The 288,358-nt window shown below is 50.4% G+C and overlaps 4 protein-coding genes, 1 long non-coding RNA gene and 2 other non-coding genes across 10 annotated transcripts; 1 reads left to right on the top strand and 6 right to left on the bottom strand.

Annotated features, from left to right (window-relative positions):
• Positions 1-2,099: 2,099 nt before the first annotated feature.
• Positions 2,100-78,677, bottom strand: ATP13A2 (ATPase cation transporting 13A2). Of its 4 annotated transcripts, none has more exons than XM_083161867.1 (29): positions 78,467-78,677; positions 30,959-31,035; positions 30,613-30,780; positions 29,746-29,804; positions 29,556-29,670; positions 29,237-29,316; positions 29,046-29,123; positions 28,465-28,534; positions 28,184-28,318; positions 28,025-28,091; positions 27,634-27,765; positions 27,389-27,556; positions 26,620-26,730; positions 24,629-24,675; positions 24,349-24,537; positions 24,022-24,228; positions 23,807-23,911; positions 23,382-23,538; positions 22,722-22,842; positions 19,845-19,969; positions 19,583-19,743; positions 19,377-19,493; positions 17,401-17,480; positions 16,767-16,919; positions 11,388-11,484; positions 9,914-10,137; positions 9,133-9,284; positions 7,226-7,398; positions 2,100-5,043 (listed from the first exon to the last, which is right to left on the bottom strand). In XM_083161867.1, exons 1-29 carry the CDS (start codon positions 78,474-78,476, stop codon positions 4,882-4,884), a joined length of 3,540 nt encoding a protein of 1,179 aa, XP_083017993.1. In that variant the 5' UTR covers positions 78,477-78,677; the 3' UTR covers positions 2,100-4,881. The 4 variants fall into 4 exon arrangements, with proteins under 4 accessions (XP_083017993.1, XP_083017992.1, XP_083017995.1 ...); XM_083161866.1 differs by lacking the exon at positions 78,467-78,677 and adding an exon at positions 60,724-60,814; XM_083161869.1 differs by lacking the exon at positions 78,467-78,677 and adding an exon at positions 42,816-42,940.
• A 9,662-nt stretch (positions 78,678-88,339) lies between these two features.
• LOC146041663 (uncharacterized) lies at positions 88,340-91,541 on the bottom strand. The gene is made up of 4 exons (XR_014463526.1): positions 91,384-91,541; positions 90,463-90,572; positions 89,769-89,889; positions 88,340-88,823 (listed from the first exon to the last, which is right to left on the bottom strand). It is a non-coding gene; the product is annotated as an uncharacterized LOC146041663 (long non-coding RNA).
• On the bottom strand, positions 89,430-89,522 carry LOC146044516 (Z30 small nucleolar RNA). The gene has a single exon (XR_014464952.1). It is a non-coding gene; the product is annotated as a Z30 small nucleolar RNA (small nucleolar RNA).
• LOC146044515 (Z30 small nucleolar RNA) lies at positions 90,182-90,274 on the bottom strand. Its single transcript, XR_014464951.1, has one exon. It is a non-coding gene; the product is annotated as a Z30 small nucleolar RNA (small nucleolar RNA).
• A 5,468-nt stretch (positions 91,542-97,009) lies between the features above and the next one.
• On the bottom strand, positions 97,010-124,627 carry SDHB (succinate dehydrogenase complex iron sulfur subunit B). Its single transcript, XM_083161870.1, has 8 exons — positions 124,484-124,627; positions 104,344-104,483; positions 104,107-104,192; positions 103,890-104,026; positions 103,633-103,749; positions 102,931-103,032; positions 101,430-101,552; positions 97,010-97,423 (listed from the first exon to the last, which is right to left on the bottom strand). The coding sequence occupies exons 1-8, from the start codon at positions 124,613-124,615 to the stop codon at positions 97,346-97,348; spliced, it is 915 nt and encodes a 304-aa protein (XP_083017996.1). The 5' UTR covers positions 124,616-124,627; the 3' UTR covers positions 97,010-97,345.
• Positions 124,628-151,834: 27,207 nt separating this feature from the next.
• Positions 151,835-186,443, top strand: LOC146041983 (protein-arginine deiminase type-2-like). Its single transcript, XM_083161873.1, has 16 exons — positions 151,835-152,011; positions 162,236-162,419; positions 163,365-163,437; positions 166,851-166,912; positions 167,037-167,154; positions 167,238-167,363; positions 168,976-169,139; positions 169,813-169,916; positions 170,069-170,180; positions 170,602-170,709; positions 178,888-179,039; positions 182,935-183,079; positions 184,006-184,099; positions 184,217-184,293; positions 184,449-184,574; positions 184,684-186,443. The coding sequence occupies exons 1-16, from the start codon at positions 151,914-151,916 to the stop codon at positions 184,918-184,920; spliced, it is 1,980 nt and encodes a 659-aa protein (XP_083017999.1). The 5' UTR covers positions 151,835-151,913; the 3' UTR covers positions 184,921-186,443.
• Positions 186,444-198,889: 12,446 nt separating this feature from the next.
• On the bottom strand, positions 198,890-232,600 carry LOC146041986 (protein-arginine deiminase type-2-like). Its single transcript, XM_083161874.1, has 16 exons — positions 232,424-232,600; positions 216,507-216,690; positions 216,318-216,390; positions 214,962-215,023; positions 214,600-214,717; positions 214,392-214,517; positions 213,424-213,587; positions 212,332-212,435; positions 212,051-212,162; positions 211,293-211,400; positions 206,283-206,434; positions 204,798-204,942; positions 200,956-201,049; positions 200,696-200,772; positions 200,483-200,608; positions 198,890-200,372 (listed from the first exon to the last, which is right to left on the bottom strand). The coding sequence occupies exons 1-16, from the start codon at positions 232,519-232,521 to the stop codon at positions 200,136-200,138; spliced, it is 1,980 nt and encodes a 659-aa protein (XP_083018000.1). The 5' UTR covers positions 232,522-232,600; the 3' UTR covers positions 198,890-200,135.
• Positions 232,601-288,358: the final 55,758 nt, after the last annotated feature.

The following is a 288,358-nucleotide window of genomic DNA, read 5'->3' on the forward strand; positions in this document are numbered from 1 at the left end:
GTTTATGGTGGACAGAAGATGTACCAGCCCATTACTCTGTTACTGTTCTACCCCCAAACATTATGGGCAGTATTCAATGCTCCGGCGAGCACAGCAGAGCGTTCCCCATACCCTGTGCATTCTCCATTTTTTCCACCCCTCGCCATGCCACGCGCTCACCCAATTTTACGTGCCAGCAGCTCGCTGTCCGTGACGGAGAGTATTGACCAATGCGACGTACGAGGAGGCAGACTGAGTTGTTGTAGGCAGTGTTCAAATAATGCAGAGAAATGCAGGAAAACATAAACTAGCCTAAAAACCAAAGCAGCTGACTGTGAAAAGCCGTGTATCTCCTCAAAGGCCAAACGGAGGAGGGAGGAAGAAGAGGTGAATCATGGGTCATAACTGAGGTGAATCATGGGTAGAATAACCAGTGAGAAAACAATGTGACACTGCTGTACATTATGTAGATTGTTTTTGTGACTTTAGGCATCCTCTAAGAAGAGGATGTCCAACTGATGGCCCAGGGGCCAGAAGCGGTTACCCATTGTTCTCCTGGGGGCCTTATATTCTGTAAATGGTGATTCAGTTTATCCAATATATGGTCATAGTATCCAATTCTGTATCCTAGAAATGGGTGTGGATCAGTTGGTCACCAGCAAGTTGGTCGACACCATTAGGTCGACATGCATTTAGGTCAACATGAGTCTAGGTAGACATGGGTTAGGTTGACAGGGTCATTAGGTCAACATGGGTTAGGTCGACAGTCAAAAGGTCAACATGGGGTTTTTCACTGTTTTTTTTACCTGAATGTCGTCAGTCGACATGGACACTTGTTAAAGTGCACTGTGTCCCCTCGCTGCGCTGGTCACACTATTTAATTCTCCCACCACGCCCTAGTGGATGGTAGGGCATGAAATACCACCTGTCGGCACATGTCGGCTCAAAAGAGAGTGAAAAACCCCATGTCAACCTTTTGACTGTCGACCTAATAACCCTGTCGACCTAACCCATGTCAACCTAGACTTGCTGGGACTTTTAGTCCTTCATGCAGCACTCAGCCAGCGACTACCCCTGTAACATGGAGGCTCCTCATGTACTGTCCAATAATAAAACGTTTACAGTACTGTAGGTGCAGACATGTAACTGTCCAGAGAGAAATCAGGACATCACCTCAAGTCGTCATTTATTCTCACGTTGTCTCAGTGTCGGCAGCATCGGCAGGCAGCTGAGCAGCGTCATCGCTCCACAAACACCACACAGGGAAATGCAAGGTAAAAATAGACTTTTATTGAGTGGTACGATCCCACAGAGCCCGTCTTTGGCATTTCAGTCCCCGAAACATTGCAATAAATCATTTCATAGATTATTTTCATTAATAAATATATATTTCTGCACCTCGTGAAAAAGGCTCATCTAGTATTTAAGGAGATTTTTCTTCTTCTATTCGGCAAAGCAGAACGTCATGCGTTGTTATATCATGGAGGTCACTGGCCGGGACCTGTTTACTAAGCGGCGTTACCACCATAAAAATGACTTGCTCTGATGAGATTAGAGATTTCAGTGTCTATGTAACTGCACCTGTTCCTCCGTTACTCCAATAACACAGCAGGCCGAAACGGGATGCAGTTTAAATCCCGGCGGTCGGGATCCCGACACTTTCTCCCTCCGTGGGTGTCCATGATACCCCTGGAGGGAGAACAAATTAGCGTGCCGAGCGCAGCGAGCCCGCAAGGGGGGGCGATCCACGTCCCCCCCTTGTCGGGATTTCGGCGGTCGGGATTCCAGCGTCGGGATTTTGAACGCCGGGATTTCATACTGAATCCGGCCGAAACACCCGCCATTCAAAGGACATACCGACTACTCCATTACTTCATTGGCGAGATTTCACAGTGTCGTCTTCCTAAACCCAGTATTTTTTATACCACCAGAATGCTTCTGAATCTGTCTCTCCCCTTCAACTTGCATTTTATCACTGACTAAAACAGGAGAAAGGGAACTAGAAGTAATAAGACCGGTATACAGGCACAGTCAGGTAAATGAATGAGAAGGGGTACACGCTACCTTGGGGCGGGGTGTGTGTGTGTGTGTGTGTGTGTGTGTGTGTGTGGGGGGGGGGGTATTAATTGCCTGTTTATACAGAAGAGCACAGCACCCCCAAGTGGCTAACAGTGCTTACTACAAGAAATACCTTCAGCATTATTAGCAAAGTAAAAAGCATGAAACTGGGCAACGCTATGCTGCGCCGCAGGTGGGGCTGATGAAACATGAAGATTTCAGTGGGTTATATTGTTTCTGTGCAGGGTAAATACCGGCTGCAAAGTCTATTTCTGTTTGAACACACCCAAGCCTAATCTAAATCTATCTGGACCCGTTACATCTGCCCCCCTGCAGTGCAGCATGGTGTTACCCAGTGGTATGTTTTTTTGCTGAATCAGACCCATAGTTTGAAGGAGCTTTAACTCTCTGCAGCTCTGGGTACAGACAACTGCACCGTCTCTGTAATGTGCTTCCTATTGGTAACAGGCCCTACAGCCATACCTGCAGAATCACTTAATTCACCTGCTGCAAACGGGCCCATAAACCAGCGTCTGATCGCTCTTCCCACGGGGGTACAGATATTGGAAGTTCAGTAGAGCGAGGGATTGCGCAGACTTCTACCCACATAGTGCAAATAAATGCAGAGATTTACCACATAGCCACACACATATAAACGCATTCACAAATAAACAAAAAACAAACTCAGATGTGACTCCCGGCACTGCACGGCTGTGTCCGTCACCATGGTCAGGGACAGAAACATCAGACGAGAACGGTCTCAGTCCTTACACATCCTGTAAACGCGTTTCACAGACTCAGAAAACACAGAAACAATCACAACTAAAACCCACAATTCCAGGGTCACTAACGTGGCTGAGACGGGCAGAAAGAACTCGTCTTGGCCACGTTTCAGAGCCTGCCCAGCACCATGTAAACAAACAAAAAGATAATATCTGTATTTATGGCTGCAGAGAGGACGGAGTGCAACGGTTACCTACAGTGACAATAGGAACATTCCTACAGTCTATGGGACAGGGCAATTACACCGCACAGCGTTACTGCGCAGCTAGATATCTGACGCTCAGTGTACAGAGCCTCTCCTGCGCCCACGCGGCGTCCAGTATGCAGGAACCACAAAAAAACAAAAAGAAGAAGGTCGGAGAGAGACACGATTAATATCCTCCGGGAATGAATTGATATCACGTACCGGAACTGGTATCTCAACCTTCAAGTTTATATTGTGCGTCCACTGGACGCAGAACGCACAGCGCAGAGGATCACAGAGCAACTACAAGGAACGGGCGCACACAATAGTGGGGAAGAATGTGCGTCCTGTGGCCTCCGTGGCTGTAACTAACCTGTGGCTATTATTTAGGCTTTGCTGTGCTACATAGGCCAGTGTTACTAGTACCAGTGTGTTACACAGTTGCTGTGCTACATAGGCCAGTGTTACTAATACCAGTGTGTTACGCAGTTGCTGTGCTACGTACGCCAGTGTTACTAGTACCAGTGTGTTACACAGTTGCTGTGCTACATAGGCCAGTGTTACTAATACCAGTGTGTTACGCAGTTGCTGTGCTACATAGGCCAGTGTTACTAGTACCAGTGTGTTACGCAGTTGCTGTGCTACGTACGCCAGTGTTACTAGTACCAGCACATTACACAGTTGCTGTGCTACATATGCCAGTGTTACTAGTACCAGTGTGTTACGCAGTTGCTGTGCTACATAGGCCAGTGTTACTAGTACCAGTGTGTTACGCAGTTGCTGTGCCACATACGCCAGTGTTACTAGTACCAGTGTGTTACGCAGTTGCTGTGCTACATAGGCCAGTGTTACTAATACCAGTGTGTTACGCAGTTGCTGTGCTACGTACGCCAGTGTTACTAGTACCAGTGTGTTACGCAGTTGCTGTGCCACATACGCCAGTGTTACTAGTACCAGTGTGTTACGCAGTTGCTGTGCTACATAGGCCAGTGTTACTAATACCAGTGTGTTACGCAGTTGCTGTGCTACGTACGCCAGTGTTACTAGTACCAGTGTGTTACGCAGTTGCTGTGCTACGTATGCCAGTGTTACTAGTACCAGTGTGTTACGCAGTTGCTGTGCCACGTACGCCAGTGTTCCTAGCACCAGTGCATTACGCAGGTGCTGTGCTACATACACCAGTGCTACTGGTACCAGTGCATTACGCAGTTGCTGTGCCACGTACGCCAGTATTACTAGTACCAGTGCATTACACAGTTGCTGTGCTACGTACGCCAGTGTTCCTAGTGCCAGTGCATTACGCAGTTGCTGTGCCACGTACGCCAGTGTTCCTAGCACCAGTGCATTACGCAGTTGCTGTGCCACATATGCCAGTGTTCCTAGTGCCAGTGCATTACGCAGTTGCTGTGCCACGTACGCCAGTATTACTAGTACCAGTGCATTACACAGTTGCTGTGCTACGTACGCCAATGTTACTAGTACCAGTGTGTTACGCAGTTGCTGTGCCACGTATGCCAATGTTACTAGTACCAGTGTGTTACGCAGCTGGCTATGCCCCGTTACAGCAGCTATAGACCTGTGTCCTGATTAGCGTTGTTACAAGGCGCCTGTTGTGTATCTGGATCCTGACAGCCTGTGAGTCACCGAAGCCTTCGGGGCGGCCGTAAGCGAGGCCTGCACGCCTGGGACACGTTAGGGGAAATTTGACTCCTCCAGGCTCCGATCCTGAGCGATACAATGTTTATCTCTGGGCTTTGTATTCAGTGTCATGTAATTATCTTCTCTGGGGTCAAAAACAGTTTAATCGCAGCATTTTCCATGTCCTCTGTAATATCCCACTAGCGAGTCCCATAGCAGAGAAGGCCTGGCGGGTCCTGCTACCTGGACGGCTTGGTATAGCTGGGGTACAGAGTCTGATTTATGGGGGGCCACGAGTTCTGCCCTTGGAGGTAGCGTGCCAGTCTCTTGTAAGCTTTCTTGGATTCTTTCCTCTTCCTCAGCTTCCGCAGGCAGTTCAAGTACCCGTGGTCCAGGGCAACCTGCAAGAGAGCGGGGGGAAAGAGTGAGGAGCCTGCAAATATCAGGGACAGGGTTCCGGGGGTCATATAAGGCGACACGGACAGGAACAAGGCACGGAGTAGTCTTAATGGGTGACACAGGCCAGGAATCCAGGATATACCCAGGGAACCACTATACATGTAGAGCTGTAATGTTCTCTGGGAGTCGGACACAGAGAGAGGACCGTTCCCAGGAGCCGGCAGCGGCGTAACAATCCCAGCGCAGCTGAAGCAGTGGCTTGGTGGACGTCTGCATCGACTCTGCTGAAACGGACCTCCAAAAATGGCTGCCGCCTTAGAGGAGACAGAGGTGAAAGGTCCCGGGGGAGCGCAGTGTGTACAGCATTACCTGGAAGTGACAGATTCTGGGAATGCTTGTGCACCTGCAAGCAAGAAACCAGGCAAGGAGCATGTAACCCCCCGGCAACCACTGAGCCACGCCTTCATATATTCTGCACTTACAGAACTGTAATATAACAGAGGGAACCCTGAGCAGCCCTGGTGTGTGCCCCAGGCAGGTCTGCAACGTCGGAACATGTCTGGGCGAGCACGGTCTGCACTCACCGCATGCCGCCGTTACTGGCAACACAGGATACACGAGCCTCAGTGTGTAACACAAACATCTGGCGCCAGGTGCTACGAGGACGTATCACAGTCCCAGGGACCTAGCACGTCTGACGGGATGTATAGGTGCAGTATGACCTGGGAAGTATTGTACATCTAATAACAGTGGGAGGACAAAGTATAATACAGTAACCGCTCCACAAGCGCACCCAGGTAGGGATCTCCAGCTGTCCAAATACCCCGTGGGGGCCACTCTTATGCCTGCAGGGCCCCCAAGTTGGCTATTGCGGTCCCATGGCTCATTATTAGGGCATAGTGCAAATGGACTACAGACAGGAATGTGCAGCACCGGGGACTCAGGGTACGGTGCAATGTGGCTATGGACAGTGGCGGATTGCCCACTAGGCAGGTGGCTAGGTGTGTCACCTCCTGGGGGTGGTGCAGCAGGCCAGGGAACCACCCGCCTCCTCCCCCCACACCAGAGGAAGTTGCAGCGTACCGGCCTATTTGCAGCTACAGCTTCAGGACCAGGAGACAGAGCCTGAGTCAAAAGTGACATTATACTGAGGTCTATACAGAGCCGGCTCTGCAGCTGAACAGCCGCGACTGCTGAGGCTAAAGGCATTTGTTAGGGGGCATCCAATAATATTTTCTTCTAGGGACGCTACCCCTAAATTCACTTCTGGTTATGGACACCTGCAATGTCCTGCACCCCTCAACCTGGGGACTTGGGGCATATGAACCTGTGATAGAAAGAGATGCGCCGCACCCACCATATGTCGCGGGGGAGATGGTATCGTCCCTTCCCCTCAGATCTGCTACTATTTCCAAGCTAGACATGATATCCAAAGAGGGGAGGAGGAAACTGATCACCCAGGAGGACCTCAGTACCCGCCCAGGAGGACCTCTTTACCCTATCACAAGACCCTAAATATAACATCTCCACCATCCATACTTCATAGAGAATATTTACAATTCATCCAAAGATGCGCAGAGGTATAGGACAGTGTGGAGGTCAGAACATGCACATCTCTGGCCAAGGTGACTCCAATACACCAGGTCCAGCAGCCTTTCTGTGGTGGTACCTTGGGGCAATGTGCTATCTAGGTGGCACAAGGGTCCTGCTCAGCTGCTGCTGCAGATAGGAATCCGGCCTGGGCACGCCGGTCCGTAATAGTTACAGCTATCCAGATTAAGGGCAGAACCTATTCCACAGACGTTAGGAGTTCTCAAATATCATAATACAGGAGATTGTGACTCTGACAAAGCCAAGGTCCCGGCTCACCGGAGACCCAACCCTTCCCCAGGAATGGCCAGCGAGGAGAGGTTGTATAATGCCTGGGATAAGAGCACTGCTCCTGCATCACCCAACTCTGCATCTTTGAATCGTAGACATGACTCAGAAAGTGCGCGTCAGAGAACCACAAGCAGAACATACAGCTGCCAACTGCCCCCCCCCCCCATAAACCTGCCACTTCCAGCTTGTGCCGGAGACACTGCCGTCACCTACTGTCCTTATCAGGTGGCCTTGTCTCGTCTTACCGAGCACCCAGAATGCACAGAACAACCGATCCTGAGGCCCGCCCGCGCTAACACTCACCTCGATGATGGCGGCGGCTATGAAGTTCACAGCGACAGTTCCAACCAGCACAAACTTGAAGTCTAAGTCGCTGATGACTTTCAGGTCCAGTAGGGTCACCATGAACCCCAACGGGTAGAAGATGATCCAGAGCATCATGGCGAGCAGCAAGATCAGGGCGATGAGGAAGAGAACTGCGAGGGAATAATAACAGACAGGAGAGGACGTCAGAGGAGGGTTCTAACGTCACCACCACACACAGCGACATTGTAAGTCAGGGATTGTGAGGAGGCCTAATAGCTGAGGTACATGCTCGGGCCATCCTCCTATCTCATCACATGACACAAGAGGGCGGGACATCCTCCCATCTCATCACATGACACAAGAGGGCGGGACATCCTCCCATCTCATCACATGACACAAGAGGGCATGACATCCTCCTATCTCATCACATGACACAAGTGGGCGGGACATCCTCCTATCTCATCACATGACACAAGAGGTCGGGACATCCTCCTATCTCATCACATGACACAAGAGGGCGGGACATCCTCCTATCTCATCACATGACACAAGAGGGCGGGGCATCCTCCTATCTCATCACATGACACAAGTGGGCGGGACATCCTCCTATCTCATCACATGACACAAGAGGGCGGGACATCCTCCTATCTCATCACATGACACAAGTGGGCGGGACATCCTCCTATCTCATCACATGACACAAGTGGGCGGGACATCCTCCTATCTCATCACATGACACAAGAGGGCGGGACATCCTCCTATCTCATCACATGACACAAGTGGACGGGACATCCTCCTATCTCATCACATGACACAAGAGGGCGGGACATCCTCCTATCTCATCACATGACACAAGAGGGCGGGACATCCTCCTATCTCAGCACATGACACAAGTGGGCGGGACATCCTCCTATCTCAGCACATGACACAAGTGGGCGGGACATCCTCCTATCTCAGCACATGACACAAGTGGGCGGGACATCCTCCTATCTCAGCACATGACACAAGAGGGCGAGACATCCTCCTATCTCATCACATGACACAAGTGGGCGGGACATCCTCCTATCTCAGCACATGACACAAGTGGGCGGGACATCCTCCTATCTCATCACATGACACAAGAGGGCGAGACATCCTCCTATCTCATCACATGACACAAGAGGGCGGGACATCCTCCTATCTCATCACATGACACAAGAGGGCGGGACATCCTCCTATCTCATCACATGACACAAGAGGGCGGGACATCCTCCTATCTCAACACATGACACAAGAGGGCGGGACATCCTCCTATCTCATCGCATGACACAAGAGGGCGGGAGACCTCCTATCTCATCACATGACACAAGAGGGCGGGACATCCTCCTATCTCATCGCATGACACAAGAGGGCGGGACATCCTCCTATCTCATCGCATGACACAAGTGGGCGGGACATCCTCCTATCTCATCGCATGACACAAGAGGGCGGGACATCCTCCTATCTCATCGCATGACACAAGAGGGCGGGACATCCTCCTATCTCATCGCATGACACAAGAGGGCGGGACATCCTCCTATCTCATCACATGACACAAGAGGGCGGGACATCCTCCTATCTCATCACATGACACAAGAGGGCGGGACATCCTCCTATCTCATCACATGACACAAGTGGGCGGGACATCCTCCTATCTCATCACATGACACAAGAGGGCGGGACTGGATTACTGGGCTTCATGCCAGTAAGTGACCACGACTTTATGGGGATGCACCCCGCGCAGACACCGGAGTCTCTCTCTCTCTCTCTGAAGCAATCCGGCTTCAGGACTCCTAAACTCAATAGAAAGAGTGCAAGCTCTTGGGGGTAGCACACAGTAGTGTACGGGGTAAGGGGCGTATCTGTAGTGGTAACCGGGTACTTACTGTTGGTATACAGCGGCTTCCGGAAGGGATAACCCTTGGACAGGACGACGGCGAGGATCAGATACTGGAGACCGGACACACCGAACACAGCCGTATTCTCGTAGTTTGGCAAGTGATTCAGCGCCGGGCTGGTCATATTTACCGGGACAAACCTGGGAGCACAAAGGGCACTTACTGAGTGATTGTAGTGCCTGCAGTATCGTTACTGCCATATGCATAGAGCAACTGAATCTAACCAATGGGATTACTGTGCATATATTATACAGGGAAATCCCAACACCATGACCTGCAGTGAGTAACTGAGAAGACTGAGCAGGAATGAGGTACGTACCACGGCTGGGAGCAGGAATGAGGTACGTACCACGGCTGGGAGCAGGAATGAGGTACGTACCACGGCTGGGAGCAGGAATGAGGTACGTACCACGGCTGGGAGCAGGAATGAGGTACGTACCACGGCTGGGAGCAGGAATGAGGTACGTACCACGGCTGGGAGCAGGAATGAGGTACGTACCACGGCTGGGAGCAGGAATGAGGTACGTACCACGGCTGGGAGCAGGAATGAGGTACGTACCACGGCTGGGAGCAGGAATGAGGTACGTACCACGGCTGGGAGCAGGAATGAGGTACGTACCACGGCTGGGAGCAGGAATGAGGTACGTACCACGTCTGGGAGCAGGAATGAGGTACGTACCACGGCTGGGAGCAGGAATGAGGTACGTACCACGGCTGGGAGCAGGAATGAGGTACGTACCACGGCTGGGAGCAGGAATGAGGTACGTACCATGGCTGGGAGGTAGTGAGGAAGTAGGAGATCAGCAGAACCAGGAGGATGAGGCTGGTCTGGATAATGAGGCTCCCCAGGACAGACATACTGATCAATGTACCAAGCGGGGACTTTAACCCTAGCTCGCTTGCTGGGCCGGTTCTCCCCATTAAAATGGCCACGGTGGTGGTAATGACCAGGTCAAATAAGAGGAACTGGAGATCGCCCAGGTTCGTGCCCACCTGGTAAAGGAGAACATATGGCATTAATCTTCTGCAAGTCATCAGAATGCTAAAAACACATCTAAAACATAATTCATGGTACTTGTGTATTTTGGCGGCGCCCATCACATACCATAAGGCATACGATGGTATGCGATGCGACGCGATATCGCGAGATATTGTACAATGCCATACAATTTTTAAATTGTATGACATTGTATATGGCATACAATGCCATACAATGCGATGCGATGCGATTAAACATTGTATAAGCACCCTAATGGGTGCTTACAATGTTAAATGCACCCCCACGCCACCCCCCCACTATAAACGTGAACCCGAAGCGTGGCGAGCGCAGCGGTACGCGTCCTCCGACCTTTTCATACCCCCACTATCCACGTCGGCGTGGAGTTGAGAATAGAAAGTGTGGCGAGCCCCGCGAGGGGACGCGGATACCTGTGAAGCCCGCAAGGGGACTACGATACCTGTGAAGGTATCCGCGTCCCCTCGCTGCGCTCGCCACGCTTCGGGCTCGCTGCGCTCGCCACACTTTCTATTCTCAACTCCACGCCGACGTGGATAGTGGGGGTATGAAAAGGTCGGAGGACGCGTACCGCCGCCGCTCGCCACGCTTCGGGTTCACGTTTATAGTGGGGGTGCATTTAACATTGTAAGCACCCATTACGGTGCTTAAAAGCACCCTTTAGGGTGCTTATACAATCTTCCATCGTATAGGGGCCAAAAATCGCATCGCATGCCATCGGGTGCATGGCATGCGATGCGATTTAAACATCACGCGATGGAAATCGGGGGCGCCGCTATAATACACAAGTACCTAATTCATTGATTGGAACACATGTATAATTAAAACTGCTATCATATAACAGCCTGTAAGAGGTCAGTGCATTTCCAAATAAAAGCTTCATCATGAAGATCAAATTTGATTTGAATTCTTATTTTATGGGAAAAGCACCAAATCAGGGGAGGAATAGATGATTGCACCACCGACAAAAACTGAAATGGTCCCTGGGACAAATGCAGCAAAAACTATCAGGGAAAATAATAAAAAGCTGGATTTATACAGAGTATTTTGTTTGTGTTATCCTTAGGAATGGATGAATAAAGCTTTCCGATTCAATGATGCAGCTTGTAGAAAAAAAAAAAAACCTTCGGGTCACGTACGTCCAGCTACTGCATGAGACAAACTTGCCCCTAATTTCCTGCGAGGAACAAGGCCGCACCTTCCCTGTAACCAAGTGGGCGGCACTCACCGTGTACAAGAGGAGCACGGATATAAACTGCGTCAAACTGTACATCGCCATGTACTTAAACACCTCAAACGAAGTCTCCAGCGAGCAGCGACCCTCCCTGCAAAGCCAAAAACCAGTCAGTCTGAGGTAAAGGACCAAAATAATGAGAACACACAAAATGCAAAGTGTCCCGGTCACTGCAAGCATCAAACACAAAATTACTACAGTTTGCTGTACTGTAGCTTTAAATCTAGAGCCCTCCCACTTATTTGCTGAAGCCCCACCCCAGATAGAGCCAGTGGCACTATATGCAAATGAGTGCGAGTCTTCAACACATTAGACTTGTAGGAAGAAGGAAAGAGGCTAAATCAGCAATAATATTGTATATAATTAACCCCTTCCCGCCCGCGGACGTACCTGTACGTCACGGCAGCGGGGTAGTTCGCGCACCTTGCGGTACAGGTACGTCCCCGCTGTGTCATGTCGCCTTGTCAAGTGACAAGGCGACATAGTATAGATGGCTGCTGTCATCAACAGCAGCCGATCGTGTCAGTGCGCCCGCGGACCAATCAGAGTGGTCCCGCCCCGCCAATCGCTGTGATTGGTCAGTCAGTCCTGACTACACCAATCACAGCCTTTCTATTGTAAAAGGGGTGTTTTGCTTCTCTTCCCGGGCTCTAACCCTCTCACTGTGTTAGAGCCTTGGAAGGAGAAGCTGTGTCAGAGCTGTCTCAGAGTTTAGGCTGTGTAAAATTGCGCTGATCACCACAATACCCCTGCCTATATCACCCTCCCTGTGGTCATCTGTGCAGGGATCACCCTCCCTGTGGTCACCCCTGCCTATATCACCCTCCCTGTGGTCATCTGTGCAGGGATCACCCTCCCTGTGGTCACCTCTGCCTATATCACCCTCCCTGTGGTCATCTGTGCAGGGATCACCCTCCCTGTGGTCACCCCTGCCTATATCAACCTCCCTGTGGTCATCTGTGCTGGGATCACCCTCCCTGTGGTCACCCCTGCCTATATCACCCTCCCTGTGGTCATCTGTGCTGGGATCACCCTCCCTGTGGTCATCTGTGCTGTGATCACCCTCCCTGTAGTCACCACCTAATTTTGTGTGTTGTGATCCGTATAATTTTTCTGTACCTTATCCGTACACCATAATTTTTCTGTGCGTTATTCGTACCCCATAATTTTTCGGTGCATTTGTACCCCATAATTTTTTATGTGCGTTACTCGTACCACATAATTTTTCTGTGCATTTGTACCCCATAATTTTTTCTGTGCGTTATTCGTACCCCATAATTTTTCGGTGCATTTGTACCCCATAATTTTTTCTGTGCGTTACTCGTACCCCATAATTTTTCGGTGCATTTGTACCCCATAATTTTTTCTGTGCGTTACTCGTACCCCATAATTTTTCGGTGCATTTGTACCCCATAATTTTTTCTGTGCGTTATTCGTACCCCATAATTTTTCGGTGCATTTGTACCCCATAATTTTTTCTGTGCGTTACTTGTACACCATAATTTTTCAGTGCATTTGTACCCCATAATTTTTCAGTGCATTCGCACACCATAATTTTTGCAGTGCATTTGCACATTGTCAGTGCTACAAAACCCCACACGTGTTGAAGCACCTCATAAATACATACACCAATAAAACTATGGCCCAACGAACATATACTGCCGAGGAGGCATACGCGTTTCTGGCCTCTGAAACTGAGTCTGCTAGCGAGGATGAGACAAATTTCCGTTTGTCATCCTCTTCATCATCTAGTGACTCTGATGAACCCCCGAGGAGGCAACGCAGGACTCCCACTGCAGTAGTCGAGTCCTCTGACCCCACATGGACAACCCCTGAAAACTACGTACCCCAGGTCCCTGAGTTCACAGGGAATCCAGGAATACAATTTAATTCAGCAGGGTTCAGAGAGCTGGACTTTTTAAAAAAAAATTTTAGTGATGATTTAGTTGATCTAATGGTCACCCAGACTAATGTTTATGCCCAACAATTTATTGAGCAAAACCCCACCTCTAATTATGCCCAGCCCCGCAAGTGGACCCCTGTACATAAAAATGAAATGGTTATATTTTGGGGCCTTGTACTGTGCATGGGGCTAGTGAAGAAGCCCACGATTAGGTCCTACTGGAGCACAGACATCTTATACAATACACCAATGTTCCGTGTGGCTATGTCAAGGACCCGCTTCGAAGCGATCCTTAGGTTTCTCCATTATAGGGATAATGCACAGTGCCCACCCCGGGATGACCCCAATTATGACCGGTTATATAAACTTAGACCCCTAATAGACCATTTTAGTACCAAGTTTGCCCAGGCATACATCCCCGAGAAGCACATTTCAATAGATGAGTCCCTGGTACATTTCAAAGGGAGGCTCCAATTCCGCCAAGTACCTGCCAAGTAAGAGGGCAAGGTATGGCGTGAAGATGTACAAGCTGTGTGAGAGTACATCAGGGTACACACACAAATTTAGGATATATGAAGGTAGAGACACAAAAATAGACCCCCCACCATGCCCCCCCTTACTCGGAATTAGTGGGAAGATAGTGTGGGATTTGGTGCACCCACTGCTGGACCAGGGATACCACCTGTACCTGGATAATTTCTATACCAGCGTCCCACTATTCAAAAGCCTCGCTTCCAGAAGTACTGTGGCATGCGGCACTGCACGTAAAAATAATAGAAGCCTCCCTAGGTCGCTGCTTGGGCAAACACTTAGAAGGGGCGAGAGCAGGGCATTATGCAGCGACAATGTACTGTGTGTCAAGTATAGGGACAAGAGAGATGTCCTTATCTTGACAACAGTGCATGGCCATAGCAGCACCCCTGTCCCAGTGCGGGGCACAAGTACCGAAACCCCAAAACCCAACTGCATTGTAGATTATAATAGGTACATGGGGGGGGGTCGACCTGTCAGATCAAGTGCTGAAGCCTTACAGTGCTATGAGAAATACAAGGTTCTGGTATAAAAAATTAGCTGTACACATAGTACAAATGGCACTGTACAACGCATTTGTACTACATCGATTTGCAGGCCAAAGGGGGACATTCCTGGAGTACCAAGAGGCAGTAATAAAGGCCCTTATTTTTGGCAACCAGGAACAGGGGGGCCCTAGTACTTCTGGAAGCGAGGCCTCGCGAATTGTACCAGGGCAACATTTTCCGAGTGAAGTCCCCCACACTGGAAAGAAAGGAAGGTCCCAGAAACGATGTAGAGTATGCTACAAAAAGGGGATAAGAAAGGACACAACTTACCAATGTGAAACCTGCCCCACACAACCAGGCTTGTGTATCAAAGATTGTTTTAAGATATATCACACTTCCCTTGAATTTTAATGTACTCCACACAGCTTGTACAAAGAGCCGCATGCCATTACCTTCCCTTCTGAGTCTTGCCATGTGTCCAAACAGAAATTTACAAACACATATATGCTATTGCCATACTCAGGAGAAAAAGCACCCCATAATATGTTACACAATTTCTCCTATTAACCCTTGTGAAAATGGCACATTTTGATCTAAAGTTACATATTAATGGAAAAAAATAGTTTTTTTTTTATTTTCACAGCCCATAACAATTTGACAAAACACCAGTGGGGTCAAAATGCTCACTACGGCCGTAAGTGAGTTCCATGAGGGGGGCTAGTAACAAAAAGGTATCACTTGCTTGGGATTTCCACTGCACAGGTACAATATGGGCTCTGCAAATGCAAGATGGCGCCCGAAAACCATTCCAGCAAACTCTGTGATAAAATGGCACTCCTTCCCTTCTGAAGCCTGCTGTCTGCCCAAATAGCGTTTTACAACCATATATGGGGTATTGCCATACTCAGGAGAAATTGTGTAACAAATTTTGGGGTGCTTTTTCTACTATTGCCCTTTGTGGAAGTATAAAATTATGGGGTGAATCTACAAATTAATGGAAAAAATGACATTTTTCATTTTCACGTATCGATGCCTAACAATTTGACAAAACACCAGTGGGGTCGAAGTACTCACTATACCCATAGATGAATTCCCTGAGGGGTGTAGTTTGCAAAATGGGGTCACTTGTGGGGGGGTTCCACTGTATTGGTGCTTCGGGGGTCTTGCTAATGCGACATAGCACCCACCAACATTCCACCAGAATCTGTGCTGCAAAATCCAAAAATCACTCCTTCCCTTCTGAGTCCTGCCATGCACCCAAATGGTATTTTTTGGTCACATATGAGGCATTGCCGTACTCGGGAGAAATTGCGGCACAGATTTTGGGGTGCTTTGTCTCCTTCATTCCTTGTGAAAATGAAAAATTTTGAGCCAGAACTTCATTTTTGTGTAAAAAAATGTAATTTTGCATTTTCACAGCCCAGTTGTACCAAAATTGGTGAAACCCCTGGGGGTTTGAAATGTACACTATACCCCTAGATAAATTCCCTGAGGGGTGTAGTTTGCAAAATGGGGTCACTTGTGGGGGAGGTTCCTAACTTTTAGCATCTTATGGTGCCTAGAAACCTACATGGTGCATAAAAAATAATCTCATAAAAAGGAGGCTCCAAAATCAAGTAGGTGCTCCTTCTATTATGAAGCCTGCGGTTTGGTCAACGTGCACACTAGGGCCACATATAGGATATTTATGAAAACAAAAGAATTGGGGGAATCAATTTTTAGTCACATTTCTCTAGTAAAATCTACTGTGTTCCTTAGAAAAATGTATTAAAATTGAAAATCTGCTAAAAAAATGAAATTTTGAAATTTCACCTACACTTTGTTTTAATTCCTGTGAAACACCTAAAGGGTTAACAAACTTCCAAAATGCTGTTTTGAATACTGTGAGGGGTGCAGTTTTTGAAATGGCATCATTTATGGGGGTGTCTCACATACAAGTCCCTCAAAGTCACATCAGAACTGAACTGGTCCCTAAAAAAATCAGTGTTTGAAATTTTCTTGAAAATTTGAGAATTTGCTATTTATATTTTAAGCCTCCTAGTGTCCAAAAAAATTAAAAGGAGGCTGAAATAATGATGGCAACATAAAGTAGACATATGGTCTTTGTTAGTTATTAACTATTTTGAGTGGTATGATTATTTGTCTCACAAGCAGAAAATTTAACATTTTGCAAAATTTTCAGTTTTTTTTCCAAATTTTGGTACTTTTCACAAAAAAACACAGACTGTATCGACCAAAATTTGCCACTAACTTAAAGTACAATGTGTCACGAGAAAACAATCTCAAAATCAGTTGGATAAGTAAAAGCATTAGAAAGTTATTCCCACATAAATTGACACATGTCTGATTTGAAAAATAGGGCTGCGTCCTTTGGGCCCAAATAGGCCGCGTCCTTAAGGGGTTAATAATAACTTTCTAATAGATGATAACAAATGTCCGCTATCTACTGACCGAATGACTATGGGGACACACTCGATGTTACTCAGCTTGGAGGTGAACGGAGAGGCGATCGAGGCTTCGGCGTCAGACAGAGAGATTCCCACGTCGGCGGCTTTCAACGCTCCACAGTCATTGGCTCCGTCCCCGCACATCCCCACACAGTAACTAGAAGAGCGCCAGGGATGAGAGCACAAATTGGGCACGTGGATGGTGACAGATCACACACATATACAGTAAAGTAGGACACGACACATCAGCTAATCCTCAGCATTAATTCATGAACACGCCATGGGCCTGATTCGGAGTCATGCACAGCATCAATGCCGCATGCAGTCGGCCGTCATCTGTGCGTGTGTCAGACACACAGCTCATGCACCATGATTGTGAGTGCTCAGGCGCAGGACAGAACTGGACGCACAGCGTGGTGGCATTACTTGGAGGGGGGGCTGGCTAAGCAGATGGGTCAATGTAAGCGGCTGCGCCCACAGACGCAGGACCACTCAGATGGAGAAGCTGCAACCGCCTTAGGACTAGGGCGAGATTCGATGGTGCGTCCAGTAAGTGGGAATCTCAGTAGTAATGAGAGTGGGCGCGGCATTAGCATAAAGATACAGAAACATCTGTGCGCCAATCAGCGCATACTTACTTTAGATCCTGAAAGTAGCGCACCAGCTGAGTCTTCTGGTCCGGTGACATCCGGGCGAACACGGTGGCATGGATAAGAATCTGGGGAATGAGAGACAACCGTGCTTAGCAGTCTGACAGCCTAAAGTGTAACTCATACTAACAGGATCCAAACGGAGCTGGGCGCGCCGATCTGGTCTGGTCATACGGACAGTACAATCATACTAACAGGATCCATACTGAGCTGGGCGCGCCGATCTGGTCTGGTCATACGGACAGTACAATCATACTAACAGGATCCAAACTGAGCTGGGCGCGCCGATCTGGTCTGGTCATACGGACAGTACAATCATACTAACAGGATCCATACTGAGCTGGGCGCGCCGATCTGGTCTGGTCATACGGACAGTACAATCATACTAACAGGATCCATACTGAGCTGGGCGCGCCGATCTGGTCTGGTCATACGGACAGTACAATCATACTAACAGGATCCAAACTGAGCTGGGCGCGCCGATCTGGTCTGGTCATACGGACAGTACAATCATACTAACAGGATCCATACTGAGCTGGGCGCGCCAATCTGGTCTGGTCATACGGACAGTACAATCATACTAACAGGATCCAAACTGAGCTGGGCGCGCCGATCTGGTCTGGTCATACGGACAGTACAATCATACTAACAGGATCCAATTGGAGCTGGGCGCGCCGATCTGGTCTGGTCATACGGACAGTACAATCATACTAACAGGATCCAAACTGAGCTGGGCGCGCCGATCTGGTCTGGTCATACGGACAGTACAATCATACTAACAGGATCCAAACTGAGCTGGGCGCGCCGATCTGGTCTGGTCATACGGACAGTACAATCATACTAACAGGATCCAAACTGAGCTGGGCGCGCCGATCTGGTCTGGTCATACGGACAGTACAATCATACTAACAGGATCCAAACGGAGCTGGGCGCTCCGATCTGGTCTGGTCATACGGACAGTACAATCATACTAACAGGATCCAAACGGAGCTGGGCGCGCCGATCTTGTCTGGTCATACGGACAGTACAATCATACTAACAGGATCCAAACGGAGCTGGGCGCGCCGATCTGGTCTGGTCATACGGACAGTACAATCATACTAACAGGATCCAAACGGAGCTGGGCGCGCCGATCTTGTCTGGTCATACGGACAGTACAATCATACTAACAGGATCCAAACGGAGCTGGGCGCGCCGATCTGGTCTGGTCATATGGACAGTACAATCATACTAACAGGATCCAAACTGAGCTGGGCGCTCCGATCTGGTCTGGTCATACGGACAGTACAATCATACTAACAGGATCCAAACTGAGCTGGGCGCGCCGATCTGGTCTGGTCATACGGACAGTACAATCATACTAACAGGATCCAAACGGAGCTGGGCGCGCCGATCTTGTCTGGTCATACGGACAGTACAATCATACTAACAGGATCCAAACGGAGCTGGGCGCGCCGATCTGGTCTGGTCATATGGACAGTACAATCATACTAACAGGATCCAAACTGAGCTGGGCGCGCCGATCTGGTCTGGTCATACGGACAGTACAATCATACTACATAAATATACACAGAAAGATAGAACAAAGAACGGGACAAATGGTGACATAATAATAATAATAATAATAATAATAATAATAATAATAATAATAATAGCTTCTTTTAGGTTACAAACAAATTTATTACAAAATCACTAACTTAACCTTATTGCCCTTATGGATTAAATACAGCACTTGGACAGATCAGTTCCCAAGTATTGGTATGGGTGGATGGCGTTCTAGAAAACTGATTGGTCAGAACAAATCACCTGTGGCAGCCTGGCATGCAAATTTAGTCGCTGTATTGCTCCTGACAAGCAGTAGTGGAAACACAGCAACAAGAAGAACCGCATTTCAGCCAAAAGGCAGCAGCGCTCATTTATAGGGAAATATACACAACCACCGGAAGAACAAGCAGCGGACTCACTTTGGGCAGCAGGTCGGGGTAGTAATCAGTCAACGCCGCAAAAGATTTTCCATTCATTGCGAAACAGTACGGCCCGCGATCCAGGAAGGCTCCTCCCTGCTGGTACAGCCCCTGTAACTGGGAAACCGGAGACCACAACGTCACGTAAAGGTGCACGACCCCAGTGGCAAATGTTCCGCGCCCACGTGCCAGCTACGTGCACTCACCTCTGTGATCTGATCTCCTGCCATCGGCTCCGATGGGATGAATTTCAGCGTGGCCGAGCTATTGGGGACGGGGGGAGATGCGTTGACATAGAAGAGCTTTTCCGTGGCCTCCACCAGGTGGCAACTCTTGGCGACGTTCACTGCCGTCAGCATATTATCTCCTAGGTGGGGAAGCAGATTGGTCATGTAGGGGACCACCCGACAAGTACCCACCATCACTCAGCCGCTGTCCAGTCATGGACGTCCCCAGGGTGTCACTTACCAGTCACCATGACAGTCCGGATATTGGCATTTCTCAGGGCGTAGATGACCGGTGCAGTCTCTGGTTTCAGGACGTTCTTCATTACCAGAAATCCCAGAAAGGTCAGGTCCCGTTCTGCCGACTCTCTACATGGGGACAAAAGGAGGGATAGTGTGAATCCCCATCCGCCACCTAAAGCGGCTCAATGGGCAAGAGGTCAGCCAGCAACATGGGACACCCATGGCATCAATTTGTCGGGGCGTGGATAATTAGGGCGACAGTGTCCAGGACAACAGGCAATAGGTCGACCACTATTGGTCAAAAGGATGACGCACGACAAAACGTTAACATGGTCAATAGGTCGACAAGCAAAAGAGGTGTTTTTTTGTGTGTTTATGTCGACGTATGTTGATGGCCACCGTATAAGTGCACTCGCCCCACTGCGGCCACCGTATAAGTGCACTCGCCACACTGCGGCCACCGTATAAGTGCAATCGCCCCACTGTGGCCACCGTATAAGTGCACTCGCCCCACTGTGGCCACCGTATAAGTGCACTCGCCACACTGTGGCCACCGTATAAGTGCACTCGCCACACTGCGGCCACCGTATAAGTGCACCCGCCACACTGTGGCCACCGTATAAGTGCACTCGCCACACTGGGGCCACCGTATAAGTGCACTCGCCACACTGCGGCCACCGTATAAGTGCACTCACCACACTGCGGCCACCGTATAAGTGCACTCGCCACGCTGTGGCCACCGTATAAGTGCACTCGCCACGCTGTGGCCACCGTATAAGTGCACTCGCCACGCTGTGGCCACCGTATAAGTGCACTCGCCACACTGTGGCCACCGTATAAGTGCACTCGCCACACTGTGGCCACCGTATAAGTGCACTCGCCACACTGCGGCCACCGTATAAGTGCACTCACCACACTGCGGCCACCGTATAAGTGCACTCGCCACGCTGTGGCCACCGTATAAGTGCACTCGCCACGCTGTGGCCACCGTATAAGTGCACTCGCCACGCTGTGGCCACCGTATAAGTGCACTCGCCACGCTGTGGCCACCGTATAAGTGCACTCGTCCCGCTGTGGCCACCGTATAAGTGCACTCGCCACGCTGTGGCCACCGTATAAGTGCACTCGCCACGCTGTGGCCACCGTATAAGGGCACTCGTCCCACTGTGGCCACCGTATAAGTGCACTCACCACACTGCGGCCACCGTATAAGTGCACTCGCCCCACTGTGGCCACCGTATAAGTGCACTCGCCCCACTGTGGCCACCGTATAAGGGCACTCGTCCCACTGCGGCCACCGTATAAGTGCACTCGCCACACTGCGGCCACCGTATAAGTGCACTCGCCCCACTGTGGCCACCGTATAAGGGCACTCGTCCCACTGCGGCCACCGTATAAGTGCACTCGCCACACTGCGGCCACCGTATAAGTGCACTCGCCCCACTGCGGCCACCGTATAAGTGCACTCGCCCCACTGCGGCCACCGTATAAGTGCACTCGCCCCACTGCGGCCACCGTATAAGGGCACTCGTCCCACTGCGGCCACCGTATAAGTGCACTCGCCCCACTGCGGCCACCGTATAAGTGCACTCGCCCCACTGCGGCCATCGTATAAGTGCACTCACCACACTGCGGCCACCGTATAAGTGCACTCACCACACTGGGGCCACCGTATAAGTGCACTCGCCCCACTGCGACCACCGTATAAGTGCACTCGCCCCACTGCGGCCACCGTATAAGTGCACTCGCCCCACTGCGGCCACCGTATAAGTGCACTCGCCACACTGCGGCCACCGTATAAGTGCACTCGCCACACTGTGGCCACCGTATAAGGGCACTCGTCCCACTGTGGCCACCGTATAAGTGCACTCGCCACACTGTGGCCACCGTATAAGTGCACTCGCCACACTGTGGCCACCGTATAAGTGCACTCGCCCCACTGCGGCCACCGTATAAGTGCACTCGCCACACTGCGGCCACCGTATAAGTGCACTCGCCACACTGTGGCCACCGTATAAGTGCACTCGCCACACTGTGGCCACCGTATAAGTGCACTCGCCACACTGTGGTCACCGTATAAGTGCACTCGCCACACTGTGACCACCGTATAAGGGCACTCGCCACACTGTGGCCACCGTATAAGTGCACTCGCCACACTGTGGCCACCGTATAAGTGCACTCGCCACACTGTGGTCACCGTATAAGTGCACTCGCCACACTGTGACCACCGTATAAGTGCACTCGCCACACTGTGGCCACCGTATAAGTGCACTCGCCACACTGTGGTCACCGTATAAGTGCACTCGCCACACTGTGACCACCGTATAAGTGCACTCGCCCCTCTGTGGCCACCGTATAAGTGCACTCGCCCCACTGTGGCCACCGTATAAGTGCACTCGCCACACTATGGCCACCGTATAAGTGCACTCGCCCCACTGTGGCCACCGTATAAGTGCACTCGCCCCGCTGTGGCCACCGTATAAGTGCACTCGCCCCACTGTGGCCACCGTATAAGTGCACTCGCCACACTGTGGCCACCGTATAAGTGCACTCGCCCCACTGCGGCCACCGTATAAGTGCACTCGCCCCACTGCGGCCACCGTATAAGTGCACTCGCCACACAGTGGCCACCGTATAAGTGCACTCGCCACCTGTGGCCACCGTATAAGTGCACTCGCCACGCTGCTGTATTCTCCCTCTATGCCCACTGGGATGGTAAAATATGAACAAATAGATTTAAACAAAAAACCATGAAAAACTAATTTCGACCTTTTGACCATGTTGACATGTGGACGTAGCCAATGTCGACCTAATGATCAGATACTGGGGGGGGCGCCAATTATAACAGAGCTGGCGATTATACAGGCGGTAAACGTACCTGGTGATGGACTGCGCCTCCTCAAACGTTTTGGTCGCGTGGAGTGTTTTATGCGCAAATCCCAGCACCCGGAACCCGTCCTGTGTGTACTGACGCAGCATGGCGGAGAAGTCCGGCGGCACTGTGATAAACACATCCAACGGTTATTTCTGACAGACCATTCCAGAATAACTGCAATCCTCTCCAACACCCGCAGAGGGCGCCATTCAACAAGCGAAGGGCTATCTGGTGCTACAGAGAGAACCAGTAGGATTAACCCTTGGCATAGGGATGGCCATCGTTTCAATCGATGGCAATAGTGCAACTGGCCAAAGATAGTGCTAAACTATGCAATGGATGACCATCAATATTTTTACCTATCGATGGTCATCCAAAACACGTGGGCAGGGCCGATACTTTGAGAAAACAACAAAAAAACAGCAAAACATCGTTTTGATGTGCCATCGATGGAGGGAAACCATCTGGCCATAAACCATCGATGATTTCGAATCATCGATGGTCATCCCTACCGTGGACACCACCACCGATCTCCTGCTAATTCGGAACAGGTCAGCATTATAAAATATACAGCTGCCTTATGTCATCCGTGAGCATCGATCCCTGAAAGTCCCTCAGGGACAGACAGACAGCCACACACACTTGCTCGATGTCCCAACTCACCCGTCTCGGTCTTGCACAGACTGGCGACCATTTCCGGAGCCCCCTTCATGTACAGCTCTGAGGGGCAGTCTCCAGGGAGTTTGGCAATGACACTCATCCTCTGTAGGCTGGAGGAAAAGGGGAACCTCTGCAGGACCCCCACATTCACCTGATGTTTCTAGGGGTTAATAAAAACATGGTAAATGGAGGTGAAGAGGCAGATCAGGGGGAGGAGGCAGATCAGACTGCCACTGCAGGGGGAAGAGGCAGATCAGACTGCCGCTGCAGGGGGAAGAGGCAGATCAGACTGCCGCTGCAGGGGGAAGAGGCAGATCAGACTGCCGCTGCAGGGGGAAGAGGCAGATCAGACTGCCGCTGCAGGGGGAAGAGGCAGATCAGACTGCCGCTGCAGGGGGAAGAGGCAGATCAGACTGCACTGTACTTACAGGTCCATAGGGTTGCTCGTCCAGAATGGGTGGCTTCATCACCAACAGCACTTTTGTACCAAAACTTTCCCTCAGCTGCGGATCCACATCTCCATCTTCGAGAACCTGAAAGGAGTGGGAACAGTTAGGCATCAGAGAAACAAGTGAGGGTCCCCACAAAGCAGCCCAGGAATAATCTCACAGTAACCCAGAGGGAAACCGCTCATGGAACTTACCCAGCCGGTAGACTCCACCATCTTCAGATCCATGAGGTCCCCGATGGATTGTCCATTCAGCAAGGTGACAGAGTGGCAGGCGGTGAGTGCGTTTAGCAAGTGTCCATCTGGCAGAGAACGAGGATCATGGGTGATTGGAAGGAAGCTGGCGCTCTCCAAAGGCACAACCCCCCACACATCCAGCCCTTCTTCTGTTAGGGTACCTGTCTGGGACGCACCATGGAGGGGGAAGAGAGTGCATGAATGAATGGACTAGAGAACTGGTGGAGACCAATCGCCATTATCTCCTTTCTAGCCCTACTACTGGAAGGACATACAACGTTGTACCTTATCGAAGCACACCATCTTTATCTTGCCGCTAACATTTATGCGTGGGGGACTGATGCAGAAGATTCCATGTTTCTTCAGCCGGCCTTGAGCGTAGATGGTGCCAACGGTCATGGCAGCCGGGAGAGCCGGTGGTACGATAATCGTTATAACATCGAGGGCTAAAATAACGATCCTAGATACAGTAACCTGACCAGGAGACAAACACGGAACCAGTCAGGCAGATGGAAATGTGTAGGGGGAACATATAGGGCAAGGAGGTTGGGAAGACAGAACTTACCCTGTGCATGATGTGAATGACAATGCTGTAAATGGTCCCCATGATGGCTGGAAAGGAAAGAGGAGAGATATTGGACATGGCCAGTGATGGCTGTCTTGGACCTTCCAATAGATTAGACACCTTAGACCGATAGAACTAATCACACAGCAACTAACCCCTTACTCAGCAAGTCACCGGACAACTGACCCCTTACCCACAAGTTCACCGCGGACAACTGACCCCTTACCCAGTGGCTCACCGCAGACAACTGACCCCTTACCCACAAGCTCAGCATGGACAACTGACCCCTTACCCACAAGTTAACCATGAACAACTGACCCCTTACCCAGTGGCTCACTGCAGACAACTGACCCCTTACCCACAAGTTCACCATGGACAACTGACCCCTTACCCAGTGGCTCACCGCAGACAACTGACCCCTTACCCACAATTTCACCACTGGCAACTGACCCCTTACCCAGCTCCTCACAATGGACAATTAAACCCAATCAGCAAATGACTTCAGCAAGTGGCTCATCATTCACATCTGACCCCTAATCCAGTGGCTAACTAACCCCTTACACCAGCGGCTCACCATGGAAAATCAACCCCAGCCCAGAGGCTCGTCATGTAGAACCGACCCCAGCATAGTGATTTACCATCCACAGGCCAGTGGCTCGCAATGGACAACCAACCCCCACCTACAGGCTCATCATAGATAACCAAACCCCACCATGAACCGCAGCCAGTTCCAGACTGCGATATGCCAACACAAACTAGTCGTGGACTAACAGGTGTATATATATATATATATATATATATATATATATATATATATATATATATATATATATATATTACACTTACCCCCCCCCCCCAAAGAAGGATGAAGACCAGCACTCAGGCGAATTTCAGGTGAAGAAAATAAGAAGTTTATTCCATGTGCAGGTAAGTAGCAACAATGGCTGTCCCGACAGCCGTTTCAACTGGGCTCTAGCCAGTTGTCATCAGGGGAGAGCCCAGTTGAAACGGCTGTCGGGACAGCCATTGTTGCTACTTACCTGCACATGGAATAAACTTCTTATTTTCTTCACCTGAAATTCGCCTGAGTGCTGGTCTTCATCCTTCTTCGGGGGGGTAAGTGTACTGCATTTCTACAAATACAGACCTGGCACCGGCAAGCATCCATCCCTGTGGAGTGCCGTCCTGCAAACCAACTATTCTATATATATATATGCAAAAGAATAAGAGATAGCGCACAATGAGCAGTATATTCATATTATAAAGAAATAGCAGCTCACGTACATATTAGGTAACAGATAAACAGCTTGCCAGCATGTATACACAAGGAGCAAAAGGTGGATGTCTCTTCTCAAACAGCGCTGAAGCCGCAAAGCCTCCGACGTCCCACAGCAGAACCACGCCCTGGGCGTGTTTCTGCTGTGACATACTTGGAGCTGGGAGTCTGTTTGATGGGACGTCGGAGGCTTTGCGGCTTCAGCGCTGTTTGAGAAGAGACATCCACCTGCTGCTCCTTGTGTATACATGCTGGCAAGCTGTTTATCTTTTACCTTATATGTTCGTGAGCTGCTATTTCTTTATAAATGTTACCTGAATATACTGCTCATTGTGCGCTATCCCTTATTATTTCGCATACAAAATTCTATCCGTGGGATCGGTTTATTGGAGAAGCTGCACCGTACTAACAGTGTGATATGAGAACATCTCTAAGGACTAGCGCAGCCTGTTTGTTATATATATATATATATATATATATATATATATATATATATATATATATATATATATATATATATATATATATATATATATATATATATATATATATATATATACACACACACACATATATACATACATATACACACACACACATTACAAGGAAGGGAGATTAGCGCACACTGTGATCTCAAGGTCTACATCCGATGTTACATTACATTCCCCTCTGGAGTAACCTGGGCGAGACATAAACCAGTGAGCGGGATCCTCACCGAACACCGCCAGGACGAGCACAAACATCAGGGCATCGCGGTAGAACTTGAACTGGATGGGCTTGGGGTGCAGGATTGAGCTGATCAGATTCCCTTTGGCGGTGCAGAAACCTGCGGATAGGAGAGAACACTGAAGAAACGGAAGCTCTACCTCCAGCAGCATCAGTAACCCCCCAGTACACTATTCTAGGGAAATACCTGGCGCCGTCTGACGTGGAGAGCCCTACCTGGTGCCACGTGTGACACACAGAGCCCTACTCGGCGCCACGTGTGACACGCAGAGCCCTACCCGGCACATGTGACACACAGAGCCCTACAGGGCACGTGTGACACGCAGAGCCCTACCTGGTGCCACGTGTGACACACAGAGCCCTACCCGGCACGTGTGACACGCAGAGCCATACCCGGCGTCACGTCTGACACGCAGAGCCCTACCTGGTGCCATGTGTGACACGCAGAGCCATACCGGGGGCCACGTCTGACACGCAGAGCCCTACCTGGCGTCACGTCTGACACGCAGAGCCATACCTGGTGCCATGTGTGACACGCAGAGCCATACCGGGGGCCACGTCTGACACGCAGAGCCCTACCTGGCGTCACGTCTGACACGCAGAGCCCTACCTGGCGTCACGTCTGACACGCAGAGCCCTACCTGGTGCCATGTGTGACACGCAGAGCCATACCGGGGGCCACGTGTGACACCCATGCCTGCTGCCTACATTAATACACTTGATCTTTCTCAGACAGATGCCCCCAGGTCACCACATACCTGTCCTCACTACGACCGCAATCACCTCATCCTCCAGGTAGCTTTTCGCCTGGATAACTTGTGTCCCGCAGAACAGCGTGTGGCGCTGATGTGTGTCCGAGGAGTAAACCGTGCCGGCTGCGTGGGGGCCATCCGGTAATGGGGTCTTCATCTCCGGCACACTCTCCCCTAATTCATACACAATGTGTTATACAAGTACCAGCACCAGCCACTAGGGGGCTCCGTTATCCACCCCAGGCACCCACCTGTCAGCATGCTCTCATTCACTATGCACTCTCCGGACAGCAGGGCCGCGTCGCACGGCATATACACGCCCTCTGGTGGCAGCAGGATGCAATCACCAGGGACCAGGTCCAGAGAACTGACCATCTGCTCCTCTGTAACGACATAAAACAGATCAGTGACCCCCTACCACAAACCTGGCATGAGATGGGGAACTCGCGTCACTACGGGGGGAGATGTATCAAAGTTCGGAGAGATAAAGTACTAACCAATCAGTTCCCATCATGTTACAGGCTGTGTTAGAAAACTGACAGTGAGGAGCTGATGGGTTGGTACTTTATCTCCCCCTATGTACTACACCCCTCATGCCATGAAGGCCGCTGTAATGTAGGTAACGTCAGCATCATGTCTCACCTCCCCCAGCCCGCCGCACTCGGAGGCTCACCACCATCTTCACCATGTTGCGCAGTGTTATGCTTTGCTGTGGGAAGAGATGCAGAAGGTCACTTGGCGCTGGAGCAAGGCATCATGGGTGACACAGCGAGGTGCGGGGCACGGGGGATGGACGCTCACCTTCCTGGTTTCAAACAGCGAGACCGAGATGGAGATGATGGAGATGACAATGATGCAGGCAGCGTAGTAGTAATAGTTATCGCAAAGCCACAAGATGACGCTAAACACCTGGAACATGTAGAACGGGTTCAGGACCTGCGAGGAGAGAGAGCGAGAAATGACGTACAGGATGGAGACCGCGGCTGCGGCAGGATGGAGAGAGCGAGCCCCGCACAGGATGGAGAGAGCGAGCCCCGCACAGGGCGTACACAGGATGGTGGTGCCCACCGGCTGCCACTCACCTCCTCGATTAGAAGCTGCCCATAGGATTTCACTGGGACATCGATCTCATTCGGACCATAAATTGACTTCCTGTGCAATGACAAATAACCAATAAGACCATACCGTATACACAAATACTGCAGATTGCCGCATGCCGGCACTATGTCATCAGTAACAGGGACTTGGGGGTGATTCAGGTTCGTTTGTAAAAGCAAACTCCTTCTTTCATGGACAAAATCATGCTGCACTGCAGGTGGGGCAGATGTAACAGGTGCAGAGAGAGTAACATTTGGTTGGGATGTGTTCAACCTGAAATCTAAATTGCAGTGTAAGAATAAAGCAGCCAGTATTTACCTTGCACAGAAACAAAATAACTCACCCAAATGTTACTCTCTCTGCACAGGTTACATCTGCCCCACCTGAAGTGCAGCATGGTTTTGTCCATTAAAGAAGGAGTTTGCTTTTGCAAGCCAACCTGTATTAGGCCCTTGGTGCGGCCAGTGCAGGTGTAATACAGGTGACTGCAGTGTGTTCTGTGAGGAGGTGCTGCCCTCTGGTGTGCACAGCTGGTACAGCAGTCAGAGTTGCACTGAACACTCACCTGTTTTCGTGGTCGGCCTGGCTCAGCCCAGACTTGCACTTCTGAATGTCAGCGCAGACTAATCCGTCAGCCAGCGAACTGCGGGCGGAGATAGATAGAAAGCGGTTACGGTCACACCGGCAGCCCCATCACGTACTCACTATACCACATCAGGGCTTAGATGTTCCTACGTGTAACGTGGGTCGTCTTACCTGACCTTGATGAAGTCCACTGAGCGATCGCTCCAAATGTAGCGCATCCCCTCAAACACAAAGTATCGCAGCACGTTCTTCTGCAAGGTGGAGAAGAGAAGGACACATCTGTACTGCGGCCATTTACCGTGAGCACGCTATCCCAATCCCCAAAATATTACCGCCTGTCCCAAGTCCCCTCTAACTGGACCAGCTTCTCACATGTGTCCCCAGCACCAGATCTCAGAGAGATAGGGCGTTGTCCCAGCCCTGGTGAAGCTGGTATGAAATGCTGACGTGTGCTTGGCACATAGTGGCCGCTGGTGTCCTGCAGCCTCACCTCTTCCTTGTAGTGCAGCTGGATGGTGTCCTTAAACTCTTCCTCTTCCCCCATGCCAAGGGCCACACTGCCCCCCACCACCGTACCCACACGCTCCGGGGCCTCGATCTGCAGGCTGCAGGAGAGAGAGAAGCACATTAGCGGTAGACACAGAATCGGTGGCACATAAATGGCAGGAAACGGTCTGTACCTGGGATCAACGCCATGTTCTACCCGCACGTCCACTATACTGGTCTGGCTGAACGTGTCCTGAAACCAGAAACAGAGCAGCTGCGTTACATGGTAACCCGGAACCACACAGGAGATGGCACAACGGATAAGTGACACCCCCCCCCCCCCCCCCCGTAATGGATTGTACTTGGAGAAGAGGACCGACCATGCCAGGGACAAGGTAAGTATACAGTATACGGGACAACATTAGAGGGCCCTTATTGGCCTGCATGCTGGTACTTGTGGTTCTCCAAGTACTGGCCTCCTCCTGTAAAAGACAATACTACTTTCACTCAGTTTGGATCAACTCTGCACCCACCGCCCGTGGTGACCGGCTCAACAGGAATTCTAGTAAAGTAAATATAAAACACTTTACAATGTGTTGGAGTCTGCTGTATAGATGTACATTCTACAGACACCGCAGATTTGGGGTTAATCCTACATTTTATTGGTTGCTTTATCCTGGGACGTACACGTGTTTTACAGCCACAAAACTCCATTGCAATTTTATATCCCAGTTACTGACGCAGAAGCGTAAACCGGACGTACAGAGAGGTTTCCGAATGCAGTGGGGCTAAAATCAATGGTTTTCTGGGGGGGGGGGGGGGGGTTTGGTGGGTTTAAGCAGAGCAAATAAAATTATTTTAATCCAATTTCTGATGGTAAATCGCACGTCTGGCAGATAAAACGTGAATCATTTCAAAAATCCTGATAATGTAACAGGTGGGAAACTGGCAAAGGAAACCATTTACTATAAACATCCAACAGATACGTGGAGAGGAAAAGCAACAGAGACAGCCAAAGGGAGAGAGGGGGTCCAGGGCACAGGAGGAGACTGCCCGCTCACCTTTATGACGATCCTGTCTGCTACAGCTAAGGGGCAGCGCCGATGTGTGGCGAGCAAGTACAGCCGCGGCTTCCAGTGGAAGATGATGAGCAGCAGCCCGAGGGTGAGGGCACAGAAGACATAACAGATAACAGTCTGCCATATTACCCTCCGGTACCCGCAGAACTCCTGCCAGCAAGAAACAGAGATTATTCCATGTTATTTCTAAGGCGCCACAAGGGGTTGGCAGCGCCATACAAAGTGCGCACATTAGGACATTACAGGGGACATAGAACTTTGGGTTTAAGCTTTGCAAGGTCAGGAGAGTCCCACCCAGCCATGTACAGGGGAAGTCTGTAATACTCACCATGCGGGGCGGGGGTCTCCAGATGGGGAGGGTCCCGTAGTCAATGCTCGGAGGGCCCCTCAGCAGCTTGCTGCTATCTGCAAAGACAGACCCAGGTTATTAGCATGGATTATAAATAAAGGGCCACCATGGCAGTACTGTACGGGGAATACATTTATTGGTGGGTGGAACATATGAAGATGGATCTTCTGTGGAGGGAGAACAGGCTAGATATTGAGGTTAACCCCAGAGGAACCCTTTCCTAGATGTGCCCCAGTCCAACCAACCAGGACACCGGTTGCCTCGCGGTACCATGCCATGAGGCAGTAACTCAACCCCAAAACCCAACATGCTTCCCGTCACATGCCATGGTCTAGGATAATGTATATAGGAGGCGAGATTCATATCTCAGTATTGCCCTGACGTTGTTATGCCACCTGAGATCTGACATAGCTGTAGTGGGCACCATGTCACAGATTAACCAGCGCCGCGTCAGGCCAGCCCACGAGCGCCGCGTCAGGCTGGTCCCACCAGCGCCGCGTCAGGCTGGCCCCACTAGCGCCGCGTCAGGCAGGCCCCACCAGCGACGCGTCAGGCCGGCCCCACCAGCGCCGCGTCAGGCCGGCCCCACCAGCGCCGCGTCAGGCCGGCCCCACCAGCGCCGCGTCAGGCCGGCCCCACCAGCGCCGCGTCAGGCCGGCCCCACCAGCGCCGCGTCAGGCCGGCCCCACCAGCGCCGCGTCATGCAGACAGGTCGGTGACCCTCTAATAGGGGTTAGCGGGATACAAAAGTGCACAACATCCATGTCACTCTCGCCGCACTTCCCTGTGTCTTGTTGTGACAGTTGGGAAATGATCCCTTACTGACAGGTTGACTCTGACTGACAAGCAACAACTCCGCACAGGCTCAAGGCCCGCCGTGCTTATCCCTGATCACACGCGGTGCATCGCTGGGTAAAGTCCAGGCTGACTCACATACAGGAAAGGAGCAGACTGCTGCTGGATTTCCCCCCGGTTTACACTCTGCTGTGGTGAAGATTACTCCATGTTCCCACAGCAGCCGCCCTGGCTATACCATCGGACGCAGAGCCGAATGTAATAGGGCACGAGTGTCTGACACTGGATGTAAGCGGCCCAACGCCGCTCTGTATCGTTAGGTGAACACTAAACAATGATTGCGCTGATTTGCCAATAACCGTGTGACCGGCCTGATTTATCACAGTGTGTATGAACAATAAATGTGAGAAATCTCACCCAGGGGTAGATTTATTAAGCTCGGTGAAGTGATAAACTGTCTGGTTTTTATCACCGTCCAATCAGCTCCTACCTGTCATTTTTCAAACCAAGCCTGTAACTTCACAGGTAGGAGCTGATTGGCCGGTGTTAAAAAAAACAGACAGTTTATCACTTCACGAGCTTAATAAATCTACCCCTCAGAAACACAACCATACGACTATCCGATCGGTCGTTCACAGAAAGCACAGCATCTCGTTCTCTCTCCTAACTGAATAGCCCTAAACTGAATAGCCCCCACAGTGGCAAGAGGGCGTTCCTCACCCGCTACACCAGGGCCCTGGGGCATTCATCCTAAGCCCTTGATGGCTAACCTTGACACTCCAGATGTTTTTAAACTACATATCCCAGCATGCTCTGCTTCAGTTTTGCTATTTTGGCCATGCTAAAACTGATGCAGAGCATGATGGGATGTGTAGTTTAAAAACATCTGGAGTGTCAAGGTTAAGCGCTCCTGCTGTTGGGAAGCTACACATTTCAGCGTACCCTCACAAGACGGTCACGGTCAGGCTGTGCTGGGATGTGTAGTTCATCAAGTGCACTCAGTTGAAGGATGGGCACTCTGTGCTGCCTCTCTACTTGTACTAGAACAATGTGGGCATTAGGACCCAGAGGCTGCAGGGAGGTGTGACCTCCTGTCTGATGTCAATCATTTCCCAGCGTCCCAGTACTACGCATACAAACAGTGCTGATTGGCGAACAGCATTACTGCGGTTACTCTGTGTTACAGCCGCAGTACCGCTGTTCCTGTTTCCTATAAACCCAGCATCCTGGCTATGATGTATCTGTGAGGCCGTATACAGACGCTGCGATTTGGTGCCCGCTGATATCGATTCACAGCAGCCGTCATTCAGAGCAGAGGGCATGCCACCATGTGCATCACCAGTGGAACAAATACACAGTACCTGTAGCGGACTACTAGTTCCAGAATAGCAATTATTATTCCACTTCAAAAAATCTAGGCAATCTCAGTCACTTCAGTGGCTATAGAACTACAGTTCCCAGCATGCCATGCCAGCAGATCATACTCCTAATGCCTTTAATATTCCCTGAGCAGCAGGATGTATATATAGGCCCGTTACTGCATAGTGCAAGTGCAGGAGACTCCCTGCTCTAATTACACAGCGGGTGGTGGTGTGTTTACACTGTGTCCTACAGTCATTGTATTTATGTGTAACACAAAGCGTCCACACAGCCAGCTGTGATCGCACAGTGCCAGGGACCAGCTCAGGAAGGACTGTGCCTATAACTACACAGGATGGATGAAACAATACTTACCACTGTGCTACAGAGAGAGCTGAGAGGCCACCTACCCTGTCACAGTAACATGTGTTATATACAGGGGTGTAACTACCATAGGTGCAGGGGGTGCAGCTGCTATGGGCCCAGAGCTGAGAGGGGCCACCTTCCCTGTCACAGTTACATGTGTTATATACAGGGTGTAGCTACCATAGGTGCAGGGAGTGCAGCTGCTATGGGCCCAGAGCTGAGAGGGGCCACCTTCCCTGTCACAGTTACATGTGTTATATACAGGGTGTAGCTACCATAGGTGCAGGGGGTGCAGCTGCTATGGGGCCCAGAGCTGAGAGGGGCCACCTTCCCTGTCACAGATACATGTGTTATATACAGGGTGTAGCTACCATAGGTGCAGGGGGTACAGCTGCTATGGGGCCCAGAGCTGAGAGGGGCCACCTTCCCTGTCACAGTTACATGTGTTATATACAGGGTGTAGCTACCATAGGTGCAGGGGGTGCAGCTGCTATGGGGCCCAGAGCTGAGAGGGGCCACCTTCCCTGTCACAGTTACATGTGTTATATACAGGGTGTAGCTACCATAGGTGCAGGGGGTGCAGCTGCTATGGGGCCCAGAGCTGAGAGGGGCCACCTTCCCTGTCACAGATACATGTGTTATATACAGGGTGTAGCTACCATAGGTGCAGGGGGTACAGCTGCTATGGGGCCCAGAGCTGAGAGGGGCCACCTTCCCTGTCACAGTTACATGTGTTATATACAGGGTGTAGCTACCATAGGTGCAGGGGGTGCAGCTGCTATGGGGCCCAGAGCTGAGAGGGGCCACCTTCCCTGTCACAGATACATGTGTTATATACAGGGTGTAGCTACCATAGGTGCAGGGGGTACAGCTGCTATGGGGCCCAGAGCTGAGAGGGGCCACCTTCCCTGTCACAGTTACATGTGTTATATACAGGGGTGTAGCTACCATAGGTGCAGGGGGTGCAGCTGCTATGGGGCCCAGAGCTGAGAGGGGCCACCTTCCCTGTCACAGTTACATGTGTTATATACAGGGTGTAGCTACCATAGGTGCAGGGGGTGCAGCTGCTATGGGGCCCAGAGCTGAGAGGGGCCACCTTCCCTGTCACAGATACATGTGTTATATACAGGGTGTAGCTACCATAGGTGCAGGGGGTACAGCTGCTATGGGGCCCAGAGCTGAGAGGGGCCACCTTCCCGGTCACAGTTACATGTGTTATATACAGGGAGTAGCTACCATAGGTGCAGGGGGTGCAGCTGCTATGGGGCCCAGAGCTGAGAGGGGCCACCTTCCCTGTCACAGTTACATGTGTTATATACAGGGGTGTAACTACCATAGGTGCAGGGGGTGCAGCTGCTATGGGACCAGAGCTGAGAGGGGCCACCTTCCCTGTCACAGTTACGTGTTATATACAGGGGTGTAGCTACCATAGGTGCAGGGAATACAACTGCTATGGGGCCCAGAGGTGAGAGGGGCCACCTTCCCTGTCACAGTTACATGTGTTATATACAGGGGTGTAGCTACCATAGGTGCAGGGAGTGCAGCTGCTATGGGGCCCAGAGCTGAGAGGGGCCATCTTCCCTGTCACAGATACATGTGTTATATACAGGGTGTAGCTACCATAGGTGCAGGGGGTGCAGCTGCTATGGGGCCCAGAGCTGAGAGGGGCCATCTTCCCTGTCACAGATACATGTGTTATATACAGGGGTGTAACTACCATAGGTGCAGGGGGTGCAGCTGCTATGGGGCCCAGAGCTGAGAGGGGCCATCTTCCCTGTCACAGATACATGTGTTATATACAGGGTGTAGCTACCATAGGTGCAGGGGGTACAGCTGCTATGGGGCCCAGAGCTGAGAGGGGCCACCTTCCCTGTCACAGTTACATGTGTTATATACAGGGGTGTAGCTACCATAGGTGCAGGGGGTGCAGCTGCTATGGGGCCCAGAGCTGAGAGGGGCCACCTTCCCTGTCACAGTTACATGTGTTATATACAGGGTGTAGCTACCATAGGTGCAGGGAGTGCAGCTGCTATGGGGCCAGAGCTGAGAGGGGCCACCTTCCCTGTCACAGATACATGTGTTATATACAGGGTGTAGCTACCATAGGTGCAGGGAGTACAGCTGCTATGGGGCCCAGAGCTGAGAGGGGCCACCTTCCCTGTCACAGATACATGTGTTATATACAGGGTGTAGCTACCATAGGTGCAGGGGGTACAGCTGCTATGGGGCCCAGAGCTGAGAGGGGCCACCTTCCCTGTCACAGTTACATGTGTTATATACAGGGTGTAGCTACCATAGGTGCAGGGGGTGCAGCTGCTATGGGGCCCAGAGCTGAGAGGGGCCACCTTCCCTGTCACAGTTACATGTGTTATATACAGGGTGTAGCTACCATAGGTGCAGGGGGTGCAGCTGCTATGGGGCCCAGAGCTGAGAGGGGCCACCTTCCCTGTCACAGATACATGTGTTATATACAGGGTGTAGCTACCATAGGTGCAGGGGGTACAGCTGCTATGGGGCCCAGAGCTGAGAGGGGCCACCTTCCCTGTCACAGTTACATGTGTTATATACAGGGTGTAGCTACCATAGGTGCAGGGGGTGCAGCTGCTATGGGGCCCAGAGCTGAGAGGGGCCACCTTCCCTGTCACAGATACATGTGTTATATACAGGGTGTAGCTACCATAGGTGCAGGGGGTACAGCTGCTATGGGGCCCAGAGCTGAGAGGGGCCACCTTCCCTGTCACAGTTACATGTGTTATATACAGGGGTGTAGCTACCATAGGTGCAGGGGGTGCAGCTGCTATGGGGCCCAGAGCTGAGAGGGGCCACCTTCCCTGTCACAGTTACATGTGTTATATACAGGGTGTAGCTACCATAGGTGCAGGGGGTGCAGCTGCTATGGGGCCCAGAGCTGAGAGGGGCCACCTTCCCTGTCACAGATACATGTGTTATATACAGGGTGTAGCTACCATAGGTGCAGGGGGTACAGCTGCTATGGGGCCCAGAGCTGAGAGGGGCCACCTTCCCGGTCACAGTTACATGTGTTATATACAGGGAGTAGCTACCATAGGTGCAGGGGGTGCAGCTGCTATGGGGCCCAGAGCTGAGAGGGGCCACCTTCCCTGTCACAGTTACATGTGTTATATACAGGGGTGTAACTACCATAGGTGCAGGGGGTGCAGCTGCTATGGGACCAGAGCTGAGAGGGGCCACCTTCCCTGTCACAGTTACGTGTTATATACAGGGGTGTAGCTACCATAGGTGCAGGGAATACAACTGCTATGGGGCCCAGAGGTGAGAGGGGCCACCTTCCCTGTCACAGTTACATGTGTTATATACAGGGGTGTAGCTACCATAGGTGCAGGGAGTGCAGCTGCTATGGGGCCCAGAGCTGAGAGGGGCCATCTTCCCTGTCACAGATACATGTGTTATATACAGGGTGTAGCTACCATAGGTGCAGGGGGTGCAGCTGCTATGGGGCCCAGAGCTGAGAGGGGCCATCTTCCCTGTCACAGATACATGTGTTATATACAGGGGTGTAACTACCATAGGTGCAGGGGGTGCAGCTGCTATGGGGCCCAGAGCTGAGAGGGGCCATCTTCCCTGTCACAGATACATGTGTTATATACAGGGTGTAGCTACCATAGGTGCAGGGGGTACAGCTGCTATGGGGCCCAGAGCTGAGAGGGGCCACCTTCCCTGTCACAGTTACATGTGTTATATACAGGGGTGTAGCTACCATAGGTGCAGGGGGTGCAGCTGCTATGGGGCCCAGAGCTGAGAGGGGCCACCTTCCCTGTCACAGTTACATGTGTTATATACAGGGTGTAGCTACCATAGGTGCAGGGAGTGCAGCTGCTATGGGGCCAGAGCTGAGAGGGGCCACCTTCCCTGTCACAGATACATGTGTTATATACAGGGTGTAGCTACCATAGGTGCAGGCAGAGCCAGATTAAGGTCTAAATGGGCCTGGAGCTGAAAATGATCAAGGGCCTGTTATGCACAATAATAGCAGTAGTGGCCAGCACCTAATAATGTGGGGGGGTGTGACCAGTGTTCTGGTTGGGTGGTCTGCTCATGGGTGTGTTTCTATCTGTGTAAATACTTTCAACTAATTATATATGCCTGGAAAAGGCAGGGGGCTGGCATATGAAAAATGCAGGGAGATATATTGGCGGGTTCCCTCCAAAGGTGTGCACTCACAGGATGCCGATGTCCTAAAATATATGCGTGGTGAGGCGGCACTCCAGTCATAAAAAAAAAAATTGAAAGCCGAAAACTTGGTAGACAACATTTCAGCACCTTTTATGTGGTCACCTAAGTTCACTACACTCAGGGCTATTTTTGTGCAGGCTCTAGCAGGAACTGTGGCCCTTATTCTAGTTCACTCTTTCTGACAAAATATTTCTTAGATGGACAAAACCATGTGCACTGCATGTGAGGCAGGTGTTACTTGTGCAGAGATAATTAGATTTGGGTGGGTTTTTACACCTGCCTCACCTGCAGTGCACATGGTTTTGTCCATCTAAGAAATATTTTGTCAGAAAGAGTGAACTAGAATAAGGGCCACAGTTCCTGCTAGAGCCTGCACAAAAATAGCCCTGACTACACCATATACCCCTTATACAAATCATGCAACACAATAGTAACCCCCTTATACTGTACTTGCCTCTTATACATTATGCCACATGGAATGAGCCAAAATTCACACTATACCAAACAGATTGAGCAATAATGCACAATATGCTTCATAAATAGGGGCATTGCGCGCTGAAGGCACGCATTAAAAATTTACACCATAATGCCCATTACATGTTAAGCCGCACACCATAATGTTCATTACGTATTATGCCAAACACCATAATGCCTATTAAAAATGATGCTACATAAGTGCTGCTTACCTACATGCTCATTGCCAGGGGTTCCATGCTCATTGCCAAAGGGGAATAGATGCTCATTGCCAAAGGGGAATACATGCTCGTGGTAACTGGGGGACAGCCGCCGCCGGGCAGAAATGACAGCCATTGACAGCCGGGCAGAGAGCAGGGGGCTGCCCGGCTGTACTCAGAGCACTGCAGGTCCCGGCTATTTGAAATCATACCCCTTTCACACCAGAAAATACAGGGACTTATCCAGGAATTTGGTCCCAGGATCATGCAGGGACATTCCCGGACTGGCCCCTTTTACACCAGCCTAGTCCCTGCATTTTCTGGTGTGAGGGGTAGAGAAAACCACCCCCGCCCCCCTTTAAACAACCAGCTATATCTTCAAAACCAACTGACCCATTTACATGTAGGCTTCGAATGATTTTGGTCCCGTGAAACTGGGCTATTTGGTTCCAGAGAAATCTGTCCTCAAACAACATGAACAGCCATGAAATTACATTTCAGTAATGAAAAAAAATATCTCTAGAACCAATGAACCCATATGGACCAGGTATCAGAATGAAGGCCCAGTGATTTGGGTTCGACGGGATCAACCTCGAGCTTCTGTGATGCTGGAGGGGGAACTGGCAGCCGTTGGAACCGGGTGGAGGTCGGAATTAGCGGGTCCCATGTTATCCTATGGGGAAAACGTTCCAGGTTTGCCTGTCGGTATCTCCAGTTCCCGGGGGGCTAGAGATGCAGGGCTGGGCTTGTTGGAAAGCCCTGGCCCTCAGCTACAAAATGGGCCTATTTGGAGAGTGGGCCTGGAGCTGTAGCTCCTTCAGGCCCATTGTTAATCCGGCCCTGGGTGCAGGGAGTGCAGCTGCTATGGGGCCCAGGGCTGAGAGGGGCCACCTTCCCTGTCACAGTTACATGTGTTATATACAGGGTGTAACTACCATAGGTGCAGGGAGGGCAGCTGTTATGGGCCCAGAGCGGAGAGGGGCCACCTTCCCTGTCACAGTTACATGTGTTATATACAGGGGTGCAGCTGCTATGGGGCCTGGAGATAAGTGGGGCTGCTGGAGGTAGACTACCGTAAAATCAGTAGTTTAATAGGCCAGTATGGTATAAGATGATCTGGGAGTCATTACTTGGTTAGAGAATGGTAATGTGGCACAGTATGGAATGGAGGCAGTATTGTATGGCATAATGTGTACTGTCAGTCATACAATGTGACATAACATGAACTAGGACACTACTATGTGGCATTACAATAACCCCTGCTGAGGAGAGGTGTATTTCTAGCATCATTGGGGCGGGAGCCTGTTTGATATGTTGCTATGGGGCCCCCAATGTTCTGAGCTGGTAATACATGCTCAGGTGTGAATGAAGATGGGTTAGACAGAAGGCCTATATGCCGGCACATGGGAATATGCGCTGTAATCAGCAGGCTGGTGACGTGACGCATCGCAGGCCTCTGCCACTGACAAGGTACAAGGACAACTGCACATTAAAGTGAGGCCTAGGGCGGGCCGGGCTGGAAAAGGGCCTGGCAGTCATTGTCAACAGCAATGGGGGCAATTCACGTTGGTTCGGTAACCAGCGTACATTCGCTTCACAAATAAAAGTCTCTCGGCTGACTTCTTTACGAGCGCCTGGATGTAGATGGGGCGGGCGGCTGCTATCCTGAGAAGCCAGGCATCGGCCCGTTTAGGTCCCCAGGGGAACACCCATAAACCGCTGAGCGATCCCCTGCTCCGGGACGATGTCTGCACCCACCCGATCCCTACCCATTCTGAGTGTGCTACTCGCTGAAGGCGTTCGTACAATGACCCGCACGATCGGTCCCTGGACCAAATTTGCATGATTGCGAGCTGACATGAATCACCCCCAATATAACACATCTATTTACAGGGAATATTTCCTTCATTCGTGGGACATATAAACTCAACACAGATCACCTATGACCGGAAATGGAAGTAATTTATTTATTTACTTACAGCGTCTTATATAGCGCAGCAGATTCCGTTACAGCGTCTTATATAGCGCAGCAGTTTCCGTTACAGTGTCTTATATAGCGCAGCAGATTCCGGTACAGCGCCTTATATAGCGCAGCAGATTCCGTTACAGCGTCTTATATAGCGCAGCAGATTCCGTTACAGCGTCTTATATAGCGCAGCAGATTCCGTTACAGCGTCTTATATAGCGCAGCAGATTCCGTTACAGCGTCTTTTATAGCGCAGCAGATTCCGTTACAGCGTCTTATATAGCGCAGCAGATTCCATTACAGCGTCTTATATAGCGCAGCAGATTCCGTTACAGCGTCTTATATAGCGCAGCAGATTCCGTTACAGCGTCTTATATAGCGCAGCAGATTCCGTTACAGCGTCTTATATAGCGCAGCAGATTCCGTTACAGCGTCTTATATAGCGCAGCAGATTCCGTTACAGCGTCTTATATAGCGCAGCAGATTCCGTTACAGCGTCTTATATAGCGGAGCAGATTCCATTACAGTTTCTTATATAGCACAGCAGATTCCGTTACAGCGTCTTATATACCGCAGCAGATTCCGTTACAGCGTCTTATATAGCGCAGCAGATTCCGTTACAGCGTCTTATATAGCGCAGCAGATTCCGTTACAGCGTCTTATATAGCGCAGCAGATTCCGTTACAGCGTCTTATATAGCGCAGCAGATTCCGTTACGGTGTGTTATATAGCGCAGCAGATTCCGTTACGGTGTCTTATATAGCGCAGCAGATTCCGTTACAGTGTCTTATATAGCGCAGCAGATTCCGTTACAGCGTCTTATATAGCGCAGCAGATTCCGTTACAGCGTCTTATATAGCGCAGCAGATTCCGTTACAGCGTCTTATATAGCGCAGCAGATTCCGTTACAGCGTCTTATATAGCGCAGCAGATTCCGTTACAGTTTCTTATATAGCGCAGCAGATTCCGGTACAGTGTCTTATATAGCGCAGCAGATTCTGTTACAGTTTCTTATATAGCGCAGCAGATTCCGGTACAGTGTCTTATATAGCGCAGCAGATTCTGTTACAGCGTCTTATATAGCGCAGCAGATTCCGTTACAGCGTCTTATATAGTGCAGCGTCTTATATAGTGCAGCAGATTCCGTTACAGCGTCTTATATAGCAGCAGATTCCGTTACAGTGTCTTATATAGCGCGCATATTCCGTTACAGTGTCTTATATAGCGCAGCAGATTCCGTTACAGTGTCTTATATAGCGCAGCAGATTCCGTTACAGCGTCTTATATACCGCAGCAGATTCCGTTACAGTGTCTTATATAGTGCAGCAGATTCCGTTACAGTGTCTTATATAGCGCAGCAGATTCCGTTACAGTGTCTTATATAGAGCAGCAGATTCCGTTACAGTGTCTTATATAGCGCAGCAGATTCCGTTACAGTGTCTTATATAGCGCAGCAGATTCCGTTACAGTGTCTTATATAGCGCAGCAGATTCCGTTACAGTGTCTTATATAGCGCAGCAGATTCCGTTACAGTGTCTTATATACCGCAGCAGATGCCGTTACAGCGTCTTATATAGCGCAGCAGATTCCGTTACAGTGTCTTATATAGCGCAGCAGATTCCGTTACAGCGTCTTATATAGCGCAGCAGATTCCCGTTACAGTGTCTTATATAGCGCAGCAGATTCCGTTACAGTGTCTTATATAGCGCGCATATTCCGTTACAGTGTCTTATATAGCGCAGCAGATTCCGTTACAGTGTCTTATATAGCGCAGCAGATTCCGTTACAGCGTCTTATATACCGCAGCAGATGCCGTTACAGCGTCTTATATAGCGCAGCAGATTCCGTTACAGTGTCTTATATAGCGCAGCAGATTCCGTTACAGCGTCTTATATAGCGCAGCAGATTCCCGTTACAGTGTCTTATATAGCGCAGCAGATTCCGTTACAGCGTCTTATATGGTGCAGCAGATTCCGTTGCGCTTTACAATTGGAAACATGAAGTCACTACTCCATTCATGCTGCACATATCACAGACCACCGCTCCCACTTGGGCACCGCCATGGTAGACACAGGACAGTGGGAGCTGCCATCTTGGAAACTAATGCAACTCACAGAAGCATCAGAAAAGAGTTTCCACAGAGAATCAGAATCACAGAGGCAGTTCCCAATAGCTCCGCCGTCACACACAGAACAATGAGGGAACGTCTGACATACCTTACACACTGTAGTTATATGCACGTCACACTATTGTACGGAAATAGGTATTCACATACATACATCCAGTCCCCCCATATTCCAGGCAGTGTGAGGGCAGGATACCGGACGCTACGCACCACTGTGCTACCCAAACACAAAACAGGCACATCCTACTTCTAGCCTGACACTTTATATTAACATGTAACAAACACCAACACCACACCACACCACATATAAGTCAGGACCCCCCAATATACAGCACTCACCCACAGATCAGCGGACCCTCATTCAGCTCCTGAGACCCCTCCACCTGTACAGGCTCCGTATAACAGGTGAGACAACAAGCTGCACTCACAGAGCAGGCACTGACCACACCCACCAGCTGCTCACATGCAGCCAGGTGTCAGCCCGGAAAGGCAGAGATTCAGGTTCTACCAGACACATATTTTAAAGGTGTACTAACCAACCAGTATATATATATATATATATATATATATATATATATATATATATATATATATATATATATATATATGTTACACACACACACACACACACACATACATACACACATACATAAATACATACACATATAGCTTCAGACTTAAAATACATCTATTTATACATGAACTAAGGGAGTGATTCAGGTTCATTCGCCTTCACATTTGAGGGTATGATTCTGATTGACTCGTTAAGCAACAGTCACACAAATGCCCCCCCCCCCCCCCCCCCACCATTTCGCTTCACAACCACGTGTAACGGAGACACAGCCCCTCGTATAACGTTGCTGCCGAAGAATTCATTCAATGGTCACATACCAGATACCCAAACCTACCGACCGCAGGTTCTTGTACCAGATACCCGACCTAACCGACCGCAGGTTCCTGTACCAGTTACCCGACCTAACCGACCGCAGGTTCCTGTACCAGTTACCCGACCTACCGACCGCAGGTTCTTGTACCAGATACCCGACCTAATCGACCACAGATTCCTGTACCAGATACCCAACCTACCGACCGCAGGTTCTTGTACCAGATACCCGACCTAACCGACCACAGATTCCTGTACCAGATACCCAACCTACCGACCGCAGGTTCTTGTACCAGATACCCGACCTAACCGACCACAGATTCCTGAACCAGATACCCAACCTACCGACCGCAGGTTCTTGTACCAGATACCCGACCTAACCGACCACAGATTCCTGTACCAGATACCCAACCTACCGACCGCAGGTTCCTGTACCAGACACCCGACCTACCGACCGCAGGTTCCTGTACCAGATACCCGACCTACTGACCGCAGGTTCCTGTACCAGATAACCGAACTACCAACCGCCATTGCACGTACCAGATACCCAACCTACTGACCGCAGTTGCACATACCAGATACCCGAACCTACCGACCGCAGGTTCTTGTACCAGATACCCGACCTAACCGACCGCAGGTTCCTGTACCAGTTACCCGACCGCAGGTTCTTGTACCAGATACCCGACCTAACCGACCACAGATTCCTGTACAAGATACCCAACCTACCGACCGCAGGTTCCTGTACCAGATACCCGACCTACTGACCGCAGGTTCCTGTACCAGATAACCGACCTACCAACCGCCATTGCACGTACCAGATACCCAACCTACTGACCGCAGTTGCACATACCAGATACCCGACCTACCGACCGCAGGTGCACGTACCAGATACCCAACCTACTGACCGCAGTTGCACGTACCAGATACCCGACCTACCGACCGCAGGTGCACGTACCAGATACCCGACCTACTGACCGCAGGTGCACATACCAGATACCCGACCTACCGACCGCAGGTTCACGTACCAGATACCCGACCTACTGCCCGTAGATGCGCTTACCAGATACCCGACCTACTGACCGTAGATGTGCTTACCAGATACCCGACCTACTGACCGCAGGTGCACATACCAGATACCCGACCTACTGACCGCAGGTGCACGTACCAGATACCCGACCTACTGACCGCAGGTGCGCTTACCAGATACCCGACCTACTGACCGTAGATGCGCTTACCAGATACCCGACCTACTGACCGCAGGTGCACGTACCAGATACCCGACCTATTGCCCGCTGGTTCCCGTACCAGATACTCGACCTACTGACCGCATGTGCACGTACCGGGATACCCGACCTACCAACCGCATGTGCACGTACCGGGATACCCGACCTACCGACCGCAGGTGCACGTACCAGATACCCGACCTACCGACCGCAGGTACACGTACCAGATACCCGACCTACCGACCGCATGTGCACGTACCAGGATACCCGACCTACCGACCGCATGTGCACGTACCGGGATACCCGACCTACCGACCGCATGTGCACGTACCGGGATACCCGACCTACCGACCGCAGGTGCACGTACCAGATACCCGACCGCATGTGCACGTACCAGATACCCGACCTACCGATCGCATGTGCACGTACTGGGATACCCGACCTACCAACCACATGTGCACGTACCGAGATACCCGACCTACTGACCGCAGATGCGCTTACAAGATACCCGACCTACCGACCGCATGTGCACGTACCAGATACCGACCTACTGACCGCAGATGCGCTTACCAGATACCCGACCTACCGACCGCAGTTGCACGTACCAGATACCGACCTACTGACCGCAGGTGCACGTACCAGATACCCGACCTACTGACCGCAGTTGCACGTACCAGATACCCGACCTACTGACCGCCATTGCACGTACCAGATACCCGAAATACTGACCGCATGTGCACGTACCAGATACCGACCTACTGACCGCAGGTGCACGTACCAGATACCCGACCTACTGACCGCAGGTGCACATACCAGATACCCGACCTACTGACCGCAGGTGCACGTACCGGGATACCCGACCTACTGACCGCAGGTGCACATACCAGATACCGACCTACTGACCGCAGGTGCACGTACCAGATACCCGACCTACTGACCGCCATTGCACGTACCAGATACCCGAAATACTGACCGCAGGTGCACGTACCAGATACCCGACCTACTGACCGCAGGTGCACGTACCAGATACCCGACCTACTGACCGCAGGTGCACGTACCAGATACTCGACCTACTGACCGCAGGTGCACATACTAGATACCCGACCTACTGACCGCAGGTGCACGTACCAGATACCCGACCTACTGACCGCAGGTGCACATACCAGATACCCGACCTACTGACCGCAGGTGCACGTACCAGATACCCGACCTACTGACCGCAGGTGCACGTACCAGATACCCGACCTACTGACCGTAGGTGCACATACCAGATACCCGACCTACTGACCGCAGGTGCACATACCAGATACCCGACCTACCGACCGCAGGTGCACGTACCAGATACCCGACCTACTGACCGCAGGTGTGCTTACCAGATACCCGACCTACCGACCGCAGGTGCACGTACCAGATACCCGACCTACTGACCGCAGGTGCACGTACCAGATACCCGACCTACTGACCGCATGTGCACGTACCGGGATACCCGACCTACTGACCGCAGGTGCACATACCAGATACCCGACCTACTGACCGCAGGTGCACATACCAGATACCCGACCTACCGACCGCAGGTGCACGTACCAGATACCCGACCTACCGACCGCAGGTGCACGTACCAGATACCCGACCTACTGACCGCAGGTGCACGTACCAGATACCCGACCTACTGACCGCAGGTGTGCTTACCAGATACCCGACCTACTGACCGCAGGTGCAAGTGTGGGGCCAATCTCCCTTGGTCTAGGACAAAGGGAATCCCCTGAACCATTGCGTCCATTTTTCCGTTCCTGAGATCACATATGTAAATAGGTAGGGTCTAGAGTAGAGAACACCCAGAGATAAGGCGTCAGTCCCTGATCTGGAGCTGATAACGGTCTAGGAAAAATAGCGGCCTAAGATCAAAGGTGACATATTCACGATGGAAGGTTTATGCATAAATATTGCTAGGCTGCTTTGTTTGATCTACAAATCAAACAGAAAAGGATATCCTGGTTTTACTGCATGGAACGGAACAGAAACATCAATAACACAGAAGCTCTGGATTAAAGGCGGTTATTCACAAGCCTGGTGATTACGGATAGACTGCACATGCATACTGCTCGTAGTACACATGCGCAAGGCCAACAGCATCTTTTATCAATTGCTGGCCGTATGCAGGTTAATTGACAGGAAGGCAGCGTTTGTGGGCGGTAACGGCCTGTTCCTGGGAGTGTCAGGGAAAACACAGACATGCTCAGTAGTTTTCAGGGAGGGTGCGTGACGTCATCTCCGCCCCTGATCAGCCTGTTTCTATTGCACTGGGCAAACAGGTGCAGGATTACACATAGACTGCGCATGCTGGGGAATGGATTTGCAGCTAATCGCAGGGCTGCACGGGGTGGGATATCACTGGCTGGGTGGCGACTATCTGATCACAGGGCTGCACGGGGCGGGATATCACTGGCTGGGTGGCGACTATCTGATCACAGGGCTGCATAGGGCGGGATATCACTGGCTGGGTGGCAACTATCTGATCACAGAGCTGCACGGGGCGGGATATCACTGGCTGGGTGGCGACTATCTGATCACAGAGCTGCACGGGGCGGGATATCACTGGCTGGGTGGCGACTATCTGATCACAGGGCTGCACGGGGCAGGATATCACTGGCTGGGTGGCGACTATCTGATCACAGGGCTGCACGGGGCGGGATATCACTGGCTGGGTGGCGACTATGTGATCACAGGGCTGCACGGGGCGGGATATCACTGGCTGGGTGGCGACTATCTGATCACAGGGCTGCACGGGGCGGGATATCACTGGCTGGGTGGCGACTATCTGATCACAGGGCGGGATATCACTGGCTGGGTGGCGACTATCTGATCACAGGGCTGCACAGGGAGGGATATCACTGGCTGGGTGGCGACTATCTGATCACAGGGCTGCACGGGGCGGGATATCACTGGCTGGGTGGCGACTATCTGATCACAGGGCTGCACGGGGTGGGATATCACTGGCTGGGTGGCGACTATCTGATCACAGGGCTGCACGGGGCGGGATATCACTGGCTGGGTGGCGACTATCTGATCACGGGGCGGGATATCACTGGCTGGGTGGCGACTATCTGATCACAGGGCTGCACGGGGCGGGATATCACTGGCTGGGTGGCGACTATCCGATCACAGGGCTGCACGGGGCGGAATATCCCTGGCTGGGTGGCGACTATCCGATCACAGGGCTGCACGGGGCGGGATATCACTGGCTGCGTGGCGACTATCCGATCACAGGGCTGCACGGGGCGGGATATCACTGGCTGGGTGGCGACTATCCGATCACAGGGCTGCACGGGGCGGGATATCACTGGCTGGGTGGCGACTATCCGATCACAGGGCTACACGGGGCGGGATATCACTGGCTGGGTGGCGACTATCCGATCACAGGGCTGCACGGGGCGGGATATCACTGGCTGGGTGGCGACTATCTGATCACAGGGCTGCACGGGGCGGGATATCACTGGCTGGGTGGCGACTATCTGATCACAGGGCTGCACGGGGCGGGATATCACTGGCTGGGTGGCGACTATCTGATCACAGGGCTGCACGGGGCGGGATATCACTGGCTGGGTGGCGACTATCTGATCACAGGGCTGCACGGGGCGGGATATCACTGGCTGGGTGGCGACTATCTGATCACAGGGCTGCACGGGGCGGGATATCACTGGCTGGGTGGCGACTATCTGATCACAGGGCTGCACGGGGCGGGATATCACTGGCTGGGTGGCGACTATCTGATCACAGGGCTGCACGGGGCGGGATATCACTGGCTGGGTGGCGACTATCTGATCACAGGGCTGCACGGGGCGGGATATCACTGGCTGGGTGGCGACTATCTGATCACAGGGCTGCACGGGGCGGGATATCACTGGCTGGGTGGCGACTATCTGATCACAGGGCTCAGGTATGAACAACACCCATATATTCACAGGTGTAATAATAGACTCCAGAATGGTTGTACAGGGGCTCTTAACTGCACCGTATTACACCTGCACAGTCTAGCAGCATATACACTGACCGAAGGTGTGCCCACCAAGCACCCTATCCACTAACCGCAGATGTGCCCACCAGGCACCCTATCCACTGACCGCAGGTGTGCATACCAAGCACCCTATCCACTGACCGCAGGTGTGCCCACCAGGCACCCTATCCACTGACCGCAGGTGTGCCAACCAGGCACCCTATCCACCGCCATCCGCCATCAAGGTATCTGTAATACCTGGCTGTATAGGTGACAGGGGCAGTGTAACTAATATCTGGCTGTATAAGTGACAGGCGCAGTGTAACTGTAATACCTGGCTGTATAAGTGAGAGGCGCAGTGTAACTGTAATATCTGGCTGTATAAGTGAGAGGCGCAGTGTAACTGTAATACCTGGCTGTATAAGTGAGAGGCGCAGTGTAACTGTAATATCTGGCTGTATAAGTGACAGGCGCAGTGTAACTAATACCTGGCTGTATAAGTGACAGGCGCACTGTAATACCTGGCTGTATAAGTGACAGGCGCAGTGTAACTAATACCTGGCTGTATAAGTGACAGGCGCAGTGTAACTAATACCTGGCTGTATAAGTGACAGGCGCAGTGTAACTAATACCTGGCTGTATAAGTGACAGGCGCAGTGTAACTGTAATATCTAGCTGTATAAGTGAGAGGCGCAGTGTAACTAATACCTGGCTGTATAAGTGACAGGCGCAGTGTAATACCTGGCTGTATAAGTGACAGGTGCATTATAACTAATACCTGGCTGTATAAGTGACAGGCGCAGTGTAACTGTAATACCTGGCTGTATAAATGACAGGCGCAGTGTAACTGTAATACCTGGCTGTATAAGTGAGAGGCGCAGTGTAACTAATATCTGGCTGTATAAGTGACAGGCGCAGTGTAACTGTAATACCTGGCTGTATAAGTGACAGGCGCAGTGTAACTGTAATACCTGGCTGTATAAGTGACAGGCGCAGTGTAACTGTAATATCTGGCTGTATAAGTGACAGGCGCAGTGTAACTAATACCTGGCTGTATAAGTGACAGGCGCACTGTAATACCTGGCTGTATAAGTGACAGGCGCAGTGTAACTAATACCTGGCTGTATAAGTGACAGGCACAGTGTAACTAATACCTGGCTGTATAAGTGACAGGCGCAGTGTAACTGTAATATCTAGCTGTATAAGTGAGAGGCGCAGTGTAACTAATACCTGGCTGTATAAGTGACAGGCGCAGTGTAATACCTGGCTGTATAAGTGACAGGTGCATTATAACTAATACCTGGCTGTATAAGTGACAGGCGCAGTGTAACTGTAATACCTGGCTGTATAAATGACAGGCGCAGTGTAACTGTAATACCTGGCTGTATAAGTGAGAGGCGCAGTGTAACTAATATCTGGCTGTATAAGTGACAGGCGCAGTGTAACTGTAATACCTGGCTGTATAAGTGACAGGCGCAGTGTAACTGTAATACCTGGCTGTATAAGTGACAGGCGCAGTGTAACTAATATCTGGCTGTATAAGTGAGAGGCGCAGTGTAACTAATATCTGGCTGTATAAGTGAGAGGTGCAGTGTAACTAATATCTGGCTGTATAAGTGAGAGGTGCAGTGTAACTAATATCTGGCTGTATAAGTGAGAGGTGCAGTGTAACTAATACCTGGCTGTATAAGTGACAGGCGCAGTGTAACTGTAATACCTGGCTGTATAAGTGAGAGGCGCAGTGTAACTAATATCTGGCTGTATAAGTGACAGGTGCATTATAACTAATACCTGGCTGTATAAGTGACAGGCGCAGTGTAACTGTAATACCTGGCTGTATAAGTGACAGGCGCAGTGTAACTGTAATACCTGGCTGTATAAGTGAGAGGCGCAGTGTAACTAATATCTGGCTGTATAAGTGACAGGCGCAGTGTAACTGTAATACCTGGCTGTATAAGTGACAGGCGCAGTGTAACTGTAATACCTGGCTGTATAAGTGACAGGCGCAGTGTAACTAATATCTGGCTGTATAAGTGAGAGGCGCAGTGTAACTAATATCTGGCTGTATAAGTGAGAGGCGCAGTGTAACTAATATCTGGCTGTATAAGTGAGAGGTGCAGTGTAACTAATATCTGGCTGTATAAGTGAGAGGTGCAGTGTAACTAATATCTGGCTGTATAAGTGAGAGGTGCAGTGTAACTAATACCTGGCTGTATAAGTGACAGGCGCAGTGTAACTGTAATACCTGGCTGTATAAGTGACAGGCGCAGTGTAACTAATATCTGGCTGTATAAGTGACAGGCGCAGTGTAACTGTAATACCTGGCTGTATAAGTGACAGGCGCAGTGTAACTGTAATACCTGGCTGTATAAGTGACAGACGCAGTGTAACTGTAATACCTGGCTGTATAAGTGAGAGGCGCAGTGTAACTAATACCTGGCTGTATAAGTGACAGGCGCAGTGTAATACCTGGCTGTATAAGTGACAGGTGCATTATAACTAATACCTGGCTGTATAAGTGAGAGGCGCAGTGTAACTGTAATATCTGGCTGTATAAGTGAGAGGTGCATTGTAACTGTAATACCTGGCTGTATAAGTGACAGGCGCAGTGTAACTAATACCTGGCTGTATAAGTGACAGGCGCAGTGTAATATCTGGCTGTATAAGTGACAGACGCAGTGTAACTAATACCTGGCTGTATAAGTGACAGGCGCACTGTAATACCTGGCTGTATAAGTGACAGACGCAGTGTAACTAATATCTGGCTGTATAAGTGACAGGCGCAGTGTAATATCTGGCTGTATAAGTGACAGACGCAGTGTAACTAATACCTGGCTGTATAAGTGACAGGAGCACTGTAATACCTGGCTGTATAAGTGACAGACGCAGTGTAACTAATACCTGGCTGTATAAGTGACAGGCGCACTGTAATACCTGGCTGTATAAGTGACAGACGCAGTGTAACTAATACCTGGCTGTATAAGTGACAGGCGCAGTGTAATATCTGGCTGTATAAGTGACAGACGCAGTGTAACTAATACCTGGCTGTATAAGTGACAGGCGCACTGTAATACCTGGCTGTATAAGTGACAGACGCAGTGTAACTAATATCTGGCTGTATAAGTGACAGGCGCAGTGTAACTAATACCTGGCTGTATAAGTGACAGGCGCAGTGTAACTAATACCTGGCTGTATAAGTGACAGGCGCAGTGTAACTGTAATATCTAGCTGTATAAGTGAGAGGCGCAGTGTAACTAATACCTGGCTGTATAAGTGACAGGCGCAGTGTAATACCTGGCTGTATAAGTGACAGGTGCATTATAACTAATACCTGGCTGTATAAGTGACAGGCGCAGTGTAACTGTAATACCTGGCTGTATAAGTGAGAGGCGCAGTGTAACTAATATCTAGCTGTATAAGTGACAGGCGCAGTGTAACTGTAATACCTGGCTGTATAAGTGACAGGCGCAGTGTAACTAATACCTGGCTGTATAAGTGACAGGCGCAGTGTAATACCTGGCTGTATAAGTGACAGGTGCATTATAACTAATACCTGGCTGTATAAGTGACAGGCGCAGTGTAACTGTAATACCTGGCTGTATAAGTGACAGGCGCAGTGTAACTGTAATACCTGGCTGTATAGGTGACAGACGCAGTGTAACTGTAATACCTGGCTGTATAAGTGACAGGCGCAGTGTAACTAATACCTGGCTGTATAAGTGAGAGGTGCAGTGTAACTGTAATACCTGGCTGTATAGGTGACAGGCGCAGTGTAACTGTAATACCTGGCTGTATAAGTGACAGGCGCAGTGTAACTGATATCTGGCTGTATAAGTGAGAGGTGCAGTGTAACTGTAATACCTGGCTGTATAAGTGACAGGCGCAGTGTAATATCTGGCTGTATAAGTGACAGGCGCAGTGTAACTGTAATACCTGGCTGTATAAGTGACAGGCGCAGTGTAACTGTAATACCTGGCTGTATAAGTGACAGGCGCAGTGTAATATCTGGCTGTATAAGTGAGAGGCGCAGTGTAACTGTAATACCTGGCTGTATAAGTGATAGGCGCAGTGTAACTAATATCTGGCTGTATAAGTGACAGGCGCAGTGTAACTGTAATACCTGGCTGTATAGCTGACAGGCGCAGTGTAACTGTAATATCTGGCTGTATAAGTGACAGGCGCAGTGTAACTGTAATACCTGGCTGTATAAGTGAGAGGCGCAGTGTAACTAATATCTGGCTGTATAAGTGAGAGGTGCAGTGTAACTGTAATACCTGGCTGTATAAGTGACAGGCGCAGTGTAACTGTAATACCTGGCTGTATATGTGACAGGCGCAGTGTAATACCTGGCTGTATAAGTGACAGGCGCAGTGTATCTGTAATACCTGGCTGTATAAGTGACAGGCGCAGTGTAATACCTGGCTGTATAAGTGGCAGGCGCAGTGTAACTAATACCTGGCTGTATAGGTGACAGGCGCACTGTAACTATAATACCTGGCTGTATAAGTGACAGGCGCACTGTAATACCTGGCTGTATAAGTGAGAGGTGCAGTGTAACTGTAATACCTGGCTGTATAGGTGACAGGCGCAGTGTAACTAATACCTGGCTGTATAAGTGACAGGCGCAGTGTAATATCTGGCTGTATAAGTGACAGGAGCAGTATAACTGTAATATCTGGCTGTATAAGTGACAGGAGCAGTATAACTGTAATATCTGGCTGTATAAGTGACAGGCGCAGTGTATCTGTAATACCTGGCTGCATAGGTGACAGGAGCACTGTAACTGTAATACCTGGCTGTATAAGTAACAGGCGCAGTGTAACTGTAATACCTGGCTGTATAAGTGACAGGAGCACTATAACTGTAATACCTGGCTGTATAGGTGACAGGAGCACTGTAACTAATACCTGGCTGTATAGGTGACAGGAGCACTGTAACTGTAATACCTGGCTGTATAAGTGAAAGAAGCACTGTAACTGTAATACCTGGCTGTATAAGTGACAGGAGCAGTATAACTGTAATACCTGGCTGTATAGGTGACAGACTCAGTGTAACTGTAATACCTGGCTGTATAAGTGACAGGCGCAGTGTAACTAATACCTGGCTGTATAAGTGACAGGCGCAGTGTAATATCTGGCTGTATAAGTGACAGGCGCAGTGTAACTGTAATTCCTGGCTGTATAGGTGACAGACGCAGTGTAACTGTAATACCTGGCTGTATAAGTGACAGGCGCAGTGTAACTAATACCTGGCTGTATAAGTGACAGGCGCAGTGTAATACCTGGCTGTATAAGTGACAGGTGCATTATAACTAATACCTGGCTGTATAAGTGACAGGCGCAGTGTAACTGTAATACCTGGCTGTATAAGTGACAGGCGCAGTGTAACTGTAATACCTGGCTGTATAGGTGACAGACGCAGTGTAACTGTAATACCTGGCTGTATAAGTGACAGGCGCAGTGTAACTAATACCTGGCTGTATAAGTGACAGGCGCAGTGTAATACCTGGCTGTATAAGTGACAGGTGCATTATAACTAATACCTGGCTGTATAAGTGACAGGCGCAGTGTAACTAATACCTGGCTGTATAAGTGACAGGCGCAGTGTAACTGTAATACCTGGCTGTATAAGTGACAGGCGCAGTGTAACTGATATCTGGCTGTATAAGTGAGAGGTGCAGTGTAACTGTAATACCTGGCTGTATAAGTGACAGGCGCAGTGTAATATCTGGCTGTATAAGTGACAGGCGCAGTGTAACTGTAATACCTGGCTGTATAAGTGACAGGCGCAGTGTAACTGTAATACCTGGCTGTATAAGTGACAGGCGCAGTGTAATATCTGGCTGTATAAGTGAGAGGCGCAGTGTAACTGTAATACCTGGCTGTATAAGTGATAGGCGCAGTGTAACTAATATCTGGCTGTATAAGTGACAGGCGCAGTGTAACTGTAATACCTGGCTGTATAGCTGACAGGCGCAGTGTAACTGTAATATCTGGCTGTATAAGTGACAGGCGCAGTGTAACTGTAATACCTGGCTGTATAAGTGAGAGGCGCAGTGTAACTAATATCTGGCTGTATAAGTGAGAGGTGCAGTGTAACTGTAATCCCTGGCTGTATAAGTGACAGGCGCAGTGTAACTGTAATACCTGGCTGTATATGTGACAGGCGCAGTGTAATACCTGGCTGTATAAGTGACAGGCGCAGTGTATCTGTAATACCTGGCTGTATAAGTGACAGGCGCAGTGTAATACCTGGCTGTATAAGTGGCAGGCGCAGTGTAACTAATACCTGGCTGTATAGGTGACAGGCGCACTGTAACTATAATACCTGGCTGTATAAGTGACAGGCGCACTGTAATACCTGGCTGTATAAGTGAGAGGTGCAGTGTAACTGTAATACCTGGCTGTATAGGTGACAGGCGCAGTGTAACTAATACCTGGCTGTATAAGTGACAGGCGCAGTGTAATATCTGGCTGTATAAGTGACAGGAGCAGTATAACTGTAATATCTGGCTGTATAAGTGACAGGAGCAGTATAACTGTAATATCTGGCTGTATAAGTGACAGGCGCAGTGTATCTGTAATACCTGGCTGCATAGGTGACAGGAGCACTGTAACTGTAATACCTGGCTGTATAAGTAACAGGCGCAGTGTAACTGTAATACCTGGCTGTATAAGTGACAGGAGCACTATAACTGTAATACCTGGCTGTATAGGTGACAGGAGCACTGTAACTAATACCTGGCTGTATAGGTGACAGGAGCACTGTAACTGTAATACCTGGCTGTATAAGTGAAAGAAGCACTGTAACTGTAATACCTGGCTGTATAAGTGACAGGAGCAGTATAACTGTAATACCTGGCTGTATAGGTGACAGACTCAGTGTAACTGTAATACCTGGCTGTATAAGTGACAGGCGCAGTGTAACTAATACCTGGCTGTATAAGTGACAGGCGCAGTGTAATATCTGGCTGTATAAGTGACAGGCGCAGTGTAACTGTAATTCCTGGCTGTATAGGTGACAGACGCAGTGTAACTGTAATACCTGGCTGTATAAGTGACAGGCGCAGTGTAACTAATACCTGGCTGTATAAGTGACAGGCGCAGTGTAACTGTAATACCTGGCTGTATAAGTGACAGGCGCAGTGTAATACCTGGCTGTATAAGTGACAGGCGCAGTGTAACTGTAATACCTGGCTGTATAAGTGACAGGCGCAGTGTAACTGTAATACCTGGCTGTATAAGTGACAGGCGCAGTGTAATATCTGGCTGTATAAGTGAGAGGCGCAGTGTAACTGTAATACCTGGCTGTATAAGTGATAGGCGCAGTGTAACTAATATCTGGCTGTATAAGTGACAGGCGCAGTGTAACTGTAATACCTGGCTGTATAGCTGACAGGCGCAGTGTAACTGTAATATCTGGCTGTATAAGTGACAGGCGCAGTGTAACTGTAATACCTGGCTGTATAAGTGAGAGGCGCAGTGTAACTAATATCTGGCTGTATAAGTGAGAGGTGCAGTGTAACTGTAATACCTGGCTGTATAAGTGACAGGCGCAGTGTAACTGTAATACCTGGCTGTATATGTGACAGGCGCAGTGTAATACCTGGCTGTATAAGTGACAGGCGCAGTGTATCTGTAATACCTGGCTGTATAAGTGACAGGCGCAGTGTAATACCTGGCTGTATAAGTGGCAGGCGCAGTGTAACTAATACCTGGCTGTATAGGTGACAGGCGCACTGTAACTATAATACCTGGCTGTATAAGTGACAGGCGCACTGTAATACCTGGCTGTATAAGTGAGAGGTGCAGTGTAACTGTAATACCTGGCTGTATAGGTGACAGGCGCAGTGTAACTAATACCTGGCTGTATAAGTGACAGGCGCAGTGTAATATCTGGCTGTATAAGTGACAGGAGCAGTATAACTGTAATATCTGGCTGTATAAGTGACAGGAGCAGTATAACTGTAATATCTGGCTGTATAAGTGACAGGCGCAGTGTATCTGTAATACCTGGCTGCATAGGTGACAGGAGCACTGTAACTGTAATACCTGGCTGTATAAGTAACAGGCGCAGTGTAACTGTAATACCTGGCTGTATAAGTGACAGGAGCACTATAACTGTAATACCTGGCTGTATAGGTGACAGGAGCACTGTAACTAATACCTGGCTGTATAGGTGACAGGAGCACTGTAACTGTAATACCTGGCTGTATAAGTGAAAGAAGCACTGTAACTGTAATACCTGGCTGTATAAGTGACAGGAGCAGTATAACTGTAATACCTGGCTGTATAGGTGACAGACTCAGTGTAACTGTAATACCTGGCTGTATAAGTGACAGGCGCAGTGTAACTAATACCTGGCTGTATAAGTGACAGGCGCAGTGTAATATCTGGCTGTATAAGTGACAGGCGCAGTGTAACTGTAATTCCTGGCTGTATAGGTGACAGACGCAGTGTAACTGTAATACCTGGCTGTATAAGTGACAGGCGCAGTGTAACTAATACCTGGCTGTATAAGTGACAGGCGCAGTGTAACTGTAATACCTGGCTGTATAAGTGACAGGCGCAGTGTAATACCTGGCTGTATAAGTGACAGGCGCAGTGTAACTGTAATACCTGGCTGTATAAGTGACAGGCGCAGTGTAACTGTAATACCTGGCTGTATAAGTGACAGGCGCAGTGTAATATCTGGCTGTATAAGTGAGAGGCGCAGTGTAACTGTAATACCTGGCTGTATAAGTGATAGGCGCAGTGTAACTAATATCTGGCTGTATAAGTGACAGGCGCAGTGTAACTGTAATACCTGGCTGTATAGCTGACAGGCGCAGTGTAACTGTAATATCTGGCTGTATAAGTGACAGGCGCAGTGTAACTGTAATACCTGGCTGTATAAGTGAGAGGCGCAGTGTAACTAATATCTGGCTGTATAAGTGAGAGGTGCAGTGTAACTGTAATACCTGGCTGTATAAGTGACAGGCGCAGTGTAACTGTAATACCTGGCTGTATATGTGACAGGCGCAGTGTAATACCTGGCTGTATAAGTGACAGGCGCAGTGTATCTGTAATACCTGGCTGTATAAGTGACAGGCGCAGTGTAATACCTGGCTGTATAAGTGGCAGGCGCAGTGTAACTAATACCTGGCTGTATAGGTGACAGGCGCACTGTAACTATAATACCTGGCTGTATAAGTGACAGGCGCACTGTAATACCTGGCTGTATAAGTGAGAGGTGCAGTGTAACTGTAATACCTGGCTGTATAGGTGACAGGCGCAGTGTAACTAATACCTGGCTGTATAAGTGACAGGCGCAGTGTAATATCTGGCTGTATAAGTGACAGGAGCAGTATAACTGTAATATCTGGCTGTATAAGTGACAGGAGCAGTATAACTGTAATATCTGGCTGTATAAGTGACAGGCGCAGTGTATCTGTAATACCTGGCTGCATAGGTGACAGGAGCACTGTAACTGTAATACCTGGCTGTATAAGTAACAGGCGCAGTGTAACTGTAATACCTGGCTGTATAAGTGACAGGAGCACTATAACTGTAATACCTGGCTGTATAGGTGACAGGAGCACTGTAACTAATACCTGGCTGTATAGGTGACAGGAGCACTGTAACTGTAATACCTGGCTGTATAAGTGAAAGAAGCACTGTAACTGTAATACCTGGCTGTATAAGTGACAGGAGCAGTATAACTGTAATACCTGGCTGTATAGGTGACAGACTCAGTGTAACTGTAATACCTGGCTGTATAAGTGACAGGCGCAGTGTAACTAATACCTGGCTGTATAAGTGACAGGCGCAGTGTAATATCTGGCTGTATAAGTGACAGGAGCAGTATAACTGTAATACCTGGCTGTATAGGTGACAGACGCAGTGTAACTGTAATACCTGGCTGTATAGGTGACAGACTCAGTGTAACTGTAATACCTGGCTGTATAGGTGACAGGCGCAGTGTAACTAATACCTGGCTGTATAAGTGACAGGCGCAGTGTAATATCTGGCTGTATAAGTGACAGGAGCAGTATAACTGTAATATCTGGCTGTATAAGTGACAGGAGCAGTATAACTGTAATATCTGTCTGTATAGGTGACAGGAGCACTGTAACTAATACCTGGCTGTATAGGTGACAGGAGCACTGTAACTGTAATACCTGGCTGTATAAGTGACAGGCGCAGTGTATCTGTAATACCTGGCTGCATAGGTGACAGGAGCACTGTAACTGTAATACCTGGCTGTATAAGTGACAGGAGCACTATAACTGTAATACCTGGCTGTATAGGTGACAGGAGCACTGTAACTAATACCTGGCTGTATAGGTGACAGGAGCACTGTAACTGTAATACCTGGCTGTATAAGTGAAAGAAGCACTGTAACTGTAATACCTGGCTGTATAAGTGACAGGAGCAGTATAACTGTAATACCTGGCTGTATAGGTGACAGACGCAGTGTAACTGTAATACCTGGCTGTATAGGTGACAGACTCAGTGTAACTGTAATACCTGGCTGTATAAGTGACAGGCGCAGTGTAACTGTAATATCTGACTGTATAGGTGACAGGAGCACTGTAACTGTAATACCTGGCTGTATAAGTGACAGACGCAGTGTAACTGTAATATCTGGCTGTATAAGTGACAGACGCAGTGTAACTGTAATATCTGGCTGTATAAGTGCGCAGTATATCTGTAATACCTGGCTGTATAAGTGACAGGCACACTGTAATACCTGGCTGTATAGGTGACAGGAGCACTATAACTGTAATACCTGGCTGTATAAGTGACAGACGCAGTGTAACTGTAATATCTGGCTGTATAAGTGCGCAGTATATCTGTAATACCTGGCTGTATAAGTGACAGGCACACTGTAATACCTGGCTGTATAAGGGTCTTATTCTAGTTCACTGTTTCTGACAAAATCCTTCTTAGATGGATAAAACCAGGGCTATTTTTCAGTTGGCTCCAGCAGGAACTGAGGCCCTTATTCTAGTTCACTCTGACAAAATATTTCTTAGATGGACAAAACCATGTGCACTGCAGGTGAGGCAGGTGTAAAACCCCACCCAAATCTAATTATCTCTGCACAAGTAACACCTGCCTCGCCTGCAATGCACATGGTTTTGTCCATCTAAGAAATATTTTGTCAGAAAGAGTGAACTAGAATAAGGGCCTCAGTTCCTGCTGGGGATTCAGTATTGAATCCCGGTGGTCGGGATCCCGGCGTTCAGAATCCCGACACCGGAATCCCGACAGCCGAAATGCCGACAAGGGGGGACGTGGATCGCCCCCCCCCCCCCCCTTGCGGGCTCGCTGCGCTCGCCACACTAATTTATTCTCCCTCCAGGGGTGTCGTGGACACCCACGGAGGGAGAATGTGTCGGCATTTCGGCGGTCGGGATTCCGGCGTCGGGATTCTGAACGCCGGGATCCCGACCGCCGGGATTGTAACTGCATCCCCCTGCTGGAGCCTACTGAAAAATAGCCCTGGATAAAACCATGCTGCACTGCAGGGGGGCAGATGTAACTTGGGTGAGTTGCTTCGTTTCTGTGCAGGGAAAATACTGACTGCTTTATTTTTACACTGCAATATAGATCTCACTTTGATGTAAAACCCCACCCAAATCTAACTCTCTCTGCACAAGTAACATCTGCCCCACCTGCAGTGCACATGGTTTTGTCCATGTAAGAAGGATTTTGTCAGAAAGAGTGAACTAGAATAAGGCCCTAAGTGACAGGCATTTCACTATTCACAATATGCAAAAAACATCCACAAAAAAAAAAACATAATCTGCAGAAACAGAATATTCTTCATTCTTACACTTACCAGGAATCCACACAAACCCCAAACCCCACCTGACGCAAGCGCATGACCGCGTGAGGCGGAGATTGTATCTGTGCACTGGGGATCTGGGTGGAATCTGTCCCACACATGTACGACAAACCTGCTCTGCAAAGGTCACCTGTAATTACCTGAGGTCCTGTTTATCTACAGACCTGTGATCGTTCGCTCCATGTAGCCGGATCACAGAGAGAGATAACGTGAGGGAATTACAGGGACTCCTTACCTACGTCTCCCCACCATGGCAGCCTCAGCCCCAGGCACATCCCAACAGGGACAGCAAGCAGGTAATACACGGTTCCTTACCGGAGGCGTGTGCAGCATCCAGCTCTGCAGCGCTGGTGGCCCCTACATCACAGGACTGGGGCCGATTCCTCCCCATCACTAGCCGAGCGTTGCTAGGTGACCTGAAAGCCGCCGTGTGAAGAGGACACTTATCCCTTGCCCCCGGTTTAATTAACCAAATCAAAGAGTCAAGCAGACGAGTTATTATCTCTGCAGCCAGACAGAACCCAGCTGTACATGGACGACTGTATCACGCTCTCTCCATCTCGCTCTGTCTCTCTACATGTCTACGTCCATCGCCTCTGCCGGGGGACCAGACAGAGATCCTAAACCCATCTGTGTAAAAGGAGAAGTGCTGCTCTAGAGATCTGCTACACCATAACATAATCCAGCCTGACCCCACAGATCCGCTACACCATAACATAATCCAGCCTGACCCCACAGATCCGCTACACCATAACATAATCCAGCCTGACCCCACAGATCCGCTATACCATAACATAATCCAGCCTGACCCCACAGATCCGCTACACCATAACATAATCCAGCCTGACCCCACAGATCCGCTATACCATAACATAATCCAGCCTGACCCCACAGATCCGCCACACCATAACATAATCCAGCCTGACCCCACAGATCCGCTATATCATAACATAATCCAGCCTGACCCCACAGATCTGCTATAACATAACATAATCCAGCCTGACCCCACAGATCCGCTACACCGTAACATAATCCAGCCTGACCCCACAGATCCGCCATACCATAACATAATCCAGCCTGACCCCACAGATCCGCTACACCATAACATAATCCAGCCTGACCCCACAGATCCGCTATACCATAATATAATCCAGCCTGACCCCACAGATCCGCTACACCATAACATAATCCAGCCTGACCCCACAGATCCGCTACACCATAACATAATCCAGCCTGACCCCACAGATCCGCTACACCATAACATAATCCAGCCTGACCCCACAGATCCGCCACACCATAACATAATCCAGCCTGACCCCACAGATCCGCTACACCATAACATAATCCAGCCTGACCCCACAGATCCGCTACACCATAACATGATCCAGCCTGACCCCACAGATCCGCCACACCATAACATGATCCAGCCTGACCCCACAGATCCGCTACACCATAACATAATCCAACCTGACCCCACAGATCCGCTATACCATAATATAATCCAGCCTGACCCCACAGATCCGCTACACCATAACATAATCCAGCCTGACCCCACAGATCCGCTACACCATAACATAATCCAGCCTGACCCCACAGATCCGCTACACCATAACATAATCCAGCCTGACCCCACAGATCCGCTACACCATAACATAATCCAGCCTGACCCCACAGATCCGCTATACCATAACATAATCCAGCCTGACCCCACAGATCCGCTACACCATAACATAATCCAGCCTGACCCCACAGATCCGCTATACCATAACATAATCCAGCCTGACCCCACAGATCCGCCACACCATAACATAATCCAGCCTGACCCCACAGATCCGCTATATCATAACATAATCCAGCCTGACCCCACAGATCTGCTATAACATAACATAATCCAGCCTGACCCCACAGATCCGCTACACCGTAACATAATCCAGCCTGACCCCACAGATCCGCCATACCATAACATAATCCAGCCTGACCCCACAGATCCGCTACACCATAACATAATCCAGCCTGACCCCACAGATCCGCTATACCATAATATAATCCAGCCTGACCCCACAGATCCGCTACACCATAACATAATCCAGCCTGACCCCACAGATCCGCTACACCATAACATAATCCAGCCTGACCCCACAGATCCGCTACACCATAACATAATCCAGCCTGACCCCACAGATCCGCCACACCATAACATAATCCAGCCTGACCCCACAGATCCGCTACACCATAACATAATCCAGCCTGACCCCACAGATCCGCTACACCATAACATGATCCAGCCTGACCCCACAGATCCGCCACACCATAACATGATCCAGCCTGACCCCACAGATCCGCTACACCATAACATAATCCAACCTGACCCCACAGATCCGCTATACCATAATATAATCCAGCCTGACCCCACAGATCCGCTACACCATAACATAATCCAGCCTGACCCCACAGATCCGCTACACCATAACATAATCCAGCCTGACCCCACAGATCCGCTACACCATAACATAATCCAGCCTGACCCCACAGATCCGCTACACCATAACATAATCCAGCCTGACCCCACAGATCCGCTATACCATAACATAATCCAGCCTGACCCCACAGATCCGCTACACCATAACATAATCCAGCCTGACCCCACAGATCCGCTATACCATAATATAATCCAGCCTGACCCCACAGATCTGCTACACCATAACATAATCCAGCCTGACCCCACAGATCCGCCACACCATAACATAATCCAGCCTGACCCCACAGATCCGCTACACCATAACACAGTGGTTCCCAAACTGTGTGCCGTGGCACCCTGGGGTGCCTTGGAGGACTTGCAGGGGTGCCCTGGGATGGTGGTCCAGGACCAATTCAAGTTATTTATGTCCAATATAATAGTCAAATTGGGAACAAACAGAATTGAATCCTGTCCATTACCACATAACTGATCCTAAGGATGAGATATAAACACAATTTATTTAACTTTAATATTTGTTTCTAACTTTCTCAACTAGCCTAGGGGTGCCGCGAAATAATTCTGATGCTTCGGGGTGCCGTGATTCAAAAAAGTTTGGGAACCCCTGCCATAACATAATCCAGCCTGACCCCACAGATCCGCTATACCATAACATAATCCAGCCTGACCCCACAGATCCGCTATACCATAACATAATCCAGCCTGACCCCACAGATCAGCTACACCATAACATAATCCAGCCTGACCCCACAGATCCGCCACACCATAACATAATCCAGCCTGACCCCACAGATCCGCTACACCATAACATAATCCAGCCTGACCCCACAGATCCGCTACACCATAACATAATCCAGCCTGACCCCACACATCCGCCATACCATAACATAATCCAGCCTGACCCCACAGATCCGCTATACCATAACATAATCCAGCCTGACCCCACAGATCAGCTATACCATAACATAATCCAGCCTGACCCCACAGATCCGCCACACCATAACATAATCCAGCCTGACCCCACAGATCCGCCATACCATAACATAATCCAGCCTGACCCCACAGATTCGCTATACCATAACATAATCCAGCCTGACCCCACAGATCCGCCACACCATAACATAATCCAGCCTGATTGGCTACAGCAGAATGCGTCACAGGGGTTCCCTGATGACACGCCGCATACCCGCCCCTCTGGTTGCTGAGCGACAGGACGCCTTTGCACACTGTCCGTGGCGCTGAGTGACAGCGCCCAGGACTGAGGCAAAAGGTGGGTTTGGCGCCTATTCTTATGATATTGAAACTGTTTTCTGTGACTGTAACAGAAAACTGGATTGGCTCCAGTAGAATCGTCAGTCGGGTCAGTCCTGTTATACCATGTATTTGAACATTTTGTGAACTTCAATACAAAACTTTTTTTCCAACTTGAAAAAAACCGAATGCTGGTCTGTTCCTTTCTAAAAGGTTGGGTGAGTGCAGTGGCGTGCGGTGAGGTTAGGAGTTGGTGAGTCTGAACTGACTTTTATTTGCATGTGCCAGCCTAAAGACAGGGCGGGCGGCGGACGTCTTGTGACATCCGCCACCAGCTCCTGGCAGGCATCGGTCTGCCTGTGTAGTCATGGAAATGCCTAGCCATGAAAGCGCTGGGCCTTCCTATTGGTGACCCTGTCCACCCTCAGCCCGCCCTAATGTATAAGAATGGCTCGGCAACTAAACCCCAGGATGGGGCCAAACTCGCTATATAGCGAGTAAATCAGAATCTCACCCCCTATAAGCACAAATCCTATATCTTTACCCCAAACACCGGTCTCCCCAACCTCCCATCTGTCCCCTAGGAGGGGAATCATCTTTTCTCCACCAAAGCGGTTCAGACCATTTTAGCAGAACCACCTGAATCCAGTAAAACATTTCCCTCTTCCAACTGCAGATTACAGAACTCTTGTAAACACAATCACACGATACCCTGCCGATCTCCTTACCAGTGGCGTAGCTACGTTTTGGGCACGCCCCCCCTCGCCGCCGCCCCGCCAAGCACCCATACCCCCCTGCCCTGCCACCTCGCCGCCTATGCAACCCCCCCCCCCAATCCCCCACAGCCTTACCTATCGCGCTGGTCCCGTCGGCTCCGTTCTTCTGCTGAGGACCACCACAAAATGGCCGCCCCCATACAGCAGACAGTTTCAGAGAACTGTGTGCAATATGGGGGCGGCCATTTTGTGGTGGTCCTCAGCAGAAGAACAGAGCCGCCGGGACCAGCGAGATAGGGAGATAGGTAAGTCTGCAGGGGATTTGGGGGGGGGGGGGTGTTTAACTATAGCACCGCAGCCCCCGGCGCACCCACATGCACAGTGCCCCCCCCGCGGTGGCTGCGGTGCTATAGTTACACCGCTGCTCCTTACCCCATAATCATGCGTGAGTAGTGAGCCGCTCGTACTTTAGCTCTGGACTGTGGGCAAGGATATGCAAATTGGAAGAATTCCGAAAATTACATGTTTGCAAGCAGGACAGTACCTCCAGCTCCTAACTTTACTGCCTGCACTGCTGCTGCACTCCTCTCCTCTCCCTCTCCAGGGACTATTTGCCACAGTAATGCCCATGTAGGTCAAGCCCCAGCTAACTGTCAGGCTGGCCCGGGCCCCGTGTACACATTCCCGGCAGCGCTCACCTGTCCTGGGGTCCTGGCTTTGGTTGGGGGAAGTCCAGGAGAGCAGTGGGGCGGCCTGTGGTGGTGAGTGCAGACTGCTGAGTGCCGAGCAGCCCATGTAGACCGAGCCGCAGCAGGACAGTGAGCCGCAGCTCTTCCCCGGGAGCCCGGCCGTCCTGCCCAATCCTCCAGACGTCGAGCCCCAGGTGAGGTAGCGATTGCGCCCTTCACCCCCTCCTCTACTTGTATTCGTGCCGCGTAGCCTGTCCTTCCCCTCCTGTGCCTTGGTGACAGTCAGGAACATGCTTTCTGCTTATATGAAAGCACGTCCCTGTACACTGAGGTGGCACCACTGTGCCCAATTACATTAGCCTCAGTGACAGGGGTGTGCTTTCATATAGGCAGAAATCACGTCCCTGTCACCGAGGCACTGCTGTAGGTGCCGCCTATGCACCTTTTTTTAATGGGCTTTTGCAGCCCAGCGCTCGGCTCCGCCCACCTCCTGCCCCCTGTATCTGCTACTTTACTTAAGACAGCAGGAGGCACCGCTCTTGGTGCCTCCTAAACCAAATGAAAAAGAAAATGTAGTAATAATAAATAGAATTATATAAAGCATATATGTATGACACAAACTATGTGTCATAAGTATTTTTTTTTAATTATATTAATCATTGATGACAGGGGAGGCACTGCCTCCCCTGACTGCACGTCCCTGGGTAAGTGCTGCTTTATAGATATGTATGTATGTATCAGGGACGTGCAGTCAGGGGAGGCAGAGCCTCCCCTGTCATTTATGTTTAATTTAATAATACAATACAAAGAAAATATTTGTTCTAGGTCTGCATGCCTGTCCCGGGACGCTGCAGTCACTGCTGCCTGGGTATCCGCGGTGCCTGGCTAAACGGTAATTTGGCGGGCGGGGGCTGTGTTTTTTTTTAAAGTGGCATTCAGTAGGTGTTTATTTGTGTTAAGGGACAGACAGACGTGTGTTTGTGTTGTTGTGACAGAGGTGTGTATCTGTATTTGTGTAAAGTGACATGTGTGTGTTTGTGTAATGTGACAGGTGTGTATTGTTTCTGTGTGTTTTTTAAATTAAGTATATTGTTCCAATGTACTGGCTGTGTGGGGTGCTGGCTGAACTCAGAGGTTCTTTTAAAGAGGCAGACATTTACAAAGAAAAAACATGCATTGTAAATAATTGCCCTTTTTAAAAAAAACCTCAGAGTTCAGCCAGCACCCCACACAGCCAGTGAACTCGGAGGCTAGTACATTGGGAAGTGGTCATCTATTAGAATGAACTTAGGTCTACAGTCATTAGGTCGACCCCACTAGGTCGACTGGCAGGAAGGTCGACCTGACTTAAGGTCGACATGGGCCAAGGTCGACATGACTTAAGGTCGAATTTGCATAAAGGTCGACATGAGGAAGGTCGACTGGTCATAAGGTCGACATGGGTTTTTCACTGTTTTTTGAGCCGACAGGCGGTATTTCATGCCCTACCATCCACTAGGGCATGGTGGGAGAATAAAATAGTGTGCCGAGCGCAGCGAGGCACCGTGCCCGAAGCATTGCGAGCGAAGCGAGGGTCCGATTCTCATTGCCAACTGTGTCCATGTCGACTGTGGATCAAAAAACAGTGAAAAACCCATGTCGACCTTATGACCAGTCGACCTTCCTCATGTCGACCTTTATGCAAATTCGACCTTAAGTCATGTCGACCTTGGCCCATGTCGACCTTCCTGCCAGTCGACCTAATGACTGTAGACCTAAGTTCATTCTGACAGATATACCGCTTCCGGCAGACCCCATGGTGGCTTGGTGGAGCCAGCGGTGATGGGTCTGTGGCGAGCGCTGGGTCCAGGTTGTTTCTGCGCTGACAGGCAGCAGCTGCTCTGGCAGGTATCTGCTGCTTATGCAGGGGGTAGCTACCGCACCTGCCTGTCAGCGCAGAAACATCCTGAATATAATACTCCCCACAGAGCCTGGCGGCACTGGCTCCACCAAGCCGGTGCCTCACCAACCACAAATGGTATGTATGTATGTATGTATGTATGTATGTGTGTGAATTTATCATTTAAACATGAGCACCGGCTGCCCTCTAGTGGTGACTTTTAGAATAACAAGCAGCCAACACCCCCTCCCGGTTGTAGCTGCAGCATCAGGTCATATACAGGACACTTACAGGAAGTTAGAACACACAGACTTGCATTAAAGTGTCACAAGTGCAGGTACACACACGACATACATCCGTACAGCACATTTACTTCTGTGTGACCAGACGGCTGACCCGACAGCTGTGTCACAATAGGGAACGTGTCTCAAATGTAGATTTCCCCTTCTGAGGTCAGCACTTACGTTCTGTAATCAGTCAGTCACATGGCGGGTTATTCTAGTTCACTCTTCTTACATGGACAAAACCATGTGCACTGCAGGTGGGGCAGATGTAACATGTGCAGAGAGAATTAGATTTGGGTGAGTTATTTTGTTTCTGTGCAGGGTAAATACTGGCTGCTTTATTTTTACACTGCAATATAGATCTCACTTTGAAGTAAAACCCCACCCAAATCTAACTCTCTGCACAAGTTACATCTGCCCCACCTGCAGTGCACATGGTGTTGTCCATCTAAGAAGGATTTTGTCAGAAAGAGTGAACTAGAATAACCCCCATAGATTCCAGGGTTAGAAGATGTAGCCTGAAAAGGTCTGCCGCCTGGTGTTACAGTACACCCATGTCACATAGTCCCAGCATGCCCTGCAGAGTGTACACCCATAATTTGGATATGACGTGTAACTGTGGGAAATAACAGGAGTGCTGTAGATTGTCTTATGGTGGAACTCTCTGGAAGTGACATCACTGACACCGGTGGGAGGGGCCAGAGATCTACTAACTGCCATTACATACAGATGTGATGACATCATTTGTAGCAGCAGTCGATTTTTATCATATGTGGAGTTGAGGGTGTGTGAACTAACAGGCCAACACGAAGATCGGCAATGATGTATATAACAGAACAATCTTATGACACTACCATCTGACACGGGCGTATATACCGGAACCCTCTAATGACACTACAATCTGACACGGGCGTACATACCGGAACCCTCTAATGACACTACCATCTGATACGGGCGTATATACTGGAACCCTCTAATGACACTACCATCTGATAAGGGCGTATATACTGGAACCCTCTAATGACACTACCATCTGATACGGGCGTATATAACAGAACCCTCTAATGACACTACCATCTGACATGGGCGTATTTATAACGGAACCCAGACCACTGAAATACAGACCACACTGTGCTGGAAGCACTTAGTAGAGAGTGACACCACCAGGCAGGGAAGAGGAACTGCACGGGTTTGAAGGTGCAGGGTGCTAGAATGATCACTAGTGCGATACTGATACACAATCATTGGATCGTGTATCTGCCCATTGGGTCACTCCCGGGCGCCATTCGCTGCATGCTGCAGTCCAATGGGATGATTCCGCGGCCGACACAGCGTTGCGATGTGCAGCATGTAGCCATACACAGCACAGTCGTACAGTAGGTTGTGTCTATGCGATGTATTGGTACATCACATTGCTGCGATGCTGGGCAGCACCAAGTGTATGAACCCAGCGCTGCAGGAACGTGTGACCACAGATCCCGTGAAACCTGCAGGCGGGAGGAGGATAGAGTTCTAGAAACAAACGAGAATCAGGAATAACCACCAGCGGGTCGCTATAGTAACACAAAACACGAGAACAAGGCGCGCATGGCGCATGATGTGAATGTGCCCCACGGCTACACACAACCCGGCCAAGTTATCTGGGATCAGACTTCTGCATATCTCATAATAAAGGGATCCTTGTGGTCACACAGAAACGGACGATTAGTTCTGCTGAGCAGAGTTCCCACTGAATTCATGTGATCTGGGCGAGGCGTGCCATGTACAGCGTGTGATCTGGGCGCAGACGTGCCATGTACAGCGTGTGATCCGGGGGCAGACGTGCCATGTACAGCGTGTGATCTGGGCGCAGACGTGCCATGTACAGCGTGTGATCTGGGCTCAGACGTGCCATGTGCAGCGCGTGATCCGGGGGCAGACGTGCCATGTGCAGCGCGTGATCTGGGCGCAGGCGTGCCATGTGCAGCGTGTGATCTGGGCGCAGGCGTGCCATGTGCAGCGTGTGATCTGGGCGCAGGCGTGCCATGTGCAGCGTGGGATCTGGGCGCAGGCGTGCCATGTGCAGCGTGTGATCCGGGCGCAGGCGTGCCATGTGCAGCGTGTGATCTGGGCGCAGACGTGCCATGTGCAGCGTGTGATCTGGGGGCAGGCGTGCCATGTGCAGCGTGTGATCTGGGGGCAGGCGTGCCATGTGCAGCGCGTGATCCGGGGGCAGACGTGCCATGTGCAGCATGGGATCTGGGCGCAGGCGTGCCATGTGCAGCGCGTGATCCGGGCGCAGACGTGCCATGTGCAGCGTGTGATCTGGGGGCAGACGTGCCATGTGCAGCGTGTGATCTGGGGGCAGACGTGCCATGTGCAGCGTGTGATCTGGGGGCAGACGTGCCATGTGCAGCGTGTGATCTGGGCGCAGGTGTCCCATGTACAGCGTGTGATCTGGGGGCAGACGTGCCATGTGCAGCATGGGATCTGGGCACAGGCGTGCCATGTGCAGCATGGGATCTGGGCGCAGGCGTGCCATGTGCAGCGTGTGATCCGGGCGCAGACGTGCCATGTGCAGCGTGTGATCTGGGGGCAGACGTGCCATGTGCAGCGTGTGATCTGGGGGCAGGCGTGCCATGTGCAGCGCGTGATCCGGGGGCAGACGTGCCATGTGCAGCATGGGATCTGGGCGCAGGCGTGCCATGTGCAGCGCGTGATCCGGGCGCAGACGTGCCATGTGCAGCGCGTGATCTGGGGGCAGACGTGCCATGTGCAGCGTGTGATCTGGGGGCAGACGTGCCATGTGCAGCGTGTGATCTGGGGGCAGACGTGCCATGTGCAGCGTGTGATCTGGGCGCAGGTGTCCCATGTACAGCGTGTGATCCGGGGGCAGACGCGCCATGTGCAGCGTGTGATCTGGGGGCAGACGTGCCATGTGCAGCATGGGATCTGGGCACAGGCGTGCCATGTGCAGCATGGGATCTGGGCGCAGGCGTGCCATGTGCAGCGTGGGATCTGGGCGCAGGCGTGCCATGTGCAGCGTGGGATCTGGGGGCAGGCGTGCCATGTGCAGCGTGGGATCTGGGGGCAGACGTGCCATGTGCAGCGTGTGATCTGGGGGCAGACGTGCCATGTGCAGCGTGTGATCTGGGGGCAGACGTGCCATGTGCAGCGTGTGATCTGGGGGCAGACGTGCCATGTGCAGCGTGTGATCTGGGCGCAGGTGTCCCATGTACAGCGTGTGATCTGGGGGCAGACGTGCCATGTGCAGCATGGGATCTGGGCACAGGCGTGCCATGTGCAGCATGGGATCTGGGCGCAGGCGTGCCATGTGCAGCGTGGGATCTGGGCGCAGGCGTGCCATGTGCAGCATGGGATCTGGGCACAGGCGTGCCATGTGCAGCATGGGATCTGGGCGCAGGCGTGCCATGTGCAGCGTGGGATCTGGGCGCAGGCGTGCCATGTGCAGCATGGGATCTGGGCACAGGCGTGCCATGTGCAGCATGGGATCTGGGCGCAGGCGTGCCATGTGCAGCGTGGGATCTGGGCGCAGGCGTGCCATGTGCAGCATGGGATCTGGGCACAGGCGTGCCATGTGCAGCATGGGATCTGGGCGCAGGCGTGCCATGTGCAGCGTGGGATCTGGGCGCAGGCGTGCCATGTGCAGCGTGGGATCTGGGGGCAGACGTGCCATGTGCAGCGTGTGATCTGGGGGCAGACGTGCCATGTGCAGCGTGTGATCTGGGGGCAGACGTGCCATGTGCAGCGTGTGATCTGGGGGCAGACGTGCCATGTGCAGCGTGTGATCTGGGCGCAGGTGTCCCATGTACAGCGTGTGATCTGGGGGCAGACGTGCCATGTGCAGCATGGGATCTGGGCACAGGCGTGCCATGTGCAGCATGGGATCTGGGCGCAGGCGTGCCATGTGCAGCGTGGGATCTGGGCGCAGGCGTGCCATGTGCAGCGTGGGATCTGGGGGCAGACGTGCCATGTGCAGCGTGTGATCTGGGGGCAGACGTGCCATGTGCAGCGTGTGATCTGGGGGCAGACGTGCCATGTGCAGCGTGTGATCTGGGGGCAGACGTGCCATGTGCAGCGTGTGATCTGGGCGCAGGTGTCCCATGTACAGCGTGTGATCCGGGGGCAGACGCGCCATGTGCAGCGTGTGATCCGGGGGCAGGCGTGCGATGTGCAGCGCGTGATCCGGGCGCAGGCGTGCCATGTGCAGCGCGTGATCCGGATCTGGGCGCAGGCGTGCCATGTGCAGCGTGTGATCTGGGGGCAGACGTGCCATGTGCAGCATGGGATCTGGGCACAGGCGTGCCATGTGCAGCATGGGATCTGGGCGCAGGCGTGCCATGTGCAGCGTGGGATCTGGGCGCAGGCGTGCCATGTGCAGCGTGGGATCTGGGCGCAGGCGTGCCATGTGCAGCGCGTGATCCGGGCGCAGGCGTGCCATGTGCAGCGCGTGATCCGGATCTGGGCGCAGGCGTGCCATGTGCAGCGTGTGATCTGGGCACAGGCGTGCCATGTGCAGCGTGTGATCTGGGCGCAGGCGTGCCATGTGCAGGGCGTGATCTGGGCGCAGGCGTGCCATGTGCAGCGTGGGATCTGGGCGCAGGCGTGCCATGTGCAGCGTGTGATCTGGGCGCAGGCGTGCCATGTGCAGCGCGTGATCCGGGCGCAGGCGTGCCATGTGCAGCGTGTGATCCGGATCTGGGCGCAGGCGTGCCATGTGCAGCGTGTGATCTGGGCACAGGCGTGCCATGTGCAGCGTGTGATCTGGGCGCAGGCATGCCATGTGCAGGGCGTGATCTGGGCGCAGGCATGCCATGTGCAGCGTGGGATCTGGGCGCAGGCGTGCCATGTGCAGCGTGTGATCTGGGCGCAGGCGTGCCATGTGCAGCGTGTGATCTGGGGGCAGGCGTGCCATGTGCAGCGTGTGATCTGGGCACAGGCGTGCCATGTGCAGCGTGTGATCTGGGCGCAGGCATGCCATGTGCAGGGCGTGATCTGGGCGCAGGCATGCCATGTGCAGCGTGGGATCTGGGCGCAGGCGTGCCATGTGCAGCGTGTGATCTGGGCGCAGGCGTGATTGTAAATTGTCAATTTATCCAAAAAATGATTGTCAGAATAGAGATCCTGTTTGTAGCATAACTCAGTCCATAAGTCAAGCTAAAACAGTCCAGGTTTTAAGACCTGGTGACAGTCCGGCAACAAGCGCACAGGGCCAATAGCCCAGCAATAAATCTGCAATCTGACCCAGTGGGGATTAATCATTACTGTAAGATAAACGTTGTGTGATAAACACAATCTGTGACCTGTCAGCTGGCTGAGAATCTGAGGAAACGGCTTTTACTTCCTCAAACTAAACTGAAACTCACACGTAGAGCTGACGGGGGGAAAGCCGGGCGTCACATGATACAAAGTTCCATATATGTGTAATCCCCCTTACATATCGCTGAGCCACGGCACACCCGGTATTTTATACACGGGTCCATACTGGGTGCTGAGGTCGGGCCCAGCTTATTGCCGTGTTGGTGATGTCACTGGCGAGGGGTCCCGAGCCAATGATTGGAGATAAGATTAACGCCAAGCGATGGCTCTATGGCCCAATGCTGTGAGAGGGCGCTGGGTCGCACAGACCCCGTTTACAGGCTGTGCACCACGGCCGGTCTGAAGATGTTTTGTAGCTGCTGGCCCTTTTCTATGGCACCTGGACCCGCTCACTGTTGCGGCTTTGCTGGTGATAAAGGCCAGTTACTCCTGGGCTTAGGGGCAGCACTGTAAGGTGTCAGGCAGGCAGGTAGGCCACGGATCCAAGCCCTGGGGTCAGCTTCATCCATCTTAGTAAATTTCCCGCAGTGAGTGTTTGTGGCTGGTAACGTTGGCACTTACTTCCCCCCTGTGTCAGTGTGACCGCGGAAACTTGCAGCAATCACACAGGATTGTGGCAGCACAGGAGCAGAAATCTTTGGGAGTTTTTCTTCAGGCTCTAGAACCAGAATTGCAGCTCAGCAATGTAGGAACAAATCATGCTGTGACCAGGTATCAGCGCTCCCTGCTGGCCCCCAGCCAGTGAGGTGCGGCGAGGTGAGCGGCTGGGGAGGCACCGGCTAGTATCAGAGCCACACTTAGACACACACAGGGTGACACAGAAAAGGTCAACATGCATTCGGCCGACATGTCGACATGATTTATTTTTTGGGAGGGTGTTTATGTCGACATAGACACCGTGTACCGCGTCCCCCCGCATGGCTCACTGCGCTCGGGACACTATTATATTCCACTCTATATCCCCTGGGAAAATTGTGAAAAACTCACGTTGACCATTTTTCATGTCGATCTTTTCACCATGTCGACTTTTTTGACTGTCGACCAATAGTTGTGGACCTTATAACCAAGACACGGTGGACCAAATGACCCCATCCCACCCTGACCGCACCTCACTGCCCACACCTCAACCCCTCTACAACCTAGATTTGTGGGTGCCACAGTACAGGAATGGAGGGGATCCCCAGGATAAGCCTGTTCCCAGTGGAGGTCCCAGTACGTATTGCCACATTGTTGTGGTTGATAAATTGTGGATACATTGTTGTGGTTGATACATTGTTGATACGTGGCTCATACATTGTTGTGGTTGATACATTGTTGATACGTGGCTCATACATTGTTGATACGTGGCTTATACATTGCTGTGGTTGATACATTGTTGATACGTGGCTCATACATTGTTGATACGTGGCTTATACATTGCTGTGGTTGATACATTGTTGATACGTGGCTCATACATTGTTGATACGTGGCTTATACATTGCTGTGGTTGATACATTGTTGATAAGTAGCTTATACATTGTTGTGGTTGATACATTGTTGATACGTGGCTCATACATTGTTGTGGTTGATACATTGTTGATACGTGGCTTATACATTGTTGTGGTTGATACATTGTTGATATGTGGCTTATACATTGTTGTGGTTGATACATTGTTGATATGTGGCTTATACATTGTTGTGGTTGATACATTGTTGATATGTGGTTGCTAAATTGTTGTTGTTGGTACAATGTTGATAGGTGGTTGATACATTGTTGTGGTTGATACATTGTTGATACGTGGCTTATACATTGCTGTGGTTGATACATTGTTGATATGTGGCTTATACATTGTTGTGGTTGATACAATGTTGATATGTGGTTGATACATTGTCCTGTTTAACAGCTACATCCAATATATACTATCTGCAACAAAGTGACATTAAGTAATGAAAACCAGCGCTGCTCAGCTGCGAGACAGGGAGGCTGGCACAGGACAGGGTGCAGGGATTGCCTTCAGGCAGAGAGGCAAATGCAAACAGCAGTGGCAGGATCACAGACTGAATAATGAAGTAAGGTAGTAATCCATCACATGTCCCCTATGCACACACCAAGAACACGGACACCATGTTATGTTACCGTCTGTGTTGTGTCTGAGTCCTGTTCCATCACCAGTTAGTGGTCATTATTTCTTCTGCAACAATTAATAACTTTTATTTACTTTTATATTACTAGAATCAACCTTAAGCCTAAACCGATGATATAAGAAGGTTTTAGTACCTCATCCCCTGATGTGCACGGCGGCCTTCAGCGGCATCTCCCAGGCAAGGTCACCAGGAGCTGCTGCTTAAGCGATCTGAGTGCCGGATAGATAGATAGATAGATATATATATATTTTTTTTAAGTATCCCCCGAATGTATGTTGAAGGGGTCACAGATGAAATCTCTGAAACCTGCTGCAATCTCTCCTGATCCACCGTCACACTGTACCAGCACCCCCCATTAGACCATCACAGTGCCAGTCGCCACATTGCAGCACCACGCAGTGCCAGCCCCCCATTAAAGCACCCGCAGTGCCAGCCCACCATTACAGCATCACGCAGTGCCAGCCCACCATTACTGCATGACGCAGTACCAGTCAACATTACATCATCACACAGTGCCAGCCCACCATTACAGCATCACGCAGTGCCAGTCAACATTACATCATCACACAGTGCCAGCCCACCATTACAGCATCACGCAGTGCCAGCCCCCCCATTAAAGCACCCGCAGTGCCAGCACACCATTACAGCATCACGCAGTGCCAGCCCACCATTACTGCATCACGCAGTGCCAGTCAACATTACATCATCACACAGTGCCAGTCCCCACATTACAGCATCAAACAGTGCCAGTAGCCCCCATTACAGTACCAGCCCCCCCTTTACTGTACCACACAGTGCCAGTCCCCCCTGTTACAATACCACAAAGTGCCAGTCCCCCACCCTGTTATAATACCACACAGTGCCAGTCCCCCCGTTACAATACCACACAGTGCCAGTCCCCCCCGTTACAGTCCGCCCACCATTACAGCACCACATAGTGCCAGTCCCCCCATATTACAGTACCACGCAGTGCCAGCCCCCCATTACATCATGCAATGCCAGTCACCACACATTGCCAGCCACCCATTACAGCATTACGCAGTGCCAGCCCCCCATTACAGCATCACGCAGTGCCAGGCCCCACATTACCAGTGCCCCCCGTTACAGCACCAAACCGTGCCAGTCCCCCCCCCCGTTACAGCACCAAACAGTGCCAGTTCCCCCTTATTACAGTGCCAGTACTCTCCTTTTACTGTACCACAGTGCCAGTCCTCCCCTGTTACAGTCCGCCCACCATTACAGCACCACATAGTCCCCCGTTACAGTACCACACAGTGCCAGTCCCCCCTTTTACTGTACCACACAGTGATAGCACCCCATATTACAGTACCACACAGTGCCAGTCCACCCCTGTTACAGTCCGCCCACCATTACAGCACCACATAGTCCCCTGTTACAGTACCACACAGTGCCAGTCCCCCCCTTTTACTGTACCACACAGTGATAGCACCCCATATTACAGTACCACACAGTGCCAGTCCACCCGTTACAGTACCACACATTGCCAGTCCCGCCCATATTACAGTATCACACAGTGCCAGCCCCCTGTTACAGTACCACACAATGCCAGTCCACCCCGTTCCCACTCAGCCCCACACAGTGTCAGTCCCCCATGTTACAGTACCACACGGTGCCAGTTGCCCCGTTACAGTGCCACACAGTGCAAGTCCCCCCCGTATTACAGTACCACACAGTGCCAGTCACCCCCGTTACAGTACCACACAGTGCCAGTCCCCCCGTATTGCAGTACCACACAGTACCAGTCACCCCTGTATTACAGTACCACACCGTGCCAGTCCCCCCGTATTACAGTACCACACAGTGCCAGCCCCCCCGTATTACAGTACCACACAGTGACAGTCCACCCCGTTCCCACTCAGCACCACACTGTGCCAGTCCCCTGTTTTACAGTACCACACAGTGCCAGTTCCCCCTGTTACAGTACCACAGAGTGCCAGTCGCCCCCGTATTGCAGTACCACACAGTGCCAGTCACCCCCATATTACAGTACCACACAGTGCCAGTCCCCTCTGTGACAGTACCACACAGTGCCAGTCCACTCTGTTCCCACTCAGCACCACAAAGTGCCAGTCCCCTGTGTTACAGTACCAGAGTGCCAGTCCCCCCTTTTACAGTACCACCCCCTATATTACAGTACCACACAGGGCCAGTGCCCCCTGTTACAGTACCACACAGTGCCAGTCCCCCCGTGTTACAGTACCACAGTGCCAGTCCCCCCGTGTTACAGTACCACAGTGCCAGTCCCCCCCCGTTACAGTAGCACACAGTGCCAGTGCCCCCCCTGTTACAGTACCACACAGTGCCAGTGACCACGCTACAGTACCACACAGTGCCAGTGACCACGCTACAGTACCACACAGTGCCAGCGCCCCCTGTTACAGTACCACACAGTGCCAGTTCCCCCCGTATTACAGTACCACACAGTGCCAGTCGCCCCCGTATTGCATTACCACACAGTGCCAGTCACCCCCGTATTGCAGTACCACACAGTGCCAGTTGCCCCCGTTACAGTACCACACAGTGCCAGTCACCCCCATATTACAGTGCCACACAGTAGCAGTCACCCCCATATTACAGTGCCACACAGTAGCAGTCACCCCTGTTACAGTGCCACACAGTGCCAGTCACCCCCGTATTGCAGTGCCACACAGTGCCAGTCACCCCCGTATTGCAGTGCCACACAGTGCCAGTCACCCCCGTATTGCAGTACCACAGTGCCAGTCACCCCCGTATTACAGTACCACACAGTACCAGTCCCCCCCGTATTGCAGTACCACACAGTGCCAGTCCCCCCGTTACAGTACCACACAGTGCCAGTCCCCCCCTGTTACAGTACCACTCAGTGCCAGTCCCCCCCTGTTACAGTACCACACAGTGCCAGTCCCCCCCTGTTACAGTACCACACAGTGCCAGTCCCCCCCTGTTACAGTACCACACAGTGCCAGTCCCCCCCTGTTACAGTACCACACAGTGCCAGTCCCCCCCTGTTACAGTACCACACAGTGCCAGTCCCCCCTGTTACAGTACCACAGAGTGCCAGTCCCCCCCTGTTACAGTACCACACAGTGCCAGTCCCCCCCTGTTACAGTACCACACAGTGCCAGTCCCCCCTGTTACAGTACCACAGAGTGCCAGTCCCCCCCTGTTACAGTACCACACAGTGCCAGTCCCCCCCTGTTACAGTACCAGTGCTTGGCTGCCAGTATCTGTTACCAGAAACACTTTCCTATATACCCCCACCCGCAGCGCAATGTATCCTGGGTAATAATAATTAACCCCCATCAGCTCCCAAATCTCACCTGTATCCATCGTGCAGCCTCCAGCAGCAGCAGCAGCAGCAGCAACCGCCTGCTCTCATCCCTGCACAGCCCGAGCAGCAGCAGCAGCAGCAGCAGCAGCACAGGGCGGCCGCGGGGGATGCCGGGACTTGTAGTTCCTCCCACTGCCCCGCCCTCCTCACACACTGACACAGTCAGTCACACAGGGACACACAGCTACTGTATAACAGACACCACACCGCCCCCCATCCCCCACACACAGGACACACAGCCTTCCCCTCCTCACACTGACAGCAACACAGGGACACACAGCTACTGTATAACAGACATCACAACGCCCCCCCCCCCCCCACACACACACAGGACACACAGCCTTCCCCTCCTCACACTGACAGCAAGACAGGGACACACAGCTACTGTATAACAGACATCACACCGCCCCCCCCCCCACACACACACACACAGGACACACAGCCTTCCCCTCCTCACACTGACAGCAAGACAGGGACACACAGCTACTGTATAACAGACATCACAACGCCCCACACACACACACAGCCTTCCCCTCCTCACACTGACAGCAACACAGGGACACACAGCTACTGTATAACAGACATCACAACGCCCCCCCCACACAGGACACACAGCCTTCCCCTCCTCACACTGACAGCAACACAACTATAAACACACACTACGCTGCCTTCCTACCAACATGACCCTCTCCAGGAGGGACACATTGCTCTGTTTCTTTCTGGACTTCTCCCTAAATTTATGATTGCCATCACCTGTGGTGAAACAACTTTCTTATCCATTAACCTGGTGGAACAGGTGATGGCAATCATACATTAAGGGAGAAGTCCAGAAATAGAGCATTGTGTCCTCCTGGAGAGGGTCAACTGAGGCACACACACACACGCTACACATAGACAAACACTACACAACCCTTCCCTAAGAACTGTCTCCTGTCTGTGCCGTGTGTATGTCCTGTAACATTACCATCTACCCCTCCTGTCTGTGCCGTGTGTACGTCCTGTAACGTTACCATCTACCCCTCCTGTCTGTGCCGTGTGTACGTCCTGTAACGTTACCATCTACCCCTCCTGTCTGTGCCGTGTGTATGTCCTGTAATGTTACCATCTACCCCTCCTGTCTGTGCCGTGTGTACGTCCTGTAACGTTACCATCTACCCCTCCTGTCTGTGCCGTGTGTACGTCCTGTAACGTTACCATCTACCCCTCCTGTCTGTGCCATGTGTATGTCCTGTAACGTTACCATCTACCCCTCCTGGCTGTGCCGTGTGTACGTCCTGTAATGTTACCATCTACCCCTCCTGTCTGTGCCGTGTGTACGTCCTGTAACATTACCATCTACCCCTCCTGTCTGTGCCGTGTGTACGTCCTGTAACGTTACCATCTACCCCTCCTGTCTGTGCCGTGTACGTCCTGTAACGTTACCATCTACCCCTCCTGTCTGTGCCGTGTGTTTGTCCTGTAACGTTACCATCTACCCCTCCTGTCTGTGCCGTGTGTATGTCCTGTAACGTTACCATCTACCCCTCCTGTCTGTGCCGTGTGTACGTCCTGTAACGTTACCATCTACCCCTCCTGTCTGTGCCGTGTGTACGTCCTGTAACGTTACCATCTACCCCTCCTGTCTGTGCCGTGTGTACGTCCTGTAACGTTACCATCTACCCCTCCTGTCTGTGCCGTGTGTATGTCCTGTAATGTTACCATCTACCCCTCCTGTCTGTGCCGTGTGTACGTCCTGTAACGTTACCATCTACCCCTCCTGTCTGTGCCGTGTGTATGTCCTGTAACATTACCATCTACCCCTCCTGTCTGTGCCGTGTGTACGTCCTGTAACATTACCATCTACCCCTCCTGTCTGTGCCGTGTGTATGTCCTGTAACGTTACCATCTACCCCTCCTGTCTGTGCCGTGTGTACGTCCTGTAACATTACCATCTACCCCTACTGTCTGTGCCGTGTGTACGTCCTGTAACGTTACCATCTACCCCTCCTGTCTCCTGGCTGTACCCTGTGTACGTCCTGTAACGTTACCATCTACCCCTCCTGTCTGTGCCGTGTGTACGTCCTGTAACGTTATCATCTACCCCTCCTGTCTGTGCCGTGTGTATGTCCTGTAACGTTCCCATCTACCCCTCCTGTCTGTGCCGTGTGTACGTCCTGTAACGTTACCATCTACCCCTCCTGTCTGTGCCGTGTGTACGTCCTGTAACGTTATCATCTACCCCTCCTGTCTGTGCCATGTGTATGTCCTGTAACATTACCATCTACCCCTCCTGTCTGTGCCGTGTGTACGTCCTGTAACGTTACCATCTACCCCTCCTGTCTGTGCCGTGTGTACGTCCTGTAACGTTACCATCTACCCCTCCTGTCTGTGCCGTGTGTACGTCCTGTAACGTTATCATCTACCCCTCCTGTCTGTGCCGTGTGTTTGTCCTGTAACGTTACCATCTACCCCTCCTGTCTGTGCCGTGTGTATGTCCTGTAACGTTACCATCTACCCCTCCTGTCTGTGCCGTGTGTACGTCCTGTAACGTTACCATCTACCCCTCCTGTCTGTGCCGTGTGTACGTCCTGTAACGTTACCATCTACCCCTCCTGTCTGTGCCGTGTGTACGTCCTGTAACATTACCATCTACCCCTCCTGGCTGTGCCGTGTGTATGTCCTGTAACGTTACCATCTACCCCTCCTGTCTGTGCTGTGTGTATGTCCTGTAACGTTACCATCTACCCCTCCTGTCTGTGCCGTGTGTACGTCCTGTAACGTTACCATCTACCCCTCCTGTCTGTGCCGTGTGTACGTCCTGTAACGTTATCATCTACCCCTCCTGTCTGTGCCGTGTGTTTGTCCTGTAACGTTACCATCTACCCCTCCTGTCTGTGCCGTGTGTATGTCCTGTAACGTTACCATCTACCCCTCCTGTCTGTGCCGTGTGTACGTCCTGTAACGTTACCATCTACCCCTCCTGTCTGTGCCGTGTGTACGTCCTGTAACGTTACCATCTACCCCTCCTGTCTGTGCCGTGTGTACGTCCTGTAACATTACCATCTACCCCTCCTGGCTGTGCCGTGTGTATGTCCTGTAACGTTACCATCTACCCCTCCTGTCTGTGCTGTGTGTATGTCCTGTAACGTTACCATCTACCCCTCCTGTCTGTGCCGTGTGTACGTCCTGTAACGTTACCATCTACCCCTCCTGTCTGTGCCGTGTGTACGTCCTGTAACATTACCATCTACCCCTCCTGGCTGTGCCGTGTGTATGTCCTGTAACGTTACCATCTACCCCTCCTGTCTGTGCTGTGTGTATGTCCTGTAACGTTACCATCTACCCCTCCTGTCTGTGCCGTGTGTACGTCCTGTAACGTTACCATCTACCCCTCCTGTCTGTGCCGTGTGTATGTCCTGTAACGTTACCATCTACCCCTCCTGTCTGTGCCGTGTGTATGTCCTGTAATGTTACCATCTACCCCTCCTGTCTGTGCCGTGTGTATGTCCTGTAATGTTACCATCTACCCCTCCTGTCTGTGCCGTGTGTATGTCCTGTAACGTTCCCATCTACCCCTCCTGTCTGTGCCGTGTGTATGTCCTGTAACGTTACCATCTACCCCTCCTGTCTGTGCCGTGTGTATGTCCTGTAATGTTACCATCTACCCCTCCTGTCTGTGCCGTGTGTATGTCCTGTAACGTTACCATCTACCCCTCCTGTCTGTGCCGTGTGTATGTCCTGTAATGTTACCATCTACCCCTCCTGTCTGTGCCGTGTGTATGTCCTGTAACGTTACCATCTACCCCTCCTGTCTGTGCCGTGTGTATGTCCTGTAACGTTACCATCTACCCCTCCTGTCTGTGCCGCGTGTACGTCCTGTAACGTTACCATCTACCCCTCCTGTCTGTGCCGTGTGTACGTCCTGTAACGTTACCATCTACCCCTCCTGTCTGTGCCGTGTGTACGTCCTGTAACGTTACCATCTACCCCTCCTGTCTGTGCCGTGTGTACGTCCTGTAACGTTACCATCTACCCCTCCTGTCTGTGCCGTGTGTATGTCCTGTAATGTTACCATCTACCCCTCCTGTCTGTGCCGTGTGTATGTCCTGTAACGTTACCATCTACCCCTCCTGTCTGTGCCGTGTGTACGTCCTGTAACGTTACCATCTACCCCTCCTGTCTGTGCCGTGTGTACGTCCTGTAACGTTACCATCTACCCCTCCTGTCTCCTGGCTGTGCCGTGTGTACGTCCCGTAACGTTACCATCTACCCCTCCTGTCTCCTGTCTGTGCCATGTGTATGTCCTGTAACGTTACCATCTACCCCTCCTGGCTGTGCCGTGTGTACGTCCTGTAATGTTACCATCTACCCCTCCTGTCTGTGCCGTGTGTATGTCCTGTACCGTTACCATCTACCCCTCCTGTCTCCTGGCTGTGCCGTGTGTACATCCTGTAACGTTACCATCTACCCCTCCTGTCTGTGCCGTGTGTATGTCCTGTAACGTTACCATCTACCCCTCCTGTCTGTGCCGTGTGTATGTCCTGTAACGTTACCATCTATCCCTCCTGTCTGTGCCGTGTGTACGTCCTGTAACGTTACCATCTACCCCTCCTGTCTGTGCCGTGTGTACGTCCTGTAACGTTACCATCTACCCCTCCTGTCTCCTGGCTGTGCCGTGTGTACGTCCTGTAACGTTACCATCTACCCCTCCTGTCTCCTGTCTGTGCCATGTGTATGTCCTGTAACGTTACCATCTACCCCTCCTGTCTCCTGGCTGTGCCGTGTGTACGTCCTGTAACGTTACCATCTACCCCTCCTGTCTGTGCCGTGTGTACGTCCTGTAACGTTACCATCTACCCCTCCTGTCTGTGGGCGTGTGTATGTCCTGTACCGTTACCATCTACCCCTCCTGTCTCCTGGCTGTGCCGTGTGTACGTCCTGTAACATTACCATCTACCCCTCCTGTCTGTGCCGTGTGTATGTCCTGTAACGTTACCATCTACCCCTCCTGTCTGTGCCGTGTGTATGTCCTGTAACGTTACCATCTACCCCTCCTGTCTGTGCCGTGTGTATGTCCTGTACCGTTACCATCTACCCCTCCTGTCTCCTGGCTGTGCCGTGTGTACGTCCTGTAACGTTACCATCTACCCCTCCTGTCTGTGCCGTGTGTACGTCCTGTAACGTTACCATCTACCCCTCCTGTCTGTGCCGTGTGTACGTCCTGTAACGTTACCATCTACCCCTCCTGTCTGTGCCGTGTGTACGTCCTGTAATGTTACCATCTACCCCTCCTGTCTGTGCCGTGTGTACGTCCTGTAACGTTACCATCTACCCCTCCTGTCTGTGCCATGTGTACGTCCTGTAACGTTACCATCTACCCCTCCTGGCTGTGCCGTGTGTATGTCCTGTAATGTTACCATCTACCCCTCCTGTCTGTGCCGTGTGTATGTCCTGTAACGTTCCCATCTACCCCTCCTGTCTGTGCCGTGTGTAGGTCCTGTAACGTTACCATCTACCCCTCCTGTCTGTGCCGTGTGTACATCCTGTAACGTTACCATCTACCCCTCCTGTCTGTGCCGTGTGTACGTCCTGTAATGTTACCATCTACCCCTCCTGTCTGTGCCGTGTACGTCCTGTAACGTTACCATCTACCCCTCCTGTCTGTGCCGTGTGTATGTCCTGTAATGTTACCATCTACCCCTCCTGTCTGTGCCGTGTGTATGTCCTGTAACGTTACCATCTACCCCTCCTGTCTGTGCGTCCTGTGACATTACCATCTACCCCTCCTGTCTGTGCGTCCTGTGACATTACCATCTACCCCTCCTGTCTGTGCGTCCTGTGACATTACCATCTACCCCTCCTGTCTGTGCGTCCTGTGACATTACCATCTACCCCTCCTGTCTGTGCGTCCTGTGACATTACCATCTACCCCTCCTGTCTGTGCGTCCTGTGACATTACCGTCTACCCCTCCTGTCTGTGCCGTGTGTATGTCCTGTAACATTACCGTCGACCCCTCCTGTCTGTGCGTCCTGTGACATTACCATCTACCCCTCCTGTCTGTGCTTCCTGTGACATTACCATCTACCCCTCCTGTCTGTGCGTCCTGTGACATTACCATCTACCCCTCCTGTCTGTGCGTCCTGTGACATTACCATCTACCCCTCCTGTCTGTGCGTCCTGTGACATTACCATCTACCCCTCCTGTCTGTGCGTCCTGTGACATTACCATCTACCCCTCCTGTCTGTGCGTCCTGTGACATTACCATCTACCCCTCCTGTCTGTGCGTCCTGTGACATTACCATCTACCCCTCCTGTCTGTGCTTCCTGTGACATTACCATCTACCCCTCCTGTCTGTGCGTCCTGTGACATTACCATCTACCCCTCCTGTCTGTGCGTCCTGTGACATTACCATCTACCCCTCCTGTCTGTGCGTCCTGTGACATTACCATCTACCCCTCCTGTCTGTGCGTCCTGTGACATTACCATCTACCCCTCCTGTCTGTGCTTCCTGTGACATTACCATCTACCCCTCCTGTCTGTGCGTCCTGTGACATTACCATCTACCCCTCCTGTCTGTGCGTCCTGTGACATTACCGTCTACCCCTCCTGTCTCCTGGCTGTGCCGTGTGTATGTCCTGTAACTTTACCGTCGACCCCTCCTGTCTGTACGCCCTGTGACATTACCATCTACCCCTCCTGTCTGTGCGTCCTGTGACATTACCGTCTACCCCTCCTGTCTCCTGGCTGTGCCGTGTGTATGTCCTGTAACTTTACCGTCGACCCCTCCTGTCTGTACGTCCTGTGACATTACCATCTACCCCTCCTGTCTGTGCGTCCTGTGACATTACCGTCTACCCCTCCTGTCTCCTGGCTGTGCCGTGTGTATGTCCTGTGACATTACCGTCTACCCCTCCTGTCTGTACGTCCTGTGACATTACCATCTACCCCTCCTGTCTCCCGGCTGTAGCTATAGCTTAGAAGTACTTTAGTGTCAGGGACTGGAAGATAATTGGGGCATGTGGTATCAGTCACAATGTGAGATTGGTCGCCTCACTCTAGTCACATGGGGAGGTGGGAAGAATCACATTGTTTGCGCTGAATTCCCCAGTTTCAGCAGCACAGAGGATCGCTGTGCCATGTACACACTTATTAGTACACTGATGTAGCACAAGTACCTGTGCAGCTAGGTATGGCGTGTTACTTTAGGAGTCTGTGCCCATCATTCTGTAGAGCATGCATGGGGTCAGGCCCTGGCGATTGCAATCTCCTTTCCAGGTCATTCCAAAGATGGGGAGAGGTTGGGGCTGCACAGCCCGTCATATTCTTCCACACTGAACTCGCCAAACCATGTGTTTATCGTCCTCGCTGTGTGCTCCGGGGCACAGCCTTGTTAGAATGCCCCTCACTGGAGCTAAGGGGTCCAACCCTGACTCACAGCCCCGCTACAATCATCCCTCCTACCCCAGCCCCCGTACCATCATCCCTCCTCCAGCAAACCTCACAGCTGGCATAATGCAGTCAGTCAGGTATCGGTTTCCTGGCATCCACTCACCCATCTGACCGCTACACTGAGAAGGGTAACGCCACAGTCCAGTGCATTACACCACTCCTCCCGGCACTGGTGACGTGAGGCTGGCATGCAGCTACTCAGCCATGATAACCTGCCCATTACGCTCCTGCTGCACAATTTGTGTGCTAACATTTATGCCAATGGAATTTGGGCACTCACCTATGGAATTAGAGGGGCGTTGGTGACTTTTACCCATGCACCTTAACTGTCACTGACCCCACTCTGACGTTAGGTGGTCTACCGTTCTGTGGCTAAATTGCGGTTCCGAAACACGTTCACTTGCAGGGACACAATTCCACAAACCATCTTATTGTCAAGGTGGCATCCTATCACAGTGCCACACAAAAGGTGGCATCCTATCACAGTGCCACACAAAGGTGGCATCCTATCACAGTGCCACACTAAGCTCTTCAGAATGACACATTGTATACCATCAATAATGACACATGGAGACTGGATGCTTGATATACACCTCGGCAATGGGTCTGAATGAGAAATGTGCGATTCTAGCTCACAGCTGGTTGTGACTATGCGATGTACATTGTACACAGTCAGTCAGTGTCTTACCTGTACAATATGTCTCTACTTCGGATACCAGCAGGGCCTAACTAACAAATAGCATGATTAGACTCCAGCCTTTGGCACCAGGACTGAGGGCACCTTGCAGGTGACAGCCAACTTATAAAATGAAGGCATAATTTAGGCCATGCGGGTTTTCTATCCCCCATCCCATTGTATGGTGGGGGTGTAATGTGACTACCAAATGGCTGTACCAGTGTAACCATTACTTTATGTGCATGGTGTTACAGCACCAGCTGGGCAGCCTAAGCACCCATACATGTGTGTATACCAGCATTACATGGGCAGTGTGACTGGCAAGACCCTGAGCGCCCATACATGTATGTATACCAGCATTACATGGGCAGTATGACAGGCGAGTCCCTGAGCGCCCATACACGTGTGTATAACAGCATTACATGGACAGTATGACTGGGGAGTCCCTGAGCGCCCATACACGTGTGTATAGCAGCGTTACATGCATATGGGCAGTATGACTGGTGAGTCCCTGAGCCCCCATACACGTGTGTGTATAGCAGCATTACATGGACAGTATGACTGTTGAGTCCCTGAGCACCCATACATGTGTGTATAGCAGCGTTACATGCACATGGGCAGTATGACTGGGGAGTCCCTGAGCACCCATACACGTGTGTATAGCAGCATTACATGGGCAGTATGACTGGGGAGTCCCTGAGCGCCCATACACGTGTGTATAGCAGCATTACATGGGCAGTATGACTGGGGAGTCCCTGAGCGCCCATACACGTGTGTGTAACAGCATTACAAGGGAAGCTACATGTGTATTAGCTTCAGCCACCTGGAACCTTTAACCAGGAGGCCCTGTATACCAACTGCACAGAGGGTTAATACTGTGCAATTTGGGCTAAAGGTCTATACAATTTTGACTATCTAGTCAACATAACTAGCCAAAAATCACACCGTGCATACAGAGTAACAATGCTTTAAGAAAAAGTTTAGATATCATCCAAATGAAGAACATGCTAAACTACTATTTAGTGTGACCACTCTATATCCGCACCATAATGATGTAAGGTTGCAGTACTGCATTCTCTCAGAGCACTCAAGTTCTAGCAAATACAGATGTGTCTGTATATCTAATTGGTTAGACAGCAAGATAGTCAACAAGCAGTATGTCAGTCAAAAAAAAAAAAGTGGAAAAACCCATGTCGACCACATCCCGGATTATGTGGTTAAGACTCATCCACTGCACCAGACCGAGAATTGTCCGCCAGCCTGGCATTCCTATTTGGTGCATTCTCTCCCTGATGGAACCTGAACCCCAGTCACTAAGGGCCTCTCTAAGCAGTAGGGCCCTGCTCCTGCATTCTATATAAGACACCATGGTATGTATCTGTCTGCTCAAGCTAACCTCGAGCGCTGTATGATGGATTTTGTTGTGGTTCTCACCATTTTATAGAGCGTTGGTCAAGGAATGTTTAGGTGTATAGAATACTGCCAACAAAAGCAAGCAGAGCAGCAATGATTTCTGTAAGAATGGTAGCGCTTTCACTGCACACAATGGCCAAGAGTGGTACTGCAGCAGCCATGGAAATGAATCCTGATAAAGGAAAGTATTTCCCATGAGTGCCTCTATATGTACGCCACTTTCCATGTGTTCCTTTGATACATTCTCTCCCTCCCCCCTCTCTGCTCATCAGAAGTAGCACAGAGATGAATCAATGACAAAGGGAGCCAAGCAGTGACTATAAAGAATAGACACACACAACCTCAACAATACAGCTTTATAGCGCTGCAGTACAAGAACACAGACGCATATCAGCAGAAATACAGACCTGCATGGCTTCTTCACATGCTTACACCGCTGTTGGGACTTCACACGCGTTGGTGGAAAGAGTCCAGATACAACCAACTCCAATAAATCCAACCTTCTAACACTTTATACCCACCACCACCATTATACATCCTCACCTCCACCCCATCCATGTGCCAGAGACTAGTTTGGGGGCAGAGACCCCCCCAGTGGTCCTAGGACTTGATAAGGGGATTCGTGGTATCCTGCATCGGGGTGGTCCTGGCACACCTCACATCATGGCACAGCTGGGGACATGGTGACAGGATTTACAGCGCACAGCCCTCACTCCGGGATCTCCCAATGCAGAGACAGACGAGTCATTTCCATCGTTGTGTATGGTTTCTTACTCGGCCGCACAATGTGTGACACGCTCCAGTGACGCAGCCACAGAGATCCTACCTGAAAGCATAAGAGCATATTCAGCGTTGGATCATTGACTGTCTATGAAAGCAATAACTTCGTACTATCTATTGCCAGTCAGCAGATAAGCCGACAATGCAGGGTCCACGTTTATACTGGGACATTTATTACAGCCTGTTAAGCATGCATCTTTAAATATCAATAAACAGTTTCTCAAGCTCCTCTATTACAGTCCAGTTTTAAGGATATCCATGCTTGAGTACAGGTGACAATTAGCACCATAATTTGATTTAACCACCTTAAAATCTGCATTAACAGGCAGAACAGCTGTCACATCGTGTCTACACTACATGTGAGGGGAAAGCTTATTGGACACTCATCCCTCATATTAAGTCTCATTAACATAGCTATGCAGCGGTGTCCGGCAGCTGTAATACGCAGGGTGGGATGTAATACCTGCTGTGTAGTAACAGATTTACAAGCACACACCCGACCTCCTAAATACGAACAGATTCTTACATCTTCACCTCCCACCAAAGTACTGTTTTCAGCCCCTCTGTACATGGGCTTAGAGGGGTAAAACCCACTCTGCAGGATACACCATTGCTTCTCTGTATGCCTCAGTCAGACCACTGCCAGCGTTCCCAGCTCAGAGAGAAGATTCTTCGATCATCTCCTGGTCAGTGCAGCGCGGTGACGCTACAGTACCAGGTCGCTCTTATCTTGCTCATCACTGCTGGCGCAACGCAGGAGCTGCTGCAACACCACATTACCTCACCGCGGCCTAGTCACCTGCCTTACTAACCCACATAACACTTCAGCACCAATCTCCATACCTTGCACCATACACACGACCGGCATGTACTGTATATGCTGGGTACAAGAAAGGCGACCCTGTTCCAGATCAGCCTTGTGCCTCCTTTACCCCTTTGTTACCAGGATACAGCCTGTGGTTTTATACCGAGGAACCACAGAGACACTCACCAGAACACGTAGCTGTCAGTCACCACAATTTGTTCATGATCTGTGTATTCCCGCTAGATGGGCTGCAGTTTGGGTGAGGCTCGCTGAACCCCGAGAGCCCAGCTGCTGCATTGCCTGCCACCTGGTTAGAGGACAGAATTCAATGTTTAAACATGGAAGATATTATCCACAAATGTAATATGTACCAGGCAGTAACATGGCGACAGCTATACATTGAGATCAGACGTTTAATAAGCATGGCAACATCTAGAAGAGCACAGCATGGGGGGGGGGGGTTAAGCGACCAAGAATACTTCAGACACGGAGAAACCCACAGCTGGTAATGCTGTGGCACCTACACGGACATGGAACGCCCCCCCCCCCCCCCCCCCCCCTGTGCTTCAGCCTGCTGCTCTGGTCACTGCCAATGTTCCCAGCTCAGAGAGAAGATTCTTAGATCATCTCCTGGTCAGTGCAGCGCGGTGGCACTACAATACCAGGTCGCTCTAATCTCACTCATCACAGCTGGTGCAATGCAGGAGCACACTACCTCACTGCGGCATCAATACAGAGCACCCAGCAGCACTACTACATTACAGCAGCTCACACCATGATAAGACTCCAGTTATTAATACACTACTATAGGCATTAGGAGGCTGTGTATCAGTGGGTGTTTCTGCCACTAACATCTCACTGCTGCACGTACAGGACTAACCTAGAGCATTTATCATTTACGCCCATCTTCACCAGCTACCATGGCGGCAGTGACGTTCTGCACTTCCTTGTGCTTTGCTTTCTTGTCATCGTTCAGTTCGATAGTCTCCCCTGAAATCAGACAAAAACGACTGTTACACCTCTGCAGCAAGGAGACCGCAGCTAGATCGTTTCACAGGAACACAACAGTGGGGTTTGGGTGGCAGACTTACATGCCGGGTACCCGCAATGGGAAACAAGATCATTTGTAAAAGAAAAACCTTAACCCAGGAGTATTGCTACATATTATGTGTGAAAATAGTGTTGACCAGATCACTATCACTCTGGCAAAAAATTCCAAAAAATTGTAATTTGTACCCAGCTTAAAGCCCCCATACACTAGATGATCCCCACTGACATTGGTGGCGGCAGGAAGCCAGTACCAGCAAGTGCATACAGACTTGCCAAGCCCGGGGGAGGGGAGCAGGGCCCAAGGACCTCCATTATTTGTACACGTTGATATGAGGGAAGGGGTTGTTAACGATATTACATGTGCACACCAAAAGCTAGGCCCTTCTGAGCAGGGTCTTACTTCCTTACCCGGTGTGTATGAAGCGGCACAACTCCGTATTGGGCATACCTGCCTACCTGACCCTCTCCAGGAGGACACAATGCTCTGTTCCTGGACTTCCCTGGTAATGTAGGATTGCCAGCACCTGTGGTGACTCCGGTCCTTATACATTACCTAGCTCCCCACAGGTGCTGGCAATCCTACATCACCAGGGAAGGCCAGGAACAGAGCATGTTCTCCCGCATGGAGAGGGTCAGGTAGGCAGGTGGTATGATGTTGGGTGGTATGTGAGAGATGACAGGAACCCGTAGCGCTGTGCGGGGAGAGATGCACCATAGTAACACGCACCGGGCACGGCCCGCACATACTCACCCGCACGCTGCCGGGACCAGGAGACGCCAAGCGGCTTCGGAAACCAGAAGCTCCTCGTCCAGCACAGCGCGCCAACATCGTTGCGTTCCACTCGCCGGAAGCGCGTCACTGCCCAGCCGGAGATACCAGGGCAGCCCAAGTACAGGAAGTGATACTATGGCAGTGGGCTCCACCTTGAGTTGAATTTATATCCCCCCCTGGCTGGAGTGGGAAGTGACGTCAGTGAGGGCGGAAGTGCGAGTCCTGCCCTTACAGGCGTTTTTTCCCCCGATTTCTACCGAAACTGAAGGTTATTCTTCGGCCGGTTTCACACACTCCGGCTCCTGCCGGACGGTGAAATCCTGCACGGCCAGGGAGCTGTGCCGCACACATTAGTTGTGAATGGACACTATTGTGTCCATTCACACGGGACGGCCATGGCCCGGCCGCACGGCTGCAGCCGGATCCCACCACTGGAAGGGACGGCTGCCGGGCTGTGGCCATCCCTTCCATGATAAACTAGTATGTGCGGCACGGTTCCCTGGCCGTGCGGGATTTCACCGTCCGGCAGGAGCCGGAGTGTGTGAAACCAGCCTTACTGGTCCTGGTAGCATCCTTCCCTTACCCCCATACCGATACTTGCGTAGTTTCCATGGCGGCAGTTACGTACTCAGCATAGTGTCCCTGTCAGAATCAGTGGTATTCCCGCGGCCAGCATAGTTAGCGTAGTCAGTGTCCCTGTCAGAATCAGCGTAGTGTTCCCGCAGTCAGCGTAGTCAGTACGTTCGCGGCTAGCCGGAGCTTACGTAGTTAGCGCAGTTAACACGTGTCCATCATTATTGTTTAAGATGGATGACATGACAGGTGTGAATGTATTCCTGAAACACCCCCACTATCCACGCCAGCCTGAAGCAAGCCCCACGATACGCATCCTCCCAACCTGTTCATACCCCCACTATCCACATCGGCGTGGAGTTGAATTTATAAACCGTGGCGAGGACAGCAAGCCCCGTAATGGGATGCGGCTTATTAGACGTGAATTCTGCATGCGCTCGCCACGCTTTACACAATGAACTTCACGCCGATGTGGATAGTGGGGGTATGAACAGGTCGGGAGGACGCATACCGCATGTACTCGCCACGCTTCGGGCTCAGTGGCCCGCCACGCTTTATAAAATCAACTCCACGCCGATGTGGATAGTGGGGGTTATGAACAGGTCGGGAGGACGCGTACTGCGTGCGCTCGCCATGCCTCGGGCTGGTGTGGAAAGTGGGGGTTTGAAATGGAAGCATTTGCCAGTATGTAACATGGAGCACTGGCAAATGCGTCCTTTATTGTGCATGAGACACACTTGCACACCGCACCCTGCCCTTTCTTTGTGCACGAGACACACATTCTACCAAACCCCTAACCCTGTCTCCCTGAAGCGGACACGGGCAGTGTTGCCGTACTGTGCCGCAAGAATTACTGAGACGGCAGATGGAGCGCCTCTCAGGGGATCTAGTGGTTACTGGTGCTGTGTGAGAAGCACTGACTAGGCTTGCCAGAGTGTTCCCTGTGTGATAACTGTACTGTCCCTGCTTATATTGTTACCTACCTGGCTGCTGCAATGACCAGTGGCGCCGCTGATGGCTGCCTAGGTGCTGTGCAGCTCGGCGGGTATGTGTTCCCTATGTGATAACTGTACTGTCCCTGCAATGACCAGTGGTGCCGCTGATGGCTGCCTAGGCGCTGTGCAGTTCGGCAGGTATGTGTTCTCTGTGAGATAACTGTACTGTCCCTGCTTATATTGTTACCTACCTGGCTGCTGTAATGACCAGTGGTGCCGCTGATGGCTGCCTAGGCGCTGTGCAGTTCGGCAGGTATGTGTTCTCTGTGTGATAACTGTACTGTCTCTGCTTATATTGTTACCTACCTGGCTGCTGCAATGACCAGTGGCGCCGCTGATGGCTGCCTAGGTGCTGTGCAGCTCGGCGGGTATGTGTTCCCTATGTGATAACTGTACTGTCCCTGCAATGACCAGTGGTGCCGCTGATGGCTGCCTAGGCGCTGTGCAGCTCGTCAGGTACGTGTTCTCTGTGTGATAACTGTACTGTCTCTGCTTATATTGTTACCTACCTGGCTGCTGCAATGACCAGTGGTGCCGCTGATGGCTGCCTAGGCGCTGTGCAGCTCGGTGGGTATGTGTTCCCTGTGTGATAACTGTACTGTCCCTGCTTATATTGTTACCTACCTGGCTGCTGCAATGACCAGTGGTGCCGCTGATGGCTGCCTAGGCGCTGTGCAGCTCGGTGGGTATGTGTTCCCTGTGTGATAACTGTACTGTCCCTGCTTATATTGTTACCTACCTGGCTGCTGCAATGACCAGTGGCACCGCTGATGGCTGCCTAGGCACTGTGCAGCTCGGCAGGTATGTGTTCTCTGTGTGATAACTGTACTGTCCCTGCTTATATTGTTACCTACCTGGCTGCTGCAATGACCAGTGGCACCGCTGATGGCTGCCTAGGTGCTGTGCAGCTCGGCTGGTATGTGTTCCCTATGTGATAACTGTACTGTCCCTACTTATATTGTTACCTACCTGGCTGATGCAATGACCAGTGGCGCAGCTGATGGCTGCCTAGGCGTTGTGCTGCTCGGCGGGCATGTGTTCCCGGCTTGTAATGTCTCAATGTCTGTACACACATACATCGCTCTGTATTCTATTACACATCACCGGGCCTACTCTCAGAGCACAGAGCGGTGTATGTGTGTACAATTACACATCACCCTGCTCTCACTAACCGCAACGGGTCTACTCTCTGTACACACATACATCGCTCTGTGTTCTATTACACATCACCCTGCTCTCACTAACCGCAACGGGTCTACTCTCTGTACACACATACACCACTCTGTATTCTATTACACACCCTGCTCTCACTAACCGCAACGGGTCTACTCTCTGTACACACATACACCACTCTGTATTCTATTACACATCACCCTGCTCTCACTAACCGCAACGGGTCTACTCTCTGTACACACATACATCACTCTGTATTCTATTACACACCCTGCTCTCACTAACCGCAACGGGTCTACTCTCTGTACACACATACATCACTCCGTATTCTATTACACACCCTGCTCTCACTAACCGCAACGGGTCTACTCTCTGTACACACATACACCACTCTGTATTCTATTACACATCACCCTGCTCTCACTAACCGCAACGGGTCTACTCTCTGTACACACATACATCACTCCGTATTCTATTACACACCCTGCTCTCACTAACCGCAACTGGTCTACTCTCTGTACACACATACATCACTCCGTATTCTATTACACACCCTGCTCTCACTAACCGCACCGGGTCTACTCTCTGTACACACATACATCACTCTGTATTCTATTACACACCCTGCTCTCACTAACCGCAACTGGTCTACTCTCTGTACACACATACACCACTCTGTATTCTATTACACACCCTGCTCTCACTAACCGCAACTGGTCTACTCTCTGTACACACATACATCACTCCGTATTCTATTACACACCCTGCTCTCACTAACCGCACCGGGTCTACTCTCTGTACACACATACATCACTCCGTATTCTATTACACACCCTGCTCTCACTAACCGCACCGGGTCTACTCTCTGTACACACATACACCACTCTGTATTCTATTACATATCACCCTGCTCTCACTAACCGCAACGGGTCTACTCTCTGTACACACATACATCGCTCTGTGTTCTATTACACATCACCCTGCTCTCACTAACCGCAACGGGTCTACTCTCTGTACACACATACACCACTCTGTATTCTATTACACATCACCCTGCTCTCACTAACCGCAACGGGTCTACTCTCTGTACACACATACATCACTCTGTATTCTATTACACACCCTGCTCTCACTAACCGCAACTGGTCTACTCTCTGTACACACATACACCACTCTGTATTCTATTACACACCCTGCTCTCACTAACCGCAACTGGTCTACTCTCTGTACACACATACATCACTCCGTATTCTATTACACACCCTGCTCTCACTAACCGCACCGGGTCTACTCTCTGTACACACATACACCACTCTGTATTCTATTACACATCACCCTGCTCTCACTAACCGCAACGGGTCTACTCTCTGTACACACATACACCACTCTGTATTCTATTACACATCACCCTGCTCTCACTAACCGCAACGGGTCTACTCTCTGTACACACATACATCACTCTGTATTCTATTACACACCCTGCTCTCACTAACCGCAACGGGTCTACTCTCTGTACACACATACACCACTCTGTATTCTATTACACATCACCCTGCTCTCACTAACCGCAACGGGTCTACTCTCTGTACACACATACACCACTCTGTATTCTATTACACATCACCCTGCTCTCACTAACCGCAACGGGTCTACTCTCTGTACACACATACATCACTCTGTATTCTATTACACACCCTGCTCTCACTAACCGCAACGGGTCTACTCTCTGTACACACATACACCACTCTGTATTCTATTACACATCACCCTGCTCTCACTAACCGCAACGGGTCTACTCTCTGTACACACATACACCACTCTGTATTCTATTACACATCACCCTGCTCTCACTAACCGCAACGGGTCTACTCTCTGTACACACATACATCACTCCGTATTCTATTACACACCCTGCTCTCACTAACCGCAACTGGTCTACTCTCTGTACACACATACATCACTCCGTATTCTATTACACACCCTGCTCTCACTAACCGCACCGGGTCTACTCTCTGTACACACATACATCACTCTGTATTCTATTACACACCCTGCTCTCACTAACCGCACCGGGTCTACTCTCTGTACACACATACATCGCTCTGTATTCTATTACACATCACCCTGCTCTCACTAACCGCACCGGGTCTACTCTCTGTACACACATACACCGCTCTGTATTCTATTACAAACCCTGCTCTCACTAACCGCAACTGGTCTACTCTCTGTACACACATATATCGCTCTATATTCTATTACACAACACCCTGCTCACACTAACCGCACCGGGTCTACTCTCTGTACACACATACATTGCTCTGTATTCTATTACACATCACCGGGCCTACTCTCTGTACACACATACATTGCTCTATATTCTATCACACACCCTGCTCTCACTAACTGCCCCTCACTTGGAAACCCCTAAAAGCAGACTTATTATTTGAGGAACAAGTTAAAAGCCAGTCACAATGACTGTTTCGTCACTATCTGCTCCTACCTCCCAGCTCTGTCAAAGCTCCATCTCGCCATGTATCCATCAAGTCTGAAACATATCATTTTGGTTTCACTTTCTGTTAAGGCGTAAATTGGTCCCTCCAGTGGTCACTGGCGGTACTTCACATCAAAAAGGTGAGGAGCAGTTAACCTTTTATATAGGGGTGAACACAAAATGGAACATTGCAGACACCCCTCCACTTTAGAGCTGTTGGACAGTGTGATGGGAGTACTCCCCTCTGTCCCAGTAAACACTCCCGGCCTCTTAAATATCAGACAGAACTTCAAGCATGTAACCAGGGCCATACGCTAACTGGTGGCATACTATGTCCTCCTACAGGTCACACAGCCATGGCAAGAGGCAGCACTATTTTGGGGATTTAAACCGTTTTAATACTTATTCCAGATATATATTAATTAGCGGAGAAACACAGGCGGTAAAATATATTTCAGTTCCAGTACTGGCTCCACCGAGCAACAAATGGCAGTGTCCAGCGCAGACACACTCCCCCTACCAACACTCAGCGCAGAACGGAAGACGGACCATTTTAATTATGTGAATATTAAGAAGTGCACATTTCAACCAATTACTTCTTCACATCGTTAAAGCAGAGCAGATTAAGAGGCTTCATAAACGCCTTGCAGCGTCCAACGGCACAATGGGTGGGGATGGGAAAGTCCAGCGTTATAGGAGCCGGGATCCATTATGCTGCGGCAGATCTCTCCTTGTAGGTCGCCATCATTTTCTTGATCTCCGCAATAGCTTTGCCGGGATTTAAGCCCTAAAACAGAGGAAAGTAAGAATCAGCCATGTGACACCGGTGACTCCAACCTCGTCCACACCTGGTCACCTGCCCGACAACAGGACAAGGAGCCATTGGCCTTAGAAACCCTGATATTATAGGGGGGGGGACGGACACTGTTCTCCTTTCTTGCGCTAGGGCCTAATTCATGTATGTACACAATGGGCGATGTTCACGTAACAGTGTGATTATAGCGAGACTGCGCATGTACCGCGATCACAACACACATTTGCATACAAACATGAATTAGGCTTATACTTTATTTTTCATCATTCAGAGTAGTTGTAGGGATTGGGGGGCAATGGCAGGAACTTCACACACAATGGTAGGATACACCCCCCTCCCCCAATTTCAGCATTGGCATAGTCACCAGTATGACTATATGTGACCAGCGTGACCCTATCCTGGCAACATTTATATACAGCCCATGGGCCTGAGCAGTTTCTCCAGTAGGTGACAATCAGGATGTACTTTGCCCTCGGTGGCACTTACATTGCAGCAGTTCCCCTTTCCTGCCAGGGCTATGGACGGAGAACTTGATACAAATTAGGTAAATTTTTTTTTTAAACAGTCAAAGATAGTGTTATGGGTTTGACATCAGGAAGACACAGGGGAACCCCAAAAAAATGTTGGTGGAAAGATTTTTAGTGGTACATTACTTGCGTTTGTATATGACAAAATTTAAAAGAATTCCTTTTATTAGTTATTAATTAAAACTAAGCACTAGACATAGACAAAACAATGACACAACCAAAACAGATACAAATAACATAAAATGATAGCTGAGCTCGTATTGGGAAGCACCCTCTGGTGAGTGGGGCCAATAGTAGTACGTTCCTCGTAGGAAAGATGGTCCCTAAAGTGGGAGGTGCTAAAGTTCCCACGGGGGTCACAGTCCCCAAAGAGAAAAGAAGGATACTCTTCCAAATTTTTCGGCTCCAGTATCAGTGGTTAGGATAAAAATCAAAAAAATCACTGGAAACAAGCACTACACCAATATATAATTTTTAAGGTGTGAGGTAGCACTATATTTCATCTATCTGGACACAGAAGGTATTACGTCCTATTCAGCATGCATCTGTATGGTCGACGATCGTTTCGCCACGGAGGCTTTCTCAATGTGTGTGGGGATAGGAGGATATGACGCCCTTAAATAGCGTCTCTGTCTGTGTAATTAGTGCTGAATGGTCTTCAGCCTGGGAGGAGGTAGGAACACCTCGGATAGTGTATACCCTCCCCGGCAATCTAATTGCGGTATAGAGCCACTAATGGAGTGTTAATTTTAAAAGAGAAAGAGTTACGCATTCAAACAATTTGTATACGTAGTTATGTGCAGCATATCTGCAGTTTTTTGGTTATGCTGCCTACGGGATGGAAGTAGCATTATCATTATCAGGATGCCCAGAGAAAAAAAGGGAAGAGAAATAAGCATACTATTCAATTTCTATTAATATGCCAATGGAATTAAAACGCTGATTATAACCAAATGATGTTAATAAAAAACGCCAACGGAGTTACTGTCTAAGATTGTTAAGAGTGAATTAGGTGATTATTAATTGTTTGGAACGGTCTGTGATACACACACATGGTTTCTGTCAATAGGGGGATTCTCAGGACTTGCTTATTCTATCGGGCTGTGTGTTCAAATTTGGAACTGTCACATACTATCCACAGAAGAATCCTTGTATGTTACCAGGTAGATGACTGTACTTGTTTTGAGTGGATTTACTGCCATACAAGTCAGTAGTTATTTAGGCAAGTCTATAAAGGAAAATGACAAAGTGGCAAGAATTGGTCATTTTGTCCTTTGTATTAAAGAAGCAGGGAGTGCGCTAGTACTATACTCCTAGGTCTTGTAATTTTGTGTAGCTGTGTATCTGTTTGTACAGTATCGCATGATATTTTGTGAGAATTTCAGTGAAGGAAGAGGGAAACCTTGTCCGCCCCTGTCCCAGAGCTAAGTAGTTACCAACCTCTTAGCCCTCAATATAGAATCTATGTGTTATCCCTGCAAACAATGAGCAGTTTTTCAATTGGCAGTGCTACACATCTCAAACAGTAAGAGTGCCAGGTGATATCTCCTTCTGCTTTGGAAAAACACGATGGACATCACACTGAAATTCTCACAAAATATCATGCGATACTGTACAAACAGATACACAGCTACACAAAATTACAAGACCTAGGAGTATAGTACTAGCGCACTCCCTGCTTCTTTAATACAAAGGACAAAATGACCAATTCTTGCCACTTTGTCATTTTCCTTTATAGACTTGCCTAAATAACTACTGACTTGTATGGCAGTAAATCCACTCAAAACAAGTACAGTCATCTACCTGGTAACATACAAGGATTCTTCTGTGGATAGTATGTGACAGTTCCAAATTTGAACACACAGCCCGATAGAATAAGCAAGTCCTGAGAATCCCCCTATTGACAGAAACCATGTGTGTGTATCACAGACCGTTCCAAACAATTAATAATCACCTAATTCACTCTTAACAATCTTAGACAGTAACTCCGTTGGCGTTTTTTATTAACATCATTTGGTTATAATCAGCGTTTTAATTCCATTGGCATATTAATAGAAATTGAATAGTATGCTTATTTCTCTTCCCTTTTTTTCTCTGGGCATCCTGATAATGATAATGCTACTTCCATCCCGTAGGCAGCATAACCAAAAAACTGCAGATATGCTGCACATAACTACGTATACAAATTGTTTGAATGCGTAACTCTTTCTCTTTTAAAATTAACACTCCATTAGTGGCTCTATACCGCAATTAGATTGCCGGGGAGGGTATACACTATCCGAGGTGTTCCTACCTCCTCCCAGGCTGAAGACCATTCAGCACTAATTACACAGACAGAGACGCTATTTAAGGGCGTCATATCCTCCTATCCCCACACACATTGAGAAAGCCTCCGTGGCGAAACGATCGTCGACCATACAGATGCATGCTGAATAGGACGTAATACCTTCTGTGTCCAGATAGATGAAATATAGTGCTACCTCACACCTTAAAAATTATATATTGGTGTAGTGCTTGTTTCCAGTGATTTTTTTGATTTTTATCCTAACCACTGATACTGGAGCCGAAAAATTTGGAAGAGTATCCTTCTTTTCTCTTTGGGGACTGTGACCCCCGTGGGAACTTTAGCACCTCCCACTTTAGGGACCATCTTTCCTACGAGGAACGTACTACTATTGGCCCCACTCACCAGAGGGTGCTTCCCAATACGAGCTCAGCTATCATTTTATGTTATTTGTATCTGTTTTGGTTGTGTCATTGTTTTGTCTATGTCTAGTGCTTAGTTTTAATTAATAACTAATAAAAGGAATTCTTTTAAATTTTGTCATATACAAACGCAAGTAATGTACCACTAAAAATCTTTCCACCAACATTTTTTTGGGGTTCCCCTGTGTCTTCCTGATGTCAAACCCATAACACTATCTTTGACTGTTTAAAAAAAAAAATTTTTTGTAAAAGAGTGCCCCGACAAAGAGAGAGTCTTTCCCTTCCTTCTCAACATACCTCTTATACTCTCTAGGGAGCACCTCCACAACCTCTATTATTTGAAAGGACGCTAGAATTACTAGCCCAAAATACTATTCTTGTACTGTGGATATTTGATACCTTCTATTAAAATCCATTCTACATTCAACCTGTGCACTGGTCAAATCCCACGCATCCCCTTCCCCTAAAAAGTTACAAATTAGGTAACACAACAGGTCAGGTTATCACAGCGTTCACAGTGATAACATGGCTGAAAGGCTCCTGAACAAGGGTCCAGAGCATTGTGGGCTTGTGATATCCGAATGCAGCCCACGCCGCTGAGGAGTTTCTAACGAATTCTGAATTACAATACAGAAAGGGCTGTGTCCATTTTCCTTTTATTATCGGGTTTGCGTATACCTGAACCCCACATTTATATGAACCCTCCCTGCTAGAGTAAGGCCCACAGATTACACAGCTGATCCCACCTTGGGACACGTCCTTGTGCAGTTCATGATGGTGTGGCAGCGGTACAGAGAGAACGGGTCCTGCAGCTTGGCTAGTCTCTCTTCTGTGTAGTCATCTCTAGAGTCAATCATCCAGCGATAAGCCTGAAATTAAAAACAATTCCCTTACAAAGAAATAGGGTTTGAGGTAACAATATTGTTGTTAAAAAGGTGGTGGTGGTGGTGGTGGTGGTGGTGGGGGGGGAGCGGCTCTCTAGCTAGGCAGCGGGGAGTCTGCGTACACAGCGAGCAGCTCTCTGCCCAGGCAGCGGGGAAGCCGTGTAAACAGCTAGCAGCTCTCCAGCCAGGCAGCGGGGAAGCCGCGCGCACACAGCGAACAGCTCTCTGGCCAGGCAGTGGGGAAGCCGCGCGCACACAGCGAGCAACTCTCCGGCCAGGCAGTGGGGAAGCCGCGCGCACACAGCGAGCAGCCCTCTGGCCAGGCAGCGGGGAAGCCGCGCGCACACAGCGAGCAGCCCTCTGGCCAGGCAGCGGGGAAGCCGCGCGCACACAGCGAGCAGCTCTCTGGCCAGGCAGCGGGGATGCCTAGAACACAGCGAGCAGCCCTCTGGCCAGGCAGCGGGCAGGGAGGCCGTGTACACAGCTAGCAGCCCTCTGGCCAGGCAGCGGGCAGGGAGGCAGTGTACACAGCGAGCAGCCCTCTGGCCAAGCAGCGGGGAGGCCGCGTACACAGCGAGCAGCTCTTTGGCCCAGGCAGCGGGGAGGCCGCGTACACAGCGAGCAGCTCTTTGGCCCAGGCAGCGGGGAGGCCGCGTACACAGCGAGCAGCTCTTTGGCCCAGGCAGCGGGGAGGCCGCGTACACAGCGAGCAGCTCTTTGGCCCAGGCAGCGGGGAGGCCGCGTACACAGCGAGCAGCTCTTTGGCCCAGGCAGCGGGGAGGCCGCGTACACAGCGAGCAGCTCTTTGGCCCAGGCAGCGGGGAGGCCGCGTACACAGCGAGCAGCTCTTTGGCCCAGGCAGCGGGGAGGCCGCGTACACAGCGAGCAGCTCTTTGGCCCAGGCAGCGGGGAGGCCGCGTACACAGCGAGCAGCTCTTTGGCCCAGGCAGCGGGGAGGCCGCGTACACAGCGAGCAGCTCTTTGGCCCAGGCAGCGGGGAGGCCGCGTACACAGCGAGCAGCTCTTTGGCCCAGGCAGCGGGGAGGCCGCGTACACAGCGAGCAGCTCTTTGGCCCAGGCAGCGGGGAGGCCGCGTACACAGCGAGCAGCTCTTTGGCCCAGGCAGCGGGGAGGCCGCGTACACAGCGAGCAGCTCTTTGGCCCAGGCAGCGGGGAAGCCGCATACACAGCGAGCAGCTCGGCCACGTACACAGCGAGCAGCCCTCTGGCAAGGCATCGGGCAGGGAGGCCACGTACACATCGAGCTTCCCTCTAGCCAAGCAGCGGGGAAACCGCATACACAGCGAGCAGGGACAGCCACAGTAGAGGTCACCGTGCTAGGATGTGACCACAAGGTCCTTACCTGCATGAGAACTGCAGGTCCCAGGTACTTGTCTCCATTCCACCAATAACTGGGACAACTTGTGCTACAGCAGGCACACATGATGCACTCGTACAGCCCGTCCTGTACAGAGAGAGAGCAGATCAGAGCGTCGCTCAGGGACGGGAGGGTAAATCACATGCTAACAATAAATGGCCACATATTTAGAATAAAAGCTCCCAAGAGCAGGGCCCTTCTCCCTCATGTGCTTTTACATCTCTTCTACTGTCAGCAACCCCAGTTTCTATATACCAGGTACTCGTCCTGCTTTGTCTTATACTGTAAGTTGCTGTTTTCTTGCTCATTTCTTTATGTACTTTGATGTGCGCTGCGGAACCCTTGTGGCGCCATAGTCTATGTAACTATCAATTTTATTATCCTTTATTTATATCACCAGCGAACTACCAAAGGCAATCAGCCCCCCACACACGTGGTCTAGGGTTAGCGTGAGAATAGGCATTAGGTAACGCCCTACATGTATAGAAGTAACATTATATACACATGGCTATTGCACTGCAGGACACTAATCACTCGCACACAAGAGCACAGGATCCAGTCCGCTACAGCTACATCTCTCAACAGGCAGCTGATATAACAGGTTATACAGCCAGGCAGTACCAGGTGAGTATAGCGCCATATAGGTCACCTAGTGCCCAGAGAGAGGCACTGCAGCTACTCACTCACCAGCTTGTCCCGGTCCTCGATAGACTGGTAGTATTGCTCCTTGCCCTCATTCGTCTCATCCTTCTTCTTCAGATAGGGCTCAATGGATTTATACTGGGCGTAGAAGTTGCTTAAATCCTTGAAAAAAAAGAAAGAAAGAAAGAAGTGTTGCGTGTAGTGCGCCTAAATTCTCAACGAACAGCTACCCCCCCTCCCCCCCCCATATACTTCCCCAAGTAAATAAGGCAGACACTTGGGAGTATGGTTTTGGCACTTACAGGAACGAGGTCCTTCACAACATACATGTGAGGGAGGGGGTAGATCTTGGAGGTTTTGCTCAGGTTGGTGTCGATCTTTAGGGTGCAGGCCAGAGTGTTCCCCCCGTTGATATTCATGGCACAGGAGCCACAGATACCTGGGTGCAGGTAACAAGAGAGAAGGTTTCAGTGTCCAGATACCAGGAGTCCCCAGCAGCCCCACCCAGGAGACACTCACCCTCTCGACATGACCTGCGGAAGGTTAATGTAGGGTCCATCTCATTCTTAATCTTTATGAGAGCATCCAGGACCATGGGGCCACACCTGTGGGTACAGGGAATGTGGTTCTAGATCAGTGATATAGTCCTGTTCCAGGCACATCCTGCAATGCTGCTCAGAGCAGCTCACCCTGCTCAGTGCCAAAACAGATGGAGAACACTAGAGAACAGCGGAGGTTACCCAGCTCTAAACTCACTTATTCAGGTCGATCTCAAAGGTCTGCATGCGCGGCTTGTCCCCAGGCTTGTCTGGGTCCCATCTGTAGATGGCAAACTTCTTTATGCGGGTTGCAGCCTGGGCGGCTGGTGCTGCAGCTGTCTGAGCACTGCGAGAGGCCTGAAGTAAGGAGAGAGGAGGCTTCATCATCGACTGCACTGGATACAATTGTTATCCCCAAATCTGCCTTCCAGGATGGGGCAACAGGCGTAACCCCTTTATACAGAGGGCAGCTACACTGTAATACACCCACATAGAACCTTGCATTCTCCAGTAACATACTATCTGCTGTCCTCTGTAGTGAAATATTACATTTTGTTCATTTGTGTTCCCAGTGCTAGAACATGGGGAAATGAGTCCAACGTGATCATCCTGCTCCATATACTCCACTGTGAACCATTGGACTGAGAACCGCCACAGGCAGAAACTGTATATACCCAACAACTCCACAGAGGGGCACCCACATCATCACTGATGGGTAGAACTGTATATACCCAACAACTCCACAGAGGGGCACCCACATCATCACTGATGGGTAGAACTGTATATACCCAACAACTCCACAGAGGGGCACCCACATCATCACTGATGGGTAGAACATGTTCTTTAGTATGTGAAGTGTCTGAAGGAACATAGACTGCACATATGCTACAACAGATAGCATCCATAGCCATTAAGCCCTAACCTGTACCATCTCTCCCCCACCTAACGATCTCTGCTGGACCCCTCCTCTGTTCAGCACTGCAGACATTGCGACCTGGCCCTGACAGGCCTCTGCATGACAGCTTGGTCTCCTCAGTTTAACATACAGACTGTTGGCTGTCTCACCTTACGGGGTCTATTACCCCATAGACAGGTTCCTACACTCATTGTGGTGTGTGTGTCGCCTCTCCTTCGGTTGTGTATGTGTCACACCTTGTGCTGTACACTTCTGTGTGCTACACAATTCAGAAATAATTGGATACATTGTACACTGCATAATGGACATGTTATTCTGTAATATCTGTATATCCGTGGCTGGATTCTTCTGCTGGCCACAGGAATTCCTGGCAGGGTGATCGGGCTGAGGATGGTACAGACCACACTACACAGAGATGGGATTATTCACGGATAAGTGGGGAGGATGCGGCCTGTAATGTCACTGAGTGGTGAGGGTATACACAGCCTGGCCTCACACAGGGTACGGGGGGGGGGGGGGGGGGGAGATATATAGAGTGGTGCTAAGTATACACAGCCCGGCCTCACACAGGGTACAGGAGGGGGATATACAGAGTGATACGGAGTATACACAGCCCGGCCTCAAACAGGGTACAGGAGGGGGATATACAGAGTGATACGGAGTATACACAGCCCGGCCTCACACAGGGTACAGGAGGGTGGTATATAGAGTGATACGGAGTATACACAGCCCGGCCTCACACAGGGTACAGGAGGGTGGTATATAGAGTGATACTGAGTATACACAGCCCGGCCTCACACAGGGTACAGGAGGGTGGTATATAGAGTGATACTGAGTATACACAGCCCGGCCTCACACAGGGTACAGGAGGGTGATATATAGAGTGATACTGAGTATACACAGCCCGGCCTCACACAGGGTACAGGAGGGGGATATATAGAGTGATACTGAGTATACACAGCCCGGCCTCACACAGGGTACAGGAGGGGGATATATAGAGTGATGCTGAGTATACACAGCCCGGCCTCACACAGGGTACAGGAGGGGGATATATAGAGTGATGCTGAGTATACACAGCCCGGCCTCACACGGGGTACAGGAGGGGGATATATAGAGTGGTGCTGAGTATACACAGCCCGGCCTCACACTGGATACAGGGGGGGACATATAGAGTGGTGCTGGGTATACACAGCCCGGCCTCACACAGGGTACAGGAGGGTGATATACAGAGTGATGCTGAGTATACACAGCCCGGCCTCACACGGGGTACAGGAGGGGGATATATAGAGTGGTGCTGAGTATACACAGCCCGGCCTCACACTGGATACAGGGGGGGACATATAGAGTGGTGCTGGGTATACACAGCCCGGCCTCACACAGGGTACAGGAGGGTGATATACAGAGTGATACTGAGTATACACAGCCCGGCCTCACACAGGGTACAGGAGGGTGGTATATAGAGTGATGCTGAGTATACACAGCCCGGCCTCACACAGGGTACAGGAGGGGGATATATAGAGTAATACTGAGTATACACAGCCCGGCCTCACACAGGGTACAGGAGGGGGATATATAGAGTGATACTGGGTATACACAGCCCAGCCTCACACAGGCTACAGGAGGGTGGTATATAGAGTGATACTGAGTATACACAGCCCGGCCTCACACGGGGTACAGGAGGGGGATATACAGAGTAATGCTGGGTATACACAGCCCGGCCTCACACGGGGTACAGGAGGGGGATATACAGAGTGATGCTGGGTATACACAGCCCGGCCTCACACGGGGTACAGGAGGGGGATATACAGAGTGATGCTGAGTATACACAGCCCGGCCTCACACGGGGTACAGGAGGGTGATATACAGAGTGATACTGAGTATACACAGCCCGGCCTCACACAGGGTACAGGAGGGGGATATACAGAGTGATACGGAGTATACACAGCCCGGCCTCAAACAGGGTACAGGAGGGGGATATACAGAGTGATACGGAGTATACACAGCCCGGCCTCACACAGGGTACAGGAGGGTGGTATATAGAGTGATACGGAGTATACACAGCCCGGCCTCACACAGGGTACAGGAGGGTGGTATATAGAGTGATACTGAGTATACACAGCCCGGCCTCACACAGGGTACAGGAGGGTGGTATATAGAGTGATACTGAGTATACACAGCCCGGCCTCACACAGGGTACAGGAGGGTGGTATATAGAGTGATACTGAGTATACACAGCCCGGCCTCACACAGGGTACAGGAGGGTGATATATAGAGTGATACTGAGTATACACAGCCCGGCCTCACACAGGGTACAGGAGGGGGATATATAGAGTGATGCTGAGTATACACAGCCCGGCCTCACACGGGGTACAGGAGGGGGATATATAGAGTGGTGCTGAGTATACACAGCCCGGCCTCACACTGGATACAGGGGGGGACATATAGAGTGGTGCTGGGTATACACAGCCCGGCCTCACACAGGGTACAGGAGGGTGATATACAGAGTGATGCTGAGTATACACAGCCCGGCCTCACACGGGGTACAGGAGGGGGATATATAGAGTGGTGCTGAGTATACACAGCCCGGCCTCACACTGGATACAGGGGAGGACATATAGAGTGGTGCTGGGTATACACAGCCCGGCCTCACACAGGGTACAGGAGGGTGATATACAGAGTGATACTGAGTATACACAGCCCGGCCTCACACAGGGTACAGGAGGGTGGTATATAGAGTGATGCTGAGTATACACAGCCCGGCCTCACACAGGGTACAGGAGGGGGATATATAGAGTAATACTGAGTATACACAGCCCGGCCTCACACAGGGTACAGGAGGGGGATATATAGAGTGATACTGGGTATACACAGCCCGGCCTCACACAGGGTACAGGAGGGTGGTATATAGAGTGATACTGAGTATACACAGCCCGGCCTCACACGGGGTACAGGAGGGGGATATACAGAGTGATGCTGGGTATACACAGCCCGGCCTCACACGGGGTACAGGAGGGGGATATACAGAGTGATGCTGGGTATACACAGCCCGGCCTCACACGGGGTACAGGAGGGGGATATACAGAGTGATGCTGGGTATACACAGCCCGGCCTCACACGGGGTACAGGAGGGGGATATACAGAGTGATACTGAGTATACACAGCCCGGCCTCACACAGGGTACAGGAGGGTGATATACAGAGTGATACTGAGTATACACAGCCCGGCCTCACACAGGGTACAGGAGGGGGATATACAGAGTGATACGGAGTATACACAGCCCGGCCTCAAACAGGGTACAGGAGGGGGATATACAGAGTGATACGGAGTATACACAGCCCGGCCTCACACAGGGTACAGGAGGGTGGTATATAGAGTGATACGGAGTATACACAGCCCGGCCTCACACAGGGTACAGGAGGGTGGTATATAGAGTGATACGGAGTATACACAGCCCGGCCTCACACAGGGTACAGGAGGGTGGTATATAGAGTGATACTGAGTATACACAGCCCGGCCTCACACAGGGTACAGGAGGGTGGTATATAGAGTGATACTGAGTATACACAGCCCGGCCTCACACAGGGTACAGGAGGGTGATATATAGAGTGATACTGAGTATACACAGCCCGGCCTCACACAGGGTACAGGAGGGGGATATATAGAGTGATACTGAGTATACACAGCCCGGCTTCACACAGGGTACAGGAGGGGGATATATAGAGTGATACTGGGTATACACAGCCCGGCCTCACACAGGGTACAGGAGGGTGGTATATAGAGTGATACTGAGTATACACAGCCCGGCCTCACACAGGGTACAGGAGGGTGATATATAGAGTGATACTGAGTATACACAGCCCGGCCTCACACAGGGTACAGGAGGGGGATATATAGAGTGATTCTGGGTATACACAGCCCGGCCTCACACAGGGTACAGGAGGGTGGTATATAGAGTGGTGCTGGGTATACACAGCCCCGCCTCACACAGGGTACAGGAGGGAGATATATAGAGTGATGCTGAGTATACACAGCCCGGCCTCACACAGGGTACAGGAGGGTGGTATATAGAGTGGTGCTGGGTATACACAGCCCCGCCTCACACAGGGTACAGGAGGGAGATATATAGAGTGATACTGAGTATACACAGCCCGGCCTCACACAGGGTACAGGAGGGGGACATATAGAGTGATACTGAGTATACACAGCCCGGCCTCACACAGGGTACAGGAGGGGGATACATAGAGTGATACTGAGTATACACAGCCCGGCCTCACACAGGGTACAGGAGGGGGATATACAGAGTGATACTGAGTATACACAGCCCGGCCTCACACAGGGTACAGGAGGGGGATATATAGAGTGATACTGAGTATACACAGCCCGGCCTCACACAGGGTACAGGAGGGGGATATATAGAGTGATGCTGAGTAAACACAGCCCGGCCTCACACGGGGTACAGGAGGGGGATATATAGAGTGGTGCTGAGTATACACAGCCCGGCCTCACACTGGATACAGGGGGGGACATATAGAGTGGTGCTGGGTATACACAGCCCGGCCTCACACAGGGTACAGGAGGGTGATATACAGAGTGATGCTGAGTATACACAGCCCGGCCTCACACGGGGTACAGGAGGGGGATATATAGAGTGGTGCTGAGTATACACAGCCCGGCCTCACACTGGATACAGGGGAGGACATATAGAGTGGTGCTGGGTATACACAGCCCGGCCTCACACAGGGTACAGGAGGGTGATATACAGAGTGATACTGAGTATACACAGCCCGGCCTCACACAGGGTACAGGAGGGTGGTATATAGAGTGATGCTGAGTATACACAGCCCGGCCTCACACAGGGTACAGGAGGGGGATATATAGAGTAATACTGAGTATACACAGCCCGGCCTCACACAGGGTACAGGAGGGGGATATATAGAGTGATACTGGGTATACACAGCCCGGCCTCACACAGGGTACAGGAGGGTGGTATATAGAGTGATACTGAGTATACACAGCCCGGCCTCACACAGGGTACAGGAGGGGGATATACAGAGTGATGCTGGGTATACACAGCCCGGCCTCACACGGGGTACAGGAGGGGGATATACAGAGTGATGCTGGGTATACACAGCCCGGCCTCACACGGGGTACAGGAGGGGGATATACAGAGTGATGCTGGGTATACACAGCCCGGCCTCACACGGGGTACAGGAGGGGGATATACAGAGTGATACTGAGTATACACAGCCCGGCCTCACACAGGGTACAGGAGGGTGATATACAGAGTGATACTGAGTATACACAGCCCGGCCTCACACAGGGTACAGGAGGGGGATATACAGAGTGATACGGAGTATACACAGCCCGGCCTCAAACAGGGTACAGGAGGGGGATATACAGAGTGATACGGAGTATACACAGCCCGGCCTCACACAGGGTACAGGAGGGTGGTATATAGAGTGATACGGAGTATACACAGCCCGGCCTCACACAGGGTACAGGAGGGTGGTATATAGAGTGATACGGAGTATACACAGCCCGGCCTCACACAGGGTACAGGAGGGTGGTATATAGAGTGATACTGAGTATACACAGCCCGGCCTCACACAGGGTACAGGAGGGTGGTATATAGAGTGATACTGAGTATACACAGCCCGGCCTCACACAGGGTACAGGAGGGTGATATATAGAGTGATACTGAGTATACACAGCCCGGCCTCACACAGGGTACAGGAGGGTGGTATATAGAGTGATACGGAGTATACACAGCCCGGCCTCACACAGGGTACAGGAGGGTGGTATATAGAGTGATACTGAGTATACACAGCCCGGCCTCACACAGGGTACAGGAGGGTGGTATATAGAGTGATACTGAGTATACACAGCCCGGCCTCACACAGGGTACAGGAGGGTGATATATAGAGTGATACTGAGTATACACAGCCCGGCCTCACACAGGGTACAGGAGGGGGATATATAGAGTGATACTGAGTATACACAGCCCGGCCTCACACAGGGTACAGGAGGGGGATATATAGAGTGATGCTGAGTATACACAGCCCGGCCTCACACAGGGTACAGGAGGGGGATATATAGAGTGATGCTGAGTATACACAGCCCGGCCTCACACGGGGTACAGGAGGGGGATATATAGAGTGGTGCTGAGTATACACAGCCCGGCCTCACACTGGATACAGGGGGGGACATATAGAGTGGTGCTGGGTATACACAGCCCGGCCTCACACAGGGTACAGGAGGGTGATATACAGAGTGATGCTGAGTATACACAGCCCGGCCTCACACGGGGTACAGGAGGGGGATATATAGAGTGGTGCTGAGTATACACAGCCCGGCCTCACACTGGATACAGGGGGGGACATATAGAGTGGTGCTGGGTATACACAGCCCGGCCTCACACAGGGTACAGGAGGGTGATATACAGAGTGATACTGAGTATACACAGCCCGGCCTCACACAGGGTACAGGAGGGTGGTATATAGAGTGATGCTGAGTATACACAGCCCGGCCTCACACAGGGTACAGGAGGGGGATATATAGAGTAATACTGAGTATACACAGCCCGGCCTCACACAGGGTACAGGAGGGGGATATATAGAGTGATACTGGGTATACACAGCCCAGCCTCACACAGGCTACAGGAGGGTGGTATATAGAGTGATACTGAGTATACACAGCCCGGCCTCACACGGGGTACAGGAGGGGGATATACAGAGTAATGCTGGGTATACACAGCCCGGCCTCACACGGGGTACAGGAGGGGGATATACAGAGTGATGCTGGGTATACACAGCCCGGCCTCACACGGGGTACAGGAGGGGGATATACAGAGTGATGCTGAGTATACACAGCCCGGCCTCACACGGGGTACAGGAGGGTGATATACAGAGTGATACTGAGTATACACAGCCCGGCCTCACACAGGGTACAGGAGGGGGATATACAGAGTGATACGGAGTATACACAGCCCGGCCTCAAACAGGGTACAGGAGGGGGATATACAGAGTGATACGGAGTATACACAGCCCGGCCTCACACAGGGTACAGGAGGGTGGTATATAGAGTGATACGGAGTATACACAGCCCGGCCTCACACAGGGTACAGGAGGGTGGTATATAGAGTGATACTGAGTATACACAGCCCGGCCTCACACAGGGTACAGGAGGGTGGTATATAGAGTGATACTGAGTATACACAGCCCGGCCTCACACAGGGTACAGGAGGGTGGTATATAGAGTGATACTGAGTATACACAGCCCGGCCTCACACAGGGTACAGGAGGGTGATATATAGAGTGATACTGAGTATACACAGCCCGGCCTCACACAGGGTACAGGAGGGGGATATATAGAGTGATGCTGAGTATACACAGCCCGGCCTCACACGGGGTACAGGAGGGGGATATATAGAGTGGTGCTGAGTATACACAGCCCGGCCTCACACTGGATACAGGGGGGGACATATAGAGTGGTGCTGGGTATACACAGCCCGGCCTCACACAGGGTACAGGAGGGTGATATACAGAGTGATGCTGAGTATACACAGCCCGGCCTCACACGGGGTACAGGAGGGGGATATATAGAGTGGTGCTGAGTATACACAGCCCGGCCTCACACTGGATACAGGGGAGGACATATAGAGTGGTGCTGGGTATACACAGCCCGGCCTCACACAGGGTACAGGAGGGTGATATACAGAGTGATACTGAGTATACACAGCCCGGCCTCACACAGGGTACAGGAGGGTGGTATATAGAGTGATGCTGAGTATACACAGCCCGGCCTCACACAGGGTACAGGAGGGGGATATATAGAGTAATACTGAGTATACACAGCCCGGCCTCACACAGGGTACAGGAGGGGGATATATAGAGTGATACTGGGTATACACAGCCCGGCCTCACACAGGGTACAGGAGGGTGGTATATAGAGTGATACTGAGTATACACAGCCCGGCCTCACACGGGGTACAGGAGGGGGATATACAGAGTGATGCTGGGTATACACAGCCCGGCCTCACACGGGGTACAGGAGGGGGATATACAGAGTGATGCTGGGTATACACAGCCCGGCCTCACACGGGGTACAGGAGGGGGATATACAGAGTGATGCTGGGTATACACAGCCCGGCCTCACACGGGGTACAGGAGGGGGATATACAGAGTGATACTGAGTATACACAGCCCGGCCTCACACAGGGTACAGGAGGGTGATATACAGAGTGATACTGAGTATACACAGCCCGGCCTCACACAGGGTACAGGAGGGGGATATACAGAGTGATACGGAGTATACACAGCCCGGCCTCAAACAGGGTACAGGAGGGGGATATACAGAGTGATACGGAGTATACACAGCCCGGCCTCACACAGGGTACAGGAGGGTGGTATATAGAGTGATACGGAGTATACACAGCCCGGCCTCACACAGGGTACAGGAGGGTGGTATATAGAGTGATACGGAGTATACACAGCCCGGCCTCACACAGGGTACAGGAGGGTGGTATATAGAGTGATACTGAGTATACACAGCCCGGCCTCACACAGGGTACAGGAGGGTGGTATATAGAGTGATACTGAGTATACACAGCCCGGCCTCACACAGGGTACAGGAGGGTGATATATAGAGTGATACTGAGTATACACAGCCCGGCCTCACACAGGGTACAGGAGGGGGATATATAGAGTGATACTGAGTATACACAGCCCGGCTTCACACAGGGTACAGGAGGGGGATATATAGAGTGATACTGGGTATACACAGCCCGGCCTCACACAGGGTACAGGAGGGTGGTATATAGAGTGATACTGAGTATACACAGCCCGGCCTCACACAGGGTACAGGAGGGTGATATATAGAGTGATACTGAGTATACACAGCCCGGCCTCACACAGGGTACAGGAGGGGGATATATAGAGTGATTCTGGGTATACACAGCCCGGCCTCACACAGGGTACAGGAGGGTGGTATATAGAGTGGTGCTGGGTATACACAGCCCCGCCTCACACAGGGTACAGGAGGGAGATATATAGAGTGATGCTGAGTATACACAGCCCGGCCTCACACAGGGTACAGGAGGGTGGTATATAGAGTGGTGCTGGGTATACACAGCCCCGCCTCACACAGGGTACAGGAGGGAGATATATAGAGTGATACTGAGTATACACAGCCCGGCCTCACACAGGGTACAGGAGGGGGACATATAGAGTGATACTGAGTATACACAGCCCGGCCTCACACAGGGTACAGGAGGGGGATACATAGAGTGATACTGAGTATACACAGCCCGGCCTCACACAGGGTACAGGAGGGGGATATACAGAGTGATACTGAGTATACACAGCCCGGCCTCACACAGGGTACAGGAGGGGGATATATAGAGTGATACTGAGTATACACAGCCCGGCCTCACACAGGGTACAGGAGGGGGATATATAGAGTGATGCTGAGTAAACACAGCCCGGCCTCACACGGGGTACAGGAGGGGGATATATAGAGTGGTGCTGAGTATACACAGCCCGGCCTCACACTGGATACAGGGGGGGACATATAGAGTGGTGCTGGGTATACACAGCCCGGCCTCACACAGGGTACAGGAGGGTGATATACAGAGTGATGCTGAGTATACACAGCCCGGCCTCACACGGGGTACAGGAGGGGGATATATAGAGTGGTGCTGAGTATACACAGCCCGGCCTCACACTGGATACAGGGGAGGACATATAGAGTGGTGCTGGGTATACACAGCCCGGCCTCACACAGGGTACAGGAGGGTGATATACAGAGTGATACTGAGTATACACAGCCCGGCCTCACACAGGGTACAGGAGGGTGGTATATAGAGTGATGCTGAGTATACACAGCCCGGCCTCACACAGGGTACAGGAGGGGGATATATAGAGTAATACTGAGTATACACAGCCCGGCCTCACACAGGGTACAGGAGGGGGATATATAGAGTGATACTGGGTATACACAGCCCGGCCTCACACAGGGTACAGGAGGGTGGTATATAGAGTGATACTGAGTATACACAGCCCGGCCTCACACAGGGTACAGGAGGGGGATATACAGAGTGATGCTGGGTATACACAGCCCGGCCTCACACGGGGTACAGGAGGGGGATATACAGAGTGATGCTGGGTATACACAGCCCGGCCTCACACGGGGTACAGGAGGGGGATATACAGAGTGATGCTGGGTATACACAGCCCGGCCTCACACGGGGTACAGGAGGGGGATATACAGAGTGATACTGAGTATACACAGCCCGGCCTCACACAGGGTACAGGAGGGTGATATACAGAGTGATACTGAGTATACACAGCCCGGCCTCACACAGGGTACAGGAGGGGGATATACAGAGTGATACGGAGTATACACAGCCCGGCCTCAAACAGGGTACAGGAGGGGGATATACAGAGTGATACGGAGTATACACAGCCCGGCCTCACACAGGGTACAGGAGGGTGGTATATAGAGTGATACGGAGTATACACAGCCCGGCCTCACACAGGGTACAGGAGGGTGGTATATAGAGTGATACGGAGTATACACAGCCCGGCCTCACACAGGGTACAGGAGGGTGGTATATAGAGTGATACTGAGTATACACAGCCCGGCCTCACACAGGGTACAGGAGGGTGGTATATAGAGTGATACTGAGTATACACAGCCCGGCCTCACACAGGGTACAGGAGGGTGATATATAGAGTGATACTGAGTATACACAGCCCGGCCTCACACAGGGTACAGGAGGGGGATATATAGAGTGATACTGAGTATACACAGCCCGGCTTCACACAGGGTACAGGAGGGGGATATATAGAGTGATACTGGGTATACACAGCCCGGCCTCACACAGGGTACAGGAGGGTGGTATATAGAGTGATACTGAGTATACACAGCCCGGCCTCACACAGGGTACAGGAGGGTGATATATAGAGTGATACTGAGTATACACAGCCCGGCCTCACACAGGGTACAGGAGGGGGATATATAGAGTGATTCTGGGTATACACAGCCCGGCCTCACACAGGGTACAGGAGGGTGGTATATAGAGTGGTGCTGGGTATACACAGCCCCGCCTCACACAGGGTACAGGAGGGAGATATATAGAGTGATGCTGAGTATACACAGCCCGGCCTCACACAGGGTACAGGAGGGTGGTATATAGAGTGGTGCTGGGTATACACAGCCCCGCCTCACACAGGGTACAGGAGGGAGATATATAGAGTGATACTGAGTATACACAGCCCGGCCTCACACAGGGTACAGGAGGGGGACATATAGAGTGATACTGAGTATACACAGCCCGGCCTCACACAGGGTACAGGAGGGGGATACATAGAGTGATACTGAGTATACACAGCCCGGCCTCACACAGGGTACAGGAGGGGGATATACAGAGTGATACTGAGTATACACAGCCCGGCCTCACACAGGGTACAGGAGGGGGATATATAGAGTGATACTGAGTATACACAGCCCGGCCTCACACAGGGTACAGGAGGGGGATATATAGAGTGATGCTGAGTAAACACAGCCCGGCCTCACACGGGGTACAGGAGGGGGATATATAGAGTGGTGCTGAGTATACACAGCCCGGCCTCACACTGGATACAGGGGGGGACATATAGAGTGGTGCTGGGTATACACAGCCCGGCCTCACACAGGGTACAGGAGGGTGATATACAGAGTGATGCTGAGTATACACAGCCCGGCCTCACACAGGGTACAGGAGGGGGATATATAGAGTGATACTGGGTATACACAGCCCGGCCTCACACAGGGTACAGGAGGGTGGTATATAGAGTGATACTGAGTATACACAGCCCGGCCTCACACGGGGTACAGGAGGGGGATATACAGAGTGATGCTGGGTATACACAGCCCGGCCTCACACGGGGTACAGGAGGGGGATATACAGAGTGATGCTGGGTATACACAGCCCGGCCTCACACGGGGTACAGGAGGGGGATATACAGAGTGATACTGAGTATACACAGCCCGGCCTCACACAGGGTACAGGAGGGTGATATACAGAGTGATACTGAGTATACACAGCCCGGCCTCACACAGGGTACAGGAGGGGGATATACAGAGTGATACGGAGTATACACAGCCCGGCCTCAAACAGGGTACAGGAGGGTGGTATATAGAGTGATACGGAGTATACACAGCCCGGCCTCACACAGGGTACAGGAGGGTGGTATATAGAGTGATACTGAGTATACACAGCCCGGCCTCACACAGGGTACAGGAGGGTGGTATATAGAGTGATACTGAGTATACACAGCCCGGCCTCACACAGGGTACAGGAGGGTGATATATAGAGTGATACTGAGTATACACAGCCCGGCCTCACACAGGGTACAGGAGGGTGATATATAGAGTGATACTGAGTATACACAGCCCGGCCTCACACAGTATCACTCTATATATCCCCCTCCTGTACCCTGTGTGAGGCCGGGCTGTGTATACTCAGTATCACTCTATATATCACCCTCCTGTACCCTGTGTGAGGCCGGGCTGTGTATACTCAGTATCACTCTATATATCACCCTCCTGTACCCTGTGTGAGGCCGGGCTGTGTATACTCAGTATCACTCTATATACCACCCTCCTGTACCCTGTGTGAGGCCGGGCTGTGTATACTCAGTATCACTCTATATACCACCCTCCTGTACCCTGTGTGAGGCCGGGCTGTGTATACTCCGTATCACTCTATATACCACCCTCCTGTACCCTGTGTGAAGCCGGGCTGTGTATACTCAGTATCACTCTATATATCCCCCTCCTGTACCCTGAGTATACACAGCCCGGCTTCACACAGGGTACAGGAGGGTGGTATATAGAGTGGTGCTGGGTATACACAGCCCCGCCTCACACAGGGTACAGGAGGGTGATATATAGAGTGATACTGAGTATACACAGCCCGGCCTCACACAGGGTACAGGAGGGGGATATATAGAGTGATTCTGGGTATACACAGCCCGGCCTCACACAGGGTACAGGAGGGTGGTATATAGAGTGGTGCTGGGTATACACAGCCCCGCCTCACACAGGGTACAGGAGGGAGATATATAGAGTGATGCTGAGTATACACAGCCCGGCCTCACACAGGGTACAGGAGGGGGATATATAGAGTGATTCTGGGTATACACAGCCCGGCCTCACACAGGGTACAGGAGGGTGGTATATAGAGTGGTGCTGGGTATACACAGCCCCGCCTCACACAGGGTACAGGAGGGAGATATATAGAGTGATGCTGAGTATACACAGCCCGGCCTCACACAGGGTACAGGAGGGGGACATATAGAGTGATACTGAGTATACACAGCCCGGCCTCACACAGGGTACAGGAGGGGGATACATAGAGTGATACTGAGTATACACAGCCCGGCCTCACACAGGGTACAGGAGGGGGATACATAGAGTGATACTGAGTATACACAGCCCGGCCTCACACAGGGTACAGGAGGGGGATACATAGAGTGATACTGAGTATACACAGCCCGGCCTCACACAGGGTACAGGAGGGGGATATACAGAGTGATACTGAGTATACACAGCCCGGCCTCACACAGGGTACAGGAGGGGGATATATAGAGTGATACTGAGTATACACAGCCCGGCCTCACACGGGGTACAGGAGGGGGATATATAGAGTGATGCTGAGTATACACAGCCCGGCCTCACACGGGGTACAGGAGGGGGATATATAGAGTGGTGCTGAGTATACACAGCCCGGCCTCACACTGGATACAGGGGGGGACATATAGAGTGGTGCTGGGTATACACAGCCCGGCCTCACACAGGGTACAGGAGGGTGATATACAGAGTGATGCTGAGTATACACAGCCCGGCCTCACACGGGGTACAGGAGGGGGATATATAGAGTGGTGCTGAGTATACACAGCCCGGCCTCACACTGGATACAGGGGGGGACATATAGAGTGGTGCTGGGTATACACAGCCCGGCCTCACACAGGGTACAGGAGGGTGATATACAGAGTGATACTGAGTATACACAGCCCGGCCTCACACAGGGTACAGGAGGGTGGTATATAGAGTGATGCTGAGTATACACAGCCCGGCCTCACACAGGGTACAGGAGGGGGATATATAGAGTAATACTGAGTATACACAGCCCGGCCTCACACAGGGTACAGGAGGGGGATATATAGAGTGATACTGGGTATACACAGCCCGGCCTCACACAGGGTACAGGAGGGTGGTATATAGAGTGATGCTGAGTATACACAGCCCGGCCTCACACGGGGTACAGGAGGGGGATATACAGAGTGATGCTGGGTATACACAGCCCGGCCTCACACGGGGTACAGGAGGGGGATATACAGAGTGATGCTGGGTATACACAGCCCGGCCTCACACGGGGTACAGGAGGGGGATATACAGAGTGATACTGAGTATACACAGCCCGGCCTCACACAGGGTACAGGAGGGTGATATACAGAGTGATACTGAGTATACACAGCCCGGCCTCACACAGGGTACAGGAGGGGGATATACAGAGTGATACGGAGTATACACAGCCCGGCCTCAAACAGGGTACAGGAGGGGGATATACAGAGTGATACGGAGTATACACAGCCCGGCCTCACACAGGGTACAGGAGGGTGGTATATAGAGTGATACGGAGTATACACAGCCCGGCCTCACACAGGGTACAGGAGGGTGGTATATAGAGTGATACTGAGTATACACAGCCCGGCCTCACACAGGGTACAGGAGGGTGGTATATAGAGTGATACTGAGTATACACAGCCCGGCCTCACACAGGGTACAGGAGGGTGATATATAGAGTGATACTGAGTATACACAGCCCGGCCTCACACAGGGTACAGGAGGGTGATATATAGAGTGATACTGAGTATACACAGCCCGGCCTCACACAGGGTACAGGAGGGGGATATATAGAGTGATACTGAGTATACACAGCCCGGCTTCACACAGGGTACAGGAGGGGGATATATAGAGTGATACTGGGTATACACAGCCCGGCCTCACACAGGGTACAGGAGGGTGGTATATAGAGTGATACTGAGTATACACAGCCCGGCCTCACACAGGGTACAGGAGGGTGATATATAGAGTGATACTGAGTATACACAGCCCGGCCTCACACAGGGTACAGGAGGGGGATATATAGAGTGATTCTGGGTATACACAGCCCGGCCTCACACAGGGTACAGGAGGGTGGTATATAGAGTGGTGCTGGGTATACACAGCCCCGCCTCACACAGGGTACAGGAGGGAGATATATAGAGTGATGCTGAGTATACACAGCCCGGCCTCACACAGGGTACAGGAGGGGGACATATAGAGTGATACTGAGTATACACAGCCCGGCCTCACACAGGGTACAGGAGGGGGATATATAGAGTGATACTGAGTATACACAGCCCGGCCTCACACAGGGTACAGGAGGGGGATACATAGAGTGATACTGAGTATACACAGCCCGGCCTCACACAGGGTACAGGAGGGGGATATACAGAGTGATACTGAGTATACACAGCCCGGCCTCACACAGGGTACAGGAGGGGGATATATAGAGTGATACTGAGTATACACAGCCCAGCCTCACACAGGGTACAGGAGGGGGATATATAGAGTGATGCTGAGTATACACAGCCCGGCCTCACACGGGGTACAGGAGGGGGATATATAGAGTGGTGCTGAGTATACACAGCCCGGCCTCACACTGGATACAGGGGGGGACATATAGAGTGGTGCTGGGTATACACAGCCCGGCCTCACACAGGGTACAGGAGGGTGATATACAGAGTGATGCTGAGTATACACAGCCCGGCCTCACACGGGGTACAGGAGGGGGATATATAGAGTGGTGCTGAGTATACACAGCCCGGCCTCACACTGGGTACAGGAGGGGGATATATAGAGTGATTCTGGGTATACACAGCCCGGCCTCACACAGGGTACAGGAGGGTGGTATATAGAGTGGTGCTGGGTATACACAGCCCCGCCTCACACAGGGTACAGGAGGGAGATATATAGAGTGATGCTGAGTATACACAGCCCGGCCTCACACAGGGTACAGGAGGGTGATATATAGAGTGATACTGAGTATACACAGCCCGGCCTCACACAGGGTACAGGAGGGGGATATATAGAGTGATTCTGGGTATACACAGCCCGGCCTCACACAGGGTACAGGAGGGTGGTATATAGAGTGGTGCTGGGTATACACAGCCCCGCCTCACACAGGGTACAGGAGGGAGATATATAGAGTGATGCTGAGTATACACAGCCCGGCCTCACACAGGGTACAGGAGGGGGACATATAGAGTGATACTGAGTATACACAGCCCGGCCTCACACAGGGTACAGGAGGGGGATATATAGAGTGATACTGAGTATACACAGCCCGGCCTCACACAGGGTACAGGAGGGGGATACATAGAGTGATACTGAGTATACACAGCCCGGCCTCACACAGGGTACAGGAGGGGGATACATAGAGTGATACTGAGTATACACAGCCCGGCCTCACACAGGGTACAGGAGGGGGATATACAGAGTGATACTGAGTATACACAGCCCGGCCTCACACAGGGTACAGGAGGGGGATATATAGAGTGATACTGAGTATACACAGCCCGGCCTCACACGGGGTACAGGAGGGGGATATATAGAGTGATGCTGAGTATACACAGCCCGGCCTCACACGGGGTACAGGAGGGGGATATATAGAGTGGTGCTGAGTATACACAGCCCGGCCTCACACTGGATACAGGGGGGGACATATAGAGTGGTGCTGGGTATACACAGCCCGGCCTCACACAGGGTACAGGAGGGTGATATACAGAGTGATGCTGAGTATACACAGCCCGGCCTCACACGGGGTACAGGAGGGGGATATATAGAGTGGTGCTGAGTATACACAGCCCGGCCTCACACTGGATACAGGGGGGGACATATAGAGTGGTGCTGGGTATACACAGCCCGGCCTCACACAGGGTACAGGAGGGTGATATACAGAGTGATACTGAGTATACACAGCCCGGCCTCACACAGGGTACAGGAGGGTGGTATATAGAGTGATGCTGAGTATACACAGCCCGGCCTCACACAGGGTACAGGAGGGGGATATATAGAGTAATACTGAGTATACACAGCCCGGCCTCACACAGGGTACAGGAGGGGGATATATAGAGTGATACTGGGTATACACAGCCCGGCCTCACACAGGGTACAGGAGGGTGGTATATAGAGTGATACTGAGTATACACAGCCCGGCCTCACACGGGGTACAGGAGGGGGATATACAGAGTGATGCTGGGTATACACAGCCCGGCCTCACACGGGGTACAGGAGGGGGATATACAGAGTGATGCTGGGTATACACAGCCCGGCCTCACACGGGGTACAGGAGGGGGATATACAGAGTGATACTGAGTATACACAGCCCGGCCTCACACAGGGTACAGGAGGGTGATATACAGAGTGATACTGAGTATACACAGCCCGGCCTCACACAGGGTACAGGAGGGGGATATACAGAGTGATACGGAGTATACACAGCCCGGCCTCAAACAGGGTACAGGAGGGGGATATACAGAGTGATACGGAGTATACACAGCCCGGCCTCACACAGGGTACAGGAGGGTGGTATATAGAGTGATACGGAGTATACACAGCCCGGCCTCACACAGGGTACAGGAGGGTGGTATATAGAGTGATACTGAGTATACACAGCCCGGCCTCACACAGGGTACAGGAGGGTGGTATATAGAGTGATACTGAGTATACACAGCCCGGCCTCACACAGGGTACAGGAGGGTGATATATAGAGTGATACTGAGTATACACAGCCCGGCCTCACACAGGGTACAGGAGGGTGATATATAGAGTGATACTGAGTATACACAGCCCGGCCTCACACAGGGTACAGGAGGGGGATATATAGAGTGATACTGAGTATACACAGCCCGGCTTCACACAGGGTACAGGAGGGGGATATATAGAGTGATACTGGGTATACACAGCCCGGCCTCACACAGGGTACAGGAGGGTGGTATATAGAGTGATACTGAGTATACACAGCCCAGCCTCACACAGGGTACAGGAGGGTGATATATAGAGTGATACTGAGTATACACAGCCCGGCCTCACACAGGGTACAGGAGGGGGATATATAGAGTGATTCTGGGTATACACAGCCCGGCCTCACACAGGGTACAGGAGGGTGGTATATAGAGTGGTGCTGGGTATACACAGCCCCGCCTCACACAGGGTACAGGAGGGAGATATATAGAGTGATGCTGAGTATACACAGCCCGGCCTCACACAGGGTACAGGAGGGGGACATATAGAGTGATACTGAGTATACACAGCCCGGCCTCACACAGGGTACAGGAGGGGGATATATAGAGTGATACTGAGTATACACAGCCCGGCCTCACACAGGGTACAGGAGGGGGATACATAGAGTGATACTGAGTATACACAGCCCGGCCTCACACAGGGTACAGGAGGGGGATATACAGAGTGATACTGAGTATACACAGCCCGGCCTCACACAGGGTACAGGAGGGGGATATATAGAGTGATACTGAGTATACACAGCCCAGCCTCACACAGGGTACAGGAGGGGGATATATAGAGTGATGCTGAGTATACACAGCCCGGCCTCACACGGGGTACAGGAGGGGGATATATAGAGTGGTGCTGAGTATACACAGCCCGGCCTCACACTGGATACAGGGGGGGACATATAGAGTGGTGCTGGGTATACACAGCCCGGCCTCACACAGGGTACAGGAGGGTGATATACAGAGTGATGCTGAGTATACACAGCCCGGCCTCACACGGGGTACAGGAGGGGGATATATAGAGTGGTGCTGAGTATACACAGCCCGGCCTCACACTGGATACAGGGGGGGACATATAGAGTGGTGCTGGGTATACACAGCCCGGCCTCACACAGGGTACAGGAGGGTGATATACAGAGTGATACTGAGTATACACAGCCCGGCCTCACACAGGGTACAGGAGGGTGATATACAGAGTGATGCTGAGTATACACAGCCCGGCCTCACACAGGGTACAGGAGGGTGGTATATAGAGTGATGCTGAGTATACACAGCCCGGCCTCACACAGGGTACAGGAGGGGGATACATAGAGTGATACTGAGTATACACAGCCCGGCCTCACACAGGGTACAGGAGGGTGGTATATAGAGTGATGCTGAGTATACACAGCCCGGCCTCACACAGGGTACAGGAGGGTGATATACAGAGTGATGCTGAGTATACACAGCCCGGCCTCACACAGGGTACAGGAGGGGGACATATAGAGTGATGCTGAGTATACACAGCCCGGCCTCACACAGGGTACAGGGGGGTTATGAGAGCTGTGGCCGCCGCTTCTCACCTGTATCGCCCCCGCAGCCCTCAGAAAGGACCCGCTACGTCTCAAGGAGACCACGACCGCCGCCATGTTTCCTCTGACACTGGTATACCTCCCAGCTCCCGGCATGCAACGCGCACTTGCCTTATACACCATAGAGATGGATACAAAGTCACCTGTCAGAGCGGCCGCTGTGGCTAGAGCGCCTCTCCTGTCTCTCCCCCGTTATCCATGGTTATGTAAGGCCGCTCTATCCTTCCCCTGAGACTCGCTGGTGTGTTGGGTAACCGGTGTGGTTGGCATGGTGACAGGCGGAGTGTACATCACCTGACACTGCCGGGAGGTGACCCTGCGGCCTGAGCTGTCAGTGTCACTGTGCAGCGCCCGGCACTCACCGCATGGGGGCGCAAGCTGCGCTAATGTACTTATATATATTGCACATTAGGGTTCTGGTATCGCAGATCGACCATAACTAAATTGACAATCACATGGTCGACCAATAATGGTTGAACGCGTCTGGTTAGCCGCCTAAACATAGTTGACAGTGGCTAGATCCGTGGTAATAAAAGATTGACGCAAGCAATTAGGTCGACATGCAGGAAGTTCACCATGGGTTAGGTCGACAGGGTAATTTGGTCGACATCAACATTAGGTTGACATGGGTCGACAGTCAAAAGGTCGACATGGGGTTTTTGTCCCAAATTTCGACACAGGTTACATGGACACTGAAACTTAGCACCGCATCCCCTCGCATAGCTCTCTGCGCTCGCCATGCTTCGGGCACGGTGCCTCGCTACACTCGGCACACTATTGTATTCTCCCAGCACGCCCAGTGGATGGTAGGGCATGAAATACCGCCTGTCGGCTCAAAAAAAATGTTAAAAAAACCCATGTCGACTTTTTGACTGTCGACCTTCCCTATGTCGACCTAATGTAGGGATGCCCATCGTTGCTATTGCCATCGATGGATGCCAGATGGCAATATCGCAACTGGCCATCGATGGTGCTAAATTATTCAATAGATGGCCATCGATATTTTTACCTATCGATGGTCATCCATTTTGTTTGACTGATTGGCCTGTAGGCCAATTAAAACACAGGGCGGGGCTTCGTGGGTCCCAGGGGGCGGAGCTATGCTCTGTGTGCCGGCACTTTGAAAATAAAAAAAAGAAAACATCGGTTTTGCTGTGCCATCGATGGAGTGAAACCATCTGGTTCTCCCCCATCGATGGCAAAAGTATTCAACATCGGCCATAAACCATCAATGATTTTGAATCATCGATGGTCGATGGCCATCCCTAACCTAATGCTTGTGTCGACCTAATGACCCTGTCGACCTAACCCATGTTAACCTTACTGCATGTCAACCTTAATGCATGTCGACCTAATGGTGTCGATCTAATGCTTGTAGACCATCTGCTTGTAGACCTGTTGACCGTATTCCCTACACATACTGATGGAATCATGAGTGTGACAACATATGAGCTGCCAGCTACCCCGTCCCTTGCAAACACAACACCCCAGCCCCCTCCACCACAAAGCTAACATGTTCTCACTGCAGAAGTCAGGGATCTGTGTCTGGCTCCTTCTCTGTGTGCCTCCGGTCAGCTGCTTCTCGTGAAACTCCCAGTGGCATCTCAATTACAGCGCTGATGCCAGCCAAAGCATCAGCTAACTGGAAACACAGAAATACTGAGAACGTTATTGAAACTAGAGGTAAAGTCACCCCAGCTGATGGTGGAGCTGCTGGCAGTCGACCATTTGGTCTGAATTTTGGACCAGGGTCTGTAAAAGTGGGTAATGCAGACAGGCCCCCAAACTCCCCAGGAACTCACCATGCTGATGGAGAGATTTGGAGGAAATGGCCAAGCCTCTTGGCTTTGAACCTGTTTTGAAACTCCTGCACAATTACATTAGACTTTTAAAGCCACTAGGGAGAGTCATCTGCCTATAACAACCGCCCCAGTTGCATCTTAAGTACAGCACCAGTACTTAGGATGCCATCAGGTCTTAGACCTCCAGGCTGCAGAAGCTTACATAATTTGTAGGAGATCGCCATTATGCAGGACTACTCCAATATAGTAGAGGAATAATACTTCCAGTAATAAAAGTATTCTTCAAAAGACATGAAAAAAAATAGCAAGCAGAATGTTTCTAGGGAGTAATATGCAAATGTATACAAACCAAACGTAGTTTCCACACTGCCAGGGAAATAAATACAATTCCTCTCAGCACAAATAATGTATATTGTTTTATACAAGGCACAGGTTGTTGCAACAATTGGATAATGTATACAAAATACAGGCACTTAGCTGAAAGCACAGACAGGGTATATAAGCAACAAGACTCAGCGTTTAATCCCACAACTAGATTGGCTAAGAAGAAAAAAAGCTATCCCGATAGGCTGGAGTGGACCAATATTGTTGAAACAGCATGAGATCTTTGCAATTCTGTAGTGGGTAACATCAGTGCCGTCTTTCCCAATGGGCTTAATGGGCAGTTGCCATGGGGCCCAAGGATTCTAGGGGCCCACCCCAATGGGGAAGATGGCACTGCCCCAGGGAGCTGCTGTGGCGGTGGGTGGTGGGCAGAGGCATCTAGGCAGCAGGGATCCAGGCAGCGGCGGCTGGAAGCCAGACGGCAGGGCGGAAAGTGTTGCTGATTTTGAAAAGACTTTCCAGACGTTGATTGGCTGAATTCTCTCAGCCAATCAGCATCTGTACAGTCTTTAAAAAACCAGCAGCGCTACCTGCCCGCCACCCGGCAAATAGCGCTACAGGCTCCAAGCCGCTGCTGCCTGTGCGCCGCTGCCCGGATCCCTGCTGCACATTGGTGTGTGTGTGTGTGTGTGTGGGGGGGGGTGTTGGTGGGCCCGCACTTATGTTTTGCCCAGGGGCCCGCGATAATGTTAAGATGGCCCTAGGTAATATCAATGTTGGAATGCGATATAGATGCAGTGTAAAAACACTGAAGTAGTCCCAGTATGATAAAACAAACACCAGACGACTCAATGGATGCTTGGCGAAGTAATACTGACCCCTCGAGACCAGGAAGATACCTATGGTTGATGAGTATCAATGATGGAAAACAGATGATGATGAATATCAATGACAGAGCTTGGAAGGTGTGGAGTATCAATGGCAGAGCACCAATGGTGTGGAGTATCAATGGCTGAACACAGATTGTGTGGAGTATCGATGGCAGAACACAGATGGAGCAGAGATATAGATGGCAGAACACCAATGGAGCTGGAGTATCAATGGCAGAGAACCAATGGTGTGGATATATCAATGGTGGAACACTGATAGAGCAGAGGTATCAATGGTGAAACACAGATGGAGCTGGACATCAACAGTCAGGAACGATGCTGGGACATTGATGGAGTCAGGAACGATGTTGGGTATAGGAGAAATGGGGGAAGCCCTAATAACGTCATCTGTAGATGGCATTATTAAAGCACTCCCTTTGGTATTACGATCTGCTTACTAGAAAATAAAAAAGTGTATTTAATGGCTTTAATGGAGGAGAATGTTACAATAATACCTTTAAGGTAATGCTAAAATGTTGTGAAAGGGGCTTGAAAACACCTGGGGTGACATTTAATGAGATGCAAAATCTTTCGGAGCGGGCCGCACGCCACGCTGTGCGGACATCGTCCGAAGAAACGCCCACCGGACCTCCGCATACGGACGGACTCACACTGGAAGAACAGGGCGTGTTTACGGACAACATCCAAACCTTGCGTGTGCGGTGGACACACACATATTCTGCACGGTCTTACAGCGTTTGCACGGTCTTACCGCGTCAGAACGGACGGGAACCTGGCCGTACGCACCGATGTGATGTATTTACGCAAAAATCACCACTCTTATCTGAGCACAGAAATCGATCACATGACACACTTATGCAATTAGGCCACCTCATTAAAAAGTGTTTGTTTCCTATTGGAATCAATTAAATCCTAATAATACTTAAACACATTACTACCACATTCATTACAGACATTAACCCTTACATCATGTGAACATAACATACATCTATATACAGTATGTACTATTTGCTAATTAAGAATATTCTAAACAATTTACACATATACTGTTTAATGTAAAAAAAACACACAGACAACTTCTAACTGTTTACAACTATTTATTTTATGTACAACATTTAAAAAAAAAAAAAAAAAAAATCAAAGTAGCAGGTCTGTTAGGTCCTGCAGATCGGCCAGGACCAGCTGCATGTGTGCCCTGAGACGCAGGAGGGCCCCACGGACACCCTCATCTGCTTGGGTAGGATCATCTATGGGCATGTTAAAGGGGGTACAATTAGTAATGATATTTATGAATACATTTAACATAGTCATACATCAATTTAATAAATGCAAGGTGACAGGTGTGTGTGTGTATATATATATATATATATATATATATATATATATGTATATAGAGACATATATAACTATATATGACACATACATCTATACATACATGCATACATACTAGATGGAAAGCCTGTTTTTTTCCCTCTACCCTTAACTCTGTAGAACACCTCACAGTCATGGTGCTCCTTCTGAATCCAAACCCACCCATGACTAAGCTCTGAGAAGCATGTCATGAGCTCCACCAATAACAACTCATCAAAAAGCGTTCAGTGTCTGTTCTCTGATGCAACGTGGCATGGGACTTAGTCAACTCTCAGGAATGCACAGTACATTTGTGCAATCAAGCATGGCTTGCCTGCCAGGGGCGGATCCAGGATAAAATGACAGGGGGGGCACCATGATAAAAGAGGGTTTAGGTGGGGGAGGGCCAGTGTAAGAGAGCGGCAGAGAGAGGGTGGCAATGGGATAAAAAATAGGCCCTGGCATTTAAAGTACGCAGGCCCACCACGGCAACAAAAGCGAAGGATGTAGTTGTGCGCGCGCCGAAGGCGCACTCTGGAAAAGGGGGTGTGGCCATTCAACAGGGGGCGTGTCCTTGAGTGTAGTGTACAACACCATATACAACTTCTACACATTATGCAACAAAATACTAGACGCCATTATACTTGCCCCTTACACATGATGCCAAATGGAATGAGCCAAAATTCACATAATGCCACACGGATTGAGCCAAAATTCACATAATAACACACGGATTGAGCCAAAATTCACATAATGCCAAATGGATTGAGCCAAAATTTACATAATGCCAAATGGATTGAGCCAAAATTCACATAATGCCACATGGATTGTGTCAAAATTCACATAATGCCACACGGATTGAGCCAAATTCATAAAATGCCATATGGATTGAGCCAAAATTCACATAATGCCACACGGATTGAGCCAAAATTCACATAATGCCACACGGATTGAGCAAAAATTCACATAATGCCACACGGATTAAGACAAAATTCACAATACGCTTCATAAACAGGGACATTGTCCACCAAAGGCGCGCATTAAACATTTACACCATAATGTCCATTGCACGTTAAGTTACACGGCATGATGTCCATTATGTATTATGACAAACACCATAATGCCTATTAAAAATTATGCTACATACAGTAAGTGCTGCTTATCTACATGCTCATTGCCAAGGGTTCCATGCTCATTGCCAGAGGATCCATGCTCGTTGCCATGTGGGATTACATGCTCATTGACAATGGGGAATACATGCTTGTGGTAAATGGGGGACAGCCGCTGCCAGGCAGAAGTGATAGCCACTGACAGTGGCAGAGCCTGGCTGTATTCCGAGCACTGCAGGTCCCAGCTATTTGAAATAATACCCATTTCAGACCAGAAAATGCATTCCCAGGTTGGCCCCTTTTACACCAGCCTAGTCCCTGCATTTTCTGGTGTGAGGGGGAGAGAACCACCCCTCCCCCCCTTTAACCAGTTATCTCATTTAACTGGCTATATCTTCAAAACTAACTGACCCATTTACATGAGACAAGTATCATATTAAAGAACTTTTGAGTTGGCTTTGAATGATTTTGGTCCAGTGAAACTGGAACGTTTGGTTCCAGATTAATCTGCCCTCAAAGAACATGAACAGCCATGAAATTACATTTAAAAAAAAAATCGATTTACACGCTATATCTCTAGAACCGATTAACCGATATGGACCATCCTGGTATCATATTGAAGGCCCAGCGATTTGGAATTGAATGACATCAACCACAAGCTCCTGTGATGCCAGGGGGGGAACTGGCAGCCGTCGGAACCGGGTGGGGGTCGGAATTGACGAGTCCCATATTATCCTATGGGGAAAAAATGTTACAGCTTTACCAGGCGATATCTCCGGTTCCCGGGGGGCTAGAGACATGGGGCTGGGCTCGTTGGAAAGCTCTGGTCCTCATCTACAAAATGAATGACAGGGGGGGCACGTGCCCGGGTGCCCCCCCCCCCCTGAATCCGCCACTGTTGCCTGCTGATGGTCTGCTCCATAAATCATTGTCATAATGGCCCTTATTTTGATTCGTGCGGTACGGCCCGCGTGCGGCCGTACCGCCGATGTTTTTCTTCTGCACATGCGCAGAGGTCAATGTGCGCATGTGCAGCCCCCTTCGCCGCAGACGGATTTCGTCCGCCGCAAAGGGGGCGTATAGGGGCGTGAGGGGCTTCATCCCCTCATTTCCCTATGTGTACGCCCCGCGTTTCATGGGCGTTCCCATGCAAACGCGGGGCGTACGCATGGTAATGAGGGCATGACGCCACTCATGGGGGCGGAAAGCTGACGTCGGCGGATGTCAGCTTTCAGCCCCCATACAAGCTACCACACGGACGATTGTCCGTGTGGTCTCAGCTTGCGGGAGCTGCCGCGGCGTGCGGACCTGCCTTCGATGGTCGTCGACCATCGAATGCAGGGGGCAGCTCCCACCATGGTGGAGGCGTACGCCTCCACCATTTTCGTGCGGATCGCCAGCCGTCCGTGTACGGACGGCCGTGGCGATCCGTAGTGTGGGCGGGGATACGTCTGGTGCGGTCGGAGCCGCATATGCGGCTCGACCGCACCAACCAGAATAAGGGCCATTGCCAGGTAGGTGAAGCTGCAGCACTAACCCACTCCCATGCACAAAATCATTATTAAGACAAAATGAACCAAAAATGATGGTGGCAACAATACATGCAGACCGCAGGGGGTGGTTAGCTAGAGGAGGGCCCAGGGGCACTGACCACTTGTGACTCCATTCTAAGCCACGCCTGTCCATACTCCATTTATGCCATACTTAATCTAGTTTAGAAATATCATTCAACTGTAAACTCTATTCACCTATATGAGGCTTGCAGCAGGGACATGTAACCCTCAGAGGCGTAGCTTGGGTGGCGCCGGCGGAGCTTGTGCTCCGGGCGCCAATGGTCTGCAGGGCGCCCCCCAGTGGCGGGCTGGGCCGGGGAGCAGTGTGTCTGTTACCGAGTCTCTCAGTGTGTCCTGCGGTGCTGATATCTGCATGCGCTTGCCAGCTCCCTTCTACCCTGACAGTGGCAGGGAGCCGATGCCGTAGTCTCTTTCTGTGGTGGCCACTTCAAAGATGGCTGCCACCATGCAGGAGACAGACGCTAGAGGTTTGTATGCCCTCTAGTGTCTGTCAGAGCAGCGCAGCGCACCCAGCGCTTCCCAGCTGGAGCGCTGTTTGAAGGAACTCGGCAGGGGTGTAGTCAATTTTCTCTCTCAGACTCGCACCACGGGGGAAGCGGCACTTCCCGCAGCTGCACCGTGTATGAAGCAGATCTGTTCTTTGAAGTCCTATTCCTGCGCAGGGGCCGGGTCTCACTTGTACATTCCCCAAGCTGGGCAGCGCTGTGGTCCCTGGATCCTCAAGCCTTCCTGTCACCCTGCAGCTTCCCCTCACAGATTGGTGAGTGCCCAAGGATCATTGTAACCACCAACCCCCTGTGTGTGTAACCCCCTTGCTTTGTATATGACCCCCTCTACCCCACCTCATCCCCGGTGTTTGACCCCCCCGTACCCCCTTCACCTGTGTGTGACACCTTGTCCCCCACTACCCCCTTCCTCTGTGACCCTGATCAACTTCCTATCCATGTGTACATGTGATACCCCCATCCCTGCCCTTCTACCCCCTAACCCCCAGGGTGTAATCCCGGTACTCCTTCCTCAATATCTGTGGCACCCTCTACCCCCAGGGGGGGGGGGAGGGAAGGGGCACGAAACATGCCCTTGCTCCGAGCGCCGTGGCACCTAGCTACACCACTGGTAACCCTTACATGAGCACGTCATCCCTTTATTCCAGGATACAGATTAACTACACAGGTCCAGTGGCAGTTAAAATCGACCTGACAGCCATCCCCACAACCTGTGTCATTAATATGTGTCCAGGATGAAAGGGATGGTTTGGCCACCCTATCTAACCCCTAAGTGTGTCTGTTGCTACCCAGTTTTATGACTTTATAGTATTTTAAAACACAATTGAATCACCAGTGCTACATAGCTAATAGTAGATGAGAAAAGGAATAATGATTCTTTATGTATACATACCACTTTCGGGCGCCTGCACCACCTCACAGGCCATTTGGCCCATTGTATGCATCACAAACAATACTCCTAGACAATTACATATTATATCCACATTACAGGGTGTCAAACAGGAAGTAGCACACATATAGTGTATGCCATGTTTAACTCATGATCAGCCAGGTTACCTTATTGGCTTAAAAAAGGTAATTTAAGCAATAATCTACAAATGCCCATTTAATGTGTAAACACTCACATCGCGCAATGCTGGCCCTGATTCGCTGGAGCAAATCTGGCTGTCGACGCCTCAGGTCTGACCATCACCGCTCCAGCTGAGCGATGGTCCTCCACACCTGGGTGCGTGCGAATATGCGGCGGCGGGCCGCGGCATAAGCATTACGCTTCTGCCTGTTGATGATGAATGGGCCCGCACGCCCCAGCCTGGTCTCCATAACGGAGACCAGTGCCCTGAGCTCCGCAGGCGAAAATGGGGCTGCTCTCCTATAGGCCGCCGTCTTAGCAATGGCGCAATACAAGCAATCATGTCCTGTAATTGGTTGCTCAGAGTGATATTTGGTATTAACTTTATTGTTCATTTTTACATTAACAGCGTGTATGCGCCAGAACAGACGGCTAAAACATTGCATCGCAAAACAACACTTGCTGTAGGTTGGCATCGCTGAGCTGACCTTGACATTACTTAGTATCTCCAAAACAGACAGGGTGAAAGAAGTTGGGAAACCATTATACTCACCAAACATGGCTGAAAACAACAGGTGAAATAGTGTGCAACACTCTCCAGTTACACATAACTCTACAAGGTACTAAAATAGACAGCTTTATTAGTGTGAAAGCTATACACCAGAAACATAGCAAATAGTGCAAGACCTTTTCCCAATATTAGGCCATGGTGCCATGTAAACACTTACCTTCTACCGGCCCACACTAGAGATGTGGAATGAAATGTACCTAGCATCAAGGCAGTATTGAGAGACCTTTCACATGTGATTTGGATGCAAGCACTGATTACTATTGCCTGAGTGGTGGACTGGATTAACATATGGAATGGGTTTGTGTCATTTGTTGTACATACCAAACAAGTGCACAGTACAAATGAACATTCACATATAGATTTCATGTCTGGCCACAGTTGTAGGTGTTTATTGGTGTTCAAATCTGCAAATAAGTACTAAATCAGACTTTGAAAGTATGCCTGGTTTTGTACTTTTGTTTGTCCGCTGGTATGGGCGTGGCCTATGCGCCGCACGGTGTACGCTGGCGTACGGAACGCTGCCGCAAAGAACGCAGGGTGTGGCTGAAGTACGCCAATGACAGAAATAGTATATAAAGGTGTGCTAGAAAACCAAAATGTTGTTGCAAACATGGCTGGATCTCAATCTGAGGGAGACCAGGAGTGCCAGGAACTCTTTGCTCGCCTGGACTCCAGCACCTCCTATGTGCCCCTCACCACAGACCAGCCAGTGGGAGAAGAGCAGGCAGCTGGCCCAGCAACATCAGGCCAATCTGCAGCTGGGCCATCTTCTGCCTCAGCAGAATCATTGGGAACACAGCAGGTGGCTTCCCAACAGAGTAGTCTGGCCAGCACTTCAAGTACAGCGACAGGTGGCCGTGGCCGTGGGCGTGGCCGAAAGAGGCCAACAGAGGAAACAAGCAGCAGGAACATGGCATTCGAACCGCAGGAGCTTGCCATACTGGTACCCCGTGCACGGGATTGGATAGAGTGTCCACAGGACAGGTTGACACACACAAGGAGATGGAAGATTTGGAAGGACATAACTGTGGAGATTAATGCGGTAGCTCCACAAGTTCGTGAGGCGGAGCACGTAAAGAAGAGGCAAGTTCATGTGTGTTACATTTGAGCAGTACAAGACCAGTAATGTTTTAATTAAATGTTAGATGGAGTTGGTAAATGGTAAATGGTCGGTCACGTTGCTAGGAGCAACAGACATGATTGCCATGTCACATGTAGTAATATGTAAACTTTGATTGCAGGTGGCACGACTTCAAAACCAACCTGAAGAAGAAACTGACCAAACGGTACGAACACAGCCACACCTCTGGGGCTGGCCCCAGGCCGCCTGAAGCTCACCCCCCTGGAGGAGATGGCCGAGTGCTGTATTGCAATAGAGGAGGTCCGGGGGGTGAGCAACATGGATAGCGAGGCCCCAGCGGAAGTCTTTGCTGCTTTTGTTGGAGGTAATTATTTGGCATGGCATAAGTAGTTGGTACTAATTTTCTTGGAATGTGTTGTAATTGTAATTTTCTCTTTCACCAGCATCCCCGCCGTTTGGTCATGCAAGTCTTCAGGAGGTGGAGGAGTCTGTGCCACCTGCCACTAGTGGCAGCCATGTGCAGCAGCAGCAGCCACTGGCCGAACCGGAATACGACAGGTGGGTGCAGGTGCTTGGGCAGATTCACCAGCAGGGAGACTTGGCATCAGAGCGGATGCGTAGGACCGAGGAGGTCATGCAGGGTTTGGTCAGCACCCAGCACACAATAGCTGGGAGCCTGCAGGCTATGGCTGAGGCCCAGCAGGCCATGGCTGGCACCCAGCAGTCCATAGCTGCCAGCCTGCAGGTGCTGGCAGATCAAGCCCTGCGCCTCCTCCTCCACCATAATGAGCTTATGGTGGAGCTAATTTCCAGCAATAGGGCCCTATTGTCATCCGTTTCTGGTGCATTTCCAACACCAGCACTCCCTGCTGGCAGAGGGGGAACAACATCCCCCCCCCCCCCTCACCAGCATCTGCTCCACCTGGGCCACCATCCCAACGTGGCCGTGGCCGTGGCCGAGGAGCTGCTGCACGTGGCAAGGGGCCTACCAGGCCCAAACGTGCCAGAAAATGAACTTGTGTCTGCATTAATCTCCACCCTTATGTCTTCCCAAATCTTTCATTGAGCTGTGTGTGTCAGCTTCCTGTGTCCAATCCCGTGCAGAGGGTACCCACATTTTCCCTCGGTTCGAATGTCTTGTTTGGTTCCCCTGTTGCCCTCTTTCGGCTACCATTACTGTCTGCTGTACTTGAAGTGTTGGTGCTATACTTTTGTTGTGAAGCCACCTAAAGTGTTCCTAAGGATTCTGCTGTGGCTATTATGTATGTCAAAAATACATTGTTTTATTTTGATTTATTTTTGTACATTCCTGGTATGGTACCTTTTAATTTGTTGCATGTGTCCAAAAACATGCTTTTTCCATTTTCTGTTTGACGTTATTGTAATAAATTTATATTTTGATCCCCAAATGTGTGGTTTTATTGGTAAATGTAGAAGTGACATGTATATTTATATTAGTGATGATAGTAAGTTCTGTCCATTGGTTGCAGTGTAAATGTGTGTCAAAACTGCAGCATATATTTGTGTGTTTAGTAATGGTCAATTTAAGCTGCAATGGTTCCAATTGAAGCAATGAGAAGAGTGTAATTAATGAGTAATGAGTAAAGGAGTGGATTGTATTGTGCTCAGCTGACATTGGTTGAGGTGCGCCCGTACTGATTGGGCGTTCCGATTGCCTAGCGCATGACCGAGTGGTGTCCGCAAAGAAATACTTGCTTATGGACACCGCATATTTCTTGCCTTTTGGTTCGTGTGCATTCGGTGTGCTGTCCGAATGCACGCCTACCAGAATGAGTGCACTCCCTCGTGCACGCCCATGTTTACGCCCAGTTTAGCCCACTTTGAAACTACGCCCCTGTGTAGTTCCGAATGACGCCCATAATACACCAGGTTCTGACAGGCGAATTGGCCAGAACCCTGCACAGACCATTGAGATCTGTGCATTGTCCTGTCTTAAAAAAAATGTGTAAAAGTATTATTTTTTTTAAATGGCGTGGGGTCCCCCCTCCAGAGCATAACCAGCCCCAGGCCCGTTGGAGCCCGGTGCTGGTTTCAAAATATGGGGGACCCCCAGAAGTTATGTCCACCATATTTTTGGAACCAGGACCAGTCCAAGAGTCCGGGGCTGGTTTCAGAAATACAGGGGACCCCTGCGCTTTTTGTCCCCTATATTTTTGGAACCAGGTCCGGCTCAATGAGCCCGGGCTGCTTATGCTCAGCAAGGGGGACCCCACGCCTTTTGTTTTTTTTGTGACTGCCCGGACCCCGGAGGGACCCCGCTGCACCACCAGCACCCACAGCACCGTGCCCATGCGGGATGGACCCCGCCGCCTCCCCACTGCCCAGCATCCATCAGCCACAGGGCGGGACCCAAAGTACCGTGCCCATGCCGGACCCCGCTGCCTCCCCAGCAATGTGCGAACCCCGCTGCCTGGATCCCCCATGCAATTACCTGGGGAGGGGAGGGGGGGGCACAGGGCAGGTACCAGGAAACTTGCCCTGCGTACCAGGGGAGGGGGGGCGCAGGGCAGGTACCAAGTGTGGGGGGGGGGGGGTAGCGCAGGGCAGGTACCAGGGAATACCATTTCATGACCCATTCCCACTACCAAAAAAACGTGTCTGAAACAGGTAGGACACTGCTTTTTACCCGTTTCACAAATACAGGTATTTGTTAAATGGGTAAAGCCCCCTGGAGCTTTCCCACTGCAGCTCTACCCGTTTAAAAAGGCTAAAAACCGGCAGCATACCGTTTAAGAGCTGCAGTGGGAAAGGGGTCTTATTGAGTATAAATGCTTGACCCAGTAAATCATACTTGCCGACTTTTGAAAACTAGTTTTAGGGAGATTATAGTTGGTAGTAGAATTTTACACAGAGCTCCATTGAGGGGGCGTGTCATGCTCCACCCAAAGGGCGTGTCTAGTTCCATATATGGAGTGGTTGTGAACGTGGCGCCTAGAAGCGTGGGTGTGTACTGCTACATCTGAGAGGAATCTGGTAAAATGACTTATATCCAAATGTAGATGAGCCCCAAAGCAGTTAGTAAGAGATACTATACTTGGTAACGTGCTGGGAAATGTAACCGGTGAAATGAGGGAGATTGCTGCTATGTCCGGGAGTCTCCTGCAGAATGCAGGAGGGGAGGTAACTATGGTGTAACAGTGTAATGTGGGCTAGGTGACATGAGGGAGATTGCTAGACTAATGAGGGAGAGAGGGAGATTGCTGCTATGTCAGGGAGTCTCCTGCAGAATGCAGGAGGGGAGGTAACTAAGATGTAACAGTGTAATGTGGGCTAGGTGACATGAGGGAGATTGCTAGACTCAGAGCCGGCCTTAGGCATAGGCCAACTAGGCAATTGCCTAGGGCATTTGGAATGCCTAGGGGCATCAGCAGCTTCTGCTGATTAAAATGATATGCAGCATGCCTATATTCTGTGTGTGAGTGAGGCTGTATCTGCATATGAAATAGTGTATTCATGGAAATCACTGTTACGTAGCATTCCGTATGCAGGTACAGCCACAGTCGCTCACAGAATATAGGCATGCCGCATATTATTTTAATCATTGGAAACTCCTTGTGTGTGCTGGTCATAACAATGCAAATAAGACGAATTTTTAGCAAAAAAGGCACCCAACGTTAGCAGAACTGGCCAGGAGCTGCATGGCCTATTGAGTCAAGATGTATGAGGAAACACCTGTATCCAAGCAGAGGCAGAGGTCACAGTGTTAGCGAGTGCTGTCTGCGGGTGGGTTGGCTGTGCAATAGTGTTCGGCATATGTGTAAGGGGCATTATTTGTGTCAAGCATAAACGCATTATTAATGTGCGACATATGTGTAACAGGCATTATGTGTGTCATGTGTATAAGGACATTAATAATGTGCAACATATGTGTAAGGGGCATTATGTGTGTCATTATGTGTATGAAGGGCATTAATAAAGGTTGGCATAATGTGTAAGGGGCATTATGGTTATAAGGACATTAATAATGTGTGTCATGTGTAAGCGGCATTACTGTATGGTATTATCAGGGATGCTGAGAGAAAGGGGTAGGGGGTACAAATTACCCAGGCCAAAGTCTGATGGAAGGGCCCAGTGGGGGCCCCGGGCCCCCCTCCCCTTAAGTCAGCAGCAGCTGAAGCTCTTCTCCTCTGCCCAGCACACACTGCTTTGTGCTGGGTTGCAGTGTGGCCATGGAGGTGCTTAAAATACAATATTTTCTCAGGATTTTTTTCTAAGGGTATAATGTGAATAATGTGAGGAAAAATGTATATAAGGTAAAGTGGTACTACTGTGTGATGTAACGTGAATAAGGGACACCATCGCATGATATAATGTGAATAAAGTTGCACTACTGTGTGACATTATTCTGATCGGAGCGGCCAAACGTGCGTACGTTCACAATTACCGCACGCTAGCCGTACGCGGCCGTTAGGGTTAAGTCCACCCACAAATCGGCCGCTTGCGTACGGGCAGAAATAACGTAGAAGGGGAGTGGTGTACAAATGAGCGTACGGCAACGTACGCGGTCGGCCCAGCCCTTACACTCCGTCGGCTAGCGTACGACTGAGCGTACGGCGCCGTCTACGGCCGTCTTTCCTCCGTCTCCCCACCGCCTTCTTGCGGCGATCTGAGCGTACGCCAGCTTGCACGGACGGGTCCCTATTGTTTTCAATGGAAAACTCAGCTTATGTCACCGCTCGTGAGAGTGAGCGTACGTCCGTGCACGCTGGCATACCCTTCACATATATGGACCTGCAAATCTTGCCTTTCAACTATAATTATGAAAATTAATTAATTGATTAAATTAATTAATGTGCAAAATAGTGGGCATGGCCTTAAAACATTGCTGAAACATCGTTTGTAGGTGTTAGATGTGGTTTATGTTATTGTATCCTAAATACAAAACCTATGTTAGTATTAGAGTGAACACGTTGACACATGTCGACTTGTGTAGATTGAGTGTGCTACTGCGTAAAGTCTATGAAAGCAGGTAGTGAATGTGTCTGTTTATCAAATACCTACCTTAGCGTATAAAAAGATTCTTACCTTAAATTAAACAAACCTTTAAATGTGGAGAAGTATAGAAACATAAGCTTCCAATGTGTTTGCGTGCTGCATGTGTGGCTTGCAGGCAGTGAAATCATGGTTTGGAGTTAATAGACTGCAGCATTGCTTATTACATTCAGGTGTATGTGTTTGAGTACTAATCAGCGTTAATTAGCCAACTCAGGCGCACGCTGGCAAGCGGTATCTGTAGGAGTGGTTTTAGCTGTCGGTTGGCGGCCGCCTGTTTGGTGTCCGAAACGAACGGTGCCTTAGTCGATCGTGCGGTAGTAGCACCGCTCATTTCTGGTGCACACCCCCGTGTACGCCCATATTTACGCCCATTTTCCCTCATTATTTCGGCCGCTCCCATCAACACGCCCCTATGCCGCCCCATTACCCGTACGCTCGCGTACAGGTTTTTTCGCACGTTGAGACCCCGGCCGTAAGCGTTGTGGAGTGTTCGCGCCGGCGCATTAGCGTATTTGCACATGCGCAGATCGTGAAAAACCCCGGGACGTACGCGTACGGCCCCGACGCTCCAACCAGAATAAGGCCCATAATGTGAATTGGGGGTACTATTGTGTGGCCATGCCCCTTCCCAGCAAAAACACACCCCTGTTTGGGCTGTGCACCAAATGTGTGCACTGTTTCTATTTAAAATATTGCGAGTAGGAGCACCAAAATGATGACTGCTATGATGATTGTTGATGGTACTGGGAAAGGGGAGCAGGGTCAGAGGCGGAACTAGTGGCGGTGGTAGGGGGCACCAACCAAAATCTTGCCTAGGGCGTCATTTAGGCTAGGGCCGGCTCTGGCTAGACTAATGAGGGAGAGAGGGAGATTGCTGCTATGTCAGGGAGTCTCCTGCAGAATGCAGGAGGGGAGGTAACTAAGATGTAACAGTGTAATGTGGGTTAGGTGACATGAGGGAGATTGCTAGACTAATGAGGGAGAGAGGGAGATTGCAGCTATGTCAGGGAGTCTCCTGCAGAATGCAGGAGGGGAGACAACTATGCAGTAAATTGCATGGCAATGTGAACATTGTATAATTGGGGGTGGGGTTTTAATTGCCTAAAATAGTTGACTTCTGTCATTGCTATGCACAGGAGAATAGAAGATAACAAATTCCTGATTAAACTCTGGGGGCGCATCACCAGAAAGAGTGTCCTTATAACCAATCTTGCAAAAAAAAACTGTATCCATGGCAAACCTGTATGCATGCAAAATGTGTCGCACCGTCCTGCGCTTCAGAAATAATACGCGAATGCCATTATTTATTGGTCTGTCTCCTCCCTAATGCCAGTGACACTCTATGCCACGGGTGTCAAACACAAGGCCCGCGGGCCAAATCCGGCCCGCCAGACCTCATCATGTGGCCCGCGCAGCCGCTGCCACCCACCCCCGCCTGGCACCGATTACATTACTGCGGGAAGCCATCACATTCAGTGACACTCACATGAAGACTCGAGACTGAGAGACATACCTAACAACGTGAGGAAGCCGGGTGACACAGTCACTCCGCCGCGGCGCTCGCTGGGAGGAGGAGGGAGGCAGGACAGTGGACACAGACTTGTTAGTGTCACTGTATGACGTGCCCGACTCCTCCCCGGCTCCTCCTGCAAGCAGCGGCTACGGCGCTGCCATGTGTGACACACGCCCGCCTGACAGCAGTGCCAGTGACACCGTGACGTGCATGCTGCTGCGGCTGCCTGTCGGACTTGGACGCTGGCCCGGCGGTGAGCTGCCTCCTGCCTGTGGTGCCACGCTGCACAGCAGTGGCATCAGTTGGTTCAGTATGTTTACTGTAAGTTCGGCAGTGGGGTGGGCACAGTTGTGTTGTCTCTTGTTGTCCAGTCCAGAGTCCGTGGCCGGGCAGGCAGAGAGCCAGGCCAGCAGCACACAGCCGCAGCCTGAGCCCACAAATCTGCAGTGCGGCTGCCGGTGTCCAGGGTCATTATCATTATCTGTCCCACTGTCACCACCAGTCCAGAACTCTAGCGAGAGTCCTGTGAACCCAGAGGCCCAGGTCACCTGCTGGGTGATCTGACGTCACGTCACTGTGCCCTATCCCAGGCCCCCAGCCAATCTCCCTGCTAGTTATTACTTACATTATTACAAAAAACAGTAATAATTGAATGCAGTGACATAAAGAGTGGACACATAGTCCTACAGATACAACCGGCCCTTTGAGGGTGACCAAACTGCTGATGCGGCCCCCGATGAATTTGAGTTTGACACCCCTGCTCTATGCAAATGGTGGGGTACAGATTCAGAAGTAAAAACACCCCAAACAATTGAAATAGCTTAAAAATAATAATAATAAAAATAATAATAATTTAAGAAACCTTCAAACATTAAACAAAAAATCCAAAGAATAAAGAACTTTCTTTTCTTTTAATTTCTTTTGTTTTCTCTGCCCGCCTGCCCGCCTCTTACTGCACCGTATAAGCTGGCAACGCTCTTCAGTGACAAGTCACGGCCACCATGGCTGGTCCGGATCATGGAAACTCTGCAGATTACTGTGCGATGGCCTCAGGGCCATTGTGAAATCCCCTCAGCAACAGATGCCGGGCGCTGAGAGCCCCTGGCCCACGCCCAGCCCACCATAGTCCTATGATGTATGAATACCACCCTCATTACTATGTCACTCATCAGACATTAATATCTGAGCCAGCGGATCAGGCAGCACTTAGATGTTCATTAACCTTAGAGGGCTCTGCAGCCGTGTCCTGCCCTAACACTGCCTAATGCTGTTTACGGCGTGATAACTTCACCCTTTATCCTGCTGCTGATGACCTATCAGACCCTCTGGATGAGCGCAGCATTGTACTGCTGGTAGGATGGCACGCCGGGCATACCAGACCTAATGCCAGTGTCCTCAGCTCCTCCAGCCAGGGAGACATCAGTCCTGGATCCACATTGTAGATCTGGCACATCAATAAAGGACATTTAACAATTTATTTGTTTGGCACATAGTTTCCAGGTTGGCACAGCGGTGGGCGATGCAGGTGGCATGACGGTGGTCTGTAGGTGGGGGTGTGGCTGCATATGGGGCAATGCCATTCCTGTAAATATCTTCATTATTTCCCAATCCTGCCTGCTTACTAGAAACGGGCGCAATGTGTGTGTGTGTGTGGGGGGGGGGCAAGTAAATCGATCGCTTTTGGTGCAAATCTGTATCAGGCGATATCAGACTATGGGTGGGCGCAGTGCCGATGTGGCGCACAGTTTTTCTGCACAGTATATACGTCCGCTAAATACAAATACGAGTCGCAGCCTGAACAGATCAGTCAGATCTGTGCAGGCTACAGTGCAAAAAAAAATAAAAAGAAAAAAGGGTTACCCCCCCCCCCTCTAGAATTTACCTGCTCAGGCTGAAGCCCTGGGCGGTGGGCACAGAGCTGGTGGTGTTTAAAAAATAGAATGAACGGTACTTGTTTCCTAGCACGGCGCCCATCGGGTTGATCGCATGCCTTAAGTTTAAGGTACTTAAGGCATGCGATCGTCGCGATGGACCCGATTTTCTGTCAATCACCAGTTTATTTGCCGGTAATAGAGAAAATCGCGTTGATCGCGTCTATCGCGGGCCATTATAATGGGCTGCGATGTGACCGACGCGATCAACGCTATTTTCCCATAGAGAATAATGTTAAATGATTTTTAAAGTTAAAATCTTGTTGATTGCGTTGGTCGCGGGCCATTACAATGGCCCGCGATGCGATCAACGCGATTTTACATAGGGAACAATGGTAAATGGGCCAGTATGGGCAATTTCTCATTGTATATGGTTATAAAGTATGGTTAATGCCCCCCATTGTTGACGCCACCCCGCTATTGACGCCAACCCGAAGCGTGGCGAGTGCAGCGAGCCCGCGAGGGGCGGCTGTACGCGTCCTCCGACCTTTTCAAACCCCCACTATCCACGTGGGCTTGGATAGTAGGGGTATGAAAAGGTCGGAGGACGCGTGGGGTGGCGTTAACAATGGAGGGCCATTTCACCCATCAGGGGGGGGTTTGCTATTAAAATTGTGTCTCAGGGACCATTTTACATTAATTCCAATGTAAAAATCGCGTCGATCGCATCGATCACATCGCATGCGATTTGGTTGGCATGTGATGCGAGCGCCGCGATTTTTCCAACCCGATCAATACAATCAAAATCGCGGGTGCCGTGCTGGGAAACAAGTACCGAATGAACTATTGTCTATTGCTGTGGAAATATGAGTTCCAGCATGCCTGCAACTTGGAGAACCACAAGTCCCAGCATGCCAGGCAGTAAAGGGCCGTCTGGAACTTGTAGTTCCACCACAGTACAAATAGTTAAATAAACACAAACTGACATAATTAAAGTAAAACTTTATTACATACAGAGCCCATACATACAGATACTTACGTAGGTAGGTATCCGTCCATCCACTGGTCCTGTTGAAATCCAGGGCCGGATTTGTGCCTAGGCCCGTGAGGCACCGGCCTCAGGGCGGCACCAATTTAGGGTGGCAGGCAGGCTGGCATTCTGTTAAATGGCACAGCGGGTGGGCAGTGGCGAGTGACGAGCGCCGCCGCCGCAGACATGAATTATCATATGTCGGCGGCAGCGCCGCTCGTCACCCACCACTGCCCACCCACTCTGTAATGCACATTACATCACCGCTTAGTGGCTGGGTCTGACGGTCCCCCTGCGCGTCCGGAAATGGCTCAGGCTCACTGCTGCTGGCTCCCGCCCATTGGCTACTCTACACACACACACAGTCTATTGGCTGCTGTGTATCCAGCAGATCCTCCCTGCGCTCAGTCAGTCACAGTGTGTGAGCCGGAGAGAGACTGACTGAGACACTGTGCTAATCACTGTACTAATAAGTGCCTCCCTCCCTCCGGGTCCTCCGTACAGTGAGCAGTCCTGAGTGCTTAACAAAATATTAAGGTGGGCTATAGTTAAATTTTTATGAAATATATAAATAACAATGTATATACATATATGATTACATTAAAATAGGGGAGGGGGGGCACAAAAATGTTGTGCCTAGGGGCGGCCTGACCCCTAAATTCGCCCCTGTTGAACTTGAAATCCATATGGGGTATCTGTGGAAGGAAACCATACTCACCAGGGTCCTCTGGCATAGATCACGTCCTCTTCATTCTATTTAGGGATCCCGGGGCCTTGTAAAAAAAAAAATGACAGGTTGCGCTCCCTTTACGAACTGAGTAGAGCCGCAGAAAGCTTTGTTGACTTTCTGTGGCTCCACCCCCCTGAATAGCGCTATTGGATGCCTAGCGGCGCATCAGGAGTCGCTAGGCCAATAGCATTATTCGGGGGGTGGAGCCACAGAAAGTAAACAAAGCTTTCTGCGGCTCTACTCAGTTCGTAAAGGGAGCGCAACCAGCCGGTTATTTATTTTGCCAAGTCCCCAGGATTCCTACATAGAATGAAGAGGACGTGATCAACACCGGAGGATCCTGGTGAGTATGGTTTCCTTCCACCGGTATCCCATATGGATTTAACGGGTCAGTGAATGGACGGATACCTACCTATGTGTCAAGGTACTGTAGGTAAGTATCTGTATGTGTGGGTTCTGTATGTCATAAAGGTTTACTTTATTTGTGTCAGTGTGTGTGTTTATTTAACTATTTGTACTGTTGTGGAACTACAAGTTCCAGCGGGCCCTATAATGCCCGGCATGCTGGGACTTGTGGTTTTCCAAGTCCCTGCACGTGGTGCAGGCTTCCTGGGACTCATAGTTCCACAGCAATACATATTAGTTTATTCTATTTTTTACAACACCATCAACCCTGTGCCCACCACCGAGAGGCACCGGGGACAGCCCCAGGCTTCAGCCTGCACAGGTAAATTCTGGAGGGGGGGACCCCTTCATTGGGGGTTCCCCACTTCCCAAGGATCCCTGCCCAGGCTGACCGGTCAGGGGGTAAATACTTTGGACTTGTATAAAAAGTGCAAATACTTTGGACTTGTATAAAAGGTGCACTACCCTCCCACATACCAGCCGCTAACCTGGCAAAGGGGGTGGGGCTTATGCTGCAATTGTGCCAGTGCCAGTCCTGTATATTCTGCCTGAAAGCAGGACCGGGCCAATGCACCTAGAGGCCCATTTATCATTTAATACTTGCAGATAAATCTCCAAAGCCATTCTGAGATGGCGGTAGCCCATGGGCTACAGACAGGGCTGCCGAGAGGGGGCAAGGGAGGGGGGAAGGGAGCGGGTACAAATTACCTGGGCCCGGGCTTGGCTGGTTGGGACCCCTCTCCCTCTATCCCTCCAGTGGCCTAATCGCAGGTGGTGGCCACGCCTCCCGTGATTAGGCCACACCCCCAAAATTTTATCGGGGCCCGGCATACCTCTCGTGGCCCTGGATTACAGACTGTACTGCTGCCGGGGCTGATGCATCGCGGAGCTGTGTATATATACACACTGCAGAGTTGTATGCGTGCTCATACACATGACATTGGCATCATTTGAACAATATCTTACTAATGGTCTTGTCTCCATTATATACTTTCCTATAGTTGCTCTCCAATTTTTTTGGTATTAAACACCCGCAATCTCCTAATTTTCCTGATCCGATGTATTGCAATGGGGGCAAGACGGCCGCAAGAGCAACGTAGAGGATTGGACAAAGGCGTGAAGTGCAGCGGGCACTGGGAGTGGGGGCATTATACCCCAGAGAATAATGTGTAATCCGAGGAGGCAATTAATTGTAGCGATTATTGTGTCACTGTATCCAGTCGCTGTTGGAATGATCGCAGCGTTTATGGGAAAGGTCAAACAACAAAACCAGCGATGACGGCTCTCCAGATGCATTGTGACTGGCAGCTGATGGGGGCTATCAACATAAGAGGGGGATTAACTGCGTCCTGACAATCATCCGTACATTAATTGTATGGGCTTCTGTCTCTGCGCAATGTCTTAGACATCGCAATGTATAAGCAACACAAGATCCAGTTACCCTCAATGAAAAGGTCACTGATTCCAGGCGTTACTAGCCACAAACAGGGACAGCTGCCGAAAGGAGTTCTGTCATAATATTACTGCGGCAGCCGCCATCATTCAGTGGCGGTCAGTCATTGCCTTCATCTTTACCTACATGTATAAACCGGGAGGATGCACGGCCTCCATCTCAGGTGAGATAGGTTGTGTAGCGCTGTGTGTAGCACATTATACACAGTGGGCCTTATTCTGGTTAGGTCTGTGCAACGTACGTACGGTCCGTTTCACCGTACGTTTCCCGTACGCGGATGGTGAGCATAAGTCCGCCCACAGAACAGCCGCATACGGACGGTCACAAACATCGACAATGGGGAGTGGCGTACACTTGAGCGTACGCCACCGTATACGGATGGGTCTCCTCTTAGACACCGTTAACTGGCGTACAACAGAGTGTACACCACCGTATACGGACGGGTCGCGTCCGTTTTCACACCGACATCTTCAGTATATCGGAGCGTACGCCACAGTGCACGGACGGGTCTCGCCTTTTTTCAATGGAAAACTCAGCTTATGTCACCGCTGGTGAGAGTGAGCGTACGTCCGTGCACGGTGGCATACCCTTCACATATATGGCCTGCTAATTTTCCCTTTCAACTATAATTAAGACAATTAATTAATTATTCTAACTGTTATTCAATAATAGTTTTCTATTAACTCAATTATCTACCTTAATAAACACCCTAATAAAACAACATTTTACCCCTCCTTACATGTATATTTATTATGTTCTAATGTGGCATTTTAATCACTATCTATGTGTCCCCACATTGCTTTTACTTTTAAATAAAGTTATGTTGGTGTTACAGTGAAAAAGTTGACACATGTCGACTTCTGTGAATGGAGTGTCCTGCTTTTTAAAGTATACAAAAACACTTTCTGAATGGGTGTAGATGGTTATAAAATAACTACCTTGACATATATAAGCAGGTCTTAGAATGAATCTTACCTAAAATTAAACCAACCTTTACATGTAGAGAAGTGTATAAAGATAAGCTTCCAATGTGTTTGAGTGCTGTGTGTGGCTTGCAGGTAGTGAAATAATGGTTTGGACTTAATAGCCTGCAGCATTGCTTATTACATTCAGGTGTCTGTGTTTGTGTCGTAATCAGCGTTAATTAGCAGACCCAGGCGTCCGCTCTCATACGGTATCTGTAGGGGTGGTCTGGAGCTATCTTTGGCGTCCGCCTGTTTTTGGCTTAAAATGCACGGTGCGTTCACCGATTGAGTGGTTGTAGCACCGTACATTTTGTGTGCACACCCCCGTGTACGTCCATGTTTACGCCCAGTTTTCCACATTATTCCGGCCGCTCCCCTAAAAACGCCCCCATGCCGCCCACAATGACCATACTCTTGCGGACAGGTTTTTTCACACGAAGAGACCCGTCCGTGAACGGTGTGAGGTCGCCGCACCTGCGCATTGCAAAAGCTACTCATGCGCAGATGAAAAAAAACCTGATCCGCCCGTATACGGTCCCACCGTACCGAGCAGAATAAGGCCCAAAGAGCTGTGAGGTACATTCTATATCTTAGCAACAGTTTATATGAAAAAATGGACATGGGTTATCTTGGCCTTGGAAAAGGATATATCAAAGAAGACAAAAATCATCACTGAGATGCAGCCTATCCTGTCACTAGGAACCAGTGACATCACTGATAGTGCAGCCTATCCTGTCACTAGGAACCAGTGACATCACTGATAGTGCAGCCTATCCTGTCACTAGGAACCAGTGACATCACTGAGAGTGCAACCTATCCTGCAGAGCCGGCCTTAGGCATAGGCAAACTAGGCAATTGCCTAGGGCACTTGGAATGCCTAGGGGCACCAGCAGCTTCTGCTGATTAAAATGATATGCAGCATGCCTATATTCTGTGTGTGAGTGAGGCTGTATCTGCATATGAAATAGTGTATTCATGGAAATCACTGTAACATAGCATTCCGTATGCAGGTACATGATGACTGCTATGATGAGGGTTGATGGTACTCGGAAAGGGGAGCATGTCAGAGGCGGAACTAGTGGGGGGACACCAGCCAAAATCTTGCCTAGGGCGTCATTTAGGCTAGGGCCGGCTCTGCTATCCTGTCACTAGGAACCAGTGACATCACTGAGAGTGCAGCCTATCCACTTACCAGGAGCCAGTGACATCACTGAGAGTGCAGCCTATCCAGTCACTAGGAACCAGTGACATCACTGAGAGTGCAGCCTATCCACTTACTAGGAGCCAGTGACATCACTGAGAGTGCAGCCTATCCACTTACTAGGAACCAGTGACATCACTGAGAGTGCAGCCTATCCAGTCACTAGGAACCAGTGACATCACTGAGAGTGCAGCCTATCCACTTACTAGGAGCCAGTGACATCACTGAGAGTGCAGCCTATCCAGTCACTAGGAACCAGTGACATCACTGAGAGTGCAGCCTATCCACTTACTAGGAGCCAGTGACATCACTGAGAGTGCAGCCTATCCACTTACTAGGAACCAGTGACATCACTGAGAGTGCAGCCTATCCAGTCACTAGGAACCAGTGACATCACTGAGAGTGCAGCCTATCCACTTACTAGGAGCCAGTGACATCACTGAGAGTGCAGCCTATCCAGTCACTAGGAACCAGTGACATCACTGAGAGTGCAGCCTATGCAGTCACTAGGAGCCAGTGACATCACTGAGAGCGCAGCCTATCCACTTACTAGGAACCAGTGACATCACTGAGAGTGCAGCCTATCCACTTACTAGGAACCAGGACACCTCAGAGAATACTATAACTATTTACTGAAAACAGCATGCCAGATCCTCAGTATAGAACTGTCAATTTACACTAAAGATAATGCTTGGCAGTATTTCAAATAGTACTGATAATTGTTTTGCTGGAAAAGTATGTAAAATAGCACAATATAACATTGATGACTCTGAATGCCAGGTAAATCTCCTGTAGCACACATACATTCCACAGTAGAGTAATGCTAGCAGATTACAGATTTCCTGAGCTAATATAGAATAATAATAATAATAATAATAATAATAATAATAATAATAATAATAGCAGCACTACACCTGATGTAATGAAAGGCCACACAGTCTATAGCTATAGGTATAAATAACTGAACACCGCAGCAGGGTACTTGGCAGATATTTAGAAGAATCCAGGTTATCGTCACAATAGAGAAATATCAGCAGTAAACAGACTTTAACAATGACACAGACGTGTGGACTTCAGTGAGCAGCTCGGAGCAGAGATCCCTGTATACACGCTAGGATCACGCTGAATACAACCATCAGAGTCCATGCAGACTCCCTATAAGGTCTGAACATCCAACCAGCACCAGTGAAAGAGCCAAGCAACGATCTAACCCCAGTCCCAACAATCGGGAATCAGAAGGAACAATGAGACCTATGGACATGACCATGATCACTGATATGTGCTTATTCCAGCTTCTAATATTACCCTTCCCTAAAAGAGGGATCAAAGGGCCAGAACAATAAACCCTAGGGCCTAATTCATGTTTGTATTGGACAGCTGCAAGAAATGTGATTGTGAGTCATTAATATTGTAATGCAGCAGAAAGCATCTGTGATAGGTGTCTCATGTGTGCACGCGTTCTGAATGCTGTGTCTGACGTTACTATCGCGAACAATGGCAACGCACCAATCAGCCTGGCGGAGCTTCACCTGGCCAGCCCCATAACACCCCCTCTACTCCCCCCACTGACTGCCTGTAAGATGGCAAATGGTTTTCAGCCCTTCATTCATAACCAGGACCCAAGGTTCTGCTATGTGTAGATGAAGGACTGTTCACAGGACCTAGAGTAGTGGTTCCCAACCCTGGTCCTCAAGTACCCCCAACAGTGCACGTTTTCCAGGTCACCCAGCTGCTGCACAGGTGCACTCATTATTCAGTCACATTTTAAAAGATCCACAGGTGGAGCTAATTATTTTGCCTGTGATTCTGTGTGGAGACCTGGAAAATGTGCACTGTTGGGGGTCCTGAGGACCAGGGTTGGGAACCACTGACCTAGAGTCTCCCAGAATATATCCGTGACTCGAGCCTTTAGCTTTGTGTCTCCCACCAGTGGTGTAACTACCAGAGGCAATGGAATCCTTTGCCTCCACCATCTGCCAGCGAGGCACTGAAGAGCGGGCTGGCTGGCGGAATAGCGCGGTGCTGGCAGCAGCCAAGTCTGTCCACGAGCAGATGCACTGCAGCCCGGTCCTGTGACCTCATGGGGACAACGGGTCGTAGTTTGTCTCCCCTGGTTCCTGTTAGGGTCAATGTCTGGGCTAATTGTTAAAATAAAACCTTTGCAGCGCTATTTAAAACTCATGTCAACCTTCCCATTGTCAACCTAATGCTTGTGTCGACCTTAGCCATGTCAACCTACTGTATTTCAGGTGTTGACATAAGGCCTCTCGACCTTAAGTGGTCGATCCAATGCCAGTTTTACCATTTGATAGCGGTGTTCCGATGTTTGCAGCCATCGAATGGTAATCACTGGATGGGGTCGCATTGGTCCCGCCCCCAGTCCCATCCCGGCCATGCTGCAGAGGTTTTGCACATGTGGAAATCATATGAATTGTTTCTATCGGATCCTATTGATGTTGTCAGTTACTATCGCATTGAAATGGCGGATGCTCAGCCCTCATTTGATGGTGGCTACTGTTGTCCATCCCTAGCTCTGAGGGCCAGCATGGTGGTGTCTATACAGTGCCAGGACCCCCCTCCCTATACTGTATGCACCCTGCAGAGTCTGGGGGGTCACTGTCAGCAGGGGAGCATGCATCATGTCTGTGGAGACTGGGGGCTGTAGTCCAGGTACCACCATCAGCCTCTCTCTGCAGTGTGATAATATCAGCATTAGCCTCTGACACTGTCCATTAGCAGGTGCCCAGCAGCAGCAGCAGCATTACCCCCAGCCATCTCCTTACTGGGAGAGGATATTTTATTTAGCCTCCCTCTCTCCCCCTCAGGAATCAGGGTCCCTCCTGGCCACGCCCCCCGCTGTGAGTGACGTGCCGGGGGGCGGGGCCTGTCAGTGTAGTCCCCGGGCAGCAGCAGCAGTAGCAGCAGCGCAGAGTCACCTGCAGCAGGTGCAGAGCCGGCAGCATGCAGCATGGGCAGAGCAGGACACTGCGCCTGGTGCACGGGCAGAGGCTGCAGGCTGTGTGTGTGCTGGGCACCAGCCTGACCGTAGACGTCAATGGGTGAGCCCCCCAATCTGCATCCCCAGGGGTCCCTGTCCCCATATGTGTGTGTGTGTGTGTGTGTGTACTGTATATATGTGTGTGTACTGTATATGTACTGTATGTGTGTGTGTGTGTACTGTATGTGTGTGTGTGTGCTGTATATATGTGTGTGTGTGTACTGTATATACTGTATGTGTCTGTGTGTGTACTGAATGTGTGTGTGTACAGTATATGTGTGTGTGTGTGTGTGTGTGTGTGTGTGTGTCAGGGGTCTGGCTGTTCATCCTCTCTCCTATTCTCTGTGCTTTATACGAGTTATTTATTGCAGGAGATTCCAGTATCATCTGGGCAGGACATGATGGGAACAGTAGTCCTATAAGGTCTATTGGGTTCTATAGGCTCCGGCTCCGCTTCCCAAGTTACCTGGAGCCTATTTTTACATCTTTGCAGCTCAGATCCAACCGGGTTCCAACTTCTTTCTGTATGGGACGTCGCCCCAATCCCTGTGTTACCCTTTATCTGAGTATCCTCCTAACAGTCCATGTTTTCCAGATCTCCTGGGGATCTCTAGGATGTGTCTGATAGGAAGGCATGAACAAACATGAATTGTTAGGGGTCCTGAGGATACCCGGTCTGATACCCCTATTCCTGTGTTCCTGCCCCCACAAGTGACACCGTGTCACCCCCCTTTCCATGTCCCATGCACTTCTGTCCCCAATAACTCCTGACCCCGCTACTCAGAGTCGTGGCATAAGGTTATAGCTAATGGGCAGGTTCCCTTAGTGGTGGACTGTTTGGGGTGACCCGTCAGTGACTGGCCGGGGTGTGCGTGGTCCTTCATAGAGGTCGACATGGGCCAATGTCGACATGGGTTTAGGTTGGCAGTAATTAGGTTGACATGAGTTTTTCACTGTTTTTTGACCCGAATGTCGACACAGTCGACATGGACACAGTTGGAGTTGAACCGCAGCCAGATTACTGGGCTATAATGCAGAAGTGTCACTATATAACGCATTGGGGGGCTGGTGTATTATAGAGAGTAATGCATCGGGGGCTGGTGTATTATAGAGAGTAACGCATCGGGGGGAGGGGCTGGTGTATTATAGAGAGTAACGCATCGGGGCGGCTGGTGTATTAGAGAGTAACGCATCAGGAGGGCGGCTGGTGTATTATAGAGAGTAACGCATCGGGGGGGGGGGGCGGCTGGTGTATTATAGAGAGTAACGCATCGGGGGGGCTGGTGTATTATAGAGAGTAACGCATCGGGGCGGCTGGTGTATTATAGAGAGTAACGCATCGGGGGCGGCTGGTGTATTATAGAGAGTAACGCATCGGGGGGAGGGTCTGGTGTATTATAGAGAGTAACGCATCGGGGCGGCTGGTGTATTAGAGAGTAACGCATCAGGAGGGCGGCTGGTGTATTATAGAGTGTAACGCATCGGGGGGCTGGTGTATTATAGAGAGTAACGCATCGGGGGGGCTGGTGTATTATAGAGAGTAACGCATCGGGGGGCTGGTGTATTATAGAGAGTAATGCATCGGGGGGCTGGTGTATTATAGAGAGTAACGCATCGGGGGGGCTGGTGTATTATAGAGAGTAACGCATCGGGGGGCTGGTGTATTATAGAGAGTAATGCATCAGGGGGGCTGGTGTATTATAGAGAGTAACGCATCGGGGGGGCTGGTGTATTATAGAGAGTAACGCATCGGGGCGGCTGGTGTATTAGAGAGTAACGCATCAGGAGGGCGGCTGGTGTATTATAGAGAGTAACGCATCGGGGGGGGGGGGGGGGCGGCTGGTGTATTATAGAGAGTAACGCATCGGGGGGGCTGGTGTATTATAGAGAGTAACGCATCGGGGCGGCTGGTGTATTATAGAGAGTAACGCATCGGGGGCGGCTGGTGTATTATAGAGAGTAACGCATCGGGGGGAGGGTCTGGTGTATTATAGAGAGTAACGCATCGGGGCGGCTGGTGTATTAGAGAGTAACGCATCAGGAGGGCGGCTGGTGTATTATAGAGTGTAACGCATCGGGGGGCTGGTGTATTATAGAGAGTAACGCATCGGGGGGGCTGGTGTATTATAGAGAGTAACGCATCGGGGGGCTGGTGTATTATAGAGAGTAATGCATCAGGGGGGCTGGTGTATTATAGAGAGTAACGCATCGGGGGGGCTGGTGTATTATAGAGAGTAACGCATCGGGGGGGCTGGTGTATTATAGAGAGTAACGCATCGGGGGCGGCTGGTGTATTATAGAGAGTAATGCATCGGGGGCGGCTGGTGTAGTATAGAGAGTAACGCATCGGGGGGCTGGTGTATTACAGAGAGTAACGCATCGGGGGGGGTGGCTGGTGTATTATAGAGAGTAACGCATCGGGGGCTGGTGTATTATAGAGAGTAATGCATCGGGGGCGACTGGTGTAGTATAGAGAGTAACGCATCGGGGGCTGGTGTATTACAGAGAGTAACGCATCGGGGGCTGGTGTATTATAGACAGTAACGCATCGGGGTGGCTGGTGTATTATAGAGAGTAACGCATCGGGGGCTGGTGTATTATAGAGAGTAACGCATCGGGGCGGCTGGTGTATTATAGAGAGTAACGCATCGGGGGCTGGTGTATTATAGAGAGTAACGCATCGGGGGCCGGTGTATTATAGAGAGTAACGCATCGGGGGCAGCTGGTGTATTATAGAGAGTAACGCATCGGGGGGCTGGTGTATTATAGAGAGTAACGCATCGGGGGGCTGGTGTATTGTAGAGAGTAACGCATCAGGAGGGCGGCTGGTGTATTATAGAGAGTAACGCATCGGGGGCTGGTGTATTATAGAGAGTAACGCATCGGGGAGGACTGGTGTATTATAGAGAGTAACGCATCGGGGGGGCTGGTGTATTATAGAGAGTAACGCATCGGGGGCTGGTGTATTATAGAGAGTAATGCATCGGGGCGGCTGGTGTATTAGAGAGAGTAACGCATCGGGGGGGGGGGCGGCTGGTGTATTAGAGAGAGTAACGCATCGGAGGGGCGGCTGGTGTATTAGAGAGAGTAACGCATCGGGGGGGGGGGGTGGCTGGTGTATTATAGAGAGTAACGCATCAGGAGGGCGGCTGGTGTATTATAGAGAGTAATGCATCGGGGCGGCTGGTGTATTAGAGAGAGTAACGCATCGGGGGGGCGGCTGGTGTATTATAGAGAGTAACGCATCAGGGGGGCTGGTGTATTATAGAGAGTAACGCATCGGGGGCTGGTGTATTATAGAGAGTAACGCATCAGGAGGGCGGCTGGTGTATTATAGAGAGTAATGCATCGGGGGCTGGTGTATTATAGAGAGTAACGCATCGGGGGCTGGTGTATTATAGAGAGTAACGCATCGGGGTGGCTGGTGTATTATAGAGAGTAACGCATCGGGGTGGCTGGTGTATTATAGAGAGTAACGCATCGGGGTGGCTGGTGTATTATAGAGAGTAACACATCGGGGTGGCTGGTGTATTATAGAGAGTAACGCATCGGGGCGGCTGGTGTAGTATAGAGAGTAACGCATTGGGGCGGCTGGTGTATTATAGAGAGTAACGCATCGGGGTGGCTGGTGTATTATAGAGAGTAACGCATCGGGGTGGCTGGTGTATTATAGAGAGTAACGCATCGGGGTGGCTGGTGTATTATAGAGAGTAACGCATCGGGGTGTCTGGTGTATTATAGAGAGTAATCCATCGGGGGACTGGTGTATTATAGAGAGTAACGCATCGGGGGCTGGTGTATTATAGAGAGTAACGCATCGGGGTGGCTGGTGTATTATAGAGAGTAACGCATCGGGGTGGCTGGTGTATTATAGAGAGTAACGCATCGGGGTGGCTGGTGTATTATAGAGAGTAACGCATCGGGGGCTGGTGTATTATAGAGAGTAACGCATCGGAGGGCTGGTGTATTATAGAGAGTAATGCATCGGGGGGCGGCTGGTGTATTATAGAGAGTAACGCATCGGGGGCTGGTGTATTATAGAGAGTAATGCATCGGGGGGCTGGTGTATTATAGAGAGTAATGCATCGGGCGGCTGGTGTATTAGAGAGAGTAACGCATCGGGGGGGCTGGTGTATTATAGAGAGTAACGCATCGGGGGGCGGCTGGTGTATTATAGAGAGTAACGCATCAGGGGGGCTGGTGTATTATAGAGAGTAATGCATCGGGCGGCTGGTGTATTAGAGAGAGTAACGCATCGGGGGGGCTGGTGTATTATAGAGAGTAATGCATCGGGGGGCTGGTGTATTATAGAGAGTAATGCATCGGGCGGCTGGTGTATTAGAGAGAGTAACGCATCGGGGGGGCTGGTGTATTATAGAGAGTAACGCATCGGGGGGCGGCTGGTGTATTATAGAGAGTAACGCATCAGGAGGGAGGCTGGTGTATTATAGAGAGTAACGCATCGGGGGGGGCGGCTGGTGTATTATAGAGAGTAACGCATCAGGGGGGCGGCTGGTGTATTATAGAAAATAACGCATCAGGGAGGCTGGTGTATTATAGAGAGTAACGCATCAGGGGGGCGGCTGGTGTATTACAGACAGTAACGCATCGGGGGGCTGGTGTATTATAGACAGTAACGCATCGGGGGCTGGTGTATTATAGAGAGTAACGCATCGGGGGCTGGTGTATCATAGAGAGTAACGCATCGGGGGCTGGTGTATTATAGAAAGTAACGCATCGGGGGCTGGTGTATTATAGAGAGTAACGCATCGGGGGCTGGTGTATTATAGAGAGTAACGCATCGGGGGCTGGTGTATTATAGAGAGTAACGCATCGGGGGGCTGGTGTATTATAGAGAGTAACGCATCGGGGGCTGGTGTATTATAGAGAGTAACGCATCGGGGACTGGTGTATTATAGAGAGTAACGCATCGGGGACTGGTGTATTATAGAGAGTAACGCATCAGGGGCTGGTGTATTATAGAGAGTAACGCATCGGGGGGAGGGGCTGGTGTATTATAGACAGTAACGCATCGGGGGCTGGTGTATTGTAGAGAGTAACGCATCGGGGGGTCTGGTGTATTATAGAGAGTAACGCATTGGGGGGCTGGTGTATTATAGAGAGTAACGCATGGGGGGCTGGTGTATTATAGAGAGTAACGCATGGGGGGCTGGTGTATTATAGAGAGTAACGCATGGGGGGCTGGTGTATTATAGAGAGTAACGCATGGGGGGCTGGTGTATTATAGAGAGTAACGCATCGGGATGTCTGGTGTATTATAGAGAGTAACGCATCCGGGCGTCTGGTGTATTATAGAGAGTTACGCATGGGGGGGGGGGGAATATAGGGAGTAACACATGGGGGGCTGGTGTATTATAGAGAGTAACACATCGTGTGGCTGGTGTAATATAGAGAGTAACGCATCGGGGTGTCTGGTGTATTATAGAGAGTAACACATCGGGGGGGGGGGGGGGGGGGGCTGGGGTATTATAGAAATGAATGCATGGGGGGGGGGTGCTGGTGTATTATAGAGAGTAACGCATCGGGGGTTGGGGGGCTGGTGTATTATAGAGAGTAATGTGTCTCCTGCTGCAAACTGTGACAGCCTTTAAGGTGTACTAAGCTAAATAGGGAGAGATAAAGTGGAGAGAGGTAAAGTGCCAGCCAATCAATTCCTGACATTTTTTAAAATAAGGGGCAGATGTACTAAGCCTGTTGAAGTGAAAAAGTGGAAGGTGATAACATAACATTCCAGCCAATCAGCTCCTAACTGCCAAGTTACAGTCTGGGTTTGACAATGACAGTTAGGAGCTGATTGGCTGGGATGTACTTTCTCACGTCACCAGGGTTAGTACTTCTGCCCCTAAGCTGCCACACACTTAGATGTATTGTCCGATCTGGCCGGTTGGAACAAATACCTGCTAATATCTGAATGTCAGTCAGACGCACAGGTGTCAGATCTGATCGCAGTACAAATTTGTTCTCAAAATGGGCAAAAACATGCTGCACTGCAGGTGGGGCAGATGTAACATGTGCAGAGAGAGTTAAATTATTTGGATGGGGTGTGTTTAAGCTGAAATCTAAATCGCAGTGTAAAAATAATGCAGCCAGTATTTACCCTGCACAGAAACAAAATAACTCACACAAATCTAACTCTCTCTGCACATGTTACACCTGCCCCATCTGCAGTGCACATGGTTTTGCCCATCTTCAGAACAAATTTGTACTTCGATCAGATCTGAATAAGGGCCAGTGTGCACAGAGAGAAGGTGTACAATGGAAGACCAATTCAGCCACAAAAGTTTTGCCTGTCCAAACCAAGAGTTGAGACAAGGTTGCTAACTTATTGTTTGATATTAGAGGGATTGTTCATAATGAGTTTGTTCCAACTGGACAGTCAGTTACCGCAGTACATGCAAGCTCTGAGAGGGCGGCAGGAGAAAGTCAGACGGAAACAACCCAAAGTTCTGCCAACAACTCACATATCTCGCGTTACAATGCACCTGCTCCCGCGGCACCGCCTGCCGAGGATCTGCTCCGGCGCCGCCGCCTGTCGGGGGCCTGCTCCTGGCGGCGCCGTCTGTCGGGGGGCCTGCTCCTGGCGGTGCTGTCTGTCGGGGTGCCTGCTCCTGGCGGCGCCGTCTGTCGAGGGACCTGCTCCTGGCGGCGCCGTCTGTCGGGGGGGCCTGCTCCGGCGGAGCCGTCTGTCGTGGACCTGCTCCGGCGGCGCCGTCTGTCGTGGACCTGCTCCGGCGGCGCCGTCTGTCAGGGAGATTCTATCTAGTACACCAATAACGTTACTTGTGTATTATCCGGGCACCCGATATATCGCATCGCATGCCACTAGTTAAGGCATGCGATGCGATTGTACCCTATTTTGAGCCTTTCCCGGGAGGAGTGTACAATTTTAATATCGCGTTGCATCGCATGCCTTAACTAGTAGCATGCGATGCGACGCGATTATACCCGATATTACATTGTACAGGCACCCTGATGCCTGATTACAATGTTAAATGCCCCCCCAGACCCGATTTTTTATTGTACACCTACCCTGATGGGTGATTACTATGTGAAATGCAACCCAATGGTTAACGCCACCCCAGTATCAACCTGAAGCGTGGCGAGCAGAGCGAGCCCGTGAGGGGTGGCGGTACGCGTCCCCCGACCTTTTCATACCCCCACTATCCACGTCGGCGTGGAGTTGATTTTATATAGTGTGGCGAGCCACCGAGCCCGAAGCGTGGCGAGCGGACGCGTATTACTTCACATGTATTCCACGTGCGCTCGCCACACTATATAACATCAACTCCACGCCGACGTGGATAGTGGGGGTATGAAAAGGTCAGAGGACGCGTACCGCCGCTCGCCACGCTTCGGGTTGGCGTTGATAGTGGGGTGGCGTTAACAATGGGTGGCCATGTAACATAGTAAATACCCATCAGGGTGGGTGTACAATCAAAAATCGGGTCGGGGGGGGCATTTAACATAGGAATCAGGCATCTGGGTGCCTGTGCGATTAAAAATCGGGTCCAATCGCGTCGCATTGCATCGCATGCGATATGATTATATGCGATACAATGCGATGTGATTTTTTAATGTGCGATGAAAAAAATCGGGCGCCCAGATAATACACAAGTACCCAAATAACTGATGGCACACGCTCCCCATTCTCTGCATCTAGCCCCCAATGAAAGGGGTATTACTAACATATCCATCTGCAGCGAGACCAAGGAAACTGCGTATGAAACACAGCCCTCGGCTTCACCACCAGCGGGAAACTGTGCTTCACTCCCTCCACCCTGTGTTCCCGAACTCGCCCGCCTCTGCCCTCATCCCTCCCATGAACACCTCTACCTGTCATTTCCATTTGCAGCTCTGAGATGTGATTGCAGGGCCCATGCAGCACATGCACAGAGCGGGTCCTGATAAACCAGAAACTGCGGGTTGGACCAACCTATGCGATCCAACCTGAATAACCCCCATTCTGCATAAACTGTATACCCGTGTCTTTCCCATGCTATACCACTACCTCTTTCTTATGGTTATCACGGTCACAGGTATGTGCTGCTGTACTGCGACCTCTTTTCTTTCCACTTCAAGGGAACAGGTATTTGATGCTATTTAAACCTTTATTAAAGATTAAGAACCCGCACAGCAGAATTATCGCATCTAAATAGAAACTGGATTTCATTTATTATAGCATTTAGTATATTCTGACAGGTCCCTCAACTGGGAAATATTCACCCAGGAAGATTCTGATGGTAACTGGGAACATTTTGAATGACTGTAAATTTTATTTTATTAAAGCCTTATAAGTGGCTCGTTAATTGTCTATCTAATTATACTTATTATTATTAGCATCTCCTATTTCTATTTCCATTTGTGAGTCATGTCTAAAGGTGGCCATACATCAGAAAGACCGGTCTAAGCCCCCCCATACACGGTCCCTTAATCGGATCCATTCTGTACTTAAATAGTACGCATCGGATCGGATCGCATCCCTAGTGCATGCAGTGTGCATGCACTGCGATCCGATCCGATGCGTACCTAGTACAAAAAGTATGTGCAGCACATACTTTTTGTACCGTACTATGTGATGCGCGGGAGCGCACATCGCATAGTACAGAACGGAGCCATACACAACGGACCGTCTATGGGCTCCTTTACAGTCATGATTGTGTCCAATTTCCCTTCAACTCCCCGGCAGTCCTTGGTGGTTTTTGGACACACAATGTAGTCACAATCTGTCACACAATCCATCTGCTGCATGACTGCAGCTTCATTTATATAGGGGGCTGGCCTACTAAAATCAAAAGGATAGGAGTACCAAAATCCAGTTTTTTTAATTTACAGTTTGCCAGCAACTACCAATCTGCTCACATCTGCTGTGTTATTAAACAGCCCGAATGCAGCAATCCTGTGAAAACTGTTTTCAGAGTAGTGACAGAATTGTGCAAAAGGACGTCCACCGCTCTCTTCAGCCGCCCGCCCGTCTGCCGCTGGAAACTTCTGCGGCTCCCAGCGTCTTCACTGTCACGGGCCACCCGGAAGCTGCACCTCTCTTCTCTGCTAGTCAGGGAGCGAGTGTCACATGACTCTGGTTGTATGAGCCATCTAATGACAGATTGCATGTGCTTAAAAGCACATGCAATCTGCTCCCAATCCCAACTGATCTGACGTGCAGCATGTCAGATCAGAGGACCAATCCTCCAATCTCCCGGGGCCACGCATTGCAAGATTCTGTGCACACAATCTGCGTACAATCCCAACTGATCTGACATGCAGCAATCAAATCAAAGGGTTAATAAAATGCTTTGCTTGGCAATTTTCACACCTAGTTGGACAAATTCCCTTGGCACTGAATGGGTTAATCAGCAGAAAACCCTGAGTAGATGTGATTGTCCACAGCGGCAGGCTGTCAGCCACTCCCTGTTGGAGACCCCGTCATTGAGCTGACAGAAGTACTCGTCCATGGCGTATGGCCAGTGACAGGGAACGGTCTTCCACAGCCTCATCGTTGTAGCAGAGTCTGTTCCTCACCCAGGTTACGCCTCCTACATCGCTGTTTCGGTGTCAGTAAATTACTGTGTTTCAATCAACCTATGAAGAGGAGGATCATTACCACCTGCTTGGTCTGATTGGTTAATCATACACCTGACTATAATCCTACCAATGCCCTGACTTTGGCCCTTATTCTGGTTCACTCACAAAGGCAAATTCCTTCTCAAGTGGACAAAACCATGTGCACTGCAGGTGGGGCAGATGTAACATGTGCAGAGAGAGTTAGATTTGGGTGAGTTATTTTGTTTCTGTGCAGGGTAAATACTGGCTGCTTTATTTTTACACTGCAATATAGATCTCACTTTGATGTAATACCCCACCCAAATCTAACTCTCTCTGGTTTTGTCCATCCTATAGATTGTAAGCTTGCGAGCCGGGCCCTCATACCTTTGACTGTCTGTAAATACCTTGTTTGTTGTATCACTGTCTCCTTTGTAAAGCGAAACATAATATGCTGCTATATAAGAAACTGATAATAAATACATTTGAGAGGGAATTTGCCTTTGCGAGTGAACCAGAATAAGGGCCTAGAAGGATTGATGCTGTGTTAAAGGCAGAGGGCGGTCACACCAAATATTCATTTGATTTAGATTCCTCTTCTTCTGTTCATTCACTTTGCATTCTGTTAATTGATCACAATAAACGGCAGCTCCAGAGAAAATAATTTCCACCCCGTGTTTTCCTGGTCTCTCTCTTTAATGTTACCCCTCTGTCCCGTACACAGGGGGTCTCCGGTGGACTGTAAGTGGTTCAGCATGAAGCAAAGTCCCAATATTGATGCTAAAGTTCTCATCGGTGAGGTGGAGAACCAGAAAGTGGTCAACGGAGAGAAGTTGTGGCCACTGTCCAGCAAGACCCTGGTGGAGCTTACCGTGACGGCGCCCAGCATCGAGACGAATGATGCCAAGGTGAGCATGGAGCCCGGAGGGGGCCGGTAATGACTCGTTACATGGGTCCATAAAGCCACAGGGATATGTGATGACAGCTTATGTACTAAGGTAGAGGCTGATATAAGGCGACTGACCCCCTGGGGCACTCGGAGAGTCCTAACATTTACCAAGAAGAAAATCTCACAAGTGTTCTTATGTACAATGGGTACTTATGTACTATCTGGGCGCCCGATTTTTTGATTGTATGCCTTAAGTTAAGGCATACAATCAGATGCGATGCGATGCGATATCACATCGCATCGCATACGACCATATCGCATGCGATGCGATGCGATGACCCGATTTTTCCATAGGATTCAATGTTAAAATGAACTGAGTCCATTTTAACATGGAATTCAATGGGAAAAAGGGGTCCTTTTCATACCCCTACTATCCAAGTGCGCATGGAGTTGGATATAAACCTGTGCCACCGAGCCCGAAGCGTGGCGAGCGAAGCGAGCCCCGCGTGGGGACGGTATTCTGTGTCCCCTCACGGGGCTCGCTACGCTCGCCACGCTTCGGGCTCGGTGGCTCGCTACGCTCGCCACAGGTTTATATCCAACTCCATGCCCACTTGGATAGTGGGGCAAGGAACAGGACCCCTTTTCCCCATTGAATTCTATGTTAAAATGGACTCAGACCATTTTAACATTGAATCCTATGGAAAAATCGGGTCCATCGCATCGCACCGCATCCGATTTGGTCGCATGCGATGCAATGCGATGTGCCCGATCCGACCCGATTTCTAAATCGGGCGCCCAGATACTACATAAGTACTGTACAATGTCATTGTAGCCCTGTCTCTCTGGTCCTATGGGGGTGGGCACAGAACCGGTAGGGCACTGGGTATGTTTGTGGTTGTGTATAGATGTCGGCGTGACGCCCTGGTATATCGTATTCACTGTCCGACCTTTGTTTCTGCAGATCATCTTCTCCTTCTTCAAAAAAGGGTCAGACGCGCCTGTAGACAAATCCCGCATCTACCTGACTGGTGTCGGTAAGTCACCCAGAACATTTGGGCTGCGGAGTCACATGGGGGTTGTATGGATGACAGGGTGAGAGGTTTAGTCCTCCACGGAGCGCGCCACTGTCTTCTGTATTATAACACTCGCACTCATCACTTTCGTGTACATTACTGCCTGAGGGCGGAATTCTGTAACCCAGGCACAGGGAGTACCGAAATCGCTATGTGCTGATTACCAGTAACCTGCACCTGCGCGCTTTCACCGGCGCACGTATGCAATCTCTTACACTGTGGTCGCATTGCAAAAATGCAAACTACAACTGATGTCGAATCAAGCCCTGGAACTTTTATAGAGGTTCCACCTTCAGACAACTTTAATGTGTTTGTAAGAACTGACCAGTACGTGTTACGTAGAACGCCGGCGGTGCGTTATGTTTTCCTCTATCTGTTTAAATCAATCACCCAGAGTTTGCCCTTTGATATGACACAGCAGTGGGTGAAACAGGAGGCGGTATGTCGTGTCTAAGGTCAGTGAATACAAAGCTGCCTAAAAGAATCAGCAAAGACATCTACGCAGGGGGATAATGATAGCGATAGTGCGATGAGGGCAGAAGCAGGGGAACATGTAGCGTTTTATGGGGGCGCTTGCCCACCCCAAATTTTCTCCCGTATGGGCGCACGCATCCATTTGCATGCTAACATGTGGATTTGTGCATCGTTATCATACGGTAACGACTAATTGTTTGATTAAAACATGACTTTTATTATATCATTCTGTTAAAACCGGTGAAATATAAGTGAATAATGTGACAAGGTGAATAAAGGGATTAAAAATACTAAACCCACTGAGTTGCCTTTATTACCGATTCTCTGTTATTGTAATCATGACGTGTTCTTAATCCATTCACTAATTCTCTTTATTCCATGTGTTCTGGATGTAGCGACTGCGCCCTAACATGTATCTATATACACATACATACATACATACGTGTGCTCTAACATGTATCTATATACGCACACACACATACATACGTGTGCTCTAACATGTATCTATATACACATACATACTTGTGCTCTAACATGTATCTATATACACACATACATACATGTGCTCTAACATGTATCTATATACACACACATACATACATATGTGTGCTCTAACATGTATCTATATACACACACATACATACATACGTGTGCTCTAACATGTATCTATATACACATACATACTTGTGCTCTAACATGTATCTATATACACATACATACATACATACGTGTGCTCTAACATGTATCTATATATACACACATACACACACACACACACACGTGTGCTCTACCATGTATCTATATACACACACATACATACATACATACGTGTGCTCTAACATGTATCTATATACACACACACACACACACACACATACATACTTGTGCTCTAACATGTATCTATAGACACATACATACATACATACGTGTGCTCTAACATGTATCTATAGACACACACACACACACACACACATACATACATACATGTGCTCTAACATGTATCTATATACACACACGTGTGCTCTAACATGTATCTATATACACACACATACATACATATGTGTGCTCTAACATGTATCTATATACACATACATACAAACGTGTGCTCTACCATGTATCTACATACACATACATACATACATACGTGTGCTCTAACATGTATCTATATACACATACATACATACGTGTGCTCTACCATGTATCTATATACACATACATACATACATACATACGTGTGCTCTAACCTATATCTATATACACACACACATACATACATACATACGTGTGCTCTAACATGTATCTATATACACACACATACATACATACATACATACGTGTGCTCTAACATGTATCTATATATACATACCTACGTGTGCTCTAACATTTATCTATATACACATACATACATACATACATGTGCTCTAACATGTATCCGATGGTCACTGCACAACTAACGCTGATTCCAGTACATGTTACACATCAGGTACATGTTATTTATAATATCTATCTGTAATCTGCTCCCGGTACTGATACACGGATATCACCTATATACCTGTATGTCGCAGGGCAGCGTGCGGGTCCCAATGAATTTGATGGTTGTTGACATTGAGTGAGTTCTGTAGTGCTCGGAAATCTACGTCAGTCTCTGCTCTGAGAACTGGGCAGGCGGCTGACGATCTGTGACTTCAGCCGCCCGCCGCGGTCTGGCATTATGTACTTAGATATGCACAGAGGGCAGCCCTCCATGATAGAAGGACATCTGGAGTTAGGACCCGGGTGTCCTTCTACGCATGCGCATTGTGACGGAAGGGCAACCGGGGGTGCTGGGAAGGACCCGATCCGATGCTTTCTGCTTTCATTTTTCTAAATAACTACAGATTTGCAACAGTGATCTGATTAATAAAATGTAAATCTGGTACTGAATGGCGTGCGCGCGTGTGTGTGCATGTCTGTGTGTGTGCGCATGTGTGTATGTCTGCGTGTGCGCATGTCTGCGTGCATGTGTGTGCGCGCATGTCTGCGTGTGTGTGTGTCTGTGTGTGCGCATGTCTGCGTGTGTGTGTGTGCGTGTGATTATTTCCTCCCCATCCTATACCACTTGTCATAGTGAGTGACCAGACTAGGACATAGCACAAGCTGTCCCGATTCCAGGGAATTATGGATGGCCTGTCAGCCAGGGCTTAGGAATGTCCCTGTACAAGGGTGCAGATGTCACAGAATCCATCCATCAGGTACTGCTGGGATTCCGACATCTTCCTCCTACAAATAACCCGCGCTGTAAATGTACACCGGGAACAATAAAATGGCGGCCTATATTTACCGCGGGTTGCTATCTTGGAAGGTGCAGTATTTGTACGGATGCTGCTTCTGAGAAGGATAAGAACATGTGTGAATCAGGACACGGATCATTGTTACATACATGGAGAACATGGCAGCAACCTCTCTATTTCTGGTGCTTACACTGAGCTCAAGTCTTAGCTGCATTGCCCACATTCCATTATCATAGCCTTCTACACAACCGTATACAGCCACGGTCACGGGAGCAATGTCCACTCTGTGGCAAATAATTATCGTTATGTATTACAGGCCGTCAGCCACCGCCCTAGTCGGGAAAATGTACATTAGAAAGCGACAACTCTTCAGCTATACTGCACCTATAATGTATACAAGGCACCAGGAGCCAATGACTCCACTCTGGCTGCCATTTTGTTGGAGCCAGTTCTTGTGAGAAGACCCTGTCATTGGTTCCAGACTCCTTATGAGTCACGGCTCAGCCCACAGAATGGTTTCCCCTGGTGTGTGTATAATTTATTTCTTGTTAAGTGGCTGCCCGGAGTCCGGACGCTGCTGCCGGTTGGCACCATGTCCCTGTGATTTGTACCCGTCATTTTGTTCGACAGAGATGTCCCTGGATGTTGATGCCGACCGGGATGGGCTGGTGGAAAGGAACAACCCACATAAGGTAATTCTAGAAGGGTTTTGCAAGGCCCAGTACTGGTAAGGGAGGGATGGGGGGGGGGGGGGGGTGATGCATGTTACATCAATGTAGAACCACCTTGTAATAATGCCGCATACGATTCATGTAGGCCGCCTGGAAGTGGGGTCCGGACGGTCAGGGCGCCGTCCTGCTGGTGAACTGCGACAAGGACAGCCTGTTCTCCCGCACATCTGATTTTGGAGAAAACGTTACGCTCTCAAAAGCAGGTAATCCGCCATTTCCCCCCTCTCCCTGGTTCTCTGTATCTATGTGCCAGAGGCCACCGGGTGATCCATGCATCCATTCCCAGATCTCCTGGACATGTCCAGAATGGTCCTCAGGATCCAGGGACCAGAGAAACTTCCAACCGGCTATCAGCTGCTGCTCTACATCTCCGCACCGGACTCTGAGAGCCTGGCGGTGTTTCACTTCCAAAGTACGTGGTGCTGGGTGATTGTGGCATGGCGATGGTTTACTGCGCCGGTACCTTATTTCTTGTTGTAATGGTCCTAATATGGGTATATACGTTCCTATATGCGCAATGTTGTGGTCGTTGTGTGCTGGTGTTACATGCACTCCCATGCCAAGCCGCTGACCCCTCGCTAGCATCGCACACAATTGAATTGCCCCCAAATGAATCCAATGAGGATAGTTATTTACAATTGTACCTTTTTAGTAATAGTTTCCATGTCTTCCTCGGGGCAGTAGAATTAGCAATAGATATAGGTCCCCCTAGTTACCCCGATAAGCCCTACGGCGTTCTCTGAGGACGTTCTAAGATGGGATCCTGGCCACATGCTGCAGGACTGTCCTGTCCCAGGATGGCTGCGTTTAGTGACCTGTTCCCCCGACACTGAGACCCAATCGACAATGACAAATTTGTCTGCCCCTTGAAGCGGCTTCTACACTAATACCCAGCTCTCCATCCTGAGAGCGTGCGGAACATTCATTAGCGTGGCAGGGGACACCCGATACCATTACAGCAGCGCTATGCCTGGCATGTAACGGGACTCTCTGACAGGAATGTGTGGTAATGCTCTCACGAAAGCTGAAGTAATGAACTATTAGCACATGGGGGATTACGGTGCCAGATTCTGCTGCTCCGGCCATATTGGATGATGAACCTGCCTCGCCTTAACCCCTTGTCCTCTGTTGTATTCAGCTGTAAGTCACTGTTTCCTGTTTTGCTTATTCTTTCATGTTCTCTGTAATTGGGCGCTGCCGATCCCTTGTGGCGCCATATAAATAAAGGATGGTACTGCTTTCCTAGCACGGCGCCCACGATCTAGATTGTATGTGTGGGGCTGATATCTCAAGCATCTCATGCATCTTATGTGTTTGTGCGGCATAAGATGCATGAGATGACGCAATCGACGAGATTTTTACATTAGAATCAATGTAAAAAGGCCCCAAAACCCCAATTTTAATTGCTAACCCCCCCTCATGGGTGAAATGGCCCCTCCATTGTTAACGCCACCCCACGATTGACGCCAACCGGAAGCGGCGGTACGCGTCCTCCGACCTTTTCATACCCCCACTATCCACGTCGACGTGGAGTTGATTTTATATAGTGTGGCGAGCGCAGTGAGCCACCGAGCCCGAAGCGTGGCGAGCGAATGCGGAATACATGTAAAGTAGTCCGCGTGCGCTCGCCACACTATATAAAATCAACTCCACGCCGACGTGGATAGTGGGGGTATGAAAAGGTCGGAGGACGCGTACCGCCGCCGCTCGCGGGCTCGCTGCACTCGCCACGCTTCGGGTTGGTGTTGATAGTGCTGGTGGCGTTAACAATGGTTATTGGGGGCTCACAATTTTTTATCTCATGGATCTCATGCATCTTATGTAAGATCCATGAGATTAAAAAATCGGGTCCATCGCGTTGATTGTATGTCTTAAGTACCTTAAACTTAAGGCATACAATCAATGAGACGGGCGCCGTGCTAGGAAAGCAGTACCTAAAGGATAATAATATTATGCAGGAAAGTGCGTTTTTGGGTATCTGGCGCGTTTGACTCATCTATGTACATCACTGTTCCTCCCGCCAGATAAGATGTACTCACCTGTCCTGGGGAGAGAGAAGCTGTATTACAAGGCCCGGTACACAGGGACCAGCGAGCTGGAATTCTTTGTGGAAGGATTGCGTTTTCCGGACAAGGGATTCAATGGGTTGGTGTCGGTCAGGGCCAGCCTGCTGCAATCCCAGGTGGAGGTACGGAGAACCCTAATATGACCCCTGTGCCTGCATGTACACTGTATTACCCATTATGGCCCTTTGCCAGTGACCTCACGGCGTCCGTTGAACTTCCACAAAATGTCCGCCTCCTGTGTTGTGCAGGCACCCTGGGGTGTTAGTGCTTTCTCTCCATGGAAATGTTTGGCTGTGCTGGTATATTTCTGTGCTTCTGTCTGAGTTCCGTATTTAGAAGTCTCCGGTGGGAGATTACCTCCAGTAACGGGATCTGTCACCATTGCATTGTCCTTGGCTTTAGTTTAATTCCCGCTACGAGCTGTCTCCCGCTGATAACAGCATCATTAGCGCCTCCGTGGGATGGGAGCCAGTGTTCCAGCCTCAGTCGCTGACTGCACAGGACTCACTGGGGACATGGCTGAGAGCGGGGGCTCTAAGTGTTTAACATGAGAACAGGAATCCCCTCCTTTTCCACAACAGTTTGATGGGAGCCTGTGCCTTGTGGCCCCCAGCATTACTATGCATCATGGTCCCGATAGGATATATAGTCAGGTATTTGTTGGTCACCTTCAGGGTCTCTGTGTTCTGATACATCCAGTTATCGGTGGGCCTGGGTAGCGATGCTGTGGACCATCGGAGGCAGTTGCTAGATGTAAGCTCATGTAGACTCTCATTGTTTTGCTTTGTCCCACAGGGCATTCCTGAGACCCCAATATTCACCGATACGGTGACGTTCCGCATCGCTCCGCTGATCATCACTCCCAACACCTTGGAGCCGGTGGAGGTCTATGTCTGCAGGTAACGGCTGCACACAATGCTGGGGGAGATCGATTAGGCCTTCTGACTCTATTTGGGTTCTGTCGATAGGTTCATTCTTGTTATATCCTAGAATAGTGGCCTAACTTTCCCATTGACCGACAGATAATATCGTGTTTGTGGTCTTTTCACAGCGTGAAGGATAATTATCTCTTCCTCAAGCAGATCAAGAACCTGGTGAGCGAGGCCAACTACAAGATCAAGATCTGTTTTGAATACGTAAATCGAGAAGATATCTGGATGCAGGTTTGTCTTCTCCGTTATTCTCTGTGGACAAGTCAGACATTATTACATACCTGTTATTCTGACTCTGGGTCGTGTTTATAAGAAGCGAGTCACCTAAGAGAACCTAAGCAGGTATAATATATAGTTCTTAGCTAGTATAGAGCAGAGATGGTCTGCTCTATTCCTTCGTAAAAGGAGGTCATTCGCTTCTTCTACATGTCCTCCAAGAGCCTGTGATGGCCGCGCTGTGTGTGGTGATCTCATAGCCACACAATGGGTGCTCTTCACCTTAAGTCCTCAAAGGATATCCCTGAGGCCACAAGAGCCTTGTCCATGCAATTTGTTTGTGACGCATTTGGTCTGTACCGTTCATGAATGTTCTCTTGGGACTGTGTCACTGTTGTGTGAATGTTGATTTAGGAGGACATATATTTTATTGCAGGATGAGATGGAGTTTGGGTACGTCCATGCACCGCACAAAATCTTTCCGGTCGTGTTGGATTCTCCTAGGGATGGAGAACTGAAAGACTTCCCCATCCGGGAATTGCTGGTAAGTTTTTGCTTTCTCGGCTGCACGGGTCCTGGGTAAGTCAGATCCTAGTTAAAGTCTACTTCAGCAATGTAGAATTTGCATGAGTTGTTTTACGATATCCTGACCTCCCACACAAAGGAGCCATTGACATAATTTAGGATTCAACCTATGAATTCATATAGGAGCCATTGACATCACTGAGAGTGCAGCCTATCCATCCAATAGCAGGCAGTGACATCACTGAGAGTGCAGCCTATCCAGTCACTAGGAACCAGTGACATCACTGAGAGTGCAACTTATCCAATCACTAGGAACCAGTAACATCACTAAGAGTGCAGCCTATCCAGTCACTAGGAACCAGTGACATCACTGAGAGTGCAGCCTATCCAATCACTAGGAACCAGTAACATCACTAAGGGCCTTATTTTGGTTCATTCTTTCTGACAAAATCCTTCTTAGATGGACAAAACCATGTGCACTGCAGGGGGGGCAGATGTAACATGTGCAGAGAGAGAATTAGATTTGGGTGAGTAATTTTGTTTCTGTGCAGGGAAAATACTGACTGCTTTATTTTTACACTGCAATATAGATCTCACTTTGAAGTAAAACCCCAACCAAATCTAATTCTCTCTGCACATGTTACATCTGCCCCACCTGCAGTGCACATGGTTTTGCCCATCTAAGAAGGATTTTGTCAGAAAGAATGAACCAAAATAAGGCCGTAAGAGTGCAGCCTATCCAGTCACTAGGAGCCAGTGACATCATCGAGAGCGCAGACTATCCAGTCACTAGGAGCCAGTGACATCATCGAGAGTGCAGCCTACCCGGTCACTAGGAGCCAGTGACATCATCGAGAGTGCCCCATCACTTTTAACCAGTGACATTACTGCATTTCACGAGTTTGTGGAGCTGACAGGAGGGTAGATTGATGAGATTTGCATAATTCTAGACCCTCCCCCTCCCTACTGACCTGAGTTTTCCCGTGTATATTCTCCCTTCCCCGCCCACTTCACTAGAAAGTAAGTGGGATGTGGATGCAGGGGGCTACCTAAAATAATCCTGCGACATCCGAAACATTAGGCAAGCATGGTGTTACCCCTATCTAGGCCGTAGTGGACGGTAATGCACATTTTGTTCCTCTCCATCAGGTTACGCTCAGCTAGGGAAAAACCTTTTGTTTCCAATATCTTTTGGTTACAAGGATCCTGAGTAAAATCATTTCAGATAGAGAATATTAGGTGTATTTGTAAATATGTTATTCATCCACATATCATCCACAGGCGTATGGACAGACAGAGCGGTTAGGGATGAGGATGGGGGGGATGGGGGGGTGTAAGTATACTTATGCACAGATCATATAATTGTATCCAGATGCCTATCAGATCTTGCAGTCAAGGGTAGCTTCCCATGACAACATGTAATAGGCCAGCAGATGAACTGCGCAGCTCAGAGTACACATTCATGTACGCATCAGGACAAGAACGGGTCAGACTGCGATCAACCTACAGATGGGGCTGGCGTTTCTAACGCCAGCCAGCCCCGCCAGTGGGCGCGCGCACACGAGACGCTTGCACGCCCCCTGGGCAACAGAGCCTGCCTCCGGTCCCCGCCGCCTCCCCCGCCGTCGCCGCCCCAAGCACCCCCCTAACCCTGCCCGTCTCCCTGAAGCGGAGACGGGCAGGGACATGCAGCGACCCCGCCGAAAGACTGGAATGCGTGTGCGTGTGAGAGGCACGCGCATCCCAGTTCAGTGTAGCCCCTGCCGCCGGCGCTCGCCAGCGGGGAGGGTCTGGCGAGCCCCGGCCAGGGATGGCAGGGGCTCCATCTGTACAACACAGTGTTCAGAGAGACTCCCTATGAGGGCCAAAACATCCAATCAGCACAGTCAAAGAACCAAGCAGGATTCTAACTGTAGCTGTCGCAATTAGTAGCACAGCTGACTTGTTGCCAGGAGACTGATTAGTGCTCACGGAACCAATCAGAGTTACTAAACTGCTTATTGCTGATTCTAACAATGTGTCACTCACAGCATCCGAACCTTTGTTACCCTCGGCTGAGTTTGCTTATAACATATGTTACTTCATGAGTTTTGGTTTTTTTCCTGTAATTATGATCAATCCTAAAGCTTTTTCATTACCTCCGGAAGATACTAAGTATATATTTTGGGTTTTGCTGCACAATTTGACAGATTATGGAAAATACCGAAATGGCCCTTACAAGAGCACTGGAAAGTGCTGGATGAGTGATTAAAAACATAGAAAATCTTATGGCTTGAAGGTGGGAGACAGAGTATTGGTGTATACTCAGAATGAAGGTGGGAGACAGAGTGTTGGTGTATACTCAGAGTGTTGGTGTATACTCAGAATGAAGGTGGGAGACAGAGTGTTGGTGTATACTCAGAATGAAGGTGGGAGACAGAGTGTTGGTGTATACTCAGAATGAAGGTGGGAGACAGAGTGTTGGTGTATACTCAGAATGAAGGTGGGAGACAGAGTGTTGGCGTATACTCAGAATGAAGGTGGGAGACAGAGTGTTGGCGTATACTCAGAATGAAGGTGGGAGACAGAGTGTTGGCGTATACTCAGAATGAAGGTGGGAGACAGAGTGTTGGCGTATACTCAGAATGAAGGTGGGAGACAGGGTGTTGGCGTATACTCAGAATGAAGGTGGGAGACAGGGTGTTGGCGTATACTCAGAATGAAGGTGGGAGACAGAGTGTTGGCGTATACTCAGAATGAAGGTTGGAGACAGAGTGTTGGCGTATACCCAGAATGAAGGTGGGAGACAGAGTGTTGGTGTATACTCAGAATGAAGGTGGGAGACAGAGTGTTGGTGTATACTCAGAATGAAGGTGGGAGACAGAGTATTGGTGTATACTCAGAATGAAGGTGGGAGACAGAGTATTGGCGTATACTCAGAATGAAGGTGGGAGACAGAGTATTGGCGTATACTCAGAATGAAGGTGGGAGACAGAGTGTTGGCGTATACTCAGAATGAAGGTGGGAGACAGAGTGTTGGCGTATACTCAGAATGAAGGTGGGAGACAGAGTATTGGCGTATACCCAGAATGAAGGTGGGAGACAGAGTGTTGGCGTATACTCAGAATGAAGGTGGCAGACAGAGTATTGGCGTATACTCAGAATGAAGGTGGGAGACAGAGTGTTGGCGTATACTCAGAATGAAGGTGGGAGACAGAGTGTTGGCGTATACTCAGAATGAAGGTGGGAGACAGAGTGTTGGCGTATTCTCAGAATGAAGGTGGGAGACAGAGTGTTGGCGTATACCCAGAATGAAGTTGGGAGACAGAGTGTTGGCGTATACCCAGAATGAAGTTGGGAGACAGAGTGTTGGCGTATACCCAGAATGAAGTTGGGAGACAGAGTGTTGGCGTATACCCAGAATGAAGTTGGGAGACAGAGTGTTGGCGTATACTCAGAATGAAGGTGGGAGACAGAGTGTTGGCGTATACCCAGAATGAAGGTGGGAGACAGAGTGTTGGCGTATTCTCAGAATGAAGGTGGGAGACAGAGTGTTGGCGTATACCCAGAATGAAGTTGGGAGACAGAGTGTTGGCGTATACCCAGAATGAAGTTGGGAGACAGAGTGTTGGCGTATACCCAGAATGAAGTTGGGAGACAGAGTGTTGGCGTATACCCAGAATGAAGTTGGGAGACAGAGTGTTGGCGTATACCCAGAATGAAGTTGGGAGACAGAGTGTTGGCGTATACTCAGAATGAAGGTGGGAGACAGAGTGTTGGCGTATACTCAGAATGAAGGTGGGAGACAGAGTGTTGGCGTATTCTCAGAATGAAGGTGGGAGACAGAGTGTTGGCGTATACCCAGAATGAAGTTGGGAGACAGAGTGTTGGCGTATACCCAGAATGAAGTTGGGAGACAGAGTGTTGGCGTATACCCAGAATGAAGTTGGGAGACAGAGTGTTGGCGTATACCCAGAATGAAGTTGGGAGACAGAGTGTTGGCGTATACCCAGAATGAAGTTGGGAGACAGAGTGTTGGCGTATACTCAGAATGAAGTTGGGAGACAGAGTATTGGCGTATACCCAGAATGAAGTTGGGAGACAGAGTGTTGGCGTATACTCAGAATGAAGTTGGGAGACAGAGTATTGGCGTATACTCAGAATGAAGGTGGGAGACAGAGTGTTGGCGTATACTCAGAATGAAGGTGGGAGACAGAGTGTTGGCGTATACTCAGATTGAAGGTGGGAGACAGAGTGTTGGAGTATACTCAGAATGAAGGTGGGAGACAGAGTGTTGGCGTATACTCAGAATGAAGGTGGGAGACAGAGTGTTGGCGTATACTCAGAATGAAGGTGGGAGACAGAGTGTTGGCGTATACTCAGAATGAAGGTGGGAGACAGAGTGTTGGCGTATACTCAGAATGAAGGTGGGAGACAGAGTGTTGGCGTATACTCAGAATGAAGGTGGGAGACAGAGTGTTGGCGTATACTCAGAATGAAGGTGGGAGACAGAGTGTTGGCGTATACTCAGAATGAAGGTGGGAGACAGAGTGTTGGCGTATACTCAGAATGAAGGTGGGAGACAGAGTGTTGGCGTATACTCAGAATGAAGGTGGGAGACAGAGTGTTGGCGTATACTCAGAATGAAGGTGGGAGACAGAGTGTTGGCGTATACTCAGAATGAAGGTGGGAGACAGAGTGTTGGCGTATACTCAGAATGAAGGTGGGAGACAGAGTGTTGGCGTATACTCAGAATGAAGGTGGGAGACAGAGTGTTGGCGTATACTCAGAATGAAGGTGGGAGACAGAGTGTTGGCGTATACTCAGAATGAAGGTGGGAGACAGAGTGTTGGCGTATACTCAGAATGAAGGTGGGAGACAGAGTGTTGGCGTATACTCAGAATGAAGGTGGGAGACAGAGTGTTGGCGTATACTCAGAATGAAGGTGGGAGACAGAGTGTTGGCGTATACTCAGAATGAAGGTGGGAGACAGAGTATTGGCGTATACTCAGAATGAAGGTGGGAGACAGAGTGTTGGCGTATACTCAGAATGAAGGTGGGAGACAGGGTGTTGGCGTATACTCAGAATGAAGGTGGGAGACAGAGTGTTGGCGTATACTCAGAATGAAGGTGGGAGACAGAGTGTTGGCGTATACTCAGAATGAAGGTGGGAGACAGAGTGTTGGCGTATACTCAGATTGAAGGTGGGAGACAGAGTGTTGGCGTATACTCAGAATGAAGGTGGGAGACAGAGTGTTGGCGTATACTCAGAATGAAGGTGGGAGACAGAGTGTTGGCGTATACTCAGAATGAAGGTGGGAGACAGAGTGTTGGCGTATACTCAGAATGAAGGTGGGAGACAGAGTGTTGGCGTATACTCAGAATGAAGGTGGGAGACAGAGTGTTGGCGTATACTCAGAATGAAGGTGGGAGACAGAGTGTTGGCGTATACTCAGAATGAAGGTGGGAGACAGAGTGTTGGTGTATACTCAGAATGAAGGTGGGAGACAGAGTGTTGGTGTATACTCAGAATGAAGGTGGGAGACAGAGTGTTGGTGTATACTCAGAATGAAGGTGGGAGACAGAGTGTTGGTGTATACTCAGAATGAAGGTGGGAGACAGAGTGTTGGTGTATACTCAGAATGAAGGTGGGAGACAGAGTGTTGGTGTATACTCAGAATGAAGGTGGGAGACAGGGTGTTGGTGTATACTCAGAATGAAGGTGGGAGACCGAGTATTGGTGTATACTCAGAATGAAGGTGGGAGACAGGGTGTTGGTGTATACTCAGAATGAAGGTGGGAGACAGGGTGTTGGTGTATACTCAGAATGAAGGTGGGAGACAGAGTATTGGTGTATACTCAGAATGAAGGTGGAAGACAGAGTGTTGGTGTATACCCAGAATGAAGGTGGGAGACAGAGTATTGGTGTATACTCAGAATTTGAGGCTAAACCCTTTGAGTGACAACTTCTCTGTGAGAGATGCACAAAATATCCGCTAAAAATCCCAGCGTTGCTCACATTTGTGATATAAATTCAAATAAAAAATTGTATAAAAAAAAAAAAAAAAGAAGATATTTCCTATATAAGCAAATTACAGGTCATTATTATGAATAAAATATTTTGCTTTCACACCAGTTTTGACAAATTCACTGTTGTGGGTTAAGCAACAAACTCATAAGTTGGGTTCAATATTTATTGTCCCTTTCAGAATTTACGGGGGACACCCTAAATTTTGAGACTTGTAATTCTACACAGAAGAAAATGCAGATGTACACTACAGTACTAAGCACTACTAATCAGAGCAATACACTACAGAGCAATACACTACAGTACTAAGCACTACTATTCAGATCAGAGCAATACACTACAGAGCAATACACTACAGTACTAAGCACTACTAATCAGAGCAATACACTACAGAGCAATACACTACAGTACTAAGCACTACTAATCTGAGCAATACACTACAGAGCAATACACTACAGAACTAAGCACTACTAATCAGAGCAATACACTACAGAGCAATACACTACAGTACTAAGCACTACTCTTCAGATCAGAGCAATTCACTACAGTACTAAGCACTACTAATCAGATCAGAGCATTACACTACAGAGCAATACACTACAGTACTAAGCATTACTCTTCAGATCAGAGCAATTCACTACAGTACTAAGCACTACTAATCAGATCAGAGCATTACACTACAGAGCAATACACTACAGAACTAAGCACTACTCTTCAGATCAGAGCATTACACTACAGAGCAATACACCACAGTACTAAGCACTACTAATCAGATCAGAGCATTACACTACAGAGCAATACACCACAGTACTAAGCACTACTAATCAGATCAGAGCATTACACTACAGAGCAATACACCACAGTACTAAGCACTACTAATCAGAATAGAGCTATACTGAGGCGCTTAGCATAATATTTTCCTAAAAACTGTATTGGCCCACCAACCGAGACCAGATAATCTCATATGGTGGGTTCATGTCCAGGTCACGGGAACCCCTAAATCAACACAAGTCAACCACCCCAAGGCACCACAGTAGTGAGAGGTTAATGAGGAATAGTATTATGCTAGTAACAAGCTGTTAAGAATGTTATATTGGGAAGAAGTACTAATACAAGAAGTACATAATTAGGTGCTAATAACGTTCTAGATGTAAAGGTGCCCATACACGTAACCAAGTACCAGGTAATCAGTACGTGTATGGGCACCTTTAGTATTACAATGTGATGTCCCAAAGCTCTCTTTGTGCTGGACTTTGTTCTGATTCCTTATTGTTGCAACTGGAGTTAGAACTTGGTTCTTTGACGCGTTGACTCGATGTTCAGCCCTTGTGCATCTTAGTGGAAACGCAACATAACGAAGACCAAATAACTGTTACTGATTCATTTAATATGTAACATGTGAATATCGTCTTATCAACATAGCTTTGAATGTGAACCACAACCGAATTTCTATTAAACTCTGTCACAGACAAATATATCAAAGTGTTTCATATCAATAAGTCAGGACGGTCTCCTGCGTCCTAGCCAAAGCGTTCTGCAGCGAAGATCTAGCTAAGCCCCCCAGAGCTGGCACATTGAGAGGGGCTGTTTGGCGCGACCGCAGCAATGATATACAGGGACACGTGGATTCTGCGAGTCATTTACCTGGCATTCAGAAAACCTGTAATGTGTCATCGATCTTACACTGCGCAAACAATCTGTGCTATTTATAGTCGTTGTCCAGTAAAACAATTATCAGTGCTATTTGGAAGAGGGCCAAGAATACTGTGTAAATTGCCCGTGCTATACTGAGTATCTGGAATGCTGTTTTCCGTACATAATTCTGGTAATCCCTGAGGTGTCCTGTTCCCATTAAATATATGTGTCTGTGATCCTGAGCTTACACTACTTAGAGTTGAATTCCAAATACAAGTGAAAGATAAATGAGTAATTACTGGGAAAGGGGCCGTTGTAAGTGAAGCGTACGGCAAGTGCGTTTTCTAAGCTCAGGGTCGCGGTTGGCGCTCATAAATAGTACGCTGCCGCTAAACAAGAGTCCTCAGGAGTATAACGAAGCGCGTTTTGCTTGGAAGCTTGGTCACCTAAGGTATCAGCACAGCTGAAGAGTAAATTACTAGTGGCGGGCGATGTAGTAAAATAAGAATATGGTGACTTCACCCTGTACTGATGATATGTTCTATATATTTCTAGGGACCTGATTTTGGCTACGTAACAAAAGTAGCAGCCTCCTCGGAGGCCACCAGCCTGGACTCCTTCGGCAATCTAGAAGTGAGTCCTCCTGTGACTGTAGCCGGAAAGAAGTACCCACTGGGGCGTATCCTGATTGGGAGCAGTTTCCCTACGTAAGTGTAACTAATTTCCCATGAAACGCGTTGTGTCTGAGAATACTCAGCAACCCATGCAGTGCCGGATATATGATTATTCTGTGCAACGCCACAAAACCTAACAAACATCTCCCACATTTATATATATTCTGCATCAAAGGCATCGGGGAGTATTCGGAGAGCACCGGAATTACCCAAAGTCTTCTGTATGGCATTGCATTATGTTTGTGTATATCTATTAACCACAATGTCATCACGTTATTGTGCATTACAGATGTGTGTCTAAATACATCTATCCTCCATGTGACTCTGGGGGGTATTCTGGTTCCATGTGACTCTGGGGGTTATTCTGGTGGCAAATTCGCAGCCTTGTTAGTCCACCGAACCCCAGCTTGCGAATTGTTGTCAGGCGCCACCTATTCGTAAGTGCAATTTGCAGGTCATGAGATTAGATGTTAGACAGTAACATCCATTCGCAGGCCGGGGGGGGGGGGGGGGGAGGGAACGCCCACATCTATCGAAAGATGTGGTGCATGAACGCATATAAAAGGGACTTTCAAGTCGTTTATATATGCGTGCACACTGGGAAGGAAGTAGGCCGGCAGCTGACCTCCAGTGCGGTCAGCTGCCTGCCCCCCGCACCCTCGTCATGGCCTCATTCGCATGGGAACATCCTGCGTTCTCATGGGAACGCCCATGAAACACTGGGATTTCCCATTTGCTAATGGAGCCGCCCAAGGCCCCTCTCCGCCTGCTGTCCTGTCCAGTCTATTCACCGTAGTTGCACACACCCTGCGTATGCACATGTGCAAAAATGCGCACAGCGCCGCCATCGTTCCCATGCTAATGCATTAATAAAGCTTTTGTAGTGCTGGGCTTCTTTTTGTGACTTTTTCCAATTAAAATGCATCTAATTAGCAAAGTGGAGCTACTATGACGCAAAGACAGCTTCTACTGAGTAAAATGATATGCGACATGCCTATATTCTCTGTGCAACTTCAGGTGTATCTGTAGAAGGAATGGAACTTTTCAGTATTTCCCTGGAAAACACTAATGTGGCAGGTACAGCCGCGGGCGCTCACAAAATAAAGGGATGTCTTCTAGTTTAATCAGCAGAAGCTGCTTGTGTGTCCTGTTCACTAGTGCAAAAATAAGCAGGTTACCTATAGATGGACACATCTATAGGTAAAGTTTGTGCATTACAAAATATAATCCAACGTATATGTAAATGGTACTGGCTACTGGAGGTTTCCGATACCCATATTGTTCTCCCACGTATAACTGGAGCTACAGCGACCACAAATACGCAGGGACACCTTGGGTTTCCGTTAACCCTTCTTGGTCCATTCTCCTATGCGTTGCGTCAGCTGGGGGACACCAGTCGGTTACTGCCAGTGTCCTCTTTGTACCCTCTCCTGTCTGTGTAGTGTGAAGAGACGTGGGTAATTATAGCCCGCCAGCTGTCACATGAATGGCAATAAACACCTGTTGGATAGGGGTGGCAGCTTTGTTAAGCTGGCAGAAGTGTTTGTGAGGGTTGCCACGCTGCACGCAGATCGTGCCGGGGTCTGTTACCAGTTAGGACGTTACATAATGCTGGCTGCACTGGGATATGTGCGACCGTATCAGTGTAGCTTCCATGTGTATATACGTGTTGTGCGACCTTGTCAGTGTAGTTTCCATGTGTATATATGTGTTGTGCGACCGTGTCAGTGTAGTTTCCATGTGTATATATGTGTTGTGCGACCGTGTCAGTGTAGTTTCCATGTGCATATACGTGTGGTGCGACCGTGTCAGTGTAGTTTCCATGTGTATATATACGTGTTGTGCGACCGTGTCAGTGTAGTTTCCATGTGTATATACGTGTTGTGCGACCGTGTCAGTGTAGTTTCCATGTGTATATACGTGTGGTGCGACCGTGTCAGTGTAGTTTCCATGTGTATATACGTGTTGTGCGACCGTGTCAGTGTAGTTTCCATGTGTATATATGTGTTGTGCGACCGTGTCAGTGTAGTTTCCATGTGTATATACGTGTGGTGCGACCGTGTCAGTGTAGTTTCCATGTGTATATATGTGTTGTGCGACCGTGTCAGTGTAGTTTCCATGTGTATATACGTGTGGTGCGACCGTGTCAGTGTAGTTTCCATGTGTATATACGTGTGGTGCGACCGTGTCAGTGTAGTTTCCATGTGTATATACGTGTGGTGCGACCGTGTCAGTGTAGTTTCCATGTGTATATACGTGTGGTGCGACCGTGTCAGTGTAGTTTCCATGTGTATATACGTGTGGTGCGACCGTGTTAGTGTAGTTTCCATGTGTATATACGTGTGGTGCGACCGTGTCAGTGTAGTTTCCATGTGTATATACGTGTTGTGCGACCGTGTCAGTGTAGTTTCCATGTGTATATACGTGTGGTGCGACCGTGTCAGTGTAGTTTCCATGTGTATATACGTGTGGTGCGACCGTGTCAGTGTAGTTTCCATGTGTATATACGTGTGGTGCGACCGTGTCAGTGTAGTTTCCATGTGTATATACGTGTGGTGCGACCGTGTCAGTGTAGTTTCCATGTGTATATACGTGTGGTGCGACCGTGTCAGTGTAGTTTCCATGTGTATATACGTGTGGTGCGACCGTGTCAGTGTAGTTTCCATGTGTATATACGTGTGGTGCGACCGTGTCCGTGTAGTTTCCATGTGTATATACGTGTGGTGCGACCGTGTCAGTGTAGTTTCCATGTGTATATACGTGTTGTGCGACCGTGTCAGTGTAGTTTCCATGTGTATATACGTGTTGTGCGACCGTGTCAGTGTAGTTTCCATGTGTATATACGTGTGGTGCGACCGTGTCAGTGTAGTTTCCATGTGTATATACGTGTGGTGCGACCGTGTCAGTGTAGTTTCCATGTGTATATACGTGTGGTGCGACCGTGTCAGTGTAGTTTCCATGTGTATATACGTGTGGTGCGACCGTGTCAGTGTAGTTTCCATGTGTATATACGTGTGGTGCGACCGTGTTAGTGTAGTTTCCATGTGTATATACGTGTGGTGCGACCGTGTCAGTGTAGTTTCCATGTGTATATACGTGTGGTGCGACCGTGTCAGTGTAGTTTCCATGTGTATATACGTGTGGTGCGACCGTGTCAGTGTAGTTTCCATGTGTATATACGTGTGGTGCGACCGTGTCAGTGTAGTTTCCATGTGTATATACGTGTGGTGCGACCGTGTCAGTGTAGTTTCCATGTGTATATACGTGTTGTGCGACCGTGTCCGTGTAGTTTCCATGTGTATATACGTGTGGTGCGACCGTGTCCGTGTAGTTTCCATGTGTATATACGTGTTGTGCGACCGTGTCAGTGTAGTTTCCATGTGTATATATGTGTGGTGCGACCGTGTCAGTGTAGTTTCCATGTGTATATATGTGTGGTGCGACCGTGTCAGTGTAGTTTCCATGTGTATATACGTGTGGTGCGACCGTGTCAGTGTAGTTTCCATGTGTATATACGTGTGGTGCGACCGTGTCAGTGTAGTTTCTATGTGTATATACGTGTGGTGCGACCGTGTCAGTGTAGTTTCCATGTGTATATACGTGTGGTGCGACCGTGTCAGTGTAGTTTCCATGTGTATATACGTGTGGTGCGACCGTGTCAGTGTAGTTTCCATGTGTATATACGTGTGGTGCTATATTAGATCCGGGGGGAGAAGGGGGTGATACGAAGTGGCAGTCTCATTGAAGCTAAGGCCTGTGGACCTGATTCGATGTTCACTCACTAACGTCATTATTTGATGGTGAAACTCCACAAAGCCATTCGCTCCCGGGGGTTGAACGTCTTCTATTTCAGCTCTGAACCAGTGTTTGCAGTACATCTGAGGTGTAATGCCCGGTTTTCCGCCTTTTCCTGTCCCCCCTCGTGCAGGACTTCAGGAAGGAGGATGACCAAAGTGGTACGGGACTTCCTGAATGCCCAGAGGGTGCAGTCACCCATCGAGCTGTTCACGGATTGGCTGTACGTGGGGCACGTGGATGAGTTCATGACCTTTGTGCCAGCACCAGACCAGAAGGTAGTTTGTGTGTCCCTTGCACTGTGTTTTCCCCATCGAGATGCTGGTGCTTGTAGTTCTTCAGATAGAACGTCAGGCAAATACACTATTGTTTTATGTAGACAGTACGAGTGATGGACGTGATCAGTGGCGGGTTTTACCTAGCAGGCGCAGTGCTGCAGCCCCCGAGTAAAATCCAGCACCCCATAGGAAGATCTCCCTGCCAATCACAGCTGGACAGTGAAATGGTGACTGCATCAAACATCTTGGTGCGTTATGTCGTCATTACGTCGGCATTCAGAATGTGGCAGTCACAGTATAGGCTTAGGGTGAGGTCACTAGATAAGGACGGACTGCTTTCAGCTGAAGGGCTGGACAGATAAGAAGTATAATGTCGCCTCCTGCTGGATATTATCAGCATTACCCAATTGTGCTGCTTTATTTATTTTGTGTTAACTGGGGCCTCATACTGCTGGGGAACTATGTATTCCAGCATGCCCTGCCAGTTTTACCATGCTCTAACTTAATAGGAAATAAAGGCCCTTCATTAAACCAGGCAGTGACGTAACTAGAAATTTTACACCCCCCTGTCTAAAATGTTTCTGCTGCCCCCCCCCTTTTTTTCCTTACATTAATTATAATATTTTTTTTTTACTTACATGCTTGTTGCCAGGGGTTTCATGTTCATTGTCAGGGTTAGAGTCACAGTGTGACCCCTGTGATTAGAGAGTCAGACAGTGTGACTCCTGTGATTAGAGAGTCAGACAGTGTGACTCCTGTGATTAGAGAGTCAGACAGTGTGACCCCTGTGATTAGAGAGTCAGACAGTGTGACCCCTGCGATTAGAGAGTCACAGTGTGACCCCTGTGATTAGAGAGTCAGACAGGCCATCTTGCAGGAATCATGATGTTAGATCCCCCCCCTCATCGGGTACCATTCTTCTTCAGGGTTTCCGCTTGCTCTTGGCCAGCCCATCTACCTGCCTCAGAATCTTGCACGAGAAGAAGCAGGATGGACACAAAGATGTCACAATGTTCCAGGGTAAGTGCCCAGCTTCTTCCACTCAAAGTTCTCCTCTCCCGAGCCAACTAATTGTCCGTCTATGCGGAGTGTTTTCTATATATTGTCCATTTTTTGGTGTTTCTTCTTCTTCTGCAGGGTTCCAAAACATACGATGGACCGTATCCAAGATCCTCTCCACAGATTTCATAGTAAAGGAGAACAGTTATGTGCAGGTGAGGAACTCTGCTTCAGGTACGTGGATCAGGTTGAGAGGGGGGGGGGGGGGGCAACGTGACTCCCTGATCTTTGAGATGGTCCTGCAAATAAGTAGTGAAGTTAGGGAGGGTTCCATAGGTGACATCATTGCTAGTAATATGTCTTTTTGCAGCACTGCATTGATTGGAATCGGGATATCCTGAAGCAGGAACTTGGTCTGACGGAAGATGACATCATCGATATACCTGCATTGTTCAAACTGCGCAAAGGCCAAGCCTTGGCTTTCTTCCCAAACATGGTGAGTCTCCGGAGAACCGGAGAGATAGGACACAGACTCCATCAATGTTCTTAGCATCTGCCGTCACTACCGTCAGCCCTTTAACCGGGATTTCATGTTTGGTTTTAAGGTGAACATGATTGTCCTGGGAAAAGAACTGGGCATTCCCAAACCCTATGGGCCTGTCATTGAGGAGACCTGCTGTCTGGAGGATTATGTCATCGCCCAACTCAAGCCATTGGAACTGAACTGCACGTTCATAGATGACGTTGCGTCATACCACAAGCAACTGGGGGAGGTGCACTGCGGCACCAACGTGCGCCGGAAGCCATTCGCCTTCAAGTGGTGGCAAATGGAGGAGCCCTAGACGCCTGTCACCCAGGCATTGGTTTTCCCTGGAGATCCTCCCGTTCTGGTTTTGGCTTCCAGAGCGCCCTCTGTTTTAAGAATTGTATAACACCCTTTTAATCAAATTCTATGTAGCCTGGGACCGTTACTGTTGTCTAGTGGAGAAAACCGTGAATGCATGAGGATCACTGATCTTCTGTAGGGGAAATACAGCCGAAATCTGGGAATGTTAGGAGAGAATTTTCCGATTCAATTTCTGTTCAGCAAATACAAGGGGGCCAAACTGTCGTCCCCCCCACGATATCATCTGCCAGGTGCCGCAGACCATCCCGTCACACCCCTTTCCTACACACACTAACACTCGTGCACAGCACAAAGGGACACATTTTCCTGCAGCACTTTTTAACTCCAAGTCCCCCAATAGAACTCCAGGAGTTGGAGAGGTGCTTGCATGTTAATCGTTCTATTGGCGTATGCGGTCTTAGCTTGGCACGCAAGCATTCTGCCTTGTATTGGATCTGGTTGGGGGAAAGGATTTGGGAGAATCGCCATCAGGCGGGTGATGGGAGAGGATGGTAGTAGCAGTTGGCTGTAGTGTTCCCCACCTCCGCCATGTGCGTGGGACGTTATGAGAAGATTATTTATTATCCTTAAGGTGCCCATACACTGAGGCGATTTGGTCCGATTTCGGCTGATTGCGACCAATCGGCCTGTTAAATCGGACCAAATCGCCTCTCCCTGACATGCCGTTGGGTCCAATGCGCGGTCCCGTGTGCATCGGACCCGACAGGGTGTTCGGACTGCTACCCGTCCGACCACCCGTCCTGGGACCTCCCTCCTGGCGGCGAGGGAGGCGGGAAGCAGGGACGCATGCGATCCATCACAACGGATTGCATGCGTCCCTGCGGCTTGGCAGGGTATCGGGTGTCCAAACACTGCTGCGAGACGTCGCAGCAGTGTATAGGCACCTTTAGAATTTGCCTTCTCCCGTTTTCTCCACTAGCCTTTGCTAATTAATACCTCTCGCCGTGTTTTTCTGGGGACTTACAGTGTGGCCCGTAAAAGGTTTTGAGTTGTTTTTATACTAATAACTTTGTATTGCATAATGTTCTTCTCTTTGTACTGACATTTTGTACTTTCATTCTTCTCCTTGTTACCCGGTTCGGTCACGTTCCTTCCTCAGAACCTATAACAGGACGGAGCTCATTGTCTCCCTGCAGCCAGCGTGGCGGTCTATGGGGCATTAGTTAGCGGCGTACAAGAAGATTCCACTGTAACCAATCACCTGCTTATGCAGAGATGAAATGGGCGTGGCAGGACCTGTAGGTGACCAGACAGTAAAAGTGACCGGGTGCTGACGTTTTGAAGTTCGTGTCACCTGTAGAACAATATCTTTATGCCGGTCGCGTGTGACCCATCTTTTGTCACTTGCGTCCTACGCCTGTTATAATTCTGAGTGTCTGTGAACTTCGTCTGGACCGTGGGACAAGTCGTCCATCCTGTGTTACTACTAACACGTAATAAAATCTTTGGAATTAATAACATTTTTGCTAGTTTATTACTGCAAAATGTTGGATCTGGCAGTGTAATGGGACGTGAATGACCTCAGGGACAAGACCATTGTAAGCTTAGAAACCATTTAACGGAACGAGAAGCCACCCCACCTGTTCATACTGTGGATATGGGAAGTACTGGGATTTGGGGAGCTGTACTCAGTGGGGGATGGGCACAAATGCAGCCATTGCAGCTGGGACCTGCTGGCCGTCAAAGATGCAAAGGGCCGAATTTGTCCAAGTTGCCGTTTTTCAAAAGCGTCCAGCTCAGCCATATTCATCATTACTAATGAATAGACCATCGATAGTACTCAGCCGCAAGTAGCCGTAAAGTTCTATCAGATCCGTCTGACTGATCTGTGCGATGCTTCAGGGTCAAATGACCAGCATCAAATATGGATCCTGAGAACTTGGCAGCTTGGTGAATGTACCCATTTCTCAGGACAAAAATACGTCCGATCTCGGCCGAAGCTGTCCGTACACATATGTACAGTGCCTCAGCTGTGATCGGCCAGCTTAGTAAATCTGGTAACATGGAGGAACAAATTACCTAAAACAGTATTTAGTAGATGTAGCAGTTCCTTAGCGAGCGTTCTGGTTATATAGAGCACGGCGCTCACCTCTGCAGGATAAACGATTGTTAGGTGATGTAGCAGTTCCTTAGCGAGCGTTCTGGTTATATATAGTATGGCGCTCACCTCTGCAGGATAAACGATTGTTCGGTGATGTAGCAGTTCCTTAGCGAGCGTTCTGGTTATATAGAGTACGGTGCTCACCTCTGCAGGATAAACGATTGTTAGGCGGTGTAGCAGTTCCTTAGCAAGTGTTCTGGGTATATAGAGTACGACGCTCACCTCTGCAGGATAAACGATTGTTAGGTGATGTAGCAGTTCCTTAGCAAGCGTTCTGGTTATATAGAGTACGGCGCTCACCTCTGCAGGATAAACGATTGTTAGGTGATGTAACAGTTCCTTAGCAGCGTTCTGGTTATATAGAGTACGGCGCTCACCTCTGCAGGATAAACGATTGTTAGGTGACGTAGCAGTTCCTTAGCAAGCGTTCTGGGTATATAGAGTACGACGCTCACCTCTGCAGGGTAAACGATTGTTAGGTGACGTAGCAGTTCCTTAGCAGCGTTCTAGTTATATAGAGCACGGAGCTCACCCCTGCAGGATAAACGATTGTTAGGTGATGTAGCAGTTCCTTAGCGAGCGTTCTGGTTATATAGAGTACAGCGCTCACCTCTGCAGGATAAACGATTGTTAGGTGATGTAGCAGTTCCTTAGCGAGCGTTCTGGTTATATAGAGTACGGAGCTCACCTCTGCAGGATAAACGATTGTTAGGTGACGTAGCAGTTCCTTAGCGAGCGTTCTGGTTATATAGAGTACGGCGCTCACCTCTGCAGGATAAATGATTGTTAGGTGATGTAGCAGTTCCTTAGCAAGCGTTCTGGTTATATAGAGTATGGCGCTCACCTCTGCAGGATAAACGATTGTTAGGTGATGTAGCAGTTCCTTAGCAAGCGTTCTGGTTATATAGAGTACGGCGCTCACCTCTGCAGGATAAATGATTGTTAGGTGATGTAGCAGTTCCTTAGCGAGCGTTCTGGTTATATAGAGTATGGCGCTCACCTCTGCAGGATAAACGATTGTTAGGTGACGTAGCAGTTCCTTAGCAGCGTTCTGGTTATATAGAGTACGGCGCTCACCTCTGCAGGATAAACGATTGTTAGGTGACGTAGCAGTTCCTTAGCGAGCGTTCTGGTTATATAGAGTACGGCGCTCACCTCTGCAGGATAAATGATTGGTAGGTGGTGTAGCAGTTCCTTAGCAGCGTTCTGGTTATATAGAGTACGGCGCTCACCTCTGCAGGATAAACGATTGTTAGGTGAAGTAGCAGTTCCTTAGCGAGCGTTCTGGTTATATATAGTACGACGCTCACCCCTGCAGGATAAACGATTGTTAGGTGATGTAACAGTTCCTTAGCAGCGTTCTGGTTATAGAGAGTACGACGCTCACCTCTGCAGGATAAACGATTGTTAGGTGATGTAGCAGTTCCTTAGCGAGCGTTCTGGTTATATATAGTATGGCGCTCACCTCTGCAGGATAAACGATTGTTAGGTGACGTAGCAGTTCCTTAGCGAGCGTTCTGGTTATATAGATTACGGTGCTCACCTCTGCAGGATAAACGATTGATAGGTGATGTAGCAGTTCCTTAGCGAGCGTTCTGGTTATATATAGTATGGCGCTCACCTCTGCAGGATAAACGATTGTTAGGTGACGTAGCAGTTCCTTAGCGAGCGTTCTGGTTATATATAGTACGACGCTCACCTCTGCAGGGTAAACGATTGTTAGGTGATGTAGCAGTTCCTTAGCGAGCGTTCTGGTTATATATAGTACGACGCTCACCTCTGCAGGGTAAACGATTGTTAGGTGATGTAGCAGTTCCTTAGCAGCATTCTGGTTATATAGAGTACGGCGCTCACCTCTGCAGGATAAACGATTGTTAGGTGACGTAGCAGTTCCTTAGCGAGCGTTCTGGTTATATAGAGTACGGAGCTCACCTCTGCAGGATAAACGATTGTTAGGTGGTGTAGCAGTTCCTTAGCAGCGTTCTGGTTATATAGAGTACGGCGCTCACCTCTGCAGGATAAATGATTGTTAGGCGACGTAGCAGTTCCTTAGCAGCATTCTGGTTATATAGAGTACGGAGCTCACCTCTGCAGGATAAACGATTGTTAGGTGACGTAGCAGTTCCTTAGCGAGCGTTCTGGTTATATAGGAGTACGGAGCTCACCTCTGCAGGATAAACGATTGTTAGGTGGTGTAGCAGTTCCTTAGCAAGCGTTCTGGTTATATATAGTATGGCGCCCACCTCTGCAGGATAAACGATTGTTAGGTGACGTAGCAGTTCCTTAGCAGCGTTCTGGTTATATAGAGTACGGAGCTCACCTCTGCAGGATAAACGATTGTTAGGCGACGTAGCAGTTCCTTATGGAGCGTTCTGGTTATATATAGTATGGCGCTCACCTCTGCAGGATAAACGATTGTTAGGTGATGTAGCAGTTCCTTAGCAGCGTTCTGGTTATATAGAGTACGGCGCTCACCTCTGCAGGATAAACGATTGTTAGGTGATGTAACAGTTCCTTAGCAGCGTTCTGGTTATATAGAGTACGGAGCTCACCTCTGCAGGATAAACGATTGTTAGGTGGTGTAGCAGTTCCTTAGCAGCGTTCTGGTTATATAGAGTACGGAGCTCACCTCTGCAGGATAAACGATTGTTAGGCGACGTAGCAGTTCCTTAGCCAGCGTTCTGGTTATATAGAGTACGGCGCTCACCTCTGCAGGATAAACGATTGTTAGGTGGTGCAGCAGTTCCTTATGGAGCGTTCTGGTTATATATAGTATGGCGCTCACCTCTGCAGGATAAACGATTGTTAGGTGATGTAGCAGTTCCTTAGCAGCGTTCTGGTTATATAGAGTACGGCGCTCACCTCTGCAGGATAAACGATTGTTAGGTGACGTAGCAGTTCCTTAGCAGCGTTCTAGTTATATAGAGTACGGAGCTCACCTCTGCAGGATAAACGATTGTTAGGTGACGTAGCAGTTCCTTAGCGAGCGTTCTGGTTATATAGAGTACGGCGCTCACCTCTGCAGGATAAATGATTGTTAGGTGATGTAGCAGTTCCTTAGCAGCATTCTGGGTATATAGAGTATGACGCTCACCTCTGCAGGATAAACGATTGTTAGGTGGTGTAGCAGTTCCTTATCGAGCGTTCTGGTTATATAGAGTATGGAGCTCACCTCTGCAGGATAAACGATTGTTAGGCGGTGTAGCAGTTCCTTAGCAGCGTTCTGGTTATATAGAGTACGCCGCTCACCTCTGCAGGATAAACGATTGATAGGTGATGTAGCAGTTCCTTAGCAAGCGTTCTAGTTATATAGAGTACGGCGCTCACCTCTGCAGGATAAATGATTGTTAGGTGATGTAGCAGTTCCTTAGCAAGCGTTCTGGTTATATAGAGTATGGCGCTCACCTCTGCAGGATAAACGATTGTTAGGTGATGTAGCAGTTCCTTAGCAAGCGTTCTGGTTATATAGAGTACGGCGCTCACCTCTGCAGGATAAATGATTGTTAGGTGATGTAGCAGTTCCTTAGCGAGCGTTCTGGTTATATAGAGTATGGCGCTCACCTCTGCAGGATAAACGATTGTTAGGTGACGTAGCAGTTCCTTAGCAGCGTTCTGGTTATATAGAGTACGGCGCTCACCTCTGCAGGATAAACGATTGTTAGGTGACGTAGCAGTTCCTTAGCGAGCGTTCTGGTTATATAGAGTACGGCGCTCACCTCTGCAGGATAAACGATTGTTAGGTGGTGTAGCAGTTCCTTAGCAGCGTTCTGGTTATATAGAGTACGGCGCTCACCTCTGCAGGATAAACGATTGTTAGGTGGTGCAGCAGTTCCTTATGGAGCGTTCTGGTTATATATAGTATGGCGCTCACCTCTGCAGGATAAACGATTGTTAGGTGATGTAGTAGTTCCTTAGCAGCGTTCTGGTTATATAGAGTACGGCGCTCACCTCTGCAGGATAAACGATTGTTAGGTGACGTAGCAGTTCCTTAGCAGCGTTCTAGTTATATAGAGTACGGAGCTCACCTCTGCAGGATAAACGATTGTTAGGTGACGTAGCAGTTCCTTAGCGAGCGTTCTGGTTATATAGAGTACGGCGCTCACCTCTGCAGGATAAATGATTGTTAGGTGATGTAGCAGTTCCTTAGCAGCATTCTGGGTATATAGAGTATGACGCTCACCTCTGCAGGATAAACGATTGTTAGGTGGTGTAGCAGTTCCTTATCGAGCGTTCTGGTTATATAGAGTATGGAGCTCACCTCTGCAGGATAAACGATTGTTAGGCGGTGTAGCAGTTCCTTAGCAGCGTTCTGGTTATATAGAGTACGCCGCTCACCTCTGCAGGATAAACGATTGATAGGTGATGTAGCAGTTCCTTAGCAAGCGTTCTAGTTATATAGAGTACGGCGCTCACCTCTGCAGGATAAATGATTGTTAGGTGATGTAGCAGTTCCTTAGCAAGCGTTCTGGTTATATAGAGTATGGCGCTCACCTCTGCAGGATAAACGATTGTTAGGTGATGTAGCAGTTCCTTAGCGAGCGTTCTGGTTATATAGAGTATGGCGCTCACCTCTGCAGGATAAACGATTGTTAGGTGACGTAGCAGTTCCTTAGCAGCGTTCTGGTTATATAGAGTACGGCGCTCACCTCTGCAGGATAAACGATTGTTAGGTGACGTAGCAGTTCCTTAGCGAGCGTTCTGGTTATATAGAGTACGGCGCTCACCTCTGCAGGATAAACGATTGATAGGTGATGTAGCAGTTCCTTAGCGAGCGTTCTGGTTATATATAGTACGCCGCTCACCTCTGCAGGATAAACGATTGATAGGTGATGTAGCAGTTCCTTAGCAAGCGTTCTAGTTATATAGAGTACGGAGCTCACCTCTGCAGGATAAACGATTGTTAGGTGATGTAACAGTTCCTTAGCAAGCGTTCTGGTTATATAGAGTAAGACGCTCATCTCTGCAGGATAAACGATTGTTAGGTGATGTAGCAGTTCCTTAGCCAGCGTTCTGGTTATATAGAGTACGGCGCTCACCTCTGCAGGATAAACGATTGTTAGGTGGTGTAACAGTTCTTGCTAACAATGTGTCAAAATAATGGACAATGATGACAGCGTTATGAATAGATAGGCTTGGTATGTCAACACACTTTATTATTGGTGTAGATTAAAACATTGGGAACAGGTTAAACTGGAGAAAAGTGATAGTAATAAGTGTAACTAGAATCTCTGGATAGGAACCTGCAGTGAAATAATCAGACTTGATCTGGTGAGGATGACTGGAGTAGGATGGGTGGCGTGACTGTACTGGACCTGGAGATGTTGGCTAGATTAGGATCCATTGTATGAGCTAGTCTGGAACTGGTCATTTGGTCTGGAACCAGACCAAACCAGTATGTGCTGGGCTGGGACTGATGACGTAGGCCGGACTGGAAACGTGGGTGTCACTGATAAATACACAATTCTCTGCCAGCATGAAGGAAAATAATGGAGTCCTTACAATCTCTGCCACAAACATATACAGAATGTGTGTATATATATTTCCCACTTAATAACACATAGGTACGTAGCATTGGCCCTCACATGCTCGCAAATGCAGTAAGAAATTAGGAGAATACGGTAGATTAAATGTATTTTATCTGCAAAATGTTTTAAACGGTTAATTATCAAAACAGTTAATAAGAACGAAACACAGGTGTAAGAGCCTGACGGGTGCCGCTAACCTGCCCCCTAACTCTGTTGCCCCAAACCGTGGTCCGTGAACAAGTGCAAAGCTAACCTTCACCTTTAACAGCCGCGTTCGAAGGAGCTGGTTACGCCAGCTCCAACCCCGATGCCGCCAGGCCTTAAGAGAGACAACGTGTTCACGGAGGTGATCCAAGCACAAAAGGAAAACTAACTAGTGGGGCTGGTTGGGACTCCCACCAGGAGCACCTGAAAGCATGATAGCGGGCTCTGGGCACAACAATACACAGTGATGGTATACAAGGAAATACTGGTGCAACAATGCACAGGGGTGGTATATATAAAGACTGGCGCAACAATGCACAATGGTGGTAAACAAATGAAATGCAAAATGTAACAATGCACAGATGACTGCAGGGTGGACCCCTGACTTATCTGAGGAGATGACAAATCCACAGAAGAGAACTCAGCTGCAGCACAGGCAAGGGAACCGACAGGCAGGACGCTCTGAAGGGAACCAGGAACACAGCACTAAGACACCAGCAAGGCAGGGTCCAGGACGCTATAACCGGCATCTGTTCCCAGCAGACGCCGTCTATTTATTTAAACTAGCTGCCCTCCGGCTGATGACATCAGCTGTTCACGCAGGGAGCTGCCGGGCGGAAGTTCAGGGACGTTGCCGGGCAACGTCCCGACGCCCAGCCACTGACACTGACGAGACTGAAGCTCGGAGCGTTGCCTGGCAACGTCCCCGAGGCTTCACTGAAGCGTTGCGCCCGCCGCCCACACCTGGCCTCCCTGCCGCAGGAGGAGGAACAGGATGGCGGCAGCTAACAACAGGTTATAATATACGGTTATAATATATACAGTAATCTCAGAAATAAAATAGAATGATTTTCAGACTTATTACAAGGACCTTTAGACTACTATTGTGGTGCATTTCACGAGGATGAGAGGGTGAGTGGAGATCTGTAAAGGAGAGAAGTGTCCTCTACACTGGACATCATGCAGCGAGGAGCACACGTCCTCATCTGGGAGATGTATGGACCAAACCACATCTCTCCTAGCTCAGTACCAATTACATTACAGCATTGCAATCGACATAGTTAGAAAAATATCATTTTTCATGCAGAATATACATTGATAAGTTATATATAGGAAAATAGCATTTCATGGTCCCCATGTCACCCCGCTCTAGACATAGGGGGCTGTGTCTTATGGCATAGTCTTACCTGTGCGCTACTGACCACCTCCTCACCTTGCCGGGAGAGCCCAGCTGCATTACTGTGCTCTGGATGATATAACTGGACTGTTACAAGGTCAGGCTCCAACTTAGACGTGTACCATTATCTCCAGGGACTGTATTCAGCCGGCCGTGTACCTGGGTGGTAGGAGCCGCGGCAGGCAGCTCAGGTCCCGGCCATCACTACGAGACTGGGGTGCCAGTAACCACATGGCATGATGAGATGCCGGGTTACTGGGACACCCATTACTGCTACGGACGGCTCTTCACCTGCAGGACAATGTCATTTAGGGCATCTGTCCTTGTGGAGATACTGTGATTGGCCATGGTGTGTGATAGGTGCTGGACTGCTCACATTACTTCTAAACATAACTAGTGGTGCTATCATACTGAGACTTGTAGTGCCACTCAGAAAACGCAGGTGCACAGTCTAAACACTAAGAGCAGAGCAGCGGTGAATAATGCTGGGCGCACAGCGTCTGCACAGGAGAAAGGAACGGATGATTGGCCTCCGCTCCCAGAGCGTTAGGCACGCCCCCACAGTGATGGCAAACGGGAAGCGTTGCTCACTATCCCGTCATTCCCGCAAAGCCACACCCCCTTTTCAGCTGATTGGGACACCGATAATGTGCGGTATGACATTGACAGCTGTGTATTTGTATATATTGTTTACTTGACCTTAGTTTCTCTCTGGATACTTTTACTTGACCTTTATATTTCTAACTTGACCTTAGTAGCTCTATTTTTTCTTGACCTTCATATCTCTCTGATACTTTTACTTTATCTATCTATCTATCTATCTATCTATCTATATATATTTTAGCAGGGCTATATATCTGCATATCTACATTAACCCTTCCCTTTAGCAGACCCCTATCCTCATAATAAAGGTGGCCATACATCAGAAAGATATTGTACCCAATCATACAATCTCAATTGATTGTAAGATGGATTGTATGCAGATTGTGTGTACACAATCATGCAGCAGATGGATTGTATGACTGATTGTATGATGGATTGTATGTAGATTGTGTGTCCAAAAACCACCAAGGACTGATGGGGATTTCAAGGGAAATTGTACACAATCATGAGCGCAATGGATCTTAAGATCGATCTTTCTGATGTATGGCCAGCTTAACTCTGCTGTCCCATTGCCAAAATTCTCAGGTCACCTGACACACCTGCAGTCAGAGTGCCTTCAGTGTAATAGTGATCCTTATATAATATTACAGTATATATGTGTAGCAATCAGTGTGTAAGTCATACTTATTATCTCTTTGTATCCTCCGCTCTCAGTCCTTATTCACCCCACATGCTCCGCCAGCGGGTAGAGAAATTGGCATAACGAGGGATAATATTGAGACCAAAGTATCTGTGTAAGAGAAGTGTAGAGATAAGTGCCCCACACTGCCAGCAGCCAGAACCATTACAGGAATATTGCTATGGGTCCAAATGTACTTAGTAGTTCATAGCTGCTGTATTCACTGCCTTGCCGTGTCACCTAATGCTGTGTACACACGGTGTGATTGTGACTATATAGTCAAAATCCCCCCACGTTTAGCTGTACCTAATCGCAAATTGGTCCAGATGCGCGGCCCCACGAGATCGGAATTGAAAGTAGAATTAGACTGTGCAGCACAATCTATTAGTACTATCTCAGAAAGAGGGCCACGCTTCTCAATGCTCCCCCCTCCGCGCCATCCCTCCCTTCCTGCCAGCAGATGCCGGATCGAGATTGGCGGGCACTGCTTGTACTCACCATTAGAGTTACGTTCATAAGGGGTTAAAGGGGTCCAACCTTGCAACCTTCAAACCCAAACTATTTTTAGTCTTCCAACAGCTTTAGATGGAAAAACCAATTTGCAAAGTTCCAACATGAGTCGACACTAAGCGATCGCACAACTTGGCCCACCTGAAAGACATTTACCATATATATCTGTAATACCCCACAAGTGATAAGGGAGGCAGCTCAACAGCTGCGCAGGAGGGCAGGTCACATGACAGGAATGGGAGCTGTGGTCACCCTTGTGAGACGCAGGAGCTGGGTTATTGATGTTATGTGTGATAGGGCGGCTGTGTGTGAGTACTGCATGGTGGAGCAGGACTGTGCACGTGGAGCCGGAGTGACCTGGCAGTGGAGCTCAAAGCGGTCCTGGAGAGGTGGTGGAACTCAATTCCCATGCCCCCCTCTCCCCCCCACCTCATTAGGAGGAGCCTTGTCCAGTGATCTTGGCACCCCCTGCTAACTATAAATCTGTGCCCCACCCTACATACTGTGTAAAGGGTCTCACAAGGAAGGAGTGTGGGTCACACAATAGTGCCCCCAATTCAGATTACTCCACAGCTCACTACTCAGCTTCCCCGTCTCTCTGTGGGGGTTATTCTAGTCCATTCTTTCTGACAAAATCCTTCTTAGATGGACAAAACCATGTGCACTGCGGGTGGGGCAGATGTAACTTGTGCAGAGAGAATTAGATTTGGGTGGGGTTTTTCTTCAAAGTGAGATCTATATTGAAGTGTAAAATCATGCAGTCAGTATTTTCCCTGCACAGAAACAAAATAACTCACCCAAATCTAATTCTCTCTGCACATGTTACATCTGCCCCCCTGCAGTGCACATGGTTTTGTCCATCTAAGAAGGATTTTGTCAGAAAGAATGAACTAGAACAGCGGTTCTCAAACTGTGGGTCCTGACCCCAAAGTGGGTCCCGACCTTCTCAGCATGGGGTCGCGACTCCATTTTGCTGACCATCAGGCTAATGACTTTTCTAATCTCAGTTAGTGATTGAAGGATTCTGAAATATCTGTTGAATTGTCTGTTACTTCAGGCTCCTCCCATCATTTTGTGCCTCCACAATGCTGCCATGTATGCGCTGTCTGCTGACTACACATGTGATGTGATGACCTTCTGCAGTAACTTGCTGGGGTCCCGCAATTATTTTTATTGTCTGATGGGGTCCCAGAGCAAAATAGTTTGAGGACCCCTGAACTAGAATAAACCCCTGTGTTCCTCCAGCTCCACCTAGTGGCTCTTCTTCACTTCAGCAGCGGTGGTGGCATCACATCACATACAACGTGCCAGGAAAGGAAGCCTCAATGTAAGTCTGTGGTGGAGGTGGACCCAGTTCCTCCTACCATCACAGGTGGTGTTCTGTATGCATCACGCATGCGTGAGGGGTATTAAAGAAAATGCGTATAGATCATAATTGCAATCCCCTGCAGTTTGACTGACTGGGCACTGGCATCTGGGGATGGTAGCCGGTAGTCTTCTGGGTGTGAAAAGTGCCCTGGCGTATTCAGGGTGGGTCTGTGACGTCCGCTCCGGCGTCCGTCAGCCTGTCTCAGCCTCAGATCTACTCACATTTCCACAGACAGCAGAAACCTTCTTATGGTTTGTGAATTACGTATGGATCTCAGCGTAGGCAGCGAATAGCGACACTTTCACAATTGCAGATTTGCAAAGGGCGTTTTCTCTCCGTCTGGGCGGCGGCCTCTACTCGTTATCATCTGCAACTTTGATCATTAGCAATCCAATTAGCCTAGTATCTCGAATTCAGATCTGTTACTTACAGACTGCATGTGACATGCTTACACGTGTAGGTACTCAGGGGAGGGTCCAGGCTGGGGGTGTGACCAGCTACCGCGGAGGTTTTTGGCTGTTAGTGCATGGTCTTTGTTTATTTATAAAGAAACACACACACACACACACACACATATATATATATATACACAGTATATTACTGCCAGGGCATAGTCCTGTGCAGTATAAGGTCGCATATGTATGACCAGTGGTAAGTTAGGACACAGCAGTATGTGGATGCAGAAGAGGAGAATGTCACAGGCTTGTCTGGTTGTGTTCCCGGTAATGACCTGGGTGAGCCAGTGGAGGGCGCAGGGAGCCGGAAGCCAGGTAGTTTCAGGTATTTACAACTCATGCACCAGGATGCAGTGGATAGATCTTATGAGAGGCACACAGAATTGTCGAGACCCAAGGCAGAGGCGCTGAGAATAACCAGTCAGTGGTTTTCACCAGTGACCAATAGCGGAGTCTTCTGGCAGTAGTGGAATAACCAGATAAGCAAGCAGGACACAGGTAACCGGATCTCTGGAGCAAGCCTGGAGCCTTGGAGAGCTGACGCTGGAGAACTTGCAGAGGAACTGACAAGTTTGTTCAAGGCAAGGAGGACTCTGGGAGGCTGGCTTATATCCCCCCAGGTGGCTGCGGATTGGCTGCAGCTTGTAGCAGCACACACAGAACCAGGAAGTATGCATTGAGTTTACCTGGATCATGTGACTGCACAGAACCAGGAAGTATGCATTGAGTTTACCTGGATCATGTGACTGCACAGAACCAGGAAGTATGCATTGAGTTTACCTGGATCATGTGACTAGGGTGGAGAGAGTGGACAGGTTTTGTGACACAGGGACATCATGCCAGGGACGGGAGAGCGCACCAGCGACTGATCTGCGGTGCACAATACACCAGCATGCCGGTAAGTGGCATGCACAAGAACTGGGGATCCTGACAGAGAACACAGAAGGGAAACAGAGTTAAAATGCACTTAATGTAATTAAACATAAATCTCATATGATCTTCCCAAGACACGGTGGGAGACACTGCTGAACTGATACCATTCCGGTCCCGTCAACCGCCTGACGGCCATCCTTGTACACCACCATGATCATAATACGGCAGAGCGTGTGATGTACCAGACAGTCCATATACGCCAAACTAATGCTTGAGCCCCCATCTTACACCGGGCCCGACAGCTCATAATAATGAATTTACTAACCGTCCTTCCCAATCAGTCCATCACCAGAACCAACATCCAGAACCTCTCCCTCTCCCCACAATGAACCACACACAGGATTGGGGTTAAGCAGTTGTGCAGGAAAATCTTTATTTCATTAAACCAGTGTCCCTTTAAATATGTAAGGCTGGGATGTGTTCTGCATCCTGGCCATAGGGATGTCGGCATTCACAGTACCGACGCCGACATCCCAAGTACTGGCAGCAGACTGATGCCAGAATCCCGGCATCAGAAAGGTCCCAACTGCTAAACATCAATATACTGGGGCGGGTTAGGGGAAGGTCAGGGTTTAGAGTTACCTCACCCCTGTCCGAATTCCCTCTATCGGGATGGCGTTGTCGGTATTCTGAACCCTGGCCATCCGTATGCATCCTGTAATAACCAGACGTGGTGACCATATTACATAGAAACATACATGTTATCATGCATGTAAAATATGTGCTGGCTGGTTCCTCCTAGAGAATGGGTGCGCTGAGTGTGTCTGGCGCTGTGTGGCACCCGGGAATCAGCATAAGGCATCGCGCATGTCTTCTAAGGCCGCCCTAGGGGCTGAAGCCGCCACTGGTAACAATGCTCATTATCTATAGTCAATAGGTGGGGACAGAGTGTCTGTGTGTTGTATGTGCGTGTGTTGTATGCGTGTGTGTTGTATGTGCGTGTGTTGTATGCGTGTTAGTGTGTCTGTGGGATGAGGTACACAGCAGATAGATGAAACAGGTATAATGGGACTGTCTGCAGCACCTGACAATGATAGTGTGTGTGTGTGTGTGTGTGTGGGGGGGGGGGGGGTGAACAGGAAGTAAATCTGAATATTCTATGCTAAAATGTGTGTGTGTGTGTGTGTGTGTGGGGGGGGGGGGTGAACAGGAAGTAAATCTGAATATTCTATGCTAAAATGTGTGTGTGTGTGTGTGGGGGGGGGGGGGGTTGAACAGGAAGTAAATCTGAATATTCTATGCTAAAATGTGTGTGTGTGTGTGTGTGTGTGTGGGGGGGGGGGGTGAACAGGAAGTAAATCTGAATATTCTATGCTAAAATGAATTGAATGCTCCCGATTTCTGCTGCGTTTCCCCATAGTAGCTGTGGAAGATCTGTGATCCCCGTGTTAAAAAATTAAGAGTTAAAATCTCATCTTGACATCATTTAGCACCTGCGAAAGATTCCCCCACTAGACATCAGTAAGTAACGGTCCCAGGCAACATGGAATTTGATTAAAAGGGTGTAATTATAAAATCCTAACAGAGGGCGCTCTGGAAGCCAAAACAGAAGGGGAGGGTCGCCAGGGATGACCAATGTCTGGGTGACAGGAGTCTAGGGCTCCTCCATTTGCCACCACTTGAAGGCGAATGGCTTCCGGCGCACGTTGGTGCCGCAGTGCACCTCCCCCAGTTGCTTGTGGTATGACACAACGTCATCTATGAACTTGCAGTTCAGTTCCAATGGCTTGAGTTGGGTGATGACATAATCCTCCAGACAGCAGGTCTCCTCAATGACAGGCCCAAAGGGTTTGGGCAAGCCAAGTTCTTTTCCCAGGACAATCATGTTCACCTGAAAACCAAACATGAAAACCCGGTTAAAGGGCTGACGGTAGTGACGGCAGATTCTAAGAACATTGATGGAGTCTGTGTCCTATCTCCTCCGGTTCTCCAGAGACTCACCATGTTTGGGAAGAAAGCCAAGGCTTGGCCTTGCCGCAGTTTGAACAATGCAGGTATATCGATGATGTCATCTTCCGTCAGACCGAGTTCCTTCTTCAGGATATCCCGATTCCAATCAATGCAGTGCTGCAAAAATACATATTACTAGCAATGATGTCACCTAACTGCAGTACTTATTGCTAGGCCCCCGCATCCTGATCCCAGTGTCCTCACCTGCGCATAAATGTTCTCCGTCACTACGGAATCTGTGGACAGGATCTTGGTCACGGTCCATCTTACGTTCTGGAACCCTACAGAAGAAGAAACACCAAGAAATGGACATTATATAGCAAACACAGCCATAGACAAACAGTTGAGGAGATGAGACCATACATAGAGTCCCGGTCATCATTAGCTGGAACTTTACGGTGAAAGATGCTAAGGGTCTAGGCTCATCTATCGGACCATGATGCATAAATGAAGGGTGCACTTACCCTGGAATGCTGTGACGTCCCCGTGTCCCTCGTGCTTCTTCTCCTGGAAGATTCTAAGGCAGGTAGCCGGGCTGGCCAAGAGTAGCCGGAAGCCCTGGAGAAGAATGGTACCCGATGAGAGAGAGTCTTACATCATGATTCCGGCCATGTGGTCTGTCTGACTCTAATCACAGGGGTCACACGGGTGTCTGACTAAGCCAAGCCGCTCGGTGATTGATTACTGGACCTTGTTTAGTAACACACCTGACACAGGTGACAGGTGTATTAATGATGTCTGGACTCTCATCCCTAGGAGAAGGATGGGCCACTGGGGTTTACACTGATGTGATGCTTTACTTCAGGGGTAGCCTACATGCTACCCGCCAGCTGCTGAGGAACTACGCATCCCAGCCAGCCCTGCACAGGTTTACTGTGGCATGCATGCTGAGATTTGTAGTTCCACAGCAGCCGGAAGCCGCAAGTTGAAGACCCCTGCTTTAGTTCATTGCTTGACTCCTGAAACATTCTATAAAATGTTTCCAACATACAGGGCTGCCATCAGAAATTGTGGGGCCCGGGACTGACAAAATAGGAAGGGCCCCCCCATTTGTAAAAAAAAATAAAAAAAAATTTAGTCAGATATTTTGGCCAGATATGCCACACAGTATGAGCCAAAACTCACATTATGACACACAGTATGAGCCAAAATTCACGTTATGCACAGTATGAGCCAAAACTCACATCATGACACACTGGGTGAGATTTAATAGGATGAGAGATTCAGAAAGTGAGAGATTTGGTGAGAAATCTCCAGTTTTTTTTAAAGCAGCAATCATTTACACTGCAAGAACCAGTTTGAATTTGCAGTGTAAATGATTGCCGCTTTAAAAAAACCTGGAGATTTCTCACCAAATCTCTCACGTTCTGAAACTCTCATCCTATTAAATCTCACCCATTGTATGAGCCAAAACTCACATTATGTCCCAGGGAATAAGCCAAAAATCAGGAACAGAGAGAGGGAAAGCAAGAAAATAGGACAGCCGGGATGGCCACCACTAAAGGCCCACATACTGTACATTAGGCCATGTCTAAAGGCCCATACACATTAGGTGATTTTCAGCTGAAATTTATTTTGGCTGTTTTGAGTGATTTTCAGATGAAAATTGCCTAGTATGTATGGGCCAGCTGATGGCAGATTAGCAATGATGCACACTCCTGCATCATCACTAACGAGGTCCCACATCGGCTGGCTTTACCAGCATGTCTAGGGATGATGGCTGGTTTCTCAGCCATCATCGCTGTGTGTGTACACGGCGCCACCGGGCTGAGAGAGGACACACTTTCAGCCCGGTGACCGCCCCATCGACCCTCCACGCAGCGTACACTGTGCACACTGACTGCCCACAATATATATACATTGCTGCACCACTACCCACCAATGTATCTATTTTTATATGCCCACCAATATAATATCTTTTCAGATGCCCACTGCCCAGCAAAGTATATATTTTTATATGCCCACTGATGTATATCTCTTATATATTTGGCTACAACTGTCACTCAAAGTGTGTCTGGAGCTGTAACGCTGGGTGGAGCCTCTGACTCACATGACTGACTCACATGACAGAGAACCAGCCCAGTGAGCCCACAGACAGTGCCAGACACCCTCTGCCTCTCTATGTTACACAGCAAAGACACAGCTACTCACCAGACACACCAGGTGAGTGCCCCATACCTCCATACCTCCCAACATGACCCTCTCCAGGAGGGACAGAATGCTTTGTTTGTGGACTTCCATCTTAATTTATGATTGTCATCACCTGTCATTTTAAACAGGGTAATTGATAAGAAAGGTGTTTAAGCACAGGTGATGGTAATCCATAAATTAAGAAGAAAGTCCAGAAACAGAGCAATGTGTCCCTCCTGGAGAGGGTCATGTTGTGAGTATGGAGGTGTGGGGCACTCACCTGGTGTCTCTGGTGAGTAGCTGTGTCTTTGCTGTGTAACATGGAGAGCAGAGGGCGTCTGGCACTGTCTGTGGGCTCACTGGGCTGGTTCTCTGTCATGTGAGTTTTTGAAGATTTATTTTTCTTTTTTGAATGTTTTCATATTCATTCTCATGTGTCGACATGGACACCGATGAAGTGCCACACTTATGTCAACAATTTACATGTGTTGAACTTTCTGTGTTGATTTTTTCTTGTAGCAATTTTTTTCCAGTGACAACTATGAACTATGTGCACGTCAACCTACACATCATCAACCAATTCTTTGTATAATATATAACACCTGTTCTGTTTTACTGTAGGTGTTTAAGTCAGACCTTTTACTGCTACTATTACTGTTATGTAAATGCATTCTGAATGACAGCAACATCCTACCATCCTTCTACAAGAATAAATAACCAACTAGGTGATTCATCGCGCCCCGTGCCCCCCCTCCCGCAATTCACGGACCCCCCGCACCCCCCCTCCCGCGATTTGCAACCCCCCCTCGCGCAATTCACACCCCCTCCCACGCTTTGCGGACCCCGCCCTCTCCCTTGATTCACGGCACCCCCCGCGCCCTCCTGCAATTCACGTATACTCACACACCCCTATCACTACCAGCTTCCTGCTCTCCTGAACCGTAACTTCCACCACTGGGGAGTCGCTGACGCTGTTTTGCCCACATTCCCCTATCATGCCTCATAGCCCAGGCCTCCTGCTCTCATGCACCCAAACTCCCACCCAGTAGGAGGAGACACTGACTAAGGGCCACCATCCTGTACTCCTGTACTGCCAAGCTGGACCCTCACCCACTGCAGAGCTGCACAGTATCTCCCACCCTCCTCTTTAGTCCCCCTTATGCCCACACACCCCTATCACTACCCAGCCTCCTGTTTTCCTGTGTCGTGACCTCCGCCAGTGGTGAGCCGCTGACTCAGAAACACCCTACTATACTATTGGACACACACACACCTAAACAACATGCACACACAGCCCCCCCCCCACAAATGTCACTGTACCATCCACACTATCAATGTACATCTTACTCTGTAACCGCTTTTTAATTAAACAAAACAATACACACCCCCTTCCACATCATATGCTCTCTATTTAACACATTTCACCTATAACTCAAGTTGCAATACAGGCCATCTTTCATACAATTCTAACCATCTTTCTCATATACAAATGTTCACAAATTAAGGGGGCGCAGCCCCTTACGACAGTGTGAAGAGCGCCCGTAGGGCACGATGAATCACCTAGTATATTTTTATATGCCCACTGCTCACCAATATTTATATGCCCATTGCCAACAATGTATATTTATTTAAACACCACTGCCCACCAATGTTTATTAATGATAGGCGGTAACATATACAGAACATTGCTGGACTATGCCAGTAATTTATACATTACCACCTATTATTAATAAACATTGGTGGGCAGTGGTGTTTAAATATACATTAGTAGCAGTAGGCTAGCAGTGGGCATATAAAGTTGCCTGGGCCCCTACCCTCTGTCAGAGTGGCGGGGCCCGGGACTCAAGTACACCCAGACCCCCCCTGTCGACGGCCCTGCCAAAATATAATAAGTAACCTCTGCGTCACAGAATATCTGTAATTCTATAGTGGTTACAACGGGTTATTCCATATAATATCCAGCAAGTGGCAGCACTGCACGGCCTGACTTGTAGTCACCCATCTCTGCTCTATACAAATGATTACTCACCAGTGATACACAGTTCTGCGTCACTTTCTCTGACCTAGCACTTGTTTTTTATTATATTTTTATGGATTTTCCTGACAATCAAGCTGAAGAACTACAAGTACCAGCATCTCGCTGGGAGAAACACAGTACAAGGGACACACAAACTACCTTCTGGTCCGGTGCTGGCACAAAGGTCATGAACTCATCCACGTGCCCCACGTACAGCCAATCCGTGAACAGCTCGATGGGCGACTGCACCCTCTGGGCATTCAGGAAGTCCCGTACCACTTTGGTCATCCTCCTTCCTGAAGTCCTGCACGAGGGGGAACACCGGGCATTACACCTCAGATGTACTGCAAACACTGGCTCAGAGCCGATATAGGAGACATTAATGTCATGTTCTGCTGCGCACATCACTGTGTATACTGTGGTAGTATGGGTATCAAAACTTGGCAAGAGGTAAAGTACCGACCCATCAGCTGCTGACATTTATGAAACACAGCCTGTAACATGCCAGTTAGGGGCTGATTGACTGGCACTTTCTCTCTCTCCACCTTATTACTCCAGTTTGATACATGTCCCCCATAACTTTAAAAATCAATGTTATTGTCGAAAACCACCTTTGCGCGAGCATTCTGCGGGGAAGTTCCCAGAGTCTCCATCATCACAGCTCATTACTGGGATTACATGAGGAGACAGAAGGCGAGATGTACGAAGTCTTGAAAAGTGATAAAATTCAGGGTAATGAATCACCAGCCAATCAGCCCCCAACTGTCATTTTGCAAACACTGCAGGTGACGCGACAGGAGCTGATTGGCTGGTTGTTTTGTACTCTCCATTGTATTACTTTTCAAGGCTTAGTACATCTGGCTCTCAAGGATGTGAACCCATCCTACACACATATATAATTGGCGCTGGAGCCTCGATCTGTACAAGTAATCACGTATATTGGATTTCTAGGCTCTAGCATCGATGAGATCACTTCTGTCCATAGAATATACACTGAATTCTAGACTCGCGCAGAACTTCAGTCATGAAATCCCCATATGTAACTTCCAAACTGGTAACAGACCCCTTACGGTCCGTGACCGTATCCCAATCCATCTGGCAGGGGGCATGCTTAGGTTTCAGAGGTGAACGCAGTGTGGTAACCCACACAAATAGTTCTGCCAGCTCAGCAAATCTGCCGCCCCAACCGAAAGGTGTTTATTGCCATTCATGTGACAGCTGGTGGGCTATAATTACCCACGTCCCTTCACACTACAAAGACAGGATGGGGACAAAGAGGACACTGGCAGTAACCGACTGGTACCCCAGCATAGGAGTACGCACGATGGACGGTTTCTAGAGACCCAATTATGCTGGGATAAAACTTCCGCCAACCCTTCTCATTTCCAGTAGTGATGCATTATTCCTTGCAATATACAAGTTCTCCTAAGGTACACCAAAGGGATGTCTTCAGAACAGGAGTGTGATAATGGTACTCTGCGTAATTCCGGTGACGCCCCCGGCAACCACAGAACATTTATAAATAGGCATTAGGGTTTTGGCTAGAAGTGGTTTGGCGTTGTACAGAATAACATTTCAGCCACTGCATGGGTTATTGAAAATGCTTAGACGCAACGCGTTTCATGGGAAAGTATTTACACTTACGTAGGGAAACTGCTCCCAATCAGAATCCGCCCCAGTGGGTACTTCTTGCCAGCAGCCGTCACGGGAGGACTCACTTCTAGATTCCCGAAGGAGTCCAGGCTGGTGACCTCCGAGGAGGCTGCCAATTTTGTTACATAGCCAAAATCTGGTCCCTGGATATATATAGAACATATCATCAATACAGGATGATGTCAGCATATTCATTATTAAAAAATAGTAGTCTGTTATTGGAGACATTGCTCAGCAGTTTTACTCTGCAGCTGTATCGATCATGGAAGTGACCAGCGAAACGTACATCTGCACTAACGGTTTCCTGTCTACCCTGCTATCAAAGGGATTTATTTTGTTCTAATACCACGTCACTGAAGAGTTCGTACAACCAGGCTCAGCTCAGTGATTACACAGGACAGAAGCAGAGGTATAATCTCAGCGGAAGGAGCACATCTGTAATCGTAGGAGCCCCTTAGACCCTATCTGCTTAAGGGGGTATTCAACCCCGGGGGCCATTTCCGAAAGCACTGAAGGCGGATTTAGACAAAACATATCCAACTTTAAAACCAGTCAGATCTTGATTTTCGGAAACTGTCAAGCCGGGCAAAAACAGGCCAGGATTCCAACGTTCCGACAGAAGGAATCCAAGATGGAATACCCTCCTTAGGGTCTAAGTTCTGTACATTAAGGACACCCCCTTATAAGCTGGTGAATCTGTATTGTAGACATGTTGATGGGAACAGTCCACTTGCGGGGAGATGTACTAAGCATTGGAGAGAGAGAGAGAGAGAGAGAGAGAGAGAGAGAGAGAGAGAGAGAGAGAGAGAGAGAGAGAGAGAGAGAGAGAGAGAGAGAGAGAGAGAGAGAGAGAGAGAGAGAGAGAGAGAGAGAGAGAGAGAGAGAGAGAGAGAGAGAGACCAATGAGCACCTAACTGTAATTTTTAAAGATATATACAAAAGACCGGCAGTTTGGATGCAGGCGTTCAACAAACCGTCACTGGCATCCCGAAGGAGGAAATCCCAACAGGGGTATATTTGCAGCTATACCCCCCAATATTAAGTAACTCCTGAACAAGGAAGGAAGGACCACAGCACATATCTCCAATACCCGCTGTGATCCCACCATTGCTGCATACAGCCGCTGTTCCCATACATTTCTATGGGGGATGCGATGCTGCCGGATTTACTAATGCTGTGTATTCCGGATATTGCCCCCCTCAGCTGCCATCATCTGAAAATATCCGTAGCACATTGTAGCCTATGGTACACTCTCTGATGTGTAGCGCGGCCAATGCGTCCGCAGAACCTGTGGCAGCCGGCAGAACACATTGCAGGGTGCAGATTGGTGCATGCTGTCCGTAGAATTGCATATTGCATTCTGGGTGGTAAGATCCTGCCCAGATTGTAGGATCTTCATTACATTTAACCATTTCTCATCCTAACCCCCTGCGTCACTCCTGTCTGTCTGCCCCGTACCTTTAGAATGTAAGCTGTAACGAGCAGGGCCCTCTCTCCTCATGTGCGTCTCTAAGAATATATCTCTGCCACTGTTATATTAGCGTCAGTGTCCGCTGCTGCAACTGTCTGTTATTTACCAAGTACTTGTCCTAATTTGCAGTTGTACTGTAAGTCAATATTTTCTTGTGTTGTTCTTTGGCTCATCTATGTATTGTCAGGCGCTGCGGAGCCCTTGTGGCTCCATATAAAAGATAATAATAATTGCAATAAATATGCAATATGTCCTAAATGGAACCGTAAATCTGTAGGAAACACATCTTTTGTTCTAATGTATTTTATACCATTTATTTAGTCATCCCTTTTGCCCGTTTTATCCCCTGTGTTTATTTAGACAGAAAACGGTACTTCTGATCTGTTACAGAACAATACGTACAGCGACCCCGTAGAGATTGGCCTCTCGGAGCTCGTCGCTGCGGGAACGGAGGCTCGGGGTCCTGTATATCAGATGCAGAGGCGTCAAGGTGCGTAAGAGACAAACACCCAGATACGTTCCACCAGCCCCAGCACATGCCGCTGTCACAGACAATAATGATCTATCACGCGCTCATTACCCACTCGCTCTGGCAGCTGCTAAGCCACGAGTACTGCCCGTCCTGGCCCCACACCCAGGTGTCTGACCCCGGCCGACCTTCCATTACAGATTGAGATGAATTGACTACCGTCTTCCATTAAGTTGTAAGACAACCTGCAAAATGCCCGGGAAGCTTGCCCAGAAAATTCCCGACTATCAGGGCCTGCACATGAGAACGCGGGTGACACATGACTCGCAGGGAAGAACCGCTTGTGGGTTCTAAATAAACACGTATCTGTCATAGCTATGGCTTAATCTACTGCCCAGAGCCAATGGGGCCTGCGTCCTCAGAGAGGGGTACCGCAGAATAGAAACATAGAAGCATAGGATGTGACGGCAGATAAGAACCACTTGGCCCATCTAGTCTGCCACTTTTTTTAAACATGTTACCTCAAACCATATTTGATCCTTATTTTTTTGTAAGGATATCAATATGCTTATCCCAAGCATGTTTAAATTGTACTACTGTATTTGGGTCTACCACCTCTGATGGGAGGCTATTCCACTTATCTACTACTCTTTCTGTGAAGTAATTCTTCCTCACATTTCCCCTGAATTTTCCTCCCTCTAGTTTCAGTGCATGTCCTCATGTTCTGCAGCTCCTCTTCCTGTGACTAATGTCTCCCACCTGTACCTTCCTCCCTCTAGTGTCAGTGCATGTCCTCGTGTTCTGCTGCTCCTCTTCCTGTGACTAATGTCTCCCACCTGTACCTTCCTGCCTCTAGTGTCAGTGCGTGTCCTCGTGTTCTGCTGCTCCTCTTCCTGTGACTAATGTCTCCCACCTGTACCTTCCTCCCTCTAGTGTCAGTGCATGTCCTCATGTTCTGCAGCTCCTCTTCCTGTGACTAATGTCTCCCACCTGTACCTTCCTCCCCCTAGTGTCAGTGCATGTCATCGTGTTCTGCTGCTCCTCTTCCTGTGAAGAATGTCTCCCACCTGTACCTTCATCCCCCTAGTGTCAGTGCATGTCCCCGTGCTCTGTTGCTCCTCTTCCTGTGAAGAATGTCTCCCACCTGTACCTTCCTCCCCCTAGTGTCAGTGCATGTCCTCGTGTTCTGTTGCTCCTCTTCCTATGAAGAATGTCTCCCACCTGTACCTTCCTCCCCCTAGTGTCAGTGCATGTCCCCGTGTTCTGTTGCTCCTCTTCCTGTGAAGAATGTCTCCCACCTGTACCTTCCTCCCCCTAGTGTCAGTGCATGTCCTCGTGTTCTGCTGCTCCTCTTCCTGTGACTAATGTCTCCCACCTGTACCTTCCTCCCCCTAGTGTCAGTGCATGTCCTCGTGTTCTGCTGCTCCTCTTCCTGTGACTAATGTCTCCCACCTGTACCTTCCTCCCTCTAGTGTCAGTGCATGTCCTCGTGTTCTGCTGCTCCTCTTCCTGTGACTAATGTCTCCCACCTGTACCTTCCTCCCTCTAGTGTCAGTGCATGTCCTCGTGTTCTGCTGCTCCTCTTCCTGTGACGAATGTCTCCCACCTGTACCTTCCTCCCTCTAGTGTCAGTGCATGTCCTCGTGTTCTGCTGCTCCTCTTCCTGTGACTAATGTCTCCCACCTGTACCTTCCTCCCTCTAGTGTCAGTGCATGTCCTCGTGTTCTGTTGCTCCTCTTCCTGTGACTAATGTCTCCCTCCTGTACCTTCCTCCCTCTAGTTTCAGTGCATGTCCTCGTGTTCTGCTGCTCCTCTTCATTTGTTTTACCCCTCCTGGTGTGTCTACCCTGTTGCATATCTTTGTGTCATCTGCAAAAAGGCACATTTTACCCTCAATTCCATTTGCAATATCACCAATAAAGATATTAAAAAGCATCGGTCCAAGTACAGATCCCTGGGGTACTCCACTTGTAACAGTTCCCTCCTTTGACTGTACTCCGTTTACTACAACTCTCGGTTTTCTGTCTTGCAACCACGCTCTTATGTGACAGTATGTAACACACACATATACAGTACAGGACGTGGTTCCTGTAGGCAGATATCAGCTATTGTATAGAGGCAACCTACTAAAAGCCAAGATCTGACTGGTTGCTATTGGTTACAGGACAGAACTGTGTCACACCCTGTTATTAAAGAAGCCCCTGTATATTCATCTCAGTATCTAGGAAGGTTTATTGGGGACTACTTATTAAAGAAAGTGCAACTTCCAGTGACGTCACTGGATCCTAGTGACTGGATAGGCTGCACTCTCAGTGATGTCACTGGTTCCTAGTGACTGGATAGGCCGCACTCTCAGTGATGTCACTGGTTCCTAGTGACTGGATAGGCCGCACTCTCAGTGATGTCACTGGTTCTTAGTGACTGGATAGGCCGCACTCTCAGTGATGTCACTGGTTTCTAGTGACTGGATAGGCCGCGCTCTCAGTGATGTCACTGGTTCCTAGTGACTGGATAGGCCGCGCTCTCAGTGATGTCACTGGTTCCTAGTGACTGGATAGGCCGCGCTCTCAGTGATGTCACTGGTTCCTAGTGACTGGATAGGCCGCGCTCTCAGTGATGTCACTGGTTCCTAGTGACTGGATAGGCCGCGCTCTCAGTGATGTCACTGGTTCCTAGTGACTGGATAGGCTGCACTCTCAGTGATGTAGACTGGCTTCTAGTGACTGGATAGGCTGCATTCTCAGTGATGTCACTGGTTCTTTTTTTCTGTGAGGTCACCATATCTTAAATTATTTCATGACAATTCTACATTTCTGGAGCAGACGTATGCTGTGATCTCCCATGCAGCCTGTGTACGTAGTTAATGTTATGTTTGAAAAATAATAGACAGGGAGTAAGTGTAATAGGGTCAGAGTTGATGGAGGTCCAGGACTTCATCCAAGAAATAGCCATATTTTTAAAGGGGCAATTATTCACATGGCAAAACTAACCCCATTTTGCCTGATAAATTATTGCCGCCTGGACTCCCGGCACCTCAGACCCATTTACTTCCCGAACTTACCAGCAATTCCCGTCGGGGGAAATCCTTCAGTTCTCCATCCCTAGGAGAATCCAACACTACAGGGAAACTTTTGTGAGGCGCATGTATGTACCCAAACTCTATCTCGTCCTGTAATAAAGTATCACAGTCACAAGAGAACATTCATGAACGTTACAGACCAAACGCATCATAGATAATAACAAAACTGAATGAAAAGGCTCTTTGGAGCCTCAGGGGATGTCCTGTGACCCCCAACCCCCTAAAAAAGAACCTTATTACATCTATGCCACTTGCAGAATATGGTGTAGGGATAGTTTTCTATGTACTAAGCCTTGGGCATTGAAAAATACCAGTCAGGAGCTGGTTTGCTTTTTTCTAACAGTCTTAGGAGCTGATTGGCTGGTACTTTATCTCTCCCTAAGGCTTAGCACATAGGGTTCTTAGTACAAAGGGTTCTCCATTCCAGGTCCCAAATTCACCTTATGTCCTTTTGAGGAGCCGTATTGGTCCCCAGAGTCCTCCATATCAATTATGTGGCTACATACTGGGATGATCGGGCTAATAACTTTGTAGGCTATGACATCACTATACACAATGCGGCCATCAGAACAGTCAGGTTCTTGAAGGACACGGAGGAGAGCAGAAGCCACTTGAAGACCATCTCGATAGACGTGCTTATGTTCCCTCAGGTTTCTGGGTCATGACCACTGTCCAGAGTCAGAATAACAGGTATGTAATGGTGTTTGACTTACTTACTACGAATAATAGAGAAGACAAACCTGCATCCAGCGATCTCCCCGATTTACGTATTCAAAACAGACCGAGACCTTGTAGTTGGCGTCTGTCGCCATTTTGTTGATCTCCTTGAGGAAGAGATAATTCTCCTTCACGCTGTTGAAGGACAACAAACACGATATTATCTGGTGGTCATTGGTAAAGTTAGGCCACTATTCTAGGAGATAACAAGAATTAACCTAATTTTTTGGACAGAACCCAAAAAGAGTCTGAAGGCCTAACCGATATCCCCCAGCGTTGTGTGCACCAAGTGTCAGCCAGTTACCTGCAGACATAGACCTCCACCGGCTCCAAGGTGTTGGGAGTGATGATCAGCGGAGCGATGCGGAACGTCACCGTATCGGTGAATATTGGGGTCTCAGGAATGCCCTGTGGGACAAAGCAAAACAATAAAGAGTCTACACGTTCTCACCTCTGATATCTGGTCATGCCCAGGGACCTTCCCCAGCTACTTTATATAGAAGGGCGCAATTCTTACATCCAGCAACTACCTCCGATGGTCTCCAGGGCGGCTTCCCAGCGATGTATCAGGACACAGAATCCCTCGAGGTGCCCAGACATATCCCTGGCTACATCTATGCCCGTGTGGAGCCTGATGCTGGGGACTCCCACCAAACTGCTCTGACTGGTAAAGGAGTAGAGCCCATGTCCCCAGTGAGTCCTGTAGAGTCAGCGACTGAGGCTGGAACACTGGCTCCCATCCCACGGAGGCGCTAATGATGCTGTTATCAGCGGGAGACAGCTCGTAGCAGGAATGAAACTAAAGCCAAGGACAATGCAATGGTGACAGATCCCGTTACTGGACGTAAGCTGCCCCAGGAGGCTTCTAAATACGGAACTCAGAAGGAAGCACAGAAATATACCAGCACAGCCAAGCATTTCCATAGAGAGAATGCCCCAGGGTGCCTGCACAACGCAGGAGGCGGCCATTTTGTGGAAGTTCAATGGCCGCCATGATGTCACCAACAAAGGGCCACGCTGTGTTGTTCATGGCATCTTTGTATACTGATTAAATCATATTCTCCTTCTGTCTATTGCCATACAGGGTAATGGCTGCTTGCTTCTTATAATAAATGGTGTTGCTTGTCTGCCCATACCACCTAGATCAGGTGCCTGCCAGCTGCTCTAGAACTACCAATCCCAGCATGCTCTGCTAATATTGTTACAGGTTGTCATGGTAGTACAACAGCAACTTACCCGCATACTGTTTCCTAGACTGTAAGCTTTTTGGATCAGCCTGGAATACATATTACTGCAAACCACCAGTGCAGCTAGACCACACACACCCTGAGCCATAGTGGGTAATACAGTGTACATGCAGGCACAGGGGCCAGTGCTATATTAGTGTTCTCCGTACCTCCACCTGAGATTGCAGCAGGCTGGCCCTAACCGACACCAACCCATTGAATCCCTCGTCCGGGAATCGCAATCCTTCCACAAAGAATTCCAGCTCGCTGGTCCCCGTGTACCGGGCCTTGTAATACAGCTTCTCTCTCCCCAGGATGTGCGTGTGCCTCTTATCTGCGAGGAGGAAAATTGGGGCACACAGATCATTAGACAGAGGTCAAACATCCCGGATACCCTAAATACACCCAAATTCTGTTTTTAACAACAAAATGTTGCCCGGGCAGTTCCAGCCACTGTATCCAGCATTAGGCCGGGGAACGAGGGGTTAAGGCGAGGCAGAAACATCTTCCAATATGGCCGAACCTGCAGAATCTGGCACCGTAATCCCCCATGTGCTAATAGTTCATTACTTCAGCTTTCGTGAGGGCATTACCACACATTCCTGTCAGAGAGTCCCGTTACACGCCAGGCATAGCGCTGCTGTAATGGTATCGGGTGTCCCCTGCCACGCTAATGAATGTTCCGCAGGCTCTCAGGATGGAGAGCTGGGTATTAGTGTAGAAGCCGCTTCAAGGGGCAGACAAATTTGTCATTGTCAATTGGGTCTCAGTGTCGGGGACAGATGGGAACAGGTCACTAAATGCAGCCATCCTGGGACGGGACAGCCCAGCAGCATGTGGGATAAATCAATTGCCCCCTTTTAGGTCATCAGTGACATCACTGCGCCCTTGCGTTGTATACACTGAATTCTGAGCATGGACATAGTTGCGTTATAATATGTACAGCCACGAAAAATGCGCTCCCTCCTTCCTACCTGTATATTTGGTTTTAAAGTACCTGCATTGTACAAGGGGGGATATAAGAATGTATATACCCACGGAGAATCTCTCAGAGCTGGGTGATGGTACCTGGACCCTTAACATACAGTACCCGGCGCAGTAAACCATCGCCATGCCACAATCACCCATCCCAACGTACTTTGGAAATGAAACACCCCCAGGCTCTCGGAATCCGTCGCGGAGATGTAGAGCAGCAGCTGATAGCCGGTTGGAAGTTTCTCTGGTCCCTGGATCCTGAGGACCATTCTGGACATGTCCAGGAGATCTGGGAATGGATGCATGGATCACCCGGTGGCCTCTGGCACATAGATACAGAGAACCAGGGAGAGGGGGAAATGGCGGATTACCTGCCTTCGAAAGCACAAAGTTGTCTCCGCCATCAACCGTGCGAGAGTGCAGGCTGTCCTTGTCGCAGTTCACCAGCAGGACGGCGCCGTGACCATCCGGACCCCACTTCCAGGTGGCCTAAATGAAAACAGGGTCACTACACTCATCTAGAACCAAGGAGAACATGTGCAGCATTGTACAGAGAGGTTTCATGCATCGTCCGTGCTGTGGACTGAGGACTAATCGTACGTAAAACATCATTCACGTTACGTCCCCACCCTGACTCCAACGGGCAATGCAGCATTATTACACGGTGACAAGCGTTACAGCCCCCATCCCGCCCTGCCCAGCACTGGGCCTTGCAAAACCCTTCTAGAATTACCTTATGTGGGTTGTTCTTTTCCACCAGTCCGTCCTGGTCAGCGTCAACATCCAGGGACATCTCTGTGGAACAAAATGATGGGTACAAATCACAGGGACATGGTGCCAGCCAGCAGCGGCGGCCGGACTCCGGGCAACAACATGGCATGGCGCACTAGGATGATGACAACAGATTCTGAGTGCAAATAGAACCACGTACAGCACCAGATGGATAATCTAGCCCAGAAATTATACAGATACCAGGGGCAGCCATTTTGTAGGCCAGGAACCAACGACAGGGTCTTCTCACAAGAACTGGCTCCAGCAAAATGGCAGCTCCTGTTGAACGGACAGGCTGCCATGCTGGAGATTTATGGATTTTTTTAAATATTAAATATTTCTGATTAAGAAAATTTCCTGGCGGCGGATGGTAACACCGGAAATAGATTCCGGTCGTGTTCCCCTTGTATGTAACAATCATCCATGTCAGGACTCACACATGTTCCTCTTATCCTTCTCAGAAGTAGCGGACTTCACAGGACATAACTAGTCTCCGGTTCCTGGTCCCTCATTAGGTGACAGCCAAGGGGAGCTGGAACCATCCGGAAGACTGCGCACTCCTGTCAGAAGCCTCCAAGATACTGAAAGCCCCCCCGGTAGGCGCCATACTACTACACCACCTTCTAATTTAGCACGAGTCTTAAATATAGTCGGCTATAGTGATTTATTCTTGTACAGGTGTCCGTTACAGTGCGGGCCCACGTGGCCGGGTTATTTGTGGGAAGCGGCCGGCTCGCGCACTAGTGCACATTCTAGTGACACAGGAGATTCCCCTCCCGTGTGCAGGGATATTCCTGGGCCCGGCCTGACAGGCGATTTACAGTTCCCTGGAATTGGGACGTCCTGGTCTATGACACGTCCTGCAGGAAGGCGAGGGAATAAACACACACACACACACACACACACACCCCCCCCACCGTTCAGTCAGAGGGGTTTATTAACTACGATGGAGTTCTACTGAAGATGGGATGTTGCCATAGCAACCAATCAGAATCTAATATTCATTTAGCACCTTCTAGAAAATAAAAGATGGAATCTGATTGGTTGCCTATAGCAACATTCCATCTTCAATATAACTCCCATCTTTAGTAAATAAACCCCACAAAACGTAACCTTGTATTGGCGAGGCCAAGCACTGGCCGCAGCTGCGCCCTTGTCCGGGCCCGCGCTTACCTCGCTCTCTCTCTAGACATTCTCTTTCTTCAGTGCATCCCCTTCGTCTCCTCCTCTCTCTCCTCACGCTGGATGTATACCCACCTGAAGAGGACATGTGACCTAGCAGGGACCCCATTCTCATTGAATGTTCTGGGAGACTTACCGACACCTGTCAGGTAGATACCGGATTTGTCTACGGGCGCGTCTGACCCCTTCTTGAAGTAGGAGAAGGTTATCTGCAGAAACACATGCAGGACAATAAATGCCAGGACGTTACCGCGAGCCGCATACACACAACCGCATGGACCCATGTAGCGAGTCATTACCGGCCCCCTCCGGGCTCCATGCTCACCTTCACATCGTTGGTCTCTGTGCTTGGCGCCGTCACGGTAAGCTCCACCAGGGTCTTGCTGGACAGTGGCCACAACTTCTCTCCGTTGACCACTTTCTGGTTCTCCACCTCACCACTGAGAACTTTAGCCTCAACATTGGGACTGGTCTGCATGCTGAACCACGCACAGCCCACCGGAGACCCCCTGTGTACGGGACAGAGGGGTAACATTAAAGAGAGAGACCAGGAAAACACGGGGTGGAATCTCTGGAGCAGCGGTGGAACCCACAGTCAGGGTCACTGTAAAAATATATTAATAACGGTGGTACATGTTATACATATGATATCTGGAAGGTAGGGACACCAGCAGGTGAAAGGTCAACCCCAGGATCCCAATACGGAGACCCTGGAAAGGAGAACAGCAAGTTACCTAACCCACTCCCCCAAACCAACTCTCCCTTGCAGCACTTACCCCCCCCCTCCCCCCCAAAGACTAACACTACCCCCCACCCATAGGCTAAGCCTAACCCGCCCCCCCCCCCTCACACGGGGGGGTCAACAAATTGCTTGGGTGCCGTGAATCGCGGGAGGGGTTCGTAGGGGGGGCGGTGTTACCTGGTGGCTGTGGAGTAATGGTGGATGGTGGGCGTGTACTGTAGCCCTGGCTGGGCGGGGGGAGGTGATGTCAAGGGGGTGGTGGTGTGTATCACACTGGTCTTTTCCCTGGGGGGGGGGGGGATGGGTTTGTGTAGAACGCTGGGCGGGAACGTTATACACACAGGGGATGAGTGACAGATCTGGCTTAATATATATATATGTACAATAGATGATAATAAACACACTCAGGTGAATCACCTGCATGGCACATCCAGGCTTTGGTGAAATAAAGCTACTTCAGGCAGACAGAATGTATATATAATTCTACGGTAATACGAGAGAAGTCCCATCATGACTGGACACACTGAGGGGCAGATGTATTAAGCCAGGTGAAGTGATAAATTGGATAACACCCCAGCCAATCAGCTCCTCCTAACTACCATGTTATAAGCTGGATTTGAAAAATGGCAGTTGGGTGCTGATTTGCTGCTGCATTATCACCTACAACTTTATCACTACACCGGGCTTCATACATCCGACCCTAAATCATAGCTGCCTACCCCCAGCAATGTGCAGGAGACTCCCTCAAATACCAGCGATCTCCCTCTCTCCCTGCAGAGTAAGCAATCTCCCTGATGTCACCTAACCCACATTATACAGTAGCTACATTGTTTAGGGGGGGTGATACATTGGAGATACATACATCCTTATGGGCTCATCAGAGGCATTCCCCTGCATTGGGTATAAGGCACAGTGATCAATATGGCTACATGCATTTTATATGGATTCAGTATTGAATCCCGGCGGTCGGGATCCAGGCGTTCAGAATCCCGACGCCGAAATCCCGACAGCCGAAATGCCGACAAGGGGGGGACGTGGATCGCCCCCCCTTGCGGGCTCGCTGCGCTCGCCACGCAGCGGGCCCGGTGCCTCGCTACGCTCGGCACGCTATTTTATTCTCCCTCCAGGGGTGTCGTGGACACCCCAGGAGGGAGAAAGTGTCGGCATTTCGGCGGTCGGGATTCTGAACGCCGGGATCCCGACCGCCGGGATCTTAACTGCATCCCATTTTATATAACGGGGGGTGTGGCCATGACTCCTGTATGCGGTCACTATGGGGCGTGCGTGGTGCTCTGCGCTCCCACTACAGCAGAATAGTGCCCAGCAGCTGCAGCAAACTGCTTCACCCTTACATTAATATAACGCGTAGCAGCTTCTGGGGGAGATTCTCTAAGAATCTCCGCCCCCCTTCGCATTTATAATTATCGCATATGTTCTAACATATGCGATAATGATAGCAAAGGACAGCTCTTGCGTTAAGAGCTGTCCTTTGCGGTGAGAGTCGCCGGGTCCCAGCAGGTCCCGGCGGCTCCCCCCTCCCTCCCACACCCGGCGCTGCTGCTGCTGCGCCAGGCTCTCCTCCTCCCTGCACCCGGAAGAGGATCAGTGCAGGGAGGAGGTCAAAGGTCCGGGCAGCACTGCGCTGCCCGGACACAGGTAAGGGAGGAGGGGGCGATGGGATGCGGTAGAAGCCCATTGGCTTCTATGGGGCATCGCCAGATTTTTCTGGCGATGCCCCCCCGCCGCGTTAACCCGGCGGGGGATGCTTACAGCATCCCAAAATGCGGTAAAAACCCCGATAACGGGGTTTTTACCACATTTCTTGCATAGAGAATCTCCCCCTCTGTCTGTTCTCCAGCTGCCCAGACCCCAGAGATTTCCAGTAACAGTCTCCGGATGGACAGATCCTGTTCTCACCCCTCTGCCGTCCAGCACATACCCGACATTGCTGCCTCTCATCCCAGCCTAAATATGGAGAGCCCTAATACTGTAATCACATAAATCTGTCAGCCGGTAGCCTGCCCCTCGGATCACCAGACGGGTAATGTGCGCACAGAACATGATCCCCAATGACAATACCACACGTTAAGGACTGGCAGTCTGAGCAATCAGTTACCAGGGTTACCCGCAGGAGTCACACAATGGGCAGTATTTAATGCTCTTTAGCGAGCTGTGACGGCGAGCAGTGCTGATTGTTCGCATCCCAGCTCGCGGGTCAGTATTCAACTGACCCCCTGCACCCACCGTTTCTACCTCTCTTTAAAAACCCAGTGAGGTTCTAACGGTGGGTGCAGGGTGTCAGTTGAATATGTGCACTTATTGTATAGGAAATAACACCATTGGGCGGTATTCAGAGCCGGCGGTGATAAATATTTATTGTTTATGTGCAGTTAGAGTTACGTTTGGGTGGGTTATATACATATTTTGTTTATGTGCAGTGTAAATACTGGCTGCTTTATTCTTACACTGCACATTAGATTTCAGTTTGAACACACCCCACCCAAATCTAACTCTCTCTGCACCTGTTACATCTACCCCACCTGCAGTGCAGCATGGTTTTACCCATTTTGAGAACACATTTTCCCAGCAATCAGGTCTGAATGAAGCCCAATGAGAGATCCCGCAGTGTCTGCACCGGGCACAAGAGCTAACTCTGATGCAGTACCAGGAAAGCTCTTCGCTGTAAGCCATACAAATCCACAGAAGGTTAATTCTAATCTATCCCTCAGCGCTCATATGACTGAAGATCCCCCTCAGGTGCTGCTAGGCATCGCTCCACATGGATTACAGGCTCACAGCTGCTGGGTCAGACATCGGAGAGGAGCCTCAGCTCTACGGGGGGACGCTAACCCCCTTCCACAGACCGGACCGGCTACTCTTTTGTAGGTCATTGACCATATCATCATCATATTATATATTGAAGTACAAATACTAATAGTAACTACAAATAACTAGGGGGCCCGTGAGAAAATCTTGCATGAAAATAAAATAGTTTTTATAGCGAGGTTGGTGGTTTGTAGTGGGATGATGCCCCATACACATGGGGAGATGCTGAAGCGTTCAGCGGAGAACTGTAATACGGTACCTCATTTATGGATGGGAGAAATAGAGATTGTTATTTCCGTATGGGCCACCTAGTAGGTTTTATGTATTTTTCCTTAAATTTTAAACATACCTCAGGAGGAGCCCTTCCCCTCTTATTATAGAAGAGGGGTCATAATCTCTGTTATTGACCGGTCTGCAGAGACAGGGAAGGATGTGTCAGGGTCTGTATAAAGAGGATCTCTACTGCTGACTGCACCTGTGGTCCGGAAGGTAAGCAGCCTTTCTTTCTTTCTGCCTTTGTATGCCCCGACTCTTAGTCCCCAGCCGCGGCTTTATAATCAGGAGTGTAGCGTGGGTGGCCGGTTCTCCACCTGCTGCACGGAGCTCCAGGGCTTTGCTGCCGGAAGGGGCGCGGTGTCAGCGGCCGGACTCCGACTGGGGCCGCGTGTCGCGTGCAGGCGTCCTACAGCGTGGCTGAGTGGCAGGAGCTATAAGTAGCTGAGCGGCCCCGTGTTTTAGGTGTCAGGTGGGGCGAACAGACTGCATAGTGATCTGGTAGCAGCACTGGTGTTAATGTACCAGTACCGCTGGTGTTATTAGCGCATGGAAACCGCCATGTTTTCATACACTGAGCGTATCTGGGGTAACTGGATGGGAGGAGCTTACCTTGTCAAAAATCTGTTTTTAACATTGATTTTTAAACAAACAATACAATGTGCAATTTTACAATAACAAGTCGAAGCAGAGAACAAAATCTTTAAAATGGTACCTCATTTATGGATTTTGGTAAAGTATGAAGGCAGAAAAAGGGATCGTCACCAAAAATCACATTCTAGAAAAATTTATATGAGGATTATGGTTTTATTGCTTCCTCATGTTATGCAATGCATGGGGACACGCACAATTCCAGCGGAGATTTATGTGACGCCCCAACGCAGGAATTAACGTTGATTTGAAAACAAACAATACAATATGCAGGGCTATTTTTCAGCAGGCTCCAGCAGGAACTGGAGGCCCTTATTCTAGTTCACTCTTTCTGACAAAATATTTCTTAGATGGACAAAACCATGTGCACTGCAGGTGAGGCAGGTGTAAAACCCCACCCAAATCTAATTATCTCTGCACAAGTAACACCTGCCTCACCTGCAGTGCACATGGTTTTGTCCATCTAAGAAATATTTTGTCAGAAAGAGTGAACTAGAATAAGGGCCTCAGTTCCTGCTGGAGCCTGCTGAAAAATAGCCCTGACAATATGCAATTGTAAATTATCAATTCATCAGAAGGGGAGAATGTAATCTTTCAAATGGTACCTCATTTATGGATTTTGGTTAAGTATGACGGGAGAAGTAGCTGAACGGGCTCTGTTTGAGGTGTCAGCTGGGGGGCACATCGACTGCACAGTGGTCTGGTAGCAGCAATGGCAGTAATGTAGCAGTCCTTCTAATCTTAGTGAGTAGAATCCCTCATGTTTTTCATACACTGATCTGATACTGCAGTGGAAATATATAGATATTATAATATATTATTGATATTGTAATTTTTTTAATTTGACTTTAAAAAAAGAAATATTGTATAATTGTAAATGATCAATTCATCAGAAGGGGAGAACTTAATCTTTCAAATGGTACCCCATTTATCGATTTTGGTTAAGTATGAAGGGAGAAAAAGGGAGCATCACCAAAAATCATCCTTTAGAAATAATATATATGATTATTAAAGCTTATGAAGCTATTGATCATAATGAAATTAAATAGTATTGGTAAGTTTACACCATAAGTTCTCAAACATATTGGGAAATGTGTCAGTGAGTAATGAGTACACCAGTACACATGCCGGGTGACCTGGGAAATGTGTCAAGGAGTAATGAGTACACCTGTGCATCTGACGAGTGACCTGGGAAATGTGTCATTGAGTAATGACTACACCTGTGCACCTGCCGAGTGACCTGGGAAATGTGTCAGTGAGTAATGACTACATCTGTGCACCTGCCGGGTGACCTGGGAAATGTGTCAGTGAGTAATGACTACACCTGTGCACCTGCCGGGTGACCTGGGAGATGTGTCAGTGAGTAACGAGTACACCTGTGCACCTGCCGGGTGACCTGGGAGGGGATGCAGTTAAAATCCCGGCGGGAGGGGATCCCGGCGTTTAGAATCCCGACACTTTCTCCCCCCGTGGGTGTCCACGACACCCCTGGAGGGAGAATAAATTAGCGTGCCGAGCGTAGCGAAGCACCGGGCCCGCTGCGTGGCGAGCGCAGTGAGCCCGCAAGGGGGGGCGATCCACTTCCCCCCTTGTCGGGATTTCGGCGGTCGGGATTTTGAACGCCGGAAGTGAGTAATGACTACACCTGTGCACCTGCTGGGTGACCTGGGAAATGTTTCAGTGAGTAATGAGTACACCTGTACACCTGCCGGGTGACCTGGGAAATGTGTCAGTGAGTAATGAGTACACCTGTACACACGCCGGGTGACCTGGGACATGTGCCAGTGAGTAATGAGTACACCTGTGCACCTGCCGGGTGACCTGGGAGATGTGTCAGTGAGTAATGACTACACCTGTGCACCTGCTGGGTGACCTGGAACATGTGTCAGTGAGTAATGACTACACCTGTGCACCTGCTGGGTGACCTGGAACATGTGTCAGTGAGTAATGAGTACACCTGTACACACGCCGGGTGACCTGGGACATGTGCCAGTGAGTAATGAGTACACCTGTACACACGCCGGGTGACCTGGGACATGTGCCAGTGAGTAATGAGTACACCTGTGCACACGCTGGGTGACCTGGGAAATGTCAGTAATGACTACACCTATGCACCTTCGAGAAATTAATAGACAGAATCTGACTGGTTGCTATGGGCAACATTCCATCTTCAATAAAACTCCCATCTTAGTAATTTCCTCCTATGTCTCAATAACAGTTGCCTGGAGATGTCACATGTGATCGGAGCCAGGAGTACATTACCCAGACATCTGTGTGTCAGACAAGATGGCCACCCACAGAAGCCATCTTGTCCCACTGGTGCTCCGCTTCCCTCACACCACAGCTGCCGTGACCCCATTACGCTCAGCCAACACAGAATAAATAAACATTGAAGCAACGAGCCCAAATCTGCCGCAGTCCATAGCCCTCAATCACATACATCTGTGAGACATGCTGACACAACTATCGCCGACATCAGTGCATGGGAGAATAAACACCATCATATAACGAGAAGCACAATATCTAGAAAACATGACCTGTCGCCAAGGTCTGTGCAGGAAAGGAAGTTGCCGATTGGTTGTCTGGGCTACAGCAGATCTGCAATATGAGGAGTGTAAAAGTCATCCTGCAGATTGATGAACTGCAGCATGGGCCTCTAGCACACCTGAGCAGCCTGCAGTGCCGCATGGGCCTCTAGCACACCTGAGCAGCCTGCAGTGCCGCATGGGCCTCTAGCACACCTGAGCAGCCTGCGGTGCCGCATGGACCTCTAGCACACCTGAGCAGCCTGCAGTGCAGCATGGGCCTCTAGCACACCTGAGCAGCCTGCAGTGCCGCATGGGCCTCTAGCACACCTGAGCAGCCTGCAGTGCCGCATGGACCGCTAGCCCACCTGAGCCAATTGCAGTGCCGCATGGGCCTCTAGCACACCCGAGCAGCCTACGGTGCCGCATGGACCTCTAGCACACCCGAGCCAGCTGCAGTGCCGCATGGACCCCTAGCACACCCGAGCCAGCTGCAGTGCCGCATGGACCCCTAGCACACCGAGCCAGCTGCAGTGCCGCATGGACCCCTAGCACACCCGAGCAGCCTGCGGTGCCGCATGGACCCCTAGCACACCTGAGCAGCCTGCGGTGCCGCATGGACCCCTAGCACACCTGAGCAGCCTGCGGTGCCGCATGGGCCTCTAGCATACCTGAGCAGCCTGCAGTGCTGCATGCACCACTAGTACGCCAGAGCCAGATGCAGTTCTGCATGCACCACTAGTACGCCAAAGCCAGATGCAGTTCTGCATGCACCACTAGTACGCCAGAGCCAGATGCAGTTCTGCATGCACCACTAGTACGCCAGAGCCAGATGCATTGCTGCATGCACCACTAGTACGCCAGAGCCAGACGCAGTTCTGCATGCACCACTAGTACGCCAGAGCCAGATGCATTGCTGCATGCACCACTAGTACGCCAGAGCCATATGCAGTGCTGCATGCACCACTAGTACGCCAGAGCCAGGTGCAGTACTGCATGCACCACTAGTACGCCAGAGCCAGGTGCAGTACTGCGTGCACCACTAGTACGCCAGAGCCAGATGCATTGCTGCATGCACCACTAGTACGCCAGAGCCAGATGCAGTGCTGCATGCACCACTAGTACACCAGAGCCTGATGCAGTACTGCATGCACCACTAGTACACCAGAGCCAGGTGCAGTTCTGCATGCACCACTAGTACGCCAGAGCCAGATGCAGTGCTGCATGCACCCTAGTACGCTAGAGCAGTACTGCATGCACCACTAGTACACCAGAGCCAGGTGCAGTACTGCATGCACCACTAGTACACCAGAGCCAGGTGCAGTGCTGCATGCACCACTAGTACACCAGAGCCAGGTGCAGTACTGCATGCACCACTAGTACACCAGAGCCAGGTGCAGTTCTGCATGCACCACTAGTACGCCAGAGCCAGATGCAGTGCTGCATGCACCCTAGTACGCTAGAGCAGTACTGCATGCACCACTAGTACGCCAGAGCCAGGTGCAGTGCTGCATGCACCACTAGTACACCAGAGCCAGGTGCAGTACTGCATGCACCACTAGTACACCAGAGCCAGGTGCAGTACTGCATGCACCACTAGTACACCAGAGCCAGGTGCAGTTCTGCATGCACCACTAGTACGCCAGAGCCAGATGCAGTGCTGCATGCACCCTAGTACGCTAGAGCAGTACTGCATGCACCACTAGTACACCAGAGCCAGGTGCAGTGCTGCATGCACCACTAGTACACCAGAGCCAGGTGCAGTACTGCATGCACCACTAGTACACCAGAGCCAGGTGCAGTTCTGCATGGATCAATTATGTGCTTGTGTCTGTATGGTACCAGCCTAACGTTACTGCGATACCTGGATCAGAACCAATACGCTGCTGTCCGCATCCACTCTGGATGCGTGCTGCTTACTATACACACACACACACACACACCTCGCAGCTGCCGGGAAGGGTCTGTGGTAAATAGCTGGTTACACAACACAGTAACTGTCACATTGTGTCACTGTCGCCTTATAACCCTTACACTTCCGCTCTGCACATCATTCCGGACTCCTAATCCTTACTTACATGCAATTTACTGACACGCTACTACCACACTGGGCGGTTAGATCCGGGATGCACCTCTCCGTCACCCTCCAATATCACAGCCAAATTATTCTATGGAATGTGATAAAGTACCAGCCAATCAGCCCCTAACTGTCGTTACATGATGTATATGGAAAAATGTCAGTTAACAGCTGGATGGCTACTACCTTATCTCTCTCCATGACTTAGTACATCTTCAAAAATCTGTTACAGTTTGCAGTAGAAGGAGCATTACTCTCTATAATACACCCCCTCCCCCGGTGCATTACTCTCTATAATACACCCCCTCCCCCCGGTGCATTACTCTCTATAATACACCAGCTCCCCCGATGCGTTACTCTCTATAATACACCAGCTCCCCCGATGCGTTACTCTCTATAATACACCCCCTCCCCCGGTGCATTACTCTCTATAATACACCCCTCCCCCCGGTGCATTACTCTCTATAATACACCCCCTCCCCCCATGCATTACACTCTATAATACACCCCCTCCCCCCGTGCATTACACTCTATTATACACCAGCCCCCCGATGCGTTACTCTATTATACACCAGCCACCCCGATGCGTTACTCTCTATAATACACCAGCCACCCCGATGCGTTACTCTCTATAATACACCAGCCACCCCGATGCGTTACTCTCTATAATACACCAGCCACCCCGATGCGTTACTCTCTATAATACACCAGCCACCCCGATGCGTTACTCTCTATAATACACCAGCCACCCCGATGCGTTACTCTCTATAATACACCAGCCACCCCGATGCGTTACTCTCTATAATACACCAGCCACCCCGATGCGTTGCTCTCTATAATACACCAGTCCCCCGAAGGGTTACTCTATTAAACACCAGCCACCCCGATGCGTTACTCTCTATAATACACCCCCTCCCCCGGTGCATTACTCTCTATAATACACCCCCTCCCCCCGTGCATTACACTCTATTATACACCAGCCCCCCGATGCGTTACTCTATTATACACCAGCCACCCCGATGCGTTACTCTCTATAATACACCAGCCACCCCGATGCGTTACTCTCTATAATACACCAGCCACCCCGATGCGTTACTCTATTATACACCAGCCACCCCGATGCGTTACTCTATTATACACCAGCCCCCCGATGCGTTACTCTATTATACACCAGCCACCCCGATGCGTTACTCTCTATAATACACCAGCCACCCCGATGCGTTACTCTCTATAATACACCCCTCCCCCCGGTGCGTTACTCTCCATAATACACCCCTTCCCCCCATGCATTACACTCTATAATACACCAGCCCCCGATGCGTTACTCTCTATAATACACACCCTCCCCCGGTGCATTACTCTCTATAATACACCCCCTCCCCCCGTGCATTACACTCTATTATACACCAGCCCCCCGATGCGTTACTCTATTATACACCAGCCACCCCGATGCGTTACTCTCTATAATACACCAGACACCCCGATGCGTTACTCTCTATAATACACCAGCCGCCCCAATGCGTTACTCTCTATACTACACCAGACACCCCGATGCGTTACTCTCTATAATACACCAGCCACCCCGATGCGTTACTCTCTATAATACACCAGCCACCCCGATGCGTTACTCTCTATAATACACCAGCCACCCCGATGCGTTACTCTCTATAATACACCAGCCACCCCGATGCGTTACTCTCTATAATACACCAGCCACCCCGATGCATTACTCTCTATACTACACCAGACACCCCGATGCGTTACTCTCTATACTACACCAGACACCCCGATGCGTTACTCTCTATAATACACCAGCCACCCCGATGCGTTACTCTCTATAATACACCAGCCACCCCGATGCGTTACTCTCTATAATACACCAGCCACCCCGATGCGTTACTCTCTATAATACACCAGCCACCCCGATGCGTTACTCTCTATAATACACCAGCCACCCCGATGCGTTGCTCTCTATAATACACCAGTCCCCCGATGGATTACTCTCTATAATACACCAGCCACCCCGATGCGTTGCTCTCTATACTACACCAGACACCCCAATGCGTTACTCTCTATAATACACCAGCCCCCCGATGCATTACTCTCTATAATACACCAGCCGCCCGATGCGTTACTCTCTATAATACACCAGCCCCCCGATGCGTTACTCTCTATAATACACCAGCCGCCCCAATGGGTTACTCTCTATACTACACCAGCCGCCCCAATGCGTTACTCTATTATACACCAGCCCCCCGATGCGTTACTCTATTATACACCAGCCACCCCGATGCGTTACTCTCTATAATACACCAGCCACCCCGATGCGTTACTCTCTATAATACACCAGCCACCCCGATGCGTTACTCTCTATAATACACCAGCCACCCCGATGCGTTACTCTCTATAATACACCAGCCACCCCGATGCGTTGCTCTCTATAATACACCAGTCCCCCGATGGATTACTCTCTATAATACACCAGCCACCCCGATGCGTTGCTCTCTATAATACACCAGACACCCCGATGCGTTACTCTCTATAATACACCAGCCGCCCCAATGCATTACTCTCTATACTACACCAGACACCCCAATGCGTTACTCTCTATAATACACCAGCCCCCCGATGCGTTACTCTCTATAATACACCAGCCGCCCGATGCGTTACTCTCTATAATACACCAGCCCCCCGATGCGTTACTCTCTATAATACACCAGCCGCCCCAATGGGTTACTCTCTATACTACACCAGCCGCCCCAATGCGTTACTCTCTATAATACACCAGCCCCCGATGCGTTACTCTCTATAATACACCAGCTGCCCCCGATGCGTTACTCTCTATAATACACCAGCCACTGATGCGTTACTCTCTATAATACACCAGCCCCCGATGCGTTACTCTCTATAATACACCAGCCCCCCGATGCGTTACTCTCTGTAATACACCAGCCCCCCGATGCGTTACTCTCTATAATACACCAGCCCCCGATGCGTTACTCTCTATAATACACCAGACACCCCGATGCGTTACTCTCTATAATACACCAGCCACCCCGATGCGTTACTCTCTATAATACACCAGCCACCCCGATGCGTTACTCTCTATAATACACCAGCCACCCCGATGCGTTGCTCTCTATAATACACCAGTCCCCCGATGGATTACTCTCTATAATACACCAGCCACCCCGATGCGTTGCTCTCTATAATACACCAGACACCCCGATGCGTTACTCTCTATAATACACCAGCCGCCCCAATGCATTACTCTCTATACTACACCAGACACCCCAATGCGTTACTCTCTATAATACACCAGCCCCCCGATGCGTTACTCTCTATAATACACCAGCCGCCCGATGCGTTACTCTCTATAATACACCAGCCCCCCGATGCGTTACTCTCTATAATACACCAGCCGCCCCAATGGGTTACTCTCTATACTACACCAGCCGCCCCAATGCGTTACTCTCTATAATACACCAGCCCCCGATGCGTTACTCTCTATAATACACCAGCTGCCCCCGATGCGTTACTCTCTATAATACACCAGCCACTGATGCGTTACTCTCTATAATACACCAGCCCCCGATGCGTTACTCTCTATAATACACCAGCCCCCCGATGCGTTACTCTCTGTAATACACCAGCCCCCGATGCATTACTCTCTATAATACACCAGCCCCCGATGCGTTACTCTCTATAATACACCAGACACCCCGATGCGTTACTCTCTATAATACACCAGCCACCCCGATGCGTTACTCTCTATAATACACCAGCCACCCCGATGCGTTACTCTCTATAATACACCAGCCACCCCGATGCGTTACTCTCTGTAATACACCAGCCCCCGATGCGTTACTCTCTATACTACACCAGTCGCCCCCGATGCATTACTCTCTATAATACACCAGCCCCCGATGCGTTACTCTCTATAATACACCAGCTGCCCCCGATGCGTTACTCTCTATAATACACCAGCCCCCCGATGCGTTACTCTCTGTAATACACCAGCCCCCGATGCATTACTCTCTATAATACACCAGCCCCCGATGCGTTACTCTCTATAATACACCAGACACCCCGATGCGTTACTCTCTATAATACACCAGCCACCCCGATGCGTTACTCTCTATAATACACCAGCCACCCCGATGCGTTACTCTCTATAATACACCAGCCACCCCGATGCGTTACTCTCTGTAATACACCAGCCCCCGATGCGTTACTCTCTATACTACACCAGTCGCCCCCGATGCATTACTCTCTATAATACACCAGCCCCCGATGCGTTACTCTCTATAATACACCAGCTGCCCCCGATGCGTTACTCTCTATAATACACCAGCCACTGATGCGTTACTCTCTATAATACACCAGCCCCCGATGCGTTACTCTCTATAATACACCAGCCGCCCGATGCGTTACTCTCTATAATACACCAGCCCCCCGATGCGTTACTCTCTATAATACACCAGCCGCCCCAATGGGTTACTCTCTATACTACACCAGCCGCCCCAATGCGTTACTCTCTATAATACACCAGCCCCCGATGCGTTACTCTCTATAATACACCAGCTGCCCCCGATGCGTTACTCTCTATAATACACCAGCCACTGATGCGTTACTCTCTATAATACACCAGCCCCCGATGCGTTACTCTCTATAATACACCAGCCCCCCGATGCGTTACTCTCTGTAATACACCAGCCCCCCGATGCGTTACTCTCTATAATACACCAGCCCCCGATGCGTTACTCTCTATAATACACCAGACACCCCGATGCGTTACTCTCTATAATACACCAGCCACCCCGATGCGTTACTCTCTATAATACACCAGCCACCCCGATGCGTTACTCTCTATAATACACCAGCCACCCCGATGCGTTGCTCTCTATAATACACCAGTCCCCCGATGGATTACTCTCTATAATACACCAGCCACCCCGATGCGTTGCTCTCTATAATACACCAGACACCCCGATGCGTTACTCTCTATAATACACCAGCCGCCCCAATGCATTACTCTCTATACTACACCAGACACCCCAATGCGTTACTCTCTATAATACACCAGCCCCCCGATGCGTTACTCTCTATAATACACCAGCCGCCCGATGCGTTACTCTCTATAATACACCAGCCCCCCGATGCGTTACTCTCTATAATACACCAGCCGCCCCAATGGGTTACTCTCTATACTACACCAGCCGCCCCAATGCGTTACTCTCTATAATACACCAGCCCCCGATGCGTTACTCTCTATAATACACCAGCTGCCCCCGATGCGTTACTCTCTATAATACACCAGCCACTGATGCGTTACTCTCTATAATACACCAGCCCCCGATGCGTTACTCTCTATAATACACCAGCCCCCCGATGCGTTACTCTCTGTAATACACCAGCCCCCGATGCATTACTCTCTATAATACACCAGCCCCCGATGCGTTACTCTCTATAATACACCAGACACCCCGATGCGTTTCTCTCTATAATACACCAGCCACCCCGATGCGTTACTCTCTATAATACACCAGCCACCCCGATGCGTTACTCTCTATAATACACCAGCCACCCCGATGCGTTACTCTCTGTAATACACCAGCCCCCGATGCGTTACTCTCTATACTACACCAGTCGCCCCCGATGCATTACTCTCTATAATACACCAGCCCCCGATGCGTTACTCTCTATAATACACCAGCTGCCCCCGATGCGTTACTCTCTATAATACACCAGCCACTGATGCGTTACTCTCTATAATACACCAGCCCCCGATGCGTTACTCTCTATAATACACCAGCCCCCCGATGCGTTACTCTCTGTAATACACCAGCCGCCCATATGTGTTATATAGTGACACTTGTGCATTATAACCAGTAATCTGCCAAATCAGTAAAAGCAGTAACGCTGCAGAACAGGGAACAGGAGTCTGGATATGAGAAGAATAGTCCATATTAGTTATATATGAAGGACCACGCACACCCCGGCCAGTCACTGACGGGTCACCCCAAACAGTCCACCACTAAGGGAACCTGCCCATTAGCTATAACCTGATGCCAAGACTCTGAGTAGAGGGGTCAGGAGTTATTGGGGACAGAAGTGCATGGGACATGGACAGGGGGGACAGGGGGGTGACACGGTGTCACCTGTGGGGGCAGGAACACAGGAATAGGGGTATCAGACCGGGTATCCTCAGGGTCCCTAACAATTCATGTTTTCCAGACCACTGAGCTGGGCACAGGTGCATGCCTTCCTATCAGACACATCCTAAAGATCCCCAGAAGATCTGGAAAACATGGACTGTTAGGAGTCTTATGACTGAGATACTCGGACACAGGGATTGGGGCGACGTCCCACACAGAGAGAGGTTGGTACCCGGAGATCTGAGCTGCCAAGATTTATACACATAATGGGCCAGATTCTCTAAACTTCAAAAGTGATAAAATAGAGCGTGATAAACAGCCAGCCAATCAGCTCCTACCTGACATTTTTCAAACACATCCTGTGACATGGCAGGTAGGAGCTGATTGGCTGGCTGTTTATCACCCTTGCATTTATCACTTTTGAAGCTTAGAGAATCTGGCCCATAGGCTCCAGGTAATTTGGGAAGGGAAGCCAGAGCCTATAGTGGGGCATACTAAAAGGAATGACAGTCTGGTCTCGCCTATAGCACCCAATGGACCTTATAGGACTACTGTTCCCATCATGTCCTGCCCAGATGATACTGGAATCTCCTGCAATAAATAACTCGTATAAAGCACAGAGAATAGGAGATAGGATGAGCAGCCAGACCCCTGACACACACACACACACACACACACACACACACATATATACAGTACACACACACACACACACATATACAGTACACACACATACACATACAGTACACACATATACAGTACACACACACACACACATATACAGTACACATATATACAGTACACACATATACAGTACACACACACACACACAGGGACCCTTGACACACACACGGGCCCCTGACACACACACATATACAGTACACACACACACACACACACACACACACACACACACACACACACAGGGACCCCTGACATACACACACACACGGACATGGGGACACGGACCCTGGGGATTGGGGGGCTCACCCATTGACGTCTACGGTCAGGCTGGTGCCCAGCACACACACAGCCTGCAGCCTCTGCCCGTGCACCAGGCGCAGTGTCCTGCTCTGCCCATGCTGCATGCTGCCGGCTCTGCACCTGCTGCAGGTGACTCTGCGCTGCTGCTGCTGCCCGGGGACTACACTGACAGGCCCCGCCCCCCGGCACGTCACTCACAGCGAGGGGCGGGGCCAGGAGGGACCCTGATCCCTGGGAGAGGCAGGGGCTAAGTATAGGCGCTCAGCATCCCAGTAAGGAGATGGCTGCCCCTGTATGGGGGGTGATGCTGCTGCTGCTGGGGAGAAGGGATGCCGCTGCTGGTATCCTCCTAATGGACAAGACAGAGGCTAATGATGACTAATGTCATTATCTGATGATAGCGGTAGCTACAGACATGATGCATGCTCCCCTGCTGACAGTGACCCCCAGACTCTGCAGGGTGCATACAGTATAGGGAGGGGGGTCCTGGCACTGTATAGACACCACCATGCTGGCCCTCAGAGCTAGGGATGGACATCAGTAGCCACCATCAAATGAGGGCTGAGCATCCGCCATCGAATCTTTCAATGCGATAGTAACTGACAACATCAATAGGATCCGATAGAAACAATTCATATGATTTCCACATGTGCGAAACCTCTGCAGCGTGGCCGGGATGGGACTGGGGGCGGGACCAATGCGACCCCATCCAGTGATTACCATTCGATGGCTGCAAACATCGGAACACCGCCATCAAATGTCAAAAACACTAACATCAGAGCAAAATCATCGATGGTTGAGGGATCGCAATGCATTGTCCATCCCTACTCATTGCTGGCTGCCCTCCACCCTGAGTATCTGTCCTGGTTCCTCTGATCCTGACTTACTGCTCCTCATCTCTATGGAGGGAATTCAAGTGTTTTCGCAGCCACTAGATGGAGCCACAAGCGTTGATCTTTTTGGGCGCGCACAGCCACCGGCGCTGACATTACTGTTGTGTTGTTCTGTGATTTGCCGTGCAGGGGACCAGTATATAGTATATACTGTATGCAGCAATATACTCACCTTGTGATCCAGAGACCTTTCCTGGCTGCCCCCTATTACTCTCCTATATAATACCCCACTTGTGGTCACACCAGTGGTTCTCAACTCCAGTCCTCAAATTCCACCCAACAGGCCATGTTGTCAGGATTTCTCGCTGTGGAAGCAGGTGGGATAATAACTGGCCCACCGATATAGATTAACGGTACTTATATGTTAGTTGGGCGCCCACTATAGTTAGTACGCTCATACCCCCACTATCCACGTCGGCATGAAGTTGAGATTAACTCATCTGCATGACTGAGGAAATCCAGAAAACATGACCTGCCAGTGGTACTTAATGATTGGAGTTGAGAATTCCTTATTGCACTGAGGAAGGGGTCATTATTCTGCCCCCCAACGTCAGGTCACCTGACTATAGGCTGCGTTATTACGGGTGTGCTGCAGCTGCACAATAGGCTGCACTGTCCGACCGCGTGACTGTGGGGTGTGATGAGAACGTGGGCTCTGGGAAAGAGTTGTATCTGGCATGTCGGTCAGGAACAAGGCTGTATATTCATCTGGTTCTGAGCTGTGGGCGAATCATTGGCCAGAAGTCACCAAGGATGGGGCATAACCAGTGGCAGAGTTGGGGCTGCAGCATAATCCAAAACTCAAATAGGGCAGCCACACCCACTGCCACCCCATATCCTGCCAACCATCACCTGCCGGGATTTCCTGGCAGTCGGCGTGGCTCCACTATTCTGGCGAGTATTGCTACCACCATGGCAGCCCACACAGGCGAAGAGGTCTTTATATCCACACTGACACTTCTGGAGAATCAGAATACGTATCACAGAGGAACTAGACTGCAGGGGCAGTGATGTCACTGTTGTTTGCTTTGCAATTTGAGCTTTTTGTTCCATGAGGGAAACATAATCCCAGCTCTGTGTCACAGAAAAGACAATGATCCGTCTGTGTGCCCATAGTCACCAGGCAGCGATGTCCCCATACAGCTGTGGAATCATGCACACAATGCAGTGGCGGGCGGCGCGGGCTCAGTTGGCAGCCATGTTGCCTGCACGCTCGGAATTAGGGGAATTGATGCACTGTCAGCAATATACGAGGTGATAACAAATGCTGGAACAGGCGGGATGGGGGGGGAGGTGTTGGGTGGGGGGAGGCTTTTACATTTTTGGGACTTTTTCATACTTTTCCATCTACGTGGCTGCGCTTGGGAATGGTAAAGTGGGAAAGGCACCGAACCCGATGCACAGCGAGCGAAGCGAGACCAATGAGGGGGGCGCGGTACACTATTTGGGTGTCCACCTGTTCAGTTGTCGACATTTTCACCCCCAAAAATTGGATTCTTGTGCGCCCAGCATCTCTGGTACAGGTAGAGTGGCCTGCAGTGCCAATAAGATGCAAATGTGAAGGAAAAGCTTGGTGTATGGGGCATCTGCACATAGATTTGCCCAATACGACCGGGTGTGGAATATGGTCCCGAGAGTCGGGATCCCGACTGGTCGGAGTCAGACAGCGGGGCGAGCGCAACAAAGCCACTTATTCTATTCTCCCTCTATGGGGGTCGTGGACCACCACGAGGGAAAATAGCAGGTGGCCGTCAGGAACCTGAGTGTTGGGGGTTTGACTGTCGTGATCCTGACGTTGGGAAACTGTCTGGCACCCGATACGACCTCCACAGGGGCAGATACAAGGTGTACAGCGAGTCACCGCAGGGGCAGATACAAGGTGTACAGCGAGTCACCGCAGGGGCAGATGTAGGGTGTACAGTGAGTCACCGCAGGGGCAGATATAGGGTGTATAGCGAGTTACCGCAGGGGCAAATGTAGGGTGTATAGCGAGTCACCGCAGGGGCAGATATAGGGTGTATAGCGAGTCACCGAAGGGGCAGATATAGGGTGTATAGCGAGTCACCGTGGGGGCAGATATAGGGTGTATAGTGAGTCACCGCAGGGGCAGATATAGGGTGTATAGCGAGTCACCGCAGGGGCAGATATAGGGTGTATAGCGAGTCACCGCAGGGGCAGATATAGGGTGTATAGCGAGTCACCGCAGGGGCAGATATAGGGTGTATAACGAGTCACCGCAGGGGCAGATATAGGGTGTATAGCGAGTTACCGCAGGGGCAGATACAGGGTGTATAGTGAGTCACCGCAGGGGCAGATATAGGGTGTATAGTGAGTCACCGCGGGGGCAGATATAGGGTGTATAGTGAGTCACCGCAGGGGCAGATATAGGGTGTATAGTGAGTCACCGCAGGGGCAGATATAGGGTGTATAGTGAGTCACCGCAGGGGCAGATATAGGGTGTATAGTGAGTCACCGCAGGGGCAAATGTAGGGTGTATAGCGAGTCACCGCAGGGGCAGATATAGGGTGTATAGTGAGTCACCACAGGGGCAGATATAGGGTGTACAGTGAGTTACCGCAGGGGCAGATGTAGGGTGTATAGCGAGTCACCGCAGGGGCAGATATAGGGTGTATAGCGAGTCACCGCAGGGGCAGATATAGGGTGTACAGTGAGTCACCGCAGGGGCAGATATAGGGTGTATAGCGAGTCACCGCAGGGGCAGATATAGGGTGTATAGTGAGTCACCGCAGGGGCAGATATAGGGTGTATAGTGAGTCACCACAGGGGCAGATACAGGGTGTATAGCGAGTTACCGCAGGGGCAGATACAGGGTGTATAGTGAGTCACCGCAGGGGCAGATATAGGGTGTATAGTGAGTCACCGCGGGGGCAGATATAGGGTGTATAGTGAGTCACCGCAGGGGCAGATATAGGGTGTATAGTGAGTCACCGCAGGGGCAGATATAGGGTGTATAGTGAGTCACCGCAGGGGCAGATATAGGGTGTATAGTGAGTCACCGCAGGGGCAAATGTAGGGTGTATAGCGAGTCACTGCAGGGGCAGATATAGGGTGTATAGCGAGTTACCGCAGGGGCAAATGTAGGGTGTATAGCGAGTCACCGCAGGGGCAGATATAGGGTGTATAGCGAGTCACCGCAGGGGCAGATATAGGGTGTATAGTGAGTCACCACAGGGGCAGATATAGGGTGTATAGCGAGTTACCGCAGGGGCAGATACAGGGTGTATAGTGAGTCACCGCAGGGGCAGATATAGGGTGTATAGTGAGTCACCGCGGGGGCAGATATAGGGTGTATAGTGAGTCACCGCGGGGGCAGATATAGGGTGTATAGTGAGTCACCGCAGGGGCAGATATAGGGTGTATAGTGAGTCACCGCAGGGGCAGATATAGGGTGTATAGTGAGTCACCGCAGGGGCAAATGTAGGGTGTATAGCGAGTCACCGCAGGGGCAGATATAGGGTGTATAGTGAGTCACCACAGGGGCAGATATAGGGTGTACAGTGAGTTACCGCAGGGGCAGATGTAGGGTGTATAGCGAGTCACCGCAGGGGCAGATATAGGGTGTATAGCGAGTCACCGCAGGGGCAGATATAGGGTGTACAGTGAGTTACCGCAGGGGCAGATATAGGATGTACAGCGAGTTACCGCAGGGGCAGATGTAGGGTGTATAGCGAGTCACCGCAGGGGCAGATACAGGGTGTACAGTGAGTTACCGCAGGGGCAGATATAGGGTGTATAGCGAGTCACCGCAGGGGCAGATGTAGGGTGTATAGCGAGTCACCACAGGGGCAGATATAGGGTGTATAGCGAGTCACCGCAGGGGCAGATATAGGGTGTATAGCGAGTCACCGCGGGGGCAGATATAGGGTGTACAGTGAGTCACCGCAGGGGCAGATATAGGGTGTATAGTGAGTCACCGCAGGGGCAGATATAGGGTGTATAGCGAGTCACCGCAGGGGCAGATATAGGGTGTATAGTGAGTCACCGCAGGGGCAGATATAGGGTGTATAGTGAGTCACCGCAGGGGCAGATATAGGGTGTACAGCGAGTCACCGCAGGGGCAGATATAGGGCGTATAGTGAGTCACCGCAGGGGCAGATATAGGGTGTACAGCGAGTCACCGCAGGGGCAGATATAGGGTGTATAGCCAGTCACCGCAGGGGCAGATATAGGGTGTATAGTGAGTCACCGCAGGGGCAGATATAGGGTGTATAGTGAGTCACCGCAGGGGCAGATATAGGGTGTACAGTGAGTCACCGCAGGGGCAGATATAGGGTGTATAGTGACTCACCGCAGGGGCAGATATAGGGTGTATAGTGAGTCACCGCAGGGGCAGATATAGGGTGTATAGTGAGTTACCGCAGGGGCAGATACAAGGTGTACAGCGAGTCACCGCAGGGGCAGATATAGGGCCAGATTCTCTAAGCTTCAAAAGTGATAAAATGGAGAGTGATAAACAGCCAGCCAATCAGCTCATGTCTGACATTTTTCAAACACAGCCTGTGACATGGCAGGTAGGAGCTGATTGGCTGGCTGTTTATCACTCTCCATTTTATCACTTTTGAAGCTTAGAGAATATGGCCCATAGGGTGTATAGCGAGTCACCGCAGGGGCAGATGTAGGGTGTATAGTGAGTCACCGCAGGGGCAGATATAGGGTGTATAGCAAGTCACCGCAGGGGCAGATATAGGGTGTATAGCGAGTTACCGCAGGGGCAAATGTAGGGTGTATAGCGAGTCACCGCAGGGGCAGATATAGGGTGTATAGCGAGTCACCGCAGGGGCAGATGTAGGGTGTATAGCGAGTCACCGCAGGGGCAGATATAGGGTGTATAGTGAGTCACCGCAGTGGCAGATACAGGGTGTATAGTGAGTTACCGCAGGGGCAGATGTAGGGTGTATAGTGAGTCACCGCATGGGCAGATGTAGGGTGTATAGCGAGTCACCGCAGGGGCAGATATAGGGTGTATAGTGAGTCACCGCAGGGGCAGATATAGGGTGTACAGTGAGTTACCGCAGGGGCAGATGTAGGGTGTATAGCGAGTCACCGCAGGGGCAGATACAGGGCCAGATTCTCTAAGCTTCAAAAGTGATAAAATGGAGAGTGATAAACAGCCAGCCAATCAGCTCGTGTCTGACATTTTTCAAACACAGCCTGTGACATGGCAGGTAGGAGCTGATTGGCTGGCTGTTTATCACTCTCCATTTTATCACTTTTGAAGCTTAGAGAATATGGCCCATAGGGTGTATAGCGAGTCACCGCAGGGGTAGATGTAGGGTGTATAGTGAGTCACCGCAGGGGCAGATATAGGGTGTATAGCGAGTCACCGCAGGGGCAGATATAGGGTGTATAGCGAGTCACCGCAGGGGCAGATATAGGGTGTATAGCGAGTTACCGCAGGGGCAGATGTAGGGTGTATAGCGAGTCACCGCAGGGGCAGATGTAGGGTGTATAGTGAGTCACCGCAGGGGCAGATACAGGGTGTATAGTGAGTCACCGCAGGGGCAGATATAGGGTGTATAGCGAGTCACCGCATGGGCAGATGTAGGGTGTATAGCGAGTCACCGCAGGGGCAGATATAGGGTGTATAGTGAGTCACCGCGGGGGCAGATATAGGGTGTATAGTGAGTCACCGCGGGGGCAGATATAGGGTGTATAGTGAGTCACCGCAGGGGCAGATATAGGGTGTATAGTGAGTCACCGCAGGGGCAGATATAGGGTGTATAGTGAGTCACCGCAGGGGCAGATATAGGGTGTACAGCGAGTCACCGCAGTGGCAGATATAGGGTGTATAGTGAGTCACCGCAGGGGCAGATATAGGGTGTACAGTGAGTTACCGCAGGGGCAGATGTAGGGTGTATAGCGAGTCACCGCAGGGGCAGATATAGGGTGTATAGCGAGTCACCGCAGGGGCAGATATAGGGTGTACAGTGAGTTACCGCAGGGGCAGATACAGGGTGTATAGCGAGTCACCGCAGGGGCAGATATAGGGTGTATAGCGAGTCACCGCAGGGGCAGATATAGGGTGTACAGTGAGTTACCGCAGGGGCAGATATAGGATGTACAGCGAGTTACCGCAGGGGCAGATGTAGGGTGTATAGCGAGTCACCACAGGGGCAGATATAGGGTGTATAGCGAGTCACCGCTGGGGCAGATATAGGGTGTATAGCGAGTCACCGCGGGGGCAGATATAGGGTGTACAGTGAGTCACCACAGGGGCAGATATAGGGTGTATAGTGAGTCACCGCAGGGGCAGATATAGGGTGTATAGCGAGTCACCGCAGGGGCAGATATAGGGTGTATAGTGAGTCACCGCAGGGGCAGATATAGGGTGTATAGTGAGTCACCGCAGGGGCAGATATAGGGTGTATAGTGAGTCACCGCAGGGGCAGATATAGGGTGTATAGTGAGTCACCGCAGGGGCAGATATAGGGTGTACAGTGAGTCACCGCAGGGGCAGATATAGGGTGTATAGTGACTCACCGCAGGGGCAGATATAGGGTGTATAGCGAGTCACCGCGGGGGCAGATATAGGGTGTACAGTGAGTCACCGCAGGGGCAGAAATAGGGTGTATAGCGAGTCACCGCAGTGGCAGATACAGGGTGTATAGTGAGTCACCGCAGACTGCAGAATTTACAATGTGGTTTACGGGATAATTCCTGCCCCAAAATAACGAAGCTGCTGTTTATGTGTCTCCCGCCCGGAGTCACGGCGCCGATTCCTTCATAACGACGTGATCCCGAGGGTCTGACAAAATAGGGATAATGCTGATGTTTACAGCTGTGGTTTAATGCCCTGATAACATGTGCTGACCCACTTATAACATGTGCTGACCCACGGATAACATGTGCTGACCCACGGATAACATGTGCTGACCCACGGATAACATGTGCTGACCCACGGATAACATGTGCCGACCCACGGATAACATGTGCCGACCCTCTGATAACATGTGCCGACCCACTGATAACATGCGCCGACCCACAGATAACATGTGCCGACCCACTGATAACATGTGCTGACCCACGGATAACATGTGCTGACCCACTGATAACATGTGCTGACCCACAGATAACATGTGCTGACCCACAGATAACATGTGCTGACCCACAGATAACATGTGCTGACCCACAGATAACATGTGCTGACCCACTGATAACATGTGCTGACCCACTGATAACATGTGCTGACCCACTGATAACATGTGCTGACCCACTGATAACATGTGCTGACCCACTGATGCTCACACCTGTACTCAGTGTCCGTGCTCACACCTGTACTCAGTGTCCGTGCTCACACCTGTACTCAGTGTCCGTGCTCACACCTGTACTCAGTGTCCGTGCTCACACCTGTACTCAGTGTCCGTGCTCACACCTGTACTCAGTGTCCGTGCTCACACCTGTACTCAGTGTCCGTGCTCACACCTGTACTCAGTGTCCGTGCTCACACCTGTACTCAGTGTCCGTGCTCACACCTGTACTCAGTGTCCGTGCTCACACCTGTACTCAGTGTCCGTGCTCACACCTGTACTCAGTGTCCGTGCTCACACCTGTACTCCGTGTCCGTGCTCACACCTGTACTCCGTGTCCGTGCTCACACCTGCACTCAGTGTCCGTGCTCACACCTGCACTCAGTGTCCGTGCTCACACCTGCACTCAGTGTCCGTGCTCACACCTGCACTCAGTGTCCGTGCTCACACCTGCACTCAGTGTCCGTGCTCACACCTGCACTCAGTGTCCGTGCTCACACCTGCACTCCGTGTCCGTGCTCACACCTGCACTCCGTGTCCGTGCTCACACCTGCACTCCGTGTCCGTGCTCACACCTGCACTCCGTGTCCGTGCTCACACCTGCACTCCGTGTCCGTGCTCACACCTGCACTCCGTGTCCGTGCTCACACCTGCACTCAGTGTCCGTGCTCACACCTGCACTCAGTGTCCGTGCTCACACCTGCACTCAGTGTCCGTGCTCACACCTGCACTCAGTGTCCGTGCTCACACCTGCACTCAGTGTCCGTGCTCACACCTGCACTCAGTGTCCGTGCTCACACCTGCACTCAGTGTCCGTGCTCACACCTGCACTCCGTGTCCGTGCTCACACCTGCACTCCGTGTCCGTGCTCACACCTGCACTCCGTGTCCGTGCTCACACCTGCACTCCGTGTCCGTGCTCACACCTGTACTCCGTGTCCGTGCTCACACCTGTACTCCGTGTCCGTGCTCACACCTGTACTCCGTGTCCGTGCTCACACCTGTACTCCGTGTCCGTGCTCACACCTGTACTCCGTGTCCGTGCTCACACCTGTACTCCGTGTCCGTGCTCACACCTGTACTCAGTGTCCGTGCTCACACCTGTACTCAGTGTCCGTGCTCACACCTGTACTCAGTGTCCGTGCTCACACCTGTACTCAGTGTCCGTGCTCACACCTGTACTCAGTGTCCGTGCTCACACCTGTACTCAGTGTCCGTGCTCACACCTGTACTCAGTGTCCGTGCTCACACCTGTACTCAGTGTCCGTGCTCACACCTGTACTCAGTGTCCGTGCTCACACCTGTACTCAGTGTCCGTGCTCACACCTGTACTCCGTGTCCGTGCTCACACCTGTACTCCGTGTCCGTGCTCACACCTGTACTCCGTGTCCGTGCTCACACCTGTACTCCGTGTCCGTGCTCACACCTGTACTCCGTGTCCGTGCTCACACCTGTACTCCGTGTCCGTGCTCACACCTGTACTCCGTGTCCGTGCTCACACCTGTACTCCGTGTCCGTGCTCACACCTGTACTCCGTGTCCGTGCTCACACCTGTACTCAGTGTCCGTGCTCACACCTGTACTCAGTGTCCGTGCTCACACCTGTACTCAGTGTCCGTGCTCACACCTGTACTCAGTGTCCGTGCTCACACCTCCACTCAGTGTCCGTGCTCACACCTCCACTCAGTGTCCGTACTCACACCTCCACTCAGTGTCCGTACTCACACCTCCACTCAGTGTCCGTACTCACACCTGCACTCAGTGTCCGTACTCACACCTGCACTCAGTGTCCGTACTCACACCTGCACTCAGTGTCCGTACTCACACCTGCACTCAGTGTCCGTACTCACACCTGCACTCCGTGTCCGTACTCACACCTGCACTCCGTGTCCGTACTCACACCTGCACTCCGTGTCCGTACTCACACCTGCACTCCGTGTCCGTACTCACACCTGCACTCCGTGTCCGTACTCACACCTGCACTCCGTGTCCGTACTCACACCTGCACTCCGTGTCCGTACTCACACCTGCACTCAGTGTCCGTACTCACACCTGCACTCAGTGTCCGTACTCACACCTGCACTCAGTGTCCGTACTCACACCTGCACTCAGTGTCCGTACTCACACCTGCACTCAGTGTCCGTACTCACACCTGCACTCAGTGTCCGTACCCACACCTGCACTCAGTGTCCGTACCCACACCTGCACTCAGTGTCCGTACCCACACCTGTACTCAGTGTCCGTACCCACACCTGTACTCAGTGTCCGTACCCACACCTGTACTCAGTGTCCGTACCCACACCTGTACTCAGTGTCGGTACCCACACCTGTACTCAGTGTCGGTACCCACACCTGTACTCAGTGTCCGTACCCACACCTGTACTCAGTGTCCGTACCCACACCTGTACTCAGTGTCCGTACCCACACCTGTACTCAGTGTCCGTACCCACACCTGTACTCAGTGTCCGTACTCACACCTGTACTCAGTGTCCGTACTCACACCTGTACTCAGTGTCCGTACTCACACCTGTACTCAGTGTCCGTACTCACACCTGTACTCAGTGTCCGTACTCACACCTGTACTCAGTGTCCGTACTCACACCTGTACTCAGTGTCCGTACCCACACCTGTACTCAGTGTCGGTACCCACACCTGTACTCAGTGTCGGTACTCACACCTGTACTCAGTGTCCGTACCCACACCTGTACTCAGTGTCCGTACTCACACCTGTACTCAGTGTCCGTACTCACACCTGTACTCAGTGTCCGTACTCACACCTGTACTCAGTGTCCGTACTCACACCTGCCGCTCTCAGCCTTCTAAAAAGAATTGATATTGCTGTACTTTCCTTAGAGTTAATAAAACATCAATGGACCATGTAAAATGACTAGAAACCGTGATGCTTAAAGACTTATAAGTAGAGACAGGATTATATGCAACATAAAAAGCTTGAAATATGCGTGCAAATATGCATGAAAAATACTTAAAATATGCATGAAAAGTGTTAAAATATGCTACATTAAACAATAAGAAAAGTAATTTTTTACCTATTTATTTAAAAATCAGCATAAAATTAGTTGCAAATAAACCTCAAAAATAGGCCCACAGCATCTGCAGATGTCTAGCGCTATACACAGGATTTTTTTTCTTCCTGGCTGCTACAGCAGACTGCAGCGTCCAAAGCTGCTCTTGCATCAACTACACCAGGGGTGGCCAACCCATCCGAGACAAAGAGCCAAAAAAATTGTCCATACCCTCCAACTTTACCGATTTAGCCGGTACAGTACCGTTTTTTCACGGTCTGTACCAGCTAAATAAATGTGTACCGAATGTACCGTTTTTTTGTGATCAGGAACTCGATCAGGAATCAAAGTGCAGCGGGCCACTGCTCTCAAGGGCGACTAGCAGAAGAACGGGGGTGGTGGTGCAGGGAACCGGGCAGGAGAAGACGCTGCAGCGGCGCAGCGCCAGCGTCGGGAGAACAGAACTTCAAAAAAAAAAAACATACAAATGAATGGGAAGCCATTCATTGGCTGAGACCTCTCTCAGCCAATCAGCAATTGGCTGAGAGAGGTCTCAGCCAATCAGTGGCTGCCCATTCACTATGGGCTTTTTTAAAAAAAAAGTCCTGTTCTCCTGCCGCTGGCGCAGCGTCTTCTCCTGCCCAGTTCTCCTGCCCAGTGCCCTAATGTATGGGGGCCTTAACTGCAGCCCAGCCTCCAATGGAGGGAGTGACAGATCAGATGGCCAAATCCTCACTCCACCCACCCTGCCTCTCAACAGCGAACCTGTGCATTCTCTGTACCAACACCGCAGGCTCAATTTACCTGTTTAAAACAGGTGATGACAATCATAAATTAAGAGGAAAGTGCAGGAGCAGAGAATTCTGTCCCTCCTGGAGAGGGGCATGCTGGGAGGTATGCACTCACCAGACTTTCTGTATTTTCAAAGATATTTTATTATTTAAAATGACTGCATATTTCTATGTCATGGCACAGTTCATCAATAGAGACCCAGGTAGCGAATGACTCCCTGGCCACCTGGACCAGCTTATATAGGCCTGTAATGAGCTAAAAACCTTTCTGGTGTTCATTTGACATCACTTAATCACAGGGTCACATGACCATTCATTAGATCACATTTCCTTACTCTAATACACCTACTAAAATGAGGGAAACCGAATATCCAAAGTACTGCGCCGGTACCAAACATTAAGATATTTATATAGCCACTGTAACTTTTATTATCTAATATGGATGCACAGACCTCCTTCTGGGTCTGCGTTCCATCTATGTTATGCCCCCAAAGCCGCACTAGTGGGTTCTGCCCCAACTCCACTGTCCAGCCCAATCCCGCCTGTCAAGCAATATAGTCAGGTCGCCATACTCAGCCGGCAGATGTCTTACTAACAGCCGCGCGTTGTATCCAGGGACCGCTCGCCTCAGATCTCTAATGGACGGCGCCCACCCTGATGCATCATTTGCCGGTCACCTTCTGGTCAGGCAGGATTGTGCAGGACAGTGGAGTTGTGGCAGAACCCACTAGTCCAGCCTTGGGGGCGTAACGTAGATAGAACGCAGACCCGGAAGGATGCTGCCCCCTAGCGTGCCTGCTTCGGGTCATCACGGCTGAGGCCCGCCTCACTGTGCTACCAGACGCAGGAGGCAAGGGAGTGAGCCGCACATAGAAGCCGCGGGTTGGCCACCCCTGAACTACACGGACCCTCATCTCCAGCGCCAATGGATCAAATGTCAGCATAGTGTGTGAGGGCGGCGCAGTGGAGGACTTCCTCCCTGCGCCGCATACTCACTGTGACACGGCATTTCCTCCGTGCCGCGTGATGTCACAACCCTTCTGCCCGCCTCCTCTGTCTCTGTCTCTTGGTGTAAAGTCCCAGGCCAGGGGCAGGCAAAGGTTCAGGAGCTTCATAATGGCATCCGCCCGACTGACTTTTATCACCATGGATTGGCAGCCTAGAGCAGTGTCAGACATAGCGTACATCCAAGGTTCCCCACACTGCGCACATATTGCCCTAGACTGCACACTCTGCCACTACCTGGCCAGCAGCAGCAGGGCAAAGCAGTGCTGACTCGCGGGTGGAAAGGGGGCAGGGCCTAAAATATGCACCATCACTAGATTTTAGGTAAAATATGCAATAACCAGTGAGAATGTGCAAAATATGCAAATGCATATAATCCTGTCTCTACTTATAAGAGTCAACAATCTCATTATTGGTCTCCTCTATAATTACTGACCTGCTCAGGGCCTGTATGTTTTCCAAAATTAATGACCGTTTATTTTGTCTTAGGACAAGTTTTGTTCCAATGCACTAACCTGGCTACCTCATTTCTATACAAACTCTCCTCATCCCTCCTAATTAACCCCACCACTGCTATATCGTCAGCGGACATGACAATCCTCGTGGGTGAACAAGGCGTATAGCACCCCTGCGGAACCCCTGTGTGTTAGGAAGTCTGAGATCCAGCTGAATATGTTCCCATTCAAACCAAGATTAAATAACTCAGATATTAATAAATGAGGTACAACAAAATTGAAATCAGAACTAAAATCCACAAATTAAATCCTCACTTACGAATTTTTTAACTCTAAATGGGTTCCCACCCAATTCCCACCTTGAAACACCCGATTTTGCGGAAACACTGATCTGGGCAATTCCGTCGCCATTTCAGACCATGCACAGAGATCCATCTGTACCAGGCCCCACTAACATATTTATTATGTGTGCAGTGTGTGCAGTGAACACGGGGTCTAGAGGGGCCACACCACAAACCCTGCACCAAGTGCTTCAGTACACCATGGAGTCCGGCATAGTGCAGTAGCCCAGCGGCCATTTACCCGGTGTTTTGTGCAATAGCAAAAAATTGTCCACTGCCCCATTTTTCCAGAACCTGGGCAAGATACACATTAAGAGAGGAGGAAGCCTCCTCTGCATGGGGCCCCCTCCGCTCTCCTGGCACCACTGTGCCGCAGCACCGCTCTAGTGCACAGTGCAGTGGAGTCTGAGCACTCAAGCTCTACGGCGCATGCGCAGCTATGAAAAAAATGCGCCACTGCCATTTGTTAGGTGATTCTGGCAGCTCTGCTCCCTTGATCGCAGGATTCCAGAGGGTTAAGTAATAAACAATGGCTGCAGTGTGGGCCCCCCTGGGACCCAGGGACCCAAGTTCACATTGCACCTATAATTAATACGCCACCTGGGCATGACCATTAGACTCTAGGACAGTACGGCTGGCTAGAGAGGAGGGGACCCAGATGAAGACTGCACACAGGCCTCTAGGAGCGCCCCTGCCAGCCCCGGTGTGTCCTGACCTATCTGTAATATGACAGCGGCGTATCGTCCTTATGGCTGAGGAATAATTCCAAACCTGTACAGAGAGGGCAGATTATTATCCAGAAATAAAGTGTCAGGAGGCAGCTGGGAGGACAGAAGGGACTTTCTGGTTATCCTGAGGGGCAGGGTATCATTTCCAGGAGTTTTTGGGGCCGTCAGGATCTAATCTCTTCTGTTAACAAACATATCTGATGAATAAACAGTTGTCAGGTATCTGTGACCTTGTGTCTACACGGAGGGTGACTGGTGTCCACCACTCATTACAGCGGCTGCACAGCATCCTATATCCAGGGTCACTATTAGGAAACATCCCTGAATGGCAGCTCAACCCGAAGCCTGAACGGGCATTTACAGCAAACCATAGTGGATCTAGAGTGGACTCCTATCCTCCATCTAGCACCCAAATCAGGAAATTGGGTCTAGGAATTATTTAGGTTGATTTCTGGTCAGAAGGTCGGATCAGGGATAGGAGCAGCAGCTGGAGACAAGGATAGGAGCAGTGGCAGAGTCAGGGATAGGAGCAGCGGCAGAGTCAGAGATAGGAGCAGCGGCAGAGTCAGAGATAGGAGCAGCGGCAGAGTCAGAGATAGGAGCAGCGGCAGAGTCAGAGATAGGAGCAGCAGCCGGAGACAAGGATAGGAGCAGCGGCAGAGTCAGAGATAGGAGCAGTGGCAGAGTCAGAGATAGGAGCAGTGGCAGAGTCAGAGATAGGAGCAGCGGCAGAGTCAGGGATAGGAGCAGCGGCAGAGTCAGGGATAGGAGCAGCGGCAGAGTCAGGGATAGGAGCAGCGGCAGAGTCAGGGATAGGAGCAGTGGCAGAGTCAGAGATAGGAGCAGAGTCAGAGATAGGAGCAGCGGCAGAGTCAGAGATAGGAGCAGCGGCAGAGTCAGGGATAGGAGCAGTGGCAGAGTCAGAGATAGGAGCAGCAGCTGGAGACAAGAATAGGAGCAACGGCAGAGTCAGAGATAGGAGCAGCGGCACAGTCAGGGATAGGAGCAGCAGCTGGAGACAAGGATAGAAGCAGCGGCAGAGTCAGAGATAGGAGCAGCGGCAGAGTCAGAGATAGGAGCAGCGGCAGAGTCAGAGATAGGAGAAGCAGTGAATTCAGGGAAAGGAGCAGCGTCGGAGTCAGGAATAGGAGAAGCGGCGGAGTCAGGGATAGAAGAAGCAGCTGGAGACAGGCATAGGAGCAGCGTTGAAGTCAAGGATAGGAGCAGTGGCACAGTCAGGGATAGGAGCACCGGCTGGAGACAGGGATAGGAGCAGCAGCGAAGTCAGGAATAGAAGCAGCGGTGCAGTAATGAATAGGATCAGTGGCACAGTCAGGGATAGGATCAGCAGCACAGTCAGGGATAAGATCAGCAGCACAGTCAGGGATAGGAGCAGTGGCGGAGTCAGAGATAGGAGCACCGGCTGGAGACAGGGATAGGAGCAGCAGCGAAGTCAGGAATAGAAGCAGCGGTGCAGTAATGAATAGGATCAGTGGCACAGTCAGGAATAGGATCAGCGGCACAGTCAGGGATAGGAGCAGAGGCACAGTCAGGGATATGAGCAGAGGCGGAGTCAGGGATAGGAGCAGTGGCGGAGTCAGGGATAGGAGCAGCGACAGAGTCAGGGATAGAAGAAGCAGCTGGAGGCAGGGAAAGGATCAGCGTCAAAGTCAGGGATAGGAGCAGCGGTGGCATCTGGGATAGGAGCAGTGACAAATTCAGGAAAAGAAGCAGCAGCAGAATGAGAGAAAGGAGCAGCAGCGGAGTCAGGGATAGGAGCAGTGGCGGAGTCAGGGATAGGAGCAGCGGCGGAGTCAGGGATAGAAGCAGCAGCTGGAGACAGGGATAGGAGCAGCATAGAAGTCAAGGATAGGAGCAGTGGTGGAGACAAGGATAGGAGCAGTGGTGGAGACAAGGATAGGAGCAGTGGTGGAGACAAGGATAGGAGCAGTGGTGGAGACAAGGATAGGAGCAGTGGTGGAGACAAGGATAGGAGCAGTGGCGGAGTCAGGGATAGGAGCAGCGGCGGAGTCAGGGATAGGAGCAGCGTCGGAGTCAGGGATAGAAGCAGCAGCTGGAGACAGGGATAGGAGCAGCAGCGAAGTCAGGAATAGAAGCAGCGGTGCAGTAATGAATAGGATCAGTGGCACAGTCAGGGATAGGATCAGCAGCACAGTCAGGGATAGGAGCAGAGGCGGAGTCAGGGATAGGAGCAGTGGCGGAGTCAGGAATAGAAGCAGCGGTGCAGTAATGAATAGGATCAGTGGCACAGTCAGGGATAGGATCAGCGGCACAGTCAGGGATAGGAGCAGCGGCACAGTCAGGGATAGGAGCAGCGGCAGAGTCAGGGATAGGAGCAGCGGCAGAGTCAGGGATAGGAGCAGTGGCGGTGTCAGGGATAGGAGCAGCGACAGTCAGGGATAGAAGAAGCAGCTGGAGGCAGGGAAAGGATCAGCGTCAAAGTCAGGGATAGGAGCAGCGGTGGCATCTGGGATAGGAGCAGTGACAAATTCAGGAAAAGAAGCAGCAGCAGAATGAGAGAAAGGAGCAGCAGCGGAGTCAGGGATAGGAGCAGTGGCGGAGTCAGGGATAGGAGCAGCGGCGGAGTCAGGGATAGAAGCAGCAGCTGGAGACAGGGATAGGAGCAGCATAGAAGTCAAGGATAGGAGCAGTGGTGGAGACAAGGATAGGAGCAGTGGTGGAGACAAGGATAGGAGCAGTGGTGGAGACAAGGATAGGAGCAGTGGTGGAGACAAGGATAGGAGCAGTGGTGGAGACAAGGATAGGAGCAGTGGCGGAGTCAGGGATAGGAGCAGCGGCGGAGTCAGGGATAGGAGCAGCGTCGGAGTCAGGGATAGAAGCAGCAGCTGGAGACAGGGATAGGAGCAGCAGCGAAGTCAGGAATAGAAGCAGCGGTGCAGTAATGAATAGGATCAGTGGCACAGTCAGGGATAGGATCAGCAGCACAGTCAGGGATAGGATCAGTGGTGGAGACAAGGATAGGAGCAGTGGTGGAGACAAGGATAGGAGCAGTGGTGGAGACAAGGATAGGAGCAGTGGTGGAGACAAGGATAGGAGCAGTGGCGGAGTCAGGGATAGGAGCAGCGGCGGAGTCAGGGATAGGAGCAGCGGCGGAGTCAGGGATAGAAGCAGCAGCTGGAGACAGGGATAGGAGCAGCAGCGAAGTCAGGAATAGAAGCAGCGGTGCAGTAATGAATAGGATCAGTGGCACAGTCAGGGATAGGATCAGTGGTGGAGACAAGGATAGGAGCAGTGGTGGAGACAAGGATAGGAGCAGTGGTGGAGACAAGGAAAGGAGCAGTGGTGGAGACAAGGATAGGAGCAGTGGTGGAGACAAGGATAGGAGCAGTGGCGGAGTCAGGGATAGGAGCAGCGTCGGAGTCAGGGATAGAAGCAGCAGCTGGAGACAGGGATAGGAGCAGCAGCGAAGTCAGGAATAGAAGCAGCGGTGCAGTAATGAATAGGATCAGTGGCACAGTCAGGGATAGGATCAGCAGCACAGTCAGGGATAGGAGCAGAGGCGGAGTCAGGGATAGGAGCAGTGGCGGAGTCAGGAATAGAAGCAGCGGTGCAGTAATGAATAGGATCAGTGGCACAGTCAGGGATAGGATCAGCGGCACAGTCAGGGATAGGAGCAGCGGCACAGTCAGGGATAGGAGCAGCGGCAGAGTCAGGGATAGGAGCAGCGGCAGAGTCAGGGATAGGAGCAGTGGCGGTGTCAGGGATAGGAGCAGTGGCGGTGTCAGGGATAGGAGCAGTGGTGGTGTCAGGGATAGGAGCAGCGGCACAGTCAGGGATAGGAGCAGCGGCAGAGTCAGGGATAGGAGCGACGGCTGGAGACAGGGATAGGAGCAGTGGCGGTGTCAGGGATAGGAGCAGTGGCGGTGTCAGGGATAGGAGCAGCAGCGAAGTCAGGAATAGAAGCAGCGGTGCAGTCAGGGATAGGAGCAGCGGCAGAGTCAGGGATAGGAGCGACGGCTGGAGACAGGGATAGGAGCAGTGGCGGTGTCAGGGATAGGAGCAGTGGCAGTGTCAGGGATAGGAGCAGCAGCGAAGTCAGGAATAGAAGCAGCGGTGCAGTAATGAATAGGATCAGCAGCACAGTCAGGGATAGGATCAGCGGCACAGTCAGGGATAGGAGCAGCGGCACAGTCAGGGATAGGAGCAGTGACGAATTCAGGAAAAGAAGCAGCAGCAGAATGAGGGATAGGAGCAGCAGCGAAGTCAGGGATAGAAGCAGCAGCTGGAGACAGGGATAGGAGCAGCATAGAAGTCAAGGATAGGAGCAGTGATGGAGTCAAGGATAGGAGCAGTGGTGGAGACAAGGATAGGAGCAGTGGTGGAGACAAGGATAGGAGCAGTGGCGGAGTCAGGGATAGGAGCAGCGGCGGAGTCGGGGATAGGAGCAGCGTCGGAGTCAGGGATAGAAGCAGCAGCTGGAGACAGGGAAAGGAGCAGCAGCGAAGTCAGGAATAGAAGCAGCGGTGCAGTAATGAATAGGATCAGTGGCACAGTCAGGGATAGGATCAGCAGCACAGTCAGGGATAGGATCAGCCGCACAGTCAGGGATAGGAGCAGCGGCGGAGTCAGGGATAGGAGCAGCGGCGGAGTCAGGGATAGGAGCAGAGGCGGAGTCAGGGATAGGAGCAGAGGCGGAGTCAGGGATAGGAGCAGTGGCAGAGTCAGGGATAGGAGCACCGGCTGGAGACAGGGATAGGAGCAGCAGCGAAGTCAGGAATAGAAGCAGCGGTGCAGTAATGAATAGGATCAGTGGCACAGTCAGGGATAGGATCAGCAGCACAGTCAGGGATAGGATCAGCCGCACAGTCAGGGATAGGAGCAGCGGCGGAGTCAGGGATAGGAGCAGCGGCGGAGTCAGGGATAGGAGCAGCGGCGGAGTCAGGGATAGGAGCAGAGGCGGAGTCAGGGATAGGAGCAGAGGCGGAGTCAGGGATAGGAGCAGTGGCAGAGTCAGGGATAGGAGCACCGGCTGGAGACAGGGATAGGAGCAGCAGCGAAGTCAGGAATAGAAGCAGCGGTGCAGTAATGAATAGGATCAGCGGCACAGTCAGGGATAGGAGCAGCGGCACAGTCAGGGATAGGAGCAGAGGCGGAGTCAGGGATAGGAGCAGTGGCGGAGTCAGGGATAGGAGCAGCGACAGAGTCAGGGATAGAAGAAGCAGCTGGAGGCAGGGAAAGGATCAGCATCAAAGTCAGGGATAGGAGCAGCGGTGGCATCTGGGATACAAGCAGTGACGAATTCAGGAAAAGAAGCAGCAGCAGAATGAGGGATAGGAGCAGCAGCGGAGTCAGGGATAGGAGCAGTGGCGGAGTCAGGGATAGGAGCAGCGGCGGAGTCAGGGATAGAAGCAGCAGCTGGAGACAGGGATAGGAGCAGTATAGAAGTCAAGGATAGGAGCAGTGGTGGAGACAAGGATAGGAGCAGTGGTGGAGACAAGGATAGGAGCAGTGGTGGAGACAAGGATAGGAGCAGTGGTGGAGACAAGGATAGGAGCAGTGGCGGAGTCAGGGATAGGAGCAGCGGCGGAGTCAGGGATAGGAGCAGCGGCGGAGTCAGGGATAGGAGCAGTGGCAGAGTCAGGGATAGGAGCACCGGCTGGAGACAGGGATAGGAGCAGCAGCGAAGTCAGGAATAGAAGCAGCGGTGCAGTAATGAATAGGATCAGTGGCACAGTCAGGGATAGGATCAGCAGCACAGTCAGGGATAGGATCAGCAGCACAGTCAGGGATAGGAGCAGAGGCGGAGTCAGGGATAGGAGCAGTGGCGGTGTCAGGGATAGGAGCAGTGGCGGAGTCAGGAATAGAAGCAGCAGTGCAGTAATGAATAGGATCAGTGGCATAGTCAGGGATAGGATCAGCGGCACAGTCAGGGATAGGAGCAGCGGCACAGTCAGGGATAGGAGCAGCGGCAGAGTCAGGGATAGGAGCAGTGGCGGTGTCAGGGATAGGAGCAGTGGCGTGTCAGGGATAGGATCAGCGGCACAGTCAGGGATAGGAGCGACGGCTGGAGACAGGGATAGGAGCAGTGGCGGTGTCAGGGATAGGAGCAGTGGCAGAGTCAGGGATAGGAGCGACGGCTGGAGACAGGGATAGGAGCAGTGGCGGTGTCAGGGATAGGAGCAGTGGCGGTGTCAGGGATAGGAGCAGCAGCGAAGTCAGGAATAGAAGCAGCGGCGCAGTAATGAATAGGATCAGCAGCACAGTCAGGGATAGGATCAGAGGCACAGTCAGGGATAGGAGCAGCGGCACAGTCAGGGATAGGAGCAGAGGCGGAGTCAGGGATAGGAGCAGTGGCGGAGTCAGGGATAGGAGCAGTGGCGGAGTTAGGGATAGGAGCAGTGGCGGAGTCAGGGATAGGAGCAGTGGCGGAGTCAGGGATAGGAGCAGCGGCAGAGTCAGGGATAGAAGAAGCAGCTGGAGGCAGGGAAAGGATCAGCGTCGAAGTCAGGGATAGGAGCAGCGGTGGCATCTGGGATAGGAGCAGTGACAAATTCATGAAAAGAAGCAGCAGCAGAATGAGGGATAGGAGCAGCAGCGGAGTCAGGGATAGAAGCAGCAGCTGGAGACAGGGATAGGAGCAGCATAGAAGTCAAGGATAGGAGCAGTGGTGGAGACAAGGATAGGAGCAGTGGTGGAGACAAGGATAGGAGCAGTGGTGGAGACAAGGATAGGAGCAGCGGCGGAGTCAGGGATAGGAGCAGCGTCGGATTCAGGGATAGAAGCAGCAGCTGGAGACAGGGGAAGGAGCAGCAGCGAAGTCAGGAATAGAAGCAGCGGTGCAGTAATGAATAGGATCAGTGGCACAGTCAGGGATAGGATCAGCAGCACAGTCAGGGATAGGATCAGCAGCACAGTCAGGGATAGGATCAGCAGCACAGTCAGGGATCGGAGCAGGGGCGGAGTCAGGGATAGGAGCAGTGACTGTGTCAGGGATAGGAGCAGTGGCGGAGTTAGGAATAGAAGCAGCGGTGCAGTAAAGAATAGAATCAGTGGCACAGTCAGGGATAGGATCAGCGGCACAGTCCGGGTTAGGAGCAGCGGCGGAGTCAGGGATAGGAGCAGTGGCGGTGTCAGGGATAGGAGCAGTGGCGGAGTCAGGAATAGAAGCACCGGCTGGAGACAGGGATAGGAGCAGCAGCGAAGTCAGGAATAGAAGCAGCGGTGCAGTAATGAATAGGATCAGTGGCACAGTCAGGGATAGGATCAGCGGCACAGTCAGGGATAGGAGCAGCGGCAGAGTCAGGGATAGGAGCAGTGGCGGTGTCAGGGATAGGAGCAGTGGCGGTGTCAGGGATAGGAGCAGTGGCGTGTCAGGGATAGGATCAGCGGCACAGTCAGGGATAGGAGCAGCGGCACAGTCAGGGATAGGAGCAGCGGCAGAGTCAGGGATAGGAGCGACGGCTGGAGACAGGGATAGGAGCAGTGGCGGTGTCAGGGATAGGAGCAGTGGCGGTGTCAGGGATAGGAGCAGCAGCGAAGTCAGGAATAGAAGCAGCGGCGCAGTAATGAATAGGATCAGCAGCACAGTCAGGGATAGGATCAGAGGCACAGTCAGGGATAGGAGCAGCGGCACAGTCAGGGATAGGAGCAGAGGCGGAGTCAGGGATAGGAGCAGTGGCGGAGTCAGGGATAGGAGCAGTGGCGGAGTTAGGGATAGGAGCAGTGGCGGAGTCAGGGATAGGAGCAGTGGCGGAGTCAGGGATAGGAGCAGCGGCAGAGTCAGGGATAGAAGAAGCAGCTGGAGGCAGGGAAAGGATCAGCATCAAAGTCAGGGATAGGAGCAGCGGTGGCATCTGGGATAGGAGCAGTGACAAATTCAGGAAAAGAAGCAGCAGCAGAATGAGGGATAGGAGCAGCAGCGGAGTCAGGGATAGAAGCAGCAGCTGGAGACAGGGATAGGAGCAGTGGCGGTGTCAGGGATAGGAGCAGTGGCGGAGTCAGGAATAGAAGCACCGGCTGGAGACAGGGATAGGAGCAGCAGCGAAGTCAGGAATAGAAGCAGCGGTGCAGTAATGAATAGGATAGGGGGAAAGTCAGGGATAGGATCAGCAGCACAGTCAGGGATAGGAGCAGCAGCGGAGTCAGGGATAGGAGCAGTGGCGGTGTCAGGGATAGGAGCAGTGGCGGTGTCAGGGATAGGAGCAGTGGCAGAGTCAGGGATAGGAGCAGTGGCAGAGTCAGGGATAGGAGCAGCGTTGAAGTCAAGGATAGGAGCAGCGTTGAAGTCAAGGATAGGAGCAGCGGCACAGTCAGGGATAGGAGCAGAGGCGGAGTCAGGGATAGGAGCAGTGGCGGAGTCAGGGATAGGAGCAGTGGCGGAGTCAGGGATAGGAGCAGTGGCGGAGTCAGGGATAGGAGCAGTGGCGGAGTCAGGGATAGGAGCGACGGCTGGAGTCAGGGATAGGAGCAGCAGCTGGAGGCAGGGAAAGGATCAGCGTCAAAGTCAGGGATAGGAGCAGCGGTGGCATCTAGGATAGGAGCAGTGACGAATTCAGGAAAAGAAGCAGCAGCAGAATGAGGGATAGGAGCAGCAGCGAAGTCAGGGATAGGAGCAGTGGCGGAGTCAAGGATAGAAGCAGCAGCTGGAGACAGGAATAGGAGCAGCATGGAAGTCAAGGATAGGAGCAGTGGTAGAGACAAGGATAGGTGCAGTGGTGGAGACAGGGATAGGAGCAGCGGCGGAGTCAGGGATAGGAGCAGCGTCGGAGTCAGGGATAGAAGCAGCAGCTGGAGACAGGGATAGGAGCAGCATAGAAGTCAAGGATAGGAGCAGTGGTGGAGACAAGGATAGGAGCAGTGGTGGAGACAAGGATAGGAGCAGTGGTGGAGACAAGGATAGGAGCAGTGTTGGAGACAAGGATAGGAGCAGTGGCTGGAGACAGGGATAGGAGCAGCAGCGGAGTCAGGGTTAAAAGCAGCTTCTGGAGACAGGGATAGCAGCAGCGTTGAAGTCAGTGATAGGAGCAGCGGTGGCATATATTGTATATTTGGTAAGTTTTGGGCTGAAGAAATTGCCCTATTTCTGCAGAGTGTCCAAAGGACCAAATTGGTTCCTGTGGATGGCTCTAGCTCACCTGTGCGGCTGGCACCGCTTGATGTTATGCTGCACGATGTTGATTTTGCAGACAGGGAGCGAGCCGTCCGTTCCTTTTAATTAGCCGACGTACTCGTGGACTCGCCGGGAGGATCACCAATGATTGTAGTCGCCGCGTGCTTTCTCAGTTTAGAAGGAGGCACGGTCAGCCGGGATGTGCCGTAACGCGTTTCTCCGCTGTGGGTGCAGTATAGCGGTTTCATCAGAAGACTTCTGATGAAACCGCTATACTGCACCCACAGCAGCTTATACAAATAGTTTTAGATACAAAACGTTTAGAATATATAATGCGCCCGATATTTGTCTTTTCTGTATAGAATCTCTACTACCCTGGTCACAGGGGGCACACAACACCCCAGAGATAGATAGACAGTAGTTACTGTTTTGGTACTTCCTTATCTTTGCAGCCACCGCTTACGCCCGTTACGTTAGCCACTTTCAGAATAGAATCATCGTCCCCTCGCGGTCTCGCTTCACTCACCACACTCGGCCTCGCAGTGGCGTAACTAATAATTGTGCGCCCCCCTGCCGAAAATGCAGGGGGGCGCCCCCCCCCCCCCCCCCCAAAAAAAAAAAAAAAAAACAAGCAGCGTGGAGCCGTGGCGCGCGCGGGGGGGGGGGGGGGGGGAGAGGGAGGGAAGGGGATTGAGGGGAGAGAGCGTGTGTGTTTTACCTTGGGCCGCATCCGTCCGCGCCGGGTCCCGGCTCTCCCGGCTACTGCTGCTAACGAAAGTGACACTTGGAAAATGGCTGCCCCCATACAGCAGACGAAAAACTGTCTGCGGTATGGGGGCAGCCATTTTCCAAGTGTCACTTTTTGTATCAGTGAGAGAGCAGCGCTGCGGCAATAGCCGGGAGAGCTGGGACCCGGACGGTGCACACACACAGACAGGCAGGCAGGCAGACAGTGACTGTCGTCCCGCAGCCCCCCGGCGCCCACATACCCTCAGCGCCTCCCCGCCACGGCGGGGGCTGCGGTACGGTAGTTACGCCAGTGCGGCCTCGGTGGCTCGCTCGCCACAACTTTTCTTATGATAATAGATGGTGGCGTGGACAAAGGAGCGTGGTGCGCAAAGATCCCTATGTACGTCCCGTAGCGTAAGCCTTGGCCGCAAAGATGAGGAAGCACTAATATCTTAATATATTATTAAAATTACTAATTAAACTTTAATAAGTAATAAATAAACACCCAAACATTTCACATGACCCCCCCCCCCCCCTCCCCCACCTTTGACGATGGTATCATACTATGGGCAATATCACCTCTTCATACTTCACACAACTCCTGATCCCGCTGTGGAGGGACACCTGCGCGAGCCCCTTTGTGAGCGTCCATTCACGCGCAGGGGGAAATCCCAACTGCCCCACCCTCACCGCAGGACTAGGGATGGCCATCGTTGCCATTGCCATCGATAGTTGCCATCGATGGCAATTCTGCAACTGGCCATCGATAGTGCTAAACTATGCAATGACTGACCATCGATATTTGTACATATCGATGGTCATCCATTGTATTTGATTGATTAGCCTGTGGGCCAATCAAAACATGGGAACGGGGCTTCGCGGGTGTCAGGGGCGGAGCTATGCTCCGTTGCTCCGTGTCCCGGGACTTTGAAAAGAAAAAAAAAAAGAAAACCATCGTTTTGCTGTTTCTTCGATGGAGGGAAACCATCTGGTTCTTCCCCATCGATGGCAAAAGTATTTGACATCGGCCATCAACCATCAATGATTTCAAATCATCAAATGGTCGATGGCCATCCCTACGCAGGACACTACAGGCTCCAGGTGGGACGCGGGACAGTCCAATAAAAACTCTCATTTTAGTAAATATACCCCTAAATGTTAGAAAGAGATTTTGGGCGCAGATTGTGTGACTCGTAGTCTCACTCAGGGTACGCTGGATATTGGTGTCAGGCGTCTCGTTACCTTACCAGGAGGAATGTGCAGCGATAACGAAGTGACATCTGAACCAGCCTTCTCCAAGGTCGCTGGTAAATATGAGGCACCTTGTGAGTGGCACAATTATGGCTTATTATTTATGGAGCAATGTGCGCTGTGACAGTTATACTCCGACCGGCATTACGAGGGGACGGGCAGACAGGTGTCATTTCAGTTGCTTTCTAATGTATCTGTGTGTAACCCTCACCTTTACCCCACAGGCATGCCTTCAGAGGACGGAGGTCTATGGACATTTCATGGAAAATGACTAAGATGGGACTGAGTTCTATTACACGTCACAAAGTCAGATAGTCAGATCCTGTCTATTATCTTCTAGAACAGCGGCTCTCAAACTGTGGGTCCTGACCCCAAAGTGGGTCCCTACCTACTCAGCATGGGGTCGCGACTCCATGTTGCTGACCATCAGCCTGATGACTTCTCTAATGTCAGTCAGTGATTCAAGGAGTCTCTGATTGGATTGTGTTATGTTAGACTCCTCCCATCATTTTGTGCCTCCACAATGCTGTCATATATGTGCCGTCTGCTGACAACACGTGTGATGTGATGGGTTATGGTATATCAGACTCCTCCCATCACTCTGTGCCCCCACAATGCTGCCATGTATGTGCTGTCTGCTGACTACATGTGTAATGTGATGGGTTATGGTATATCCATACCTCCCAACTGTCACGATTTTAGAGGGACAGTCCCGATTTTCGGGTCCTGTCCCGCTGTCCCACCCGCGGCAGGCATTGTCCCGCTGCGGGGGGGGTGACAGTTGGGAGACCCCCAATCTAGTAGAATAGACATGCGCACAGCGTCTATTCTCGTATGAAAATGAGGTCGCGGCTAATTAGCATAAGCCGCACCCTCATTTGCATACGCCCCACCCCCTTTTTGGGCGCTCGCGCAGCGATTTCATACGTACAGAAGTTGGGAGGTATGGTATATCAGACTCCTCCCATCACTCTGTGCCCCCACAATGCTGCCATGTATGTGCTGTCTGCTGACTACACATGTGATGTGATGGGTTATGGTATATCAGACTCCTCCCATCACTCTGTGCCCCCACAATGCTGCCATGTGTGTGCTGTCTGCTGTCTACACCTGTGATGTGATGGGTTATGGTATATCAGACTCCTCCCATCACTCTGTGCCTCCATAATGCTGCCATGTATGTGCTGTCTGCTGCCTACACGTGTGATGTGATGGGTTATGGTATATCAGACTCCTCCCATCACTCTGTGCCTCCACAATGCTGCCATGTATGTGCTGTCTGCTGACTACACGTGTGATGTGACGGGTTATGGTATATTAGACTCCTCCCATCACTCTGTGCCCCCACAATGCTGCCATGTATGTGCTGTCTGCTGACTACACGTGTGATGTGATGGGTTATGGTATATCAGACTCCTCCCATCACTCTGTGCTTCCACAATGCTGCCATGTATGTGCTGTCTGCTGACTACACGTGTGATGTGATGGGTTATGGTATATCAGACTCCTCCCATCACTCTGTGCCTCCACAATGCTGCCATGTATGTGCTGTCTGCTGACTACACGTGTGATGTGATGGGTTATGGTATATCAGACTCCTCCCATCACTCTGTGCCCCCACAATGCTGCCATGTATGTGCTGTCTGCTGACTACACGTGTGATGTGATGGGTTATGGTATATCAGACTCCTCCCATCACTCTGTGCCTCCACAATGCTGCCATGTATGTGCTGTCTGCTGACTACACGTGTGATGTGATGGGTTATGGTATATCAGACTCCTCCCATCACTCTGTGCCTCCACAATGCTGCCATGTATGTGCTGTCTGCTGACTACACCTGTGATGTGATGGGTTATGGTATATTAGACTCCTCCCATCACTCTGTGCCCCCACAATGCTGCCATGTATGTGATGTCTGGTGACTACACGTGTGATGTGATGGGTTATGGTATATCAGACTCCTCCCATCACTCTGTGCCTCCACAATGCTGCCATGTATGTGCTGTCTGCTGACTACACCTGTGATGTGATGGGTTATGGTATATTAGACTCCTCCCATCACTCTGTGCCTCCACAATGCTGCCATGTATGTGCTGTCTGCTGACTACACCTGTGATGTGATGGGTTATGGTATATTAGACTACTCCCATCACTCTGTGCCTCCCCCATGCTGCCATGTGTGTGCTGTCTGCTGACTACACGTGTGATAGGTTATGGTATATTAGACTCCTCCCATCACTCTGTGCTTCCACAATGCTGCCATGTATGTGCTGTCTGCTGACTACACGTGTGATGTGATGGGTTATAGTATATCAGACTCCTCCCATCACTCTGTGCCTCCACAGTGCAGCCATGTTTGTGCTGTATGCTGACTACACGTGTGATGTGATGGGTTATGGTATATCAGACTCCTCCGATCACTCTGTGCCTCCACAATGCTGCCATGTATGTGCTGTCTGCTGACTACACGTGTGATGTGATGGGTTATGGTATATCAGACTCCTCCCATCACTCTGTGCCCCCACAATGCTGCCATGTATGTGCTGTCTGCTGACTACACGTGTGATGTGATGGGTTATGGTATATCAGACTCCTCCCATCACTCTGTGCCTCCACAATGCTGCCATGTATGTGCTGCCTGCTGACTACACATGTGATGTGATGGGTTATGGTATATCAGACTCCTCCCATCACTCTGTGCCTCCACAGTGCTGCCATGTTTGTGCTGTCTGCTGACTACACGTGTGATGTGATGGGTTATGGTATATCAGACTCCTCCCATCACTCTGTGCCTCCACAATGCTGCCATGTATGTGCATTCTGCTGACTACACATGTGATGTGATGGGTTATGGTATATTAGACTCCTCCCATCACTCTGTGCCTCCACAATGCTGCCATGTATGTGCTGTCTGCTGACTACACGTGTGATGTGATGGGTTATGGTATATCAGACTCCTCCCATCACTCTATGCCTCCACAATGCTGCCATGTATGTGCTGTCTGCTGACTACACGTGTGATGTGATGGGTTATGGTATATTAGACTCCTCCCATCACTCTGTGCCTCTGTAATGGTGTGCCCCGGTGCTGGGACAGCTCCCCTGCTCCCAGCACCGGAGCAGCAGCAGCAGGGACGAGGAGAGAGAGGGCTGGGTCCCCCACGGGACACCACCTCCCCCGGCGCAGGGATCAGCTGTCTGATCCCTGTGCCAATAGTGCAGGCAGCGGCGGAGGGGAACAGCGCTGAGATCAATGCACCGATCCCAGGGCTGACAGTGCGGGCGGCGAAGCGCCGCTCGCGTCAGTTTAAATCTCCCGCCGTTCGGGAGCCAATCATGGCTCCCGAATCGGCGGCCAATGGCAGATGGCCGCGGCGAGCCAATCAGCGCTCGCCGCGCCATCCTAAAGGCCGCCCCCGGTGTCTGACGTCAGACGCCGCCGGGAGGCGAAGGAGCAGGAAGGTCCCACGCCGGCGGAGCGCAGGAGCGCACCGGCTGAAGCGAGAAGACGCCGGAGGAGAGAGGACACAGCGGCGACGGACTGAAGAGTTCCGGCGGCCGCTGCAGAGAGAAGACGCCGGGATCAAGAAAGAAGATCTCCGGCGCCTCCTGGGAGAAGAACGGAAACGGCGCCGCCGCTGGCCAGGACAGGCCAGCGGCAGAAGAAAGAAGATGGCTGCCGCCCACGGAGAGGCCAGCGGGGGTGGAAAGCATCAGAGCTGAGGAAGCTCCCCCCCGCGGCCTCTCCCAACCCCAGGTAGGCGGCCCCAGGCCACCTACCCCCTACCCTTGACCACCGGGAGTCGGGCACTAGGCCCATGGGAACTTTCAGGCCCCTCCGGCCTGTGGGATTTGTAGTCGGGCCCTCTTGGCCCGTGGCCACTTGATTGTTGGGCCCTCCTGGCCCTTTTGGATTGTGCTGGGCCTCCTCCCCGTGACCCCTGTCCAGATAGCCGGGCATTAGGCCCGTTGCACAGTAGCCGGGCGTAAGGCCCGAGGCCCCCATAGTTCGGGGAGGCTAATTGAATCAGGCCCCTAGGCCTGTGCTCCAGTCAGGCACTAGGCCTGTGGACCCAGACAGGCACTAGGCCTGAGCTGTCAGTTAGGAGCGATTGTAGTAGCGAACTGGTACTGTTTTGAGTGAGCATACGCTGGCCAGCTCTAGCCAGGAAGGGAGTACATCTGAATACAGGCAGAGGTTAAAGGAGCAGTTGGTTGGTAAGGTCTTGTACTGTATTGTATGTTGTCCGTGCAGAGCAAAGTTGTTTAGATTTTCGTAGTTGTGTTGCACCACACACACTTAGTCAGTTCTAGGGCTTTGTGTTGTAGTTATGTAGTCGTGCCACGTTTAGGTTTGTTAGGCTCTGCACGGGTCTGGTGTTTGTCTCCTTACAGGGACCTGTGAGGAGAACCGAGGGTTAAAGGACAAGAGTGTGGACGCAGTATAAGAGTGAGGACGGTGAGTGTTGTCTTGTTTGTTTGTGTGTTCCTGCCTATCTCCCTTCCTTCCTCCATCCAGGGCGTGCGCGGACCTTGTACCCCGTGCAAGGTCAAGGCCTCACCTACGTGCGCAAGTGCCAATAGGTGACACTCCGGGCTCTGAGGCAGTGCGCCGATGATGATGTTTCCCGGAGCCCGGAGGGTGCCTCTGTAGAGACGTCGCGGGACGGAGGGCGCATCGGTCTTCATCAAGGAGGAACCGCTCTCACCTACTCTCCTTCCTCCTAGGTGTTCGTGTCCGGGTGCCGGAGAATTCCAGGACCGTGATTTGGCACGGCCTGAAGGTGAGAGGGTGCGGCGCCAGGTAAGTGGTCCGACGACACCTGCACGGCAGCAGGCACCACACCGCACCGCCCTTACACCCATCTCACATTTGGCGTAGTCGGCAGGATACGCACCGCGGACACGATGTGGAACGTCCCCAGGAAGACCCCCCAGCGGATTGCGTCGGAACCGATCCACGCCCCTGAGGTTGACGACGACGGATGGGCGACTGTGACAGGAGAAGAATTTAGGATGATGGTGGAACGGTCGATACAGAGAGCCAAAGAAGAGCGCCGGGAGAAGGGGCGCAAGAAGGCTGCCGTCACCCCCTGTAGGACGTGCCAACAGGTCGGACACTTCGTCAGTGATTGTCCCTGGAGAGAAACTGCGATAGAAGGAGCCTGCCGGACACCTCCGAGGAAGACGACCCAGGATGTCGTTCCAAGTGTCGACAGAAGGCCCCGGTGAAGAAACAGCCCCGTTGTAAGCTCTGTGGGGAGTATGGACACAAGGATTTTAGCTGCCCATGGGAGGAGCAGTATAGTGAAGATGACATTGGCCGGTGTGAGTTATGTGAAGATCCGAGACATCTGCGACCGGACTGTCCATTTGGGGACTGGCCGCCGAAAACCAAGTGGACAGAGAGGCCACAGACTAAACCACGACGGAACCACGGGGACTCAGACCTGATGGCTAAAGAGTGGATGATCCCCGATGGCGGGGTCCAGAAACGGCAGGAAGAAGCCAGAGAAGTGGAGCGGAAAAGCCTGCTTGAAGTGAGTTCGCAGGTGCCCATTTTGTCTGTGCCAGCGCCGAGCAAGAGATACCCTTGTGTGGAAGAGGTGGCCGCTGTGATTCCGGGGAAGACCGCGTCGATGCCCCCCTGTTGGAAATGTCGGCGACAGGGACATTTGGCCCACGAGTGTCCCTGGGAAGATGCCATGGCAATGTTGTGCCCAGAAAAAGAGACCTCTGGAAAAGATTCTTTCCCGTTGAAGGCCGACGTGAATGACCGGGAGGTGAAGCAACCACGCATTGAGGAAGAGCGTGAAGACCCAGTGGCAAAGAAGCCCAGAAGTTCCCGAGGTTGGCAGAGTCCTCAACCTAGATGGTTGGAACAGGAGTGCCCTGGGTATCGTGAAGTGCCAGCGGAAAAGAGGGAGTACGCTGAGGAAGAAGGTCGTCACCTGGCGCCGGAGTCTGTGGAGAAGAATCCAGACTCTGAAGTGTTAGCCATGCCTGAAGAACCAGATTTGCAGGATGTGGAGCAGTGTTCGCAGTCGATCGCCCTCGGGGAAGAGGAAGAGAAGATCCTGGCGCAAGACCCCCTGCTGAAAGGATGGACTTCGATGGAGGAAGGGGAAGGAGAGGATGGTGATGCCATGGGAGGGACCGTTCCCAGAGATATGGAACCGTTGGAAGTGCCCCATGAAGAAGCTTGTCCGATGGTGACGATTGCCCGGGAGGAAAGAGATGCCCCGGAGGAATTTGCCATAGGTTGGTGGTCAGCTCCACCCCATGGAGCCCGCAATGACGACCTAGACCAGGTGGAGGAAGAAGCATGGGTGAACGCTGCACCCATTGAAGAGGATTCTCCCTGGTGGCCTATGGTGAATGGCCATAACAAGCAGCCACTTCCCCAGAGAATCCGGAGAGTAGTGTCAGGAGGGACGGAGATTAGTCCGGAGCCAGTGGAAGAAAGTGGGGCCACAGTCGGTCCAGACTGGGCTCCCGAAGACAACTTCCCTGAGAGGACTTCAGAATGCCCTGACCCCCGGATATTGGTGAGTGAGGACTTTGTAGGGACTACAAAGGAAAAAAGGGGGGGAAATGTAATGGTGTGCCCCGGTGCTGGGACAGCTCCCCTGCTCCCAGCACCGGAGCAGCAGCAGCAGGGATGAGGAGAGGGAGGGCTGGGTCCCCCACGGGACACCACCTCCCCCGGCGCAGGGATCAGCTGTCTGATCCCTGTGCCAATAGTGCAGGCAGCGGCGGAGGGGAACAGCGCTGGGATCAATGCACCGATCCCAGCGCTGACAGTGCGGGCGGCGAAGCGCCGCTCGCGTCAGTTTAAATCTCCCGCCGTTCGGGAGCCAATCATGGCTCCCGAATCGGCGGCCAATGGCAGACGGCCGCGGCGAGCCAATCAGCGCTCGCTGCGCCGTCCTAAAGGCCGCCCCCGGCGTCTGACGTCAGACGCTGCCGGGAGGCGAAGGAGCAGGAACGTCCCACGCCGGCGGAGCGCAGGAGCGCACCGGCTGAAGCGAGAAGACGCCGGAGGAGAGAGGACACAGCGGCGACGGACTGAAGAGTTCCGGTGGCCGCTGCAGAGAGAAGACGCCGGGATCAAGAAAGAAGATCTCCGGCGCCTCCTGGGAGAAGAACGGAAACGGCGCCGCCGCTGGCCAGGACAGGCCAGCGGCAGAAGAAAGAAGATGGCTGCCGCCCACGGAGAGGCCAGCGGGGGTGGAAAGCATCAGAGCTGAGGAAGCTCCCCCCCGCGGCCTCTCCCAACCCCAGGTAGGCGGCCCCAGGCCACCTACCCCCTACCCTTGACCACCGGGAGTCGGGCACTAGGCCCGTGGGAACTTTCAGGCCCCTCCGGCCTGTGGGATTTGTAGTCGGGCCCTCTTGGCCCGTGGCCACTTGATTGTTGGGCCCTCCTGGCCCTTTTGGATTGTGCTGGGCCTCCTCCCCGTGACCCCTGTCCAGATAGCCGGGCATTAGGCCCGTTGCACAGTAGCCGGGCGTAAGGCCCGAGGCCCCCATAGTTCGGGGAGGCTAATTGAATCAGGCCCCTAGGCCTGTGCTCCAGTCAGGCACTAGGCCTGTGGACCCAGACAGGCACTAGGCCTGAGCTGTCAGTTAGGAGCGATTGTAGTAGCGAACTGGTACTGTTTTGAGTGAGCATACGCTGGCCAGCTCTAGCCAGGAAGGGAGTACATCTGAATACAGGCAGAGGTTAAAGGAGCAGCTGGTTGGTAAGGTCTTGTACTGTATTGTATGTTGTCCGTGCAGAGCAAAGTTGTTTAGATTTTCGTAGTTGTGTTGCACCACACACACTTAGTCAGTTCTAGGGCTTTGTGATGTAGTTACGTAGTCGTGCCATGTTTAGGTTCGTTAGGCTCTGCACGGGTCTGGTGTTTGTCTCCTTACAGGGACCTGTGAGGAGAACCGAGGGTTAAAGGACAAGAGTGTGGACGCAGTATAAGAGTGAGGACGGTGAGTGTTGTATTGTTTGTTTGTGTGTTCCTGCCTATCTCCCTTCCTTCCTCCATCCAGGGCGTGCGCGGACCTTGTACCCCGTGCAAGGTCAAGGCCTCACCTACGTGCGCAAGTGCCAATAGGTGACACTCCGGGCTCTGAGGCAGTGCGCCGATGATGATGTTTCCCGGAGCCCGGAGGGTGCCTCTGTAGAGACGTCGCGGGACGGAGGGCGCATCGGTCTTCATCAAGGAGGAACCGCTCTCACCTACTCTCCTTCCTCCTAGGTGTTCGTGTCCGGGTGCCGGAGAATTCCAGGACCGTGATTTGGCACGGCCTGAAGGTGAGAGGGTGCGGCGCCAGGTAAGTGGTCCGACGACACCTGCACGGCAGCAGGCACCACACCGCACCGCCCTTACACCCATCTCACACCTCCACAATGCTGCCGTGTATGTGCTGTCTGCTGACTACACGGGTGATGTGATGGGTTATGGTATATTAGACTCCTCCCATCACTCTGTGCCTCCACAATGCTGCCATGTTTGTGCTGTCTGCTGACTACACATGTGATGTGATGGGTTATGGTATATCAGACTCCTCCCATCACTCTGTGCCCCCACAATGCTGTCATGTATGTGCTGTCTGCTGACTACACGTGTGATGTGATGATGACCTTCTGTAGTAACTTGCTGGGGGTCTTGTAATTATTTTTATTGTCTGATGGGGTCCAAGAATGTGATTTATTTTGTGCAATGGAATAAAATAATACGGTTTCAGTTTTTTATTCCCACTACAGGTTGAGTATCCCTTATCCAAAATGCTCGGGACCAGGAGAATTTTGGATAACGGATTATTCCGTATTTCGGAATATTTTAATATTTCAATGATGTATCTTGAGGTATCTTGCATTTATGTTGTACATATACATCAAACACATGAAATAAACACAAATATATTTTATTTGTGCATAAAACAAGGTTTCAAAACATGAAACAAAGTTTGTGTACAATCCAAGGCACTGAATATAAATGCCAAGCAATCATTGTCTTGTACATATATAGTGCCAGTTACATATCATGTCACCAGTGATGCTGTTACAGATGTCCCCAGTAATAAACTCCCCATCAGGTATCCCCAGGTCCACACCTTTCCATCTCACCATAAAATTAACCTAAACCTTAACACTAACTTATCTAATAAAAAAGACACGGACACAAGTGCTGGCGTTTCAAAATGAATGTCAATTTATTTTGACAATTAAACTAACTATATATATAATGGTGGCGGCACCAAAGAACGGTCATTATAGGAAAGTGGGGTTAAAGATGTTACCATACACACCATCGCTGGTGATCGCTCTCCCCGGTCATCCACTCGTGCTAGTGGTGACCACCACCCCGGGCGGGAGCATGGCCGATGACCATCGATGTCAGGAGAGAGCGACACCCCACTATCTACACACACACATGAAGATCTTACAAGGATGACCGTTCTTTACCGCCGCCGAAGAGAAAAGAAATAGGGAAGGGTGGGCGGGGCTTTTTCAGACAGAGGAAGAACTTCCTGTGAGTATGTTCCTTTTCTTCCCTGTCTATACTCCTCCCACAGCTCTGATAGGCCTTGTGCCCATCCTATTAACATATCAGCTGACCTTCCAGCGTAACCTGGGGAACCATCAGGGGTTTATGCTCACTCAGTGCTTACTCAGCATTCGTGGTTCTTAAACTCCCCATCAGGTATCCCCAGGTCCACACCTTTCCATCTCACCATAAAATTAACCTAAACCTTAACACTAACTTATCTAATAAAAAAGACACGGACACAAGTGCTGGCGTTTCAAAATGAATGTCAATTTATTTTGACAATTAAACTAACTATATATATAATGGTGGCGGCACCAAAGAACGGTCATTATAGGAAAGTGGGGTTAAAGATGTTACCATACACACCATCGCTGGTGATCGCTCTCCCCGGTCATCCACTCGTGCTAGTGGTGACCACCACCCCGGGCGGGAGCATGGCCGATGACCATCGATGTCAGGAGAGAGCGACACCCCACTATCTACACACACACATGAAGATCTTACAAGGATGACCGTTCTTTACCGCCAAAGCTAGGCCCTAAGCCGCAGCACCGCCACCAAGTAGGAAAAACGCTCAGCACTGTGTATCTAACCAACTAAAAACATCGCCCAAAAACAGAGCCACGCCCTCCGGGCTCAGATGAACGCCATCGCTCCTATACAGCGCACTCCGCTGAAAGCTGATGGCGTCATGGCGAATAACACCCCCGCCATTGGTCAGCAGATACTTCTCACTGCAGCGTTCACCGTCTTCCGTGAACGCTCCAGGCGGGGGCAGGATACCGCATTTCTCCACACTATCCTTGATGTAATGGAGGACCACACCAACTTACATGCAGGCAAATACAAAGAAATAAAATAGGGGTCCCGCACAATCACTGAGCGTAGCTCGAGAGCAGTCGTCCGCCCTAAGTCATTACCACCCAGGTGGAAAATAATGACCCTCGGGACCCCAAAATCTCTCAGGGCTCGAATCAGCCCAGCCTGCAGCCCTTTGGACAGCATACCTCTCTCACCCAGCCACCTAACCTCCCCAGCTCGACTAAACACGCGTACATCAGATGCTACCCAATAGACAAAAGAATGTCCAATCATCCAAATGGACTTAACGTCCTGTCGACCTGAAATATTTATAAGAGGTTAGAAGGCTGTCGACAATCTTGCATACCAAGCATTCACCACACTTGTTAGAGAGAGGAATGAGAAAAACCGTGGCCGACCAGCTCTTGAGGCACAAAACACACCGTCTGGGGTAAACTAACAAGTACGCCATGCCAGATTGTGATTATAGCCGAATTGTGCCCCCAGACGGATGTGAAAACACACCTCAAGGCCCCCACTGGAAGTTGACGAGCGCTTATGCGTCCAGTCGACCATGGTGAAAGTGACAGATAAGGCTGGCCGAATGTACCTCGGAATGCTGCCGAGCGCCATCGACCCAGGGACTGAATCTCTGAATCGGAGCGGCCCTCCGCAGCCGCCGAGGTAGCAGCCCCAATCCGAAAGGAATGCGACCCAAATTCCTTTGGACCGAGACCCGTGGCCTCCAGCGCCCGTCCCAATCCGTGGCAAAACTGATACTCGGTGAGCGGTGACCCCTCATCATGCATCAGCCATGCACCAGGTAGGTCTGGGTGCACCTGCGCGAAGGCCGTAACCAACGCCACGGGGCACACCCCTTCCACCGCACATGGGAGCAAAGACAGCCACCGCCCCCTTCCAGCCAGGCTAGTCTTGGAACGGCGCAGGTGACATAGCACCGAATCCACATGGACCACCAGGTCATCCACGGTCAATGGTGAGGGTATTCGCTATTGACGGCGCCACCAGCTCCCAAACCTGAAGGCACCATGATACGCCGCTGTATACGCCATTCGGAACAGGACCTCATAGTCAGGCCCGCAAAAATGTCCCTCAGGGCACCCAGCAAGGCTGGGAGCAACGGCAATTCAATTTGTCGCCCGCAGTTTGGGAGTGCCGGCGAGGCGCGCAGCCATCCACGCAACGCCCTGGGCACCAGAAAGGACCGGGACGGGTCCGCCCTACCAAGCCGAGACAAAAGAAAGGCACCCCTGCCAGCATCCGGCGTACTGAGGCAACAACGCCCCAAGGAGTACCAACTCCATACAACGGCCACCCTAGCCGCACCAGGTGTCTTACCTGCATGAGGGGCAGACAGCCTAAACTGTTCCCCCTTGTGCCATCCTTCCTGATAGCACCCCAGTGTCCCGGGCATGATAGCCCTCATAGCTAGCTCCTCCATTCCAGTCCAAGCATCTGAAGTGCCTGCCTCCGACATGAGGCTCACCTCTGTGGACATGCCAGGGGTCCCGATGGCTGAGTTCCGGGAACAACCACCAGAGGGGGAGCTGGCCCGCCCTGTGAGGCCTAAGTGGCGAACGGCCTGAGCTCCTGTGCCACTGCACATGTTGGGGACACAATTACGGGCGCCACCCGTGAAGAGGCTGTAACCCCAGGCAGCTCATCAGGGGTAGGCAAAATACCGGGTTGGGAGCTGGCAGAGCCCCAGTAGGGGAAAAACCCAGACATGCGGTCCATGCAGGAATTCAGAAAGGGACATAAACTGCTGTACTCCCTTACAGGCAGTAGGTGGCAGGGGCCCTACACCGCATCAGCCCACAGAGGGGAATTATTTTCGGGAACTACCCAAGACCCCCTTTAGCGCTGCACTGAGGGACCAGCCTGGTCCTCCGCAGCCATCGTCGCCTGGCAGGTCCTGCAGGAGGCATGTCCCCGGGGATGGACAGGAGCGATCGGGGTCCCACAATAGGAGGGGTGGCCGTCCCCAGTAGCCTGCACTACCAGCCATACCTCCCTGTCACTCGTCACCCCGCAGGCCGGTCTAAAGGGAGAATATACAAACATCTCACAGCTGGAGCCATGGTGGGAACCAAACCAATGCCATCAGTGCTGTGAGGCAGTGATGCTAACCATTACACCATCTGTAATGCCGGGAACGCCAGAGGGGCGTGCCGCGCTCGTGGCAGGAGTACAACGCCCCTTACCTCTAACGGCCCCATTATATAATATGGTGATGCCCCTTAAGGGGTTTGAGGCCTGCCTCATGGCGTTAACCATTGCGCCAAGATGCCGCACCTCCCCAATGGCGGGGACTGGGCAGTGGCATCATCCAAGCGGCCCTGCCGCGCCCCGGGGTCGATGCGCCATAGGCACTACTCTGCCCAACCCCCCAGGCTGCCAGGAGGTCCTGGCGCCATTGCCGCGGCCTACCCCTTAGTGATGGGAAATCTAGTTAATTTTCGTGACTATTTATTATGATCTAGTTCGCCCAACGATTAGCTCAGAAGACTACCATATATCTATATACTCGAGTATAAGCTCACATCTCGATAACATTTTTATGTTGAAAAATGCCCGTCCCGGCCTATACTCAAGTGAGGGTCCCACTTGAGTCAATAACCTTCCCAGTATTTAATGTAGACCCAGGTGCTTAGGCTTATATTGGACGACCTCCACTCGAGCCTACATACGGCAGTCTGTCCGTCTCATTATTCCATCAGAGACTGGGAGGCGTGATTATAACTAGATGAACCAGACTAACTAATTACGCGCAGAGCAGGGATTTCTAATATTAGCGCATTGGAGGAGTAATATTCTTGTTAGGATGATCAGATGGGAAATAATCTGATTTATTAAACCTATTTTAGAAGGAGTAAAATATACAGCACCCTTATACCCCCTTCACACTGCACTGAACGGTATATTGCCGTTGTTTCACAATTTAAACACGTTTAAGGCAAGCAGAAAGTGCCAGCTGATTTACCGGTGAAAGATCCCCGATATTCCAAAACGGTCCTACACGTTTTAGGGCCATCTGTTATGCAGTGAGAATGGATCGAGACGGTATTTAGCAAAACAAACATCAGACTACAGACCCGTCCCCTACCTTCTGCCTTGAAACGTGTTGAGGGGATCAAACGGGTTGATTGATGTGAACAGTATTCAAATGGCATTCAAAGCGGCCATCCACTGCAACGTCAAGGCTCAGACCTGGCTTGAATACCGCCTTAAATACAGCTTTGAAAAGCGTTTAGGCAGTGCGAAAGCGCACTATAGTGACCCATTCTTTGTTTAGCTCCACCAAACTTATCCCATTTTGGTTATTATTTTCAATTCCATAATATGCCATTAAAATACCCAAATTCAGAGTAATATACTGTCACTATTTCTGCTTTTAAAATACAGTATTTAACCTGTCCCTTTCCCCCAATGTAACTGACTTTAGCGAGAGATAAGGTAAAGAGTTTGAAAAATATCCCGTCAGTTTCTGACATTTATCTTCCACAGCCCCAATGTGACCTAAGCCGATCGGTTGCCAGGGGAAACTGCTCCACTTTATGTCTCATGGAGGTTCATACATATCCCTCTTTGTCCTGTGGAGTAAACAGAGCTACAGTATATAACATCCTAAACATGATTAGGAGTGTAGCTCGTGACCTAATAGGAAGGCAGCATGGCAGTGCCTACTATAGTTCAGCTCCATACACACCCTACGTGTGCCTGAGCACGGCGGTTCCCACATGGCAGCCCAGAGGCACTGTACAGTCTCGCTATGGCTGTATGAGTCAGAGATTAGTTTTGGGAGCTGTAGGAAGGGAACTAACTGAACTACTGAACTATTCACATGACTCATGAGTCAACAGTACAATGTAGGTCCACAGAGTCTAGACCATGTCTGAGCTCAGCATTGCCCCCTGTGGAGCAATTATGTACTGCCACCTATGTACTGCATGAGAGCTGAATAACATGGCTGCTGAGGAAACCCTACCCAGATCCAGCAGAAGATTTAGCACAGCAGTATGCTCAGGCCCCTAGGGGTGTCAGCGGGGGCTGCTGGACCATCTGGGCCCTATTCGGCCCCTGACCTCCTCCCCTGGCTCGCCCACGGCCCCTACCCGGTCTACTAATGGTGGGAGAGGGGGCCCCTGAAGGGAGACCCGTCTGTGGCACTCTAGAGGCCAGGATGGGGATGGATGAGGGGCGAGTACTGTGCGGGCGCCTAACTGTGCCCTGAGCCTGCGTGGGGGTGATCCGTGGGGCCTGTAACTGAGCGCCGCTGGCGCTGGACCGGGCAGAAGGCCGCGATCCAGGCCTGGCGGTATTGCCCGGCGTGCGGGGGCCTAGCCCTCTCGCACGGGTGTTTGCTGCACGGGCGCTACCCCTGCCCGACCCCCCTTGGCTGCCGCGAGCACCGCCGCGCGCGCCGCGGCCTCCGCAAGCACTACGCGAGGTCCGGCGCCCGGCCGCGTCATCAGCCGGCGCCGCGACCATCGCGCCATGACGCGCGGGCGGCACAGGAGCCGCAGGACCCCGCCGCGATCCCCTCCGGTCCCCACTGGAACCACCAGGGACCGCGCCGCTAGGCCCCGCAGCCTCCCAATCCGCCCCCGCCTCAGCAAGGCGGGCGGGCGGGTAGCTCAGCGCGGCCTGTAGGCCATAATGCAGTTGACAGAGAGGGACAGGTGGAAAAGAGGGACAGATCTATTAAGAGGGGAAAGAAGAGACAGAGCAGTATTAGAGATGAGAAGAAAACGTTTTAAAGACAAACGGAATTTTGATTGCTGCAGAGCAGCCTTGCCTGATCCTGCAGCAGCTTTTTCAGACAGAGGAAGAACTTCCTGTGAGTATGTTCCTTTTCTTCCCTGTCTATACTCCTCCCACAGCTCTGATAGGCCTTGTGCCCATCCTATTAACATATCAGCTGACCTTCCAGCGTAACCTGGGGAACCATCAGGGGTTTATGCTCACTCAGTGCTTACTCAGCATTCGTGGTTCTGTTTTTATAAAAAAAAAAAATTTTTGTTCACTTTCTGAAATGTCTGGTTTTCGGAATAATTCGGATAACGGATATTCGGATACGGGATACTCAACCTGTATTGCCATATAACTTCATCGCCAAGTGGCCTCTGACACGTGTATACTGTATACTTATTGTGATCAGAATTCAGTCCGGACGGGAATATCCGGGACACGGGGACGGTGGTGGCGCTGGCTACATCCTGCTGCAAACAGCGAAAATCCCAATTCACCACTTACTCAGAGATCTAGTTAGGCCCAGCTGTGAAATACCCGAAAGTCACGTCTGCAAATCCCCTCGCAGCGGAGAAATCACCCATCTTGTCAACAGGGAAATATCCCTCCTAATTACCAAAGCGAAACAGCTCAGTAATCCAGACTCCTGTCCAACTGGCTGTATACATCGCCCCGAGCGACCAGCCCCCGCATCACGCAATGCCATTCTGTGATATAACAGGAGGGAGAGACGGACAAAGGGCCTGATTCACACCATCAAATGGGTTTTCTGCTGTTCGCTAATAAGAGTCAGTCTGACTTTTATTATGCCCGCAGATTGCCGAAATAAGGGGGGCGTTGATATCATGTGATGTCAGCCACTCGCTCCAAACAGGCATCGAAAATCTTCGCCTGCAGCATTTTTTAGGGACACCCATAAATTGCCCCCTGCCGGCCCCCGGCACTCCCCTCTTCGAGCGACCAGCGAGTGTATGCGCAAACCCCGAACATCGGGAACGGGTCCAAATTCGGAACCTAACGATTGGGTCTGAATCAGCCGCTTTGTCTCAAATAGACAAAACCATTCTGCACTGCAGGTGGGGCAGATGTAACAGGTGCAGAGAGCGTTAGATTTTGGTGGGGTGTGTTCAACCTGATATCTATATTGCAGTGTAAGAATAAAGCAGCCAGTAATTACCCTGCACAGAAACAAAATACCCCACCCAAATCTAACTCTCTCCGTACATGTTACATCTGCCCCACCTGCAGAACAGCGTGGTTTGCAGATTTTAGACAAATTGTGCTCTGTGATCAAGTCTGAATTAGGCCCAAAGTACCAGCCAATCAGCTGTTCGTGCCAGGGTAAAAGCTGTCTTTAAAAAAATCGCAGTTAGGAGCTGGTTGGCTTTATTCTCTCCACATTATCTCTCTCCAAGACTTAGTACATTAGCCCCATAGTGTCTTCTTTCAAGTAATTTATTCTGAGGGGCAGCTGGACCCCCCCAGCTGTTATATAGTATGTAATGGGCATCATGGTGTGTGGCACAATGTGTAATGGGCATTACGGCGTGTGGTCTTATGTGTAATTGGCATTACGGCGTGTGGCTTTATGTGTAATGCGTATTACGAAGTGTGCTGAAATGTGTAATGGGCATTACGGTGTGTGGTCTAATGTGTAATGGGCATTATGTCGTGTGGCCTTATGTGTAATTGGCATTTCGGCGTGTGGCTTTATGTGTAATGGGTATTTACAGAGTTTTCTGAAATGTGTAATGGGCATTACGGTGTGTGGTCTAATGTGTAATACCAAGCCCCTTTTTTGTGATGACATGCCTCCTTCCTGTGAGGCCACGCCCCTTTTCACAGCGCAAAGGTCCAACCTGCTTCAGTATTTGGATCTGTGACCACCCAGTACCATATTTCTAGATTTGCCTATGCTGACAGGTAGGGCGGCCAATCACCGGCCTTTTATTTATCCTGGTATTTGGGATTGATAAAAGCTTAATCTAGGGATTCCCAAGACTGGAATATGTATTGCTGTAGGGGTCAGTGAGGAGTAGGGATCAGTGAGGAGTAGGGATCAGTGAGGAGTAGGGATCCGTGAGGAGTAGGGATCGGCGAGGAGTAGGGATCAGTGAGCAGTAGGGAGCAGTGAGAAGTAGGGAGCAGTGAGAAGTAGGGATCAGTGAGGAGCTGAGTGCATACTCTCCAAATGTACCTCTTTGGCAGGTACAGTACCGTTTTTTTATGGCCTGCACCTTTTTTCCGGTCTCCAACTGCCCATTTTATACCTCCCAACTGTCCCGTTTCTTTACGGTCACGCTTACCGCCCAAGGCCGCCAGTGTTCCGCGGCAGAGTGGGGGAAGTTGTGAGTCCCCCCCAGCCTGAATGAAGTAGACACCCCACAGAAAGACCCCACTGCGCAATGATGTTACGCCACGTTCACCAGGCGAGTGAGGAGCTGGCACCACCATATTTGTGTGAGGAGCCCTGCAGTATATCGCGGAATATCGATATTCGGGACTGGGAGAGGGGGGCCTGGGTGGCCCGGTACTAGAAATCAGTCCCGGAGAGAAGATGAATGGAGTAGGGAGCAGTAAGGAAGGGTGGGTGCCTGTACCCACCTAGGACCTGGGGACAGGGATGGGAGCTCTACTGACCCCACTCCCCATCACACCTACCCCCATTAGGGCAGTTTCCACAAATGTCTCCAGCTGGTTTCCATCCCAATCCGCCACCGGGCATTAAGTCTGTGCGCAGGACGAGTCCTCCAATAAGGTGAGGGTGAGCTTACCTCCTGGCCTCTAACCCTCCGCACTCAGCAAATATTAATCACATTAGCAAGAGTGGGACCTGATACAACAATTCCAGCACCTGCTCAGTAATTGGCCCCTGAGAAACAACATGGTCGCTTTCATTTGTCTTACTGCCAGCAGGGGCGGTCCCACCATTAGGCAGCTGCCTAAGGGCTCCACAATCTGGGGGCACCCCTGAGCATATCACAAAAGTAGAGATAGGCTGCCTTGCTGGACGTAATGCAAATGGCAGGTGCTGAGCTTCTAAGACGCCATCTCCTCATGTCCCCCTGAGGGTCTGGGACGTCGGTATTGGTGGGTGGGGGGAGCAGTAAGCTGTAGTCTCTTGCCTAGGGTGCACCGGCTATGGGTCTTCATTGTATGTCCTTCCAGAATCCTCTTCACCACACCAAGGCAGCTGGAAGACGCACAGGTCAGCCCAGGGAGAGTGTACCTAGGACGGGGGAGTCCGGATGCCAGAGACGGAATCCCCCCTAACTGATAGTTCCCATGTAATGTATGCAGGCAGCTATACTATTTATATACACTGCAGCGGACGTCTGATGGGTCAGAATACTGAGTGATGACCTGGAATCCTTAATGAGTCTGTCTAGAACGCATAGATGGGGACGAGCAGCCTTGTGCATCTGTCATTACCTCTGCATGCATTATATAAACATGAGGCCGGAGTGTAATACTGAGGCGATATGTCACCAGAGAATGTTCCCCTGACAGCACCATGCCGCCCCCCCGCTGGGCTGTCCTCACATATACGCAGATGCCAGTCACTGCACCGCCCGGGTGAGGTTTCTGGGTGAGATAAGGGGTGTGGTATAGGGGTCCGACAGTCGGGATCCCGACAGTCATTATCCCGACGTCGGGATCCCGACTGGCCGGATCCAAACAGCATGGCGAGCGCATGCTGTCTGCGGGCTTGCGGGCTCGCTGCGGGCACGGTGGCTCGCTATGCTCACCATCTATTCTATTCTCCCTCTATGGGGGTCGTGGACCCCCATAAGGGAAAATAGCCGACGGCCGTCGGGAACGCGGCTGTCAGTGTTTTGACAGTCGGGATCCCGACTGTCGGGACCCCGTCCGGCATCCGAGATAAGGACTTAGAGGTCTGGGCAATAGAGTCTCCAGAGCCTAACTGTCATGTTACTAGCTGTGTCTGAAAATGGCAGTTAGGAGTTGGTTGATTGATATCTCTCTCCATTTTATCTATCAATAATCAGTGGCGTAACAGCTGGCGTGGATGCATGGTCTTTGCAGATTCCACGTGATCTAGCCGTCCGTATGGAAGCTGATGAAAATAACCCTCCAAAAATGGCCGCCGCCTTGGAGGAGACTGATGCTAGAGGCCATACTGGATTTCTAGCATCTGTCAGGGAAGAAAAACTTGTATAGTGTTTCCCAGACGTAACAGATTCCAGGATCACTTGCGTGCCTGCGAGCATGTGACCATTTGGCCACAAACATGTAAACATGGGCGACGAGCAACAAACCCCTGGCACCGAGCATGTAATCCCTGGCAACGAGCATGTAACCCCTGGCAACAAGCATGTAACCCATGGCAACAAGCAAGTACCCTCAGGCACAGTACCAATTTTTCATGGTTTATACCGGATAAAACCAATGTCCCCTTTTGAACCGGTTTTCGGCTCCCTCTCTTTGCCACCTGCCCCAGAGCAGGGCAGTTCGGCCTTATTCAGACCTGAATGGGTGAAGGACACATAGTACTGAACCTGGTCTTCTCCGAGTACGCACCAGTAAGAGGTGCAGGGCAGATAGCTGAGATGCTGAGCTACCCCTGGGACCTACCCCTACAACGCTAGCAGTGAACCACGACTGAAAGTAGAGACTCAGAGCTGGGCGAGGAGAAACAACCCTCAGGTGCCCAGACTCTACAGCGCTGTGGGCCCAGATGGAGGAGTTGGCACATGGGCCGCCTCTTCTCTCACAAAGCCCCTGTTTGCATTCTGCCTTATATCTCAGAGAACGTATTGTGGTTACGAGAAGATCCCGCAGCTTGCAATGTTGATTGGAGAATGCTGTGATATATTGAGTAGCGATGGAGATAATTAAATATGACCTGAATGTCCCTGGCCGGGCACCAAGGAGGCCCTTGCAAATGAAGAATGATGGATGGAACATGTGGCACTAGTATCTGTGTTCTGGACACATCGACCCGCGGGAACTGATCCGTGTAACATAATAATAGTCTTTCATATTTTTTTCCTCAGGTCTTCTAAATCCCTGAAGCGTGCTCGGGGCAGGCCAAAGGGTTAATGTCAAGAGATGGTCTCATGTCGTTGGGCAGAAGCCATGGCATCAAGATGAGTGGTACACGGCAGCAATATGCTTGCTCGCACTTTAACTTATCCCCAGAGTGCGTTCCAGGCGGATAACGAGGTGCCAAGACGTTGGGCTTGGTTTCAGGCAGGAGATACGTTACATGGATAATATTTCTGTTTACAAATCCCTGAAACACAGAACGACTCTCTCTCAATGTCAAGGGGTGGGGGTGTGGGGGGTGGGGGGGCTGGGGGTCGCGCAGCCTGGCCAGGCGTATACTGGACACGGACGTACATGTGATCTTCAGGGACTCCTGGACTGCACCAAGTAGAAGGATGTCCAGGTCACTGGGGAAAGGGTTAGTGGGAATCCTGAAGAAGACATCCCCCATTAACACTATAAGTCCACCCTGGTGTTTATGGACCTGCCTTCTCCAAGATTATCGCCGCACTTTGGTTTTGGCCGCGCTACAATCTCCTGCTCCAAAGACAAATAGATTGTAAATGGACAACTGAGGATTTACAGGGAACTTATGTTACCTAGGGGACTACTAATAATGCATATTTTAGGCAGACCCCGGACAACACCCATTTCTGGGTGAGGCTGACAAATATTAAGTATCACCTTATTAATAAACATCACCCTAATATCATTCCCGACCTCAGTCCTCAAGGCACACCAACAGTGCAGGTTTTAGTTGGGATGGCCATCGGCCATCAATGATTTAAAATAATCGATGGTTTAGGGCCGATGTTGAATACATTTGCCATTGATGGAGGAAACCCCGATGTTTTGCTGTTTTTTTTTCTCTTCTAAGTGCTGGTACAGAGAGCATAGCACCACCCCTGGCGCCCGCAAAGCCCCACCCCCAGGTTTTAATTGGCCCACAGTCCAATCAGTCAACCAAAATGGATGACCATCGATAGGTAAAAATATCGATGGTCATCCATCGCATATTTTAACAACATCGATGGCCTGTTGCACTATTGCACAATGGCAACAAAGGCCATCCCTAGGTTTTAGTGATATCTATGGCTTGAGCACAGGTGACTTAATTAGTACCTGAGTTATTTTGATTTAACCATTAAACCACTAGGTAGTGTCTGTTATTTACATTACACCACACGGTAGTGCCACATACACATTGCGCCAGCTAGAGCTCCTTAGACACGCTTCGCCAGGATTACACACACTGTAATCCCCATTACACATTATGCCACACATTGTAATCCCCATTACACATTAAATCACATGCCATAATGCTCATTACACATTATACCACACACTGTAATGCTTATTACACATTATACCACACAACGTAATGCTCATTACACATTATACCACACAACGTTATACATTTAACCACAGACTGTGATTCTCATTGCACAGTATGCTGCACATCATATGCCTGTCCGCATATGCACCCACTGACAGACGAATGGCCATGCCGACGTGCCCACAAGCTGTAATGCTCAATACCTATTATACCACTCATCGTAAGCACATTGGGGGGTTATTCTAGTACACTCTTTCTGACAAATTCCTTCTTAGATGGACAAAACCATGTGCACTGCAGGGGGGCAGCTGTAAAATTTGCAGATATATTTAGATTTGGGTGAGTTATTTTGTTTCTACGCAGGGTAAATACTGGCTGCTTTATTTTTACACTGCAATATAGATCTCACTTTGAAGTAAAACCCCTGGGTAAGTGACAGGAAGCTACCATTTTGTAAGTTGAGCCAATATTCAGCCCATAATTCAGTAAATGACAGTGATGTCACTGGCTTCTATTGACTAGATAGGTTGCTCTTTCACTGATACTACTGGCACCCAGAGCCAGATTAAGGTCTAAATGGGACTGGAGCTGAAAATGATCAAGGGCCTATTATGCAAAATAATAGGGGTTGCGGCCCGCACCTAATAATGTGGGGGGCGTAACCAGTGGTCTGGTTGGGTGGTCTGCTCATGGGTGTGTCTCTATTTGTGTAAATACTTTCAACTAATTATATATGCCTGGAAAAGGCAGGGGGCTGGCATAAGAAAAAATGCAGGGAGATATATTGGCGGGTGCACTCCAAAGGTGCACCCGCAGGTCGCAGATGTCCTAAGATACTTGCAGGGTGAGGCGGCACTCCAGTCATAAAAAAATACTGAAAACCGAAACTTGGTAGACAATATGTCAGCACCTTTTATGTGGTAACCTAAGTTTACCATACCATATACCCCTTATACAAATCATGCAACACAATAGTAACTTATACTCTACTTGCTTCTTACACATTATGCCACATGGAATGAGACAAAATTCACACTGATTGAGCAAAAATTCCCACTATGGCACACAGATTGAGTCAAAATTCACGTTATGCCACACAGATTAAGGCAAAATTCCCATTTTGCCACATGGATTGAGCCAAAATACACACTATACCGGGCATGTCCAAACAGTGGCCCTCCAGCTGTTGTGAAACTACACGTCCCAGAATGCCTTGACATACAGTAGTTTTAGCATTCCCTAATTGCAAAACTGTGGCAATGCATGATGGGACTTGTAGTTTCACAGCTGTAAGGCCATAGTTTGGACATGCCTGCACTATACCAAACAGATACGCTTCATAAATAGGGGCATTGCGCGCCAAAGGCGCACATTAAAAATTTACACCATAATGCCCATTACATGTTAAGCCTCACACCATAATCTCCATTACGTATTATGCCAAACACCATAATGCCTATTAAAAATTATGCTACATAAATGTTGCTTACCTACGTGCTAATTGCCAGGGGTTTCATGCTCATTGCCAGGGGTTCCATGCTCTTTGCCATGTGGGATTACATGCTCATTGCCAAGGGGGAATACATGCTCGCGGTAACTGGGGGACAGTCGCCGCCGGGCAGAAATGACAGCCATTAACAGCCGGGCAGAGAGCAGGGGGCTGCTCGGCTGTATTCAGAGCACTGCATGTCCTGGCTATTTGAAAAAATACCCCTTTCATACCAGAAAATGCAGGGAATATGGTCCCAGGATCATGCAGGGATATTCTCGGACTGGCCCCTTTTACACCAGCCTAGTCCCTGCATTTTCTGGTGTGAGGGGGAGAGAAAACCGCCCCCTTTTAAACAACCAGCTATATCTTCGGAACCAATTGACCCATTTACATGTAGGCTTTGAATGATTTTGGTCCAGTGAAACTGGGCCGTTTGGTTCCAGAGAAATCTGTCCTCAAACAACATGAACAGCCATGAAATTACATTTCAGAAATGAAAAACAAATAGTTTTACCTGCAATATCTCTAGAACCAATGAACCCGTATGGACCAAGTATCAGATTGAAGGCTCAGCGATTTGGGTTCGACTGAGATCAACCTCGAGTTTCTGTGATGCTGTAGGGCAGGGGTGGGGAACCTTTTTTGGGCCAAGGGCCAATTGTATGGTGAAAAAATCCTTCAGGGGCCATATGTAAAAATTTCTCTTACAAATTGTCCTGCTGCAGCCGTCCCATGCTCCGGTGGCTGCCGCTGAATAGGACTGACAGTCTCCGGCTGCTGTTGATCAAGAGGAATCTTGTAAGAACTACCGACCTCTCGCAAGAAGTCCCCTGTACTTGACTCCTGGCAAAGCCGCCAGGTGGGTAGGAGGGCCACTCAGACTGGCTACGGGGGCCGCATACGGCCCCCGGGCCTGAGGTTCCCCACCACTGCTGTAGGGGGAACTGGCAGCCGTTGGAACCGGGTGGAGGTCGGAATTAGCGGGTCCCATGTTATCCTATGGGGAAAACGTTCCAGGTTTGCCTGCCATTATCTCCGGTTCCCGGGGGGCTAGCGGCGCAGGGCTGGTCTTGTTGGAAAGCCCTAACCCTCAGCTACAAAATGGGCCTATTTGGAGAGTGGGCCTGGAGCTATAGCTCCATCAGGCCCATTGTTAATCCGGCTCTGCTGGCACCTAGTTGCTGGATAGCCTCATGATATTAGGGCCACTGTGAGGGCCTGCTGCCTACAACAGGCATCTGTTGTTCCCTTTGTTTATGACACACACCAGGACTTAGGATGCCGCCATGTCTTATACCTCTAGAAGTAGAAGCTTAGACAACTGCTGTAGAACGCAGGGTAAGAGGTTGGATTAATATACACAGTACAGATAAACTGATACACAAAGGTTACTTGTACAGGTTGGTGTAAGCACCAGAGCAGATCCAGATAAACACAGTAAGTTGGTACAAAGCACTATGCAGCTGGAAGAATATACTTGCAGGCTGAGCACAGGGAGGGTAAATGATCTAAGAGAATACACAAGGGGTTGATGAGACAGAAGCAAGGCAAGGGTTCAGATGAGGCAAGGAGGTTTGGATTCTGATAAGCAGAGTATGAACCAAACAGGCATAATATCCACAGGGCAGGCATTGGGTATTGGAACTTGGGACACGGACCATCAGCTTACACCACATCATAAACTATAACTAGTGGGGCACAGGTTTCTAGTGACTGGATAGGCAGCACTCTCAGTGATGTCACTGGTTCCTAGTGACTGGATAGGCTGCACTCTCAGTGATGTCACTGGCTCCTAGTGACTGGATAGGCTGCACTCTCAGTGATGTCACTGGCTCCTAGTGACTGGATAGGATGCGCTCTCAGTGATGTCACTGGCTCCTAGTGACAGGATAGGCTGCACTCTCAGTGATGTCACTGGCTCCTAGTGACTGAATAAGCTTCACTCTCAGTGATGTCACTGGTTCCTAGTGACTGGATAGGCTGCACTCTCAGTGATGTCACTGGTTCCTAGTGACAGGATAGGCTGCACTCTCAGTAATGTCACTGGTTCCTAGTGACAGGATAGGCTGCACTCTCAGTGATGTCACTGGTTCCTAGTAACTGTATATAGTTACATTGGGGTTTATTCTAGTTCATTCTTTCTGACAAAATCCTTCTTAGATGGACAAAACCATGTGCACTGCAGTTGGGCAGATGTAACATGTGCAGAGAGAATTAGATTTGGGTGAGTTATTTTGTTTCTGTGCAGGGAAAATACTGACTGCATGATTTTACACTTCAATATAGATCTCACTTTGAAGAAAAACCCCACCCAAATCTAATTCTCTCTGCACAAGTTACATCTGCCCCACCTGCAGTGAACATGGTTTTGTCCATCTAAGAAGGATTTTGTCAGAAAGAATGGACTAGAATAACCCCCATAGTTACATAGTAGGTAAGGCTGAAAAAAGACTTGCATCCATCTAGTTCAACCTGGTATAGATATCCATTGCTGATTTGGTAGGTTCTGGTATTTTACAGACAGATTATATTTCTTATTTGTACCCATGGATGTTTTTCTCCAGTAAATGTTTGTACCACTTTGCCTTGAACGCATTTAATGAGCCAGCCGTTACCACCTCTCTGGGAAGAGAGTTCCAGAGTTTGACTGTTCTGACCGTAAAGAAATTCTTTCTACTAGCTGAATGAAATCTTTTTTCTTCTAATCTATACTCATGCCCTCGTGTCCTAGATTCCTTTCTAGTAGAAAAGAGGGTGTGTGACAGTTCCTTATATTGGCCCTTGATATACTTGTACATGTTGAGCATGTCCCCCCTTAAACGTCTCTTTTCTAATGTAAATAGTCCCAAATTGCTTAATCTCTCCCCGTAGCTTAAATTCTCCATTCCCCTAATAAGCTTTGTTGCTCGCCTTTGGACTTTTTCTAATTCTATGATGTCCTTTTTATAGTGTGGGGCCCAGAACTGCACTCCGTACGCGAGGTGAGGTCTCACCAATGCTTTATACAGTGGCATAATTACCATTGAGTCCCTAGTTTCCATTCCCCTCTTAATACATGCCAGAATTTTGTTGGCCTTTTTTTGTAGCTACATTACAATGGGCACTACATCCCAGTTTGTCTATTTTGACTCCTAGATCCTTTTCAAGTATGGAATTACCCAGTTCCTCTCCGCTAAGGTTGTAACTTGCACACTGGTTGTGTCTCCCAAGGTGCATAACCTTACATTTATCTACATTGAACCTCATCTTCCATTTTTTTGCCCACTCATCTAGAATTGCAAGATCATTTTGAAGCATGGTGACATCTTCTGATGATTTGATGACTTTGCTAAGTTTTGTATAGTCCGCAAAGATGGATACATTGCTGAGTAACCCTATCCCAATATCGTTTATAAAAATGTTAAACAAAATGGGCCCCAAAACCGAACCCTGGGGCACGCCACTTAGTACCGGTATCATATCTGATACGGCACCATTCACAAACTCTTTGTTCTCTATTACATAGCCAATTCCCTACCCATCTGCAGATATTTTCACCCAATCCTAGGTTCTCCATTTTATTAATCAATCTCTTGTGTGGGACAGTATCAAATGCTTTAGCGAAATCTAGGAAAATCACATCTACAGCATTTCCATTATCGAGGTTTTTGCTAACCTCTTCATAGAACCCTAGTAGATTAGTTTGGCATGAACGATTTTTCACGAACCCATGTTGGTTAGTACTGAGTAGACGGTGATGATCTAAATATTCCTGGATACCATCCCTTAAAAATCCTTCAAATAGTTTACCCACAATTGATGTTAAACTAACGGGTCTGTAATTAGCGGGATCCTCCTTTTTTCCTTTTTTTGAATATTGGCACTACCTCTGCTATTCTCCAATCTTTATATAGGCTGCACTCTCAGTGATGTCACTGGTTCCTAGTGACAGGATAGGCTGCACTCTCAGTGATGTCACTGGTTCCTAGTGACAGGATAGGCTGCACTCTCAGTGATGTCACTCTCAACTTTGACATACCCCCTTGTACCTCACAGCTCTGTGCATAATGTGCTACACACAGCGCTACACAACCTATCTTACCTGAGACGGAGGCCGTGCATCCTCCCGGTTTATACATGTAGGTAAAGATGAAGGCAATGACTGACCGCCACTGAATGACGGCGGCTGCCGCAGTAATATTATGACAGAACTCCTTTCGGCAGCTGTCCCTGTTTGTGGCTAGTAACGCCTGGAATCAGTGACCTTTTTATTGAGGGTAACTGGATCTTGTGTTGCTTATACATTGCGATGTCTAAGACATTGCGCAGAGGCAGAAGCCCATACAATTAATGTACGGATGATTGTCAGGACGCAGTTAATCCCCCTCTTATGTTGATAGCCCCCATCAGCTGCCAGTCACAATGCATCTGGAGAGCCGTCATCGCTGGTTTTGTTGTTTGACCTTTCCCATAAACGCTGCGATCATTCCAACAGCGACTGGATACAGTGACACAATAATCGCTACAATTAATTGCCTCCTCGGATTACACATTATTCTCTGGGGTATAATGCCCCCACTCCCAGTGCCCGCTGCGCTTCACGCCTTTGTCCAATCCTCTACGTCGCTCTTGCCCCCATTGCAATACATCTTTTGCCGGTATTGCTTCTGCCACAATACTGCTATGAGCCCCTCAATACTGCCATGTAATGTGCAAGGACTGAGACGCCCGCTTGGAACATCTTTATATTCTCAGAAGCAGTTACGGCTCCAAAGCAGGGGGGCTCCACTGCTCCCCACTACTGCTGAATTGGAAAAAAGAAGTTCAAGGGCTGCAGGGGATAGCCTGCTGGGACCCCCTCCCCCAAAGCTCCCGGGCCCCATAGAAGTTGCATCCCCTGCACCCTCTATAGTTACACCCCTGCTTTACATCCAGGTAAGAGAGCCTGGTTCAGTGGAAAGACAGGACAGGATCTCTGAGGTGTGCTTGAGGGAGAGCAGGGTGGTCTCTCAAGCTCACGGCTTTCACAACCACAGATGGCAATTGGTCTGATTGCAGTAGCAGGGGGATTTAAACCCTGCTTAGTTTGCTGCTCAGGGCGCTGATGCCAAAAAGTGGCTAATTTGTAGGCTGCAAGTATTGTAGAGCCAGGCACTTGGACTGCTAGTGCCCCGAGGAACTGACACCGTACATACGGAGCGCTGGGTGAAAAAATGGTTCTTTTGTTTTTCACGTGATGTTTGTTTGCTGTGAAGTTGGTTTGCTGCATATATGCCATTAAAATTACGCAAACACTGAATACTGCCCGCTGTGTCCTGACTTGACTGAGATCCTGTTACAGTCTGTATAACCCCTCCCAGTCACCCCCCCTCCCGTTTCGGGATCGTGTCTGAGCTTGCAACCGCATCGTAGTATGCAGATGTAAAGGCTCCATAGGGCTGCTCAGAGGACGGATGGTGCAACCAATGTGCCACTAATGTTGTGTTTTTGCACGGGTTGTCTGTCCGCATGTGGTGCTGATGATTCAATGTAAATGTATCTGTCACTCATTCCTTTCCCCCAAAAATGTAACAGTGTAATGTGGGCTAGGTGACATGAGGGAGATTGCTAGACTAATGAGGGAGAGAGTTAGATTGCTGCAATGGCAGGGAGTCTCCTGCAGAATGCAGGAGGGGAGGTAACTATGATGTAACAGTGTAATGTGGGCTATGCGACATGAGGGAGATTGCTAGACTAATGAGGGAGATTGCTAGACTAATGAGGGAGAGAGGGAGATTGCTGCTATGTCAGGGAGTTTCCTGCAGAATGCAGGAGGGGAGGTAACTATGGTGTAACAGTGTAATGTGGGCTAGATGACATAAGGGAGATTGCTAGACTAATGAGGGAGAGAGGGAGATTGCTTCTATGTCAGGGAGTTTCCTGCAGAATGCAGGAGGGGAGGTAACTATGATGTAACAGTGTAATGTGGGCTAGGTGATGTGGGGAAGATTGCTAGACTAATGAGGGAGAGAGGGAGATTGCTGCTATGTCAGGGAGTCTCCTGCAGAATGCAGGTGGGGAGGTAACTATGATGTAACAGTGTAATGTGGGCTAGGTGACATGGGGGAGATTGCTAGACTAATGAGGGAGAGAGGGAGATTGCTTCTATGTCAGGGAGTTTCCTGCAGAATGCAGGAGGGGAGGTAACTATGATGTAACAGTGTAATGTGGGCTAGGTGATGTGGGGAAGATTGCTAGACTAATGAGGGAGAGAGGGAGATTGCTGCTATGTCAGGGAGTCTCCTGCAGAATGCAGGTGGGGAGGTAACTATGATGTAACAGTGTAATGTGGGCTAGGTGACATGGGGGAGATTGCTAGACTAATGAGGGAGATTGCTGCTATGTCAGGGAGTCTCCTGCCGAGTGCAGGAGGGGAGGTTACTATGATGTAACAGTGTAATTTGGGCTAGGTGACATGAGGGAGATTGCTAGACTAATGAGGGAGAATGAGGGAGATTGCTGCTATGTCAGGGAGTCTCCTGCAGAATGCAGGAGGGGAGGTAACTATGATGTAACAGTGTAATGTGGGCTAGGTGATGTGGGGAAGATTGCTAGACTAATGAGGGAGAGAGGGAGATTGCTGCTATGTCAGGGAGTCTCCTGCAGAATGCAGGTGGGGAGGTAACTATGATGTAACAGTGTAATGTGGGCTAGGTGACATGGGGGAGATTGCTAGACTAATGAGGGAGAGAGGGAGATTGCTGCTATGTCAGGGGGTCTCCTGCAGAATGCAGGAGGGGAGGTAACTATGATGTAACAGTGTAATGTGGGCTAGGTGACATGAGGGAGATTGCTAGACTAATGAGGGAGATTGCTGCTATGTCAGGGAGTCTCCTGCGGAGTGCAGGAGGGGAGGTTACTATGATGTAACAGTGTAATGTGGGCTAGGTGACATGAGGGAGATTGCTAGACTAATGAGGGAGAATGAGGGAGATTGCTGCTATGTCAGGGAGTCTCCTGCAGAATGCAGGGGGGGAGGTAACTATGATGTAACAGTGTAATGTGGGCAAGGTGACATGGGGGAGATTGCTAGACTAATGAGGGAGAGAGGGAGATTGCTGCTATGTCAGGGGGTCTCCTGCAGAATGCAGGTGGGGAGGGAACTATGATGTAACAGTGTAATGTGGGCTAGGTGACATGAGGGAGATTGCTAGACTAATGAGGGAGATTGCTGCTATGTCAGGGAGTCTCCTGCGGAGTGCAGGAGGGGAGGTTACTATGATGTAACAGTGTAATGTGGGCTAGGTGACATGAGGGAGATTGCTAGACTAATGAGGGAGAATGAGGGAGATTGCTGCTATGTCAGGGAGTCTCCTGCAGAATGCAGGAGGGGGGGTAACTATGGTGTAGCAGTGTAATGAGGGCTAGGTGACATGAGGGAGATTG

The sequence above is a fragment of the Crinia signifera genome, chromosome 19 (assembly GCF_055691185.1).
Source record: "Crinia signifera chromosome 19, ASM5569118v1, whole genome shotgun sequence".
Lineage (NCBI taxonomy): Eukaryota > Metazoa > Chordata > Amphibia > Anura > Myobatrachidae > Crinia > Crinia signifera.

Coding starts and splice junctions, on each gene's coding strand:
- ATP13A2 (XM_083161866.1), bottom strand. CDS start 60,799: ATGGGGAGGAATCGGCCCCAGTCCTGTGATGTAGGGGCCACCAGCGCT. Junction 30,781..30,958: donor GGAGACCCCCGCCCCGCATG/GTGAGTATTACA, acceptor TCTTGCTGGCAG/GAGTTCTGCGGGTACCGGAG. Junction 28,535..29,045: donor CAGGCCGACCACGAAAACAG/GTGAGTGTTCAG, acceptor GTCATTGCACAG/GAAGTCAATTTATGGTCCGA.
- SDHB (XM_083161870.1), bottom strand. CDS start 124,615: ATGGTGTATAAGGCAAGTGCGCGTTGCATGCCGGGAGCTGGGAGGTAT. Junction 103,750..103,889: donor TTGTGAAGGACCTCGTTCCT/GTAAGTGCCAAA, acceptor TTTTTTTTCAAG/GATTTAAGCAACTTCTACGC. Junction 97,424..101,429: donor GCACAAGGACGTGTCCCAAG/GTGGGATCAGCT, acceptor CCTCTGTTTTAG/GGCTTAAATCCCGGCAAAGC.
- LOC146041983 (XM_083161873.1), top strand. CDS start 151,914: ATGCAGCATGGGCAGAGCAGGACACTGCGCCTGGTGCACGGGCAGAGG. Junction 162,420..163,364: donor TCGAGACGAATGATGCCAAG/GTGAGCATGGAG, acceptor TTGTTTCTGCAG/ATCATCTTCTCCTTCTTCAA. Junction 166,913..167,036: donor AAAGGAACAACCCACATAAG/GTAATTCTAGAA, acceptor CGATTCATGTAG/GCCGCCTGGAAGTGGGGTCC.
- LOC146041986 (XM_083161874.1), bottom strand. CDS start 232,521: ATGCAGCATGGGCAGAGCAGGACACTGCGCCTGGTGCACGGGCAGAGG. Junction 215,024..216,317: donor TATCTACCTGACAGGTGTCG/GTAAGTCTCCCA, acceptor TTTGTTCCACAG/AGATGTCCCTGGATGTTGAC. Junction 213,588..214,391: donor GGGGGTGTTTCATTTCCAAA/GTACGTTGGGAT, acceptor TCCTCCTCGCAG/ATAAGAGGCACACGCACATC.